Raw genomic sequence first — 288,358 nt, 5'->3', positions numbered from 1 at the left:
TCTTTGGACGCGAACAGCTTTAATGACGGACTTAACATTGCTGGAAATTCTAATTCAGTTAGTCTGTTTTCAGTCAGTGCCTGCTGTTGGTTTTCCTATATCTCTTTTAGAAAGTGTGAAGTTCCTAGAGAACACTCAAAAATGCTGATATCATCATGGCCACCCACTCTGTAGGCTGACATGCTTTTTGTTTAGATTATTGGGTTCAGCCTTTACAAGATGGTCCCTTACAGTGTAAGTTTGTTGTTTACAAAGATGGAGGCTTAATGTCAACATGGCGATAGGGATGACATATTTTGCACCATGTTAGTGTAATCTTTCAGTAGTCTTAATGTCTTCAAAACCTTTTATTTTGAAAACATAAAATAAAATCAGTGGTCTAACAGTATATAAACCCCAGGATTTGATCACTGATTAGGAGAGGTCTTAGCATCAGAGTTATTGCCAGAGGTCACGCCAGATTGCCGAGCCACTTTCAATTGGAGAATTGATTCCAGAAGCCGTGCTGCAGGCATTTTTTCATCGAGACTACATATTTTGCTTCTTTGGCAGAGCTCGGATAAGGAATAGCTGAAATTGGCTATTCCAAGGTATGCTGTGCAGTCTATATAAAGAAGCTAAGAAGGATTTGTGATGTAATGCTTAGCTAAGTTTTAATATAGCGCGTAGAAATAGCCTTTGAGGGAGGTTAGGATGTCAAACACGCTAACAATGTTGAAAATGTTTATCTTGTATTTGCTGACCATTAAATGTTTAACTGCTTTTATTTTTGCATTCTGTGTGGTACATATTTTATGCACAAGACTAAAGATTTTAAAATATTTGAAACTACATGTCCACATTTCTTAGTGCAATACTGGAGTGTGTTACTCATAAACAAAAGCTCGTTTGGATTCCCACTGTGTCTCAGAACCCACCTAGAGGAACTGAAAATAACCCGAAAATAAGGCATATGCAAAATTGCACAGTAGGTTTGTGTTAAGGCTGTGGTTCCACTGGCTTTCTCGTTCAATGTTAGTGCACGGACGGAACTTGGTCCTTGCATTTCTATCTACTGAAGTACTGCTCTCCATCCCACCCTGCTGGTGTCACAGGTGAGGATTATAAGAGATTGTGCTCTAAAGAAACCAATTCCTAATGGTTCTCTGGAGCCAACCATAAGATTGGCCAAGTCCTGTGTCACTTATGACAGGAATTAAAGTATCGTACTCCTGGGACGCTGGAGACCAATATTGCAAAAGTTGAAATAGTAAACGTTTTATATGGAATCAAGTCCAATGCATCAAAGTAGTGGTGGCTGCCATCAAGCCCTATATTTGCAACCACTTTCTTGCTGTGGTAGCCAAAAGGACTACCAATCTTGTTAGATGGTATTGTAAAGATAAACAGGTTTACTCTGGCAGAAAAGCATAGCCCAAATTGATCTGAAAGAGAGCTTTGATGAACTGTCATTCCTGCGTTGGTTGAAAGTGATTGCTTCTTGAGATTTAATAGAAATCCTAACTCTTGCAGTCTACAGATCTCCTTTTGAGAGTTCAATTCTGCCTTTGAAGAGAAGAAGTAGCTATTACCCAGTCATTTTGGTATGGGTATATCTGTGTTCATTCTATCTGGAAGGATGCTACTACAGGAACTGATACCTGTGAGAAAATCCTCAGAGGGGAGGGCTGACCAGACCTAAAGGCAGAATTCCTAGATGGCAGTGATGCTTCAGCACTGTAGATTTTAGAAATTATCGACAAAGTGGGTGCATCAGTACGTGTAACTATGCATCTTGTAAATCAAATGTTACTAGGAAGCCTTTGAGAGTAGCTGACGGAATCACTGTGTAGTATCTTGGTTATTATGTTTACATAGCAAAAACCAAAAGGAAATGATGGACAGAGTGTTGAACATTGCGAGCACTCACCCCCAGTCAACTGATCTGGGTTTAATCCATCACCGTTCTTTAGCCCACTCTGCCACCCCAGTTCAGACATGGCCATATGCAAATCAGTCTGACCCTGTGCCTCATGGGAACAGTCCAGCCCGAACTGCCAAGCCATGTCTTCCCTGGACCGGAAACAAGCTTCCTAGGACCGGTTTCTGGCATTTCAGCCATCTTCAGCCAGGCTTGCTTGAATCCAGTGGCAAAGTGAGCAAGGGACTCACGTCTGAGCATACCCTGCCAACTTATGGCGAACAAAGCAAAAACCAAAGGAAATGATGGACAGAGTGTTGAACATTGCAAGCACTCACCACCAGTCAACTGATCTGGGTTTAATCCATCACCGTTCTTTAGCCCACTCTGCCACCCCAGTTCAGACATGGCCATATACAAATCAGTCTGACCGTGTGCCTCATGGGAACAGTCCAGCCCGAACTGCCAAGCCATGTCTTCCCTGGACCGGAAACAAGCTTCCTAGGACCGGTTTCTGGCATTTCAGCCGTCTTCAGCCAGGATTGCTTGAATCCAGTGGCAAAGTGAGCAAGGGACTCACGTCTGAGCATACCCTGCCAACTTATGGCGAACAAAGCAAAAACCAGGTCATCCACTGCTCCACCAGTGGAAAACTCTTTAGATGATGTAACATAGAATGTTTGGGTATGAAGTACACAGTTGGAGAAGGGCTGAGCGCCTTGCTGGCTGCCCCTGGTGGGGCTGAACACTGCTGTATTACTGATCTTGTAACCAACTGAATAAATCCTCTGAAACATCACAATCAGCCTGGACCTGATCACTACAATTTTATGGCTACGAGTTGAACCTAAGAACTTGCTTCTGCTACCTCTGAGGACATCTGGAGTACCTATTCTCTACCTCAATCTACTCCTTTATCTACAGCTGCACTTACTTATCAACTCTGTTCCTATTGTACCTACAGGGTCTGTTGTAACTGCAGCTCAGGACTATACATGCTGTTTCTACAGTGACTCAACAGCAAGGTAATTGTTCTGCCTGAATGGACTGCCTGAATTTGTGTTTCCAAAGGGAGTGGGATTCAGTCTCACACGTTCAATTTTGTTTGGGACTAGTTTACATTTGCACACAGTTAGTGTCGCATCAACATGTTCTCTGCTTCCAGCCAAGCAACCTCACACTACAGAATGTAATTTGAAGTGTGCACAAACAGCTTGACAGTCCTTGCACAAGTGTGCTGTGAAGTCATCTCAACACCTGGTAATAAGTCATCAAAGCTGACTACGTTTCGCCTCTACTAAGGTCTACAAAGCTACAACAAAAGTCTACACTGCAACTACAAACGTCTACTTTGTCTCATGAACTAAGGTAACCAGTTTTTGCTTCCAGTGCGAAGTGCAGTGTTTGTTGTCAGTAAGGCTCATTCGTGACTGTTTGGTGCAAGTTTTGCCTTTCTGAGGGATTGGATATTTTAACGCTTCTCCCTGCCAGCGCTGCTCCGGTTTGCACCCATTTGTTATGTTTTAATTTTCAACTACTGGCTCTTTGGTGTTTTCGCCGGGTCAATTTGCCTGTTGCAAGTGTGGAGACATACACGGTGAGAAAAGCGTTTTCAACTTTGTTTTTACCAATGGTTGTTGTCTTCTACGAGGCCAGTATTAAATATCAGTTGTGGGGCGATTCAAAATCCAAAAGCGGCTTGCGCAGCTTACCTTGTCTTTGTTGCACGTAGCCGTTCAAGAACTCTTCATGACGTCCTGCCAGTTCTTATCTTGTTGACTGCCGTTTAGCAGCTGGAGCGTGTCGTGAACCTCTCGGGGTACGTCTCTGAGCGTGCCGCCATCTTGTTGTTGGCGGATTCAGTCATAGCTTTCACCTTCAGTGATGCGCGCTCTCTGCCTGTAAGTTGCCAACCACGTCCTTCTCGGCACAGCTTGGAATTACTTCACAGTGTTTGGCGATGTCATGTCATCCGGTCAAGATTTCATTTCCGGTTTGCCTGGTGTCTTCATTTCGACATCTTGTAGGTACTTTCTTTGTTTTGGGTGTACATCAGTTTGTTTTATCACAGTGCACAGTCGTGGGTGCCAAGTGTTTTTCCCATCTTCAACTCATCTCTCCTGACTCGCTGCAACACGTTTGGATTTTCCATGTTTTGACCTGTGGACTCCAGAGCCATTAGTGTCCAATGAGACAGTGGACACATGTTATGTTGCAGTTATGCTACCTTTATTTTACAATCAACTCTGCTTTTATGGGTTTACTGCTTATTTATCATTTGTATTTCATGTAACTACAGTTCTGCTGCTTCCACGGTGCGATTATTGGATGATATGTTTACAGGTCTAAGAGATGAGTCATGGGATCCTACCCTTATATATGGGTTTTTACACAGTTTTTCCACCTCAATTCTTGAGTCAGTTTTAGTTTCATGTTCAGCATTCTCATATTCCTCTACCCCACACGGGGTGCACAGTGTGGCACCTGTTTCCATTACTACTGTTTACAAAGAATGGGTTATAGTCCCATGTTCCTTCTTAATATGACTTGTCACTGTTGTCTTCACTTGCCACGTCTGGTATGGGTGTCAGTCCCATATCGACGCCTCGATGGATGTCTTGTGTGTAAACCACCCTGCGCCTCACCTTTGTCCTGTGTGTAAGCCGCCCCGCACCTCACGTTTGTCCTGTGTGTAAGCCGCCCCGCACCTCACGCTTGTCCTGTGTGTAAGCCGCCCCGCGCCTCATGTTTGTCCTGTGTGTAAGCCGCCCCACGTTTGTCCTGTGTGTAAGCTGCCCTGCGCCTCATTTTATTTTGTATGTTAAAGTCGCCCTGTACATCATGTGTTTGTTGTCCTGTGTGTAAGCCGCCCTGCGCCTCACGTTATATGGTATGTATAAGTCGCCCTGCGCTTCATTTGTTCTTTTGTGTGTAAGTCGCACTGCGCCTCACGCGTTTCTCTGTGTAAGTCACCCTGCACTTCATGTGTTTCTTTTATGTAAGTCGCCCTGCGCTTTATTTTTATTTACACTTGGTGTTATGATCATTCTCTACGTATTGTTTCCGGTTTTAGTATATTGTTTAACCCAGTGCTGTTAACATTTTATTATCTTAATTTTTTTTTTTACAGGGAAGCGTGAGTAATCCTTTGTATTTCTCTTCTTCTCTGTCATCTTGTTTCTTCCTGATGTCGATTGCTCTCTCGCATTCTTACCTGGCCAGTTGGTGTACAGAGAGTACTCATTGATGGTTTCTTTTTCTTCTCTCATTTATTAGAAAGGAGGATGGGAAACAGGTTATGTTTATCTGTTTCTTTAAGATTTTTGGTTGCTTTCTTTTTCTCTACTTTTGCTTTGTTTCTCTCTAGTCCTCTCCTTTATTCTGTTCTTCTAGCTTCTACATCTGATTCCATATTTCTCTTTTCTGTTCTCGTTCTGGAAGAAAGGAGGATATGTAGTATCTTGGTTATTATGTTTACATGTCATCCACTGCTCCACCAGTGGAGCACTCTTTAGATGATGTAACATAGAATATTTGGGTATGAAGTACACAGTTGGAGAAGGGCTGAGCGCCTTGCTGGCTGCTCCTGGTGGGGCTGAACACTGCTGTATTACTGATCTTGTAACCAACTGAATAAATCCTCTGAAAAATCACAATCAGCCTGGACCTGATCACTACACACTGCTGTCAGGAATAAATGTTTAAATGGAACATGTTCAACAAACTTGTTCAATCTCTTCAGATCAAAAATGGGACTGAAGTTCCATCTGGCTTGAAAATCAGACACAAAATCAATTAAACACCTGCTCATCTTGTTCTCATGCTTGTCTCTTTAGAAGTGAATCTGGCCGTGCCGGAAGGCCTTGCCGTTTCTCCTGATTCTGAGGAACATGGGTCTCTCTGTATTGAGGAAGATCTCGGACTTTTGTAGACTATCCATTTTGGACTCATTTCTAGTACCCATTTCTCTGTATGAATTTTGTAAAATGGCTGAATCTGTTCCCCCACTGTTTTCCTATGCTGGCATAGTCCTCACATTTGATTCTGTTGATTGTTTTTTTTCATCTGCTGCCTTCTGAATTAAGCAATTTAACTGCGGCCCAAACAACTTATGTTCTAAAAAGAGCAAATGATTCATAACTGAACGATGTCCTCCATTAAACGTTTATAACTTTAGCCACAGTTGGTGTCTAGCTGCGAGCGAGCTTCCTGATGCTTTTGCAAATGACCATAATAAATCAAAATTATTATATGAAATGAAGCGAGTTAAAAGTTATTAACCAAGGGAGAACTTGAATCCTCACCTCTTAGATGGCCTCAAACAATAATTGGAAGCCTTTCAAAAGTGTTTGGGCTGCAGCTCTGAGAAAAAATTGGAGGCAGCGTAAGATCTCTTCTTTGGCAGCTTGATCCGTTTTTGTCGAATCTGTCAATTAAGCATGTGTATGATATCAGGGAAAATGAGGAGGACATACTGATTAGAAGGGTGTTTACTTCTGGGACTCATGGAAAATATTTATTAAAAAAAAAATATATATATATATATATATATATATATTGGGGACAGAAATCTTGGAAAATCTGTCTTTGGAGGCGGTTCGGCAGATTTGAAAGCTGCCATTACTATTTACAATATTATAGATTACAGATCAAAATAAGTTAGCAGTACAGGGTGTAGCGATGTGGTCAAGGAACACGAGACCCGAGAGTGAGTTTTAAGGTGATTGGGTTTATTTATTTACACAACGAAGGGCGATGTCCAGTTTCTGAGAGTAATCCAATCTATAGCTGTTGTCCCGATGCTTGGCTGCCAGGTATCCTTTTGAAAATTGTCCTTTTCTTGGGGGTCTGGTCAGGTCGCTTCTGGGCTCTCGGAAGATGGGACGTGAGGACATCAACCATGAAAAGGAAACAACAAAAAAAACAGCCTTAGCCTCAGGCACGTTTTGGTGAGATGAGGGAAGGGACGTGAGGGAGCACCTTAAGAATTAGGCGGTGTGGAGGAAGGGAGAAGACCACCACCAGGTAGAAATCACACTTGTGAGCAGCAGATGAGCCGTCCGCTTACTTTAGTGAGTATTCACAGGGTTCTCCACCACCCTCCGCCCCGACCCGAGGAAGCGGTCCCGTACCTGCTGGAGCCACGAACCTCCGGGTCCGTGGCGGGGCGCTGCGTGGGTCAAGCCTCCTGGCTCCTCAGAAGGGCGTCCGTCGTCAGGGAAGGATAACGCTTGCTTCTCCGTCTGTTCGTCTTCGGTCTCTCGCTCCTTCTCTTGGGTCCGTTTTTCATCTGCTTCAAGTTCCGCGTCTTTGTCCCCGCCTTTTCGATACGGCGAATCCGATCCTGCAACGTCGTAGGGGGCGGAGTCGTCCTGCGAAGAGGCGGCTGATTCGTTAAAGGGCCAGGGCCCGGGTAATACAGACGTATCAAAGTCAGTGGCTGAGTTCCTGAAACCCAGGTGCTGCAAAGGGAAAGAGGGGGATGACACAGGTGAGTCCGAGGGGTTCTCGAGGGTGACAGGGGGCACATCCTGACACAGGGACAGGGTACTCTACCACAGAACAGAAAAACAAAAATAATGACCCAGGGAAAAAAAACTCCATAGGTGCGGAGGTCATTAGTAGTTTGTTTTTCAGAAACAAACTCCCACTTTGGAATTTTGGCTTTGAAAAACAAAAAGGATGCTGGACAGCTATCACAACCGATGGAGGCTGTCCCATCAAACTTCAGTTTCAGAGGAACAACTGTGAGGACTTCCTCGGGGGGTATTCAGGCGGTTGTCTGTAAGGGTGGCAGCTGCAAAGTCCTCCGCCACCCTGGCAGACTGTGGGCCGCCAACCAAACTCTAATCAGGCCCAAAATCTTACCATCAGGAAAACTTGTTTTCAGAAGAGAAAGAACCAAGATATACATGAGCGGAGTGGTGGGGTTAAACTAGAGTAAAGGAATGGTAGAGAGTAAGACTTAGATGTGGAGTTAAAGGTCTTTCTTCCAGCTGCTTAACCTAGGTAAATCTGTCTTCAGGAGGCCAACCACTTTATTTTTGGAAGGAGTGGTACGAGGAAGACAGATGGGTAGGTACTTTACAAAAACTGCCTAGGAATCATGACATGGTTTAGTTCCACTCTTTGAAGGGGGTGGTGGATTTGCCACCTTCCCTACTTGTGCCAGCGAAAGTAGAAAGTCTAACCTAACATTTGATAAGTAAGAGTTATTACTAACTTTAGTATGGTCTAAAGAGCACACTATGCCTGCATTTAAATCCCAAAATGAAAACCAGACAATATATACTTACCAGTCTTATTCTAAATCGGCTTTGTTCTGTTCAATTTCCCATCCAAGTGCACCACACTAACATATTGCACCTGAAAGGCCCAGGTGACCTTGCTTTTATCATCCCAGATCGGTTTGGTCCATTGGTATTTCTGAGACGTAGTTATGTATTTGCGCGTTAATTAGCTGTATGTTTCTTTTTTTAATTGTTTGTTTCTCATGCTTTTGTCTAATTTTTGTGCTGTTTTATTTGCTGTTTGAACAACAAGATTTGTTTTTATCTTAGTAGTAGTCTATAAACGTTACAGGAGAAAACTAATATAAAGTCAGCTGGTGTATCAACTGCCTTCTTGTAAGTCTCAGAAATAAACCGTCATCAAGTGAAGGCCGCCCAGTTAGTATCTGAGGCACAAACAAACAAAATTTGTAAAGTGCAAAACTGTTACCTCTAGGCATATCTGGGTGCTGCGTCTCTGTCGAAGAGCCAGGTCTTGAGTCTCTTTCGGAAGTCTACCAGTGAGGGGGATGCCCGGAGCTGGAGGAGAAGGTCATTCCAGGTCTTGGCAGCAATGTAGGAGAAGCAGCGGCTGCGATGGATGCGGGGTGTGTGTGCGAGTGAAGAGGAGCACAGATGTCTAGCAGCTTGGTGGAAGTTCACTCGATGGTTGAGATAAGCAGGTCCTAGGTCATGGAGGGCTTTGTAGGTGTGTGTGAGGAACTTGAACTGGGATCTTTTCTGGATGGGGAGCCAGTGGGGGTCTCTCAGGTGGGGGGAGATGTGAACTTGTTTGGGGAGGTCCAGGATAATTCTGGCTGCAGCATTCTGTATGGTCTGGAGGCTTCTGAGGAGCTGGGTGTAGATGCCAGCATCAAGGGTGTTGCCATAGTCAAGGCGGCTGGTGACGAGGGCCTGAGTGACAGTCTTTCTATTCTGCAGAGCATGCGAAGTGTGGAAGCAGGAGGAGGCTACTGAGTTAACGTGTCGTTTCATGGTCAGTTGACTGTCGAGGATGATGCTGAGGTTGCATGCGTGGTCGCTCGGTGTGGGTCCGGGTCAGAGTTCTGCAGCCCACCAGCTATGGTCCCAAGCGGAGGTGTTCTTCCCGAGGATCAGTACTTCAGTTTTGTCAGAGTTGAGTTGGAGGCAGTTGCCTTTCATCCATTTGGCTAGTTGGTCATGGCGTTGCAGAAGTTGGTTTTGACGGTGGAGGGGTTCTTGGTGAGCGAGAGGATCAGCTGAGTGTCGTCTGTGTAGGAGTTTGTAGGGTCTGTGGGATCGGATGATGTCTGCGAGGGGGGTAATGTAGATGTTGAAGAGGGTGGGGCTGAGGGATGATCCTTGTGATGCGCGTCATATGATGTCTTTGGGTGTGGAGGTGAAGGAAGGCAGTCAGATGCTCTGTGTGCGTCCTGCAAGGAAGGAGGTGATCCACTTGAGGGCATCATGCTGTATGCCTATGTTGTAGAGTCTATTGATAAGGGTGTTGTGGGAGACTGTGGTGAATGCCGAGGAGAGGTCGAAGAGGATCAGGGACACAGTTTCTTCATGGTTGAGGAGTGTTCTAATGTCGTCTGTGGTGGCAATCAGCGTGGCACAACACATTCTGTGTTTGAAGCGGCCACCTTGTCCCAAGGACTGAGGATATATGGGATGGGTAGCGTACCCATCAAAACACCTATTGTAACAATTGTAAAGAGGCACATAAATCTGTTCTGTGTCATGAGGCACAATGGTAGATGTAGTATGTTATCTTATGTGTATTTGTAGATCACCCTGGAGGGCATCCTGGTGCTGAAAGGAGGAGCAGTCTGGATTAAGCCATGGCCTTGCCTTGTTGAAAAGCCACATTTTCCGTTTTGTTTGCAGAATTCAAGAACTAAGAAGGCTACTCTGATATTCAGGGACAGATCATTCCAGGCTTTAGGAGAGAGGTAGAAGGAGGCACCGCTGATTATTCTAGTTTTGCTTATGAGAGGGATGTGTGTGAGTAGGGATCTGGCTGAGCGGGGGAGTCTTTTAGTTTTTGGGAAACTGATGCAGTTGTTGAGGTATGCGGAGTCCATGTTGTGTAAGGCTTTGAAAATGTGTGTGAGGTGTTTGAATATTGCTTGCATGTACATGGGAAGCCAGTGTAGCTCCTTCAGGTGTGGGGTAATGTGCCTTTGGGGTAGGAGGTTGAGTGTGAGCCTGGTCACCGAGTTCGGTATGGTCTGTAGCCATCTGGTCAGCTGAGTGCTGATTCTGTCATAGAGGGTGGTTCCGTAGTCCAGTTTGCTGGTGATGAGGGCCTGGGTGATGGTTCTGCAGGTGTTGGTTGAGAGCCATTTGAAAATCTTCTTTAGCATCTTTAGTGTGTGGAAGCCGGATACAGTGACTGCATTGACGTGAATGGTTATGATGATTTGGTGTCGATGACAATCTCAAGGTTCTTGGTGTGGTTTTTGGATGGGAATGGGTCCCCAGGCACCAGGTGCAGCCCCAGGGCGAGGTATTTTTGCCAAAGAACAGAACTTTTGTTTTATCGATGTTTAACTTGAGACATTTGGCGGAATTGGTCATGCAGGCAGAAAAATCGGTTTGGATTTTCAGCCTCTTGTCATAGAGGGAGAGTAAGAGTTAGGTGTTGTCGGTGTATGATAAGATTTATTCCATGATTCCATGGGTGTAGAGGATGCTAGTGAGAGCGGTCATGTTGGTGTTGAAAAGGGTAGGGCTAAGTGATGATCCTTGATCGTCTCCGCAGATGAGGTTGAGGGTGTCCGAGCAGAAGGTAACTGTGGTGATGGAGACATTTAGCAATGGGGAGAGTGCTGAACTGGTGGAGTTCATCACTTTGATGAAGAAAGGGGTCCAATGGAGCTCAGGAATGTTTTTACTGCATGATGGTTATTGTTTCTTCTATGGTGATGATGGACCAGGTGGTCAGAGTAGTTCCTTGGGAGTTGGTGGAGACGGGCGGGAGTGCTGCCAGTGTGTGGGGTCAGTTGAAGTTCGAAGTTGTCATAGATGATGGTGATCTTTTTGCTGAAGAAAAGGGATAGCTTGGTGCAGATGTCCTGGGAGGGGATGATGCTAGTGGTGCTGGCTGCTGGGGAGATTAAATTTTTTATGATGGCAAAGATTTGTGGTCTGTGAGTCCGGATCTGCTGTTGGTAGCGCTTGAGTTCGGATTGCAGGTGCTCCTGTCTCTCTCATCCTGGCTTAGTCTCCACCTATACATGAATTGTTTGCAGTGGCACTTGATCATCCTGAGCTCTTCCATGTACAAGTTGGGTTGCAGTCTGGGTCGTGTGGATTTGTTGGGTTTAATGGGGCCGCATAGTCTGCACAGGGGATGAATTAGGCGTTAAAGTTGGAAATGGAGTCAGGGAGGCTGGTGTTATGTTAAACAAGGTGTTCAAGGAGTTTGGAAGACCAAGATGCTTCTGAGACCTTGTTTCAATGTCAAAGTGGTGATTTGGTGGAGAGGTGTCTGTGTCAGTGTGGGATGCGAATACTGAAGTTGATGAGGGCATGGTCGCACCAGATACCAGTGTGAGCTTCTCTATAGTGATGTCATTGAAGCTTGTGAATATGGGGTCCAGTATGTGTCTGGTCACCTGGGAGGGCCTTTCGTCTCACTGGGTGTGGCTGAGGTTTCGAGAAGGGAGGTTGTGTTGGAATCAGTGTGATCTTCCAAGTGGAAGTTTAGTTTGCCGAAGAGGATAACGTTGCTGGAGTCGAGGATCAGGGGTGTGATGAGATCCTCAATGGAGTTTGAACAATTTGTGTGTGGACATGGGGGGCAGTAGAAGAGGGTGTCACTCAGGGTGTAATTGATGGTGTTGTGGTGTTTAAAGTCAGGCACTTCATGTTGCTGGTGGTGAAGTCTGAGGTGGGGGTGCAGCATATGGTTTCTTTGAAGATGATGGCGATTCCTCCTCTGGGTTTGTGTGCTCAGTTGTGTAGCTGGGGAAGACTGCTGTGGCGATTTCAGGGGCCGATGAAAGGAGTCAGCTAGGCTTTGGTCAGGAAGAGCAGGTCCATTGCACCGTCGTGAAGCAGGTCCTAGATCTTTGCTGTGTGTTTGGTGAAAGAGCAGGTGTTAAGGCGAATGACAGATAGGGAAGAGTGCAGTGCGGTGCACTGTCGGCGGTGTGTGGTTGAGAGTGTGGCGAGAGCTGAGTGCTGTCCTCGCAGCTGTAGTGAGAGGTGGGTGGAGGAGGGTGAAGGTGAACTTGCAGTATGTGCAGAAGAATGCCGCTTCAGTGCTGTGGGGTGCAGTGCTGCGGGCAGCATCGGGTTTAGGGCATGGAGGATTATGGTGGGGTGGCGGGCGAGGACCAGGGGACCTGGCGCTGGGCCCAGGCGGTGTGCCGATGGGCGCAGACAGACTAAACTTTGGCCCATCCAAGCTGCACCCACCACTAAGCTGGTCCAGGAAGGGGGAGGAGATCTAGGGGCAGTGGGCGAGGCTGGGAGGGGGCACGAAAGGCGGGAGAGAGGGGGAGCTGGGCAAGGTAGGAAAATGTATGGAGCGCAGAGGGATGCAAAAAAAGGGTAGAGAATGAAAAGCAAAGAAAAAGAGTGGAAAAAGTGAAATGTGCACAGAGTTGAGTGGAGAAGAGTGAAATATGCAAAGTGAGTGGAAAAAGAGCGCAGTGAGCAAAGAAAAAGTGGAAAAAGTGAGATGGGTACAGAGAGTGGAAAAATGAGCACTATAGGAAGGAAGGCAATCAGCAAAGCAGAAGCAGAAAACAGAAAAATAGAATCAAATAACAAGCAATCTAAAAGAATAACAGAACTCATAAAGTAAGCAACCAGAAAAACAGAAGCAAAAACGAGCAACAGAAGTGAGAGAGAGAGATGCGCAGTGGAGAGGAGTGGCAAGACAAAGGAGACAGTGAGCCTCGCAACTTACAGAAGCGGGCTCCGCAAGGACTGGGCCAGGTTGGAGGACTAGACACAGGTATGTCCCAGGTAGGGTTTAGGAAGCTTCTTCTTAACGGCTTCTCCGCACTGAAGCCACCATTAAATAGGTTCAGGAGTTGGGAGGAGAGCAGGGGTGGTCGGGCCAAAGTGGGAAAAGGTAAGGAGCATGGGGAGGCAAAAGAGGGGAAAGAAAGCAAAAACAGGAATGAAAAAGAGTGAAATGTGCACAGAGAAGAGTGGAAAGGAGAGCAAAATGAGAGAGTAGAAAAAGAGCGCAATGAGCAAAGAAAAGGGTGGAAAACGGGCAAACAGAAGCAAAAAGAGGCACTCGGAATGAGAAAAACAGAGGCCAAAAACCAGGCAACCAAAAAACAGCCAGCAAAAGTGAAATAGAGAGAGTTGGAGCAAGAGAGTGAGAGAGGTACAGACAATGACAGTGGGGAGAAGCTGCAGGAGAACGGAGGCAGGGAGGCCTGCAACGCTCAGGAACGGAGAATGCAAGGCGGAGGACCAGGTGCAGTTCAAGGCAGGGACCAGGAAGCTACCACAATTGAATTAAATAGACAATATTTTTACACACAGAAAAATATAGCCAGTGGTCATAGTGACAGAACTTCAACCCTTCCAACCAAGTTTAAGGCAGCCCTAGCCTACTGTCTGTGCCTAAAACGTCCGTTTTTGCAGCACTGTGAGTAGGGTTGCCAACTGGCTGGTTTTCTACCACACCACCGGTGTTTTAATGTCCCGGACGGTACAAAAATAAGCAAAGTAACCTAAAAAGGATGTTTTGGCCCTTATCTATACATACTTCAAACAGCAAATATAAATAGCAAAGCACTTTTAAATGTGATCTAGAACTGCGTGAACGGCACCTGACTAGTACATAAAGTAAAGAAAGGCATAAATGTCATGTTACAAATTAATAAATTCAATTTTGTTTAAAGTCCTATTTCATTTCATGTTCTGGCCTTTGCAGATTCTTAAAACAGCAACAAATGGCCGGTATTTTTCTCTTGGAAAGGTAGCAACCCTAGCTGTGAGCTAAGTCAGTATAATATTGTCAACCTATTTGGAACACACTGTAATTCAACACTCTTACGACCAAGGACCTGTCCCACAGTGTAGCGGTCTGTCCATCTAACAATGCGCTTGAGCTCCTTGAGTACAATGAGGGAGCAGAGGGGAGCCTAGGCCATGTGCCAAGTGGAACGTGCCACAGAGTTAGTTGGACGATAGGTAGATTAGGGCAGGGAGGACAGGCAGGTTTAATGATGTAGTATTTATAGGGTGAGGGATAAGGGGCCAGCCTCTTTGGCTGACTCTTGATCCATCGAACAGTTAGGAGTTAGGTTTGATGGGATTCCTGGAAAAACGTTTACATTTGATCAACACTCCCACCCGGTCCAAAAAGGATTTTGGGGGTAGGAAATAAAAGGTGTTATTAAATTGTGTGTGTTGTGGCCTTGGACTTGTTGAGGGTATATCTTGCCACAATAGGACAGGCACAGTTTGTTATTTAGGTAGGTGGTATTTGGGGGGGATGGGGAGTCACGAGCAGGTGTATCCACCCCTAGTGAGGGGAGCGCAGAGCAGCGCCTGGAGGAAACAACACTGGGGACGGCTGCAGCATGTTAAGCTTGAGAGATCAAAGAGTTTTTTGGGACATGCTTGGATAAGTTGGTTGTAGCAAGAATGGGTGAGAGATGCAGAATGGAGGCAGCCCTGCCAAGTAACAAGCACCAGGTGTTAGACTAACGCATTTCAGTGTGGTGGTCCGCATCACTGCACTGAAATGCGAAGTCACGCATTATTGCGCCTCCTCAGCTTTCAAACTGGAGCGCCGCTATTATGAGTGGCTGTGTGCGTTGCACACTGTTCCCGTTAGGTTTCAGGGGCATGCTCATGATCTGTTCGCAGCTCTATACTCGGTTACAATGTATTGACTAACATGGGACTGGACACACCCAGGCCAACAACACTCGGCAACACTGTGGAGTCACTGCCCAAAGGCTTGGCTTCTTAGACACTTACAATGTAATTGTGAAGACTAGAGAGTTTTTCATAGGTTTGTGGTGAGTCACGGAGTCAATCCTGCTGTGCTGTCGGCGCGGTCCGTGACAGTGCGAGCGCCCGGCATTTCAGAAAGCTTTGGATGCACTTGTGTCAGTGTGTGGGCAACTGAATGACAGTGCAGGTCCCCCTCGCTAATCAGACCATGGCGGTGTGGATGAGGATACATTCCCGGACTCAGCACTGGCCACGGCTGACTTGTTTTGGTGAAGCTGCTCAGTATTGCTATATGCTCATGGGCGTGGCGGTATGGATCCCGAGACCACGTCACACATGGCCAGAGCCCATCAGGGCCGTTTCTACCAATAGGCAAGACTAGGCGGCCGCCTAGGGCAGCAAAATGGGGAATTTTTGAAAATTTGAAATCAAACTGCGAAAAAATTTAGCAAATTAGGAGAAAAAAAGGAAGGGGCGGCATTTTTCAATTCACGCCTAGGGCGGCAAAACAACTAGAAATGGCCCTGGAGCCCATCATCGCCTACGACTGAGCTGAGGGCAGTCTGAGTCAGCAGTGTCAATCTGCCCCCCTGCCAGAGTTAGGATTGTCACTAACAGTGTGTGGCACATGACCATGAATCATGCAAGGGTGGTGTTTGTGGCACAGTAGATAGGCCCGGGAGTTCATGTTGCGTTGTTGGTGGGGGCCCACCTGTTGCGTCGGTCGGCACCCGCTTGCCTTCAAGAAGGAAGTACCCGAGAGAGAGAGAGAGCCAGCATTAATTTCTCGTCAAGTGAACGTGTGCCATATCTGTTATTTGATATGAAAAGACTAGCAATACTGGTGCAACTAAGCTGAGGTAGTGGGTGAGCTGCGCATCAGACCACGGGGCTGTCGGATGCTAAGCTATAATTAATTGTTTTTACTATGATACTGTGAGTTGTCAATGAGTGTGTATTTATACCACAGCCTGCCGAGCTGTGACCTAGAATGTGTCCGCTGACTATAATTTTGATGGATGACGCAGATGAAATCAGTCTAGGGACCTCTCCCAACCTACAAGACTGGACCTGGGTCCCACGTGGGACAGAGAGTGCAGCCTGGCCAGCAGAAAAGCCCGGGGCACAGTGGGTGTACTAAGGCTTGTGAAAGCTGTCATGATGAAGTGTTTTCTGCCGGTGTTCCGGTGTTTTGAGCTCCCCGTCTGTTTGTGCCCTTAGAACACCTGCCCATCTGCCATCAGGTGACCAAGGCCCTGGCAGCATTACCCTGGTTCAGTTTCCTACCTGCATGGGCCCCCTGGAATTGTTGCTGTCGCCTTGCAACACTAGTACTTTTGGAGCAGGTGGTACTTATCTTTAAATGCCAGGGCAAGCAGGCATCTCTTCAAACTGACGCACACTGCAGCCACCAGTTCAGAGGGCTCCTCACAGGCGTGCGTCCTGATTCGAGACAGACTGACTTCAACAGCAGCTGAGAGAATGCATGCAGGCCGCTGAGCCAATGAGTGTGTGATGGGAAACATCGTTTACAACGCTGCCATAACATCGCGTTCCTTTAACAACATGGTTGCTACAACGACCTCGTTGTTAGAACGTGATACCTTCACATCGCAAGTCATTAGAGCGACTTGCTGTAGGGGACGCTCTAAAACTAAGGATTAGTATAATTTACTATTCCAACACCTACCCTACTGTTGCCCACGCTCGTGTTGGAATAGTAAATTATACTATTCCTAAATCCAGCGCGCCCCCTACAGCAAGTCGGTCTAATGACTTGCGATGTAAAGGTATCGCGTTCTAACAACGCGGTTGTTGTAATGACCGCGTTGTAATAGAACACGTTGTTATAGCATGCAAACTAACATGCTATATTCATGTGTGACAGTCACTTTCTGTCCAACGCCATCGGCAGCTGCCTTATTTTTTCTTTTTCCCCCTAACCATGCTACGTACTTAATACATTAAGAATGAAAACGGTGTCATTTAGAATAAGGTTGTGAAATCACCTTGGTACCAAAATCTTTTTCAATGGCACACAATTATTTTGGTGCCTGAATAAGACCTGTGCATACACAGATGAAGAATCACCTGGACAAATGGCAATTGTACCCCATCCCTTTTTTATATGATATTATCCTAAGCACCCATATCCGCACTTTACATTCACAAAAGGTAAATCAAATAGTAAGTGGCTGAGAAACGGGTGCTTTTTACATCTAATGAACCACTTACGCAAGGGTTTCAGTAACCCAGTTAATGCAATAATTGACAAGCCATTGTCTCAAAATGCTACAAATAGGATGCTCTGATGGCATAAAAAACGCGCACATAACTGGGCATATCATTTATTGCTTGTATAACAACAATATGACGTTCTCTCTGATGAGGTCTGATTGTGCTTTACATTATGAACATATACTAAATGGTTTTCAACTTGCCCCTATGTCATGAGGATTTCTTGTAGTAATTCCTCACGTCAACCATGGAAACTTTACATTGGTGCAAAAAAATACAGCACAAAACCTTATGAATTACAGTTTGTGCTGCATGTGTAATACAAAAATAGGCAAACAGATTTAGCTCCATGAGTCGATATCAAAGAAACAGCTTTGCACCATGGCATGCATGGTGAAAATTAATGGTGCATCCATAGGTGACACAGCTGTTGCTTATAAAACTTTTAGGAGTGTTTTATATATTTTAACTAGTTGCAGCAGTTAACAGTAGTTTTATGCCTCTGACTTGACAAGGGTACTAGGTTTGTGCCCTCCCATTTCTGGTGATTTGCAGCAGTTAACTTCTTAGTTTCTCGTTGCTCAAATGGGTCTAATTTCTGATATTTGTCTTCCTAGACTTCATTGCTTAATTTTGCTCGCGAGAAAGTGTCATTCATAGTCATTGAAATGTCACTCATACTTACACTAAAATAATGGAAATGTTACTCATAGCAATCTGAAACATTGGCAGTTATGTGGAGGAGCGGGGGACATGTGAGAGTTATTGCGGATGATTTGTGATATTGGGAGTGAACCTTTTAGGGAAGGGGTTGTTAGGTTGTTTATTATGCATTAGTGAGGCTTGTAGAATTATTATGTATCATATGTTAATGAAACTGATTTTACTGCAAACCTCTCCTAATAAAGTGGCTTTTTCACAATATATTGTGGTCTGTGGTGAAAGTGTAATCCTGCAGCAGGGCTTTAAGTGGGCCGGGTCTCACCGGTGCGGAGCACCAGCAGATTTATTTATATATTTATATATATTTTTGCATATGGCCATGTCTGAACTGGGGTGGCAGAGTGGGCTAAAGAACGGTGATGGATCAAACCCAGATCTGTTGACTGGGTGTGAGTGTTTGATTGGTTCTGATGCTCTGTCCATCACCACCCCCTTTTGTACCGCTTTGTTCGCCATAAGTTGGCAGGGTATGCTCAGACGTGAGTCCCTTGCTCACTTTGCCACTGGATTCAAGCAAGCCTGGCTGAAGACGGCTGAAATGCCAGAAACCGGTCCTAGGAAGCTTGTTTCTGGTCCAGGGAAGGCATGGCTTGGCAGTTCGGGCTGGACTGTTCCCATGAGGCACAGGGTCAGACTGATTTGCATATGGCCATGTCTGAACTGGGGTGGCAGAGTGGGCTAAAGAACGGTGATGGATCAAACCCAGATCTGTTGACTGGGTGTTTGATTGGTTCTGATGCTCCGTCCATCACCACCCCCTTTTGTACCGCTAATATATATATATATATATATATATATATATATTACCTACTGGCGGTCGCCAGTAGGTAGATATAGTTAGGACCCCTTTTCCATAGGAAATCCGCAACATTCTATTTTGAATAACTTTGGCGCCGGTCGACGAATCCTCGCGAATTTCTCAAAATAGGTGGGGCGCTACGCTCCGCTCCTACCCTGAAAGTCTCGGGGGGATCCGTCAAGCGGGGGCTGAGATAAAAGGGGGGTCCCAAAACGCGTTTTTCCCATGCATTTTTCCATAGGACCTTTAGAACGAGCTACAGCCCGAACGGCTGAACAGAATTACTCGAAATTTGGCAGAGAGGTAGTCCCTAGGTCAAGGAAGTGCCTTTTGTAGGTTTGGTGTAAATCTGTTCAGTAGATTCTGAGAAAATAGCCTTTAAATCAATATATATATCTGAGCCCGCTTACGGTACGCTTACCGTACGCTTACCGTACGCGTACGGTGGCGTGCGCGAGCGCGATTCTGATTGGCTCTTAGATCTTAGTAAACATTCGAATCGGCCGAAACCAGGAAGCGGCGGCCGCCATTTTGTGTATTTCACTCTGAAAAAAAGAGTGAAAACAAGAAAAGGGGGCAAAGAGGAGAGTTACAGACCCCCTTACATTTGTGAGGGGGTCAAAGAAGGACTGTAAAGTACAAAAAAAACATTTATTGTTTTTTTAAAAAATCACGGGGTACGTGTACGGTGAGCTTACGGTAAGCGTACGGAAGAAAAATGGCGTGCGCGAGCGAGATTCTGATTGGCCCTTAGATCTTAGTAAACATTCGAATCGGCCGAAACCAGGAAGCGGCGGCCGCCATTTTGTGTATTTCACTCTGAAAAAAAAGAGTGAAAACAAGAAAAGGGGGCAATGAGAAGAGTTACAGACCCCCTAACATTTGTAAGGGGGTCAAAGAAGGACAGAAAAGTACAAAAAAAACATTTATTGATTTTTAAAAAAATCACGGGGTACGCGTACGGTAAGCGTACGGTAAAAAAAAATAAAAATAAAAAAATGAAATGCAGAATTAAGAGTTTAGATATTAGGGAGCTCTAAAAAGAGCTGTTGTGTTTATGAAGTCATTTTTTTAGTGGTACCTACAAGTAAGTACCGATGCAGAGTCTAAGGTTCAAAAGGAAGACTCTGTTCCCTTCATCATTGAAGTGCACACCATCTCCTCTATAAATGTCTTGCATGTCATAACGCAAGTTGTTGTGGTAAATGGCACCCATACCATAGTCACGGAGGAAAGCAGAAACAGATTTGTTGACGTGCTTTCTTGCTTTGTCAATCTGCGGACAGAAATGATTGGACCAGTTCCATTTTTGCCTTTGGCATATGTTGGAAAACACAAAGGCAGTTTTAGGGAAAAGTGAAAACAGTTGTGTAAAGGTGTCCTTCATAAGCATTTCCAGACCTACCCCAGTCAAAGTGCCTAGGTCATTGCCACCACAGTGCACTATTATGAGGTCAGGGTGTTGGATTTGCATGAAGGATTTCACCAATGGCATCATTTGTTGCCACTTTAACCCTCTCTGACCAATCCATTTAATGTCTACATTTGGCAAAGCAAGGTCTCTCACCATATCTGTTTTCTCTGCATACTTTTCACTCCAGAAGACATAGCTGTGCCCTACAATCCACACTGTGAACATCTTCAAAGGAGAACTGGATGCACTCAGGAGGTGTCTTTCAGTAGAATGGCAATATGAAAAGAAAGACAGTTTGGAAATGGAGGCATACATATTTTTTTCAAAACAAAAAGAACTGATTGGCTGTTTCATACCATTCTAGAATAAAAACTAGGCTGTATGTGTAAATTAATAGAAGCATGTTTTGTATTGGTACAAAAAAATGTGTAACCAAAGAACAGTACTATGGATTTGCTGTTAGGTTTGAAAAGTCAAGCACTCTTGCTCTGTGGAATTGAAACATTGTGTGGCGAACTTCTGACCTAACTCCACACAGCAGTGTTCCATGAGCTGTTGCTATGGTAGCAGGCAGAAGTCAAGTTGGGGGAAGGGTACTAGGCAGAAGTCAAGTTGGGGGCAGGGTACTTTTGGAAAAGGGTTGGTTTTCAACCAATAGAAATGTGTGATTACATTTGAAAAAAAGGGGGAAGCACTGAGATTTGAAACTTACATGTATATGTGTGGAAAAATAGAGGGAAAGTTTGCCATTATCTGGTTCTGCTGAGAGGAGAGAGGTGAACACAACAGAGATCCTGGCTCTGATAATCTGCTGTTTGAGTGCCACATTTCTTTCACAACTAACTAATTTTAAAGGTGAGTTTAGAGTTTGAGAGGGGATGTATATGGTAAATTAAGAAATGAATAATAGAAAAGCAATTCTTTTTGTTGAAGTTGTGTTTATTATTTTCTGTTTTGGGAGAAATTTAAATGTGAGGAATATGTAAAATAATATGGACTATGTTTTCACGATAAATTAAGGTGTACTGGAAAAAAAAAGAATAGTTTAAGCGTTTGAGGTTGGACTCAGTAATGCAAATACATTCAGCATCACTAAGGCTGGTTGCCCTTGCTGGAATGTAGGCAGCCACCCAGGTTACACATGGTGGTGGTCTGAAAAAGCAGTTTGGACATGTGCATTTAAGAAAATCAAAAAAGTGGTTTCATAATGTGTCAGTCTGTAAAAGTGATTTTCACTTGCCAAAAAAAAAAGAGCAGTAAGTGTGCTTTCATGTTAGAAAAAATAGAAGAAAAAAAAAAAATTAGCATTTAAAAAACCTTGCAAATTCACTGAAAAAACCATGGGTTTCACACACGTTATAGTTAGGACTTAGCATTTAAAAAACCTTAGAAATTCAGTGAAAAAACCATAGGTTTCACACACGTTATAGTTAGGAATTAGCATTTAAAAAACCTTAGAAATTCAGTGAAAAAAACCATAGGTTTCACACATGTTATAGTTAGCTGGACATTTTACTCGTAAAAAACCATTGAAATTGCCCCGTTATAGTTAGTTCAGCTAACTATAACTCGCGCGCCCGCAATGCACTGCTGATGACGTCACATATTACATCACTCATGACATGGTCAGTGACATCACTCATGACATCACTGATGACATCTCAAATGACATCACTGATGACATCATCCAGTGAATGTGTGTTTTTCTGAAAATTAAATATGTTTTATATATGTATATCTCAAGGTCGATGAAAGAATAAATGGGTATATTACTGTCTAAATGGATGATTTCTTATTGAAAAATTGATTGTGTAACTGACTGATTAAGTGTATCATAGTGAATACATGGCTTAGTGAGTAATGTTTAAATATATAAATATCTGTATCAGTCTCTCACTTTGTGTATAAGTGGCTGCATGGGTTGGTGAGTATCTACATGGGTGTCTATATAGGATATTAGTTGGTTTTTTGAGTATCAGTCTGAGTGTCTGCATGGTTCGGTGGGGGGTATTACGTAGTGCATAGGTGCATGAATGATTGACTCACTGTTTGTATGTGTTGATCAGAGCATGTGTGCAGGACTGCATGGGTGGATGAGTGTGTGTATGGGTGTGTTAGTGAGTGAATGACTGTCTCAATAGTGTCTTTATGAGTAACTACATATGTTTTAAACTAGTATATGTGACTATTGGTGTAAATAAGTGAGTATATGTGAGAGTGAGACATTGGAAGAGTTCCTGTATGAATAAGTATGTGTTTCTATAAGTGATTGTTTAAAAGACTAAGTATGTGTAAGTTTCCGTAGAAGTAAGTGTGGTGGTGTGTGAATAACTGTATATGCAAGTAAATGTATGTTTTATTCTTTATTAGCATGGGTGACTATGTGTGTGAGTAGCTCTATGGATAAGTGGCATTGTGTAACAGGATGTATAGGTGTATGAGTACATATGATAAGTGAGTACATGTATGAGTGACTGTATTGAACTGTTGGTGAATGAATGGATGTGTATGTGGATCTTAGAATTACTGAAGAGGTTGTTGTAACTGTTATTGGTATGTCCATTCTTTTGTAAATTTTAGTCTCTATTTTTGTATGTGTGTATCAAAGGTTATATTAGGGTGAGAGGAGGTCTGCCACTCTATCACAAGGATGATGTCATCAGTGATGTCATTTGAGATGTCATCAGTGATGTCATGAGTGATGTCACTGACCATGTCATGAGTGATGTAATATGTGACGTCATCAGCAGTGCATTGCGGGCGCGCGAGTTATAGTTAGCTGAACTAACTATAACGGGGCAATTTCAATGGTTTTTTACGAGTAAAATGTCCAGCTAACTATAACATGTGTGAAACCTATGGTTTTTTTCACTGAATTTCTAAGGTTTTTTAAATGCTAATTCCTAACTATAACGTGTGTGAAACCTATGGTTTTTTCACTGAATATATATATATATATATATATATATATATATATATGCCTCATGAGCCAAAGGGAATGTCTAAGTGTAAAACTGATAAATCTAATGCATACCGCAGAGTACAGTGACGTAATTAAGCAATGTATTTGGAAAATCCAACTCTCAATTCTGATTAATAAAAGGTTCAAAAACATAAAACCACGGAACTGTAAAGACGCAAGGCGCGTAATACCAGGACATCCTCAACACGCTGAGAATCATGTACCTACATAGAAGTACAACGGAGTGTATAGAGACATAATTTGGCACTATGTTGGGAACTCTCAATCTCTAGAATAAAGTTATTATGACGTTCAAAATATAAACCTAGGGACCACAAAGAGGCTATGCTCCTAATCTCGGGACAGCCTCGATAACGCTGAGGATAAGGTCACTAAATATATAAGGCAAGTAATAGTTACAAAAGAACGTAGGTCGCGGTTCAAGACAGATACACTAAACTTAAGTCAACTCACCTAGAAGCAATCCATATTACAACTGCTACGTCTGCCACAATTCGGCCGGTGTTCTCGAGTGTGAGAAACCAACCGGCTTCCCGGGCCGCCATTTAAAGTGACGAGCAAAATCCGGGTAAAACATTTGTGCCTCGGAGCACAGCGGGCGCCATATTGGAATAACTAATGTGCAAGTCACGTCTAGAGAAATCAAATGAGTTGCTATGAGTGTTCAAGAAATATGCCATTGTAAGACAGGTATTGTGGGGTTAATTAAAGTGGGACGTCATGCAAAACATCTCGGTAAAGTTGCCCTAAAGCAAAATGGTACTAAAAAAAACAGACAGAGAATGGCACAAAAGTATAGTACAGATCAGTAATACAAATAGTGACAACCATTTTACCAATCCAAATTAACACATCATTACGGTGGATAAAAGGAGCAAATGGTCTAATATCCTAAAGGCGATATGTACCGTAGAGAACCAGTCACTAACTGTTAAGTATAAAATCATTAAAAATAGATATCTTAACCTTAGCAATTCACTAGTGTCCCACCCACAAGCAAACAAAATATACAGAATGATGTAATGTTGTAGTCTGTTTGTACACATCATTGGCGTATTCACATTGATATATATGATGTTGTGAGATTCTTATCTTCTGATTACAACATTACATCATTCTGTATATTTTGTTTGCTTGTGGGTGGGACACTAGTGAATTGCTAAGGTTAAGATATCTATTTTTAATGACACAGATATAAATCATCTTGAAAACAGGAGTGCATAGTATCTCCTGTTCATTTTGCGATCGCACGTGTTACTGAGTAGGGAGACCTTTTTTACGCTCTGGATTTAATGGTACCTTTAGACTTGAGGGGCATGTGGCAGGGCGTTTAGCTAACCCAATTTATTGTTGGTGGCTGTGTTTCTTGAAAAAGGAGTATTTGATTCACAATGGTTTTATACTTAACAGTGGGCTGTCCCGAGATTAGGTGCATAGCCTCTTTGTGGTCCCTAGGTTTATATTTGGAACGTCATAATAACTTTTATTCTAGAGATTGAGTGTTCCCAATATAGTGCCAAATTCTATGTCAGGACCGGAGGCTCCGATTATGCTTCTCTTTTCTTTACTCGAAAAAACTCAGCAGCCAATCAGATTACAGTATCAGAAAAAAACAACTACAATACCCATGAATACAGTGGGTATGACCCAACAACCATAGAGAGTCCCTCTATAAAAGGTCCCTAATAGAATACCACATCCTCTTTCTTTGCTGCTCCGCAGCCAGTTAAGTCCTTTCACATTATTGTTGCATTGTTCATGTTCTCACTGTATTGTATGAGTATTGTGACATTAATTACTTTACCGCGCTTGGCCGCTGTTAGAAGGCGACCTCAGAGGGGCCCGGAGGGGGGCACTGACTAGCCTGAGATCAACCCTCAAGGTATCGTAGCCGGGCACTGGCGGGAGACTCCTCAGGGGAGGAATCTCGTATCTAGGATCGTACACTCGGCACCACATGACAAAGAGACACCACACCGTGAGTTCTTAAGAACAAATCTTTATCCGATCGGAGTCGTAGGATCTTTATGATCAGCAAGGCAAATATATACAAGGAGAGCACGGGCTCACAGAGTCGGGGGGGGGTAGGAGGTAGCGGGACAGTCTTTGGGGATATGGATCAAATGCAGGGGCGTACCCGGCGCACAGCTCACAATCCTTGAGCTGGGGGATACGCTTGTCGTCGTCGGGGTCCGGCGGGACCAAGAGAGTCTGTGGGAGCCGCGAGTCACTCAGCAGGGCTCAAGCACAAGTTCGGAGGTCTTACGATCTTTTCGGGGAGCCGCGAGTCACTCAGCAGGGCTCAAGCACAGGTTCGGAGGTCTTACGATCTTCAGGGAGCCGCGAGTCACTCAGCAGGGCTCAAGCACAAGTTCGGAGGTCTTACGATCTTCAGGGAGCCGCGAGTCACTCAGCAGGGCTCAGGTGTTTCCAAAGGCGAATCTGCCGGATAGTCCCAGAGCACCCCTTGTTATAGGACGACTCCTCTTTGATGTCCGGAGTCTGTGCAGGCAGGGGTCTCGTCACCTGGGGGTCGCTTGTCGGGGTTTCCTGCCATTGTCTTTTGATCCTTTCAGGGCCGGGTCGGGAGGAGTCCCAGACACCCAGCAGGCGTGGAGCCAGCCCTCGGGGAGGCCGGCGGGCCGATCGAAACCCACCTTCCCAGGGGAGCTCAGAGGTGCGATGGAAACTGCTCCTCCCTCTCTCATCCCAATGGGAGCGCGATGTCCCCCAGCCAGAGTGGCGCCTCTAGGCCAGGGTCGCGCTGGGGCCGGGCGGCCATCATGGTGCATGAAGTGGGCACGCGGGCCCGGTGTGGCCGAAAGGAGGAAGGCCACGGACGGGGAAGTCCGGGTCGGGTGTGTGTGTGTTCTGGTGGGAAGGATCGGCTAGGCCGTGTGCTCGGGAGCTGCGTGAGGTGCATGGGTCAGGTTATGTGGTGCGCGAACAGGGATGGCCATGCCACGAGGCCGGGTCTAACACGCGTCCCCCCCAGCTGAAAGCCGGAGAGAACTACCCATCCTCTTGGGGGTTCTCTTCGCTGAGGCGGAAGAACCAGGAGAGGCCATCGGCGTTGGCGTGGTCAGTACCAGGGCGATGTTCCACGGTGAAATCCATCCCCTGGAGGGAGATTGACCACCGCAGTAGTTTGGGGTTTTCTCCTCGCATCTGCATGAGCCATCGCAAGGGGCGATGGTCGGTTTGGACTTTGAAATGGGTGCCGAACAGATAGGGGCGTAACTTCTTGAGGGCCCAGACTACGGCGAACGCCTCACGCTCGATGGTACTCCATCTCTGTTCTCTGGGCAACAGCCTTCGGCTGAGGAAGGCTACGGGCTGGTCTAGGCCTTGGTCATTCACTTGGGACAGGACGGCCCCAATTCCCTGCTCGGAGGCGTCCGTTTGTACCACAAACTCCTTGGAGTAGTCGGGAGCCCGAAGGACGGGGGCTGTGCACATGGCCGCTTTCAGGGCATCGAACGCCTCTTGGCAGGCAGGGGTCCACTGCACTTTCTTGGGTTGTTTCTTTGACGTGAGTTCCGTGAGGGGACCGACTAGGCTGCCGTACCCCCGGATGAATCTCCGGTAGTAGCCCGTGAGGCCCAGAAAGGCTCGGACCTCCGTTTGGGTAGTGGGGGGTTCCCAGGCTAGGATGGCGTCGATCTTGGGCTGTAGAGGAGCGACCTGGCCGCTTCCGACCTGGTGCCCCAGGTAGACTACCGAACCTTGCCCAATCTGGCACTTGCTGGCTTTCACGGTGAGGCCTGCCTGGCGCAGGGCGGTTAGCACCCTCCGGAGGTGCTGGAGGTGCTCACTCCATTCGGAACCGAAAACTGCGATATCGTCTAGATAGGCAGCGCTGATTTTTTCCGGCCCGGCCAGGACTCTATTTACCAGTCGCTGGAAGGTGGCCGGGGCATTTTTCATCCCGAAGGGCATCACGCGAAAGCGATAGTGCCCATCCGGGGTGGAGAAGGCGGACCGCTCCTTGGCTCCTTCTGTGAGCGCAACTTGCCAGTAGCCGCAGGTGAGATCGAAGGTGCTGAGGAACCGAGCAGCCCCGAGTCGGTCAATGAGCTCGTCGGCTCGGGGAATGGGGTGGGCATCGGCTCGGGTGACTTCATTGAGTCCCCGGTAGTCCACGCAGAAGCGGAGTTCTGGGGCGACACCGGGGGCAGCTGCTTTCGGGACCAGGACCACGGGGCTGGCCCAGGGACTGTCTGAGGGTTCGATCACTCCTAAGGTCAACATCTTCGAGACCTCGGCTTGAATGCAGGACCGGACCCGATCAGGGACTCGGTAGGCGCGGTGTTTCACCGGTGGGCTGTCTCCGGTGTCCACGTCATGGACACACCAGTCGGAGACTTGGGGGACCAGGGAGAATAGGTCGGGAAACTGCCCTAGGAGCTGGCGGCAATCCTCACGTTGCTGGGAAGTGAGGGATGGGGAGAGGTTCACTCCCTCTACGGAGCCATCCTTCTCTTTGGTGCACAGGAGATCAGGGAGGGGATCCAACTCCTCCTCGGCCCCGTCATCGGTGGCCAGCAGGAGGCTCAGCTCCGTCCGCACAAAGTGAGGCTTGAGGTGGTTCACGTGGAGGACCCGGAGGGGGTCCCGTGGTGACTGGACGTCCACCAAGTACGTGACCTGGCTCTTCCGCTCAATCACCTTGAAGGGCCCGGTCCATTTATCCTGGAGGGCGCAGGGTTTCACGGGGGCCATGACCCATACCTGCTGGCCCGGCTGGAACTCGACCAGAGTGGCATTCTGGTCGTACCAGCGCTTCATCTCTTCCTGGCTCGCCTCCAGGTTGGCCTCGGCCATCTCTCGGAACTTCCTAGTCTGGTTTCGGAGGGTCAGGACGTATCGGAACACATCTCGGGGGTGGCCTCGGGGCGCCGCCTCCCACCCTTCCTTGACCAGGCTGAGGGGCCCCCGGACAGGGGGCGAACAGGAGGCAGGGGAGCAGGACGTCCCACTTACGCCGGAGGGGCTCTTCCAGGCCCGCGATCATCCCTTTCAGAGTCCGGTTAAACCGCTCTACCAGGCCGTTTCCTTGGGGGTGGTACGGGGTGGTGAACTTATAGGACACTCCACATTGTTGCCACAGGGACGTCATGTATCTGGAGATGAAGTTCGTACCGTGATCGCTCACGACCTCGCGGGGAAAACCCATACGGGAAAAGATTCCCATCAACGCCCGGCCCACCACGGGGGCTGTGACGGTGCGCAGGGGTATGGCTTTAGGGTATCGGGTGGCATGATCCACCAGGACGAGGATAAAGCGGTGCCCTTGGGAGGCTGGGGGGTCCAGGGGCCCCACAATGTCGATCCCGACCCGTTCAAAAGGGGTACTGACGACAGGGAAGGGTTGGAGGGGAGCCTTGCGCTTTCCTCCGCTCTTCCCACTAGCCTGGCACGTGGGACAGGACTTGCAGTGGGCTTCTACATCCGCTCTCATTCTGGGCCAGTAGAAGTGAGTCACGAGGTGACTGTAGGTTTTGTCCTGGCCCAAGTGGCCTGCGAGGGGGACGTCGTGGGCCAAGCCCAGGAGGAGGTCTCGGAAGCGTTGGGGTACCACCAGCACCCGGGCGGATCCTAGCTCCACCGACTTCTGCTCGCTGTACAAAAGGTCATTCTCCCAATACACCCGGTGCGTTCCAGTTTGGTCGCCCGCGGCCTGGGCCTCTGCTTGTTGCCGGGGCGTCGTCGACTTCCCCAAGGGGGTTCAGTCGGGCTGCCATGGATCGGGTGGTGGCGCACACCCACTCAGGGAGACCCATCATCCCTAGGTGGGTCTTGCGCTCGACTTGTTTCCAGGGGGAACTTTCCAGGTCGTTCCCAGGCTAGGATGGCGTCGATCTTGGGCTGTAGAGGGGCGACCTGGCCGCTTCCGACCTGGTGCCCCAGGTAGACTACCGAACCTTGCCCAATCTGGCACTTGCTGGCTTTCACAGTGAGGCCTGCCTGGCGCAGGGCGGTTAGCACCCTCCGGAGGTGCTGGAGGTGCTCACTCCATTCGGAACCGAAAACTGCGATATCGTCTAGATAGGCAGCGCTGAATTTTTCCAGCCCGGCCAGGACTCTATTTACCAGTCGCTGGAAGGTGGCCGGGGCATTTTTCATCCCGAAGGGCATCACGCGAAAGCGATAGTGCCCATCCGGGGTGGAGAAGGCGGACCGCTCCTTGGCTCTTTCTGTGAGCGCAATTTGCCAGTAGCCGCAGGTGAGATCGAAGGTGCTGAGGAACCGAGCAGCCCCGAGTCGGTCAATGAGCTCGTCGGCTCGGGGAATGGGGTGGGCATCGGCTCGGGTGACTTCATTGAGTCCCCGGTAGTCCACGCAGAAGCGGAGTTCTGGGGCGACACCGGGGGCAGCTGCTTTCGGGACCAGGACCACGGGGCTGGCCCAGGGACTGTCTGAGGGTTCGATCACTCCTAAGGTCAACATCTTCGAGACCTCGGCTTGAATGCAGGACCGGACCCGATCAGGGACTCGGTAGGCGCGGTGTTTCACCGGTGGGCTGTCTCCGGTGTCCACGTCATGGACACACCAGTCGGTGACTTGGGGGAACAGGGAGAATAGGTCGGGAAACTGCCCTAGGAGCTGGCGGCAATCCTCACGTTGCTGGGAAGTGAGGGATGGGGAGAAGTTCACTCCCTCTACGGAGCCATCCTTCTCTTTGGTGCACAGGAGATCAGAGAGGGGATCCGACTCCTCCTCGGCCCCGTCATCGGTGGCCAGCAGGAGGCTCAGCTCCGTCCGCACAAAGTGAGGCTTGAGGTGGTTCACGTGGAGGACCCGGAGGGGGTCCCGTGGTGACTGGACGTCCACCAAGTACGTGACCTGGCTCTTCCGCTCAATCACCTTGAAGGGCCCGGTCCATTTATCCTGGAGGGCGCAGGGTTTCACGGGGGCCATGACCCATACCTGCTGGCCCGGCTGGAACTCGACCAGAGTGGCATTCTGGTCGTACCAGCGCTTCATCTCTTCCTGGCTCGCCTCCAGGTTGGCCTCGGCCATCTCTCGGAACTTCCTAGTCTGGTTTCGGAGGGTCAGGACGTATCGGAACACATCTCGGGGGTGGCCTCGGGGCGCCCCCTCCCACCCTTCCTTGACCAGGCTGAGGGGCCCCCGGACGGGGTGCCCGTAGAGTAACTCAAAGGGGCTGAACCCCAAGGATTTCTGGGGAACGTCCCGGTAGGCGAACAGGAGGCAGGTGAGCAGGACGTCCCACTTACGCCGGAGGGGCTCTTCCAGGCCCGCGATCATCCCTTTCAGAGTCCGGTTAAACCGCTCTACCAGGCCGTTTCCTTGGGGGTGGTACGGGGTGGTGAACTTATAGGACACTCCACATTGTTGCCACAGGGACGTCATGTATCTGGAGATGAAGATCGTACCGCGATCGCTCACGACCTCGCGGGGAAAACCCATACGGGAAAAGATTCCCATCAACGCCCGGCCCACCACGGGGGCTGTGACGGTGCGCAGGGGTATGGCTTCAGGGTATCGGGTGGCATGATCCACCAGGACGAGGATAAAGCGGTGCCCTTGGGAGGCTGGGGGGTCCAGGGGCCCCACAATGTCGATCCCGACCCGTTCAAAAGGGGTACTGATGACAGGGAAGGGTTGGAGGGGAGCCTTGCGCTTTCCTCCGCTCTTCCCACTAGCCTGGCACGTGGAACAGGACTTGCAGTGGGCTTCTACATCCGCTCTCATTCTGGGCCAGTAGAAGTGAGTCACGAGGTGACTGTAGGTTTTGTCCTGGCCCAAGTGGCCTGCGAGGGGGACGTCATGGGCCAAGCCCAGGAGGAGGTCTCGGAAGCGTTGGGGTACCACCAGCACCCGGGCGGATCCTAGCTCCACCGACTTCTGTTCGCTGTACAAAAGGTCATTCTCCCAATACACCCGGTGCGTTCCAGTTTGGTCGCCCGCGGCCTGGGCCTCTGCTTGTTGCCGGGGCGTCGTCGACTTCCCCAAGGGGGTTCAGTCGGGCTGCCATGGATCGGGTGGTGGCGCACACCCACTCAGGGAGACCCATCATCCCTAGGTGGGTCTTGCGCTCGACTTGTTTCCAGGGGGAACTTTCCAGGTCGTTCCCCAGGAGACAGTCGACTGGCTGGGAGGTTCTCACTGCGACTTTCAGTTTACCGACCACCCCTCCCCACTCAAAAGGCACCAGGGCTACCTTACACAGACTTTCCGTATTGTCAGCGGAAATTACCGGGCAAAAGACGTTGGGGAGGACCTGGTCTTCGTTGACCAAATGACTGAGGACACCGGTGATGCTGGCCCCGGTGTCACGAAGGGCCTCTACTTGGTGGCCATTGATCGTTACGAGCTGCCCATATTTCTTCGTGTTGGAGGGCAGGAGGCTTCCAGGGACCATTTCTCTATCTCCTAAGGATACTAGGGCCATGGCTGCGGGTTCCCACTCTATGGTCTCCTCAACCTCCTCCCCCAGTGCTACATTGGCTATCTGTCTAGCGGGGGGTGCTGCCTGGGTGATGTGTGGGGCCAAGGGGCATTCAGGGTCGTTGGCGTAATGCCCGGGCTTCTCACAACGGAAACAAGTGATGGTCACCCGGTGCCCCCGTCTCACGGGGGGGCCGGATACAGCTGGTGGGGGTGCCGGAAAAGGCGGAGGTTGGGTTTTCGGGGGACTGGACTGGGACTCCCTCTGCCCTCCCTGGTTCCCCCCCCCCTCTCTGGCGGGGTGGTCCCTGACTGGCTCGGGGGTACTCTCCTACAGGGCCCCGGGAGACCCGGGTGTTGGTCCAGCGATCCGCCTCGACAGCCAGCTTTCTCGGATCCGTGAGCTTGCTGTCGAGCAGATGCTGGCGCAGTTCCACAAAGCAGTTCGCAGCCAGGTGTTCCCACAACATAAGGTCGGTTAGTTCTTCTAGGGTGGTTACCTTGCTGCCCTTGATCCACCCATCGAATGCGCGGCTGAAGAAGTTTACATACTCCACCCAGGTGGTGCCCGGGATCTTCCTGCAGTCCCGGAACCGCTGGCGGTACATCTCCGGGGTGAGGCCGTACCTTGTGAGGAGGGCCTCTTTCATGTGGTTGTAGGAGGTCTGCATGGAGGTTGGTAGGTCGAGCAGGGTGTCTCTCCCTTCGCTCAGAAATCGTCCCCACAACCCGGCCCCCCAATCCTTCTGCGGGACCCGATGGGAGGTAATGGCGACCTCGTATGCCCTGAACCACTGTTGAATGTCATCGTTTTTGTAATATTCTTTGACCACATCCTTGGGGATGTGGACCTTCTGCTCCGCCGGGGAGGCCGCCTCTCGGCTTCCCGGGGGCCGCGCTTCTACGCTTTTTGCTTTTAGCTCGATTTCCTTCAAGCTGCGTTCGTGCTCCAGTTGAAGTCTCCTTCCTTCGTGTTCCCGTTGGAGTTTCTTCTCTTCTAGTTCTCCTTGCACTCGCATCTGTTCCACTGCTAGCTTTTTCTCGGCTAATTTCAACTCGCCCTCGATTTTGAGTTTGGCTAATTCGAGTTCGTGGTGGCGACTTCTTTCTCTGTCTGCGAGTTCCTCCGGGGATAGGCCCCCGTCTGGTAGGAAGCTTCGCACCTGGTTGCTGCTGCGTTCTCCTTGGGAGGGTCCAGCTTTGTCGTGGGGCTCCACCGCTCCTTCTGGGCGGGGAGCTCCAGAATCCACCCAAGCTTTCAGTGCCTTCTGCATATCTTCTTTGGTGTTGAGACCAGTGGTAGCGATTTTGAGTTCTTTGCAGAATTGCTTCAGTTCTCTGTGTGTGTACTCCTCCAGTTGTTCCGCCTGGAACACGGTATTGGTGTCGTTTTCTGTGAGAACCACGGCGTTTCCTTCTGCCATCTTTGTCGGTAGTGCGTCAGCCGTTCACGGTACGATCTCTAGATTATGGGCCCGAATCCCACCGCTGCCACCAATGTTAGAAGGCGACCTCAGAGGGGCCCGGAGGGGGGCACTGACTAGCCTGAGATCAACCCTCAAGGTATCGTAGCCGGGCACTGGCGGGAGACTCCTCAGGGGAGGAATCTCGTATCTAGGATCGTACACTCGGCACCACACGACAAAGAGACACCACACCGTGAGTTCTTAAGAACAAATCTTTATCCGATCGGAGTCGTAGGATCTTTATGATCAGCAAGGCAAATATATACAAGGAGAGCACGGGATCACAGAGTCGGGGGGGGTAGGAGGTAGCGGGACAGTCTTTGGGGATATGGATCAAATGCAGGGGCGTACCCGGCGCACAGCTCACAATCCTCGAGCTGGGGTATACGCTTGTCGGGGTCCGGCGGGACCAAGAGAGTCTGTGGGAGCCGTGAGTCACTCAGCAGGGCTCAAGCACAAGTTCGGAGGTCTTACGATCTTTTCGGGGAGCCGCGAGTCACTCAGCAGGGCTCAAGCACAGGTTCGGAGGTCTTACGATCTTCAGGGAGCCGCGAGTCACTCAGCAGGGCTCAAGCACAAGTTCGGAGGTCTTACGATCTTCAGGGAGCCGCGAGTCACTCAGCAGGGCTCAGGTGTTTCCAAAGGCGAATCTGCCGGATAGTCCTAGACCACCCCTTGTTATAGGACGACTCCTCTTTGATGTCCGGAGTCTGTGCAGGCAGGGGTCTCGTCACCTGGGGGTCGCTTGTCGGGGTTTCCTGCCATTGTCTTTTGATCCTTTCAGGGCCGGGTCGGGAAGAGTTCCCAGACACCCAGCAGGCGTGGAGCCAGCCCTCTGGGAGGCTGGCGGGCCGATCGAAACCCACCTTCCCAGGGGAGCTCAGAGGTGCGATGGAAACTGCTCCTCCCTCTCTCATCCCAATGGGAGCGCGATGTCCCCCAGCCGGAGTGGCGCCTCTAGGCCAGGGTCGCGCTGGGGCCGGGCGGCCATCATGGTGCATGAAGTGGGCACGCGGGCCCGGTGTGGCCGAAAGGAGGAAGGCCACGGACGGGGAAGTCCGGGTCGGGTGTGTGTGTGTTCTGGTGGGAAGGATCGGCTAGGCCGTGTGCTCGGGGGCTGCGTGAGGTGCATGGGTCAGGTTATGTGGTGCGGGGACAGGGATGGCCATGCCACGAGGCCGGGTCTAACAGCCGCGCAGCGCTGAAATTCATTTGGCTATTGTTCCCATTGTTTTACCTTCAAGGTTCTTTCTCTGTAGGAGCGTGTGTCACCTCCTTGCCTCGGGCGCTTCGCGCCCGCGCGCATTTGCTTTTATTTGTGGAGCGGGAGACCGGGAGTAGAGGACAGCGCGTCTGTGTATCGCGCTGTCCTCTTTTCATTGCAGACTAGGCGGCCGTTACCGCACATGCGCGGCGGCCATTTTGTTTCTTTATATGGCGTTTTTTGCCGTTTTTTCCTCAAATTGGAGCGCGGGAGCAGCGCTTTTCATGCTCAATTGCCCACAGCCTAGTTTTATGCCCCCATTGACGCCCAAAATTACATAATGGTCAGTGACATCACTCATGACATCACTGATGACATCTCAAATGACATCACTGATTACATCATCCAGTGAATGCGTGTTTTTCTGAAAATTACATATGTTTTTTATATGTATATCTCAAGGTCGATGGAAGAATAAATGGGTATATAAGTGTCTAAATGGATGACTTTGTTTTTGAAAAATTGATTGTATAACTAGTGTATCTTAGTGAATACATGGCTTAGTGAGTAATGTTTAAATATGTAAATATCTGTATCAGTCTCTCACTTTGTGTATAAGTGGCTGCATGGGTTGGTGAGTAGTTACATGAGTGTCTATATAGGTTATTAGTTGGTTTTTTGAGTATCAGTATCTGAGTGTCTGTATGGTTCGGTGGGGGGTATTACGTAGTGCATAGGTGCATGAATGAGTGACTCACTGTTTGTATGTGTTGAAGACAGCATGTGTGCAGGACTGTATGGGTGGATGAGTGTGTGCATGGGTGTGTTAGTGAGTGAATGCCTGTCTCAATAGTGTCTTTATGAGTAACTACATATGTTTTAAACTAGTACATGTGACGTGACTATTGGTGTATATAAGTGAGTATATGTGAGAGTGAGAGATTGAAAGAGTTCCTGTATGAATAAGTATGTGTTTCTATAAGTGATTGTTTAAAAGACTAAGTATGTGTAAGTTTCTGTAGAAGTAAGTGTGGTGGTGTGTGCATAACTGTATATGCAAGTAAATGGATGTTTGATTCTTTATTAGCATGAGTGACTATGTGTGTGAGTAACTCTATGGATGAGTGACGTTGTGTAACAACAGGATGTATAGGTGTATGAGTACATATGATGAGTGAGTACATGTATGAGTGACTGTATAGGACTGTTGGTGAATGAGTGGATGTGTATGTGGATCTTAGAATTACTGAATAGGTTGTTGTAACTGATATTGGTATGTCCATTGGATTGAAAATTTTAGTTTCTATTTTTGAATGTGTGTATCAAAGGTTATATTAGGGGAAGAGGAGGTCTGCCACTCTATCACAAGGATGATGTCATCAGTGATGTCATTTGAGATGTCATCAGTGATGTCATGAGTGATGTCACTGACCATGTCATGAGTGATGTAATATGTGACGTCATCAGCAGTGCATTGCGGGCGCGCGAGTTATAGTTAGCTGAACTAACTATAACGGGGGAATTTCAATGGTTTTGTACGAGTGAAAAGTCCAGCTAACTATTGTGAGAAGTTGGCCTGATATATGATGTCACTAATTCTAGTGTACACCTTGTATCAGTCCAAACAACCCTTATGGTGATTGGTTGTAAAGTCAACCTTATAGACCAGCTATCCTAGTGGTAGCATGGACAAGAGCAGTCTTAGGCTAAACTCTGAATGGCATGTGAAGCCAGCTGTTATACCATATGTAATCCCTTGAATACCAAATGAAAGGACACCACAACAGATATATATAAAAATAGAATGTATTTATTCTAGTCAAACCCTCAGCACTCTTTATGAGACTCGAGGTAAGTACAACACAGTCTTATTTAAGCATACATTAGGTCACACAGGTAAGTAATACAGTTAGGCCCTAGGGGCCACGCAAACCATATACTAAGTAAGTGGTATAAGAACCACTGTCACGAACACAGGATAGGCCTAGGCCTAGGGAATCGCTGGGGCTACACTATACTACCAAAGGTTAGGAAGTGGGAGGCCCACGGGATTCAGGTGCAGAGTGGAAACACTCACGCGTAATGCGTAAAAGTCGATAGAAATAGTAGTTATTAGAAATTAACAGTTTTAGGACACTTCTGGAAAAGCTAGGTAGTCGAGACTCGGAAACTAGACCCTTGGATAGTCAATACCCTTGTGAGCACCGAAGTACTCAAGTTACCTAGCCCACGGGCTGCGGGTGCATAGGTGTGAACTTGCGTCGGGTTTCGTCGTTGACTCCTATGGATGCCTGAAGGAAAGTTGCTGACAGGCAGTCAGTGAAGAGTGTCCGGTGAATCCCAAGGATGGGATCAAGAAGGAAGGGTACCTGCAAGCAGAAGGGACAGAGTCTAGGTCACCAGCCAGGAGCCGGGAAGGAACCAGGAAGGAACCAGGCGATGTCGTGAAGATGCAGGTGAGGAGGTGAAGCTTGTCACAGCAGCCACGGGTACCAGGAGGCGTCGAGGACGACCAGGACCAGGAGGTGAGCTGTCCCACGAGGGCTGTTGCTGTCGGCGGCGTCGAAGTCGAGTCAGGACCAAACAAGCCTTGGCAAGCGGAACCCACGCAGGATGGAGGACTTGCTTCTGGTGCAGACCAGGAAGGTCTGGGGTGCTTCTCTTTCACAGAGGAGCGGGTGCCAGTCTGGAGGAGCCGGACCAGCAAGATGAAAACAAAGGTTCATCGTCGCAGAGGTCACTAGCCAACGGGCCAGCAACCGGACAACACGTCGAGCAACTCGGGTGCAGAAGGGCCCCACGCAGAACACGTGAAGTGTGGGGAGCTGGTCTTCTTTGCAGATGGTGCTCGGGATGGGGGCTTCTCAATTCCCCAAGCACAGCCTCGAGGGAGCCTCGGAAGCCGCGCTAGTCAGGTACTAGCCACTTTTCCCAAGTCGCCGGTCCCACGTCCCTCGTCGCCTCCACGGGTCTCAGCTTCGCTGTAGATGTGGATCTGGGTCAGAGGTGTCTGGAAGTCTCTGCGCTGGTCAGTCTCTGCAGTCGTCCCTCGTAGGATCAGTCGCAAAGCAAGCAGCGGTCGCTGGATGGTGCCTGGTTGCCCAGGGTGGTCACTCCTTGGCCACAAGGGAGATTTCTTCAGTCTTCTTCCTGAGGTCGAATGTCGAAGGTCCAGAGTTTCTGTACAAGTTGCAGATTCAGGTTAATCTAATTTAGCAGGGCTCAGCTACCTACTGATATACTGGGCTAGTGGGCTGGGCTACCTGCAAGGTCCCTCCTATGGGTGGGACCAGGAAGGGGAGTGGCTACACCCCCTTTCCTTTGTCCAGTTTCGCGCCAGAGCTGGGGCTGGAGTGCCCCAACACCGGTTTGAACTGGACTATGCATGGAGCACCTTGTGTGCCCCAGGCATGTCTCATTCCTTTCAGCCCTCCCTGCCCCAATACACTAAAGTCTGTCTGGGGAGGTGCTAGCACCTCCCCAAGCAGGAAACCTATTGTCCAGGCCTCCCTGGCTGGGAGGGCTCCCAGCTGCAGGAGGTCAGACTCGTGTCTGTGGCAGCAGCATCCATTTTGTGATGCTGAGGCTTTGGTCAGAGTTAAACAGCAAAGTAGGATTTTAACATGTCTCTCCCTCTAGAAGGGGGAATAATATCCTCATCACCAGAAATGGTATGGGGGTATTATTCCAAAGTGTTAGACACCTTACACGACATGTTTTGATAAAGCCAAACCATAGTTACCATAACCGTTTAAGATTATAAGGTACTTTAAGAGTATATGGTAGGCTATATCATAGAACAGCTATAAGGACATGGTTCCGAAAGCTGCAGACAGGCTCAGCTCATGCTAGAGCACCAGCTCACATGTTACCAAGCACTCTGCCTCCAGGATTGTTAAGGCCTGCCATAGGAGTGGCTCACAGGTACACATGTGTCTATTTTAAGGGTAGATATAGGTATACTATATCTACGCAAGGGGTGATTACACGACCTTGCCCCAGCTGAGTGATCAGCCAGTTGTGTCTGATTGGAAGGCCAGGCCAGGGGTGGCATAATACATGCTGCAGCCCCTGGGAGGCCTAGGGTACACCTATGCCCTGGGTACCTAGGGTACAATGTACAGGGTCCAATAAGGTGATCCTTACCAATTGGGTATGTACCTAGGGTACATGGAGTCCATTTTAAAGAGAGAGCAGACAGCCTGAGACCCTGAATGGCAGGATCTCAGGCCAACTAAGTCGAAAAACCAGCTAGACACTAGGCAAAAAGTTTGGGGTAACCATAGTCAGATATCCACCTTCCTACAACTATAACACCCCTGAAACCTATGGTTTTTTCAGTGAATTTCTAAGGTTTTTTAAATGCTAATTCCTAACTATAACGTGCCTGAAACCTATGGTTTTTTCAGTGAATTACAAAGGTTTTTTAAATGCTAATTTCTAACTATGCCTACAGAGATAGGACATGTGAAGAAAGAAGAAAAAACGCACAGAAAGAAAAAACAGAAATGCAGAAAGAAGCAACAGAAGTCCTCAAAGACGCAGAAAAGTGCAGGAAGAAGGGTAACGTGCAGAAAGAACAAACAGAAGAACAGAAAGAAGCCTTGTTGCAAAATCATCCTGTACCCTCAACTTTTTCAGACGGATACTGGTGGTAACTGAGTCTGACTAACCAGTCCTAGAGCCAGTGCTATGTAAAAAGACACTCAGAATACAGTGAAAACACCTACATACACTAGGGAACACTATGCGTTGGGGTCCCCCTGTGATCAGCTTGACCTCCTCTGTAAGCCCCTAGTATATAATAGGGCAGTGGATTAAAACTACCTCTTAAAACGCGCCACAGGGCGTGTTTGCACACGTCACCTCAGGCCCAGTCCCCTCACTTCCCCACTGTGTAAACACGCCCTGTGGCCGTTTTAAGTTGGAGATTAAGTCCCCTTGAATCCTGAGGGTCCCTAGGGTCCAACTAGACCACTAGGTACCTCCAGTAAGCGCCACAGAGCTGCGTTGCAGAGAGATGTAAAAAGGGGCATGGCCTAGACTACCTCTCTGCAACGCAGCGCAGTGGCGCTTACTGGAAGCACCTGGTGGGCTAGTTTGCCCCCAGGGTCCCTCTGGATAGAAGGGGAATTATTTCCCCAGCTTAAAACGCGCCATAGGGCTTGTTTGCTCACGTTAACTCAGGCCCTGTCCCCTCCCTTCACCACTGTGTAAACACGCCCTGTGGCCGTTTTTACTTGGGAGATTAAGTTCATTTGAATCCTGAGGGTCCCTAGGGTCCAACTAGCCCACTAGGTACCTCCAGTAAGCGCCACAGAGCTGCGTTGCAGAGAGATGTAAAAAGGGGCACGGCCTAGACCACCTCTCTCCAACGCAGCGCAGTGGCGCTTACTGGAAGCACCTGGTGGGCTAGTTAGCCCCCAAGGGCCCTCAGGATTGAAGGGGAATTATTTCCCCAACTTAAAACGCGCCATAGGGCGTGTTTGCACATGTCACCTCAGGCCCCGTCCCCTCCCTTCCCCACTGTGTAAACACGCCCTGTGGCCGTTTTTTAAGTTGGGAGATTAAGTCCCTTTGAATCCTGAGGATCCCTGGGGGCAAAATAGCCCACTAGGTACGTCCAGTAAGCGCCATTGCAGAGAGGTGTAAAAAGGGGCACGGCCTGCACCACCTCTCTGCAACGCAGAGCAGTGGCGCTTACTGGAAGCACCTGGTGGGCTAGTTGGCCCCCAGGGTCCCTCAGGATTCAAAGGGAATTATTTCCCCAACTTAAAACGCGCCACAGGGCGTGTTTGCACACGTCACCTCAGGCCCCGTCCCCTCCCTTCAGCACTGTGTAAACACACCCTGTGGCCGTTCTAAGTTGAGAGATTAAGTCCCCTTGAATCCTAAGGGTCCCTAGGGTCAAACTAGCCCACTAGGTACCTCCAGTAAGCGCCACAGAGCTGCGTTGCATAGAGGTGTAAAAAGGGGCATGGCCTCAGAACACCTGTCTGCAACGCAGCTCCCTGGCGCATACTGGAGATACCTGTTGGGCTAGTTGGCCCTCAGGGACCCTCAGTATTGAAGGGGAATTAATTCCCCAACTTACAACTGGCCAGGGGGCGCGTTTGCAGAGTCCTGCAAGAAGTGGGCGTGACCTCTGGCGCGGTCGGTCTTTTATTCATTTTATCTTTTTAAGGAGGGCTGTGTGGCCCCCCTTCTTTTTCTAATTTACTGGCCCTGGGGACCCCATCCCCCAGGGCCTGCACCCTAATTTTTTTTGTTGAAAAAAATTATTTTGGCCCTCCCAAGGCCTTAATCGGCCCCGGGGACCCCAACCCCCGGGTCATGGCCTTTTTTTTTTTTGTTTTAATTCTTTAGTAGGGGGCTGCGTTGCCCCCCTCCTCAGGCCACTTATGGCCCCGGGGACCCCATTCCCCGGGGCCGGCCTTTGTTTTTTATTATTTAAAAAATATATATATTTATAGAAACACCTAGGACATGCTGGACAAACCGTATGTACCTATCACCATGACGATTTGCGTGATATTCATTAAAAGGCGACTATGCATAGAATGAATCCACATGAAATGTATTTACACCGCTAGTGAAGCTCTGACGTGTCTGACGCCCTACCGTGCCTAATCCCGGCGCCCCCGCCGGTGGGTACTCTCCAAGTAGACACCCTTGTCGTTTATTTATACAAACATGGGTAGCTATTGACGGGCACATTTAATATACACGCACACCAAGCCATTCAAAGGGGATTCGACAAAAATTCGACCACACTATGCAAGAAACCCCCCTCACAGTTAATAAAACACACATCCACCGCCGGATGTGTAATACTTTTTATTTTACTCTCTGGAAAGGAGACGAACCTCACTTGAGAGTCACAGCGTGCTCCTGGCTGAGCCCAATGCTGTGTTACACCCACCAGTGCCCACCGAGTGCCTCACACCTCTGTGTTGTATTCCACCAGCTAGTGCGTATGCTATGACACTCTCTAGCCCATATGCACTGTAACACCACCCCGTGATTATGTCATGCCACACTTGCCTTCGCACGGGTTATATTGCCCCATCTAACGTGCCTTCCTCGATGCCTATGTTATAATGCACAGCGCTATGCCATACATATTACAATCTGGGATCCATATCTTTGTCACAGTGCATATGCAACGTTACACTCCCCAGCACATATTTTATATTACAACTTTAGAGACTAGTTAGGTTACACAACACTGCCCTGTGCATATTACACTCCAAGGCGCATATCGCATAGCACACGCTAGTGCCTGTGCTATCTCGCGCTCTCCAATGAATCTGTCATTGCGCACAATGTATTGCATATTATATTTCACGCCCTGGTTCATCTTATATCACACTTTTTGGTGCATAGTTTATACCATTTACTATATCTAGTTTTCATTTTCAATCGTGCTCTCAGGACTATGTTCTATATAACACTGCGTCCACCTACCCTTATCACGGGCATTACATTTTGCGATGGGGGGTGGAGGGTCAGGGGGTGTTTCTGCCAAGTGAGCACGGAGTCACAGTCACAAACGTCCTCTTCTTCCTGAATAAAAGTGAGATTATGCTGCATACTTGTTCATATTTTAAGTAGTTCACACAGACACCCATTTTAAAAACAATAAAGTTCCTAATACCCACCTTCTCTGAACAGGTAGCTTGCTGCCCCATCCACCTCCTCCCTATCCTCTGTTGTCTGAATCAATGGACTGGCCTCCTCCCTCCTGCCATGCATGGTCTGATGTGCTGCCACTGCCCTCCATTTAGCATGATGTACCAGTCCACTCCTCCTGCCCTCCATTGCCCAATTCTATGGCCCATCATTGACCTCCTGCTTAGCCTCTGTGCTTAGCTTGCTGCCCCTATTCTCCTTCCCCCTGCCCTCCGATGTCTTTGTGCATGCCCCTGCTCCATCCTTTTTGCCCACCATGTTCTATGGACCTGCCACTCCTATCTACTCTGAGTGTTCTGTTGAGCTGCCACTCCCCTCCCACCTGCCTAGCATTGTCAGATGACTGTAACCTGTCCCTGCCACCTCCGCCCTGCCTGTCCACATGCCATGCCCCTATCCCCTTCCTCCTGTCCTCCATGGTCCATTTTACTGCCACACCCTCCTGCCTGCCCCGCGCGGTCTGTTGTGAGGCCCCTACCCCGGAACTCTCTTGTCTGTGCCCAGGTCCTGACCCTCCCTTCGATCCTCCATGGTCCTTTGTGCATGCCCCTGCACCCTCCTTCTTGCCCATCATAGCCATTGTGCTGCCACTAACCCTCCCGCTTGCCATGCATGGTCTTCTGTGCTGCCATGGTCCCTCCCACCTTCCATGTGTGGTCAGCTAGCTGCCCCTGACCCCCTCCCACCATCCCTCCATGGTCTGTGTGTATACCATCATAGTCTCATTGTTGCTCTCCATGGTGTGTCTTGTTTCTAGTGCCCATCCTGCCTGACCTCCATGGTCATCTTGCTGCTCCTGCCCTGCCTCCTTGCTCCCAGCTCTCTGTTTCCATGTGCAGACCCTTATTCCCTCCCTCCTGACTTGTCTGTTCCATTGTAATGCCCCTGATCCGGCCCTCCTGCCCTTTATGGTCTGTTATGCTGCAGCTTTCTCTCCTGTCTGTCCATTATGGTCAGCTAGCTACCATTGCCTCTTTCCCCTCTGTTCTCTGTTGTCCATGTGCATGGTTCTGTCCCCTCCCTATTGCTTTCTATGGATTTTTGTGCTGCACTCCCGTCCTGCATGCGCTGTGTGGTGTATTGTGCTGCTGCAAACCCTGACGCCTGCCCTGTAGGGTCAGTTTGGTGCACCTCTCCATGTCCCTCCTGTCCTCTGTTATCAGAGTCCATGTCCCTACCCCAATTCCTCCTGCCTACCATGATCCAATGTACCATACTTGCGAACATTTTGAACTTGGTAAGAGGGAGATTTTGAAAAAAAAACTGGGGTATTGATTTTCCCCTTTGAGTTACATTGAAAAAGAGGAGATTGTAGACAGGAGACAGATCAAATAAAGCCCATTTGAGCTTAAAAACATTGGACGTTTCCTGGCTGAAACGGGTCTGTTGGCATGTATAGTTGTACTACCACTGCCTCCTCCTTCTGCCCACAATGGTCTATTATATTGCCACAGCCTCTCTTGCCAGTCCTGTATTTTTCGTTTGTTGCCCCTGATGGAGCAGGGTTTTTACTTTAAAACCGAATACCTGTTTCATTTTCGCATGTTATAACTAAAAGTACTACGGATTAATTATTAATTATTAAAAGTTTGTCAAATGTTGTCTAACCAACCTTATTAACAAAAGAATTACACGTGGGAATGCTATTGCATGGCAAAAATAATAAGTGAACTAAGTTGGTGAGCGAACTGACAGAAATCGATGTTGCTTATGTGATGTTATTGTGTTTGCGCTTATAATTAATATGCATTAATGGCTTTTGATGTCGCAAATGGCTAGATAAATACACACACATTAGGGTATTAGCAGGGGAATAACACTGTATAATCATTTCCGTGCAGTAATTTTGTTTTATGTCTATTTTCACTTAAGTTGTCTAATGTGGCCTACCCGAAAATGGCTACCATCCGCAGCCTGCATTCGAGTAGATGGAAATTTTACAAAAAAGGCTTTGCGCTGCCTGTGACCTTGCACCTCTGATGAACTGAAAAGCCATGAGCATGATGACAAGTCCAGGAAATCTGCCAAGTGCCCCTGGAAGATGGAGTTGTTGCAATTTTGAAATATTGACTTCATGAACTTATAATGATCCCACCATTTGATACAAATTTATCCAGTAGAGACATCCGTAGATGTATCGAATTAGTCATGGACATTCAATTTTTCTATTCATTATTTGGGACAATCTATGTGTGAGAAAATCTCGCACAATATCGAAAATGTATCAAGATGACATTATTTCCGCCATTCATCCGTTCTGAACAAAGAATTGTAACTTTATAGAATGTAAATTTTAGTATAAATACTAGTAGGCTAGAGAGGTCTAGCGCCACTTCTTCCCGAGCTGATGATCCGAGGTCCCTATGCTGACGGAGAGGACGATGACTCTACATGACGGCAGGAAACTCTAATTCTTCTACAGAGGACCGGTTCTGACTTAGGACCTGACATTTAGACAGAATAGGTAAATATGAGAGAAATGAATTTGCATTTAATTGGCTTTTCTTACAATTTTAGATAAACAAATAATTCTGTTTGAATATCTGTGTCGGGTGATTATTTCTGGTCATGTTTATTGAATTTATTTGTGTATTCTTTGCAATGTTTCGCTAGATTTAAAAGCAACTAAGCAGATGCCATTGACCTCAAAGTACAGGCAGATTGGATAGGTATTGAAAGGTGTGTTTCCCCTTATACATGGCACGGATAAGAGTGGTAGGATGAATGTTGGTGAAATGGGCCCCACCAGCGTGTGATGTGTGTGTGCGTGTGTGACTGTGAGACCACTCCGTCCGTGGAAGTAGAGGGGATTCGGAAGCTCTGATCTGCACCAGTTTCTTGGTAGCAGAATGATGGTTTGCTATTGTCTTGGTCTGGCGAAATTGCGTGTATATAGGCTTGTTGATTATTGATTGATATTTGTACTAACACTATATGTTGGAGTCGTGTTGAGTCTTATGTATTGTGAACGGCTTCTGGGACGTAGGGAGTCGGTGACAGTTCCGTAGTAGAGCAGAGGGAGTGTTGCTCTCGGAAAAAGCCGGGATTGTTGGCCCTGTATGCAGACAGGGGAAAACGTGTGACAATTGAAGTTGCACGTCGCATTGTCTGGGTTCGATGAGGTAGCATCGCCGTGTGTTGCCATTAGAAACGTATTTTCTGTGTGAGAGAAGTGTGTATGATAGCGAAGGTTATCTGTGAAACTCTGGTCTTAGGCCTCAGGGATCCGTATGGCATTCCGTTAAAGCTTACCACTAGAGAGGTAATAGGTATTCTCGGAGCTTGTTAGAAGGACAGGGCAGAGGTAAGCGCTGCTTTGTTAACGTGTGATATAATTCTGTAGTAGGACAGACTGTTCGCTGTTCTCGGGAAAGACAGAATTCTGTGTGAATGAACTACATTTTCTGGTGTGAAAGTGCGTGAATGAGAAGGCATTCTGGTTAATTGTGAAACTCTTAGGAGTATTCCGGAGGAAACAGTTAATTGGTGCTTGTTAGAAGGGTAAAGTAGAGGGATGTGCTACTTTATCAACGGAAGTAACGATTCTGTAGTAGGGCAGAGGTAAGCGCTGCTCTCGGGAAAGGCAGAATTCTCGTGGGAAAGGTCTTTTGCTGTTCTGTGGCTAGCGAAGCAGACAATGGAGATGTTTGTATGTTGTAACTAACAGACTCGTAGAAGTTGAAACAAAGTCTACCAAGTAGTCTTGTAAAGGAGGGGTAGACGAGAGACAGGAGACAGGAGAAGAAGTGACTGCAGCGACTGCTGACGTGAGGGAAACCGCGCTGTGATTGGACAGTGGGTTAGAACAGTGGAAGCACGGTGATTGGTGTGCTAGTGTACGCCGCGCTAGGATTGGGAGACATACAGGGTGACGTAGACGCTCCAGGATTGGTGCGTTAGTGTGAGTCGCGCTGGGATTCACGGACTGAGTTAGTGACGTAGACGCTCCAGGATTGGTGCGTTATTGTGAGTCGCGCTGCAATTGGACAAGAGATCGTACAGTTGTAGAAAGAGCAAACAGCTTGTGGAAAATAAGAAAAATGTACTACCAGGCTGAGGAAAAGAAGAAGAAATCCTTGCTTAGTAAAGTAAAGAACTGGTTCGACAAGGATAAAGATATAGTGACTAGGGAAGGACAGTTATTGCCCCCGATAAGAACCCCGGCATCCTTCATGGTTTTGAAGTATGGGTATCATACCTGTATTTGGTTAGATAACTGGGTGAAGTATACAAAGGATGATGGAGTGTTAGCGTTCCCGGAACATGGTTCATTCAATCTGGCCATACTGAGGAACTTACGGGAGCAGATGATGAATCTAGAGCCTCGGCCTAGGCCAACGCAGTTTGAGGCATTGACTGAATGGGAAGATGAAATGCATGAACGAGAAAAGCAGAGGGGTGGGGGTAGCTACAGGTACATGTTTGGGCAAAAGTATGATCGCGAAACCCATCATGACCGGATGAGAAGGTGGCGTGATGCCAGTATGACCGAGGGATTATATCCTGTAAGAACGGCGGAGGAATCAGGAGGGAGAAAGTGTACAGAGAAAGAACATAATATAGAACCCAGGAGATATGGGGCAAATGAGTCTGATGATGATGTTTTGGAGGACATGCTCTATAAAAGACCACCCCCGTATAGACGAGAACCAGAGGTAGGAACAGCAGTGACCCCGATGAGAGACACCCTGCAGATTATTAAGACAGAGGGTACCACCCCTGGGTTGCAAAGCAGTTGTTCTCTGGCAGAAAGGGAAAGAGAGAAAGAGAGAGAGAGAGAGAGAGAGAAAGAGAGAGAAAGAGAGAGAGAAAAAGAAAAAGAGAGAGAGAGAGAGAGAGAAAGAGAGAGAGAGAAAGAGATAGAAAGAGAGAATGAACTTGAGGATGAAAAGACCAGAGAACTAGCAAGAACTACCTTTGAACTGACAGAGAAAATCAGAGAACTGACTAAAAATCTTGAGGCAGTTACAGTGCCTGTGACAATAGGCCCGGTTATGCCGATTTTTGACAAGCAGAGGACGGGTGAGAATGGTTTGACAGTACCATATGTGAGCAATAGATTGATTGTTCCTCCGGAGCAGGCAGAAATGAGAGCAAGAGAAACACAGTGGAGAACAGGAGAAAATCAGTGGAGACATACCATATGTGGAGGAGAATTGAGTGTGCAGACTAACTCAAGTTTGAATTCTGGATGTGTGGAAGGGAACAGAGGATCAATTTTAGAACCACAAAGAGTGACAGAACCAGGGGGTGCAGAAAAATCTGTGATAACTGCTGAAGATTTGAATGATTGGCTGAAAACTTTACAAAGAAAAGAAAAAGAATCACAGGGAATTGATGTAGCTAGGCTACGTATGGAGATGGAAGAGATGATAGTAGGAACAATCCCTACAGAAACACTGAAGAATTATCAGGAAGGGGAGATCCTCTTCCTGTGCTAGAGTATCACATGGAGAGCAAAGAACATACATGACAGGTTGAAAGGAATAGCCAGTGAATTGGGAATTGACATGGATAAGGTAAAAGCTTTACATAAGCCTTACCGAGTGGATTTTGCAGATAAGGACATTGAGAATCTGAACAATGCAGGCCGAACAGGACAGATTAAGGAAATGATTGCCTTGCTGAAGAAATGGGGAGATGTAGAAAGATGGAAAGACAGATGGTACCGAAAGCGAGAGGATGGGGCAGATAGAACTTACTCGGCATTCCCCCTGAAAGAAAAAGAGAAGGCAGTGACAGCTTACCCTATGAGAGAGATTCCAAGAGGTGGGTACGTACATGTCCCATGGACCAGACAGGATATTTTATCATTTACAAATGATTTCCCTCGACTAAGGGAAAAGCCCGTCGAGTGGTACAGACAGGTCGACAGATTTGTAAAGCTGTCAAAAGTACTGTGGATTGACCTGAATAGTCTGTTTGATATAATTGTACCAGCAGACCTGTGGGCAGAATGTAAAATAGTCATAGACTGGCCCACTAAGGAATACCCGAGAGATCCAAAAACAGGAGCTCCAGACCCGGAGGTAATGAAGAAGTATGAGCAGGTTATGGCCTTCTTGAAAAATAAGGTACCTCCCAAGGAAACCGATTGGGTTAAAATAGATCGGGCACATCAAGAATTAAAGGAATCTGTCCATGCATATTATGAAAGATTAATATTAGCTTTCAAACAGTTCAGTGGAGATGAACATCTGGGTGACAAGGACCTGAGCCATTTTGTATATAGATTTGTGTACGGTTTGCGGCCGGAAATCAGTGAAATGATAAGGCAGCACACCGTAGACTGGCAGAGTAAGAAGATTGATGAGATTCTGAGACATGCAAAATACTTCAGTGATGAGATTGAGGCAAAGCAGAGGAAGCTAAAAGAAAAGGCAATGTGGGCACAGGTGAAAGTTGCAGAAAGACAGGAAGCTCAGTTGGTTGAACAGGCAAATAACCCAGGAAATAAACCCAGGTTTGGTCCAGGAAAAGGAAAGGGGGACATCGAGGAAGCCAAGAAAAAGTTCCCATGCCACAACTGTGGAAAATTGGGGCACTGGAAATCCGAGTGTAAGAATCCACCGTCTACTAATGATGATAATCCATCATTGAATTCACAGGTGCAGAGTGAGGGGTGTGGTCAGCATCGGCAACAGCAGAAGGCTGATAAGCAGCAGAATCAGGTGCCAAAACCACCCTTGCCACAGAGAAGAGGATCTCAGAAGTACAGCCAGGAGTCGGGATTCTACGATGAAGAGCAGGTAATCAAACCAAAACGCGCAAGCGCAGTTTCTCAGTACTGGCTGAAAAATGAGGGAAGCGACTCCGAGGGAGACTTCTGACGGTGCCGAAGAGAGGAAGAGGAATGCGTACTTGGCGCAACTCTAGAAATAGATGGGAAAATTAATGGTGAAAGTGTCACTTTTGTAGTTGACACAGGGGCCACGAGATCAACTGTCAGGTCAGCTGATATAAAAAATCTTCCTCTCTCGGACGAAGCAATCCAAGTGGTTGGTGTGTCCAACACACAGATTAAAACTCTACTTACTGAACCAGTAAGGGTTAGAATAGGGAAATTTTCAGACATGCACCGATTTGTGGTGTGTGACACAAGTCCTGTGAACTTGCTAGGCAGGGATCTGCTATGCAAGATGAATTGCACTATTTTCTGTACTCCAGATGGAATAACCTTTGAGACACCTGATGAGGATGTTCTATACAGAATGACCATGGATAACAGGGAATGTGAGGCTTTGGGATCATATGCAATATTTAATCCAGATGCATTACCCCCAGAATTGAAACAGACAGTGAAAGCAGCAGTTTGGGATTTTACTGGAGAAGATGTGGGACTGATGAGAAATGTAGATCCAGTAAAGATTACTGTAAAAGAGGGAGTGGTTTACCCAAACATTCCGCAATACAGATTGACACCTGAAATAATTGAAGGAATAACACCCATAATTGAAAAAATGATTCAGCAGGGGGTGTTAAGAGAAATATTGAGCAGCCCATGTAATTCACCAATAATGGGACTGAAGAAACCTAATGGAAAGTTCAGAATAGTACAGGATTTGAGAAAAATTAACAAGATTGTTGTACCATGTTGTCCTATTGTGCCAAATCCATCAGTGATTTTGTATCAGATTCCCCATGATGCAGAATGGTATACGGTAATTGATTTGTGTCATGCTTTCTTTTCAATCCCATTGCATCATGACAGCCAGCCAATATTTTCTTTTAGATTTGGAGAACGGATTTTGGCATGGTGCCGAATTCCACAGGGGTATACAGAGAGCCCTTCAATATTTAATCAATTGCTAAAGAAATCTCTGGAAAGTCTGACAATGCCTGAAAATTCGGTCTTGGTCCAGTATATTGATGACCTACTTGTGGCATCAAAATCACGTGAAGCTTGTGAAATAGACACCATTGCATTACTGAATCACTTGGCAGATGGAGGATTAAAGGTATCTCCAGCCAAATTGCAGTTCTGTATGAAAGAAGTCCAGTATCTGGGACATAATATTGAGAAAGGCCTGAGTAAAGTGACCATTGACAGGATCAAAATCATTAGAGGAATGAGAGCTCCAATGACACAAAGAGAGGTGAGAATGTTCCTGGGAATGGTGGGTTACTGTCGTCAGTGGATAAGTAACTTTTCCCTGATTGCCAAACCATTGATTAAATTGACCAAAAGTGAGGTGAAAGACCCATTAGAACTAAATCCAGAAGAAATGGCTGTGTTCAGAGAGCTGAAAGACAGACCATGTGAAGCTCCTGCCCTAGGAATGCCTGATTATGAAAAGGAATTTGAGCTGTATTGTAGTGAGAGAAATGGATGTGCACTTTCAGTGTTAATCCAGAAACATGGACGTCTGAGGAGGCCAATTGCCTATTTCTCAGCAACTCTTGACCCAGTATCTGTGAGTTTACCAGGTTGCCTGAAAGCAGTAGCTGCTACCTGCAAAAGTCTGGAACAAAGTGAGGGAATCATAATGGGATACCCTGTAAGGGTATTTGTACCTCATGATGTGGCAATCCTTTTAACAAGGAGCCGGACACAGTTCATGTCTCATAGTCGGCTGACTAAATATGAGAAAGTCATTCTTGGTGCAACCAATGTAAGCCTGGAGAGATGTGTGAAAGTGAATCCAGCGACACTGTTGCCTGATGCTGAATGTGTGGGAGTGAGAAATGACGTTGATCATGACTGCCTGGATGTACTTGATTACTGTACAAAGCCAAGGCAAGACATAAGAGATCTGCCACTGCCTGAAAGTGATCATGTGCTGTTTGTGGATGGATCTTGTCTGAGAACAGATGAGGGAGTGTTGAGTGCTGCATATGCTGTGTGTAAAGTCTCGGAAGTTGTGGAAGCATCACCCTTGAAAGGAGTTAAATCCGCTCAGGTGGCAGAATTGGTGGCACTGACAAAAGCATGCAAGATTGGGAGGAGTGTGAGAGTGACTGTGATGACTGACAGCCAGTATGGCTTCGGAGTTGTCCATGATTTTGGCCAGCTATGGCTACAAAGAGGTTTCCTGACCTCAAGTGGAACTCCCATAAAGAATGCTGAAGTGGTTGGAAAACTGCTAGAGGCGATACAGCTGCCTAAAGAACTAGCAGTTGTAAAATGTGCTGCTCATGGTCATGGTGATGATTTTGTAACTGTGGGAAACAAATTCCCCAATGACATAGCACAATACTGTGCAAGAAACAATCATTCAATTAACAGGAGTAAAGAGAGAGAAATATCTTCTTGTTCCTTGATGTTTACTAATGAGGTGGGAACATGGGAGGAGGTGAAACAATTGCAGGATGAGGCAGGAGATGAGGAAATGAAAGAATGGGTGAAAGCAGGTTGTGCACCTAGAGAAAAAGATCATGTGTGGGTCTATAGGGATGGAAGACCAGTCATGCCAAATAGCATGCTATCAACAATGGTAAGGATGTATCATGGCCAAGGACACCTGGGGAGGGATGCTATGATAAGAGCCTTTAAGCAAACCTGGTACAGTCCAAAGTTTAGACTGATAGCAGAAAGTCTCTGCCAGAGATGTCTGATATGTCAGCAATTCAATCCTGGAAAGAAAACAGTGGTGAGCCTAGGAACAATAGGCAGGGAGGGAGGACCCTTCACAAGAATGTAGATAGACTTCATTGAAATGCCCCCAGTCAACAGATTGAGGTATGTCCTGGTGGTGGTCTGTTTGTTCTCCAGGAGGCATATCCAACAAGAAGAAATGATGGGATAACAGTGGCCAAATTACTGTTAAGAGAGTTCATCCCAAGGTACGGGTTCCCAGTAACCATTGAATCAGACAGAGGAGGACATTTTTATAATGAAATTATGGGTCTAATTTGTGAAGCATTGAGTGTACAGCAGAAGCTACATTGTGCTTACCGACCAGAGGCTTCTGGTGTGGTTGAACAAATGAATGGTACCATCAAAAACAGAATTGGCAAAATGTGCTTAGCCACAGGAATGAAATGGCCCGATGTCTTGCCTCTAGTCCTGATGACCATTAGGTCTACTCCAGACAGAACGACAGGTTTGAGTCCACATGAAATTATCATGGGACGTGCAATGAGACATGCATTTGTACCAGTCAACAAGTTGATGACAATAACTGATGACATGATTTTGGATTATTGTAAAGGCCTGGCTGACGCAGTTCATTCTGTGTTTCACCAGGTTGGAGAAGACGCCACCACACTTGAAAATAATCCAGCCCATGATCTGAGCCCAGGGGGCTGGGTAAGGATAAAAGTCCACAGAAGAAGGAATTGCCTGGTTCCAAGGTGGGGAAGGCCAAGACAAGACATCTTGACCACAACGACTGCTGTGAAGTGTGCTGGTGTGAAAAATTGGATACATGCAAGTCACACACTGAGAGTTTCAAATCCAAGAGATGGTACTGGAAAAGAATACTTTGAAGAATCAGATTCCAGTGATGATGCAGACAGTGAGGCAGTAAGAAGGAAAAAGAATCCTGAAAGTGGGGAAAGTGAGTCAAAGGAAATTTTCATCCCACCAGAAGAGGTTCTGAAGAGAACAGTGCAAACTGCAGAAGCAAGTTCAGACTCAGAAGAATTACCCGAGATTCCAATTGACAGTGACCAACACAAAAAGAAAGAAAGAAAAGAAAAGAACATTCCAACAGAAGAGAAACCTGAATCACATGGGGAAATTGGACAAGTTCCACCTGAGATAAATATTGAAGAAAAAGGGACAGACAAAGACAGTGAGGGACAGATTGCGGAAAAACCCAGAGGAGGTGTAGGGAACATCAACAACAAGCTAGGTGAAGGGACAAGTAGTCAGCAAGAAGATTGCGTGTCGGAGACCCGAGGAGGGACAGAAGTAGGGAAATCTCATTTGGTGGAAAAAGAGACTGTTGGAGAAAAGGAAGTTGTTGGGGAAAAGAAAACTGTTAATGAACAAGAGGCAACTGAGACAGTCTGAGGAAAGTGACAATGAGATACATGGAGGACGAGTTCTGAGAAAGAGAACTTGGCTTGGAGAAAGAAACAATAAAGAGGGAAAACAAAAGAGAAATGCTAAAGGTGATATCTGGCCAAATAAGATAAAGAGACTAAGGTACAGACTGACATGAGTTAACTCTTCGAAAGCTGAACAAGTGAACGAAGTGTCAAGTCAAAATCCAACCAAAGAAGAAGAAACAAAGATACCTGAGAGAACTAAAAGAATAAGGAAACCAAACCAGAGGTACAAGTCACCGGAATGGATGTATGTGGCACTGCCTGAACAAGGAGAAGAGGCGGACAGCCAAGGAAGTCCAGAGGAGGCTTTACTGAAGGAGGTTGCTGAAGAAGAAGCTGTGGGAATCCTGAGAGTTGTCTTGTCCGATATTGGAGAAGAGACGGATGTTCAGGACCTGATACAGTTTGATGATGATGAAGAAACAGTGAAAAGTGATGAAAATCCAAATTGAGTAAATCCAAGGAAAATCACTTGAAGAAGAGAAGAAAAAGAAAGACTAAAAATTTGTAGTTTGTAATAATCTGTTGGGTACTTGATTCCCTTAAAAGTTCGGTAGAGGAGTAGAAGAGGCTAAGTCAAAAGACACGGTCAAATTAACAAAATGGCTAACACTGAGAATAAAAGTAGATGTACCTTTCTGAAAAGATGGTGCAAAATGTGCTGCTGCTGTACAGGTTTATTAATGTTGCTTTGGAGCGTGCTTGCTCTATTGATTTCATTTAGAGTCACTATAGACACTTTAGAAGGTCATACTGAGAACAAAACTAATATAGGGAAAAGTTCACAGAAAATAGTACCGACTAGAACTAGCAATATACATATACATAAGGATAGGTCAATTAAGGATTTTTCTAGCAATGTTTTTTCTAAATTGTTGTATGAGTACGTAAAGACAATGGAAGTAAGGGATTGCTACGTTTGCATGCAATTACCTGCCTCTGTTTCGGAAGGAGTGACTTATCATCATCTTCCGGCTACGTATGGAATTTCCTGTAGTGTGCTGATTAGTATATTTTATCAGTTAGGGAAATTAGATTATAATATGTCTAATGTAGATAATATTCTTGGGCAACTGCCTATGAATAAAGCACTGAATCCTGCAAAGGAAGCTAACACTTTAGGTGAGATTATTTTAGAAACCAAAGAATTAACATTAGAATATGTTTTTAGAAATAATTTAACTTGCAGTTTGAAAGGAGAAGAGAAGAATTTTCTAGACATGGTTGAGAGAAGAAGATTGAACATGCACAAGAAAGCAGAAGGGCATAAAATGAGTGACACAATGTGGGATATTGAGAAAGAAAAGGAGTTGAAAAATGGAGCCAGCCCAACTATGGCTATAGATGCCCCACAGAAAGGAAAACTGTGCATTACCAGGAAGAGATCCCAGTATGATTATTATTTCATAGGGACTAGTGAGTGCCATGATACATACTTTATTGCAACCGGATGGGGATTTAGAGGAGGAGAAGATCCAGTTTTCCCGGGAGTGTATTATATTTGTGGGAACAAGGCTTATTACCGTTTGCCTCACCATTGGTTTGGTACATGTTATGTTGGCCTGGTCTTTCCAAAGATTTTTCACATGGATAGAGTAGATGATGCTGAACAAACTAATTTATTAACACACTATAGAAGAGAAACATGGACAGAAATTGTAGGAGATATTTTTGGAGCTTTAATTCCAGCAGTGGGAATTTCTTTAAATGCATTTGGTATTCAGAAGCTGTCAACTGTGGTGGATCGCTTGTCAACAAGCACCGCTGGAGGCTTTCTTCTGGTTAATACAGAAATGGTTGCTTTGCGTGCTATGGCGATGCAAAATCGACTTGCCCTTGACATTCTTTTGGCAAAACAGGGTGGAGTCTGTGGAATGCTGAAAGTTCAACATTGTTGCACTTACATTCCTGGCGAAAGTAAAGATCTAAAGGTTTATATCAAAAATATTACTGATTTGCATGAAGAATTAGTACCACTGGAAGCTGAAAGTATCTGGACTAGAATGGCTAATAAGATGATTGCTATTAAGAATTTTATAGCTAAAATAGGTAGTACCATTTTTGGTAAGATATTATTTCCATTAACATGTGTAATTGTTGCATTATTGATCCTTAGATTAGGATGTATGTGTTGTAGATATAGAATAAATAAAAAGAAAATCACAAAAGAAAATGTTAAAAGGAGACAAAAGAAACCAGAAAGAGATCCACAAGAAATAGAATTAGAAGAGCTAAGAGAAAGCATGTATATAGAAACTAAAAAGGAAGATGAGATGGAAACAAGGGTTTAAAGAAGTGAACAAGAAGATATTTTGAATTTTTCCAAAAAGGGGAAACTAAATTGATTTTTGGGGTTTTGATTTTTGTGGTGATTAGTTATCACCAAAGGGGGGATTGATGGAGCAGGGTTTTTACTTTAAAACCGAATACCTGTTTCATTTTCGCATGTTATAACTAAAAGTACTACGGATTAATTATTAATTATTAAAAGTTTGTCAAATGTTGTCTAACCAACCTTATTAACAAAAGAATTACACGTGGGAATGCTATTGCATGGCAAAAATAATAAGTGAACTAAGTTGGTGAGTGAACTGACAGAAATCGATGTTGCTTATGTGATGTTATTGTGTTTGCGCTTATAATTAATATGCATTAATGGCTTTTGATGTCGCAAATGGCTAGATAAATACACACACATAAGGGTATTAGCAGGGGAATAACACTGTATAATCATTTCCGTGCAGTAATTTTGTTTTATGTCTATTTTCACTTAAGTTGCCTAATGTGGCCTACCCGAAAATGGCTACCATCCGCAGCCTGCATTCGAGTAGATGGAAATTTTACAAAAAAGGTTTCGCGCTGCCTGTGACCTTGCACCTCCGATGAACTGAAAAGCCATGAGCATGATGACAAGTCCAGGAAATCTGCCAAGTGCCCCTGGAAGATGGAGTTGTTGCAATTTTGAAATATTGACTTCATGAACTTATAATGATCCCACCATTTGATACAAATTTATCCAGTAGAGACATCCGTAGATGTATCGAATTAGTCATGGACATTCAATTTTTCTATTCATTATTTGGGACAATCTATGAATGAGAAAATCTCGCACAGTATCGAAAATGTACCAAGATGACATTTTTTCCGCCATTCATCCGTTCTGAACAAAGAATTGTAACTTTATAGAATGTAAATTTTAGTATAAATACTAGTAGGCTAGAGAGGTCTAGCGCCACTTCTTCCCGAGCTGATGATCCGAGGTCCCTATGCTGACGGAGAGGACGATGACTCTACATGACGGCAGGAAACTCTAATTCTTCTACAGAGGACAGGTTCTGACTTAGGATCTGACATTTAGACAGAATAGGTAAATATGAGAGAAATGAATTTGCATTTAATTGGCTTTTCTTACAATTTTAGATAAACAAATAATTCTGTTTGAATTTCTGTGTCGGGTGATTATTTCTGGTCATGTTTATTGAATTTATTTGTGTATTCTTTGCAATGTTTCGCTAGATTTAAAAGCAACTAAGCAGATGCCATTGACCTCAAAGTACAGGCAGATTGGATAGGTATTGAAAGGTGTGTTTCCCCTTATACATGGCACGGATAAGAGTGGTAGGATGAATGTTGGTGAAATGGGCCCCACCAGCGTGTGATGTGTGTGTGCGTGTGTGACTGTGAGACCACTCCGTCCGTGGAAGTAGAGGGGATTCGGAAGCTCTGATCTGCACCACCCCTGCCCTCCATAGTCTGTTGTGCTGCCACTGCCCTTCCTGCCTGCCCAGTGTGGTCAAATTGTTGCCTCTGCACTCTCCTACCTGCCTTCAATTTTCAGAGTCCGTGCCCCTGGCCTCTGCCTCTCAACAGTATCCCAATGAACAACTAGATTGCTAACATTCTATATTTATTACAAAAGTGTGGAATGCCTGACGTCATCTTGATGTAATCAAAACTGTAATACCTAGAGTATTTCCTTTAGAAATTACATATATGAGAGGGTCTTATTTGCATTAAAATTATGGTTAGTGCTTTAAAAAACTAAAATGAGGACATATTTTCTGAGTTTTCAAATAGCGACAAAGAACTTTTAAATTATTTGTAATCTTTATGTTTTTTTTATCCAGTTGACCACTTGATTAAATGTTGCACCTAGAGGAGAGGATGTGGTGTTACTTCCAGAGCTGCAGACTTTGCAACTGGGGAACCAGGTTGGAGTTTCTGCTTCAGCTCAACATTCTGTGATTCTGGTCAAATCACTTAATCTCCCCATGTCTACAACCAAAATTAATTTGAACTTGTGTGATGTAACCAATGCTCATGTAGAGCACTCCAATACCTGACAAGTCTGCGCTATATAAAACTGCAAATACACAAAAAATAAGTGTTTTGCACACTTCTGTCATTGGGCTACATGTGGGCTACATCTGGGTGATATTTGTGCTGCATTTGGGCTCTTTTGTCTCTGGTGGCCTTCTTGGGAGATTTATTTGTTATGATGTTTCCCAATTTCCTCATTTACTGCAGTCTCCTCAATGGGAATACTTTCAGTTTTTTTATTTTGGTTCCATCAAGAAGGCATTCAGATGTGTCACACATTTGCCATAAATTCTGAATGTTAGCACTCTAGTTGATTATTAGATCACTGTAGTAAAGCTACTGCTCACCAGGGAAGTCTGCTGCTGGTATTCAAAGTGCATGTTTCAGTCTGCATGTCAGAATTTTATTATGAAATAGAAGAGGATTTGAGAAGTCAAAATGTGCCCTAATTTTTCTTTCTGCAGCACTAATCATAATTTCTATGGCAACATAAACCCCCTCATTTTGTTCCTTTGTAAATTAAATGTTTTAAGTGTTACCACTTTATTCCAATCAAGATGGCTTCAGGTGTGCCATACTTTTGTCATAAGTAAGACTGTTAGCGCTCTAGTTGTTCGTTAGAACACTCTGGGACATTCTGTCATTGGGCTACACTTGGGCTACATCTGGGTGATATTTGGGCTACATTTGGGTTCCTTTGTCTCTGGTGGCCATTTTGGGAGACTTATTTGTTATGATGTTTCCTAATTTCCTCATTTACTACAGTCTCCTCAGTAGAAAATACTTTCAGATTTTTACTTTGATTCCATCAAGAAGGCATTCAGATGTGTCACACATTTGCCATAAATTCAGAATGTTAGCACTCTAGTTGCTTATTAGATCACTGTAGTAAAGCTACTGCTCACCAGGGAAGTCTGCTGCTGGTATTGAAAGTGCATGTTTCAGTCTGCATGTCAGAAGTTTTTTAATGAAATAGAAGAGGATTTGAGAAGTCACTCAAAATGTGCCCTAATATTTCTTTCTGCAGCACTAATAATACTTTCTATGGCAATATGAACCCCCTCATTTTGTTCCTTTTTAAATTAAATGTTTTAAGAGTTACCACTTTATTCCAACCAAGATGGCTTCAGGTGTGCCATACGTTTGTCATAAGTAGGACTGTTAGCGCTCTAGTTGTTCTTTAGAACACTCTGGTAAGCTGCAGTAGAACACAAAGGAATCAACTGACAGTCTCTGCCCTTGTTGGATATACATGTTTTACTGAGAATGCCAGACTTCATTCTCACATGACTGAGAAAGATAATGTGAATTTACAGAAAATATGCTCTCAGTTTAGCTTATAGATCACCTTCCAAACCTCTGTGGGAGAAGCATGAGAAAATAGTTTTCTCTCAAACATGATTCGTGATATCACAGCAGAAGGCATTTTCACATGGTAAAATCACCTTAGAACACACCACAATTCCTAAAATGAGTATGGTACCATCAACAAATGATTTATAATGTAACTAAAGTCTTAAAACCTTCTATTAACTGCAATGCTTTTTAATGAGGTGCTATCATGTATATTGGTCCCAAGATGGCTGCTAACACTTCTTGGATGAAATGCTGACAGCCAATCAGATCTCACGATGAGAAGTGTGGTTAGGCTCCGCCCAGATATATATGTGAATTTACTTTGGATTTTCTCAGGAACTACTGAACGGATTTACACCATTTAAGCAAAAAGGCACGAGTCTGAACTGAGGACTACCTCTTTGCCAAATTTGGTGTAATTCCGTTCAGCACTTTGGGCTGTAGCTGCGTCAACAGGTCCTATGGGAAAATGCATGGGGAAAACGCGTTTTGGGACTCCCCATTTTTCTCGGCCCCCGCTTGACGAATCACCGTGAAATTTTCAGGATAGGAGTGGACCGGAGCTGGCCAAAAGTTTGGAAACTTTCGCGAAGATTCATCAATCGACGCCAACGTTATTCCAAATAGAATGTTGCCGATTTCCTATGGAAAATAGGTCCTAACTATAACTACCTACTGGCGACTGCCAGTAGGTTATTTATATATATATATATATATATATCCAAAACCAAGTTTGCCTGCTGTAGAAATGCCCACACAAGAAGGTAAGTATTGCTATTTATTTCACGAAGGATGCAGCGGAAAAGCAGAACACATTGCTTCACTGAGATTGCTTAGTCCAGCCCGACGCGTTTCGTGCTATCTCAGCACTTCCTCATGGGCTAAGGGCGATACCTGAAAGACGGCAAGCAGTTTTTAAAGCTACCAATCAATGTTGTTCCCCGCCTCTGTGGGCGTGGCCGCACGGCATCTTGGAACTTGTGGTGCTTCACTCTTACCACAGTGGGTCTCATGCCGTCTCCTGGTTATTTCAAAGAAGTTTTACCACAGTGGGTTGTGATGCATATGGGGACTGTTAGACAGCATCCGTTAATTCCTTCGTAAGCTTCCTTGTCCATAAACCACCTCGCCGGTTGACGCTGCGGCAGGGCTGCACAGAAGTGTAGCGGGGCATCTCCTGCGGCTCAGGCGGGGCCGCTTCACATCCAAAACCAAGTTTGCCTGCTGTAGAAATGCCCACACAAGAAGGTAAGTATTGCTATTTATTTCACGAAGGATGCAGCGGAAAAGCAGAACACATTGCTTCACTGAGATTGCTTAGTCCAGCCCGACGCGTTTCGTGCTATCTCAGCACTTCCTCATGGGCTAAGGGCGATACCTGAAAGACGGCAAGCAGTTTTTAAAGCTACCAATCAATGTTGTTCCCCGCCTCTGTGGGCGTGGCCGCACGGCATCTTGGAACTTGTGGTGCTTCACTCTTACCACAGTGGGTCTCATGCCGCAGCGTCAACCGGCGAGGTGGTTTATGGACAAGGAAGCTTACGAAGGAATTAACGGATGCTGTCTAACAGTCCCCATATGCATCACAACCCACTGTGGTAAAACTTCTTTGAAATAACCAGGAGACGGCATGAGACCCACTGTGGTAAGAGTGAAGCACCACAAGTTCCAAGATGCCGTGCGGCCACGCCCACAGAGGCGGGGAATAACATTGATTGGTAGCTTCAAAAACTGCTTGCCGTCTTTCAGGTATCGCCCTTAGCCCATGAGGAAGTGCTGAGATAGCACGAAACGCGTCGGGCTGGACTAAGCAATCTCAGTGAAGCAATGTGTTCTGCTTTTCCGCTGCATCCTTCGTGAAATAAATAGCAATACTTACCTTCTTGTGTGGGCATTTCTACAGCAGGCAAACTTGGTTTTGGATATATATATATATATATATATATATATATACACACAGCTACTTGGCTTATACCTGTCGAGGTTTCCCTGGTACTACGCATTTGCCTAGTGACCGTCCTCATTTGGATTATTGTTTGATATTTCTACGTACTCTGTGACTTCTTGGTTACTAGACACTCTTTTCTATCATTTTACAGCTCTGAATACATGTTATTGATCCGTACACGGACTTTGCTGTTTCGCTTTTTTTACTACTCTGCCACTTCGTAATTGCTACCACTTTTTGAAACGGACTCCATTTTCTAAGTAGGTATTTGAGTGTTCCCTTCATATATGTTATAATGCTTTGTTGGACTACTTGATTGAGAAATTTTAGAATGTGATTTTTATGAGATTTTTCCTATGTTATTTTACAGCTTCAGGACGTTTAACTCTTCAGGTCAGTTAGACTATTGGTCTTGTGCGATATATTCTCTGCCGGTTTCCTGGCAAACACAGGGGTGACTTGCTTTATGCTATTTTCTGCAATTTTGTGTGCTATGGATATCAACATTGGTGATTAGGCTCACATTAGTAATAATTGCACACATAATACATCGTATAGTGCTCTCACTTTTGAGCATAATTACGGCCTATTTGGGTTTCTCATAAATTTTCTGCATTTCTGCATCTTAAGAGTATTTCCTATTGTATGGTTTCATTTCATGCATGATGATCCCTTTTGTTGGTGCAATTTGATAAATTGAAGACCACTGCTGAGTACCTAACCTTCACGGTGGTGGGACTAAGTGATATGCAGAATATAAGTGTTACTTAATCCTTCATGATGTATGTTGATTCTGGTCCATATCTGTTTTTAATTCAGCCTTTAAAAAGTCGCATGTACACATAAATAGCGACGAAACACGTGTTGGCTTCGGGCTCTGTACGGTGAAATTCTGGACCAGCTACGTTGAGTAGCTACTGAAAAACAAAGAATGACAACATGGATTAAAGAGTGAAGAATACTAAGAAAAACCTGCTGCCATTTGTGGATTTTTGACTTGCACTCTTGCTTGCAACTTTACTGATTGAACTGGATTGTTTATAATATTGACGTGTGCTAAGGATTTTTTGTTTGTATCTTGTGGCAGCCTCGGCTGCTGATTAGGAATAGTGGGTGGTTCTCTCCTCCTTATTGCACCGTCCTTAAATAGTGTGAGTCTTCCTACGGTTAGTGTATTTTTTCTGTTTGCGCCTTCCCTATGCCCAATACCACCTTCTTACCTGTGTTTCTATACATTCAAAGACAATACAGTACTTGGATGCTCTCTCTCCAAATACTGCTGTTAAAGGCACTAGCCCGTAAGATGTACCAGCATGAAGTTTGAAAGCCTATGGATACCCCGTTGCCACTGTAAACTATGACCTTAAGGTTAAACGCACACCGATCTCCGTAGTGAGCGCTGTAAACCGCACAGTACAAAGAGGAGTCGTGCAACACTGGTTGCTCCGGTGATCTCAAAACACTGCATTGTTCAAACAAGCACTGGCATAGCCAATAGGTTTCGCTTTTGGGACCTTATAAGTATTTCGTTATTCAGCACAATATCCTTGGTGCAACAACAACGGTTGCATGGTAAAACACTTATAAGGTCCCAAAGGCGAGACCTATTGGCTATGCCAATGCTTGTTGCTGTTTTTGTGGTACTGTAATATATAGGGATGTTATTTGTCACAGTTTGGATTAGATCATTGATGACACTATTGTTCATAGGATCACGATGTCTCCAGTGACAACTTCTTGCTGCCCAGGTCGTGCCGAGGGGTTCCTTTTCCAGTGGTTCTGCTGTCCTGCTCGAGCCGAAGGTCCTGCTGCAGTTGTCTCCTCCCTTTGTGTTTGTGGTTGTGTGTGTGGTTGTGTGTGTGGGGGTGGGGGTGTGGGGGTGTGTGTGTGTGTGTGGGGGGTGTGTGTGGGGGTGGGGGTGTGTGTGTGTGGGGTGGGGGTGTGTGTGGGGGTGTGTGGGTGTGAAGGGGGGGGTGGGGTGTGTGTGTGTGGGGTGTGTGTGGGGTGTGTGGGGTGGGGTTGTGTGTGTGGGGTGGGGTTGTGTGTGTGGGGTGGGGTTGTGTGTGTGGGCTGGGGTTGTGTGTGTTGGGGGGTTGTGTGTGTGGGGTGGGTGTGTGTGTGTGTGGGGGGGGTTGTGTGGGGTTGTGGGTGTGTGTGTGGGGTTGAGAGTGTGTGTGTGTGTGGGGGGGTTGAGTGTGTGTGTGTGGGGGGTTGAGTGTGTGTGTGGTTGTGTGTGTGACAGTAATACTAAAAGCATCTCAAAATGAAGGAACGCAAACATCGAGTTTGGAGAAAGAGAAAGCACATTGTACGTCAAACGGGCGCAGCAAAGCATTGACACAACAACAAAACAAGATCACTTAGCGAAGACTGAGTGCTGATAATGGATACACACAGCCCATCATCTTAAGAGTTCGATTGCTACCAATGTGCACTCAAACCTGCCTCCTCCTTGTGAGTTGCACCCCATATTTCATGAGTTATAACTGCTGCACCCACTATAGCGCTTTGAGATCTAAAGCGCAACATAGGTCTAATCGACTAAGCAGTCGCCAACATGCTGTGCTTTTAAAGAGAATGTGCCAAAAGTTTCCAGCTTCCTCATCATGTCCCCATGAAAGCGCCAACGAAAGGACTCCCTGAATGGTGCAACGGACATGAAGCAGCCGCTGCGATCAGAAATAAACACTGTGAACGTTGTCCAGTTTCACGGTAACATTTCCTTAATGTTCCTTAAGTCACAAAACAGTAATACTAAGACCATCTCAAAATAAAGGAGCACAAACATCGAGTTTGTGGAAAGAGAAAGCACGTTGAGGCAGCGATGGAAGATACATTTAAGGTGGGCATGATATTGCCTGACGGACCACCATAGCGCTTTGAGATCTAAAGCGCAAAATAGGTCTAATCGACTAAGCAGTCGCCAAAATGCTGTGCTTTTAAAGAGAATGTGCCAAAAGTTTCCAGCTTCCTCATCATGTCCTCATGAAAGCGCCAACGAAAGGACTCCCTGAATGGTCCAATGGACATGAAGCAGCCGCTGCGATCAGAAAAAAACACTGGGAACGTTGTCCAGTTTCACGGTAACATTTCCTTAATGTTCCTTAAGTCACAAAACAGTAATACTAAAAGCATCTCAAAATAAAGGAACACAAACATCGAGTTTGTGGAAAGAGAAAGCACGTTGAGGCAGTGATGGAAGTTACATTTATGGTGGGCGTGATATTGCCTGACGGAGATGCACCCACTGGGAGAATCCCGAACGCTTGTAAGCGCAAAGGCGGGGGGAGGGGCCAAGGCAGCGAGCAAGCAAGTGGAAAGACAGATGGCGCTGAAGGCTGGCTTTTCGTGCGTGCACGCTCACGTGAACTCAAGCTTGTCGCCAGCCAGCAGCACTTTGAAATCTCACCTACTAAAGTCTCTCCGGGCAGCGCATGCGCGCTGAGTCAGCGAGACCTACAAAGGATGCAAATGACCACAAAAACACCAAATGTGGCAAAAAAATGTTGCGAGTACAACGCAGGTGTCACAGCACTTCCTCTATACAAAAAAATGCACAATCACCAATGTGTCAAACAACCATTAAACAATTAAATGAAGTGCCTGTGTGTGAGTAACAAACGGTGGTCACTGAGAGTTATGGAAACTCATCCCACGGGAGTTCCATGACAGATGACGCTCGCGTAACAAAAACTACTTACAAATCTGACATCACTAAAGATGCTTCTTCGGCACTGCAGACTGCTGAAGTGATGCATTGGTGCCTACTGCTCTCTCCGGGCACCACCGCAGCTCCGAGCCAGAACAGCAGGCAGCTCCCAGAGCAGCAGAGAGCTGGCAGGCAGTGCCACACCGGAAGCAGATGGTTCATGTGCCAAGCGAATACACATCTCCAGGCCTGGCGACTCCTGTGCTGGACGCGGTGCCACCAGCCGACGCCCCCCGCCGACCCCCCCGGAGGAATTACCCTTCAGCTGAATCCCTGAAAGAGCCCGCAAGCGTCCAGTGGCTGAAGTACTGCCAGCAGTAAGGGGGGCATGTGCCCAGGCAGGAAAACAACATATGTCCACACAGTCACGTCCCGAATTGGTTTGTGATGTGTGGGAAGTATCAGCAGTATGAGGGTGTGTGGTTCTTGCCTGTCGATGTATTTTAATTTTTGGGGTGTGGTCCAGGTCCATCTCGTGCAAATCGAAAGGATAAAAGTCATTTCAGCATTTCATTTTCACTGCTGTACAATTAAGCCTGGACCCCTCTCATTTCCAGCTCACCCACGACCAGGTGTTATCCTGAGCTAACACCATGGTCAAGCCCGGTGTTCCATTCTCCAAGAAACGGGATGTGTGGCACGGGGGGCTCAAGAAGCGAAATATAAACTTACCTCGCCAAGCGTTGCGAGAAGCACCAATCAGCATGTTTTAAATGCTGCGTCACGTGTGCAGTACGGGAAGATCACCAGGACCTAGTTTAAAAGGCACTTCTGACTGCAGATTATGTCACATGCAGATCTATGCCAGGGCAGGAAAACAACATATGTCCACACAGAGTCACGTCACAAATTGGTTTGTGATGTGTGGGAAGTATCAGCAGTATGAGGGTGTGTGGTTCTTGCCTGTCGATGCATTTTAATTTTTGGGGTGTGGTCCGAGGTCCATCTTGTGCAATTCGAAAGGAAAAAACAGTAATTTCAGCATTTCATTTTGACTGCTGTACAATTAAGCCAATGAGAAGCAGGAATTGCAATCTATCTTTTAAAAACATAAAATAAAAGCAAAAACATCAACAGTAAGCCCAGTAAAAATAGCCATACTGGGTGCAATATTATAGGAAACGCTTAATGATAGCTGCTGGATCCGGGACCCGCCTGGACCCCTCTCATTTCCAGCTCACCCACAACCAGGTGTTAACCTGAGCTAACACCATGGTCCAGCCCGGTGTTCCATTCTCCAAGAAACGGGGGGCTCAAGAAGCGAAATATAAACTTACCTCGCCAAGCGTTGCGAGAAGCACCAATCAGCTGTTTTAAATGCTGCGTACAGGAAGATCGCCAGGACCTAGTTTAAAAGGCACTTCTGACTGCAGATGATGCCACATGCAGATCTATGCAATGGACATTAAACGGTAAAACCTGAGCAGAAGGGGTTAAATATGTCCTGGAACTTAAAACCTCGGTGTACAAACAAGTCCGTAGACACATTCAAGGAGCCTACAAACTGCCCTCCTTAGCAAATGCTCCCGCCTCCGGACATACTAATAAAAGGCTGCTGTGGTTCAACGCACCTGGCGCCTCGTGCCATCAACAAGGTGTACCTTTAAGTTTGTTAGCACAGCGCTAACAGGTGAGGCCTGGTAACCATGGTAGCCATGCACTGCAACACTGTAAGCATGAAGGCGGGGGGAGGGGCGGAGGCAGGGACCAAGCAAGAGGAAAGCCTGGCGGTTCGCGCGTGCACGCTCGCGTGAACGCAAGCTTGTCGCCAGCCAGCAGCACTTGGAAAACTCACCTACTAAAGTCTCTCCTAGCAGCGCATGCGCGCTGACTCAGCAAGACCTAAAAATAACATGAGCTCACTTGACTACGCTGCCAAAATACAGGGATGCAGCAGGCATCTGTGCAGTTACCGTAAATGTCCAGAGAGAGGCAGCAAAAAACAAATTACTGCGATCACTCGAAACATTTTGGTGGGGTTAACTAAATTAAGAGTTAACTTTCACGGAGGTCAGCAAGTTAACAGAGTAGACAGAGCAGTGAGCGCAGGAATCAATGTGCGCCGGGTCATGATGACCGCTTATTGAAGTGTGTTTCCTGGCTGGATATAGACTTGCATCAGGAAAGTCCGAGATTGCACTGCCCGTTTGTTCTACATTTAGTCTGGAAAATTCCAAGGCGTAACACCCTTTAGACAGAAGATCTTTGTGTCTGGAATTATAATGATTCCGTATCACGTTGGAAAAACAAGTGATCTCAGAACGAGTTGCGTTATTCAAAATACGTCAAATCACATGCATACGTTACGTGACCAAAACACTGGATTAGATATAGCGGAAAGGGTAAAGCAATTTCTGTGAACAACCACCGGAGGGCATCAAACCCAAGTATTTATCATTTAATGGCCCTAAACGCAGGCCCGGTGCAAGGTTAATATGTCAAACAAGGCTAGGCACCAATGAGGGGTGTGAATTTTATTATTTTAACTGAGGATCCAAAACTGCTGAGAGAGGAAAAAAAAATTCTTCTGCTACTGGTATTTTTATCCAAAAAATTGTAGTCCCATCGCCCTCAATTTATCAAGCTAAAAACAGCCCTCCACTAACCATCACCTTCACAGAGAAAAATCCAAAAGACTTAAAGAAAAATGAAGGTGAAGCATGAGTGGGCCCCTCACGTACGCACCACCAGGGAGGCTGCCAGCCGGTTCTCGCTAGTATGCCCACGTTTTCTCATCATCGGGTGCCCACTCATGAAAAAATAGAAGTTAGAGTCCAGTGAAGAGAAAGGGGGAGCAGGCCGCAAGAGAAAGCTGAGTTCCTGTTCCCCACAGAAAAGAGAGAAGAAACAAAACCTGTGTATTGCAAGGAACGACTGTTCAAAGCAATATTTAAAATTGAGTTATAGACTCACGTAGCAATCACCCTCTTTATTCAAGTCGGTGAGCCCACTCAAACTAAAAACTCATGATGTTGTTACCCTTTTCAAGGAAGGCCAACATGTTTCATTGCCACTTAACTTTGTTCTGGCAAATTCATCAGGGAAAGGGTTTCAAGGGTTTCAATCACCTCACTGGAAATATAGTTTTAAGGTTGCAGGAGGGCTGTTTAAGAAATAAAAACAAAACCGAAACAGAATCACATGTTTCTGTTTCATATTGACCGGTGCAAGGTTAGTCAAGTTCAGGAAGAAAATCGTTTTCTCGCGAACAGGCACTTTCCGGAAGAGCAATGTGTATGAAAACATTCATGAGGAATGTGAACCTGGTTATTATCTCCTGTCCAACTGGAATATCTGACTTGTGAAATTAGGTTTACTGGCAAGTAATGGTTTCATTAGCCCCTCATTGGTTCTGCTCGTCTGTGAAATAAAAGATTCTGAAAAATCTTTGATACTATCATGATTTATTATGAACAGCAATTACTTAATGCCTTTTTTTTTTACAACACTCAAGCCAAAATTATCAGAAGTGCCATTCAGTACACCAATTTGTAATGCCTGACAAATGTTTAATGGCCATGTGGCAGCCCTGCAAATATCCTGTTCATAGCTGCCAAGGTATCAGATAGATTATGTGTGAAATTTTCATAAATTGAGAGCAATTATGAGTGACATTCAGTGACTATGAGTGACACTTTCTGGTGATCAAAATCAAGCTAATAAAGATGAAGGACACATATAAATATCAGAAATGACACCCATTTGAGCAACGAGAAACTCTAAGCTCTTAAAACTGCTGCAGGGCACCAGCAGGCTCTGTTTACCTAATTGACGCCGCTGGCTGCTAGTAATGTGTTGCACCGACCTGCACCAGTGTGACTGCATGCTAGCGCTATTAAAGCACATTTTTATTAGACGCTCACTCCAGTTGGCCCTGGCACTCGCTCAATTTGCTTAAATTAAGTGAGTAGCGGTTCCGGGCTGCTCCTCATTGTGGCCGCAACGCAAATGCCAGCGGCCCGGGCATCATGATGATTCTGAAGCTCAGAGCAGCAGTTGCACACCACAGTGTTGACTGGTATGCTCTCTGGGCTGCTGAAGAACCATGTGCCGTGGGGTTCATTCAGCCGCCAGGAAGGCCCGGTTGCGAGCTCATTTAATTTACCGCGGTGCGAGCAGCGCTGCCATTTCATAGCAGCCTGCCAAAACTGAATTGCAGGTGCACACACTCAGGCCGCGGCGGGTGGCAGTAAGACATCCCTATTTAAGTGTGTGCCACAAAACAACTGAGACCACCTCACCCAGGCTGATGTCTCTGTAGTAGCCATTGGGCACTGACACATGTCAGTCTTATGAATGTACCAAATATGCCGCACGGCCCGGCCATGTTGTGTGATTACTAATAATGTTACATTGTACCAGAGTAGCAGCAAGTAGGGCTGCGGCCTCTGAGTCAGCCGCCAAGGCTGCCGGGAACAGCAGGTATGGCGAGATGCCACTTTAGTTTTATTTACTATGGCATGATTACTAGCGCTCCTGCTAGACAGCGCAGGAGGTGCTATTGCTGGAGCAGGGTTTTCTATTTAAACTCAAACTTCAGTTTATGTTTTATTTGTTATAATTAAAATTACTAACGAATAATTATTAAATATTAAATTTTGTCGAGTGTTTTTGACTAATCAACCGTACTAATGAAAGGACTATACGTGGGAATGCAATTGCATGGCTTAATTAATACGTGAACTAAGTTGGTGAGCAAATTAATTAAATATGTGTGGCTAAAGTGTTATTTGTTATATGTTTGCACTTTAAAATAATATGCTTTAATGCTTCTTTATGTCACAAAAGGCTAGATAATTACATACACATAAGGGTATTAGTGGGAATTAACACTGTATAATCAATACGATGTAGTAATGTTGTTTTGTGTTTCTTTTAATTAAGATTGTCCATTTTGGCCTATTGGAAAATGGCCGACATTTACAGCCTGCATTTGAGTAGATGAAATACGAAGAGAGGCCTCGCTGAATATGGTTGAAAACATGACCTCGGCCTCTGTCTGAAGCTAAAAGTTATGAAAGGACAGCAGCTCTGGGCTCATCGCCAGATATCCTTGGAAGAGAACAATTGTCACAATTAACATTTTGATAAACTTGCGGTGGCTTCACTATAATTCCGGAGAAGAGCATCCATGAATGTTGCGGATTTAGTTTGTGCTTCCTTTTTCCGTGTTTTATTTTTGAGATATTCGAGAGCGGAGGTTTTTTCTAAATGTTGCGAGCCAACATCCTTTCCTGCTCGCTCTGCTCAACGGACGTTTAGAGCTTGTTTGTAACTTTTAATGTGTAAGTTTTAGTATAAATATTGTTAGACTAGTGAGGGTCTATGGCCACTTCTTCCCGAACTTATGCTCGAGAGGATCGATGCTGATCAAGAGGACGGCGACTCGGGAGACTCTTTGAGAGACCTGTCCTGACCTAAATATGACATTTAGCTAGAATAGGTAACTATGAGAATAATGATTTTGCTATTAGATGACTTTCATTTGAACTAATTAGATAAAATAACCTTTGTTTGAATTACAGTGTCGGGTGGTTATTTCTTTGTCAATTCATTGAGATCACAAATGTGTTCTTATTGTTTAAATCATGACTCGAGACAAATCAATTAGGTTGCATTGACCTCAGTTTAGATGCAGATTGATTTAGGAGTTCTCTCGTATATTCGGTGTGGATAGAGTAATAGAATGAATGTTAGTGTGATGGGCCCTAGTGTATGGTGAGTGTATGCGCGTATGACTGTGGAATTACTCTGTCCATGGAAGTAGGGAGAATTTATATGCTCTGATCTGCAGCAGTTTCCTGGTAGCAGTATGATGGTTTTGATTATTGTCTTGATCTGATAGATTGCTTGTACATAGGCTTTCGGATTTATTGGTTTATTGATTGATGTTGATACATGTACTAATACTAAATGTTGAAGTCGTCGTATTGAGTTATATGTAGCGTGTACGGCTTCTGGAACGTGGGGAGCTGGTGACGGTTCCGTAGTAGGGCAGAGGGAAGTGAGTGCTGCTCTCGGGAAAGACGGGATTGTTGGCCCTGTACGTATGCAGGGAAAAGCGTGTGACAATTGAAGTTGCGCGTCGCATTGTCTGGGTTCGGAATCAGTGACATCGTCGTGTGTTACTACTAGAGATATATTCTTTTGTATAAAAGGAGTGTGTATGGTAGCAAAGGTTATCTATGAAACTCTGGTCTTAAGTCCCAGGGATCCGTAAGGTTTGCCGTTAAAGCTTACCGCTGGAGGAGTAATAGGTATTCTCTGAGCTTGTTTGAAGGACTGGGCAGAGGTAAGCGCTGCTTGGTTAACGTGTGTTATAATTCTGTAGCAGAACAGATTGTTCGCTGTTCTCGGGAAGGGCAGGATTCTGTGTACATGTGCTACATTTTCTGGTGTGAAAGTGCGTGAATGTATGAGCATTTAGTTGATTGTGAAACTCTTAGGAGCATTCCGGGAAAAACAGTTACTGAATGCATGTTAGAAGGGCAGAGTAGAGGGATGTGCTACTGTGTCAACGAAAGTAATAATTCCGTAGTGGAGCAGAGGTAAGCGCTGTTCTGGAGAGAAGCGGGATTCTTGTGAGAAAGGTCTTTACTATTCTGTGGTTAGCGGAGCAGACAATGGAGATGTTTATATGTTGTAACTAATAGATTTGTAGAATCTGAAACAGAGTCTACCAAGAAGGCTTTGTAAAGGAGGGGTAGACGAGTGACAAGAGACAGGAGTAGAAGCGACTGCAGCGACTACTGACGTCAGAAAGACCGCGCTGTGATTGGACAGTGGGTTAGAACAGCAAAAGCGCTGTTATTGGTGCGTTGGTGTGAGCCGCGCAGGGATTGGAAGGAGTACAGGGTGACGTAGACGCTCCGGGATTGGTGCGTTGGTGTGAGTCGCGCTGTTATTGGACAAAAGATCGTACAAGTTGTAGTGAAGACTAGAGGGTTGTGGTAAACGCAAAAATGTATTACCAAACGGAGGAAAAGAGGAAGAAATCCTTGTTCGGTAAAATTAAGAAGTGGTTCGACAAGGATAAGAACATAATAACTAGAGAAGGTGAATTGCTACCTCCGACAAGAACCCCTGGATGTATGACGTTACAACGCACACTTTTACAACGCATGCACTTACAACGCATTTTTTACAACGCATAATCCATTACAACGCATGACATTACAACGCAGGACACTACAACGCATTTTTAAAAAATACCTTTACAACGCATTACCATTACAACGCATACTACCTTTACAACGCATACCATTACAACGCATAATATTAAATTACATTTAAGGTAAGTATTAGATAGTATAGGGGTAAAAATTACTATTCTAACTCCAGGGGGTGCAACAGTAGGGTAAGTGTTGGATAGTGTAGGGGTAAAAATTACTATTCTAACTCCAGGGGGTGCAACAGTAGGGTAAGTGTTGGATAGTGTAGGGGTACAAATTACTATTCTAACTCCAGGGGGTGCAACAGTAGGGTAAGTGTTGGATAGTGTAGGGGTAAAAATTACTATTCTAACTCCAGGGGGTGCATCAGTAGGGTAAGTGTTGGATAGTATAGGGGTAAAAATTACTATTCTAACTCCAGGGGGTGCATCAGTAGGGTAAGTGTTGGATAGTATAGGGGTAAAAATTACTATTCTAACTCCAGGGGGTGCATCAGTAGGGTAAGTGTTGGATAGTATAGGGGTAAAAATTACTATTCTAACTCCAGGGGGTGCATCAGTAGGGTAAGTGTTGGATAGTATAGGGGTAAAAATTACTATTCTAACTCCAGGGGGTGCATCAGTAGGGTAAGTGTTGGATAGTATAGGGGTAAAAATTACTATTCTAACTCCAGGGGGTGCATCAGTAGGGTAAGTGTTGGATAGTATAGGGGTAAAAATTACTATTCTAACTCCAGGGGGTGCAACAGTAGGGTAAGTGTTGGATAGTGTAGGGGTAAAAATTACTATTCTAACTCCAGGGGGTGCAACAGTAGGGTAAGTGTTGGATAGTGTAGGGGTAAAAATTACTATTCTAACTCCAGGGGGTGCAACAGTAGGGTAAGTGTTGGATAGTGTAGGGGTAAAAATTACTATTCTAACTCCAGGGGGTGCAACAGTAGGGTAAGTGTTGGATAGTGTAGGGGTAAAAATTACTATTCTAACTCCAGGGGGTGCATCAGTAGGGTAAGTGTTGGATAGTATAGTGTAATATTATGCGTTGTAATGGTATGCGTTGTAATGGTAGTATGCGTTGTAATGGAATGCGTTGTAAAGGTAGTTTTTAAAAATGCGTTGTAGTGTCATGCGTTGTAATGTCATGCGTTGTAATGGATTATGCGTTGTAAAAAATGCGTTGTAATGGTAGTGCGTTGTAAAAGTTGCGTTGTAAAGGTTGTTCCCCAGAACCCCTGCATCCTTCATGGTTGCGAAATATGGGTATCATACCTGTATTTGGTTAGACAATTGGGCAAAGTACACGAAAGAAGATGGTGTTCTAGCATTTCCGCAACATGGTTCATTTAATCTGGCCGTGTTGAGAAATTTACGGGAAAAGATGATGTGTCTAGAGCCTAGACCAAGGCCGACACAGTTCGAGGCATTGGTAGAATGGGAAGATGAGGTGCATGAGCGAGAAAAGCAGAGGAGTGGAGGTAATTATAGGTATATTTTGGGGAGGAAATATGATCGTGAAACTCATCATGATCGAATGAGGAGATGGCGAGATGCTAGTATGTCAGAGGGACTATATCCAATGAGAACTGTTGAAGAAACAGAAGGGAGGAAAGGTACGGAAAAGGTACCTGATGCAGAATTGAGAAGGTATGGGGCTAATGACTATGAGGATGAAGTCATGGATGACATGATCTATAAGAGACCACCTCCATATAGACCAGAACCAGAAGAGAGAACACCAGTTGCTACTCCCATAAGAGATACTTTGCGAATCGTTAAAACAGAAATTACGACACCAGATCTGAAAAGTGGTAGCTCTTTCATGGAAAGGGAGAGAGAGAGAGAGAGCGGGAGAGAGAGAATGCAATTGGGGACGAGAAAACAAGAGAATTAGCAAAAACCACATCCGAATTGACTGAGAAAATTAGAGAATTGACAAAGAATCTAGAAGCAGTTACAGTGCCTGTAACCATAGGTCCGGTTATGCCTATTTTTGATAAGCAAAGAATCGGTGAAAGTGGTTTAACAGTTCCATATGTAGGAAATGGATTAGTTGGTTCTTCGGGAGGGTCAGAAATAAGGACGGAAGAGAATCATTTGAGACAGCTGAGACATGACACATGTAGTGGGGGGTCAAATGTACAGCCTAATTCAGGATTGAATACTGGTTGTTTAGGAGTATCAATTTTGGAACCACAGAGGATGGCAGAACAAGTGGGTACAGTGAAAAAGTCTACAGAAATAACGGCTGAGGATTTGAATGATTGGTTGAAAGTTCTCCAAAAGAAGGATAAAGATTCTCAGGCAATTGATGTAGCCAGGTTGCGCATAGAATTGGAGGAACTTATAGCAGGAACAATTCCTACAGAAATGTTGAAAAATCATCATGATGGAGAGTTGTTATTCATGTGCAAGAGTATCACCTGGAGGGCTAAGAGTACACATGATAGGTTAAAGGGTATAGCGAGTGAAATGGGAGTTGACATGGATAAGGTGAAAGCTTTGCAGAAGCCTTACCGAGTGGATTTTTCTGATAAAGATATCGAGAATCTAAATGGTGTTGGCAGAACAGGGCAGATTAAGGAAATGATTTCCTTATTGCGAAAATGGGGTGATGTGGAAAAGTGGAAGGATAGGTGGTATAAGAAAAGGGAAGATTCAGTGGACAGGACTTACTCTGCATTTCCCATGAGAGAAAAGGAAAAAACAGTGGATGCCTATCCTATGAGGGAAATTCCTGGAGGAGGATATGTACATGTCCCATGGACTAGACAGGATATTTTGTCATTTACGAATGATTTCCCTCGACTGAGAGAAAAGCCCGTCGAGTGGTATAGGCAGGTAGATAGGTTTGTGAAATTGTCAAAAGTGCTGTGGATTGACCTGAATAGTCTGTTTGATATAATTGTTCCAGCAGACTTGTGGGCAGAGTGTAAAATAGTTGTAGATTGGCCTGCTAAGGAATACCCAAGAGATCAGAGAACAGGAGCTCCAGACCCGGAGGTAATGAAGAAATACGAGCAGGTTATTGTGTTCCTGAAGAATAAGGTACCCCCTAGGGAGACAGATTGGGTTAAGATAGATCGAACACATCAGGAAGCAAAAGAATCAGTTCATGCTTTTTATGAAAGATTGATACTGGCTTTTAAACAGTTCAGTGGAGATGAACACCTGGGTGATAAGGATTTGAGTCATTTTGTATACAGATTTGTATATGGCTTGAGACCTGAAATCAGTGAAATGATTCGTGAGCACACAGTTGATTGGCAGAGTAAGAAGATTGATGAGATCTTGAGACATGCGAAGTACTTCAGTGATGAAATTGAGGCAAAGCAAAGAAAGCTGAAAGAGAAAGCAATGTGGGCACAGGTGAAAGTTGCAGAAAGACAAGAAGCACAGCTGGTGGAACAAGCAAATAATCATGGAAATAGGCCTAGATATGGTACAGGAAAAGGAAAGGGGAATTTAGAAGAGGCCAAGAAGAAATTCCCATGTCACAACTGTGGACAATTGGGGCATTGGAGATCCGAGTGTACGAATCCACTATTAGTGAGTAATGAGAATAAATCTTTGAATCAGCAGGTGCAGAACGAGGGGTGTAATCATCAGCAGCAACAGCAAAAGGTTGTCAAGCAGCAGAATCAAGAGCCAAAACTGCCCTTGCCACAGAATAGAGGGTCCCAGAAATATAACCAGGACTCAGGATTCTACAATGATGAGCAAGTAAACAAACCGAGACGTACTAACCCAGTACAGCAATACTGGTTAAAGAATGAGGGGAGTGAGTCTGAAGGGGACTACTGACGGTGCCGAAGAGAGGAGGGAGAGTGCATACTTGGAGCAACTCTAGAAATAGACCAGGCAGGACCATTTGTGGATGGGAAAATAAATGGGGAAAGTGTTACTTTTTTAGTAGACACAGGAGCGGCGAGATCAACTGTCAGGTCAGCAGATATAAGAAATCTTCCTCTCTCGGACGAAGCGATCCAAGTGGTTGGTGTAGCTAATACACAGATTAAGACTCGTCTTACTGAACCAGTAAGGGTAAGGATAGGGACATTTTCAGATATGCACAGGTTTGTGGTGTGCGACACTAGTCCAGTGAACTTGTTAGGTAGGGACTTATTGTGTAAAATGAATTGCACAATTTTTTGTACTCCGGATGGAATAGCTTTTGAGACACCAGATGAGGATGTTTTGTACAGGATGACTCTAGATAATAGAGAAAGTGAGATTGTTGGAACATATGCTGTATTTAATCCAGATGATTTGCCTCAAGAGTTGAGAAACACAGTACAAGCAGCAGTTTGGGATTTTACTGGAGAAGATGTGGGATTGATGAATAATGTAGATCCAGTAAAGATTACAGTGAAAGAGGGAATCACTTATCCGAATATCCCAATGTACAGATTGACACCAGAGATAATTGATGGAATAACACCTATAATTGACAAGATGATTCAGCAGGGTGTTTTGAGAGAGTTACTGAGTAGCCCATGTAATTCACCGATAATGGGGTTAAAGAAACCTAATGGGAAGTTCAGGATTGTGCAAGATTTGAGAAAAGTTAACAAAATTGTGGTATCATGCTGTCCCATTGTGCCAAATCCGTCAGTGATTTTGTATCAGATTCCTCATGATGCTGAATGGTACACAGTAATTGATTTGTGTCATGCTTTCTTTTCAATTCCATTGCATCATGACAGCCAGCCGATTTTTGCATTTCGGTTTGGACAGCGTATTTTGGCATGGTGCCGAATCCCACAGGGATATACAGAGAGTCCTTCAATATTCAATCAGTTGCTGAAAAAGTCTTTGGAGAGTTTGATCATGCCTGAAAGCTCAGTACTAGTACAGTATATTGATGACCTACTTGTGGCATCAAAGACACGTGAGGCTTGTGAAGTAGATACCATAGCTTTACTGAATCATCTGGCAGATGGAGGGTTAAAGGTATCACCAGCCAAATTACAGTTTTGTAAGAAAGAGGTACATTATCTTGGACACAATATTGAAAAAGGTCTGAGGAAAGTGACCAATGACAGGATCAAAATTATAAGAGGAATGAGAGCCCCAATGACCCAGAGAGAAGTAAGAATGTTTCTGGGAATGGTGGGTTACTGTCGTCAGTGGATAAGTAATTTTTCCCTGATAGCAAAGCCACTGATCATATTGCATCCCTGCCTGGTCTTTCCAAAGATTTTTCATATGGATAGAATAGAAGATGCAGAACAGATTAATCTACTAACACGCTTTAAAAGAGAAACTTGGTCAGAGATTGTAGGAGATATTTTTGGAGCTTTGATTCCAGCAGTGGGAATTTCATTAAATGCATATGGAATTCGGAAGCTGTCAACAGTGGTGGATCGCTTATCGACAAGCACCGCTGGAGGGTTTCTGTTGGTAAACACGGAGATGGTTGCCTTACGCGCCATGTCTATGCAAAATCGACTTGCCCTTGATATTCTATTGGCCAAAGAGGGTGGAGTCTGTGGAATGCTGAAAGTTCAACATTGTTGCACTTACTTTCCTGATGAAAGCAAAGATCTAAAGGTCTATATCAAAAATATTACTGATTTACATGAAGAATTAGTACCACTGGAAGCTGAAAGTATCTGGACTAAAATGGCTAATAAGATGATTGCTGTTAAGAATTTTATTGCTAAGATAGGTAGTACCATTTTTGGTAAAATATTATTTCCATTGACATGTGTGATAGTTGCTTTATTGATTCTTAGATTAGGGTGTTTATGTTGTAAATACAGGAGAAGTAAAAAGAAAATAATAAAAGAAAATGTTGAAAAGAGACAAAAGAAGTCAAAAAGAGACCCACAAGAAATAGAATTAGAAGAATTTAGAGAGAGCATGTATTTAGAAACGAAAAGGGATGATGAAAGAGAAACTGGAGTGTAGTATAAAAGCAAAAAGACATTTGAATTTCTCCTAAGAAATGGGGACTAAATTTTGGGTTGGATTTTTGTGGTGATGATATATCACCAAAGGGGGATTGCTGGAGCAGGGTTTTCTATTTAAACTCAAACTTCAGTTTATGTTTTATTTGTTATAATTAAAATTACTAACGAATAATTATTAAATATTAAATTTTGTCGAGTGTTTTTGACTAATCAACCTTACTAATGAAAGGACTATACGTGGGAATGCAATTGCATGGCTTAATTAATACGTGAACTAAGTTGGTGAGCAAATTAATTAAATATGTGTGGCTAAAGTGTTATTTGTTATGTGTTTGCGCTTTAAAATAATATGCTTTAATGCTTCTTTATGTCACAAAAGGCTAGATAATTACATACACATAAGGGTATTAGTGGGAATTAACACTGTATAATCAATACGATGTAGTAATGTTGTTTTGTGTTTCTTTTAATTAAGATTGTCCATTTTGGCCTATTGGAAAATGGCCGACATTTACAGCCTGCATTTGAGTAGATGAAATACGAAGAGAGGCCTCGCTGAATATGGTTGAAAACATGACCTCGGCCTCTGTCTGAAGCTAAAAGTTATGAAAGGACAGCAGCTCTGGGCTCATCGCCAGATATCCTTGGAAGAGAACAATTGTCACAATGAACATTTTGATAAACTTGCGGTGGATTCACTATAATTCCGGAGAAGAGCATCCATGAATGTTGCGGATTTAGTTTGTGCTTCCTTTTTCCGTGTTTTATTTTTGAGATATTCGAGAGCGGAGGTTTTTTCTAAATGTTGCGAGCCAACATCCTTTCCTGCTCGCTCTGCTCAACGGACGTTTAGAGCTTGTTTGTAACTTTTAATGTGTAAGTTTTAGTATAAATATTGTTAGACTAGTGAGGGTCTAAGGCCACTTCTTCCCGAACTTATGCTCGAGAGGATCGATGCTGATCAAGAGGACGGCGACTCGGGAGACTCTTTGAGAGACCTGTCCTGACCTAAATACGACATTTAGCTAGAATAGGTAACTATGAGAATAATGATTTTGCTATTAGATGACTTTCATTTGAACTAATTAGATAAAATAACCTTTGTTTGAATTACAGTGTCGGGTGGTTATTTCTTTGTCAATTTATTGAGATCACAAATGTGTTCTTATTGTTTAAATCATGACTCGAGACAAATCAATTAGGTTGCATTGACCTCAATTTAGATGCAGATTGATTTAGGAGTTCTCTCGTATATTCGGTGTGGATAGAGTAATAGAATGAATGTTAGTGTGATGGGCCCTAGCGTATGGTGAGTGTATGCGCGTATGACTGTGGAACTACTCTGTCCATGGAAGTAGGGAGAATTTATATGCTCTGATCTGCAGCACTATAATGCGTGACTTTGCATTCCAGTACAGTGATGCAAACCACCACACTGAAATGCGTTACTCTAACCCCTGATTCTTGGTATTTGGCAGAGCTGCTCTATGGAAACTCCACCTACCTCCGCCCTAGAAGCAGAGACCAATCTAGTAGATCGACCCTGGACCTGAGAAGAAGGCAGTTCCTTAACCAATTTGTAAGCCTGTGAGATAGCCTGCTGAATTCATCCACTTAAAACAGATGAAGACACCTTTTTTCCCTTTGTAGGAGAGTAGGATCTGCTTTTTATAGTTACCCCCACTTTTTGCTGATGTTTCACTGTTTTTTGACTGCTAACCAGGACCCCAGCCTAGCTGCTTCCTCTCTAAATTGATTACCAGTACTTTAGGTACACTCCAGATTGGATTCTGGGATACCCTTATAAGTCCCTAGTATATGGTATACTATGTACCCAGGGCATAGGTAACGCAGAGGCCTACCAGGGGCTGCAGCATGTATTATGCCACCCCTGGGAAGCCTTCCAAAATGACACCACAGGACTGCTACTGCAGCCTGGGTAAGACGGTGCATGCACCCCTTACTGAGATATAGGTTCACTATATCTCTCCATATCACTGCACATATAAACCTATCAGTTGCCCCTATGGCAGGTCTTACCAATCCTGAAGGCAGGGTGCTGGGTGTTATGTGAGAGGGTGCCCATGCATGCGCAGAGCCCCTCTGCAGCCTTCGGAACCTTTATTCCGGGGTTGTTTGTGATGCAGCCAAACCATATACTCATAAGTACATTATAACCAAATGCTAACTTTGGGATGGCTGCACGGAAACATGTCGTGTTTGGTGTCAAACACCTTGGAATAAAACCCCCAAACCAGTAACTGGTGTGAGAGTATGATCCTACCCTTCTAGAGGGAGAGACATGACAGGTGGGTCCCTAGAGTTTGTCCAACCCCTTCCTTGGGTATAAGATAGGAACCCCTGGCAACAGGACTTTAGATTACACCTGTACAAAACTCTGATACAGAATCCTGGAACTTTGACGATCTACATTTGTACTAGATGACTGAAGAATCTCCCTTGGAGTGAAGGAGTTACTCCCCTGCAAGACAGGCACCAAAGACGCATCTGACCGGTTTGCATCTCCGAAGCTCCCGCTGGACTCTGAAAATTTTTGCAACACAGGAGGTGTGTTTCCATGGTCTTAGAGGTAGATCAGTGCCCACAGCAAGTCTGAGGCCCGTATCCCTCATGGCGACCTTGCAACCCGAACCCCTGGACACTGTGTCACTTTGCAGAAGCATCAGCTTTCCAACGACTCCTGCAGCTGAGCTTTGGGTTACTTGTAGCCCTGACCACGAGCAGCATTGGCACCGAAGATTGCTTGCCTACACTCCACGAGTGTTCCGTGAGCTGGCCCTTTGTGTTTTCTCTTGAGGTCCCTTTGCGATCCCTGGTCCCTCGACTGGTGGGTCCCTGTGAAGGCAACTTTAACTTTAATTGGGCTTACCTTGTTGCTCCAGAAGTGCCCTGACTCTCCATCGCTTGGGGAGTCCCCAGGACCTTGCTGGTCTGCACCGAAGCATCTTTTCTCTTCCTGCATGGGTTGCTGTTGCCAAGGCTTGTTGGGTCCAATCCAGGCATGGACACCGCAGCACTCGACATCCTTCGTGGGATAGCTCGAATCCAGCTCCTGGTTGTCGTTGACGCCTCCTGGTCCTCGTGGCTGCAGAGTCAAGCTTCACCTCTTCACACCTGAATCACCTGACATCGGTGGGAATTCGTCTATTGTGCCCCTGGTCACTGGCAAGTGACCCAGACTCTGTCCCCTCTGCTTTCAGGTTCTGATTTTCGATCCAGGCTTGGATCACACCGGACACTTTTCTCCTTCCCCGCAGCAGCACTTTGCTGCAGATCGCCATTGAAATCAACGACGATTCCCGACACCATTTGACACCTATGCACCCGGCTTCCCTGAGTGAGGTAACTCGAGTACTACCGTGCTCCCATGGGTGTTGGCCCTAGAGCCCCCTAAGTCTATAAGGGGTTTGCTCAAAGTCCTCTCCTAAGTGTCCTTCACTTCTAAAATTCCAACCGTGACTTTCCCATAGAATAGTACGGGGCTCGCTGGTGTGTTCTCACGCTGCACACGTCCCCCGTGGGTCTCCTGTGTCACTAACTTGGGTGGTTCCTTGGGGTCCCAGCGATCCTACGTGCTCTAGGCACTGTGTCTAGTCAAGTCGTGGTTCTTATACCACTTTCTTAATATATGGTTTGGTCCGCCCTTAGGGCCCATTGTATATTGTGCTATTTACTGTCGTTTTAGTACTGTATTATTGTGTATCTTGGACTCTAATCTCATAAAGAGATTAGTAGTGAGTGTTTAGAAATGAATACATATATTTTATATATACCTTGTGTGGTTCTCCTTTCATTTAGTGATTCAAGAGGTTATAATCAGGTAAACCAAGCTGCTTTACACTCCTTCAAGACTTAGCATGAAGGCTGCTCTCCATAGCTACCACTAGGATCGCTTGCAATAAAGGCTGTCTTTAACCCTATCATCAATAAGGGTTGTTTGGACTGGTGAAAGGGGCCCACTATAACTAGTGGACAGCATATGCCAGGCCAACTTCTCACACCGTTTATTAACATTTCTAAATTAAATGAGAATTATCTCTTGTTCTAGGTGAAACCTGGAAGACATCTGCAAAATGAATTTGGGTATGGTCTCAGTATAACTCTGTCTGGTAATATTGTAAAGTAGGGGTCTGAAACCACTAGGGATCAGAGATCCTCAATCTTTTTGGCCAATGTGATCAACAGCAGAAATGCTACTTTCATTGTCAACCAAATCACAGTTCAAATGGAGAATACTGTAGCCCTCTGAAAACAGTGGGTAAATCACAGGAAGGCACTTTGATGGAAGGAGGTGACTTCCTCAAATGGATACTTTCAACATCAACGACGATTCCCGACACCATTTGACACCTATGCACCCGGCTTCCCTGAGTGAGGTAACTCGAGTTCTACGGTGCTCCCATGGGTGCTGGCCCTAGAGCCCCCTAAGTCTATAAGGGGTTTGCTCAAAGTCCTCTCCTAAGTGTCCTTCACTTCTAAAATTCCAACCGTGACTTTCCCATAGAATAGTACGGGGCTCGCGGGTGTGTTCTCACGCTGCACACGTCCCCCGTGGGTCTCCTGTGCCACTAACTTGGGTGGTTCCTTGGGGTCCCAGCGATCCTACGTGCTCTAGGCACTGTGTCTAGTCAAGTCGTGGTTCTTATACCACTTTCTTAATATATGGTTTGGTCCGCCCCTAGGGCCCATTGTATATTGTGCTATTTACTGTCGTTTTAGAACTGTATTATTGTGTATCTTGGACTCTAATCTCATAAAGAGATTAGTAGTGAGTGTTTAGAAATGAATACATATATTTTATATATACCTTGTGTGGTTCTCCTTTCATTTAGTGATTCAAGAGGTTATAATCAGGTAAACCAAGCTGCTTTACACTCCTTCAAGACTTAGCATGAAGGCTGCTCTCCATAGCTACCACTAGGATCGCTTGCAATAAAGGTTGTCTTTAACCCTATCATCAATAAGGGTTGTTTGGACTGGTGAAAGGGGCCCACTATAACTAGTGGACAGCATATGCCAGGCCAACTTCTCACACCCTTTATTAACATTTCCAAATTAAATGAGAATTATCTCTTGTTCTAGGTGAAACCTGGAAGACATCTGCAAAATGAATTTGGGGTATGGTCTCAGTATAACTCTGTCTGGTAATATTGTAAAGTAGGGGTCTGAAACCACTAGGGATCAGAGTTCCTCAATCTTTTTGGCTAATGTGATCAACAGTAGAAATGCTACTTTCACTGTCAACCAAATCACAGTTCAAATGGAGAATACTGTAGCCCTCTTAAAACAGTGGGTAAATCACAGGAAGGCACTTTGATGGAAGGAGGTGACTTCCTCAAATGGATACTTTCAAATAATCTGTTTACATAAGGAGTTATAGCAACCAGCATATCCCCAACTCCTCTAAACGCTTTAATAGCTGCCCATTGGGCCGCTAGAGTTGAAATAGCCAAATCTTTAACAAAGCCCCGTCTTAAAAATTCCAAAATTTGGTATGGATCAGCTGAAACCAGATCCAGGGGTTTTGTAGCACACTTGCCTGAAAAGGAGTTCCAGTGTTTCTTATAAGAAGCCCAAGTCGACTCCTTCCTAGATCTCTGGATCTTCTCTGTTACCTAATTGAATCCCCCAAAGTAACCAGATGTAATCTTTCAAGTTCCAAGCCTAATGAGATACCTCAACTGGCTTGGAGACATTTCTGGAAACTGCAACAGCAATAGGTCCCCTGCAAGAGGAAAAAGCTCCTCTTGGCTAGGGTCATCAGCCAGGAAAACCATGGGCATCGCAGCAAAAATGGTCCCACCAGGATCACTAATACTCTTTCCCCCTGAATCTTCTGAAGCACCCTCTGGAGGAGTAGAATCAGAGGAAAGGCGTATAGGAGATCCTGCGGCCACAGTACCGACAGCACATCCATCAACCATGCCTGTGTACTGTTGATCTCTAAACAAAAATTTGGCAGTAGTGAGTTCCAGGGAGATGCAAACATGTCTATCAACAAGCGCCCAAACAACTAACAGGTTTTTTGAAATTGAGGAATCACCAGATGGAAAAATACAGGAGAAGGTAATATGCCACTCAGGCTGTCCCCCTGAAAATGTAATACCCACTGTTTGCTTACCACGCTCAGAATGTAGATGGGTTTCTGTTCATGAACAAATTTGGGCTGCAAATTAATTTTGTTGAGATAACTTTCTTCCTGTCTGACGATTCAGGTAACACCGAGCCATCTGACTGTCAGTACGGACTACAAGACTCTGTCCTTCCAACTACAACTCAAAAAATGGACTGCTTTCAGAACTGCAGCCAGTTCCCTCCAGTTGAATTAGTAAAGTCTATCCTGCTTGGACCATTGGCCTTTGCTTTCCCAGTCTGATAAGACTGCACACCACCCCCACAGACTAGCATATTTTGTCAAATAGAGTGGAACCTATATCTGAAAAGGAGTGCCCTTCTCCAAGTTGGGAATGTGAAATAACCAACTGAGATCCTGGACTATCTCCTGAGTCACTAGTATGTGGCTCTCGTAATGTCCCCATGCTGGACTAATGTAACTTAAGAGGTGATATACAAAGTGCTTTAAGTGGAACCAAGACCATGGAACCACCCCCATCCTTGATGCCATTAGCCCTGCTCCTTTAACCAACACCTGCGATGCTGAGGGATGGGACAACACCACCTGAAGATTGTTCTGAAATGTTCGATCCTGTCCTGAGGGAAAAATACAGACCCCTCCTGTGTATCGAATATGACCCCTATAAATCGTCTGACTTGAGCTGGCAACAGGTGAGACTTCAGGATGTTCAATTTGAAGAACAGCCAACGAAGAAGGTTTGTCATAATGACCACTACTTCTTGAGCCTTAGAGAAAGAAGAAGCACACATTAGTCAGTCTCCCAAGTATGGAAAGATAGAAAAACCCTGAAGTTGCAAGAATGCCACCACTGGCTCGAATACCTTGGTAAGGGTTATTTGCAGTGTTGACAATGTGAAAGGGAGAGCTTGAAATTGGAAATGTCTGTTTCCCCCACAAACCTCAGGAAAGGCTAGCTATCGGAAATGATGAGCACATGAATGTAAGTGTCCTCCAGATTCAGAGTTGCCAGAAAATGGCCTTCCTTGATCAACGGGATTATAGTTTGTAATATGACCATCTGAAACTTCTCCAGGTGGACCCATTTGTTCAGTGCCTTGAGGTTGAACACTGGATGTAACGACCCATCTGCTTTCAATACCAATAAAAGGATTGAGATAAACCGCTTCTTTGCTGATGAGGTGGGACCAGAATTATCGCCTTCTTGAGAGGCAACTTTTCCACGCCTCACGGAATAGCTTCACTCTTTCCGTTAAAGGGATAGGAGGAGTCTATCTGAAAGGAATCTTGTACCCTTCTAGGCCTAGTGAGAGTACGCCACGGTTGTGATTACTGAAGAGTATAGCAAAGGCATAAGAGAGTCTCTCTCTCTCTCTCTCTCTCTCTCTCTCTCTCTCTCTCTCTCTCTCTCTCTCTCTCTCTCTCTCTCTCTCTCACACTCTCTCCCCCCCCCATTCATTAGAGGTTTTCCTCACCCACACAGAACCGATATGACACAGGTACAACTGGAACAACAGTGTAAGATTTCCTTAAACAAAAAACAATTGAAATAAGGGCAGCGGCAATGCATGTCATAATATGTTCAGAACAGGTACTGCACAGGTAGCTGCAGCACATCCTTCTCATACATTAAGAACAGGTACAGCACAGGCAGCAGTGCATGTTGCCCTCATACATTCAAAACAGTTACACAACACGGACACAAAATTTACAATTTCGTTCAACAAACAGCTGAAAGAAGGGCAGCAGAAATGCATGCCCTAGTACATTCAAAACAAATGCAGCAGCAGTACATGTCTCTCACACATTTAGAACAGGTACAATACAGGCAGCAGTGTATGTTGCCCTCATACATTTAGAACGTACAGTACAGGCAGCAGCAGGACTTGCTGCTCATATACTCAGAACAGTTCATTACATGCTCCTCACACATTCAGAACAGGTACAGCACAGGCAGGAGTTGTGCTTGTTGCTCTCATACATTCACAACAGGCACAGCACAGGCAGCAGTACATACTTCTCATACATTCAGAACAGGTACAGAAAATTCCCCTTAAACATTCACTACAGGTGCAGCACAGGCAGCAGTAGTGCATGTCCTCTCATACATTCAGGCCAGGCAGGACCTGGACAGGAATAGTGTCACATCTCCTAAAATACAAGACAAGTACAAGTGCTTGCTCCTCTCACTCATACAGGAAAGATACAAACAGAGCCAATTTAAGTTGTTCTGGGACACAACATAGACAAAACAGAGACAACAGCAGTGCAGTTTCCTACTTTACACACAAAATAAACACCACACAGAAAACAGTGTATCACAGTATACTATATTAAATATTCTAAAATGCACATTGTTAAATATATGACAACTGTTGCATGTTGACTGACTGATTACAGGCTATATATATATATATATATATAGTGAGGGATCTGCTTTATGTTTTAACTAAAATGTGCATTGATGATGGTTCCTTTACATTTGATGTATACTTGTGTATTGACATAGAACTATTACAATTGAAACACCATCATTATGAGGTGCTTAAGTATGTTTTTCTGGCTTAGATTTATCTAGGTCTGAGTTAGGCCTTAATACTATATTGGTTAAAAATGGATGTCACATCATGGTGTTCATTCTCTGTTTATTTGCTCGTTTGACAGTACATGCAGGAAGACTTCCACAGTTTATTTTGTATGACATATTGATCTCGAAGAAACCACTGGAGGAAGTCTTTCATTACTTTCAAGGCTCTTTCTGCTCAAACATAAGCAATTTCCTATCTTCTGTACTGTATTGTGAATTTTGTAATAAACGTTCATGTTTTTTTCTAAATTTCTGATCTTGAATTTCCTTTGTGAGTTTGTCCTTTCTTGTTAACTATATTCTGAAATGCTGTTTTGAATCTTGCCTCTGGGGCACATTACCTCATGGACTTTGAGGTTAACACCATCCCAGATCCAAGCAATTTTGGCACGCCGCTCTCATGCAGATTTATTAGGGACTGCACGCCTGCAATAGAAGGATACGATTTTAGAATACGGTAGATAACTGGAGTGTTAAAGCATCCAGTTAAAATGAACTAAGCATAAGTATAAACTAAATGCTCATTAAAGAGAACAATCAAAACCAGAAAAAATAATATAAGGAGATATAATGGCCTATGTCAACTTCAATAAATACATAAATGCACTACCCTTCACGTCGGAGACCAAGAGCCTGATTCGCGTAGACCCCCAGGTATCATCTCTCTACCCTATCCTGTTCAACGTCTAAATGACTTTGCTTGTCAACATCATCCGATCCCATGGTATCGCCCTCATCTCTTATGCCGATGATACCCCGCTCATCCTTTCCGTGACAAGACAACCACTACCAAAGCCAACTTCACCAATTGCATGACCCTGGTAGCAGAATGGAGAAGGACCAAGTACTCAAAGCTCAACTCTGACAAGACGGAAACGCTCGCCTTCGGAAACAGGACCTCCCCGTCGGATGCCTCCTGGTGACTGTAGGAGCTAGGACCAACAACCACATCAGAAATATGGGGTTCATCCTGGATGGCAAGCTCAACATGACAGCACAAATCAATGTAGTGAGCGCTGACTGCTTCCTCATCCTATTTATGCTATGAACAATCTTAACGTGGCTGCCACACAACACCAGATGCACCGTCATGCAAGCACTCATCACAAACAGACCTGAGTATGGCAACACGCTCTATGTCAGAATTTCCAAGCAGCTGTTACACAGACTTCAGACCATCCAGAATACTGCAGCAAGACTAATACTAAACCTCCCTTGCCTCATCCACATCTCACCCAACCTCACGGAGCTCCACTGACTCCCAATTCACAAACATAGCCAAGTCAAACTCCTCACGCACTCATACAGAGCCTTTAGCAACACTGGGCCAGCATACCTAAACAGCTATATACACTTTCACCAGTCTGCCAGACGCGCTCAGCCTCACTCTCACTCGCACACACCCCGCATGCATAATCGCAGAGCTGGCATCTTATTCTCCTGCATTGCACCCAAAACTTGGAACAACCTCTCACAACACATGAGCCTCCTCCTCACTTCTATAGTTCCACAAGAAGCTGAAAACCCGGGTCTTCAAATAACTTCAAGGGGACCACATGCCTACAGACCTGCTCAAGCGCCTGGATACCCTCGCAGGTGATTAGTGCAGTATACAAGTAAACATAACATAGCATATTACAATGGAAACAACAGAGAATTAGATGTTCAAGTGATTAACATATCAAAATACAATTCAGACCAAAATTGTCAAGGATGCAACAGTCATACAATTATAAAGGTCTACAGCAGGCTTCTCCAATAAGTAGCTCGTGAGCCACTGGTAGCTCTCCAGCTACCTAGAAGTAGCTCTTCTGTGTACAGCACAGAGAACTACATTAGAAGCTTTTGCTTGGTTGAATTATATGTATATAAAACTGAAAAACATGTATTCGAGATGAAAATGTGTGTATTTTCAGAACTTCTAAGTTGATGTTTGGGGAACAATGGTTACATTTCCAATATATATTTAAAGTTGATATTTGTGTGATAAAAATCAAACAGTAGTTGAGAGCACTTATTACTAATATTAACTTGCTGCTGGTGGCATTGCAGTGAGGGCAGTTAACCATGTAGATGTCTTCCACATTGACAAAACATCTTTTACATGACTGCTGGCAACCATGCCTGATGTATAGAGGTGATCACTGCTGGTAATCTTTTATATGGTGGACCCTAACTAACCTTGTCTTTTGTAGTTACTATTATATCCTAAGCAATATTAGTAGCTCTAGAGGATTTTGATTGAACATAAGTAGCTCTTGTTACAGAAAAGTTTGGAGATCCCTGGTCTAGAGATTCCTTCTGGAGCTGTAAAATGTTTCCTTTTGGTACTAAAGTGGCACCTGAATGAGCATCCTGAAGGGGCATTCAATAGCAGGGGAAAACACTTTGGGGTCACATTTCAGCAGAAGGGCAGACTGCATTTGTAAATTGTGAACCTCAAATTAAAGGTTGCTTCACACAAATGAATATTGTCAGAATCTCACTTTATTCCTATATGAAAATGGTTCGACTTAGAACAGTGTAGCCTTTTTAGAACTCTTTTTCTGTCTTTCATGCTCAGCCTCATAGGATCAAATAAGGCGTGTATTTGGTCTAACTTGTCAATCTCTGGTTTTTCATGCTAGTGCCTTTTCCAAATGGCATTGTAGTAGATTTGCTGACAAGAGCTCCCTGAAAGGGCTGCTTTGATGTGAACTTTTAAGTAGTTCCTTTTTTCCATAATTCTAAAGGGTCCACATATGTCTCAGAATCGGTAGAGCTCTCAGCAGTGAAGGTAGCCTGGGAATCAAATTTGAATCAATATTTAAAAAAGGTATAGCAAAGCACATGGCCATTGTATCTCACAAGAAAGATTTTAATTCAGTCTCTAAAAATCATTCCAGTTTGGTTCTAGACTCATATAGCGACAACAGATTGGAGCAATATCTCTGCTTTGTGATTGATATTTGTTGAAAATCGAGTTGCATAAGGATAAGATTTGGCCTAATTTTATTAGGGGAGTTAAATCAATCTTGTAAATTTGTGATCTTAACGGATTTCTGCAGACTTTTCTTCTTTAAAAAAAGAATCAGTCTATCATGTTCTATGCTGCTGCCTCGGCTCTTGAATGCTAAACAATCATATTTAAAACCTTTGTTTCTTAGTTTGTGTATTTGTAACTATACAGGTTCGAAGTGAATTTGTTTTAATTGTAAAAGTACACAGCTTTTATGTGGATCTGCAAAATGTATATCTGTGGCTAACTCAGTTTTAATTACTGTTACTATTGCAGAAGGTTGAGGGACGACCTGTTAGGATATAAACTGGAATAGCCTTAGTTTTACAAGTTTTTATATTAAAACCATTGATGTGAGAGTAATATGTATTTAACCTGTTTTAAGTGCAAGGACTGTGTTCTATTTTTAAATATTGATTTCAAGTTCAATCATATGATGGGGAATTTTACATTTAAATATGGAAAACATGATTATCACTATTGTGCTGTTTTTGAATAACAACAATTCAATAAATCATGACATCTTAAATTTGTCTACAAATCAATAGGGCCGTGTTTACCATTTTGAAGGCCCATCCGTCAATGTCAAGTTAACATTCTGAATTCCAGTTATCTTAATACGATTTTTGTTGTCATTAATCCATGTAGATCCCTAATTTTCTACTCTTTCACAATGATTTATGGCCCTGCAAGCTACTGAATAGCACATGCTTATGTGCGATCTTTACACCTGTCATTGTGGTTGTGCTTAGTTTCTCCGCCACTTCATTCCACCCCTCCAGCATTAAAGATATATGTCTGAATCCAACTTCAGAGTTTGGACATCTCCAACAGTCGTCGTTTTCATTCAAGCCCAAAGTATACACTTTAAAAGGTCCAAAATATGTTCTGAGAAGAATTTTGTGTTGCATCAGTACAATTTGGAGATTTACACTGCATTTCTGAATTATATGGAAATAAGGTGGCCAATATATTTCCATCAATGGCTAAGGTAAAGTCGAGTTCCCAGTCTTCTTTATGTTTGACTTAGAAGACGAGTATTGTCATTAATAAAATTCTTACGGATTCTGGAAATCAGACTAGTTATAATGCCAGTTGCTTTTTAAATAAATTACATTGTCATTAGTCGGTTTCACAGTTCTGTGAAAAATTTGGGTTAAACAGCTTCTTAAATGAAGGTAGCTCCACTCTTTATTTTCAGGTAGGTAATATGTCCCTCTCAAAGTTTTGAATGACAAGTCTACTTCATTCACTCATTTGTTGAATAAAGAATATGTTATGCTTCATTCACACTTCCAAGTGAGGGACCTTCCTTTTCCTATTAATTGGGTTTTTCATAGGTGCAAAATATTTTATACGAACATAAAGGATCATTAGTAGTATTTTAATCTTTATTGTATTTATTGTAGGCCATAGAATTAGGATTTCATTCCGAGTTTTAACAATCTAAATAAATACTTCTTCTATCATTTAGTGAATTCATTTACAGAGTTTTATAAGTATTTCATTAATGAAGAACACCTTAGTATGTAAGTTGTTTGGGTTCTCATTAAATTGGCAACTTATCACAGCCTGTCTTATTAAATAAGGATTGGTGTTGCAATTGATTTTGACAAGTTAACTATGTAATGAGAGAATTAACCAAATTCAACAGTATTGGTATCAATGTTTCAAGGGAGGATGCCATATGCGTCATGCTATTAGTAACCACTTGGCACTTAGACACTTTCTCCATCAAACAAAGAACAGGTGTAGCACAGTCTATAGTGTGCAAGCTTTCATTTCTGACAGAGAACATATGAATTATGGAAGCTGAAGGGCATGCTTCACTCATACATTATAAAGAGGTTTTCCACACACAGGATAGTCCACTCACCCGTATCATATAACAAGTAAAGCACAAACTGCAGCAATGAGATTGAAAACTCCATTCTCTACCCATGCAGAGCTTGGGTGCACTCAGTACTGGTGTCCATTGGGATATCTGAGGGCCGGTCTCCAGGCCCATTCAATCACTGAAAGGGTCTTAGCCAAGAGATAACTTAAACACAGGAGGTCATTCAGGCTCTGACGAACTGTACTGCCTTCCGGACAGTGGAGGAATGTACTCCACCGCTGTGGTGGACATACAGCCTGCCATATTTAGAGAGCGCTATATGCCTGGTAGAGATCTCTGAACAATCAGAGGAGTGCTAGGCCATAGCTCCTCTGAACCACCAGAAAATCACATTTGGTGTAAATTCGTTAAACATTTTAGCCTGTAGCTGTGTCTAAAGTTCCTGTAGGAAAATGAAAGGGGAAAATGCGTTTTGTGACCCACCCTTTTGTCTTGGCTCCCGCTTGACGGATCTCCCCAAAACTTTCCATGAGCAAACTAGGGGGAAAAAAGCACTTTAACAGCACCAAAGTTATTAGGAACACAAAAAATGCATTTACGGGGGTGTGGCCAGCAGCATGGCGGTGTAGACGTGCTAGACGAGAGCTCTGCTGGCCCCGCTCGTGATCCTGGCGATATCCTGTGTCAGCAGTCTGAATCCCGACGGAGTGCAGCGAAACCGCTGCCGGGGCTTCCGCCTACATTCTGCTTCAGAGTTGGGCAGATTTGCGAATCCCCGGACCGGAGCGTGGCCGCTTTCAAGATGGCGGCACTGGCGCATTAACCTCAACCCGGCCCCGAGACCACGCTGAGCGGACGTACTGACCGCTGGAGGGAGACCCACGAACCTGCTGAGTGGACCCTCGTTGGGAGTGAAACCCTCCCCGTGATGAGCGACGCGACAGGACAACAACGCTCCAGGTGGCGGAAGTGGCGCCCGCACCAGCGCTGATGAACACACCGGACTGTCTCCTACTGTTCTGGCTGGGGAAGGCTTGATCGGCATGCCTGCGCTCCCCGGGGGTGGATTGCCCCCTGTAGATACAGACCTTGTGCTCCTTCTCTGCCCCGCGCAATAGCTGAACTGGCACATTCCCCGCTCATGGGGTGTTTCTGGTGTTATCGGTGAGGTCCACCCGCCCTCGCCCTGGAAAGGTATACTGGCTACACCCTCCCGGCGGTGGTGAGTTCCCGACTGGGGGACCTCTGAAAGCAGAACTGTGAGTAATCTCTGCCCTACTTATTTGGGCTGCCATCATAACGCTGCAGAGTCGCGCTTCCCTACTCATCTTCAGTGCACCGCCCTGTCCTCGAGGGCCGATCCTGGGGCACTACACTAACTCCCTGCAGGCTACATGGGTGCGCTGACGGCTTGTGGCCCACCGCCTGGCCGCGGGGGTTGGCGCGCTTTCCCCCGTGGATTGGTCACCCTGCTTGGACCCTTTAAGACTTTGGACCCTGCCCGCTTTGCGGCACCTTGGAACTGGGGGCGATACTGAAGGTGAAGGGCGCCGCTGTCATAGACCCTGCGTGTAAACTGAGGGGGATTTGAGGGGCATACCTATTAATATAAGCCCTGCTTCTGGGGACAGACCGCAGTTCACTTACCCATCTGCGACTTGTCTGTCGGCCCCTCATCTCTGTGCCTCCTACCCCTTCTTCTGGACTGGTCGCTGAAGTTGGCAGACATTTGGACCCTTTGACTGAGGAGTCCTCACTGGGATCACAAGATGGCGCTGTAAGAGAGGGTGCACGGTTGGTTTGATCCTATTGCGGTATTGCTGGATCCCTGCACTGCCCAGAGAGACTCAAGGGCAGCGTGTTTGCAGTCTTGGCCGCAGCTACCTCGGATTAAGTGGGCGCAACACCTGCATCATAGCGGTGAACATAGCAGTCTGTTGTAGTTTGAAGAAAACCATGAAGCCAAGAAGACGAGGTAAGTAAAGCATTTATTTTCCTGTCATCCACTCTCCTGAACTGGAGAGCTCTCCTCAACATTCTACTGTCACCTCTCGGGGGACATACCAACATGGTGGAAACAGAGGGGTGTGCGGAGCATACCATTTAATACAGAACTGAGATTACAACACAGTCCTTTCAGACGACGGCTGGACTGTCCCTCTCCTAAGTATGCCCACCATGATAAAGGATAAAGACAAGGATAAAGAACCCCGCCCATCCCGTCAGGGCAAACTAGACCGCTTCGCCAAGGCGCTACCAGCTGCGCAGGGTACGGAGGGTGGACCTGCCCCCCAACCAGATACGGCGTCCATCCTGCAGGCTATCCGGGAGTCCAGAGAGAGCTTGGAAGGGAAGATAGCAGAGGTCCGCTCCGAAGTTACACTGCTGCATCAAGATCTCCGCAAGGTCTCGGACAGGGTGACGGAAGCTGAACATCGCATCTCGGAGCTGGAAGATACTTCCCAGGTCACACGAAAAGATGTTGCGGGGCTTCTCTCGTCTGTGGCGGAGGTGGCCTGGAGAGTGGATGATACAGAAAACAGGGCCAGGAGGAACAATCTTCGATTCGTTGGATTTCCTGAAAAAGTGGAAGGAAGTAACCCGGAACAGTTTCTTCTGACGTTCCTGAAAGATCTACTGCCATAGGCGCCGTTCTCGACTTGTTTCATAATAGAACGGTGTGGTAAATATTTCATTACCGGTACTATTTTTTATGCGGTAAAGTCTAGTAAGAATAACTCAGTAAATATAAGAGGCAGAATCCGTGGTATTAGAGGTTCTAAAAGGCTTTATTCCTCTACAAAGGAAATACAATTCGAATTGCAGGCTTCAAATTCCATCACCACGAGGGTTCAGGAAGGAAGGCCATACATTATTGACAAGTAATGGTATTTATATGGAAAGCATTACATTAAGACAGATGCAAGAGGCGTAACAGTTGATAATACAGATATAATACACATACGTAATAAAAAAAGGCGTAAACATAGGTGTAACTAAATACGTCATTAAACATGATGTCACAAGTGGGTGGATCCGTGAGAGAATCCTGCAATGTCAGCAGAAATACTTGGCAGAAATGCGCGCGCAGCTGCATGACGTGTGATTGACGTGCAACTAGAGGGTGAAGGGGACTTGACATTTAGCTCTACATGTGGAGACAGAAGTCTGGGGGGTCATGTCAACCTAATCCCAAATCATATCTAATATCTTATGTTTTAAAGAACTGTATTATCCAAAAGGAAAGGTCTTTCGGACGGAATCTATTCTATACTGACTGTTAGTGCGTGTACAAGCGTCTAAGTGTCTACATGAGATGCGAGGGGGGGCAGGAATCTTCCATGGTAACAGGGGCTATGAATTACTTGCATGAGGACAGTGAGGCCTGGCCCTTTGCACGGTAGCTGGAAGAATGTTTACCTAAACTACTAGACAGGAATGCATCGGATGAGGAGCGGAGCAGATAATCTTGAAGGTGAAATACAGTTTTTGGCAGGCAACAGGCTGGATCAGGCACCGTTAGCCGTGCAGGGAGTAGGACAAAGTTCATGGATACAGATGCAGGCTCGGACTGGAGCTTTCAGAGGCAGAAGGCAGGAAAAAGCTTGATGGCAGAATTCAGGGCCTACTCGCCTGAGTCTGTAAAATGTGGAAAGCGAACCACATAAAGTCGGTGGCCTTTCATACTTAGGAATGGAATATCTGACCCATTCATAGCGGATCTGAAAGAGGACATGTTGACGGTGGACGCACATGTATTTGCGTCTTCATAACTGAAACTGGAGGGAACATACATGTACTTATGGCATGCACATGGAGCCGTTGGGGTCTACGATAGGGGACATAACTGATCACAAAATTCATATTTCCTCAACGGGCGCACAGGATGCCCAGCTTTGCTCCGCGACCGGGGGCCCCTCCACGACCCCTAATAGCGCGCTTTCTGAACTTTCATGATAGAGACTTAATACTCGGAGAAATCCGGAAGAAGGGGGAGATCCGCTATGAGAATACTAAGGTGATGGTCTTTCCGGATTATTCTCGCGATGTGCAGAAACAGAGACGAACCTTTGATCAAGTTAAATTCAAACTGCGTGCTATGGGGATTCAATATATGTTGTTGTTTCCTGCCAAACTGAAGGTCATTTTTCAGAACACTACGCTGTTTTTCCAAACCCCGGAGGAGGTGTGGTCCTGGGTGGAGGAGTGGCCGCAACCTCGAAAGCCGCCATTGACAGGTTCCACTAACCCCCCACCCAGACGAGGAGTACGGTCCCAAGACAGGATCAGAGATAAGCGTCGGAGGCGAAGTTTGCGGCCCAGGTCGTCAGCGGGTGGTACACCGGGCAGAACCCTGAGATCCGGGGGCACAGACGCACTTTTGTCAGACTCTGGGGAAGTGGTGCGTTGCTCGAGGTCAGCTGATCCTCTGCAAAGACGGGATGATACGGGCCACACTGACTTGTCTGAGAGGGATGACTGACGGGGCACCCAGTGCCCATCCGCTCCTGAACAGTATCCTACGACTAGACGCGATGGACCAGGATCTCCAAGTTCCTGATGATCGACCCAGGCAACTTCCTGTGGAGGGCGAAGAGACCTGAGAGGCGGGGCCCACTGGCCGCTGCCAGACAGTAAGACTTTCCTGGGCTCCAGTGGTTGTCCACTGGTTTACAATTGAGCTGGGAAAGTAGTTGACATGTTTGTGTGGGTTGTGATATTGCGTAGTTAATTGGGAGGGTGGGGCGGGGGGACAACAGACCTCTTAACGGACGATTCGCTCCAAAGTTGTCATGTTGACGAGTGGGTGGGTGGGGAGATCGCCAGAAGAGTGTAGGGTGGGGGGGTTGTTTTGCTGTTTTGTGTATTAGTCAGAGATTATTTGATAGGAACGGAGTTCGTTTGATTCAGGCTTGTGATCACATTGATGTGAAGAACAGGGGAGAGGGAGGGGGGAAAACCTTTCTGTTGAAAGCAGACACCGGAACTGATTTTGCAGTTGTACTACTATGCCAGACGGTGACTATACAGTAATGACATGGAATGTCAATGGTTTGGGTAATAAGGTGAAAAGGGGATTGGTAACTAAATATCTTAAGAGACATAGACCTGATATAATATTTCTGCAAGAGACGCACCTTTTGGGAACAAAATGCTCCTTTCTGGGACGAGGGTGCTACACCACTCTGGCACACGTGGGATTTACCAAGGGCTCACGTAGGGTGGCGATCCTTGTTAGGAAGTCCCCACCCTTTCATGTCACGCAAACATGGGTGGACCCCGAGGGAACATATGTCGCGGTCAGGGCTTATTTTCTAGCTAGTGTCTATGCACCACCTCGTCTCCAACAACGCACATTCGACAAATTGACTAACCTCCTCTTGCACTCTGGCCCCGCCATACACCTCCTTGGAGGAGACTTCAACAATGTACTGAATCCCCTGCTGGACCGCTCCTTAGCCCGAGGGGACACCCTAGATATTACTCCTCTGGCCCGTTTTTCAGAGTCACTGGGCCTGTCTGACCTCTGGTGGAGCCACCATCCGCTTCGGCGTACATATTCTTACTTTTCCGGTGCCCAGAAGGTGTTCTCTAGCTTGGACTATCTTTTCGCTCCAGCAGGGGAGATGCAGCGGGTGGCCGATATAGACTACCTGGCTAGGGGAATATCAGACCATTCTCCCCTGCTCATGAAAATGAGTGGTGGAGGAGGCCGACGGCTTCCGCAGTGGAGGCTTAATGCGTGGGAGCTGCGTGATGTGACAGTTGCTGAAGAGCTTCATGTCGACTCCCAGCTATATTTCACTGAAAATGAAGGTTCAGTCCCATCTGCAATTACTTTGTGGGAGGCCTACAAGACGGTACTGCGTGACAGGGTGCAGAATGTACTGGCCCACAAAAAGAAACGTGCGACTCAGGAGCTTGAAGAATTAGAACATACCCTCCTGGACTTGGAAGGGACAAGCCAGGTTTCAATGACAGAGCAAGATCTGCACCGGCTTGAAATAACTAGGCACGAATACTTAGCGCTTGCGACAGATGAGGTAAAAACATACCAACAGGCAACCCAAGATCGCCTTTACGAAACGGGTGATCGGGCGGGGAAACTGCTGGCGTGGCTGGGGCGGAAAGAAATTGAGTCCCGATGGGTACTGTCTATAAAGGAGCAAGAGATTATTCATACCACTCCGGAGGATATTGCGGGAGCTTTTGAGCGCTATTACAAGGCTCTTTATGGAGCCCGTACTCAAGCAGAAGACTCTCAGATACGCCAATACCTTCAAGTTATTGACATACCCACCCTTACAGCCGACGACCGAGATAGCCTAGAGGGCGACCTGACACTGGCGGAGGTTACCGAGGCCATAGGTCGTCAGAAGCCTGGTAAGACTCCGGGCCTGATGGCCTGCTGAGTGAATTTTTTAAACTGAACACTGCATTGCTGGCGCCCCATCTCCTAAATATGTTCGTTGAATCAAAGGAACAGAGGCGTCTCCCTCAAGACCTTCGGCTAGCCACAGTGGTGGTCATTCATAAAGACGGGAAACCCCCAGATGATTGTGGGTCATATCGCCCCATATCTCTCCTTAATATTGAAACAAAAATCCTGGCCACGATTCTTGCACTGTGCCTGTTAAACGTGATTCTTCCGTTGGTGCATCAAGACCAATCTGGCTTTATGCCTAAGCGTGCTACCCGTCTTAACTTACGCCGCCTGGCTAACTGGATGGACACAGTACAGGGTCGCGACACTCCTCATCTGCTTCTCTCGCTTGATGCGGAGAAAGCGTTTGACACGATTCACTGGCCCTTCATGTGGCGCACTCTGGAGGCAATGGGCTTCGGCCCGGGTTTTCTAGAGTGGCTGGCGTTGTTATACAATGAACCCGAGGCGCGAGTCAATGGCACTCTCTCCGCCAGCTGGCCGATACAACGTGGCACAAGACAGGGTTGCCCCTTGTCTCCTCTACTGTTTGCCCTCATATTGGAACCCCTGGCATGAGTAGTTCGCTCCCAACCTGACCTGGGTGGCTTCCTAAACGCTCCCGGGTCACTGGAGGAAGAACGCATATCGCTCTACGCAGATGATATTCTGCTCTATGTCACGCGGCCCGATGACACGCTCCCCCGTCTTCTACACATTTTTGAAGAATATGGCAGCTACGCTGGCTACAAGATTAAGTGGTGATCCCACATCTTATACTTATCCCAGCTGCTTGCGGCTGGCCAAGGATGGCTTTCTGTATCTGGGCCTTTACATTACCACTGACCCCGTGCTTCGCGTGGAGCGCAATATACGACGGGTGCTGCTGAATTTTCAGACAGATGGGAAACGGTGGAGGAAACTTCCTCTCACTATCATGGAAAGAGCGGCCATGTACAAAATGGTGACTCTCCCTCAGCTTCTAAACGTTCTTCAGAACACCTATCACAAATTACCTGATACAATTTTCACGTCTATTGATAGTGAGTTGCGCCTCCTCCTCTGGGATGGTGCTCATCCACGGATAGCATTACGGACCCTGCAACGTAATCCTTACAACGGGGGGTTGGCCGTACCAGATGTCAGAGCCTACGATAGGGCGGCCCACCTTATCATTATTAATGAGTGGATTCACACACCTAGGGACCATCCGGCATATAGGCGAGAGAGACTTCAGTTCCAGGAACGCTCCCACCTGCATTATCTATACGGGGGTGCCGGCACGACGCAACTCCTTCCCGTAACCCAATGGGTAATAGAGGCCTGGAAAACTGCAGGGAAATTGATGAGATGGGAAGGGAAACCTACACAGGAGACCCTATTATGGGAGGGAGCTAGTCTGCGTGAGATCAGGAAGCTGAAGGGCTTCAAACAATTGGACCTCATTGGCATTTCCAAGATAGGAGATCTCCTGGAGAGAGGCTCCCTGGCCTCCTTCTCGTTCCTTCAATCCAAATATCAGTTGCATAGTTCCCAAGCTTACGCGTACCTTAGGCTTCGCCATGCTTGGCGGGCGGAGGGGTTGGACGACGGGACGCTGCCGGAATACGCCCCCCTTGAGGGCAGACTCCTTCAGGAGGAGATCCCGACTCAGGTGATATTGCTGACATACAGAACGCAGCTCAATAACATGCCGGATGGTCTCGGCCCGCTTCGCGCAAAGTAAGAACTCACCACAGGACCCCTTGAGGATATAGACTGGGAAGCGGCCCTCATGCACCCACGTGAGGTGGCGATTAAATTAAGACTGCGTCTTATCCAATACAAGATCCTTCATAGGGTCTACTATGATGGGGAACGATTGCACAAGATGGGGAGGGTGGAAGACCCTGCATGCCTCCGATGCCATATGGAACATGCCACATACATTCACACGCTTTGGGAATGCGGTCACATTCAGCCCTAAATTGTCATATGTACTATTCGGATTGTCACTGTTGATGTGTATACACGCTCTCTCTTGAGCGACCCCTCTGCAAGATTCATTGATTATTGCTGTATCTCCATACCCAATGTTGATCATACACTTTGCATTGAAGATTTCTTGTCCCATCTGTCAATATTGTTATTGAGTTGTATAAAAAGGAAAAAAAGTTTTTAAAAAACTGCATTTCCTATGGAAAAACAATCCCAACTATATCTACCCAGTGGCATCCATTACTGGGTAATGTGTGTGTGTGTGTGTGGATAAATACACACACACAAACAATTGAACTTGACATAGAGCCAGTAAGCCTCAGCTTTCAGTGACATGTAATTTTGCTCCAATCAAGGGTCCAAATTGTACAACTGGGGCCATGTTAGAAGCCCCAAATGACATTCTTCTTTTTCTTTTGCTGTTCTTTCACAAGCTGGGCCCATCCTGATGTCTGTCAGGCTGAACAAAGGTCACCCTGACAGACACTCTTTATTTTTAGGTCAGGCAGCCAGGAGCTAGACATGCGCTAAATGCGCAGGGTCTTCGCTTCCTGAGCAGCTCCTGTGGGTGTGACATCTTCAGCCTGGCAAAGCACCTTGAGGCCTTCCCCTTTGTGATGAGGGGAAACGTCATTGATTGCCTCGTACCTGGGTGCTTCAGTTCTAAGCCCTTTGGTGCCCTGGGCCAAGTGTCAATCACTGACACCTCGTCACAGATCGGGATGGGTCAGCAGCCTCACCCCAGTCCTGAGGAAGGCCAGATGACCATGAGTGGGTGGTAACAATGGCTGAAACATGTCAACACTAAAAGCAGTGAAGAGAGACAAAGGGGTTCTAATTACGCCGTAGACCAGCTCCACTTTTTACAATTTTTCAATCCTATCCAGGAAACCCATGATTAAAGACTTTGAAGGGTATTTCTGAGGATGTTTTATATCTTCACTTTGGTTGTCTGTTATATGTAGTTTACTGCGGGGATCCCTACATATCGGTTTGTGTTGTCCTCCCCCCTCCCTCTGCTCCATCCCTGGCGTTGGTCTGCACGGGATGTTTTAGCAGCCTTATGATGAAGCATGCCACTATTAATGGGTAAGGGCAGTTTTAAACACACCTTGCATTTTCCTGACGGGGTATGTTTTCATCACACCTGTCTCTTCATCATTTTCCTCTTTTTGTGGGTACTCATGTTCATGATAGGGATAATGGAAAATGAGTAGTACCTCTCTCCCATTTTTGGTGTGTGATCAAATATGGAAGTCTTTGCCACACAATGCAAATGTCAAAGCCACATTGCCCGACGGCACCCCCTTTTGATAAAGAATGGCCCAAGCCATTCTCATCGTTCAGTTAAAAGTGCTACTCAAAGACATGCATATGAATTAATGTTTCAAACTTGTAACTACATGGCCAACAACATTTAATATGGTCTTTGTAAGTGGCTCATGCATGTCTAAACTCCACTAGAGGGGAAGTAAAAATTTGAATGCGAACAAAATGTTGTCTCACTGTTTTAGCTAAAGGGCAGAAAAAAATCATAATTTATTTTCTGAGAACCTACCTACAATGTAATCTAATTTCTTTTTTTTGTGTTCAAACTCTCAACTGTTATTGGGCCACCTGATTAAGTTTGGGAAGTTGGTATATTCCATAATACTTAAAGGTGCAGTGTGCAGAGTGCATTATATATATAGTTTGACCAGGACAAATATCTGACGGGGCCTGTTGAAAGTGTACTCTAAATAGTGTTGGCAAAGGTATGATCCTTGGCGTGTCATATTCAATAACAATAACAGGTGATCAGAAAATGAGACATACATTTCAGCGATGGTTGCTGTTAGTTAAATTCCAACCTGATTTGTGATTGGCAAGGAGAGTTGTGTAGATGAAAAATGTGCCTGAACAAGTTACACTGTGATTGGTTTAGTCAGAGGCCTAACATCCCAGGAAAGGCTGCCAAGACTTACTAGATAGGTGGAAGAAACACTTTATTACAGAAAGTAGGGTATTGACCGATGATGCTGCCAGGTTGTTGTGGAGGCTGCGTATAGCCTAAGGCAGGGAAGCAGATTTATTTTTCATATAAGCCCTGTGTTCATTTGTGGAGTCATGACCATCGAGTCAAACCCCTAGATAACAATATTTCCTTAGCTTGTCAATTAAGGTATTGCCTATTTTCCAGCTTTTCATTTTGCACCGTTTATTGCTAAAGACCAAAAAAGCAGATTTACCTGCATTAACTGCTAGTTTGTTCTCGTTGTTGAATTTGTGGAAGACAGGCCTGATGCTTTGTAATCTAAAATAATTGTCTCATCTGCATATTGCGAATACTGAATAGTAAGTGTCTAACCTTGGTGGGGTGGCTTACCTGCACTTCAATGGCGTCTGGTAAATCTGCTATACAGACTAAACAACAGTGATGCTATTCCCCGTTTGTCATTTTTCTTGAAATGTGGCCATAATGCATCAGTTTGACCTTTACCTATGTGTTCCACTATAAAGACTTGATGGCCCTCAGTATCGATCGAGGAATGTCCCATCTAGCTAATTTTGACCAGTAGTCAGTACTACTCAGTCAAAAGCCATATAGTAATCAATAAAGCAGACAAAGGGATCAAAATGTATGACTTTCACAGTATTGTGAGTTAGCATAGCTAATGCAAGGGTGTTGTCAGATATGTGACTATTCAATCTAAACCCAGTTTGCATCACAGGTATTCGTTTTTTTGCAATTCAGCCCAAGTCTCAAGATCGCTTAGTAACATTGTTGCATACTTGGCCTCTATGACCAGTAGTGTGCTCATTCTGTACTTTGTAACTTACATCAGATCGCCTTTTTTATTATTACATATTGCCTTGAGTATAGAGCAGTGCCTAGATGTGAAGACAATTTGTGTTTCAAAAACACTATGACAGAGGGACAAAAGGCTAGAGGCCCATAGGTCAGTGTTGGATTTGAAAAGGATCTTTGGAAGGCTGTTAGGGCCTTGAGCTCCATCTTATTTAGATCCTTTAATAAAGCTAAGAACTGACCCGAGTGAAAAGGCCATTTCAGCATAAGTTGGAACAAAAGAGGATGCACACCCAAATGAATTGTCTCCATGTAACGCTTCAATGGGGCTAACCCATCTTTTCGTGGGGATAGAGTTACCCAGCTCATTTTAGTGTTAGGAGCCAATGTTGTTTATAGACTGCCAACATTTTTAGGGCATCCAGATCTGCAAATGTCCATTACTCCTACCCACTGGGTCTCAATTTGGGCCCTAGGTCCCGACAGGCCTGCTGTGTTTTACTCTTTTCTTAAAGCTCTGGCCTCTTTCACTAAGGCAGAGTTCAAAGGGAATTTTCAGTTTTTTCTTAAACACCTATGTATAGTCTGCAGTTTTAACTTGGTGTAAAAGCGAAGGTCACATTTTCATTGTCTGTTTTTTCAGTTCAGGGTGTGTGCTGCACAAAAAAACACTAACAGTTACATAGACAATAATGCTGCTCATTGTACAATAATAATTTTGGATATATATATATCACTGAAAGAACCATAGGTTTCAGGCACGTTATAGTTAGGAATTAGCATTTAAAAAACCTTAGAAATTCACTGAAAAAACCATAGGTTTCAGGGGCGTTGTAGTTAGCTGGACTTTTCACTCGTACAAAACCATTGAAATTCCCCCGTTATAGTTAGTTCAGCTAACTATAACTCGCGCGCCCGCAATGCACTGCTGATGACGTCACATATTACATCACTCATGACATGGTCAGTGACATCACTCATGACATCACTGATGACATCTCAAATGACATCGCTGATGACATCTTCTTTGTGATAGAGTGGCAGACCTCCTCTCCCCCTAATATAACCTTTGATACACACATTCAAAAATAGACACTAAAATTTTCAAAACAATGGACATACCAATATCAGTTACAACAACCTATTCAGTAATTCTAAGATCCACATACACATCCACTCATTCACCAACAGTCCTATACAGTCACTCATACATGTACTCACTCATCATATGTACTCATACACCTATACATCCTGTTACACAACGCCACTCATCCATAGAGTTACTCACACACATAGTCACTCATGCTAATAAAGAATCAAACCTCCATATACTTGCATATACAGTTATACACACACCACCACACTTACTTCTACAGAAACTTACACATACTTACTCTTTTAAACAATCACTTATAGAAACACATACTTATTCATACAGGAACTCTTTCAATCTCTCACTCTCACATATACTCACTTATATACACCAATAGTCACATGTACTAGTTTAAAACATATGTAGTTACTCATAAAGACACTATTGAGACAGTCATTCACTCACTAACACACCCATGCACACACTCATCCACCAATACAGTCCTGCACACATGCTGTCTTCAACACATACAAACAGTGAGTCACTCATTCATGCACTTATGCACTACGCAATACCACCACCGAACCATACAGACACTCAGAAACTCATTCTGATACCCAAAAAACCAACTAATAACCTATATAGACACTCATGTAGCTACTCACCAACCCATGCAGCCACGTATACACAAAGTGAGAGACTGATACAGATATTTACATATTTAAACATTACTCACTAAGCCATGTATTCACTAAGATACACTTAATCAGTCAGTTATACAATCTATTTTTCAAAAACAAATCATCCATTTAGACACTTATATACCCATTTATTCTTCCATCGACCTTGAGATATACATATATAAAACATATGTAATTTTCAGAAAAACACACAGGATGATGTCATCAGTGATGTCATCAGTGATGTCATTTGAGATGTCATCAGTGATGGCATCAGTGATGTCATGAGTGATGTCACTGACCATGTCATGAGTGATGTAATATGTGACGTCATCAGCAGTGCATTGCGGGCGCGCGAGTTATAGTTAGCTGAACTAATTATAACGGGGGAATTTCAATGGTTTTGTACGAGTAAAAAATGTCCAGCTAACTATAACGCCCCTGAAACCTATGGTTTTTTCAGTGAATTTTTAAGGTTTTTTAAATGCTAATTCCTAACTATAACGTGCCTGAAACCTATGTTTTTTTCAGTGAATTTCAAAGGTTTTTTAAATGCTAATTTCTAACTATGGCTACAGAGATAGGACATGTGAAGAAAGAAGAAAAAACGCACAGAAAGAAGAAAAAGAAATGCAGAAAGAAGCAACAGAAGTCCTCAAAGACGAAGAAAAGTGCAGGAAGAAGGATAACGTGCAGAAAGAACAAACAGAAGAACAGAAAGAAGCCTTGTTGCAAAATCATCCTGTACCCTCAACTTTTTCAGACGGATACTGGTGTTAACTGAGTCTGACTAACCAGTCCTAGAGCCAGTGCTATGTTAAAAGACACTCAGAATACAGTGAAAACACCTACATACACTAGGTAACACTATGCGTTGGGGCCCCCCTGTGATCAGCATAACCTCCTCTGTAAGCCCCTAGTATATAATAAGGCAGGTGATTAAAACTACCTCTTAAAACGCGCCACAGGGCGTGTTTGCACATGTCACCTCAGGCCCCGTCCCCTCACTTCCCCACTGTGTAAACACACCCTGTGGCCGTTTTAAGTTGGGAGATTAAGTCCCCTTGAATCCTGAGGGTCCCTAGGGTCCAACTAGACCACTAGGTACCTCCAGTAAGCGCCACAGAGCTGCGTTGCAGAGAGATGTAAAAAGAGGCACGGCCTAGACCACCTCTCTGTAACGCAGCGCATTGGCGCTTACTGGAAGCACCTGGTGGGCTAGTTGGCCCCCAGGGGCACTCAGGATTGAAGGGGAATTATTTCCCCAACTTAAAACGCGCCACAGGGCGTGTTTGCACACGTTAACTCAGGCCCCGTCCCCTCCCTTCACCACTGTGTAAACACGCCCTGTGGCCGTTTTTAGTTGGGAGATTAAGTTCATTTGAATCCTGAGCGTCCCTGGGGTCCAACTAGCCCACTAGGTACCTCCAGTAAGCGCCACAGAGCTGCATTGCAGAGAGATGTAAAAAGGGGCACGGCCTGCACCACCTCTCTGCAACGCAGAGCAGTGGCGCTTACTGGAAGCCCCTGGTGGGCTAGTTGGCCCCCAGGGTCCCTCAGGATTGAAAGGGAATTATTTCCCCAACTTAAAACGTGCCACAGGGCGTGTTTGCACACGTCACCTCAGGCCCCGTCCCCTCCCTTCACCACTGTGTAAACGCGCCCTGTGGCCGTTCTAAGTTGAGAGATTAAGTCCCCTTGAATCCTAAGGGTCCCTAGGGTCAAACTAGCCCACTAAGTACCTCCAGTAAGCGCCACAGAGCTGCGTTGCATAGAGGTGTAAAAAGGGGCGTGGTCTCAGAACACCTGTCTGCCACGCAGCTCCCTGGCGCATACTGGAGATACCTGTTGGGCTAGTTGCCCATCAGGGACCCTCATCATTGAAGGGGAATTAATTCCCCAACTTACAACTGGCCAGGGGGTGCATTTGCAGAGTGCTGCTAGGAGGGGGCGTGGCCTCCGGTGCGATGCCAGTCTTTTATTTATTTTTTTAAGAAGGAGGGCTGTGTGGCCCCCCTTCTTTTTCTAATTTACTGGCCCTGGGGACCCCATCCCCCAGGGCCTGCACCCTAATTTTTTTGTTTAAAAAAAAAATAAATTGGCCCTCCCAAGGCCTTAATCGGCCCCGGGGACCCCAACCCCCGGGTCAAGGCCTTTTTTTATTATTATTCTTTAGGAGGGGGCTGCGTTGCCCCCCTCCTCAGGCCACTTATGGCCCCGGGGACCCCATCCCCCGGGGCCGGCCTTTGTTTTTTATTATTTAAAAAATATATATATTTTTAGAAACACTTAGGACATGCTGGACAAACCGTATGTACCTATCACCATGACGATTTGCGTGATAATCATTAAAAGGCAACTATGCATAGAATGAATCCACATGGAATGTATTTACACCGCTAGTGAAGCTCTGACGTGTCTGACGCCCTACCGTGCCTAATCCCGGCGCCCCCGCCGGTGGGTACTCTCCAAGTAGACACCCTTGTCGTTTATTTATACAAACATGGGTAGCTATTGATGGGCACATTTAATATACACGCACACCAAGCCATTCAAAGGGGATTCCACAAAAATTCGACCAAACTATGCAAGAAACCCCCCTCACGGTTAATAAAACACACATCCACCGCCGGATGTGTAATACTTTTTATTTTACTCTCTGGAAAGGAGGCAAACCTCACTTGAGAGTCACAGTGTGCTCCTGGCTGAGCCCAATGCTGTGTTACACCCACCAGTGCCCGCCGAGTGCCTCACACCTCTGTGTTGTATTCCACCAGCTAGTGCGTATGCTATGACACTCTCTAGCCCATGTGCACTGTAACACCACCCTGTGAATATGTCGTGCCACACTTGCCTTCGCACGGGTTATATTGCCTCATCTAACGTGCCTTCCTCGATGCCTATGTTATAACGCACAGCGCTATGCCATACATATTACAATCTGGGATCCATATCTTCGTCACAGTGCATATGCAACGTTACACTCCCCAGCACATATTTTATATTACAATTTTAGGGACTAGTTAGGTTACACAACACTGCCCTGTGCATATTACACTCCAAGGCGCATATCGCATAGCACGAGCTAGTGCCTGTGCTATCTCGCGCTCTCCAATGAATCTGTCATTGCGCACAATGTATTGCATATTATATTTCACACTCCGGTTCATCTTATATCACACTTTTTGGTGCATAGTTTATACCATATACTATATCTAGTTTTCATTTTCAATCGTGCTCTCAGGACTATGTTCTATATAACACAGTCACAAACGTCCTCTTCTTCCTGAATAAAAGTGAGATTATGCTGCATACTTGTTCATATTTTAAGTAGTTCGCACAGGCACACATTTTAAAAACAATAAAGTTCCTAATACCCACCTTCTCTGAACAGTTAGCTTGCTGCCCCATCCACCTCCTCCCTATCCTCTGCTGTCTGAATCCATGGACTAGCCTCCTCCCTCCTGCCATGCATGGTCTGATGTGCTGCCACTGCCCTCCATTTAGCATGATGTACCAGTCCACTCCTCCTGCCCTCCATTGCCCAATTCTATGGCCCATCATTGACCTCCTGCTTAGCCTCTGTGCTTAGCTTGCTGCCCCTATTCTCCTTCTCCCTGCCATCCGATGTCTTTGTGCATGCCCCTGCTCCATCCCATGGACCTGCCACTCCTATCTACTCTGAGTGTTCTGTTGAGCTGCCACTTCCCTCCCACCTGCCTAGCATTGTCAGATGACTGTAACCTGTCCCTGCCACCTCCACCCTGCCTGTCCACATGCCATGCCCCTATCCCCTTCCTCCTGTCCTCCATGGTCCATTTTACTGCCACACCCTTCTGCCCTCCCTGGTCTGTTGTGCTGCAACTGCTCCTCCTGCCTGCCCCATGCGGTCTGTTGTGAGGCCCCTTCCCCTGAACTCTCTTGTCTGTGCCCAGGTCCTGACCCTCCCTTCTATCCTCCATGGTCCTTTGTGCATGCCCCTGCACCCTCCTTCTTGCCCATCATAGCCATTGTGCTGCCACTAACCCTCCTGCTTGCCATGCATGGTCTTCTGTGCTGCCATGGCCCCTCCCACCTTCCCTGTGTGGTCAGCTAGCTGCCCCTGCCCCCTTCCCACCTTCCCTCCATGGTCTGTGTGTATGACATCATAGTCTCCCTCACCAACGACCCCGCCACCGCCAGAGCCAACCTTCACGAAGGGATGAAAGAGGTAGCCGAATGGATGAAGAACAGCCGCCTGAAACTGAACTCGGACAAGACGGACGTCCTCATCCTGGGATCCTCACCCTCCGCCTGGGACGACTCCTTGTGGCCCCCCGCCCTAGGCAGCGCACCCATACCAACAGACCACGCACGCAACCTGGGCTTCATCCTGGACTCCTCCCTCTCCATGACCAGACAAGTCAACGCCGTCTCCTCGTCGTGCTTCAACACCCTGCGCATGCTACGTAAGATCTTCCGGTGGATCCCCACCGAGACCAGGAAGACGGTCACCCAGGCCCTCGTCACCAGCCGTCTGGACTACGGCAACTCCCTCTACGCCGGAACCACCGCCAAGCTCCAGAAGAGACTCCAGCGGATCCAGAACGCCTCAGCACGACTCATCCTGGACATCCCCCGTCGCAGCCACATCTCCGGACACCTGAGAGACCTGCACTGGCTCCCGGTCAACAAGAGACTCACCTTCCGACTCCTCACCCACGCACACAAAGCCCTACACAACCAAGGCCCAGGATACCTCAACAGCCGCCTCAACTTCTACGCTCCCAAACGCCAGCTTCGATCGACCGGCCACGCCCTCGCCGCCGTCCCCCGCATCCGAAGAGCCACCACAGGGGGTCGGTCCTTCTCCTACCTCGCCACCAAGACATGGAACTCCCTCCCGACCCACCTCCGCCTGACTCAGGACCACCTCGCCTTCAGGAGGCAACTCAAGACCTGGCTGTTCGAGCAGTAGCGGACCCCCCCTCCCCCAGCGCCTTGAGACCCTCTGGGTGAGTAGTGCGCTATATAAATGCTTGATTGATTGATTGATTCATTCATTCATTGTTGCTCTCCATGGTGTGTCTTGTTTCTAGTGCCCATACTGCCTGACCTCCATGGTCATCTTGCTGCTCCTGCCCTGCCCCCTTGCCCCAGCCCTCTTTTTCCATGTGCAGACCCCTATTCCCTCCCTCCTGGCTTGCCTGTTCCATTGTAATGCCCCTGATCCGTCCCTCCTGCCCTTTATGGTCTGTTATGCTGCAGCTTTCTCTCCTGTCTGTCCATTATGGTCAGCTAGCTACCATTGCCTCTTTCCCCTCTGTTCTCTGTTGTCCATGTGCATGGTCCTGTCCCCTCCCTATTGCTTTCCATGGATTGTTGTGCTGCACTCCCTGATGCCTGCCCTGTAGGGTCAGTTTGGTGCACCTCTCCATGTCCCTCCTGTCCTCTGTTATCCGAGTCCATGTCCCTACCCCAATTCCTCCTGCCTACCATGATCCAATGTACCATACTTGCAAACATTTTGAACTTGGTAAGAGGGAGATTTTGAAAAAAAACTGGGGTATTGATTTTCCCCTTTGAGTTACATTAGAAAAGAGGAGATTGTAGACAGGAGACAGATCAAGTAAAGCCCATTTGAGCTTAAAAACATTGGACGTTTCCTGGCTGAAACGGGTCTGTTGGCATGTATGGTTGTACTACCACTGCCTCTTCCTTCTGCCCTCAATGGTCTATTATATTGCCACAGCCTCTCTTGCCAGTCCTGTATTGTTGGTTTGTTGCCCCTGCCCCCCTTTCCACTGCCCTCCAGAGTCTGTTGTGCTGCCACTGCCCTTCCTGCCTGCCCAGTGTGGTCAATTTGTTGCCTCTGCACTCTCCTACCTGCCTTCAATTTTCAGAGTCCGTGCCCCTGGCCTCTGCCTCTCAACAGTATCCCAATGAACAACTAGATTGCTAACATTCTATATTTATTACAAAAGTGTGCAACGCCTGACGTCATCTTGATGTAATCAAAACTGTAATACCTAGAGTATTTCCTTTAGAAATTGCATATATGAGAGGGTCTTATTTGCATCAAAATTATGGTTAGTGCTCTAAAAAACTAAAATGAGGACATATTTTCTGAGTTTTCAAATAGCGACAAAGAACTTTTAAATTATTTGTAATCTTTATTTTTTTATCCAGTTGACCACTTGATTAAATGTTGCACCTAGGGGAGAGGATGTGGTGTTACTTCCAGAGCTGCAGACTGGGGAACCAGGTTGGAGTTTCTGCTTCAGCTCAACATTCTGTGATTCTGGTCAAATCACTTAATCTCCCTATGTCTACAACCAGAATGAATTTGATCTTGTGTGATGTAACCAATGCTCATGTAAAGCACTCCAATACCTGACAAGTCTGCACTATATAAAACTGCAAATACACAAAAAATAAGTGTTTTGCACACTTCTGTCATTGGGCTACATGTGGGCTACATCTGGGTGATATTTGTGCTGCATTTGGGCTCTTTTGTCTCTGGTGGCCATCTTGGGAGATTTATTTGTTATGAAGTTTCCTAATTTCCTCATTTACTGCAGTCTCCTCAGTAGGAAATGCTTTCAGTTTTTTACTTTGATTCCACCAAGAAGGTATTCAGATATGTCACACATTTGCCATAAACTCTGAATGTTAGCACTCCAGTTGCTCATTAGATCACTGTAGTAAAGCTACTGCTCACCACGGAAGTCTGCTGCTGGTATTAAAAGTGTATGTTTCAGTCTGCATGTCAGAATATTTTTATGAAATAGAAGAGAATTTGAGAAGTCAAAATGTGCCCTAATTTTTCTTTCTGCAGAACTATTCATAATTTCTTTTGTTCCATTGTAAATTAAATGTTTTAAGTGTTACCACTTTATTCCAATCAAGATGGCTTCAGGTGTGCCATTCTTTTGTCATAAGTAAGACTGTTAGCGCTCTAGTTGTTCGTTAGAACACTCTGGGACATTCTGTCATTGAGCTATACTTGGGCTACATCTCGGTGATATTTGGGCTACATTTGGGCTCTTTTGTCTCTGGTGGACATCTTGGGAGATTTATTTGTTATGAAGTTTACAAATTTCCTCATTTACTGCAGTCTCCTCAGTAGGAAATACTTTCAGTTTTTTAGTTTGGTTCCATCAAGAAGGCCTTCAGATGTGTCACACATTTGCCATAAATTCTGAATGTTAGCACTCTAGTTGCTCATTAGATCACTGTAGTAAAGCTACTGCTCACCAGGGAAGTCTGCTGCTGGTATTCAAAGTGCATGTTTCAATCTGCATGTCAGAATTTTTTTATGAAATAGAAGAGGATTTGAGAATCCAAAATGTGCCCTAATTTTTCTTTCTGCACCACTAATCATAATTGCTGTGGCAAAATGAACCCCCTCAGTTTGTTCCTTTGTAAATTAAATGTTTTAACTGTTACCACTTTATTCCAATCAAGATGGCTTCAGGTGTGCCATACTTTTGTCATAAGTAGGACTGTTAGTGCTCTAGTTGTTCTTTGGAACACTCTGGGAAGCTGCAGTAGAATACAAAGGAATCAACTGACAGTCTCTGCCCTTGTTGGATGTACATGTTTTACTGAGAATGTCAGACTTCATACTCCCATGACTGAGAAAGATAATGTGAATTTACAGAAAATATGCTCTCAGTTTAGCTTATTGATCACCTTCCAAACCTCTGTGGGAAAAGCATGAGAAAATAGTTTTCTCTCAAACATGATTCATGATATCACAGCAGAAGGCTTTTTCACATGGTAAAATCACCTTAGAACACACCACAATTCCTAAAATGAGTATGGTACCATCAACAAATGATTTATAATGTAACTAAAGTCTTAAAATCTTCTATTAACTGCAAGGCTTTTTAATGAGGTGCTATCATGTATATTGGTCCCAAGATGGCTGACAACACTTCTTGGATGAAGTGCTGACAGCCAATCAGATCTCACGATGAGATGTGTGGTTAGGCTCCGCCCAGATATAGATATGATTTTACTTTTGATTTTCTCAGGAACTACTGAACGGATTGACACCAGATATGCAAAAGGCACATCCCTGACCTGAGGACTACCTCTTTGCCAAATTTAAAGTAATTCTGTTCAGCCGTTTGGGCTGTACCTTGGACTAAAGGTCCCTATGGAAAATTGCATGGGAAAAACGCGTTTTGGGACCCCCCTTTTTTCTCAGCCCCTGCTTGACGAATCCCCCCGAGACTTTCAGGGTACAAGCGGAGCGGAGCGCCCCACCTATTTTGAAAATTTCGCGAGGATTCGTCAATCGGCGCCAAAGTTATTCCAAATAGAATGTTGCGGATTTCCTATGGAAACACGGTCCTAACTATAACTATCTACTGGCGACCGCCAGTAGATAATAAATATATATATATATATATATATATATATATATATATATATATATATATATATATATATATATATATATATTCACTTAAAAAACCATAGGTTTCACACATGTTATAGTTAGCTGGACATTTCACTCGTGAAAAACCATTGAAATTCCCCCGTTATAGTTAGTGCAGGCAAATATAACTCACGCGACCGCAATCCTCTGCTGATGACGTCAGATATTACATCACTGATGACATATGTGTCTTTCTGAAAAAAAAATATTTGTAATATATGTATAGCTAAAAATTAATGGAAGAAGACATGGGTAAATAAGTGTCTAAATACAGTGATGTAATATCTGACGTCATCAGCAGAGGATTGCGGTCGCGTGAGTTATAGTTGCCTGCACTAACTATAACGGGGGAATTTCATTGGTTTTTCACGAGTGAAATGTCCAGCTAACTATAACATGTGTGAAGCCTATGGTTTTTTAAGTGAATTTGCAAGGTTTTTTAAATGCTAATTCGTAAGTATAACGTGTGTGAAACCTATGGTTTTTTCAGTGAATTTGTACGTTTTTTTAAATGCTAAGTTATGTATTTATAAATGTTTTTTTTTTCAGGTTTTTCAGCGTGCGCGCACCGTGGATTTTTTTTTTTTTAAATCGCGCACCACGCGCGCGCTGTGGGCACTCGGTGCGCTTTGCGCACCGAGCACCCACGGTTCGCAGTGCGTGCCGTGCGCGCGCGGTGCGCGCACCTCGCGATTTAAAAAAAAAAGAAAAATTGTTTTTTTCTCCCTTGAGGGTCCTTCTGTGACCCCCTGACCAAGGCTAGGGGGTCAGGAACTGTCCACTCTGCCCCCTTTTCATGTTCTCCAACTTTTTTTTTCACCCCCTCAGACTGCGAGAGATAAAATGGCGGCCGACACTTCCTGGTTTCGACCGAATCAAATGTTTACCGACATCTAACAACCAATCAGAATTGCGCTCGCGCACGGCAGGGTGCGCGCACGGTGCGCGCGTATAGATATTGATATGCTTTTAAATGCTATTTTCTCAGGAAATACGGAACAGATTTACACCAGACAAGCAAAAGGCACTTCCTTGACCTTATGGCTACCTCTCTGCCAAATTTTACGTAATTCTGTTCAGCCGTTCGGGCTGTAGCTGCGACTAAAGGTCCTATGGAAAAATGCATGGGGAAAACGCGTTTTGGGACCTCCCCTTTTTCTCGGCCCCCGCTTGACGAATCACCCCGAGACTTTTAGGGTAGGAGCTGAGCGGAGCGCCCCATTAGTTTTGAAAATTTCGCGAGGATTCGTCAACCGGCGCCAAAGTTATTCAAAATAGAATTTTGAGATTTCCTATGGAAACTAGGTTGTAACTATAACTATCTACTGGCGACTGCCAGTAGATAATATATATATATATATATATACACACATGGGATGAATGCCGACGAAGCGCTCAGTGTACATCTCTAACCCTCCATTTTGGAGGAGACCTACCTCTCTTTCTGTACCCGTTTCCTCGTAACATGTTTGTTCCAAACTCTGCCATTTCTGTGACTTTACCACCCATTTATCTAAAACGAATACCGCTGCACAAATAACTCTCTGCGCCTTTTGGGTATCTATTTACGTATATCTGCAATCTCAGCTATCCCCCCCTCTTGTCACAGTAGTAGAGTATAGTGCTAGTGATTTTTTGATCTTTTGACTTTCCCCGCTATTTTTTGTTTTCGACCAGCCATCAGAGATCACATGAGTGCGTCTTTGCCCACTTGGGCGGGCTCTCTCTCTAAGTGTGCGTAACATGCCCCTCTTCTTTAATTAGGCACCATTGCTCTAAACTTAAGGGCTAATTACGTAGACACACAACCAACTTGGTTTTCATTTTCCTATTAGCGGCACTTGCCCGCTAGAGACATTATGGCTGGCATCACCGCCTTCACAATTCCTAAAAATGTCTTCTTTTTTCAAAATTTCTCTAAGACTACTACTTTCATTACTAACGGTACCCCCGTTTGTATACACTTACCTTCACGTTGGTAAAGAGCACAGCAGATGAGATACACTGAGCCGGTTGGCTCTGTCTCCACCCAAGCGGTATTCGCATTCTTTCAAAAAAAATTTTTTTATATTTTTTCTTTTCATTTATGTCATCCATTGTTTGAGTGAATCTGTAACTCAATTCCCATTTTGGAATGTATTTATGTCATTATGCTGATTGTTATTTTTATAATATTGGTGTATGTTTTCCACATACAAATGCATTTTGCAGAGTCATGATGTAAACTTCTATGTCTATGTCACTTTGTGGTTGCCATGGCAACCGTAGGTAAATGGTTGTGGTATATGTATGGTTGACTCATGCAGTGAACAAGGCGGTTTTGCCGCCGAAACGCGTCTGTCCTGTGTTTGAAATAAATCGCCTTCTGTGCCAAAATACTTCACGGAGTTGGTGCCTGCTTGTGGAAAGACGATCAGGTTGTAACTATATATATATACATATATATATATATATTTATAATCTACTGGCGGTCGCCAGTAGATAGTTATAGTTAGGACCGAGTTCCCGTAGGAAATCTGAAAATTCTATTTTGAATAACTTTGGCGCCGGTTGAAGAATCCTCGCGAAATTTTCAAAACTAATGGGGCGCTCCGCTCAGCTCCTACCCTGAAAGTCTCGGGGTGATTCGTCAAGCGGGGGCTGAGAAAAAAGGGGTGTCCCAAAACGCGTTTTCCCCATGCATTTTCCCATAGGACCTTTAGTCGAAGGTACAGCCCGAACGGCTGAACAGAATTACTTGATATTTGGCAAAGAGGTAGTCCTCAGGTCAGGCATGTGCCTTTTGCATATATGGTGTCAATCTGTTCAGTAGTTCCTGAGAAAATTGCAGTTAAAAGTACATAAATATCTATATGCGCGCACCGTGCGCGCACCGTGCCGTGCGCAAGCGTAATTCTGATTGGTGGTTAGATGTCAGTCAACATTCGAATCGGTCTAAATCAGGAAGTGTCGGACGCCATTTTGTGTGTGGCAGTGAAAAAGAAAGGTGGAGAACGTGAAAAGGGGGCAGGGTAGAGAGTTCCTGACCCCCTAGCCTTTGTCAGGGGGTCCCTGAAGGACCCCGAAGGGTGAAAAAACATTTATTTTTTTTCAAAAAATCGCGGGGTGCGCGCACCCCTAGCCGCCATTTTGAGTTTTAGAGGCAGAAGAGAGCTAAAAACACAAGTGGAGAACGTGAAAAGGGGACAGGGTAGAGAGTTCCTGACCCCCTAGGCCTTCTCAGGGGGACCATGAAAGACCCCTTAGGTCCCAAAAAAAAAAAAATTATAAATATTGCGGGGTGCGCGCACGGTGCGCGCACAGTGCGCGTACGGCGGCAATAAATTCATAAAAAAAATAGAATTAAAAATCAAGTTTAAGTGTTTAGATGTTGGTTGGCTCTAAAAAGAGCCGTTGTGTTCATTTAGTGTTTTTTTGTACCTACAAGTAAGTACCGATGCAGAGTCTAAAGTTCAAGAGGAAGACTCTGTTCCCTTCATCTGTGAAATGTACACCGTCTCCTCTATAAATGCCTTGCATATTGTAACGCAAGTTGTTGTGGTATATAGAACCCATACCATAGTCTCTGAGGAAAGCAGAAACAGACTTATTGACGTGCTTTTTTGCTTTCTCAATCTGCGGACAATATTGGTTGGACCAGTTCCACTATTGCCTTTGGCATATATTAGAATATACAAAGGTAGTTAATGGAAAAAGTGACATCAATTGCACAAAGGTGTCCTTAACAAGCATTTCCAGACCTACCCCAGTTAAAGTGCCTAGGTCATTTCCACCACAGTGCACAATTATAAGGTCAGGCTGTGGGAGATGTAGAAAGGATTTCACCAAAGGCATTAATTGGTGCCACTTTAACCCTCTCTGACCAATCCATTTAATGTCTACATTTGGCAAAGCAAGGTCTTTCACAATACCTCTTTTTTCTGCATACTTTTCACTCCAGTAGACATAGCTATGACCTACAATCCACACTGTGAACATCTTTCAAGGAGATCTGGATGCACTCAAAAGGTGTCTTTCAGTAGAATGGCAATATGAAAAGAAAGATAGTTGTAAAATGGAGGCTTACATACTTTTTTTTAATAAAAAGAACTCATTGGCTGTTTCAGACCATTCAACACTAAAAACTAGGCTGTATGTTTAAATTTTTAAAAGCATGTTTTGTATTGGTTCAGAAAAATGTGTTCCCACAGAAAATTACTTTGGATATGCTGTTAGGTTTGAAAAGTCAAGCACTCTTGCTCTTTGGATTAGAAACATTGTGTGCTGAACTTCTGACCTCTCTGCTCACACCAGTGTTCCATGATCTGTTGCTATGGTAGCAGGCAGAAGTCATGTTGGGGGTAGGAATCATTTGGAAAGGGTTGAAATTTGCAACCAATAGAAATGTGTGTTTCCATTTAAACAAAATGTGGGAAGCAATGTGATTTGAAGTTAACATGTATATGTGTGAAAAAAGAGAGGGAAATTTTGCCATTTAGTGGTTCTGGTGAGAGGAGTACAGCTCAGAGATTCTGGCTCTGATAATCTGCTGTGTGAGTGGCACATTTCTTTCTCAACTAACTACTTTTAAAGGTGAGTTATGAATTTGAGAGGGGATGTATGTGGTGTATTTTGATATAAATAAGAGAAATTTGTTTCTTCTTTTAAAGTTGTGTTTTACATTTTATGTTTTACATTTTATGTTTTGGAAGATATTTAACTGCCTTGAACTTGTAAGATATTATGGAGTATGTCTTCACCATAAGTTAAGGTGTACTGGTATCATCCAGGAATACTGTTTTGTGCCTAGAATCACACCATGAGTCTGTGTGCACACAGGAATTGTTGTCAGAGATTTAATTTGTGTTGCTCTGGTTCTGTAAGACTTGCACTCGTAGGAAAGGGGCAGCTTGTTTTCTTGAACTGTGATGGTTAGCATTCAGCAGAAATCACTATCTCACAGATGCGAGGCAAATGCTCACACATTTGAAAACAACAGGGTAGATTTTCCTTCCACTCCTGCAATGGGTGAGGTAGTTCCTACATGTTCAAAACTGCAATTAACCCTTAGCACAGGTGATCGTACATACATCTATGCAGTCTTCATGCAGTTGTGCAAGCGTCCATGCAGATCTCTCTTGCACCTGACAATACACAGTCTCCAGAAACACCCTCTTAGCACACAGCCAGCTGCTTCTCCTGCACTCCCATGCTTACTATTCAGCACTGTGTGGTATTTCAGATAGCAGGGTGTAACGCTAACACATTCAACATCACCAAGGCTCATTTCCTTTGCGGTAGTCTAATCACTCACCAAGGTTCCACATGCTCATGGTCTCAAGTAGCTGTTAGGACATGTGCTCTTTTCTGCCTCTCTAAACTATAAGGAAAATGTGTCCGGCTGTTACAGTAATTATCACTTGCTCTACCACAGTAGCAAATGTGCTTTGAAATTGCCAATATTATGGAGTATGCCTTCACCATAAGTTAAGATGTACTGGTATCATCCAGGAATACTGTTTTGTGCCTTGAATTACACCATGAGTCTGTGTGCACACAGGAATTGTTGTCAGAGATTTAATTTGTGTAGCTCTGGTTTTGTAAGACTTGCAGTCGTAGGAAAGGGGCAGCTCATATGATAGGATTTGAAAAGCTCAAAAAAAATATAGTAAAATATTTAAATTACATAAAGGTATTTTTTTTTTTGCTTCCTTTATGTATTGCTGAACAACACTGAAATAAATTAAACATGCCTATAAAATCAAGAAAGAGAAAAGAACAGCAAAAACATCTATATTTGAAGACAACTGGACAACAAAAATTAGTTGAAGATCCTCATGTTGGAAAAAAGAAAAAGTCTTCTGGTAAGTAGACTAAGGATTTTTTTTAAAATATCCTCAAACATAAAAAAAATGTAGAAAGTATATCCTCTGCAAATAGTGTTTCAAGAAGAAAACAACAAGACAATAGAATGGAAATACTAAATGCTAATGTAGAATCAGAAGCAAGAAAGAATGACTTAAAAAGAAAAACAGAATTTCAAAATATTCGTAAAAAAATGTTTCAGAGAAGAGTGGTGTTCAATTTGCTAAAGGATGTGAAAAAAATAGGAAGAAAGCAATATTTTATAAGAAAAAGAAACATATTGAATCAATTGTTGCAAAGGCTTTGGAATTAATAAGAAAACTATTCATTTTAATTTTGAACAGGATCCGTACATTAGATAAAATAGTCAATGTAATGAAGTCAAAAAGCAAAAGGAAAAGAGTAGTGAAAAAAAATAACTTTTGTAGTGAATGGAAGCATAGTTCAAGTACTGAACCATTTTTTAATGAAGAGAGTTATCTTCAAAGTAATAGTTTGCTGTATGCAGTTGACACCAGTGGTCGAACTTATGAAGTTAAAGATGGTTGTGTAATGGAAAAGGAGAAAATGGTTCCAAGAAATGAGGAAGAAGTGTTAGCTGATGAGCTTATGGGGAAACGTCCTAAAGCCCCAGCGTAAACTTGGAATTGTAGTAGTATTTGTACTGTACGACAAGAATCTATTGATAAATTACGTGACTTTCTAAGAGAATATAGTAAAAAAAGTGTTAAACAGAAGATTAAGGTGCTTCAAAGACTAGATCCATGCAGAGTGAGAAAGAATACTGGTTTGCAAGGACATTCTCTGGCTTGTCTTTCTAGGAAAGTTTGTCAAAGTGTTTTTCACCATTTTAGGATGCTGGCAGTACATCATACTGAAATGAGAAAGTTTGTGAGAAGATTGTATTTTGCTAAAAGTCCAGCACTAAAGTTAAATGAGTTGAATAGTGCTCTGTTGCATGGATCTGTATCAGATGTAGAGAAGGTTACTGATGATATTCAGTTTTGTTACTTTGGTCCAGAACAAGAAAGTGCAGGAAATGACATAGTTATTGAAGAAAATGTGGAAGAGGATGTAGAACCCACTGTTAGTAAAAATTTTGAAGATCAAATGACAAAATGTACTATCATCTCTAATGAAAGACCAAATATTACTTGTATTTGTTGCCGGAGAAGCCATTATAAAAGTCAAACAAGGAATGTTGATCTCTATAAAAAAGTGAAAAAGAAAATAATTATGAGTGGAAGGATTTTGCTACATATTTGTTTCTGGAAAATTGTTTTGATTTGGGTGAAGATCAGCGTATTTGTAAATACTGTTATAACAAGTTAGAAGAAAATAAAATGCCAGCTAGAGCTGTACATAATAATTTAGAATTGGTTGATATTCCTGCAGAACTTAGTGATTTAAATACGTATGAGTCTATACTCATTCAATGTGTCCATCCGTTTCAGACTATAGTTCGTATGGAGCCCAAAACAGGTAAATTACCTCCTTCAGATTTACAAAGAGGTTTAAAAGGAAGAGTTGTCTATTTGCCATTAGATTTGGAAAAAAATATTGAAACAATTGATGCAGATAGTTTGGAAACTGAACCATTAGTTATTCTGGTTAATGGTGTACCTACAAAGAATAAGAAAATTTGGCAGGAGCTAGTAGATGTACGAAAAGTACAAAGAGCAAATTTATATTTGAAAAGAAATAATAAGTACTATGAATCAATTTATATGGATGAAGATGAAGAAGTTTTACTAGCAGACACAGGAATACCAACTGGGCAAATTGAAAAAGTAGATAAGTCAAAAGAAGAACAAATTTATGAACATTTCAGCATACATCCTCTTCATTCTAAAGAAGTTATGGGAAACACTATTGATCTGTTTCAGATGAAAAAAGCTAAAGGAACTCCCGTGAGTGTATGGGAGGAGAGCTTGGAAGCTTGTTGTTTTCCCCAGCTGTTTCCTACAGGAAAAGGTGGACGATATGATGAACGTCCAGTACAGATTCCTGCTTCTGAGTATCGGACTACAAGATTATATGCAGAAGATCCAAGATTTCGCCAAAGTATTCCTTATTTGTTCCATCTTTAATTTGAAAGTGACTTGTCTGCACTATCTTATGCAGTGAATCACATTTTAAAAACTGGAGTACATCTACATAATGTGTCTGCAAAGGATTTTATGAACAAAGTGCAACAGCGAGATGATCATTTGGAATCTCAATTGATTAATCTGATGGCTTGTCAGCGTGGAACTAATGAATATTGGTACCGACGCCATGGAGAATTGAAATGTATGTTACGGAATTTAGGAACTCCTACATGGTTCCTTACCCTAAGCTGTGCTGAGTACGCTTGGGATGATTTACTGGATTTTCTTCGAGAGGCAAATTCAAATATTGAAAACATCCAATACAAGACAGCAGGAGAATTGTGCTCATTGGATCCGGTTAATGTTTGAAGATATTCCAATCATAGATTTGAGGCTATGATGTCCTTTATCTGCAATAAAAAAAAGTCCACCTCTTGGAGAAGTTGTGGATTTCTTTTGGAGAAAAGAGTACCAAGCAAGAGGTGCTCCTCATATTCATATGCTGTTGTGGATCAAGGATGCCCCTAAATTTGGAACAGATTCTGATGATGCAGTTTTATCTTTCATTGAAGAATATGCAACATGTGCTATACCTAAAAGCACAGAAGAAAAAAACTTAAAGGAGCAAGTTTTACGTTTCCAAAGTCATCGGTGTGGAAAATACTGTCGACGAAAGATAAATTCTACACAAAATGGCGATTTGGATTTCCACGACCTGTTCTTTCAAAAGAAGGAGTAAACAGTTTTATGTCAGCTGTGCGACATACCATTACAAGAAAATCTCCGAAAAATACTTACAACCTAAGAAGAAAAGAAGAGTCAAAATATATAAATGACTACAACGCAGTCATTTTATCCATGTGGAATGCTAACATGGATATTCAGTATGTAGCTGACAATTCTATTGCTGTTGCTCATTATGTCACATCTTACATCACTAAATCTGAGAAAACGGAATTGAAAGAAATGTGGGAAGAGATTTCTCACGAGAAGACTGTCAGTAAAAAGCTATACAGTTTCAGTTTAAAGATGTTATTGCATCGAGAAATTGGGTCATACGAATGCTCAGATAGGTTATCATCTGCAAGTCTGTACTCCAAATCCAGAAGAATAATTTGGGGAAGTTTAGGCCTTGCAGGAATGCGAAATCGGGTACTGAAATCTATTCGAGAAATTGAATATTTAGCAGAGAACGAACCAGAAAGTACAGACATTTTGAAAACAAATATGGTGCCGATCACGATCCTGTAAAAACCGGGTACGAACCGTCGGACGGAACATATTCTCCGTGCGACGCGTACCCGGTCGTCAAAATATACAAACATGGAAGTACGATTCGCACGGAAATACCATTTCCGTACGAATCGTACAAAACCCCGACCGACGAAAATAAACATACAAATGTGATCCGGGAAAGCGCCGACGTGACGTCGGGACGCACGCAGCCTGCCATTCACGAACCAGGCATTACGATTCGCACCAACGTCATCCCGCACGGACAATATTTTCCGGCAGTTTTTGGCTGCCGGGAAATCAGGACGACGCGAACAAGGAGTACCTGCACGCGACAGACAGACATGGACCCGAACCTACGTGTCATCCCGGCCCTCATAGCAGTCGACCTCCTCTACAGGTTACGACGCAGACACCGCAGAAGGTCAGAACAACAAAGGGAGGGGGGAAAGGGGGGGCAGGACCAGGGGCAGGCCACAAAACCCCCACCAAAGTCACACAGCACACATGCCCTGGACATACCTGACCCCCAGGCCCTGGTCACTACGAGGGGGTGGGGGCGTGTCCAGCAAAGCCAGCGACCGCCACAACGGAAGTGCTTGACGACGCGAACCGGCAACACAACAATACAGGTACGTCCCGTACCCACGCCTTAAGAGCGTGGGTACGAGTCGTACCCCGCCCACACCTACGTCACACCAACAATGGCGGGACGGCTGTACCCACGTGGCAAAGGCCTGGGTACGGCCCGCACAAGCATTCCATAGCGTGGGTACGGATATGTACGGACCGTACCCCCACCCCCGTATGCATGGAGCGTACCCCCCACCCCAACAGTGTAAGTCCGACTCGTACCCTCACCCGCGTACGCATGGAGCGTACCCCCACCCCAACCATGTAAGTACGACCCGTACCCTCACCCGCGTACGTATGGAGCGTACCCCCCCACCCCAACAGTGTAAGTATGACTCGTACCCTCACCCGCGTACGTATGGAGTGTACCCCCCACCCCAACAGTGTAAGTATGACCCATAACCTCACCCGCGTACGTATGGAGCGTACCCCCCACCCCAACAGTGTAAGTACGACCCGTACCCTCACCCACGTACGTATGGAGCGTACCCCCCACCCCAACAGTGTAAGTACGACCCGTACCCTCACCCGCATACGTATGGAGTGTACCCCCCACCCCAACAGTGTAAGTACGACCCGTACCCTCACCCCCATATGCATGGAGCGTACCCCCCACCCCAACAGTGTAAGTGCGACTCGTACCCTCACCCGTGTACGCATGGAGCGTACCCCCACCCCAACCGTGTATGTACGACCCGTACCCTCACCCGCGTATGTATGGAGCGTACCCCCACCCCAACCGTGTATGTACGACCTGTACCCTCACCCGCGTATGTATGGAGCATACCCCCCACCCCAACAGTGTAAGTACGACCCATACCCTCACCCGCATACATATGGAGCGTACCCCCCACCCCAACAGTGTAAGTACGACTCGTACCCTCACCCCCGTATGCATGGAGCGTACCCCCACCCCAACAGTGTAAGTCCGACTCGTACCCTCACCCGCATACGCATGGAGCGTACCCCCACCCCAACCATGTATGTACGACCCGTACCCTCACCCACGTACGTATGGAGCGTACCCCCCACCCTAACAGTGTAAGTACGACCCGTACCCTCACCCGCGTATGCATGGAGCGTACCCCCCATGCCAACAGTGTAAGTACGACCCGTACCCTCACCCGCGTATGCATGGAGCGTACCCCCCATGCCAACAGTGTACGTACGTACCGTAACCCCACCTCGTATGCATGGAGCGAACCCACACCCGTGTATGTTCTAAGCGTAGATATCGTGAAATAGGAGGGTTGGGTGCAGAGTCCTCCCAGCAGTGCCCAGACACAGGAGGGGTGGGTGCAGAGTCCTCCCAGCAGTGCCCCGACACAGGAGGGGTGGGTGCCTAACACTCACAGCAGTGCCCAGTCACAAGAGGGGTGGGTGCAGAGTCCTCCCAGCAGTGCCCAGACACAGGAGGGGTGGGTGCAGAGTCCTCCCAGCAGTGCCCAGACACTGGAGGGTTGGGTGCAGAGTCCTCCCAGCAGTGCCCAGACACAGGAGGGGTGGGTGCCTAACACTCACAGCAGTGCCCAGTCACAAGAGGGGTGGGTGCAGAGTCCTCCCAGCAGTGCCCAGACACAGGAGGGGTGGGTGCAGAGTCCTCCCAGCAGTGCCCAGACACAGGAGGGGTGTGTGCAGAGTCCTCCCAGCAGTGCCCAGTCACAAGAGGGGTGGGTGCAGAGTCCTCCCAGCAGTGCCCAGACACAGGAGGGGTGGGTGCAGAGTCCTGCCAGCAGTGCCCAGACACAGGAGGGGTGGGTGCAGAGTCCTCCCAGGAGGGGTGGGTGCAGAGTCCTCCCAGCAGTGCCCAGACACAGGAGGGGTGGGTGCCCAACACTCCCAGCAGTGCCCCTGCAAAGAAAAGGGTGGAGTACCCACAGATCCAATGCCCACAAATGTCAGTCAGGTGCACAAAGATCCTGCAGTACATGTACCACATGTGTGCGAGGCTGGGAGTATACACATGCATAGCGCCAAAAAGAAAACATGTACACATGAAGTCATGACAACAGTCTACATACACAAGTACAGTGACCACCAAGGACGCCACGAATGATGCAGGTGGAGACATCGCTCAGCATGCATGGACCAAGTCTAACGAGTCCGTCACACACCCAGCCAATGTAGACACAGCTCAGCACCACATATTGGAAAGACCCTGCAGGGAAGATGTCAGGTTACACAGAGGAAGGAACACACCTTGGGACGATGTCACCATGCAGTAACTGCTTACATGAACAAAGTTATGTAGCCAACAGCTTGTGATGGCACAGAGATACCAGGATCCACCCTATGACCAGCACAAGACTACAATTCCCACACACCCAACACATTATCACCACCCAAAATAATGGGGCAGGTCGACCAACAGCAGTACCAGACAGACAGAAGTGTACTAAGGAAAAATAAATTGCTTTATTCAGCATCCAAAAATCAGTTTGTCCCTTGAAAGTTCAAAATGTACAATGCCCATAGGGCAATCCAAAGTTCGAATCCAGGTGGGGGACACAGTGGGACGCGTGTCCCCTAGCTTGCCTGCACAGTCAGACTCCTTCGTCTTCCAGAGCGGGGAGGGCATCATGTGGGGGGGAAGGACCAGGCACCGCAGGGACATGAGGGCGAAGGGTAGGCGTCGTGGGTGCAGGGATGGAGGACTCCACCACAGGGGGTGGGGCAGGGCCAAAGGCGGAGGCCAGGATGTCGCTGCACACCTTAGCAAGGTCCTCCAGAGACTCCCCTGCACCCGAAGGAACTACAGGCCCCAAGGAGGGGGGGGGCGGAGGGATGGGTCGCAGCGCCACTGTGGGAGGGTGTGGACAGGGGGGGGACTCAACCACCCTGACCGGGGACTCCCTTGACCGCTTGCGGGGTGGTGTCACAGTGGGGCTCAGGGACAGAGCGGCCATGAAGGAGTCTTTGCCGGATATGTGGCCAGGAGAGCTGAGGGGAGGGGATTTGGAGGGAGTGGATTGGGTGGAATGCGGACTCCCACTCTGGCTGCGTGGCTTACGTTTGCCCCCCCACCCAGTGGGTGTGCCTACTTCACCCTGTGTGTGCGTGCCAGGAGGTGTGCGTATGACCTTCCCTGCTGGTGTGGTGCCTGTGTCTGTTGTGGTGGGTGCATGCTGACGTCTGGGTGTACGTGGGACAGGCATGGGAGTGGGAAGTGTGGATGGGTCAGGGGTAGGGGGTTGGACGTAGCGCTGCAGGAGACCCACTGCTGCAGTCAGTGTCGAGTCAATGGACCTCAGCAAGTTGCGTTGGTCAGCCTGCGATGAGAAAATGCCCTCCAAGTATGCCTCCATGTTGTTCAGCACTTGGCTGTGGCCATGGAGGACATTAAGCATCGCAGCCTGACCAACCTGCAACTGCCGCTGGATGTCCACAGACTCGGCATTGGCGGCAGCAGTGGAGACAGGGGCAGGGGGTGCGGTGCCTGGCAGGAAGGAGACATGTGGTGAGCGGGCACGCTGGGAAGGGACACGAGCAAGTGGGAGGCGGCTGATGTCAAAGGAGGGGGCGGGGTGAGATGTTGTGCCGCTGTCAGCTGCTGGTGCAGCCTCCGCCCACTCGGAGAGATCATCCTCGGACCCGTCAGCTTCATATTCTGTCGTGCCAGTGGACAGGTCCTCGGCCTCACTCTCCTCCGCCTCAGTTCCACTCAATGTGCCAGCCACGATGTCAGCGCTGGCACTGGTGCTCGGTCCCTCCGCTCCGTCTGTGCTCATGTCTCCCTCCGTGTCCCCCGACGATGCTGTGGGCAAGGTGAAGAGACAGCAATTAATCATACACCTTTATACATATGTCACTTGAGTCCAATCTACATAGGTTACAGTGCATAGCCTAAAAAGAAAGATCAGTAACATCTACGAAACAAGGTACAGATGTAGGGCATGCAACACACAGTTGGTTGACCCACCATGCCACTGAAAAACCATGGTGAGCATGACACAATAGCAAATGACATGAAATGGAGTTTGACAGAGGAGCCAGGCCCTGGGGAAAATCCAGCACTGCATCTGCACCACACAGCGTTGCCGAAAATAGGGATGAGCAGGGACCATATCCATGAACTTGAGGCACATGCTGCATAGGTAATACTGAAAACATGCCCACCATGACTGGCTCACTGCACCTTGAGTGTATGTCCAGACAAACATCACACACTGGCCAGACCTAGCAAGGAGACATCAGGTTTTGACATGTAGGCTTTGCCCGCACCAACCACCCCCTACATGAGACAATTTGTTGAGACACAGGAAGCACTTACATCTCTTAGTCTGGGTGAAATACACAGGGGCTGCATAAATGCAAGATTGGACACCAAATACCCAAGGTGCGCCTGTCCAAATAATCATGTACAAATGGTCATCATCAGATGATTGTAACAAGACACACAGGCACTGGCCACCGTGAGTATGAACAAGGAAAATCAGGTCAGGCTGTACAGTGGACACTTGTACTATATATTACGTCAATATACATGGTGCCAGGGGACAATGGCACAGAGCACAACCTATGCTGTAGACACTGAGAGTGTCCACATTTTGTGATGACACACATGACACCTATGAAAATATGCCCCAGGGGACAGTAGTGGCCACACAACTCCATGGTCCTGAATGGGAATGACTGCAACACACGCAACCATCCCTGCACTATGCGTATCGCACACTCATGCACATCATGTCACAGGCCACAACATAGGACATGCGTGCTGTAAGGCATGACACTTGAGAGACTAACTCCCATGTCTGGACTCAGCATCAGTGCCAACTGACATGGAACCCACACGTACTGAACTGGACAGGGCACAGGCAAGGTCCCAAAACCTGTTACACACCACCCCCACACATGATGCTACAGGCATAGTTCACGTGGAGAAAGTGCCAGCCTACATAACCTTGTGAAGGAGTGACTACACACAGACCAGGGAACACATTGCAAGGAGGGGAAGGGAGGCAGGAGAGCACCGCTATACTGTGGGTAACAGGATCTGCACAGCACCTTTAAACCCTGGCAGTGTATCCATGCAACTGTGCACTTACAAATGCTGGTGACACACAACAAACACACAGGTACCTACCCCCTTCCTGCTGCTGCTTCTCCTGTAAGCGCCTGTCCAAGTCTGGAAATACCACCGCCAGCACACGCTTGTGGATGTGGGTCAGACGGCGGCGCCCGCGGTTCTTATGGGTCTCAGGTGAGTCCCCCAGCAGGACCCGTGCGATCCTCCGCGTCCAGCACCGGATATCCTGCCAGCGTTTCCTCACCTGGGCCAGGCGCCGCTTGCGACCGTCCGTCCTCCTCACGGCACTGACGGCGTTCATCCATATCTGCTTCTTGGCAGAGGCGCCTACCTGTGAGGATGAACAAGTGACACTACATCAATACACCTGGCACATGTCACAGAGACACATATTAGAACCAATTTGCTGTTTACAACAAGGCATAGTATGCATCCAACGCATTGCACCTTTGTCATAGGGACATGATCCTCTGGGGAAGGGCAAAAGCAGTACGTGACATTGAAAGTACACAGGTGGAATGAGGGCAACGACACAATCAATGATCCAGGCTCACACTGTGCATCACAAGCTACACCAGGATAATGTGCAGCACCTCTAAGCAGTCACATGCCACAGGCCACTGACGCTACGTCAGCAGAGTACACAGACACACACAGGCACAGGACATTCACCTGCCATTGCCAAATGCAGCGACAAACCTCACTCTGCACATGTGCCACTAGACGGGGGGGCTCACAGGTGTGGGGCTGGCTCTGCACGTCAGACACACAGCACTGCTCCCTGCTCACATCACATGGGCAGGGTATATCCATCCCTCATGCAGCTTGGGTGCTACACTCCACATATGCACCCACCCACATGACAGGGGACTTACACACACACCGATGTCCAGGGTACGAACACATCATGTGGACACTCTCAGCACAGGTACACAGAACTAACACACATCTGTGGGTACAGTCACCTGTCACACTGGGCTGACCACATAATCACATGAGGACTGTAGAGGCTACATTCCCAGGAGGACAAGACAGGCAGAATGTGGCATGCACCATGCAGTGATTGTCAAAGTAAACACAATGCAAGTGAGGACGGCAGACATGCACCACAGCATGCTCTGGCTGGGAGACATCAGGCATTCCCCCCCCCCTGGGATCCCCCCTACAGTACATAGCATGTGTGTCACACCTGGACACAATGCCAGAAGTCACAGTCACAAACAAGGGACACAGTCTGTGCTAGTAGACTCTGCACTCACCTGATACCCTGGTCGCCCATACAGCAGGGGGTACTGTGGGAGGATCACATCCAGCAATGCCAGGTTCTCCTCCAGGGTGAAAGGCTGTGACCTCTCCACAGACCTTGACATGGTTCCAGGGAATCAGTAGCAGCAGCTGGGTCGTAGAATCCAAAGATGTGCAGGCAAGTGCTCCCTCATGGGACCTGGCTGCCTTATATCTGCCTTGCTGGCCTGTTTCATGCACAGGAGTACAGAGTGATTGGTCACTCACATTTGCATCCTATGTTTACTCCAATCCCTTCAAACCTAGCACAGTCAGTGTGTTCTGATTGTGTTTTTTTCTTGAGCATGATGTCAACTCCAGAACCACATTGCAACAAAGTAGATTTATTCAAACTGACTTCTGATGTGCACCTGCTGAAAAAAATTCAAACTTTAAACTTGGTCTCCATGACAACCAGCATGCATGTAGGCCTTTATACTTGTCCCTCATGTGTCCCCTATGTAATTTGGAGTTTCACACACATGTACGGTGCGTACCAGGGCCCTAGGGCACCCCAAAAGCATAGCAACGGCCCGTACAGGCGTGTGTACGGTCCGTATCACTATGGGTGTGCTCGCGTATGCGTACCCATAGTGATAGTGAGCGTACAGGCGTGTGTACGGTCCGTACCACTATGGGTATGCATACGCGAGAACACCCATAGTGATAGTGAGCGTACAGGCGTGTGTACGGTCCGTACCACTATGGGTACGCATACGCGAGAACACCCATAGTGGTACGGACCAGTACCACTATGGGTGTTCTCGCGTATGCGTACCCATAGTGGTACGGACCGTACACACGCCTGTATGCTCACTATCACTATGGGTGTTCTCGCGTATGCGTACCCATAGTGGTACGGACCGTACACACGCCTGTACGCTCACAATCACTATGGGTGTTCTCGCGTATGCGTACCATACGCTCACTATCACTATGGGTACGCATAGGTGAGCACACCCATAGTGGTACGGACCGTACCGTACACGCATGCGTACGCTCACTATCACTATGAGTAGACATACGGCACCACTCCCATAGTGATAGGGAACGTACACAGGCCCTCTGAGCGAATGTACGGTGCCTTTCACACATCACAGTGGTGACAGGCAGCACACAGGAAGGAATAGGGCTGACATACTTGTCCATGGATGGACATCAAGGCATTGTCTGGGCAGTACTACATGTGTGGGGCACAGGTGTGAAAGGCTGTGATGTGGCACATTACTCCTGAGTCGAGAAGGCACCAGATGTATGATGAGATGTGTACAGATGTCATGGGTGACGGTGCAATGTGTGCCAGGCATGCCCTTAACTCCTTTGACATGTGTGCATGTCGTACTGCACACTTGGGATGAGCGTCACTGGCATGGCACAGTCAACAACACACGCAAGTGTCCCCTGATGCCCGCTACAGGGGTTACCACACCAGACATGTGACTACACACGGTGCACAATGTGTCTATGTCATGTATGTGTGGGGTGTTCCCATTAGCTTGATGTTGGTGCTCCCTCAAAAGCATCAGCTGTTGCAGCAACCAACATGTGTCTGTGTGTAGATGGACATGGCACACTGTTACGCACACCAGGCCACATGTGGTATCGGATGTGAGGTGCGTATGTATGCATGGGACACGGAGTAGCGTCACAAGGACATGTCTGCATCCTCGCAATGAATGTGTGGTGAGTCATTACATGTACACCTTATTGGCAAGGTGTGTGGGCTGTCCTAGTGTCATGTCATGTGACCTGTGGCTCTAGTGTTCCGCTACCAGTCTCTGAAATCGACATCCTACTTCTGCTGATGTGTTGATGTATGTCACTCCTGTGTTGCGTCTGGCTGTTCACTTACACTGGGACACAGCTAATCCCATGCCATGGCATGTGGAGGTTCACAATCTCCTTGTGTAGCTGGGTCTTGGTAGGAGTGTCACCTGGCAGCCATACGTGTCCAGGGCATGTGGCACATACCTGACTCCGTATGTCGCATATGTGTATTGACAGATTAACATGTGCTCAGTGCAAAGAAATTGTTGTTGTAGTGCACTCACTCTTCCTTTTCACTTCCAAATTACTGCAGAGCGCCGCCTCTTCCCCGACCAATTCCGGACTTGGCTGACATGCGGGAGAATGACTGTATCCGGTGCTACCGCTTCCCCCAACCGTTGATTGAGGAGTTGACGGCGAGGCTGGCACCACACCTGCAACCGCTGCACAGGTATCCTACGGCACTGACACCCAAGCTGAAGGTAATGGCAGCCCTACATTTTCTTGCCACGGGTACCTTTCAATATACCATAGCTCATGTTGGTGGCATGTCCCAGAGCATGTTCAGCCGTGTGCTGAATGATTTCTTAGAGGCCATGTTGCTTCACCTGGATGAGTTCATCCATTTCCCATCTCCTGAAATGTTGACTGGGGTCAAGCGTGGATTCTATGCCCTGGGAGGGATGCCCCATGTCATTGGGTCCATAGATGGGACACATGTGGCTTTGGTACCACCACAGGCACAGGAGGTAGCGTACAGGAATCGCAAGCACTACCACTCCATCAATGCCCTTGTGGTGTGTCTGTCCAACATGGTGATTTCACATGTCTGTGCTCGTTTTCCAGGATCAGCACACGATGCCTACATCATGAGGCGTAGCAGGGTGCCTGAAATGATGACGCAGCTGCGCAACGAACGAGCATGTGTTGTTGGTGGGTACATTCTGTCTGTCCTGTATTTTGCGTAGACTTCCAGCACGACCGCTTCTCCTGTCCTACTTATGTCCATGTGGTTTCCATGTAGGGGACGCTGGCTATCCCAACATGCCATGGCTGATCACACCTCTGCGCAACCCCATCACGCCGGCCCAGCTCCACTACAACACCGCCCATGGCCGGACAAGGCGAGTGATAGAGAGGACATTTGGCCTCCTGAAGAGCCGATTCAGATGCCTCCACAAGACCGGCGGCGCCCTCCCATATGCCCCGGCGAAGGTCTGCAAAATCTTCATGGTCTGCTGCATGCTGCACAACATGGCAGTTGAGAAAGCTGTGCCACTCATCCTGGATCAAGATGATCAGGACCATCCACCCGTGGAGGACGAAGGGCTTGGCAATGGGGCTAGTGATGTGGAGGATGTGGTTCCGCAAGAGGACATCCGGAGTCGGCTCATACGCGACTTCTTTGCTTAGTGGTGAGTACCAGTGTCTGTGTGTGCACGCATTGGTCCCCATGTGGCATGTGTTGCGATGTGTGTGTCCATCTGCATGTATGGCACGTGAGTCAGAGGTGTGTGTGGATGTGTCACTGGAGTGATGGTGCCAGTGATGAGTGTATTTCCCCAGTCATAATTGTGACCTAGCATGTTGTCATCCTTACATGTGTCGAGTACATGCACATGCAAGTGGCTGTGCTTTTTGTGGCTGACTTCTTGTGTGTCTCTCATCCCCAGGTACTTGCGCATGCCGTCTGCTGGTTGCATTGTTGTGGCACTGCTATTCCTCATGGACACGTCATCGTGTGCTGACTCAGCGTTACACGCACGGACAAGTTTGGAAGTCTCCTTAGGGTAAGGGATGCATCAGGGGTGTATTGGGTGTGGCAGTTGTTTACGATGTGTGCACACTGCCCCTGTCAATGTTTGGTTCCTCTGCAGACATGTCACATCACCATGGGACACATGACATGCAGCTGGGTACACCTGAATAGATGGTCAGACTTGTTGACAGTCATCTGTGATGGGATTGTGGATTGTGATGATGGCATCAATGTGTGTAACACTGCCCTCGGACACATACGGTTTGCATTGGCTTGACATGGTGTGGGACTTTCACATCAGAGGATCAATGGTGTATGGCAGCCTCTCCGTGAGCAGCAGGGGGTGTTTAGCTGTTAGCCGACACTTGTGTGCCAGTTCCATGGCTATCACGCATTTGTGCTGCAGAAGGGGGGTTCCAGTGTTGGACCCACATGTTACTCCACATGACCTGTTGATGTGTACTCCGAGTTGCCTCTGCATTCCCGAATACATGAATAATAAAGGTGTACCTATGCCTCCAAGGTGCCTCTTCTCAGTCAATGCTGGTGTGTTGCCACGGTGCATCCGGCATGTCTGGCATGGTTTTCCGTGATAGTGGCTATGTGTCTATGTGTAGAGTTGCAAGATGCTAGCTGTTTGTGTGGGATTAGACTGTGTATTGTGCATGATGTCCATGACTGTGTGGGTATTGTGACATGTGCCATCCCCATGCAACCAACGTTGGCCAGGCCACCATTCTCTGCATCCACCTGAGTCAAGCTTGCAGGACATGGTTCTGCAACCTGTCCACACATACCTGGGTGCCCCACAGGACACTCCACATGATTCCTGACCTCTGCGCATGGCTGTCGCTGTACTCAATATGTCTGTCGGCACGGTTGTGCGGCCACCCCCTCAGCTGGTTGGGCCCATCACGGGTGTGTATGGTGCTCCATGTCTGTCTTGCCTAATACAATGTGACCCATGTGTGTCCTGTGCCAGACTCAGGCCCCAGGGTGTGGATGGTGGAAGTCAAATGAGAACTCAGGCATGGTTAGACTTTACAAGACACATGTAAGGTAATAATGCAAAATGTAGGCATCTTCTCTTTATGGTGTAACTTTTGATTTTGGTTGGGGTACGTGGGGGGAGGGGTATGACATGAGGGGCTTTTTGGGTGTGTGGAATCCAAAGTCCATGCCACAGTCTTTGTCAACATTGGTCAGACAGTGACCAGCAAGTCCATGTGGCAGAGAATGTCTTTTGCTGCTGTGCTGCTGTTGGTCCAGTGGGCCAGGTGCCAGGCCAGGTGTCCTGGGAGATGGTGCTGTTGCGCTGACCCTCACGGTCTTTTCCGTGGACGACCCGCCCTCCTGCGGGGACCCTCAGAAGCAGGCCGTGACGATGTTTGGGATGCTCCGTCGGATGTCTCCTCCTCCTCCTCATCCCTCCCTGTGGGTGGTGATGTTCTACGCCTGCTGGCACAGGGAGGGTTGCCCATGTTGTCGGCTATCCGACGGAGTGTACTGTGAATTCCCGTGAACACCGTCATGAGCTCAGCCTGTCTGTCCTCCATCCGCCCTTGGTGTCGCAGTAGACAGGCATGTTGCTCCGCATGTTGCTGGGCCTGCTGGGTCTTGATCTCCTCGAGGATGGACACAACCTGGGCCATGCCCGTGGTGTCCTGCCGGTATGTGTCCAGGATGTTTCTGACATGGGAATATACCGGTTCCGCAGCCAACCGGTCAGGCTCGCGCCTCCGCCGTCCTCCACTCCCACCACCCCTGCCCACTTGCACCTGGCCTGCCCTTGTGGGCACATCGGGTCTCCGGGACCCCTGAGGGGTGGCATTGGCGTTGTCGCCTGCCTCCTCCTGGGTGCCCGGTACACCGTGTCCCTCCTGGCCAGCCTGGCTGCATTGTGGTGGTGGGGCAGGGATCCTGGGTGTCTCCTGGGATGTGGCAGGAGTGGGGGTGGTGGTTGGCCCAGTTGTACCTGGCGCAGGTGCTGCAGGTGGTTGGACACCAGAGGGGCCAGGCTGGTCGGGGTCGGGTTCGTCCAGAGAGTGGTGAGAGTCATCGCTGCCGGTGGGTCCGTCATCCCGCTGAGCCGGGTCCTGTGAGTCTTCCCCCCAGTGTTAGGGGGGGATCCACGACGTTGACCTGTGTGTGAGAGAGACAATGTTAATTTTGTTCCATGCAACATCCATGTTTTATTTGTTTCTAAGTTGGCACATTTCCTCTGGGAATTTGGATATGTCTTGCATTCCACTCACAGTGCACTTGTGCATGAGAATGTCCCTTGGCCACAGCTTTTGCGACTTTACCTATGTGTGGCACAGTCTTACTTGCTGCGTCAATTGTGACTGCAGTCAGCAGTGGAGTGAGCAGGTGTGGCGAGCCATGCATTGGCGCCTTCCGTGTTGCACTGTACGTGGGCACATGGAGTTGTTCCACACACTTCTATAATGCAGGTAGCTGGCGTTGTGCTCGTGCACAGGTTGAGACATGGCCCTGTGTTTTGCCATGGAGAAGAGGGGGGGTTCAGGCACTGGCCACCCTTGTCTACATGCACGCAGTCCACCTGCTGACGAGCAGACATTCCCACACCCCCCAAGGCTGAATTGGTCTCCCTGTGTGTCCCTTTCTCACTCCCTCTCTGTCCCCCTCTCCCTCCCTCTGTGTGTCAGCCTCCTCCCTCTGTCCGTCTCCCTGTGTCTCCCTCCCTCTCTCTCCCCCTCTCCCTCCCTCTGTGTGTCACCCTCTGTCACCTCAGCCCAGCTTCCTAGGCACACACTTTTAGCAGATCTTTGAATGGCCCTTGGCTTGTTGATGTGAGTTTGTTTCTGATTTCCAGGCACCCATTGGGTGTAGTGTCTGTGTCTGCGCTGCTGCTGTGGTGGTGTGTGCTGCCACTCTTTCACAGTGTTGGCTGTTCATTAGCTGCTGTCATGTGCAAAAACGTGCCGTCACCCCCATGTGTTAATGCAAGGCGTCCGCCATTTGCTGGCAAGTCTTTCCTGTGTGGGGACACACTGTTTGTCTGGCTGTGACCTAGGCCATATGGGCAGGGGGCATTGTTGTCTGCTTCTGAGTTGCACTATGTGATTTTTGGGGCCCACACTCCCGCCATCCGGGTTACCGTGTCTTGTGTTGGTGTTTTCTGTGGCCTGTGACTTTGCATTGTCCAGCTGGGTGCATGGGGCATGGTGGCGCCAGTGGCATGTGCGTGTTCATGGAGTGTGGATGAGTCATGCGATAGCTTGGGGTGGTTGCGTGCATGATTGTGAGTTTGGTTGTGGATGACGTTCCCCCCATGTGAGGTGAGTTGTTTGTGTACTCACCCGGGTCTCGGAGTCCTTCTAATCCGTTCACTGACACCACCGGCAGTATGGCCATCACCCTCTCCTCCCAGGGATGGTAGTGTACGGGTCTGCGGGGCGGCCCTCCTCCGGTGACGTTGGCCTGGTTGTGGTCGTCGGTCATTTTGGCTCGGACCCTCCTCCGCAGATCGTACCACCTGGCTTGGCATTCATGCCTGGTCCTTCTGGTGGCCGCAACAGCATTCACAGCATCGACAATCCTCTGCCACATGGCTGTTTTTTCGGACATGCTGGTCTGTCTGACCAATGTTCCAAAGAGGTGTGGCTCGACTCTGAGGATTTCGTCGACAAGGACCTCCAACTCTCGGCTAGTGAACTTTGGATTCTTGTTAGTGGGCATGGTGAGGGGTGTGGGTGTGGATGGTTGTGGAGGGGGGGTGTGGATGGTTGTGGGTGTGTGGGTGTGGGTGTGCAGGTGTGTGTGTGAATGTGATGAGGGGGTGTTTGTGAAGGTGTGTGTGTGAAGGTGTGCAAGTGTAAGGTGTAGTAAAGGTTCAAGTATGGTGCTGTAAGTTGTCTGTGGGGTCTGGCAGCAGTGAGTCTGTTGCAAAGGCTCATGGTTTGTGTGTGTGGGCCCTTTTTATTGGTCCATTGGCGGGTGTGGCTGTGTTTGAACTTTGGGTGGGTGTGTTATAAGGAGTGGTTGTGTTTTGGGCCTCTGTTTTGGATTTTGGCAGTTGCAGGTCAGTGAATGTGTTGTTTTTGTGCTTGTTGGACATGTTTTGTGGCTTTGTGCCATTCGAATGGTGTATTCTTGTGTTGTTTTGCTTTGTCCTGGTTGTGTACGTGCGTTTTTAGCGTGTGTACGGTGTGTACTTCGGGAATTTTGTTGTACAGTGCCGTCCTTGTGTCTGGCTTGGTACGACTCGTACATGCGCGATGTTGTGTGAAGGTGCTGGTGTTGGGGCCTGGGGTGCGCTCCGTACTTAGAATGTTGGGGTGGGGGTACGCTCCATACGTACGCGGGTGAGGGTACGTGTCGTACATACACGGTTGGGGTGGGGGTACGGTCCGTACATGCACGGTTGGGGTGGGGGTACGGTCCGTACATACACGGTTGGGGTGGGGGTGCGCTCCATACGTACGCGGGTGAGGGTACGGGTCGTACATACACGGTTGGGGTGGGGGTACGGTCCGTACATACACGGTTGGGGTGGGGGTACGCTCCATGCATACGCGGGTGAGGGTACGGGTCGTACATACACGGTTGGGGTGGGGGTACGGTCCATACATACACGGTTGGGGTGGGGGTGCGCTCCATATGTACGTGGGTGAGGATACGGGTCGTACATACACTGTTGGGGTGGGGGTACGCTCCATACGTACGCGGGTGAGGGTACGTGTCGTACATACACGGTTGGGGTGGGGGTACGGTCCGTACATGCACGGTTGGGGTGGGGGTACGGGTCGTACATACACCGTTGGGGTGGGGGTACGCTCCATACATACGCGGGTGAGGGTACGGGTCGTACATACACGGTTGGGGTGGGGGTACGGTCCGTACATACACGGTTGGGGTGGGGGTACGCTCCATGCATACGCGGGTGAGGGTACGGGTCGTACATACACGGTTGGGGTGGGGGTACGGTCCATACATACACGGTTGGGATGGGGGTGCGCTCCATACGTACGCGGGTGAGGGTACGGGTCGTACATACACTGTTGGGGTGGGGGTACGCTCCATACGTACGCGGGTGAGGGTACGGGTCGTAAATACACGGTTGGGGTGGGGGTACGGTCCGTACATGCACGGTTGGGGTGGGGGTACGGTCCGTACATACACGGTTGGGGTGGGGGTGCGCTCCATACGTACGCGGGTGAGGGTACGGGTCGTACATACACTGTTGGGGTGGGGGTACGCTCCATACGTACGCGGGTGAGGGTACGGTCCGTACATACACAGTTGGGGTGGGGGTACGGTCCGTACATACACGGTTGGGGTGGGGGTACGCTCCATGCATACGCGGGTGAGGGTACGTGTCGTACATACACGGTTGGGGTGGGGGTATGGGCCGTACATACACGGTTGGGGTGGGGGTACGCTCCATACGTATGCGGGTGGGGATTCGACTCGTACATAGGAGGGCTGGGGGGAGTGTTGGGCGCGTATGCGGGCACATGTCTCCATGGTTGCTATGTGAGTTCGGTGCGGACGGTGTTTTTTCCATACGGTTGTAACATCGGATGCACGGGATGGATCGTACTTCCGCGGTCGGACTTCACTTTTCACATTTGTACGGTAAATCGTCAGAGGACCTGTCGGACACATTTTCCGACCCGAGGACGTGTGGGGAATAATTCCCAATGCGATTCATATGGTCTTTTTCCCACGCGAATCGTAGTTGGCAGTTTGTACGGCACTTGTACGATTCGTACGGTAAAAAGACCGGATACGAGTCGTACGGGGAATTATTTTACAGGATCGTAATTGGCACCTATGTTGGACACATATTACCCAAACAGAAGTCATCATCTTGAGAACATGTGTCTCTATGAAGTGCTGCAGAACTACATTTTTACACGGAATGCCACAGAAGACATCAACAATGGAAAATATAAAGTCATTGGTGAGGAAGGATGTTTGGTGAAACAAACAAAAGGAAGTTTGATTAATCACAGGAAGCTGAGTTGCGACACTACTGACAAAAAGGAATTTTACTACTTAGCACTTTTACAGCTGTTTAAACCATGGCGTTCAGAGGATGAATTACTTGGAGATTTTCAGAGCTATGAAGATTCCTTTAATGCATGTAAAGATAGCATAGAATGCAGTACTTTCACAAATTATGTACAAATGTTAAATGAAGAAATTGAACAATAAGCTACAATTGCAGCTAAAGTAGCTAGAGACAGTTCTCAAGACAGTCAAAGTTCTAGTACGCTCAGTCAAGATCCCCTAGGACAACCAATCGTAGAGAATGAAGCTGCAATAGCCATGACTGAAGTGGAAACAGCTATGAATCAAGCTCAGGAAGATTTAATAGACTTACCAAATTTGGAACAACAACTGAATGATGAACAACAACAAATTTATGAAGAAGTCACAAAACAAATTGATCATGGATTACTACATGAAAATAAAGAGTGCTCATGCACATCATTTGAACCAATCGGAATGTATGTGAGTGGACAAGCTGGAACTGGAAAAAGTTTCTTAATTAAAGTAATTAGAAGCTACCTACAGAAAAAAACTGATTCAACTTTGTCTTGTGTTGTTACTGCTCCAACTGGGTTAGCAGCATATAACATAAAAGGAATTACCTTATATCGTTTGCTAATGTTACCAGTAGAGCATGAGAACAAAATAGAATACCACAAGCTAACAGGAGAAGCATGTTTTGAAGTTTCAAGAGTGTTGAAGAAAATGAAAGTTCTCATTATTGATGAGGTAAGCATGGTATCAAACTTAATGCTTGCCTTTGTGCATTTAAGAATGCAGCAAATTCTAAAGACAGACTATGACGTGTTATTTGGAGGAAAACATGTTATAGTTTTTGGGGATTTACTGCAGCTCACTCCAGTTAAAGGACAACCAGTATTTAATACTCTTGCACATGAAGACACGAAAAAGTCATTAGGAAGTATAGGTAATGTGAATATTTGGTCATACTTTGAGTACAAAGAACTCATTACCAATATGCGGCAAGCAAATGATGATGATTATGCAAGTATTCTCAAAGATATCAGAATTGGAGTATTCACAGAAAATGGCAGAAAAGCTTTACAGAGTCGATTGCTATGTAATTTGTTTCCAACAGAACAAATAGTTCCAGAGAAAATATACAAGAAAATTGCAGACAAAAATACTGTAATCTGCTTAATGCCAACACTACATGAATGCTCTATATTCAATGAAGAACTTTTGAAATTGGAAAATGAAGAGATTATGAAAATGGAAGCTGTGGATAAAATACAGCATGAAGGAATAGCTATTACATTGACAGGCAAATTGAAAACTAAATTAGATTCTCTGGAGAAAAACATATCAAACAGCTGGTTTAGAAAAGAATCTTTATGTATGTATGAACTGTCGAGTAATTTTAAGCCGTAATTTGAATGTAGAAAAAGGTTTAGTGAATGGAGCTATGGGTAAAATTGTGGGTTTTGTTAATTACCAGAAAAAAGATGGAATTGAATTTTTAAAAATAAAATTTGATCAGATTGAAGAGGTTAAAGACATTAGTCGTTGTTCAGTTCGTTTTTTGCGTGTGAAAGACCTATATGTACGTAGGAAGCAGTTTCCGTTTTCTCTAGCATATGCTGTAACTATTCACAAATCTCAAGGATTAACTGTAGATAGTGCTTTTGTAAACATTGGATCTAGTGTGTTTAAAGAAGGTATGGCATATGTTGCTTTGTCACGAGTGAAAAAATTATCTGGTTTATTTATGATAGACTTTGATGACTTAAAAGTTAGTGCTGATGCAAATTGTGTAAAGGAGTATATTAGATTAAGAAGAAGTTATGCTCCTCATTTAGGTCAGTATCCTGTGTTTGAAAAACGTGTTGTTTGTCGGAAAATGAGAATTGAGAATATCTGTAATGAGGATGTACAGAAGAGAAAACAAAAGGAGAGTGATGTGATTGCAAGCAAAAAGAAAAAGGACAATGTTGAAGAGGTTGTTGGTTGTCATTTTGAAAATAGCTCTGGTGTCAACTGCTACGCTAATGTAGTGCTGAATGTTGTATTTTATCTTGAAAGTTTGCAAGAGCAGATAATACTAAATCATGAAAAAAGATTTTGTTCTCTGCTGAGTTTCCTTTATGAGAAGTTGAGTAATGATAAAACTAAAATAGAAAGTGCTTCTGATGTGAGAAATCTTTTAGATGTATGTTCTGGATGTACACAGTTTACACAAAATGTCCAGCAAGATGCACAGGAATTCTTAATGTATATGCTTATGGTACTGGAAGATGAAGGGGTAGAAATAGAAAATATGTTTGGTCTCTCTTATAAATGGGAACACTGTTGTGAAAACTGTATGAACACATGCAGCACTAATGTTGATTCTGAAAGGTTCATACATTTAACATTACCAGAGAGTAAATCAGTGACTTTTAGTAAATTAGTTAAAGATGCAAATCACAACATGGAATGTTCTCAATGTAAATCAGAAATGTTATCAACGTTATTTTTAAAGAAATATGGACAGTATATAATTTTAATGATGCAACGTTGTAGATCTGATGGAACAAAATTGGACACATTAATAAAGAAGTTTGTAGGAAATCAATTATCAATATCAGGAAAGACTTTTGTTGCAGTTGCAATAATTTTCCATGATGGACCTTCTATAACTTCTGGTCATTACACAGTTTATCTAAAATGTGAAAAAGGCTGGACACTGTGTAACGATTCTCAATCGATTTTCAAGCAACGTTTGCCTGCAGAATTACCAAATTCCTACTTAATTTTACTAAAACCAAAATTTTAGATACAAATTGCAGCATCTGAAGAAACCATTATTTCGATTTTATTGGATTATCATGGGATATTTCACCAAAAAAGGATTTAAAAATTACCATTTGGCCTCATGGAAAGGTAAATGTTTCTATTGTGGACTTCTTTGACAGATATTATTTTGGTGTATGTGCTTAAGCAACAAGATTTACAGACGTTATTTATTGCAAATAGTTATTGTTCTTAGAAGATATTTTTAATATATATGTTAAATTTCTATCAAGGTATGTTTTACTGAGGATAGATTCAGGGCTTTTTTAAACAATCTTTCAGATTGTTTATTTTTTTGCCCGCTGTTAAGTGATGAATGCAATTGATATCACTATTTTCAGTGAAATTCAATATATTCTGAAAACAGCAGAAAAAGGGCACAAAATTACTTTGTTAAATATGAAAATATGTGTACTGTATTCTAAAATGTATTGTTAAATATTACTACTTTTTTTTTTTTCAGATCGAGAAAGAAAATTTAGGAAATTGAATCCATTTTTCTTGTAATTAAAAAAATATATATTTATTTCTAATTAAGTTATTTTGTTGGTCAGGTAAGTTTAAAATATCTGTATTTCTCACCCCTTCACTTTCATGCTCCCTTTTCTTCACTTCTCCTCACTCTGCTTTTCTCATTCCCCTTCCCTCTCTCTTCTTCCTTTACTGCTCTTTCGTAACTCCCTCACTCCTTCTGTACTACTCCCCTAGGTTTACTGCCTCCATCACTATTTTTTCAACCATGTTTCTCTCCCTGTCTCCATATGTTTCAGTCATTCTAACTGCCTTACTCCTTCTCAGTTCCTTGCTCTCTGTCTCTGTTTCTGTCTCTCTCCCTTTGTCTGTCTTACCCTTAATTTCCTTAACATCTCTGGGGCAGATTTATGTTTCCTGGCGCATCCCTGCAAATCAGCAGGGATGCGCCGGGAAAGATGCGTCACGCAAGTTTACCCTTGCGCCACCACAAATGCGCCGCATTTACAATGCAGCGCATCGTGGCGCAAGGATAAACAGATGAGTGACGCATCTGATGGCGTAAGGGTGGCGCATTGCTGGAGTCATGTCGCAAGCACGACGCAACTCCAGCAATGTTTAGGGGCTGCCCATACCTAACATGCTGCGTCATGCCTTACGCCTGCTTCAAGCAGGCGCAAGGTTTTGACGCAGCAGCGTCAGAAAAGTGACTGAGTGAAATCTTGTAGATTTCACTACGTCACTTTTCCGAGGCTTTTTCTGCTGGAACGCCCACCCTGCATACATTAAACCTGACGCAGGTTTAATGTGGCGCAGGGCTTTACACTGTGATGCATCTCCATAGATGCATCACGATGTAAATAGGGCACAACGTGGCGCAGGGTTTACGCCGCTGCTGCGTCACAAAAGTGACGCAACGGCGGCGTAAAAGTAGCGCAAGTCTAACATAAATCTGCCCCTTTGTTTCTACCACTCCTCCTCTCTCCATCACTCATTTTCCATCTATGTTAATTTTTTAACCTTCTCCGTCATTCTCCTTCCCTCACCTTCCCTAACTGTCACTATCCTTTACTCATAGTCACTCCTATTCTCCTACTTCACTTCCTCCTGTCTGTATCTCACACCCCTTCATCTTTTCGCATTCTTTCCTTCACTCTCCCTCACTCTCCTTTGCTCATTGAAATCCTGACTCCCTTTCTCTCACTCCAGTTTCCTAAATCCCTCCATCCCCTCACTCCCCATCTCTCTTTCCCTTACCCCCTTTTCTAATCCTCATACCCCTTATCTCACCATCACTACACTTCTCTTACATTCAATCCCTTTACCCTGCTGTACTTCATCCGCTTCATCTGTTACTCCCTTTTCCAATCTCCGTCCCTTACTCCCCTTTTCTCACTTCCCCTCCATCACTCTCCATTACTCACTGCCATTCCCTTACTCATTCACTCTTCTTACCTGTATCCTTTACCCTTAGTCCTTTTGTTGCAGTCAGTCTTTCACTTCCCTTTCATGACTGATCATACTTTCCTTTTCTCACTCATTCTGTCTGTCCTTTCCTCCTCTTCACTCAGTCATTTCAATCATTCATGTATACACTACACATTCATTCAATAAAATTACAACACAGTATATTAGGAATATAGCTCTTCTTGGAGAAGTGAAGTGAGTTCTGAAAAGAACTGTTATTTTTGTCTTTTTTTTTGTTTTTTTGTTTTTTTTTACAATTTTGTATTTTTTTTAATTTTTTTAGAGCACCACAAAAAACTGGAAATCAAAAACTGTTCAACAGGAACAAAAAAAAAATGAAAATAATTATGGGCTGGAGCATGTGTGCTGCTGTATTCTGTTTTCAATCAAGTTTATGCTGCTCTCTCCGTAGCAAATAACAGCATTGCACACATTGCAATGTATGTGCACCTTCTGGAAAAGGGGGCGGATGTCCAGTGGCCTGGTGCACGGTGAATCTGCGACCGCAGATGATGTGCTCGGCTGAGCAGGTGGAGGGTTGTCCCTTAGGGCTCTAGTTGTTTCTCGAGCATAGCGGATAGGATGCACTGTTTTGAAGTGCCTCAGCATGGAATAAATACTAAAGGAGTATTTTTTGCTCGGATCTCCTCTAGATAGGACACTTCCGCAAATAGTGCATGTCACCTTCGGCGCATTCAACTTCTTTTGGCCCTCTGGAAATGTGAAATAATTCCAGACGAAAGAGTGTTTTTGTTTGCTCTTCCTTGGTGGCTCCACAAAGGTCTCCTCCTCACTCCCTGAAGTTGACTGCTGTTCTGCCATTTTCAAGTAAGATTTCACTCGAGTAGCTGTTCAGCAACCTTCTCTCAGGAAATAAGAAGAAATAGTGAGGGGAGTGGGTGTGGTGTTTGAAGATTCTGGAAGAGAAACTACTATGAACCAATGAAAAGTGTTGTTTCGTAATCACATGACTTGCCGTGCGCGCACCGTGCGCGCACCGTGCTCGCACGCACGGATCGGAAATGAATTACTTTTAACCCGATTTCTAAAACATGAAAAGGAGGCAGGGAAGACACTCCCTGACCCCCTAGACCTTCTCAGGGGGTTCCTAAAGGACCTCGTAAATCAAAAAAAAAAAACATTTTGTTTAATAAAAAAAAATTGCTGGTGCGTGCACGGTGCTCGCACCCATGCGCGCACGGTGCACGCACGCATCAGAAATAAATTACTTTTAACCAGATTTCTAAAACATGAAAAGGAGGCAGGGAAGACACCCCCTGACCCCCTAGACCTTCTTAGGGGGTCCCTAAAGGACCTCGTAAATAAAAAAAATAAATTTCCTTTAATAAAAAAAAAAATGCCGGTGCGCACCGTGAAAAACCCTTTAAAAAAAAAAATCATTTTAAACTGTTTATAAGCTTATAGAAGATATTAACTATGCTGTTCAACTTTATCCAAATTCAAAAAAAAGAGCTGAGCCATTCCATATTACAGGATACAGTCAATCTATAACTATATACATAGGTAGTTTATTGTAAAATAAATACATAAAAAATATTATAATACATAGATAAATTAGCATTTAAAAAACCTTACAAATTCACTAAAAAAAACATAGGTCTCACACATGTTATAGTTAGGAATTAGCATTTAAAAAACCTTGCAAATTCACTGAAAAAACCATAGGTTTCACACACGTTATAGTTAGGAATTAGCATTTAAAAAACCTTGCAAATTCACTGAAAAAACCATAGGTTTCACACACGTTATAGTTAGGAATTAACATTTAAAAAACCTTGCAAATTCACTGAAAAAACCATAGGTTTCACACATGTTATAGTTAGCTGGACATTTCACCCGTACAAAACCATTGAAATTCCCCCGTTATAGTTAGTTCAGCTAACTATAACTCGCGCGACCGCAATCCACTGCTGATGACATCACATATTACATCACTGATGACATCACTGATGACATCACTGATGACATCATCCTTGTGTAAGAGTGGCAGACCTCCTCTTATCCGAATATAAACTTTGATACACACATTGAAAAATACAAACTAAAGTTTTGAAAACTATAGAGATACCAATACCAGTTAGAACAACCTATTCAGTAATTCCAAAATCTACATACGCATCCACTCATTCATCAACACTTCTATATAGTCACTCATACATGTACTCAGTCATCATATGTACTCATGCACCTATACAACCTGTTACACACCTACACTCATACACAGAGTTACTCACACACATACTCACACATGCAAATAAACATCCATTTACTTGCATGTACTCTCTTAAACAATCACTTATAGAAACACATACTTATTTATACAGGAAGTCTTCCAATCTCTCACTCTCATATATCCTCACTTATATACATCAATACTCACATATACTAGTTTAAAACATATGGACTTACTCATAAAGACACTATTGAGACAGTCATTCACTTTCTTACTCACCCATACACACACTCATCCACCCATACTGTCCTGCTCACATACTGTCTTCAAAACACATACAAACAGTGAGTCACTCATTCATGCATCTATACGCTAAGTAACATCCCCCAATGAACTATACAGATACTCATACTGATACTCTAAAAACGAACTAATAACCAATATACACACTCATGTAGCTTCTCACCAACCCATGCAGCCACTTATACACAAAGTGAGACACTGATACAGATATTTAAATATTTAAACATTACTCACTAAGTATTCACTAAGATACTGTTAATAAGTCAGTTATACAATTAATTTTTCACAAAAAAACCATCCATTTAGACACTTATTTACCCATTAACAAGGGTATTCGCACAACTTTTTCTTAACATTTTTTCTTAACATTTCTTTCTTATGTCCACACGTAGGTCCTTACGATAGAAAGATATAAAGTGATAGATAATCCATACATGTTGTAGTGTTGGATCTCTAAGGGCAGGGGTTTAGATGCCATATTGTCGATATATGACTGGGACGCAAATACCCACTAGCAAGGGTAAACCTTCAATAGATCTTTATCTCTATACCAAGTAACACATAGGCTCAACCAGTGAAGCATTTTAATGTTAAATTAGCTGGACAGACGAGGTGCACATGACGTGACATTTCACTTGTGCGTGATACAATATTTACCCACTAACAAGGGAATAATGCAACGCCAATGTATGAAGTCCAAACTGTACTAGTGAAAAGTCCAGCTAACTATAACGCCCCTGAAACCTATTGTTTTTTCAGAGAATTTTTAAGGTTTTTTAAATGCTAATTCCTAACTATAACGTGCCTGAAACCTATGGTTTTTTCAGTGAATTTCAACGGTTTTTTAAATGCTAATTTCTAACTATGCCTACAGAGATAGGACATGTGAAGAAAGAAGAAAAAACGCACAGAAAGAAAAAAAAGAAATGCAGAGAGACGCAACAGAAGTCCTCAAAGACGCAGAAAAATGCAGGAAGAAGGATAACGTGCAGAAAGAACAAACAGAAGAGCAGAAAGAAGCCTTGTTGCAAAATCATCCTGTACCCTCAACTTTTTCAGACGGATACTGGTGGTAACTGAGTTTGACTAACCAGTCCTAGAGCCAGTGCTATGTTAAAAGACACTCAGAATACAGTGAAAACACCTACATACACTAGGGAACACTATGCATTGGGGTCCCCCTGTGATCAGCATGACCTCCTCTGTAAGCCCCTAGTATATAATAGGGCAGGGGATTAAAACTACCTCTTAAAACGCGCCACAGGCGTGTTTGCACACATCACCTCAGGCCCCGTCCCCTCACTTCCCCACTGTGTAAACACGCCCTGTGGCCGTTTTTAGTTGGGAGATTAAGTTCATTTGAATCCTGAGGGTCCCTAGGGTCCAACTAGCCCACTAGGTACCTCCAGTAAGTGCCACAGAGCTGCGTTGCAGAGAGATGTAAAAAGGGGCACGGCCTAGACCACCTCTCTGCAACGCAGCGCAGTGGCGCTTACTGGAAGCACCTGGTGGGCTAGTTAGCCCCAAGGGGCCCTCAGGATTGAAGGGGAATTATTTCCCCAACTTAAAACGCGCCATAGGGCGTGTTTGCACACGTCACCTCAGGCCCCGTCCACTCCCTTCCCCACTGTGTAAACACGCCCTGTGGCCGTTTTTTAAGTTGGGAGATTAAGTCCCCTTGAATCCTGAAGATCCCTGGGGGCAAAATAGCCCACTAGGTACGTCCAGTAAGCGCCATTGCAGAGAGGTGTAAAAAGGGGCACGGCCTGCACCACCTCTCTGCAACGCAGAGCAGTGGCGCTTACTGGAAGCACCTGGTGGGCTAGTTGGCCCCCAGGGTCCCTCAGGATTGAAAGGGAATTATTTCCCCATCTTAAAACGCGCCACAGGGCGTGTTTGCACACGTCAGCTCAGGCCCCGTCCCCTCCCTTCACCACTGTGTAAACACACCCTGTGGCCGTTCTAAGTTGAGAGATTAAGTCCCCTTGAATCCTAAGGGTCCCTAGGGTCAAACTAGCCCACTAGGTACCTCCAGTAAGCGCCACAGAGCTGTGTTGCATAGAGGTGTAAAAAGGGGCATGGCCTCCCTGGCGCATACTGGAGATACCTGTTGGGCTAGTTGGCCCTCAGGGACCCTCAGTATTGAAGGGGAATTAATTCCCCAACTTACAACTGGCCAGGGGGCGCGTTTGCAGAGTCCTGCAAGGAACGGGCGTGGCCTCCGGCGTGATGTCGGTCTTTTCTTTATTTTATTTTTTTAAGAAGGAGGGCTGTGTGGCCCCCCCTTCTTTTTCTAATTTACTGGCAGTGGGGACCCCATCCCCCAGGGCCTGCACCCTAATTTTTTTTGTTGAAAAAAATTGATTTGGGCCTCCCAAGGCCTTAATCGGCCCCGGGGACCCCAACCCCCGGGTCATGCCCTTTTTTTAAAAAAATTCTTTAGGAGGGGGCTGCGTTGCCCCCCTCCTCAGGCCACTTATGGCCCCGGGGACCCCATCCTCCGGGGCCGGCCTTTGTTTTTTATTATTTTTTAAAAATATATATTTATAGAAACACCTAGGACATGATGGACAAACCGTATGTACCTATCACCATGACGATTTGCGTGATATTCATTAAAAGGCGACTATGCATAGAATGAATCCACATGGAATGTATTTACACCGCTAGTGAAGCTCTGACGTGTCTGACGCCCTACCGTGCCTAATCCCGGCGCCCCCGCCGGTGGGTACTCTCCAAGTAGACACCCTTGTCATTTATTTATACAAACATGGGTAGCTATTGACGGGCACAATTAATATACACGCACACCAAGCCATTCAAAGGGGATTCGACAAAAATTCGACCAAACTATGCAAGAAACCCCCCTCACGGTTAAGGAAACACACATCCACCGCCGGATGTGTAATACTTTTTTTTTTGACTCTCTGGAAAGGAGACGAAGCTCACTTGAGAGTCACAGCGTGCTCCTGGCTGAGCCCAATGCTGTGTTACACCCACCAGTGCCCGCCGAGTGCCTCACACCTCTGTGTTGTATTCCACCAGCTAGTGCGTATGCTATGACACTCTCTAGCCCATGTGCACTGTAACACCACCCCGTGAATATGTCATGCCACACTTGCCTTCGCACGGGTTATATTGCCCCATCTAACGTGCCTTCCTCGATGCCTATGTTATAACGCACAACGCTATGCCATACATATTACAATCTGGGATCCATATCTTTGTCACAGTGCATATGCAACGTTACACTCCCCAGCACATATTTTATATTACAACTTTAGAGACTAGTTAGGTTACACAACACTGCCCTGTGCATATTACACTCCAAGGCGCGTATCGCATAGCATGCGCTAGTGCCTGTGCTATCTTGCGCTCTCCAATGAATCTGTCATTGCGCACAATGTGTTGCATATTATATTTCACGCCCCGGTTCATCTTATATCACACTTTTTGGTGCATAGTTTATACCATATACTATATCTAGTTTTCATTTTCAATCGTGCTCTCAGGACTATGTTCTATATAACACTGCGTCCACCTACCCTTTTCATGGGCATTACATTTTGCGATGGGGGGTGGAGGGTCAGGGGGTGTTTCTGCCAAGTGAGCCCGGAGTCACAGTCACAAACGTCCTCTTCTTCCTGAATAAAAATGAGATTATGCTGCATACTTGTTCCTATTTTAAGTAGTTGGCACAGACACACATTTTAAAAACAATAAAGTTCCTAATACCCACCTTCTCTGAACAGTTAGCTTGCTGCCCCATCCACCTCCTCCCTATCCTCTGTTGTCTGAATCCATGGACTAGCCTCCTCCCTCCTGCCATGCATGGTCTGATGTGCTGCCACTGCCCTCCATTTAGCATGATGTACCAGTCCACTCCTCCTGCCCTCCATTGCCCAATTCTATGGCCCATCATTGACCTCCTGCTTAGCCTCTGTGCTTAGCTTGCTGCCCCTATTCTCCTTCCCCCCTGCCCTCCGATGTCTTTGTGCATGCCCCTGCTCCATCCTTTTTGCCCACCATGTTCCATGGACCTGCCACTCCTATCTACTCTGAGTGTTCTGTTGATCTGCCACTCCCCTCCCACCTGCCTAGCATTGTCAGATGACTGTAACCTGTCCCTGCAACCTCCACCCTGCCTGTCCACATGCCATGCCCCTATCCCCTTCCTCCTGTCCTCCATGGTCCATTTTACTGCCACACCCTTCTGCCCTCCCTGGTCTGTTGTGCTGCAACGGCTCCTCCTGCCTGCCCCGCGCGGTCTGTTGTGAGGCCCCTTCCCCTAAACTCTCTTGTCTGTGCCCAGGTCCTGACCCTGCCTTCTATCCTCCATGGTCCTTTATGCATGCCCCTGCACCCTCCTTCTTGCCCATCATAGCCATTGTGCTGCCACTAACCCTCCCGCTTGCCATGCCTGGTGTTCTGTGCTGCCATGGCCCCTCCCACCTTCCCTGTGTGGTCAGCTAGCTGCCCCTGACCCCCTCTCACCTTCCCTCCATGGTCTGTGTGTATGCCATCATAGTCTCATTGTTGCTCTCCATGGTGTGTCTTGTTTCTAGTGCCCATCCTGCCTGACCTCCATGGTCAACTTGCTGCTCCTGCCCTGCCCCCTTGCCCCCAGCCCTCGGTTTCCATGTGCAGACCCCTATTCCCTCCCTCCTGGCTTGTCTGTTCCATTGTAATGCCCCTGATCCGTCCCTCCTTCCCTTTATCGTCTGTTATGCTGCAGCTTTCTCTCCTGTCTGTCCATTATGGTCAGCTAGCTACCATTGCCTCTTTCCCCTCTGTTCTCTGTTGTCCATGTGCATGGTCCTGTCCCCTCCCTATTGCTTTCTATGGATTGTTGTGCTGCACTCCCGTCCCGCATGCGCTGTGTGGTGTATTGTGCTGCTGTAAACCCTGATGCCTGCCCTGTAGGGTCAGTTTGGTGCACCTCTCCATGTCCCTCCTGTCCTCTGTTATCCGAGTCCATGTCCCTACCCCAATTCCTCCTGCCTACCATGATCCAATGTACCATACTTGCGAACATTTTGAACTTGGTAAGAGGGAGATTTTGAAAAAAAACTGGGGTATTGATTTTCCCCTTTGAGTTACATTGAAAAAGAGGAGATTGTAGACAGGAGACAGATCAAATAAACCCCATTTGAGCTTAAAAACATTGGACGTTTCCTGGCTGAAACGGGTCTGTTGGCATGTATGGTTGTACTACCACTGCCTCTTCCTTCTGCCCACAATGGTCTATTATATTGCCACAGCCTCTCTTGCCAGTCCTGTATTGTTGGTTTGTTGCCCCAGCCCCCCTTTCCACTGCCCTCCATAGTCTGTTGTGCTGCCACTGCCCTTTCTGCAAGCCCAGTGTGGTCAAATTGTTGCCACTGCACTCTCCTACCTGCCTTCAATTTTCAGAGTCCGTGCCCCTGGCCTCTGCCTCTCAACAGTATCCCAATGAACAACTAGATTGCTAACATTCTATATTTATTACAAAAGTGTGGAACGCCTGACGTTATCTTGATATAATCAAATCTGTAATACCTAGAGTATTTCCTTTAGAAATTACATATATGAGAGGGTCTTATTTGCATCAAAATTATGGTTAGTGCTCTAAAAAAACTAAAATGAGGACATATTTTCGGAGTTTTCAAATAGCGACAAAGAACTTTTAAATTATTTGTAATCTTTGTTTTTTTGTATCCAGTTGACCACTTGATTAAATGTTGCACCTAGGGGAGAGGATGTGGTGTTACTTCCAGAGCTGCAGACTTTGCAACTGGGGAACCAGGTTAGAGTTTCTGCTTCAGCTCAACATTCTGTGATTCTGGTCAAATCACTTAATCTCCCCATGGCTACAACCAAAATGAATTTGATCTTGTGTGATGTAACCAATGCTCATTTTAGGAGATTTATTTGTTATGAAGTTTCCTAATTTCCTCATTTACTGCAGTCTCCTCAGTAGGAAATGCTTTCAGTTTTTTACTTTGATTCCATCAAGAAGGTATTCAGATATGTCACACATTTGCCATAAATTCTGAATGTTAGCACTCTAGTTGCTCATTAGATCACTGTGGTAAACCTACTGCTCACCAGGGAAGTCTGCTGCTGGTATTCAAAGTGCATGTTTCAGTCTGCATGTCAGAATTTGTTTATGAAATAGAAGAGGATTTGAGAAGTCAAAATGTGCCCTAATTTTTCATTCTGCAGAACTAATAATAATTCCTATGGCAAAATGAACCCCCTCATTTTGTTCCTTTGTAAATTAAATGTTTTAAGTGTTACCACTTTATTCCAATCAAGATGGCTTCAGGTGTGCCATACTTTTGTCATAAGTAAGACTGTTAGCGCTCTAGTTGTTCGTTAGAACACTCTGGGACATTCTGTCATTGGGCTATACTTGGGCTACATCTGGGTGATATTTGGGCTACATTTGGGCTATTTTGTCTCTGGTGGCCATCTTGGGAGATTTATTTGTTATGAAGTTTCCTAATTTCCTCATTTACTGCAGTCTCCTCAGTAGGAAATACTTTCAGTTTTTTACTTTGATTCCATGAAGAAGGCATTCAGATGTGTCACACATTTGCCATAAATTCAGAATGTTAGCTCTCGAGTTGCTTATTAGATCACTGTAGTAAAGCTACTGCTCACCAGGGAAGTCTGCTGCTGGTATTGAAAGTGCATGTTTCAGTCTGCATGTCAGAATTCGTTTATGAAATAGAAGAGGATTTGAGAAGTCAAAATGTGCCCTAATTTTTCATTCTGCAGAACTAATAATAATTTATATTGCAAAATGAACCCCCTCATTGTGTTCCTTTGTAAATTAAATGTTTTAAGTGTTACCACTTTATTCCAATCAAGATGGCTTCAGGTGTGCCATACTTTTGTCATAAGTAAGACTGTTTGCGCTCTAGTTGTTCGTTAGAACACTCTGGGACATTCTGTCATTGGGCTATACTTGGGCTACATCTGGGTGATATTTGGGCTACATTTGGGCTCTTTTGTCTCTGGTGGCCATCTTGGGAGATTTATTTGTTATGAAGTTTCCTAATTTCCTCATTTACTGCAGTCTCCTCAGTAGGAAATAAATTCAGTTTTTTACTTTGATTCCATGAAGAAGGCATTCAGATGTGTCACACATTTGCCATAAATTCAGAATGTTAGCAATCTAGTTGCTTATTAGATCACTGTAGTAAAGCTACTGCTCACCAGGGAAGTCTGCTGCTGGTATTGAAAGTGCATGTTTCAGTCTGCATGTCAGACTTTTTTAATGAAATAGAAGAGGATTTGAGAAGTCACTCAAAATGTGCCCTAATTTTTCTTTCTGCACCACTAATCATACTTTCTATGGCAAAATGAACCTCCTCATGTTGTTCCTTTTTAAATTAAATGTTTTAAGAGTTACCACTTTATTCCAACCACGATGGCTTCAGGTGTGCCATACGTTTGTCATAAGTAGGACGGTTAGCACTCTAGTTGTTCTTTAGAACACTTTGGGAAGCTGCAGTAGAACACAAAGGAATCAACTGACAGTCTCTGCCCTTGTTGGATGTACATGTTTTACTGAGAATGTCAGACCTCATTCTCACATGACTGAGAAAGATAATGTGAATTTACAGAAAATATGCTCTCAGTTTAGCTTATAGATCACCTTCCAAACCTCTGTGGGAAAAGCATGAGAAAATAGTTTTCTCTCAAACATGATTCATGATATCACAGCAGAAGGCTTTTTCACATGGTAAAATCACCTTAGAACACACCACAATTCCTAAAATGAGTATGGTACCATCAACAAATGATTTATAATGTAACAAAAGTCTTAAAACCTTCTATTAACTGCAATGCTTTTTAATGAGGTGCTATCATGTATATTGGTCCCAAGATGGCTGCCAACACTTCTTGGATGAAATGCTGACAGCCAATCAGATCTCACGATGAGGAGTGTGGTTAGGCTCCGCCCAGATATATATGTGATTTTACTTTTGATTCTCTCCGGAACTACTGAACGGATTTACACCATTTAAGCAAAAGGCACAAGTCTGAACTGAGGACTACCTCTTTGCCAAATTTGGTGTAATTCCGTTCAGCACTTCGGGCTGTAGCTGCGTCAACAGGTCCTATGGGAAAATGCATGGGGAAAGCGCGTTTTGGGACCCCCCTGTTTTCTCGGTCCCGGCTTGATGAATCACCGTGAAATTTTCAGGATAGGAGCGGACCGGAGCTGGCAAAAAGTTTGGAAACTTTTGCGAAGATTCATCAATCGACGCCAACGTTATTCCAAATAGAATGTTGCGGATTTCCTATGGAAAATAGGTCCTAACTATAACTACCTACTGGCGACTGCCAGTACGTAATATAAATATATATATATATATATATATATATATATATATATACTGCACATAATACATTGGCGTCTATTTTGGTTTCCTTCATGGCAGTGTTCTCAAGGCATGGGAGGTGGGGAAAAGTTTGTTTAAAAAACATCACTTTTTAACAGATGCCAGAGCAGTGATAATCTGATCTAATACAGTGAATCAGACTTTCAGGCAATCACCTGTTTTTCAACGGATTAGGTTTGATCATGTTTTTGGCTCGGTACCTACTTTGGGACTTGGATCTGGAACTCCGGCTCAACTCTATGAATACACTGGGTTGCCCACTTCTTCTACGTATTAGATTTGCCACCTGCCTATTTTGTTTATCGACACGACCAGTATTTTTCTGTTCCAGCCGGAACAAAAATTAGGAAAATCAGCCAAAGCCTCCCTTATCAGTACATCCTTAATACAGTAAACATAAGAATGCAATTTAAAACGTGTTCCAGAGCTGGCTTAATGATCCCTGACTGACAAATAAGGTAAACAAAGACAGAAGGGTCACGTGAAAAATGAAAACATTTGTTATATAAAGTTTCTTCTAAGTTTCATATGCGGGCTTTTGCGGAATCTTGATTCGTAAACAAATGGCGGTATTTTTCGCTGGGAAAGGTGGCAACACTAACCACTAGAGCGGATGTTGACAACTCCGAAGCACTGAAACTAAGAAGGAGCTTATGGAGGAGGGTTTTTACTTTAAAACCAAATACCTGTTTCATTTTCGCATGTTATAATTAAAAGTACTACTGATTAACTAATAACTACTAAAGATGTGTCGTGTCTAGACTAATCAATCTTATTAACAGAAGAATTACACGTGGGAATGCTATTGCATGGCTAAAATAATAAGTGAACTAATTTGGTGAGCAAACTGACAGAAATAGATGTTGCTTATGTAATGTTATTGTGTTTTACGCTTATAATTAATATGCATTAATGGATTGTGATGACGCAAATGGCTAGATAAATACATACACATAAGGGTATTAGTAGGGGAATAACACTGTATAATCATTTCTGTGCAGTAATTTTGTTTGTGTTTTATTTGCTTAAGTTGACCAATGTGGCCTACTGAAAGATGGCTACCACCCGCAGCCTGCATTCGAGTTGATGGAAAATTTTGCAAGGAGGCTTCGCGCTGCCTGTGACCTAGCCTTTTTGATGAACCGAAAAGCCATGACCATGACGACAAATCCAGAATGGATGCCAAGAGCCCATGAACCTGGAATTTGTTGCAAAACCAAACACTGACTTTATGAACTCATAATGATCCCACCAAGGGGATATAAATTATCCAAAAGAGACATCCGTAGAAGTAACGAATTAGTTATGGACTCTTTATTTCTATTCAGTATTTGAGACGATCAAATGTGTGTGAAAATTTTCTAATGTAGCCCAGTGTACCAAGACGACATTATTTCCGCCATTCATCCGTTGTGTACGATAAGATTGTAACATTCTGGAATGTAATTTCAGTATAAATATTAGTAGACTAGAGAGGTCTAGTGCCACTTCTTCCCGAACTGATGATCAGAGGTCCCGATGCTGAGGGAGAGAGGACGGTGACTCTACATGACGGCTAGATACTCTATCTATTTTGCTGAGGACCGGTTCTGACTTAGGATCTGACTTTTATCCAGATTAGGTAAATATGAGAGAAATGAATTTGTATTTTAATTGGCTTTTCATACAATTTTAGATAAACAAATAATCTGTTTGAATCACTGTGTCGGGTGGTTATTTATTTGTCATGTTATTGGATTTATTTGCATGTCTCAAATGTTTTCACCAGATCTATAGCAACTAGTTGATGCCATTGACCTCAAGGTATATGCAGATTGGTGAGGTACGGAAAGTTTTCCCCTTATACATGGCACGGATAGAGTGGTAGGATGAATGTTGGTGTAATGGGCCCCACCAGCATGTGATGTGTGTGTGCGTGTGTGACTGCGAAATCAGTCCGTCCGTGGAAGTAGAGGGGATTTGGAAGCTCCAATCTGCACCAGAGCTACTCAGTTACTTCTCTTTACAAAGAATGAGGAAACGGGACTGAACCAGGCTGACTGGAAATTCCCGCCTTTTCTTCGCCTTGAAATACTCCTCTTTCCACATCCCATGCACGTCTCGTAAACTGCAGAAGTGACAGCTTGTGAAACGGGTTGGCGAGGCGCGTCTGTAGGGAAGCGAGTCCAGCAACCCATTGATAAAACAGGTCCCAGCAGGCAGACGTGCGTAAGCCGCAGCAGGCAGACTGGAATTCGTAGGAGACACTTCCTCCTGCTGCAGCTGCCGCCCGGCTGGTACAGAGTGCCGGTTCCGGCGCGCGCTCGCTCTACACCCATCCATCAGGCTAACTGCCTCTCTAAGGCGGGAGAATAGGTACGTTTCCTGGCAAGTCACGTGATTTCGCCTCATTTCGCCGCTCAAACCTCATTTAGGTTGAAGAAAAGATCCAGTTTACAGCAATAAGACTCGAAAACGTATAGTTTAGTGCAAAGGTCAGAGTTGACCAGTTCCGTGTATAGGATGAGCGCTAGTTCATGGCGCCACTAGACAGTTTCCCCTAGGGCGCCACTGGCAGACTGCCTGGCAAGCTTCAAATGATGCTCATAGCTCATACATGCCAATGGACCCTCGTCAGGCGGGAAACTCAAGATTTTTCGGGCCAAAATGGCAATAGGGGGAATACATTCTCCTGATTATTTAAAACAAGCACTGGCATAGCCAATAGGTCTCGCCTTTGGGACCTTATAAGTGTTTAGCCATGCAACACTTGATGTTGTTGCACCAAGGATATTGTGCTGGAAGGATAACTAAACACTTATAAGGTCCCAAAGGCGAGACCTATTGGCTATGCCAATGCTTGGATGCAAGTGCAAATGCAAATGACCGCACCCATCTGTATGAGCTTACAGGCTCTAAATGAATCACTTGTCTCTGCTAATCTTAGGTAATTATTAGCCTTATCATCTGCATTGTTTGCATCATGAAAAGTGTGTGTGTGGAGGGGGGGTGGCGGGCGGGCTGAGGGTGTTGGGGGCAGGGCCAGGAAGAGAAATTTAAAAAACAAAAAAAGAAAGTTATCTGAGGTGCTCAAATCCACATCCGTGAACTATTTCTGTAAAAGGAAGTCTTCTGCTCATCAAGCCATTCCCTTGTTTCGGATTTTCAAGTGTTGAGCCCTATCATGGTTCCCGTCGCACATGAAATTACTGCATCAATGAGGGTCCACTTTTCAGCCAGAAGCACAGTTAAGGGTGAGCCCGGGACATTTCCATATGAAAATGAGTGACTAGAAATGCAAGCCAGGCACTGACAGGGTAGAGGAGGAAAATAGTAAGCAAAGCCCTGCTGCCTTCAGAGAAGAAGGTAAACAGCCTGGCTGAATTCCAAGCATAGCGTTCTGGAAGTCAAGAAGGCAAAATAAAAAAAATGTCTGTGCAGATGAACATCTAACACAAAAGAAAACCCTGAGATTTAAAATCAAACACTGAAGAGTTACAATAACAAAAGGAGGAGCCTAAGAACCGCCTACATGAGGAGACTCGAAGGCAGCAGCTAAAAGGAACCACTTTCTCACCCAATGCCACAGTTCAATGCAACTGTGCATTCTGCTCTTCATCCCGCTGTTGTCATGGCTGCCAGTGAAGCAGAAGCCTAGAACAACAAGACTGGACATGGGGTCCATGCAACCTCAGACCTGCAGGTAGAAATCTTTGCATTAACTGCAAGAAGTGCATCCTAAAACAACCAAAAATGCATATGCAGCGAGGTAAGGCACCTCTTGATATCTTTTTATGACTCTAAATTAAGTCTAAATAACGAGATTTGGCCTAATGGCACAATGCAAGGCATTTACTTTAATAATCGTAAAGTGAAATTCTGGAAATTGCATGAGATTACTCCAGTGTAAATAACATTTCTCTAGGCCTGTGGGAAATTTAATGACGAGAGGATGAACTGGATCCATCTTTGCTCGTTGAGCAAGATGGAGTCATTGTAGGTTGGCTGGACCTCGGAAGCAGTCACAAAAGTTTGGAATGTACCACTGCTGACTGCGGGGGTTAGGGCTATGATTTTAGGGTCTTTAAAGATCAATGAAGATGGGCGGGGAGAAAATGGTTCTGAGCAGTCGCATCATAATGTTTTTGTGGTGTTCTGAAGGCAAAATCGGAGGAGGAGAGAATGGGCGAGCGCAAAGAGGAAGGCAAAGCGTTAACAACAATAAAACAAGGTCGAAATGAAAAGATGCATGCTCTCTTAAGCAGGAGATAGATTAATATTGGCACGGCAGCATAGCAGCCAGTTGGGCGAATATAGCCGAATCCCATAAAAGTAACGCAGCGGGCACTGTTGTAAATGAGATGCTCCAAAGTCTGTGAAAGGGAAAGCAAAGAAAGAGTGAACCTCTAACTTGGGAGGATCGTGGTGAGCGGTCATGCAAAGCGGTCCAAAAATCTGCTCACCTGATAAAGGGAATACGTGTCAGAGATCGGCAGGATAGCCGTTAGCGAAACGGTGGCTCCACACGTTGAGAGCGAAATAAAAGAGGGGCTTTAAATAGATAGCAGGTGACGGCATCGGCAAATAGCATCAAGGATCAGGTAGACGAAAAAAATACTATAAATAAATGTTAGGTGATCTCATTGGCGAATGGTATCGAGGCTCAGGTACAAGTCTCCTCCTGCAACACGAGCGGAGGATGGAAGTCACAAGTGCGGCATAGTGCTCAGCCAGTTCTAATTAGCTAAAATGGAGCCAACGGGGCAAAAATAAAAAATACGAGATCTAAATGATAAATCATGAAAGAGGACCAAATTAGAAAAATAAACAATTATAAAGGAAAGTGGGTGAAAATAAACATAAACAACAGACTCCATAGTGAAAAGGTCATTGAAGAACAGAGTAGTTAGAAGGGAGAAAACTGTAAAATAAAAACCGGTCTAGGACTGTAACAGAATTCTAAAATAAACAAGCGTGCGTGAAAAGCATTGGTCGCGCGGGCGCCGAAAGTTAAAGTGATCGCGATGCACTTAATTACCCGTGACGGAGAAAAGACAGATGGGGGCTGCGCGCGTGCACTTGCGCGTTACTGCCAGCTTGAGGCCAGCAAAAGCCTCTGGTAGCACTTTGAAAACCCCCTTACTAAAAGTCGAGCAAGCAGCGCATGCGCTGCTCTAGGCTCGACCTAAAAAACTCCCACCTTCTACTTCTAAAATGTTGGCATATATTGATGCACCCATCCTAAGTAAACAGCAACTTTTTAACTTATCTACGGTGAAAATTCCTGCACCTGCCTTTAATCCAGGGCACAGATTCAACGCACTAAACTGCTATTGGCAGCAAACTAACATCACACCCCTGCTGACCTTCAGTAACTTTACATGGTTGGCCCACTGTCCAACCCTTGGCTCCTCAACAGCCTCCTACTTCCTTGTGGTGAGTTAGGGGAAGGACAGGGGGTGAAAACAACTGCAAGTGAAGATTACTTTTAGATCCCCATTGACTTTCACTACACCTGGCACAAGTTGTAACCAGAGGTGCCTAAAGGCAAACGAAGTGCAGCAACAACTACCCTTGACTACTTCTAAGTGAGATCTCTGACAAGATGAAAGCTAGATGGATGTTTCTGGCTGGCCTGCTGGAGAGACCTGGCACCGGCTACGGGCAAGTTGAACGTTTATTTAGAAATGCGGGCAGAATGGCAGGTTTAGCATCGAGGATGGAGTGGGGGAGGTCTCCGCATGCAGTAAACTCTTGAGATGGTCAGAATACCATGAAAGTATTGGGGGATTGTTGTTCTGTTAATCACTTAGTTTGAACTGGGTAGTGTCACGTTTAACACATAAATTCTGTTACTGTTGAATGTATTTATGCAAAATCATCATAGCGTTGAAGCACGGAAAACTAACAAGGGTTTTGTGCTATTTTCATATTGAAACGGCCCCCTGATGAAGGGTTTAAAAAAGACCCGAAATGCATTGGGATTAAAAAGATTTTAAGCTGCAAAACATGAATTCATGTCCCTACGTGATGTGGTAAGAGGCCTGGATTGGAACAACTGCCTCATGTGAAGAAAATGGGACTTTGGGCAGTCTTATTGTGAATAAGAAAAGTTGAGTTGGATGAACTTTGGAAAAATATGCAATAAAAATATTGAATATGGAAAAGTTGTAAGTCACCTCTTTGAAGCTGTGCGATTGGTCTTGCAGCACAGAGTTGCTGCAATTGTTGCTTCAGTTTATACACCTGCAATGAGGCGAGGCGCGTTCCCAATCTGCACACAAACAGGATTAAATTGAGGAATAAGGAAAAATGGACAAACAACGGTGTGCAACTGCTATACTTTCGCGCATCGATAATTAATTTCTTGCCTCACCAGCAGTATTGCACCCGACATCAACAAATGAAAAATGAGATTAATATGAACCCATCTTGTAACATCCTCATGAAAAATGCTGCCTCAATTCATGGAAAAGGAGATATAAAAGGACTGGACGGTTTTCTTAGATTTCAACACCAAGTTTAAAGCACATATTGCATGAAGACTTGCAGGATTTATTTAATTTTTTTTAAATGAAGACTCATAAGCATTTATTTGTTGAGTTGGCATTAGTAACTGCACTTGAAGTTTTGGTAGACAATATGCGTCGATACATTATCACAAAAAAAGAGGGGTGTTAGTCTGTATGATTTGGGTTTAATCATTAAGTTTTCAAGACACAGATTTAATGACAAGGTTGGTTCCGTGGCAAAGACTTATGGGATATGTAGTTACTGAGCCTATGAGGGAGGAACTTATTTTTGAACCCAAGGGCGAATCCGACCACGTAGTGTTTAATTGGATGAAGTGAAATTTGATTGAAGCTGCTGTGATTGGACGAATCATCATTGAGGAATAGTTTAAACTGCGAGCTCAGGTGAAATCTGGTTCAAATGGCAGTTATTAAGAAAGGAGATCACGGAGTTGTTAGGAATAACTTTGGAACACAAGCAGGTAATCCTTTTAATAAACGGAATTGAGGGAGGTCATAATGTTAGCCTGATTTTAATTTTGGTTTCACAATAGGGGTTAGAGTTAAGTTTAGCACGAGGCTAATGCAGAGAACACTGGCCAAGTTGAACGTTTATTTAGAAATGCAGGCAGAATGGCAGGTTTAGCATCGAGGATGGAGTGGGGGAGGTCTCCGCATGCAGTAAACTCTTGAGACGGTCAGAATACCATGAAAGTATTGGGGGATTGTTGTTCTGTTAATCACTTAGTTTGAACTGGGTAGTGTCACGTTTAACACATAAATTCTGTTACTGTTGAATGTATTTATGCAAAATCATCATAGCGTTTGAAGCACGGAAAACTAACAAGGGTTTTATGTTATATTCATACAACAGGCAGTCTGGCACTGCACCACCCTAGCAGTTTCTGGACCCTATTCATCAAGGTGCTTGCATGCGTAAGTGAAACTTTGAGAACTATTCTTACAAGGTACACACCATGCACATGTAACGCCTATCTTGTGTTTTTAATGACCCTCTGATTATGTTCCATTCACTGGATGGCTCCTTGCTCTCAGTACAGCCTACTTTGTTATGCACATGTTTGAATTAATCTATATTTTATTTATGCAAATTGCCCACACCTAATCTCAAAGATCATAGCCTGTCCTCCTTTGAAACTCATACTTGTAACCTAGCAATATCTAATCTCCTGTAGCTCGTCTGCCAATCCCACTAACCCATGTGCATGATTTTGCAACCCACACACACTCCCCCCCCCCCACACACTAGTGATCACACCTAATTCCTACTAATTTAATCCACAAAAAGACATTGGAGTAAATGCATAGAATGGTCTGCCTCAGAGCCCAAGACTTATCCCAATAACTAACAATAACCACTAATCGTGGGTTCTGGAGCAGCGTGCTGCCCAGTGCAAGTCACTTCAATGCCTTTCAAGGGCAATAAGCACTAAATAAACGCAATTAGAATACAATACAAATAAGGGCTGTAGCTTACAAATGACTACATGATGTATCATAGGGCTGGCAAAATCTAGTTCCAGGACTAACAGAACCATACCAGATTTTAGGGATAACTGTACAAAAATGTTCATGCTCTAACAGTCTATCTAGTGTTTGATTGGGAAACTTAGATGTGGCTGTGACTTTAAAGATGAGGGAAAGGAATATGGAGCTGGGAAGGTTTGGGTTTTCCAGACCCTTTGACTCTGCGATGCGCTCGGTGCTGGAGAGAACCATTCAAATCTTCCAAAACACTCACGACTGATTGCATCTGTCAGCCTTTCTCTCATTGTTATTTGTGGTATGGAGTACCTCACATTTTCAAATGCGATAGTGCATGTTCTTAATGACACAGGGATCAAAGTGCAGGTTTGAAATGGCGACATGAATTTTTAGATTCCTTAACTCTTTGTAGTTACTTTGGTCGAGCAGTCAAGGACTGCGAGGGGTGTGAATGTTGCAATTATCATTAGCAATAGTGTACTACAAATTTGCCACAACTTATAAAAGTCAATGTCCATCTAAAAGCATTACTTTTAGAAGCAAACATATTTATGTTCTCCTTAAATTAAAAGAACAATTAAAATAGTGAGTTAAAAAAGTACAGGCGTAATATAACAAAGATGACTGGCACCTTCTACCTATTAATGGTGGTAACGTTAAACTATTGGCACACTTTGCAAAACTTGCAGCTCGTGAAATAAATAGTACTTTTAATATCGAAAAAGGGGCACACCAACTCATTGACAATGTAAAAAGAAATTAAACAAGACTTATTTGAAATTTAGCCCTGGTTGCAACAATGTTCCCATGCAGAAACAATGAGAAAACGATGCTTCTTTAAAAGTCTGATTGAATTGCATTGATTGGAGTTGATGCTATATGAAGCATTTGTAACTCTGGTACCACTATTACCATATAATCTCATACCTTGTGGTCAGGGCTAGAGTCATCATATCACCATTCGAACCACTCAGGACGTTTTGGAGCACCAGTGGTATCAACGGCTCTGGTACACTATGGTTAGGGCTACGGGTACCTCCAAACTGAAACTGGCTCGTATTGCCATTGCTAATGATCATGCTAGAGTTTTTGGAGCCCTGATGCATCATCACCCTGACACCACACTGGCAGATTTCCGGGCACTTTACACCAAATATGGTGTATATCTCAAAATTCGAATGAATGTTGACACTGATCCTTTGCATTCAGAGTTCAGGGGCCCATAGCTCACTCTTGTCACTAATGAGCAGGTTTTCTTATATCTGCGGATCTTCCCCATCTCTGCATCCTCACAACGTGGTCAAGGAGCCACAGCGACTGGGTGGGGTGTCCAAAATGCACAATTCACAGTATAGGACGCCCGCTATTCTTCCATATCCGGATTTGCTATAAAGTCTATTACAGGCTGAACCACAACCCCACTTAGTTGAAGTCAAAGGTGAAGCTCACCTGTAGGCTGTATCTCAAAGGCTCATGCTGCACTCAGGGAACGGGGAGGTGGGGCAGCTCACTGGCCTAGCTTCATAACAGAACGAGCAAAGGCGTTTGTTGCTGGCAGTGGATTTCAGGAGTAATTGGTTTAGGGGGAGTATGCTTGCACAGTACATTGTCGGTTAAGGCTTGGTACAGCTCTGCTCTTGAAACTCTGTGGTCTCAGGAGATGTGACAGATTGGTCCTAGTTTGAGGCTATGTCTTCCTTATCCTTGGGAAAATTATAGGGCACTGGAAGGCTCTAATGTTAGGCAGGCATTTCAGGCCAGGGGCTAGGAGAAGAGCTTTTTACCAACTTGTAATTCACAAGAATGTAAGGGACCATACAGTATTTATTCAGTTCGGTGGGGGGAGGAGGGGGTGTTTCACGTTTTAGGTTCAAGCAAGTTAGAAGGTGGCTGCCAAGCTTCTCGTGGGTTCTCTTGAGGCAACTCGTTGGTTTGGAAGGCCAGCCAGCCAGTGAGAGCTGGGGTCTGGCCCTGTGCCGGTGAATGCTTCATAAGATCTGGTCATCATTTTGTACAGCACGTTTTACTTCTCGGACCAAATCTGTTGGGTGGGTGCTCTGTGTTTTCGTATCCTACGAATGCTCAAAGCCCCTTCCAATTCTGTCAGTGTCTTCCTGGAAAACTGTATTGCAGGCTCTTATCTCCTCACGCCTGGACTATGGTACCTCTGCTATCTTGGAAACAAGCAATATCTTTGTGAGCGCCGAGAAATACTGCAAAATGCAGCAGCGCCGAGAAATACTGCAAAATGCAGCAGCCAGGCTTTTTCTCAACATCTCTCATCATGATTCCATCAGCAAACACTTGGAGGCACTTCACTGGTTGCCTGTACGGAAACACTCAATATTTATAGCATGTGCTTTACTCACAAAGCTTTGAATAACAGGGGATCTACTTACTTCAGACAAAAAAAATATTGGTATCTTCCATCAAGCACCCTTCGCTCTGCCTCCAAACTTCAAATTCTTAGCCTTTGGGTCTGACTCTGTATACAGGGAGGCAGATCCTTTCCTTTTCAGGCCGCTTAACAGTGGAGCAATCTTATGATGCATATTACAAGCACTACCAGATTCAATCTGTTTAGGAAAACCCTTACAACCTGGCTGTTCCAACAAATCACAATCCTCTGTGACAATGGTTGAGTCATTTAGAGCCAGAACACTCTCGGACAATAGCTGACCTTTAAAAATATAATTTCATTTATTTTCAATGTGTATTGCTGCCCAAAATATTTATCACCAAAAGAACAATGTGTACATTTGCAACAAGGATAAGAGGGTGAACTATGAAGGTTGTCCCTCTATCATAGAACCATAATATCGCAGGGATATATCCCTGAAGCTGAAATCACAACCATACCTTAAAGTCGGAACACCAAAATTAAAGGTGGGTAGGGACAATTCAGTTATGAGAGACTTCATATCATTTTTCAGAAACAACCAGTCCTCCTCATGCACGTGATAACATAAAAGCGCTGTGCCACAATACTAAGCAGACTGTGACCAACGAGGCAAGCTCCCTATGAAGATGAGACATTACTCCCTTGTGGGCATACTTTTCTGTATTCCCTTCACCAAATGAAGTCGAGGTCTCTGCCTGTGAGCACTACGGTCAGTCCTTACAGTTCCTGAGAATCTCATAAATGATCTATAACAAGTGTGTTGAATGTTTCTGAATTGCTCATTGATACAATCATCTGTCTTTGGTAGTTGGAGCGCTTTACAGCTTTAAGCTGCCTTTGCAAACTGCGTATCATACCGTTGTGCAAGCGTCACGTTGCTTAGCTCAGACACAGAATGAAGTTAATAATGCAGAGAAAAGCACTGTACGCCTGGTTGTAAAAGGTTTTCATAGTTTTTGTGCATAACTAAAAGGTGTTGTAGCTTATCTAGTACCTGTAGCTTATGTGCCAGGAGTTGAAGGATTTACTTGCCCAGTTCTGACCTGTGAATATTGTAATTTGAATTGGACAGTTGGGCGGTTGGACTTGGGGAAGCAAAGAGTATCTGCATGTACCACTAAGGCAGCTCCATATTTGAGTAAGAAATAAACCTTTTTGATGAATCCCCTTACCACATCTGTAGTCGTTACTACAGATTTATTAGCAACGACTGGAGCTGATCCAAGAGCCCTCCTGGCCGCTTTGTTTGAAGTGCTTCTCCAGATTGGGTACATCATGGGTTCAGGTCTACGTGGTGTACGGCTGTTTATGGCATAAGTAGCTGGTCCCTGGATGTCTCTTCAACTAGAATTAGAAACCAGTACTGAGATTCGCAGTGTTTTTGTCGTTTGTGTCGGGGCCAGGCACCTCCGTGAGTACTGACTGTACTGTTGCTAGCTGGCATTTGCTGGGGGCATCTAGGGGGACGTCTGGCGGGGCCTAGCGTTAACTCGCAGCCCCCTTATGACCCGGAGGTGTATTTTGACTGCGCATGTAGGGGTCACAGATAGCATAAAACGCCAACCGCACTATGTCACGATCGCCATCTTCAATTAATTTTCTACAGCTGCTCATGTCCAGGGTAGATTAAGAATGTAACAGCTAACCGTACTTTGCCACGCCGGCCATATTGGAAGTATTTTATATCGCTCAGTGCATAGCCTCGTGCATGCTATTTCTGAACGTTTCACCCCTACCATTCAACCGCTCTACACTGTGTCTGCAATTTAATTATGTTCCAGTGCATACCTCTCGCCAGTGCTGCCCCTTGGAGGCCGTTTCTGCGAATTTTAAGGTTATTATCTTCAAGAGTTCTGGTCAACCAAGTCTACAGAATTTAGCAAGTCAAGGATAACCAAGCACACTTATTTGCATCTACTGCTTATTTTTACATACAAAGTTTCATTTATGGTATTGTGTATCCTGTAAACAATGACAAGCACATTCATTTTCATCCACTGCAACTAGAAAGTGTCATTTTGCTTATGTCAATAACATAACCACAGCGACAATCACACATGTATGTCAGCTGCTTGTAAATTGCCACTAAAGCGTGCTATAAGTTGTTTCAAGTGTTTACGCTGTTAATTGGTCTGTTGTTCCTCTACAGCAGGGGTAAGTGATCCCGGGAGGGGGTTTGGGCACCAAGCTCTGACCAAAAGAAGCATTATGCTGATAAACAGTGCTTTGTTGTAAACTGAAAAAAATTACTGTCAGTAAGCCGCTGTGTAATGGGCCACTACTAAAAGTTTTGTCATTTTGAGAGGGACAGATTTTTTTTGTTCCTGGGGGGGGTGCAGCATTAAAAGTTTGAATACCACTGCTCTACATTATTAAGCATGCACATATGGAATATTGTAGTATTTTGTCCATACTATGTTTATCTACAGTGACAATAATACGGCTTGGTAGTATACTATTCATCTGACAGCACTGTAGTGTGCAATTAGTATCATATTCACTTCTAGTTTCTTCCATCAACTATGCAGTCAGTTGCGCTGTCTGCATCATTTCAAGACTGTCCTGCAGATCCACCGGTCAGGTGGCCTGTTTGGTTCGATGCAATTCAGACATAGTTTGGAGTAATAAGTGCCTCCAGGTTCAGAGCAGAACAAAACAATATCTGCTTTTACGATTTCTAGGGTTTATATGGGGAGATACACATTCAAGCATTTGCCTGGATTGGTGTGCGGGGATTTGTGGGGGACAAAGATACCTGTTCTGATGACACTCGTAGCCATAGTAAGGACAGTTCCATTTTGGGAGTCCTTCGTCATGTGTTGATCCTATTTTGGACATTCGTGTGGGTGATGAAAAATGGTCAACTCCTTGTTGATTCTGGAGCAAGCATCACAATGGTCACCCAAAGATTGTTCAAGGACACATGGGGCAATAGAAGTTTGTTTCCACCTGGCAGTTCTGTTTCCTATGAAGGACGAAAGATTGAGCTCTTAGTATAGATAGAGGATGTACTTGAATTCAAGGGAATGGAACAATTTATGTTGCAGTAAATGAGAAGCAAATTCTGGGGTGGTTTCACCAATGTTTATTCAGTATGGTTTTCAGGCCCAGTGATAAACAAGTTCTGGTGGTGGAGTATGATGGTGTCGTGCTGCTCTACAGCCGCAAGTTTCCTGAAGTCTTCATATATACCCTTGGTAAAACCAAAGGCTTCAAGCACAAGCGCAAGGTCAAAGGGGGAACAGTCCCTGTCAAGCACATTCTACGTCGAGTTCCATTCAGTGTTAGATTTGATCTTGAGAGACCTCAAAACATCGTGTGAGCAGGGGATCATTGAACCTACTGCGTCATTCTTGTGGATCTCCGTCAGTGGTTGTAGCATGCAAGCGTAGTGGCCAGTTGCATGTTTGTGCTGATCTAAGGTCACTAACAAGGACATTTGGCATGACCCACACCTGTTACCTAAAATTAATGATATGTTTGCTCTCACTGCCCGCACGGGCAAGTTTATTTTCTAACCTTGATCTTACCTCTCCAGATCAGCAAGTAGATTTTCATCCAGAGTCAAGAAACTTTACGGCTTTTGTCTCCCCAACAGGTACATTCCAGTATCACCTCATGCCATTCGGGCTCACCTCCGCGGCATTGGTATTTCAAAGAATTATGTACAACTTGTTGAAAGAGGTGCATGGTGTCTTGGTTTTCCAAGACAATGTGCTGATTTTTGCAAGCAATGTAGTTGCGCACGTCATTCTCAACATTTTCAAGAACCATGGGGTTGTTCTCAAGAGGAAGAAATTTAAGTTTTTACGCAGTGAGGTTGAGTATTTGAGAGATGGGATTTCCAAAGAAGGCTGAAACCCAGGCTGGGGTTGATAAAGTCTATTGTGGAAGCACCTCCTCCTGTTAAGTGTGGGGTTAAGGCTTTTTTAGGTCTGTGTGAATTTTGTTCACAGTTCATTCCTGAGTACCCATCCAAGGTAAGACCCATCAGTAGTCTGCTCAGGAAAGGTTCTAAATTTTAAAGGGATGGGTCATGTTCTGAAGCCTTTACTTGGATTAGGTCTCAGTTGGGTGAGAGAAAAGCTCACATAGAAGCGACTTACAAATATTTTAAATGAAGTTTTTTACCTATCAAAAAGGATTATTTTAATAGGTTGAACTGCAGCAGTCAGGTTACACAGGGTAGGCCCGAAGCCATGATGTCCTTGCAATTATAGTGGATGGCACAATAGGTGCTGCTGTTCACTAGTGACACTTAACTTCCAAGCCTGAGTACCCTTTGTACACCATATACTAGGGACTTGTAGGCAAGTTAAATATACCAGTTAGCGATAGGCCAATTCAGCCATATTTAAAGGGGGAGCACAGGCACTTTACTACTGGTTAGCAGAGATAAAGTGCACAGAGTTCTAAAGACAGCAAACACAAATAGGATCCAGTAAAGGTGAAAAGTCAGGGGTGACTATGCAGAAAAGGTGGATTTCTTACATTAACGTTTCAAATATAGATGACTTTAATATTTTTTACATTGCTTCATTCTCATATAATATGGGTTTATTTAATTATTTATATTGTGATAAAATTAACTATTAGTTTAAAAAAAATACTATTATGGTTATGTAAAATTTGTCTTTGGGTTGTTTGGGTTTATTGGGGGATTTGGTGGGTACTGCTTTTTAAATTATAATGAATTTTTACTGATTATTTTAATGTTTGTATATGTTATTAATTCATTTACAACACATATAGTGTTTAAATATGTAATATATTTAGATTTAGGTGTTATGGGGTTTATTAGGAGATTGGGTGGGTAGTTTCTAGGTCACACCTACCACAGACACCCACGACAGCTCATGTGCTGCATGATCTCTCACTTGTGAGACATATTGTTTACAATAAAGGAATTGGAGCCTGCCCATTGCTTACCATGTATTGACTTAATTGTCACTTTTCTTTGCTGACTCCTAATTCAGCACTGCATGCCAAGTGTCCCTTCCTTTCCTGTCTGTGGAGCATGGACCAAGCACAGATTGGTTCAACTTAATTAGTTCCCGTCTGCTGTTCACACTGTGATTTGAGGTACTACTTTTTCTGCCACTCCTACTCTCCCTTGGATGTGGTGCTTCTTCCCCCCCCCCCCCCCCCCCACCCCTTCTCCGTTTTGCTGCCTGTCTGTTTGGTGCTCCCTCTCCCACAGCACCCTAGTTTTGCTTTCCCCATACCCCAGGCTCTCCCAGCCCGTTATTGTTGCTGCCTCTCCCACACCTCACTTGTGATGCTTTTCCCCCTCCAGTTGTTGCTACTCCCACTCTCTGCTCCATGCCTGTCCATTGTTGCTGGGCACTTCCTTCTCACTGCTCATCCCTCGAGTGGTATGCCCACCCTAAAGCTTTTTTGACATATTGCACTGAAGCACAAGGTGCTGTGCAACATGTGTAAAAAAAGTGCTATGACGCAGTCAATGCTGGCTGCATCATAGCGCTTATTTTCTTGACTTAAAGCCATTTTTTACAACAGATTGTGCTGCTGTGCAACAGGTCTACATAAAATTGACAAACCCAAAGATTTTGCATAGGCAAGACCTACTGGCTTCGCCAATGTTTGATTTAATTATATATATTCTTTTTTTATTTTTTAGATTTTATATAGCGAACTCGACCCGAAGATATCCGGTATCAGAGCACCGGTGTAGTTGCAGATGGACACATTCATTTTTGTTAGGCACAGGCAGATTACGTGATTTGCCCAGAATCATGGGATGTTGAGCTTCCCTTCCGAGACTCTAGCCCGGTTCCCCAGCTTCGAGGTCGACTGCTCTAGCCGTAAGGCAACATCCTCTCCTACATCCTCTCCCCTAATTCATGTTAATGAATTAAATATTTTATTGTTTTTTATTTGTTTCATGTATAACTAATTTAATTATTTAATGCATTTTAATTTCAGGATGTTGAATTTATTGAGGGATTGTTTTTTTTTTTTTTTTTTTTAAATAAAATAAATATAAATGGATTAATTAATTTTGGGTCGGTCAGGAGGGTGGGACAGGAACATAGACACCACACCCCTGGCCCGCTTTGCAGACACTTTAGGGCTCACTGACGTATGGCGGTCTCAGCATTCGAACACCCGACAATAGTCCTACTTCTCTGGGGCTCATGGGGTATACTCTAGACTGTACTATGTCTTTGTCCCCACTGGAGAGTTGGGGGTGGTCATCCGGACGGAATACCTCGTTAGGGACCTGTCTGACCACTCACCGCTACTGGTTTTACTAAAGCCTAGGACCAGAGACTCCCGTCCCACCGGGAAACTCAACGTGTGGGATTTGCACAAAGATGTAATTATACAAGGTCCCCGGACCGACACTAATCTCCTTTCAGGAAAACCTGGGCACTGTGGACTCTGGGGTCACATTCTGGGAGGCATACAAAAATTGAACTGCGAGAAAGGGCACAGAAATGGGAAAGGAAGAAGGAGCGGGAACAAATAGAGCAGATGGAGTGCCAATTACTCACCCTAAAGAGAAATGTGCTTGAGTTTGAATAGTCAATATGAACATCACTCCCACCTCCATGGATGCACTTTTCCCAGTATCTGTTAGACTGGCATTAGAACAGTAATCTTTTCCCCTTCCATCCCAATGTATCCACTTTCCCCAGTATAATAGTAACTCTGCACCCAGCCCCTGCTCCCCTTGTAACTCGAAATAGTGGACACAATATAATGGCTTTGCCTGAGTGAGAGTGAGAAAAAAAACAATCGGAGAATCCACAAATGTATGCAGAAAACAGAGATGCAACAACAAACACCTACTTACATTCTGCCATCCAGCACTGAAATAGTCTGCATTCCTGCATAGCAGAACTGAAATCCTGCATATATGCAGACCCTGCACACCTCCAAATGAGCAGAATGGAAAGAACATGTGCAGGGCAAGTGACATGTTTACCAGAGGAGCAGGATAATCCAGGTGGATGCTGGGAATACCAGACTATTTTATGGCTCCCAGCTGAGTGAGTGGGATCACTTTTATTTTATTTTAATAGGGAGAAGGGACCTAGAGGTCATGAATATGAATCTGGATCCTAACTTGTGACTGTCTTTTTGCCAGCTAGTTTTTTTTTGCCTTTTTCTTGTTTGTCACTTTTCTTGTGACTGAAATCACAAATGTTGAGGAATCTGTTAGTGTTATTGTTTTGTGAGGACTTAGTGCTATGGCTACCCAACTGGGTTCTTTCGTAGGAAGTCAAAGTCTTAGCCCTGAAGGTAAGATTTAGGGCCTGAATCAGAGTTTAGCAGATGGGCCACTCTCTCACACTGTCTATAACAGCCATAGGATATAGTACGCTTGTAATTAGGCAGACGGGATATACATTATGTTTGTGACCGAGCAAGCCATCAGCCAAACTTTGAATCAGACCCCAAAATTTGTCTTTTCATATGCATGGAAAAATAATATTGTTTGCTGCAACAGAATATTTTTGTGACAGGAATACACTGGAGTTTGGCTTTGGACACTTTCAGACAAGCTGCTATTTCACTATGCGTTGCTTAGATGACTTTCTTTTTAGGTTGAGCCTGGGAAGCGCATGAGCTGCTCTGCGAGATCTTCTGCATTCAGGTAAGGACTTGAAGCACCGCCCACTCTCCGCTCATATTTTTCATTGGCTTGTGTCACTGTCCACTGTAAACTGTGGCTGTTCATTGGTCTATAGGCTTAGTAGTCCCTCCTTCGTACCGCATTGTCTCATTTTGTAACCTTCCATGGTGACACCCGCTGTTACGTGTGTTTACTCGATAGGCTTTAATTACAGCCTCCGAGCACTATTTTCTCAAATATATTTGTCCTGCCTGCTGTTGCAGGCCTGCTGTTGCAGGCCTGCTGTTGCAGGCGGGGCACGCACTCTCCTAACGCTTTTTAAAAAATGTTATAGCACGAGAGCCCAACTTATTTGCAATACCATAGTACTCCCATTTCCGAGAGTTTAAGCTATTGGCATTGTAAATGACATTGCTTTTTATTTATCTGTTTTAAAAACAACACATAAATGAAAGGCATTGTCATTTAAAATGCCAATAGCTCAAACTCTCGCAAATGTGAGACCTATTGCATTGCAAATGCTTGTTTCAGGGTGTTATCAGTATGTCAGTATGTGTTTCATATAGAGATCCCATGTGTGCTTTACTCTCTATGGCATTGTTTAAACTTGAAGTATTCATGTTCACTTTTTTATTTCAGTCTGTGAATATTTTGTGTGTATTTTTGTCTGTTACCTGCTCATCTGAATATGAACTGCGTAAAATAGTCTCTTGTCGCCCCTACCTGTGCTTCTGCTCCCGGACCGCATCCTTGCACAATAAAACTTGGCTGCTTTCACCGCCATTTCGGCGGCCCGGTCCCCGCGCTCTGTTTGTCTGGTGCGCCATCTTGGGTTGGTGTGGGAAGCACTCTGCAGTCATTTGCTGGCACCGTCACGTGATCGGGCTAGAGCGCTACTTTATTGGTTGGTCATGACGCGCAGCGTGTACGCGCATCGGGGACGCCATAGTGACGCCGGCGCTGAGGACGCGCTGGGCGGCTGGACTCTGGACTTGAATGGGGTTGCTGCCTCCTCACGGAGATATACGCATCAGGAGATGCTACGCCTGAAACCTTGCTACATGAGATGTTCGTACATCTTTGAACCAGACGATTTTCTTCGTCCTCTACTATGTGATTGTCACTATACGTGTCCCGGAAGGATACTGCCTGGCCAGATTAGATAGACAGGGACGAATGGGAGGGGGGATAGCCATTCTTTATCAAGATCACCTGCAATGTCACACCGTGCCTATACCTGATCTTCAGGATGGCGTTCAGGCTCTTTTTTGTGATAAAGGAAGGGCGTTGCCCTCTTTTCAATGGAATGCTATTGTATCGACCTCCTGGCCCGAGGACCAACTTCTTGTGTAATCTTCTTCAGTACTTGGAGCCCTACTTTGGTCGAGAAAATCTTTCCATTCTTGGGGACTTCAATTACCATTTAGAAAGGCTTGATCTAACAGATACTTCGTGTCTTATTGATGCCCTGGCGTCTTGTGGACTCACGCAGCGAGTCCGCGGGGCTACCCATCATGCAGGCCATATTCTAGATGGTATCTTCTCTAACGACCATCGTTTGATCGTTAAGGATCCGGTACATCTGTCTTGGTCCGATCATCTTGCGGTCCCATTCCTGTTGGAATGCCCTCAGATGGATGGTAGCAAAATAGGGAAACTGTTAGACGGCGACCTCAGAGGAGCCCGGAAAGGGGGTCCTGACTACCCTGAGACCCACCCTCGAAGTATCGTAGCCGGGCACTGGCGGGAGACTCCTCAGGAGGAGAAATCTCGGATCAAGGATCGTACTTCTGGCCCCACACGACACAGAAACACCACACCGTGCGTCCTTAGGAATCAATCTTTATCAAACAGGTTAGCACTGCAAATATGTACAAGGAGAGCGCGGGCTCAATGAGTCTCGGAAGGGATAGGGGGTAGCGGGACAGTCTTTGGCATAAAGGCTCAAGGTAAGGATGTACCCGGCGCACAGCTCACAATCCTCGAGCTGGGGGGTAGGCTAGTTGTCGTGGGGTCCGGCGGGACCAGTGGAGTCTGTGGAAGCCGCGAGTCACTCAGCGGGCTCAGGTACCAGTTCGGAGGTTTTACGATCTTCAGGGAGCCGCGAGTCACTCAGCAGGCTCAAGTACAAGTTCGGAGGTCTTACGATCTTCAGGGAGCCGCGAGTCACTCAGCAGGGCTCAGGTGCAGTTCGGAGGTCTTACGATCTTCAGGGAGCCGCGAGTCACTCAGCAGGGCTCAGGTAGTTCTAAGTTCCAGGAGCCGCGACCGCGTCAGCAGGCTCCCGTTGTCCCAGCGTCGAATCTGCCGGACAGTCCCAGAGCACCCCTTGTTATAGGTCGACCCCTCTTTGATGTCCGGAGTCTGTGCAGGCAGGGGTCTTGTCACCTGGGGGTCGCTTGTCGGGGTTTCCTGCCATTGTCTTTTGATCCTTTCAGAGCTGGGTCGGGAGGAGTCCCAGACACCCAGCAGGCGTGGAGCCAGCCTTCAGGGAGGCCGGAGGGCCGATCGAAACCCATCGTCCCAGGGGAGTTCAGAGGTGCGATAGAAACTGCTCCTCCCTCTCTCAACCCCTGGAAGCGTGATGTCCTCCAGCCGGAGTGGCGCCTCTAGGCCCGGGTCGCGCTGGGGCCGGGCAGCCATCTTGGTGCATGAAGTGGGCACGCGGGCCCGGGGTGGCCGAAAGGAGAGAGGCCATGGACGAGGATGTCTGGGTCGAGTGCGTGTGTTCTTGGTGGAAAGGCTTGGTGAGGCCGGGGGATTGGGGCTGCCGGCACCAGGTTAGGTGGTGTGGGGACCAGTAAAGCCATGTTATGAGGCCGGGTCCAACACGCGTCCCCCCCCCCCCCCCCCCAGCTGAAAGCCGGAGAGAACTGGCCATCATCTTGGGGGGGGTTCTCTTCGCTGAGGCGGAAGAACCGGGAGAGGCCATCGGCGTTGGCGTGGTCCGTCCCAGGGCGGTGTTCCACGGTGAAATCCATCCCCTGAAGGGAGATTGACCACCGCAGTAGCTTGGGGTTTTCTCCCCGCATCTGCATGAGCCATCGCAAGGGCCGATGATCGGTTTGGACTTTGAAATGTGTGCCGAACAGGTAAGGGCGTAGTTTCTTGAGTGCCCAGACCACGGCAAAGGCTTCGCGCTCAATGGTACTCCATCGCTGTTCTCTGGGCAACAGCCGCCGACTGAGGGAGGCGACGGGCTGGTCCAGGCCTTGGTCATTCATCTGGGACAGGACGGCCCCAATGCCATGCTCGGAGGCATCGGTCTGGACTACAAACTCCTTGGAGTAGTCGGGAGCCTGGAGGATGGGGGCCGTGCACATGGCCTTCTTTAGGGCATCGAACGCCTCCTGGCAGGCGGTTGTCCACTGAACCTTTTTTGGCTGTTTTTTGGATGTGAGTTCTGTGAGGGGGCCGACAAGGCTGCCATACCCCTTGATGAATCTGCGGTAGTAGCCAGTGAGGCCCAGAAAGGCTCGGACCTCCGTTTGGGTGGTGGGGGGTTCCCAGGCCACGATGGCGTCGATCTTTGGTTGTAGAGGGGCGACCTGGCCACTCCCGACCTGGTGCCCCAGGTAGACTACTGATCCTGGCCCAATTTGGCACTTGCTGGCTTTTACTGTCCGCCCTGCTCCAGGCAGGGCAGTTAGCACCCACCGGAGGTGCTGGAGGTGCTCATTCCATCCGGAACTGAAAACTGCGATGTCGTCCAGATAGGCCGCGCTGAACTGTTCTAGCCCGGCCAGGACTCTATTCACCAGTCGCTGGAAGGTGGCCGGGGCATTTTTCATTCCGAAGGGCATTACGCGGAAGCGGTAATGCCCATCTGGGGTGGAGAAGGCAGACCGCTCCTTGGCCCCCTCGGTGAGCGCAATCTGCCAGTATCCGCAGGTGAGGTCGAAGGTGCTGAGGAACCGTGCTGCCCCGAGTCGGTCAATGAGCGCGTCGGCTCGTGGAATGGGGTGGACATCGGCTCGGGTGACGTCATTGAGCCCCCGGTAGTCCACACAGAACCGGAGCTCGGGGGCGACACCGGGGGCCGCTGCCTTCGGGACCAGGACCACGGGGCTGGCCCAGGGACTGTCAGATGGCTCGATCACTCCCATGGTCAACATCTTTGAGACTTCAGCTTGAATGCAGGACCGGACCCGGTCGGGGACCCGGTAGGCTCGGTGTCTCACCGGCGGGCTGTCCGCGGTGTCCACGTCATGGACACACCAGTCGGTGACTCGGGGGATCAGGGAGAAGAGGTCGGCAAATTGTCCTAGTAGCTGGCGACAGTCCTCCTGTTGCTGGGCAGTGAGGGCTGGGGAGAGATTCACTCCCTCCACGGAGCCATCCTGCTCCTTGACACACAGGAGGTCCGGGAGGGGATCGGACTCCTCTTCGGCCCCGTCATCGGTGGCCAGCAGGAGGCTTAGTTCTGTCCGCACGAAGTGAGGCTTGAGGCGGTTCACGTGAAGGACCCGGAGGGGATCCCGAGGCGACTGGACGTCCACCAAGTATGTGACTGGACTCTTCCGCTCAATCACTTTGTAGGGCCCGGTCCACCTGTCCTGGAGGGCGCCTGGCTTCACGGGAGCCATGACCCATACTTGTTGGCCCGGCTGGAACTCGACCAGAGTGGCATTCTGGTCGTACCAGCGCTTCATCTCTTCTTGGCTTGTCTCTAGGTTGGCCTCGGCCAGTGCTCGGAACTTCCTGGTCTGGTTCCGGAGGGTCAGAACATAGTGGAACACATCTCGTGGGGTGGCCTGGGGTGTCGCCTCCCACCCTTCCTTAACCAAGCTGAGGGGACCTCGGACGGGGTGTCCATAGAGCAACTCAAACGGGCTGAACCCTAGGGACTTCTGGGGGACCTCTCGGTAAGCGAACAAGAGGCAGGGGAGCAGGATGTTCCACTTACGCCGGAGGGGCTCTTCTAGGCCGGTGATCATCCCTTTCAGAGTCCGGTTAAACCTCTCTACTAGGCCGTTCCCTTGGGGATGGTACGGGGTAGTGAATTTGTAGGACACTCCAAATTGTTGCCACAGGGACGTCATGTACCTCGAGATAAAATTAGTGCCGCGATCGCTCACGACCTCGCGGGGGAACCCTACCCGGGAAAAGATCCCCATCAGGGCCCGGCCCACTACGGGGGCCGTGACGGTGCGTAGGGGGATCGCCTCAGGGTATCGGGTGGCGTGATCCACCAGGATAAAACGGTGACCTTGGGAGGTGGGGGGGTCCAGGGGCCCCACGATGTCGATCCCGACTCGTTCAAAGGGGGTACTGACGACCGGGAAGGGTTGGAGGGGAGCCTTGCGCTTCCCCCCCACTCTTCCCGCTAGCTTGGCACATGGGACAGGACTTGCAGTGGGCTTCTACGGCTGCTCTCATCTTAGGCCAGTAAAAATGGGTCACGAGACGGCTGTAGGTCTTGTCTTGACCCAGGTGGCCAGCAAGGGGGACGTCGTGGGCTAAGCCCAGGAGGAAGTCTCGGAAGCGGAGGGGTACCACCAGCACCCGTCCGGATCCCAGCTCCACCGACTTCTGCTCACTATACAAAAGGCTATTCTCCCAATAAATTCGGTGCGTGCCAGTTTGGTCGCCTGCGGCTTGGCCCTCGGCCTGGCACCGCAGTCCGACCAGGGAAGGACAGGTGGCTTGCTCCCGGCAAAACTCCTCCCGGGTGGGCCCACCCTCGTGGCGCCATTGGGCCAACTCGGGTAGATCGCCTAACTCAGGGACCGGGGCGGTGTCGGACAGGGAGGGCTCGTCGCTGGCGACGGGCCCCTCCGATGGGGGGACGGGAGGACCCTCGGGGGTTACTGCTCTGACTTCTTCGGTCGGGGCGTCTTCGACTTCTCCCAGGGGGGTGAGTCGGGCTGACATAGATCGGGTGGTGGCGCACACCCACTCGGGGAGCCCCATCATCTCTAGGTGGGCCTTGCGTTCGACGTGCTTCCAGGGAGAACTCTCCAGGTCGTTCCCTAGGAGGCAGTCGACCGGCTGGGAGGTTCTTACGGCAACCCTCAGTTTACCTATCACTCCACCCCACTCAAACGGCACCAGAGCTACCTGACACATACTCTCTCTATTATCGGCGGAAATGACTGGGCAAAAGACATTGGGGAGGATCTGCTCCTCGGGGACTAAGTGCCTGAGGACACCGGTGATGCTGGCCCCAGTGTCCCGCAGGGCCTCTATTTGGTGGCCATTGATCTTAACGAGCTGCCCGTATTTCTTTGTGTTGGAGGGCAGGAGGCTACCAGGGACCATCTCCCTATCTCCCAGGGATACTAGGGCCATGGCTGCGGGTTCCCACTCCCAGGTTTCCTCAACCTCCTCCCCCAGAGCTACGTTGGCTATCTGTCTTGCAGGGGTGTTTTGGGTGGCCATGGGGCACTCTGGGTCATTGGCGTAGTGCCCGGGCCTCTGGCAACGGAAACAAGTGACGGTTACCCTGTGTCCCCGTCTCCCGGGGGGTCCGGTTACTGGTGGAGGGGGCGCTGGGAAAGGTGGAGATTGGGTCTTCGGGGTGTGGAAATATGGATTTTTCTGGTCAGTTATGTCCCCTATCTTGGACCCCAACGGTTCTATGTGCATGTTACAAGTACATGTATGTTCCCTCCAGTTCCAGTTATGAAGACGCAAATACATGTGCGTCCACCGTTAACATGTCCTCTGTTGATCCGCCATGAATGGGCCGGATATTCCATTCCTAAGTACGAAAGGCCACCGCCTTTATATGGTTCACTTATGCCATTTTACAGTCCAGGCAAGTAGGCCCTGATTCTGTCATCAAGCTTTTCTTGCTTTCTGTCCGAGCCTGCATCTGTGACCATGAACTTTGTCTCACCTCTGCGCGGCTCACGATGCCAGACATCAGCTTGCTGCCTGCCAAGAACTGTATTTCACCTTCAAGATTATCTCCTCCGTCCCTATCCAATGCATTCCTGTCTAGTAGTTTAAGTAAACATTCTTCCAGCTACCGAGCAAAAGGCCCAGCTTCTCTGTCCTCATGCAAGTAATTCATAGCCCTGTTACCATGGAATATTCCTACCCCCTCGCATTTAGTGTAGACACTTAGACGCTTGTACACGCACTCACAGTCAGTATAGAATAGATTTTGTTCGAGAGACCTTTCTTTTTGGATAACACAGTTCTTTAAACATAGGATATTAGATATGATTTGGGATTAGGTTGACATAACCCCAGACTTTTGTCTCCACATGTAGAGCTAAATGTCAAGTCCCTTTCTCCCTCTAGTTGCACGTCTATCGCACGTCATGCGACTGCGCACGCATCTCTGCCAAATATTTCTGCTGACATTGCAGGATTCTCCAGGTATCCACCCACACATGACAAATTACCCATTATCATCAAGTGGACGCCCACATGGACGCCCACCTTCACGCCTACTTACACGCCCACATGCTCTTATCTCATTCTCTCTTGCTCTTTTGCTTACGTACAATTGAGAAATGTGTATATATACTGTACTCTGTGAATAATGTTTTGAGAATATTGAGAATACTTTTGAGCCCCTTTCCAGATCCAATTTTGGTGATGGAAATATTCTCCCTTTGACTCGAGTTATTGGAATAAAGCCCTTTTAGAACCTGATACCACAGACTCAGCCTCTTGCTTTATGCATGATCTTATTGATATTATGAAATTATGAGAGCGTGATATTTTATTTACCACAGAATGGCGCCCGAACAGTTTAATCTCTTTCCCCACACGCCGGAGATGAAGGTCCAGTTTTGCCCCGTTCCACAGCCGTGATGGACTTCAAGCGCGCACGTCGCGGGTCTTCCCGCCAACTCCCTCAGGCCAACGAAGGGGACAGACTGCGACCAGGCATCCATACGAGGCGGTGAGGAACGCAGATTGTCCTACCCAGAGCCCACCTGCAAGAGAGCTGTGTCCGAGGTATACAGAGGCCCACCAGATTCCGAAGTTCCGAAGTATCCAGGTCACGAGTAGAGTCCAGTCCAGTCCGGTCCAGTCCAGTCCAGTTCAGAGGCCTTCCGTTCCGAGCTACCCGGTGAGTACCATTGCCGGGGAGGCGTTCTGACGTGCACATAGGTTGTGCCGGTCAAGACGGGTTTGGGTACACAAATCCGGTCTGCACTGTTTCAGCAGTGTATCTGTACTGTTTAGCAGTATATCTAGTATGTCTAGTATATAATTCAGAATAATCTAGTTAGTGTCGAGTATTATGCTAAGTGATTAGTTCCCTAATGATCATTGTTGCTCATTTAAAAACGTTAAATGTTAAATGTGTTAATACGTCCTGCATATTGTGGTATGAATGACTGTTCATTATTGTGTTTTATTGTATTAAGTTTGTTCAAAACCAAGTATCAGATCAGTTCTCAATATGCCGCTCTTTTCGAAACTAAGACAGATCACAACTAGAAAAGGGGTACTCGAAGAAGCTGTTCCCATTCCTCCTAGGGACACTCCAGGGTACTTCATGTATCATAAACATGGCCTAGACGCCATATTATTTCTTGATCTATGGGTAGACTACACTAAGGAATTACCAGAAAGTCAGAGGTGGCCCGCAGCTGGGACCTGGGATGCAGATTGCATCGTGAAAGTAGAGGAAGAATTATGGAAAAGGAAAGCTAGACAATTAACAGAAAGACGCCATTGAATTATGGCGAAAAGAATCGTATAGACGTACGGAAAAAGCACGTAGACAGGAAGAGAAGAGTAAGGAGAATTCAAATAAAGTTCGAGAAAATGTGTTAGTTGAGGAAGGTATCCGAGTAAAAGCAGAACAAGTAGATGGACAACGAAACACTCTTATGAAAGAGAAAATGTAGACCAGCTTGGAAGGATGCCATTGAGTTTTGGCGCAAGGAGTCACATAGTAGGTCAGAGTAAGTGTTTCACGAAGCAGAGAGGAGTAGACTGGAGTCTGGAAAAGCCAAGGAACAGATGTTACAGGAGTAATTGGAGTAGGTAAAATGAGCGCAGGCTGACAGAGAAAGAAATACTGACGTTGCTGGTATTTATCCCGTCCTTTCAGAGGACCTAGCAAGAGTGGCCCCAGTAGAAAGACCAGTTAGAGTGCCACCGCAAGTACCGCGATACATATAATAATGATATAGTAGCCCGAAGGTTCTTGAGCCACCCACCAAATGAACAGCGCATAGCTGGTGTTTACATGGTCCAACATTTGACTACGTTGTCAATAGGAAATTGAGAGGGGTGTAGCTAGAGAAGGAGCAACACCTGTGATTTGATGACACCCCTAATGTACAAAGTGCTAACGAAAAAGTAATTTTTGAAAAGTTTAGCTTGGAAAAAAAAAAAAAAAAAAAAGAGTTGTGGGTATTTCGAATTTGCAAATTGTTCAAGAATACAGGTTTGTGTTCTTGGTGGTCCAGTGAGCCAATGTGCTGGGTCAAGTCGGTGAGATTATGACCCCCTGAGTGCAAATTGTATGTAAAAATAATTTTTCAATTGAGCGAATTATTGCAGTTTTTATGGAATTGAGTAGTCTTTTTGTCTTTGACAGCTTCAGAGTGAGGAGAAGGTGGGGGCTGTGTAGAGCAGTATGTGATACAGAAATCGGAGACAGATTCTGACCTTGTAGCCAGTGTAGGTGGGGGCCGGTGAGAGGAGCAGAACAGAGGCACTGCTTAGAAAGCTTCTCTGACATCGCATCTGTGTAATGCCTGCAGCCGGAACAACAAAAAAAAGTTGGCTGGCAGCCCAGGCCGCGGCCGCGCTCAGGGGCTATTTTTAACTTCTCTGATAAGACAGGGCAGCTGAGAAATGTAAGTCGAGAAAGATTCCCTTGTTCTATTCTGTGCAAAACGAGTGCCCCGAGGAAATGTCTATGGAGAAGATTTGTTTTATTTTTTAGCAAATGTTATATTGCTTCTGGCCAGAAAGTAAAATGTTGCTCTTGCTTGGAATTTTAAGGGCTATGTGCCTATATAAAAACGATTTTCAAATTCAGACATTTTTGAATTGTGGCCACAAGCTGCCACCAGTTGCATTGGATAAATGATCCAGTGGTTAAAAGTCTGTGAGGAGAGATGAGAGGTGCGTCTTCGTCTGGGACATTAGGGTACATTGTGTTGACGAAGATGCATAGCTCATTTTTATAAAAGAAAACAAACAGGTTCGTGTGTTCTTCGTTTTTGATTATTATTGCTGATTCTGTGTGTCAGACTTGACACGGTGATTTCAGATGGGGGTGTATAGGGCAGGTAAATGAATTATTGATTATAAGCCTGACAAATTAAGCAGGCCAGAGTGTTCGCCTCTGAGCTGTAGGTACTATGATTGCGCATCACTGCTCATTTATATATGTTAGTGTAATTGTCTATGCTTTCTGTGCTTGGTATACTGATGGCTTGGCATATGTATTTTATATATGTTTTGTTTTTGTGTTGTATTGACCAGTCTGTTTAGCGTTTAATACCAAGTTCTCCTGTGCAAGTACAGAGATAGTCGTGACGACGGCGATCTTTGCACAGCGCTTGGCTGGAACTTGTTCACAATTACTAAATTTCACAGACGTGATATTACCTTTATCATGCTGTCAAAATAGCAGACAACACGTTATCAGTGTATGTCTAATTGGTGTTGGAGATGAATGAAATAAAAGGAAAAATTATGCAAGACTAAAATATTTTTCACATGACTGCCTTTCTCTTATAGACAGGCAGCCTCGGTCATATGTTTCCAGATTGGACATTAAGGAACAATTATGATCTGTGCACTCGCATCTTACCTCTTGAAAGGCCTGTTTTAAATAAGGACTGCCACCACAGAGTGACAAATGAGGCTCGGTATTTAGGGTAATGAGAAAATATCTGACAGGATTTCCTTTTTAAAGTTTGCTTTAGTAAGCTCATTCTTGTAAGTGGTGGCCCCAAAAGTTGACTTGTTTTTAAATTAGGCTATTTATTGTATAGGTGGAAATTATTGCAAAATGACTGATTTCTTTAGCAGATAAATTATTAATTATCAACATTAACAACTGTTCTTAAACTTGGTTATCAGAATATTTAGGTAATTTAGCATTCCTATTAGGGCCTACTAGCATTAATATTGACTTCAGGTTGGTGTAGGTTCATGTAATAGGGACATTTGCAACATTTGGCTAGCTTATGAGCTAACACAATGAGGTTTGTACATTAATTTGAAGGATTTCTCGCCGTTTCAAATACGCTGTGTATCTCCTATAATTTTGCTTACGCCCAGTAGCTACACACAGGGATTAATAGTGTTGACAAGACACAGGGTTTGATAGTGTTTGACAGCAGTAAAATCTGTTTCAGATTTCCTCCTGTCAAAAAGGGGGGGAAGGAGGAGAATATTGGCTTTCTGCTGGCCCCTGAGGAGGTTCGCTTCCCGCTAGCCCCTTAAGAAATTAAGCCCCTTAGAAATTAGCCCCCTTAGAAATTAAGTCGAGGAAATAGGTATGGTGCTTTCCCCTTTTTCTCATGTTTTATTGTGATCTTTCAGGGGAATTAGTTGTGGGCACCGGAACGTATTCAATTGATTTCTGGTTTTTCCCAGCCCAAGACACAAAAAGACTAAAGTCCTCAAGAACACACTGTGGCATTTGAAGAATTAAAGAGAGCTTTATGTCAAGCACCAGTTTTAGCAAACCCTGATTACAACAAATTGTTTATGCTTTTTGTGACAGAGCGGGATGGAACAGCACTATCTGTCCTAACACAAGATCATGCAGGAAAACACGAGCCCTGTGCTTATTTTTCTAGTACATTAGACCCAGTAGCACAGGCTTTGCCTGCGTGTCTAAAATCAGTTGCAGCAACGGCCTTAGCCATAAGACAAAGTGACTTGATAGTGCTGGGCCACCCTCTGACAGTACAAGTACCACACGCAGTAGAGGTTCTCTTGAACCGGACACAAACACAACACCAGACTGTAGCTAGACTGACAGGCTATGAGCCAACGTTATTTCAACCACACATAGAGATCAGACGATGCAACATACTGAATCCTGCTACCCTTTTGCCCTCCAGTACAGAAATCGTTTCACCACACGACTGTGTTGAAGTAATACATACCGTGACTAAACCAAGACAAGACTTGACAGACGTTGCACTCCCAGACCCCGACCTAACACTATAAGTTGACGGCTCATGCATGAGGACAGGGGCGGGAGAATTAGTGGCAGCATATGCAGTGACTACTGATACTGTAATAATAGAGACTAAAAGAATAGACATATTGTCAGCACAAGCAGCAGAGCTCATCGCCCTGACACAAGCGTGCATAAGAGCTAAGCACCTGAGAGTAAACATTTACACCGATTCTCTGGCGAGAGAGGTTTCTTGACCTCTCATGGGGCCAAGATACAGCATGGCCCCCATATTCAAGCCCTACTGGAAGCAATACATTTACCAACAGCCATAGCTATCCTAAAATGTAAAGCACATACTAGAGCCACAGATACCATTTCCCAAGGCAATGATCTGGCAGACCGAACAGCTAAACAGACAGCTCAGACCCCACTAGACATGACAAAGTTACAGGTTCAATAAGTGTCCAAAGCCATGACAGTTAGGGATCCTTCCAAGGATGTACAAGACATACAGACACATGCTACTATGGACGAATTAAAGAAATGGTCGGAACAAGGAGGGGTACTGACTGATCAGGGTTTCTTTCTGATTCATTGGTACAAATAATCATAAATACCGCACATAGTCCTGCACACTTAGGAGAGAAAGCAATGATAGATAGCTTACAGAGTATATGGTTCAACAAGCACCTGCGTGCAGCAGCGAAACAAAAGGTCAGAACATGTATGATCTGTTGCCAATTCAATGCAGGTAAAGGCATTCCGATGGAACAAGGTGGATTCCATCCACCTGACCACCCTTTTGAAGTGCTCCAAATGGATTATATCCAAATGAACAGATGTAGAGGTTACAAATATGTCCTGGTACTAATGAAGCAGGTGTCCCTTCTGTTAGGGTATACCTGGAAATTCCATTGTGTGCGACATCCTGAAGCAGCAGGCCTTGTAGAAAGACATAAACAGACATTAAAAATTTGCGCAGACAAAGGTGTAGATTGGATGGTAGCCCTGCCGGTTGCCCTCTTTTACATGCGAATGGTAGCTCATTCTAGAACAGGCTTATCTCCCTATGAAGTGGTCTTTGGTAGACCACCAAATATGTGGGGCACTCCAATGCCTAAAAGATAATAACATGCTGACAGATTACCTGGCTTCCTTGATGTCTGCACTACTCTCTTGTTGTTCGCAGGTTGCTGCCGCCTTCCCTGACAACACCCAGGTCAAAGAATACTCCATCGCTCCTGGATGGAAGGCGCCAAAGTCAGTGCTCTGGACCACGGGGACGGCCGTTAAAGTCAAAGTGCACCTTCACCACTCTTTTACAAAGGAAAAAGACTTTAAACTTGGATTTTGGATTTTGAACACCATTTTCTAGAGGAGACTCCCCAGAAGTTTCCACAAAGCTAAACTTTGATCTAAGAAGTCAGAACCCGTTTGATCAATTAAGTCCACTAGGTGGTGAAGCGGTTGAACATGTATTCTGGCTTGCATAAGATCTTGGACAATAACATTGATATAAAAAAAAAAAGAGAGCAAGATGTGCATCACGATAATATGTATCAGCTTAATACTACATGCTATTTTTCCTCCTATTGCCTCACTTTTACACTCCTCCACTAATGATACCATAAAGCACACATTTAGTGATCTGCCATCCTATGAGCTATCATATCGACTTGCCTTACGCAACAATACCTTTATTCAGATGCTGCACCATTCACATCAGACTAGCAATGCTACAGACTGCTGGGTCTGTGGCCGACTCCCCCCCTATCAGAACTATAAGGGAGTTTTGCCCCTCTTTCTCTATCCGTTCACACACAATGGCTCCTGTGGAGCATGGTTTAGTTTGATTAATTCCCTAGATTCGAATTCCGCAGTTTATCAAGACAACTGGGTATGGGGAAACCTGAACTTAGTTTTGCTTAAAGTCTGCTACCCTAACAAGGAGGGACTTCCCAAAAGAACAGGAACTGATCTAAGAAATGAAGTATATGGATTAGGTAATTTTACACTTAACCTCATGATCCTGAACGTTGAATCTGAAGCTACACCAATCTTGCCCGCCATGTCCGTATTCCCAGTAAAAGGGGAATTATGTATAAGAAAGAATGGCTTCATACACATGGGCCATAGTAAATGCACCACTGTAATAAAATTCAGTGATCAAGGCAAGTCTACATTTAAAGCTTCTCGTCATTCCTACTTTATAGGTGGCCAGACCGCATATATACGCCTACCTCTAGATTGGGATGGTACCTGCTACATCGGATTCCTTTTGCCACCTGTTTTCCTAGCTCCTCCTGATTATCATAGAAATACTCATTTAGTACACAATAGACAGCAGAGAGATCTCCCAATTGTCGATTACACTGAAACAGCATGGGAAAAATACACAGATTTCAATAAAGGTTTCTTTCCCTATATAGGTACAGTTACCAATAGTAAGCTGATACGTAGATTAACCAGAACCCTTGAAGCAGTAGTGAACGAAACTATTTCCGCCTTAGGCAATTTAACAGAAGAGCAGTCTGCTATGCGATTGTTGTGCTTCAAAATAGTCTTGTCCTTGACGTTATCCTGGCCGATAGGGGCGGAGCTTGTAGGGTCATCAAATCAAGCTGTTGCATTTTTCATACCAGAAAATTCGCCATCTGTATATAAAGCCATAACTCGCCTTCATAAGATTGTAAGCCAGATACACCAGAATCCAGGCACCTGGACTTGGTCCGGTTGGTTTTGGAGTGTATTATCTACCTTTGGATGGAGGGTCCTATCCTTCCTAGGTATTGGCCTTCTCATACTATTCAGTTGCTGCTTATGCCTGCAATGTGGACCAGCGATTTGTGGTCTGTGTGCCACATCGTGCATTCCACATCAAGATTTTCATTCAAGATCCCGGAAGAAGAAAGAAGAACAAATGATGCTATATGAACAGATCAATGGATTAATGAAGATTGATATCTCTTGACGGGCAAGTAGGGGACAAGGAGGGAATGTGGAAATATGGATTTTTCTGGTCAGTTATGTCCCCTATCTTGGACCCCAACGGTTCTATGTGCATGTTACAAGTACATGTATGTTCCCTCCAGTTCCAGTTATGAAGACGCAAATACATGTGCGTCCACCGTTAACATGTCCTCTGTTGATCCGCCATGAATGGGCCGGATATTCCATTCCTAAGTACGAAAGGCCACCGCCTTTATATGGTTCACTTATGCCATTTTACAGTCCAGGCAAGTAGGCCCTGATTCTGTCATCAAGCTTTTCTTGCTTTCTGTCTCTGAAGCTCCAGTCCGAGCCTGCATCTGTGACCATGAACTTTGTCTCACCTCTGCGCGGCTCACGATGCCCGACATCAGCTTGCTGCCTGCCAAGAACTGTATTTCACCTTCAAGATTATCTCCTCCGTCCCTATCCAATGCATTCCTGTCTAGTAGTTTAAGTAAACATTCTTCCAGCTACCGAGCAAAAGGCCCAGCTTCTCTGTCCTCATGCAAGTAATTCATAGCCCTGTTACCATGGAATATTCCTACCCCCTCGCATTTAGTGTAGACACTTAGACGCTTGTACACGCACTCACAGTCAGTATAGAATAGATTTTGTTCGAGAGACCTTTCTTTTTGGATAACACAGTTCTTTAAACATAGGATATTAGATATGATTTGGGATTAGGTTGACATAACCCCAGACTTTTGTCTCCACATGTAGAGCTAAATGTCAAGTCCCTTTCTCCCTCTAGTTGCACGTCTATCGCACGTCATGCGACTGCGCACGCATCTCTGCCAAATATTTCTGCTGACATTGCAGGATTCTCCAGGTATCCACCCACACATGACAAATTACCCATTATCATCAAGTGGACGCCCACATGGACGCCCACCTTCACGCCTACTTACACGCCCACATGCTCTTATCTCATTCTCTCTTGCTCTTTTGCTTACGTACAATTGAGAAATGTGTATATATACTGTACTCTGTGAATAATGTTTTGAGAATACTTTTGAGCCCCTTTCCAGATCCAATTTTGGTGATGGAAATATTCTCCCTTTGACTCGAGTTATTGGAATAAAGCCCTTTTAGAACCTGATACCACAGACTCAGCCTCTTGCTTTATGCATGATCTTATTGATATTATGAAATTATGAGAGCGTGATATTTTATTTACCACAGGGGGACTAGGCTGGGACTCTCTCTGGCCTCCCTGGTTCCCCCCTCCTCTCTGGCGGGGTGGTCCCTGACTGGCTCGGGGGTATTCTCCTACCATGCCCCGGGTGACCCTGGTGTTGGTCCAGCGGTCTGCTTCCACCGCCAGCTTCCTGGGATCGGTGAGTTTGCTGTCAAGCAGATGCTGGCGTAGTTCCACAAAGCAGTTCGCAGCCAGGTGTTCCCACAATAGGAGGTCGTTGAGTTCCTCAAGGGTGGTGACTTTGCTGCCCTTGACCCACCCATCGAAGGCCCGACTAAAAAAGTTTACATATTCCACCCAGGTGGTGCCCGGGATTTTCCTGCAGTCCCGGAATCGCTGACGGTACATCTCGGGGGTGAGACCGTACCTTGTGAGTAGAGCCTCTTTCATGTGGCTGTAGGAGGTCTGCAGAGAGGGGTAGGTCGAGCAGGGTGTCTCTTCCTTCGCTCAGAAACCGTCCCCACAACCCTGCCCCCCAGTCCTTCTGCGGGACCCGATGGGAGGTCATGGCGACCTCGTAGGCCCTGAACCATTGCTGAATGTCATCGTTTTTATAATATTCCTTGACCACATCCTTGGGGATGTGGACCTTCTGTTCCGCTGGGGAGGTCGCCTCTCGGTTTCCCGGGGGCCTCCCTTCCTCACTTCTGGCCTTGAGTTCGATTTCCTTCAAGCTGCGTTCGTGCTCCAGTTGGAGCTTCCTTCCTTCGTGTTCCCGTTGGAGCTTCTTCTCTTCTAGCTCGCCTTGCACGCGCATTTGCTCTACTGCTAGCTTTTTCTCTGCTAACTTTAATTCGCCTTCGATTTTGAGCTTAGCTAGCTCGATTTCGTGATTGCGGCTTCTCTCTCTGTCTGCGAGTTCCTCCGGGGACAGGCCCCCGTCTGGTACGATGCTTCGCACCGGATTGCTGCTGCTTTCGCCTTGGGGGGGGTTCGGCCTCGTCGGGGCGCTCCCCCGTGTCTTCCGGGCGGGAGGCCCCGGTATCCACCCAGGCTTTCAGTGCTTTCTGCAAATCTTCCTTGGTGTTGAGACCGGTGGTAGCGATTCTAAGTTCTTTGCAGAATTGCTTTAGTTCTTTGTGTGTGTATTCTTCTAGTTGTTCCACCTGGAACACCCTGTTGGCGTTGATTTCTGCGGGGATCATGGTGTTTCCTTCTGCCATCTTTGTTGGTAGTGCGTCCGTCGTTCACAGTACGATCTCTCGGTGATGGGCCCGAATCCCGTCGCTTGCCACCAATGTTAGACGGCGACCTCAGAGGAGCCCGGAAAGGGGGTCCTGACTACCCTGAGACCCACCCTCGAAGTATCGTAGCCGGGCACTGGCGGGAGACTCCTCAGGAGGAGAAATCTCCGATCGAGGATCGTACTTCTGGCCCCACACGACACAAACACCACACCGTGCGTCCTTAGGAATCAATCTTTATCAAACAGGTTAGCACTGCAAATATGTACAAGGAGGGCGCGGGCTCAATGAGTCTCGGAAGGGATAGGGGGTAGCGGGACAGTCTTTGGCATAAAGGCTCAAGGTAAGGATGTACCCGGCGCACAGCTCACAATCCTCGAGCTGGGGGGTAGGCTAGTTGTCGTGGGGTCCGGCGGGACCAGTGCAGTCTGTGGAAACCGCGAGTCACTCAGCGGGCTCAGGTACCAGTTCGGAGGTTTTACGATCTTCAGGGAGCCGCGAGTCACTCAGCAGGCTCAAGTACAAGTTCGGAGGTCTTACGATCTTCAGGGAGCCGCGAGTCACTCAGCAGGGCTCAGGTGCAGTTCGGAGGTCTTACGATCTTCAGGGAGCCGCGAGTCACTCAGCAGGGCTCAGGTACAGTTCGGAGGTCTTACGATCTTCAGGGAGCCGCGAGTCACTCAGCAGGGCTCAGGTGCAGTTCGGAGGTCTTACGATCTTCAGGGAGCCGCGAGTCACTCAGCAGGGCTCAGGTAGTTCTAAGTTCCAGGAGCCGCGACCGCGTCAGCAGGCTCCCGTTGTCCCAGCGTCGAATCTGCCGGACAGTCCCAGAGCACCCCTTGTTATAGGTCGACCCCTCTTTGATGTCCGGAGTCTGTGCAGGCAGGGGTCTTGTCACCTGGGGGTCGCTTGTCGGGGTTTCCTGCCATTGTCTTTTGATCCTTTCAGAGCTGGGTCGGGAGGAGTCCCAGACACCCAGCAGGCGTGGAGCCAGCCTTCAGGGAGGCCGGAGGGCCGATCGAAACCCATCGTCCCAGGGGAGTTCAGAGGTGCGATAGAAACTGCTCCTCCCTCTCTCAACCCCTGGAAGCGTGATGTCCTCCAGCCGGAGTGGCGCCTCTAGGCCCGGGTCGCGCTGGGGCCGGGCGGCCATCTTGGTGCATGAAGTGGGCACGCGGGCCCGGGGTGGCCGAAAGGAGAGAGGCCATGGACGAGGATGTCCGGGTCGAGTGCGTGTGTTCTTGGTGGAAAGGCTTGGTGAGGCCGGGGGATTGGGGCTGCCGGCACCAGGTTAGGTGGTGTGGGGACCAGTAAAGCCATGTTATGAGGCCGGGTCCAACAGAAACACACTATGGGAACTGGCAGAAATTTTAGAAACATCAGTGCTGATTCCCTTATTCCTTGGGCTGGTAGTCTCTCTACCGCGGGCTTGGATAGTGTCCAGACCGCGGTCGGCCATTTTGAACGGGTTATTACTGAGGCCTTGAATGAACTGGCTCCATTACAGACCCGTCGTCGAGCCAGGAAGAGACCCTCTGCCCCTTGGTACTCGGAATCCCTTAGACTTCTCAGGCAAGAAGTGAGGAGGATGGAGAGGCTCTGGCATGCTAGTTGGGATCTTAAGAATAAGGAAGCTCATAGGCTCCTGGTCAGGAAATATAAGGCTGAGATAGTGGAGGCCAAACAAAACTATTTCGTGGCCATGACAACTTCCCTTTCCTCGCCGAAGGAGCTCTTCAGAATTGTTGACTCTTTGGTCAACCTACAAACATCTGATCCAGTCATCCCCTCGCAAGATTTGTGACAAAATTGCTTCCTTTTTTCACACAAAAATACAAGATATCCATCTAGCTCTCGAGATACAAAAAGCTTCGATCAGTGGGCCCTCCGTATTGGCTGAGGGGGACAGGACCACATCTGACATCTCTCCATTGAGTATTCTCGACTCCTTCCCCCCGCTGGTCCTACAAGATCTGGAGATCTTGCTCGACAAAACTAATAACTAATTCTGGCTCCCCCTTAGACATCTGCCCTTTGAAGATCATCAAGCAGTGTAGGGAATCTCTCTTACCGCCTCTACTAGAAATTATGAATCGATGTATGAGAGATGGCATCTTCCCCTTGGAGTGGAAGAGTGCAGTAGTTAAACCTCTGCTAAAGAAAGCTTCCCTTGATCCGGAGGTCCTAAAAAACTTCCGTCCGATCTCCCTGCTTCCAGCCCCTGCGAAGATGCTTGAGGCACATCTTAACAAGCATCTCGCTGCCTTTGTGGAAGGCTCGGGCTGCTTGGACTTTTCCCAACACGGATACAGGAGGGAATACAGTACTGAGTCGGCCCTCACCATCGTGCTTGATAAGATCCGCACTAGAGTAGATGGGGGGCCAGACCAACCTCCTGGTCCTGTTAGATCTAACCGCAGCCTTCGACACCCTCTCCCCCTCAATACTTGTACACCGTCTGAGGGAGGTGGGGGTGAGGGACGCAGCTTTAGATCTGATGACCTCCTTCCTTAATGGAAGGGAACTAAGAGTCAAGTTGGGAGAGTTCCTATCTCCATCCCGACCGGTGCTTTGTGGGGTCCCGCAGGGGTCGGCTCTTAGTACGACCCTATTCAACATCTACGTGACCCCACTGGCCAGATTAATTAGAACTTTCGGGATGGAGGTAGTCTCTTATGCAGATGATACCCAGATCCTCGTCTCTCTCTCCCATTCAGATGTACCAACTGCCTCCAATTTTAGATCTTGTATGGAGGCAGTTGGTCAGTGGATGGTTCAAAATTCGCTTAAGCTGAATGGGGAGAAGACTGAGGTGATGGTGTTTGGAGGGAATCAGAACACCTGGTCAGCCAGCTGGTGGCCTGATTCGCTGGGAGTATGCCCTTCCCCTACGATATCTGCTAGGAATCTTGGGGTGATGATAAATCCTGCCCTGAATATGGGCGGACAGGTCAGTAGAACCATCTCTACCTGTTGGGGCTTAATTCACACCCTGCGAAGAATCAGGAAGTATCTTTCCCTACAGTCCAGAAAGCAAATAGCTGTTGCTCTCATCGGCTCACGACTGGACTACTGTAATGCGCTGTATGCAGGGCTTAATAGGAGCCTACTACAGCGCCTGCAGGTAGTCCAGAACGCCGCCGCTAGATTTGTTCTGGATGTCCCCAGACGTTCCTCGGCCACTCTGGCTAGGAGAACACTGCACTGGCTACCGGTAGAATACCGAATACGGTTTAAAGTTTTATGTATGACTTACAGAGCCATTGCAAGGAATAATGACATGGGAGTTGGTTCTATCATCTCCCACTATATTCCTGGAAGGGACTTGCGTTCCTCCAGGAAATTGCTCCTGACAGTCCCCCGTATACGAAGAGCCAAGTGGGGTGGTAGGGCTTTTTCTACTCTGGCTCCTAAATGGTGGAATGATCTTTCTTTGGATCTCAGGTCGTTGCCTTCCCTACAGAGATTCCGAAGCGCCCTCAACTTGCCTCTTCCTGCAAGCCTATGTGTAAGGTGGTACACTGATATTTTTATCTCTTTTTAATAGGCGCCTTGATACCTGCGGGTTATTGTCTTGCGCAATATAAATTCTCGATCAATCTATATATATGTGCAGTTGTTTTTATATATGAATTTGTGTGATTTAACAATGACTATATATTTTAACACTTATAAGGTTTGGTGAGTGCTGGTCTTCACCATGGTCCATTTCCCTCTTTTTAACTAGGATTGCTGCCGCTTTTATGTTCTTGAGCTGTGTGTTTGCTGACAGACAGTTGGACTGTAGAACTGGAGAGCAGTATTTCTGATTACTGGTTTGTTCGGAATAGTAAATTAAATAGGTGTGTGAATGCTTTGAGTAATAAATGTTTGTTTAATAATCTATTTCACTGTTAATTAGCTTTTTTCTTGTTCTAGAATACTTCAGTGACTTTTGTTTCAAGACTAATACATTCCTACGGTGCTTCAACTTTCTTTAATAAAGGATGAAAAATTATTTGTGTATGTGGAAAGTATCAGTTTAAGACAATACAGTGTAACGGTTTCATTCTTGTTCAAGAGGAATCTATGTTTTTTTAATACTTTCCTAGGAGTACTCCTGTCAGCTCCAAAACCACCCTATCCCTCTTCTGCACCTTCCACTGTAAAAGGCCCAACATGAACCACCCTCCATTGCTTTCTACATATGTTTGTCCTGCATACATCATACATATAAATACACATGCCTAAGGATTCAGGAGAGTGCAAAATATACAAAAACTGGGTTGGGGTAAATTATCAATTGTATATTTATTTTCCCCTTTTTTCACTGCACAGGAACATTTTCCCATGTAAAGAAATACCTGGCGTTTGGGTCTCTTACACCACTTATGCCTACTTTGTCTAGGTATAAGAAGGCCAGTGGAATTGTGCAGCAGTGAAAAGACCAAATTATACATCCGGGTTGACTAAATTATTAAGCAAGAAAAAGTAAATTATGGGTCACGATGCAGAACATTTTCTGATGGTATTACCTAATTATTTTGTTATTTTTTGGTTGAAGCATACCTGAAAGCACAGCTGTCTAGTTTGCTAACAACCGCAAAGACAGTCATTTAAGTCTTTGTCTTATCTTGACACATTTGCTGCACATTCAAAGACATAGGTCAAATGTTAGGCTCTGTCTTTCAGGGAGCATGTTATTTACTTTTCTTTCTCTGACTTCAAAGCGAGATGATTTATGTGACAATCATACTGGCTACTAAGGGTGTGCTGGTGGAAGGCTGTGGAGTGTGGTGGAAGCAAATCTTTTTTTAAAATACAAACAAATGAATACACTAAGTGATGACATTGCCACACATTATCGTTTGTGCGCTGCATACATTTAGCAGCAAAACTGTATGTTTGTGCAAATGTAATGGTCATTTCAATTGAAGATGTGTTGTCTGTAATGGCAGTACACTACCACACCATCCATACTACACTTTATCCTACTTTCCTCTACTCTGTACAACTCCACTCTACGCCGCATCACTCTGCGCCTCTCTACTCTACACCACTGCACTCTATCCCACTGTACTCTATACCAATGCGCTCTACTCTGTACCACTCAACTCTATGCCAGAGCACTTTATGCCAAACCACTCTACGCTACTCTAATCTACTCTACACTGTACACCACTATAGCCTATGCCACTGCACTCTATACCAGTGCATTCTACCTTGCACAACTCCACCCTACCGTGCACCACTTCACTATATCATGCACCACTCCATTCTGCACCACTTCACTCTACTCGGAAACAAAATGACTCTATGGAATCTGTACTCAGCGCCACTCCACTCTGCTCCGATCCACTCCACTCTACGCTACTGCAATCTACACTGCACCACTCCAATCTGTACCACTCTACTGTGCACCACTAAACTCTACTCTAACCACTGCACTCTGAGCCAATGCACTCTACACCACTGTACTTAAAACCAATGAACTCTAAGCCACTATATTCTACATCAATATACTCTGCAGCACTGCACTCTGACACTATTATGTACTCTGCCATACTCTACGCCACTGCACTCCACACCATTATAATCTGCGTCACTGTACTCTACGCGACTCCTCTTTACACCACTCTACTCTGCACCACTCGACTCTATGCCACTGCACTCTAGCCACTACTATACACCACTGCACTCTACCACAGTCTGTTCTGCAACACTGCACTCACTGCCACTGAACTCTACGCTACTGCACTCCATGCCAGTGCACTCTATGCCACTACACCACTCTATGCCACTACACCACTCTATGCCAATGCACTCTATGCCACTACACTCTATGCCACTCTATTATTCTGCATCACTCCACTCTACACCACTGCACTCTACCTTGCACTACTCCACGCTGTACCATTCCACTCTACACCTCTTCTACTGTGTAACAATGCACTTGCCGCCATTGAACTCTATGCCACTGTACTCTGCACCATTGCAATCTATGCCACTTCCCTCTACTCTACAACACTCTACTGCTCTCTATGCCAATGCACTGTATGCCACTACACTCTGCACCACTCTACTCTGCATCGCTCCACTCTACACCAGTCCACTACAAGCACTCTAATCTAGGGTGCTCCACTGAACTCTACACCACTGCACTCCACAGCAATCTGCTCTACGCCACTGCACTCTATGCCACTCTATTCCACTCTGCATTATTCCACTCTATGCCACTCCACTGTACGCCACCGCAATCTACCCTGCGCCACTCCACTTTATTCCACTCAATTCTACACCACTGCACTCAACGCCAACTAGACTGCACCACTGCACTCTTTGCCACTATACTGTACTCTGCAACAGTCTACTCTATGCCGCTGCATGCTACACCACTCTACACCATTCCGTTCTACATCACTTCTTTCTACGCCACTCTAATCTGCACCATTGTACTCTAAGCCACTGCTCTCTACACCATTCTACTCTGCACCACTCTACTCTACGCCAATGCACTCTGCTCTACACCACTGCACTCTGACACTACTCTGCAAGACAGCACTCTCTGCCACTGAACTCTTCACCACTCTACTCTGCACCACTGCACTCTATGCCACTGCACTTTACTCTGTACTACTCACTCAACCCTGTGCCACACAACTGCACTCTACGCCAACAACTCTACGCCACTCTACTCTATGCCACTCTACCCTGCACTCCTCCACTCTACACCACTTCAATCTATTGTGAAAAATTTTAATCTATGCCACTGCACTTTACTCCACTTCATTCTACTCCACTGCACTCTACGCCACTCTACTCCATTGCACTCTACATCGCTGCAATCTGTACTGCACCACTTCACTCTACACCACTGCAATCTATGCTACTCTACTCTGTGACTGCACTCTACACCCCTTTACTCAAAACCATTGTCCTCCATGCCACTGCACTTTACGCCACTCCACTCTGGGCCACTCCACCCTAGGCCACTCTACTCCAATCTACGACACACCACTCCATGATACTCCACTCTATGGACCAGAGTTTAATGGAGTGGACTCCATTAAACTCTAATCCACTCTGACACTGTACTCCACTCCACAACACTATACTCCACTTTGTGCCACTCTACGACACTACTAAACTCCTGCTACGACGTTCTATGCAATTCCCTCTATGCCACTCTTTGCCACTTTACTCCATTCTATTATACAACACACTACTCCACTCTACTACACTCCACTATTCCACTCTACGGCAGTCCACGCCACTCTATGCCACTCCACTCTGACACTCTGCTTTACTCTAAGCCACTTCACTCTTCAACACTCCACTCTGTGCTATTCCACTCTACTATGCAACTCCTCTCTATGCCACTTCACTCTACAACAATCTACTCCGCTCTATGCCACTCTACTCTACAACACTTTACTCCACTTTATGCAACATCCTCTATGCCACTTCACTATGCTCTACACCACTCCACAACAATCTATGCCACTCTACTCTGACACTCCACGACACAATACTCCACTCCTCGACACTCCTCTACAACACTCTATTCCACTCCACTCTGCACCATACAACACTCTACTTCCTCCAAGACACTCCAACGCTCTACAACACTCTAACACTCGACATCACTCCACTCTACATCACTCTCCTTTATGCCTCTCTACTTTTAATCTTGCTGAACAGCAGCCTCACTGGTGTACAACACGATTAAAACATTTTGGCAAATCCAATCGTTCTTGCATAGGCGAGACCTGTGGGGTTTGCCAATGCTTGTTACCCATGTTAACGCTGTCTTAACAAAGGTTTCACCGCATTAATATCCCTTTAACACACAAATACAGCAATAAGGTACTACATATTGACTAGTCAACCTTGCAAAGTGCTTTCCACTTTGTGGCAGCAAATATTGCTGCTTTTTTAGTAACTTGATCCGTTTGAGTTAGAATCAAACTATTTTGGTCCCTTCGGGTGTATAAATGGGCAACATCACTGAAGGTCGAAAATATGCCTGGCAGACAGTTAGTGACAACCCTATTACTACCAATGAACGGCTTAAAATACATAGTGGAGTGCGTGATGTGTCGATCAATGCACTGTTTAATGTGGTGCAGTAAAATTTCATACATATTGTTTACCGCTTCCCCAAGCAACTACTTAATATATATCCAACAAGGGACCCGGGATGTGTACATTGTGTGTGAAGGCTGATTTCTTTCACATGGTGTGGAGCTGATGGGACGAGGTGGTAGCCCAGCTCGACGAGGTTACGGGTTGGCTGTCCTTATCACAATCAAACAGGCACTCTCTGAAAAGCAAAAGAAGACATTGAGCAGGAAGATTATGATGCTCGATCTAATATTAGCTGTGAGGCGTATTGCAGGGAAGAAAATCTGGCATATGACTTGATCTCTTGGGGTGCTATGATGCAGGCACTAACGGACCCTTCCGGTACCAGACCCCCATAAAGGACCTGCCAGACAATAATTGATCGCTCGTGGCCACTGGAAGGCGATGTAAGGGGAAATGGGTATGTTATACTGCACTGAACTTTTTGTTACTATAAATGGAATCCTAAAACTGCACCAGTCGCTATATAATCCTGAATGTCGTACTTGATATTGTATTTGAAGAAATACCAACAAAAACAAGTTAGAATCATGCTGTTTTTATTAATCTGCAAATTATGCCCCAAATAGCGGATTATGTAGCACATCCAGCAAATCAATATTTATACAGACAACACCGAAGCTGCAAAATCTCATAATTCCAGTCGGGTATATATCTAGAAATGCAGTGGGGAAAAAAGGCATTACGCACACTTTGTGAATACCCTTGATGTTCTGACTTTAAGAGTGATTGCCACATTCACAAAGACAACTCACAGGACTCAGCCACAAAAATAGCAGTCCTCCCACTCATAGGACAGCGTTATACACAGGGCCTGCATTCAGTATGGGCAATCTGTCGCGGATATTCTGGGGGCGCTCCCTTAGCTATTTGTATACAGATCACGCTGCAGTCTCCGACCTGGTTTCCAAGAAATGTACATTTGGTTACTGATTCTGTAACCGGCCTCCTGTGTGTAGACATTCTCATGGGTCTCCATTCTCTTATTCCTCCTTTCCTCCCATTGCCACCCCATCTCACACACACACTTTGTACACATTTCAAGGGTTGAGAACACCAAATGATTCACTGTGATAAAGGGGGATATTCACAAGGACTTATCTACGATTTATCTCCACCTTAACTCATCAAAAGTGGAGATAGACCTAACACCCCATTCACAAGCTGGTGCAAACTGCAGACATCTCCAGTATTCCCGCGATAACTGCCCCAAAATGTATCACCACGGCAGACACCACCAACTAACCCTAATGAGATGCAGAGTAGGCGTTCCCGTGCAAAAACACACGAAAAAACCACACCACCACTTTCACAACGAACTGCCAGATCTGCGAAGCGAACCGAAAACAAGTAATAAGCCACGGTAGCCGCAGGTATTTAACACCTGCCTCAAGCAGGTGTAAAGACGGACGACTACCTGCAGTAGGCAACGGAGCCCCGCACACAGCCACACCCGAAGAACAAACAATGCCATAGAGCTACTCATCATGCAGCTCGGAGTCCCAAAAGGGCCACAACACCCACCACCACCAGGACCGCCACCACCCCCAGGACCCAGACCCGCCCCCCAGCCCCGGACCACCACAGAGGCAGCTCAGAGTAAGACAGTGGACCTACCGAAAACGCACCACTCTCACAGACCTAACGCCTGAGGAAGTCATTTCCCACTACAGGCTCAAAAGGGCAACCATCCTCCGCATCATGACCCACATCGCCCACAGGCTGACGGTCCCAACTCAGCGGAGAACCAACATTCCTCCGCAGACAAAGCTGCTGGTGTGCTGCACCTGTTGGCCTCTGGTACCTTCCAACCAACAACTGCCAGAGTCGGAGGGTTCTCACAGGCAGCCCTATCAAAGTTCATCACACCTGTACTGGATGCCATCTTCAGCTTCATACCCCAGTACCTTCACTTCCCCAACACTGCGCAGGAACAGCTGGAGACAAAGCAAGGCTTCTACGCCATAGCCGGATTCTCGGCATTGCTGGGTGCAATCGACTGCACACATGTCCCACTTGTGCCCCCTGCGGATACTGCACACCACTACCGCAACAGAAAGCATCAGCATTCCATCAATGTGCAGGCAATAGTGCACCACCGGGGACTCTTCACCAATGTGGTCGCCAACTACCCAGGCAGTGTACATGATTCCTTCATCTTCCGACAGTCCATCAACCAGCGCTTCCAGGATGGCACATATGGAACGGGACTGCTCGTTGATATGTGCCAAATCAACACATCACACACCCCAAAGCCACCAACACACAACTGTGGGAAAGCACATGTGACCAAACCACATACAACATGTCAAACTACACAACCACCTACCAGACACGACTCCACCACTCCATGGTTATCCGGGGCTACCCCTACACCCAATACAGACATTTCATGGCACCAAAGCCACACAACAGCTGAACGTGTGGAGATGCGGAATGCAGTCATGTGCGAAGATGCAAGTGACCCGTGAGTGGGAATGTACACAACGAGAAGTGAGGCGTGGATGTGCAAGACAGACATGGGAATGCAAACCACTGATATGTCCATGCAGACCACAACTGCTGGTGACTGGAGAGTAGTGAGCAGTGGACGCAACCATGTCACCCGAGGCCGTGGGACAGATAGCAGAAGTGTCGCACGCTGCGTCCCCCCCCCCCCCCCTGTGTGAGTGAGCGTAGTGGGTTGGCCCTGAGTACGCCAGGGCTGCGCAGGGGTGTGGTGACAAACCCCACTGCACAGGGCGTGGTCCACTCCCGGGAAGGCCAACGTCACTGACAGTGCGGTGCCACGCGGCCTGCCATGAGGCCGACGCTGTGAGCAGCGGGGCCTGCGACCCTGTGCGCCTGTTGCACCCCAGGACGCTGATGCACAGACCAGGCCTGCCCGCCCCAGTGCACCAGTGCCGCACTGCTCACCTGCCGACACTGTCGTGTATCAAAGAGGGCCCAACACGTGCCGGTGCCAGCACCAAGCCCCAGTCCTGCAGCCTCCAGACCATCGCTGGCCCCCCAACGCTTGTCCACATCACTCCTTACTAATTTACATGCTCCACTGGCGTCCTCTTCGGCCCAGTAGGTCCCACATGTGGAACAGTGTCCTGAATGGCAGTGACCCCAAGTCCTTGGCAGCAGCCACAGCACAAGACTCCCTTCGATCAGTGAGGCATAAGTCCATATCGCAGGCCTGCGCCACGTGGTGCCACTAACCCTGTTCAACGCAATCCGGTGACACGTGGTGCCACTAACCCTGTTCAACGCAAGCCGGCGACACATGGTGCCACTAACCCTGTGTGCCAGGAGTGACCGTCATCCTCCGGCAGAACATCGTTGGTGTCTGAGCCTGTGGCCTGGGGGTTGTCATCAGCAACGGACAGGTACGGACTTGGTGTCTGGCCTGGGTCTGTGGCATTCATATCCGCCATGTTGCCGAACACAGCTGGCATGTGCCCTCTGCATCATGCCCTGGGGGTAGGCCTCCCATTCTCCCCTGTGACACTCCGCGGAAGGCACCCATGACACATGTGAGGCCCTGCTCTGCCCTCATGACCCTACCCCAGCCTCCCGCAGGTCAGCGTCCCGTGGCGGTGGGCCCGTGTCAGCCGCTGTGCATCCGGGGCCACTAGCCCTGTGCGACTCGAGTCATTCCCCCTTGTTGTACTTACATTGCATTTCTGAGTGCCTGATAACTGTTGGAATTGTTGCCAGCACCAGCTTCTCCCTGAGGGCTGGCTTACACTCACCCACACACAGCCAGCACAAGTGTCACTGTATTAGTGGGCCTGCCATCACATCCTGCCGAACCAAGTATTGATTCTTTTCTCCCTGCACTGTCACAGGTGATCAAGGATATGCACTCTGCCCTTGGATGATGACACCCGTCCGAGACCCGACACACCCACCAAGAGGCAGTACAATGCGGCCCACATACGCACCAGGGGCATCGTTGAACGCACATTTGGCGTGTTGAAGTCACGTTTCAGGTGCCTGGACAGCACAGGTGGAAAGCTCCTGTACAGCCCGGACATCGTGTGCAAGATGATCATTGCATGTTGTGTGTTGCACATCTGTGTTCACACCAATGCCCCATGGTTTCAGATGTGATTTGCCATGTTGTGCACATTTGCGGAACCAGTTGTGTCCTGTGTTCAGTTGTGGAGGGGTTGATGTTTGTACCGAGATTTTGTTAATGTCGAGGTGCACTTCTGCTTATGTGCGTATGCTGCAAAGTGGGCAAGTCGCTCCTGTGGCTCTGATTTGTCTGCCACTGGTCTCTTTCATGCGGTGTGCCTGTCGGTTCTGTTCTTCCACGGTGCTTGGATGTTGTGGTGTACATGTTGTCCTCTGCAGTCGGTCAGGGTGCATCCGTGGTACTCTGCTGTTGATGTATTTTTTCGGTGGCATTTTCCGTATGCTGTTCTTGTGCTTTTTCCCTCATTACGCTTGAGTATTGCTGCTGGACTAGCGCTGGTTGTCACTGTTTTCTTATCGCGCTTTGGCCCATCACATGTTGTTTGGCATTGGGGTTTGTTTTTATCTCCGTCGAGGTGGTTGTATCGCGGGCATTGGCCGCGGTTTCGGCAAACTATCGCATGGGGCTGCGTTGTTGTGAATTCCACGTTGACACAGGGTTATTTTCCCGTGATAGGCTGCGATGTTGAGAGTTGCGTTAAGCTACTCTTGCGGTAGTTATCACACGTTCTTGTGAATATACCCCAAAGTTTCTTAATTCCCATGAACGGGCTTTGAAAACAGAACAGTTAGCTATCGCCCAGATATGTTAAAAAAAACCTCACGTTCCATGAAATTCAAACAAGGTTATCTGACATCTTAAAATTAAGTTTGGAATGTTACTCTTTGATTATACAGAGGATCATTAACCAATTAATACGCAGAACGAACTTACTGAAAGCTATGTACTCTTGTATATTATTGCATATTCATAATCAAGAATGTAAAGTATTTTAAGGTTTTAAGAAAATGACAAAATGTTAGCGTTGTTTAGATATATGAGACAAAAAAATTCTTATGGTTTTAATTAACTAAGACCATAAACCATTTACCACTGTGGTAGAGGGCTTGTATTTCGCTGGGGCGCTCTCTGGTGAAAAGATAGCTCTGGTTGCCTCTACAGCCATGGAACATGATCTCAGTTGCAGCCTTGCTCCATGGCTACGTACTTGAAGCTTCACAAGTGAGGATGATATTTTTTGGGTTGAAACATAAACTTTTGGTTTAACACCCACTGTTATCAGTTTCTCGGACTCTTTGACCTAGCAATCTTGTTATTATACGAGGAAGTCTGATGTTATGTAATCAGTAAATCATACATGTGAATAGACCCGATTCAGGCGCGAGAATGCCGATTTTGACGCCATAAATGGCTTTATTTAGTTATCTCCTGCCTAAAAAAATTAATCTGCTGCAATATAAGCCAATGGGGAAAATACATTCTCCCGATTTTTTTCAAAATCTCCCCCTTTCGGTTTGAAAATGTTGGCACGTATGGTAAATCACTAAATATTTAATTGTAAGGATTTTTGAGGTATTGCATTGCGAACTTAACACCGCTTATGCCTAACGCTTTTTCATGGAATTTCCGATGTTAACCTTAGTACAGCACTTTCCAGTTCAGGTAACCCTGGTGTGCCTTGATCTTATGGGTTTTGTGAATTTATGCATTGTTTATGAATGTCTCGTTGGTGCAGACTAGTTTCCGTGAACATCAACTTTCCCAGAGGATGACATCGTAGAAACCAAACAGTTTACCCAGCGCCATGGCAGACCCTGGAGTCACGTGGGTCCCTGGAAAGGTTACTAACACCCTTCTCATATCCCCACCACCACCCTCCTACTCCTCATTTTCCCAACATGGCCACCACTCGAGATGTCTGGAATTAATTGCTACAAAATCATTTATCCTCATAACCTGACTAAAGCTTCAGCAAAACGATTCAAGCATAACACCATTGAATGTTTCCCTGATTCCCTTTTTGTTGATCAATTTTACAATGGTCGTTATGGGAGGCTCAAACGATTTCACGACATCCCCTCTTGGTCCACCAGCTTATATAATTCCCTTAACGTCACCTCCTTCTCCTCTATTCCTCATGGGAAACAGCTAAAAATGTCCCCCTCTGCGTGTTTCAACGGCTCCCTCACTATCTCACTCTATAACAACGGTACTGTCATGATCCAAGCCAAAGACACCTGTCTCTCTCTCTTTGACCACCTCTTTCCTTCCCTACTACCCTCCTCTGCAACCGGGTTATCCCTTGACTCTTCACCTTGCTCCACCCAATACTCCCTTTCTCCTCCCCTGATCCCCCTACAATCTAATAGGCTGCACCCTCGGGAGGCACAGGTCGACCCTCTTCCCTCCCCCTCCCCGGTGCCCCCCTCTCCCATTCTTCCCCCCTCACAGTATGCCCCCCCTTCATCACTTCAGCCTTACCTCTAGCTAATATGCTCCTCGTCCAATCTGGACTGTCCCGGTACTCCAATCTCATCTCCTCCCCCCCCTATCCCTACCTGCCACCCCCCTTTTTAGTCCACCTCTCCTCCAACCTTCTCCCCTAGTTAATTTTCCTTACGTTCCCCTTATTCCCTCCTCTTCTCCTCTTCTCTACCCCCTCCTCCCCTCGCTATGTACCCCGATTTCTCCACAAACCCATTGCATCTCTCTCCTTCCCCCCTCTCCTCCAGCAATGCTGTGCCACCCCCTTTCCTCCCTTGGTAACCCTTTCCCTTTCCCTCCCTCGGGCCTAGCCGAACCACTTTCTTTCTTCAACTTCCCTATCTCCCAACCCCCCTCACTCTGCCAGATGCCCGTTCCCTCACAGCCACCTCACCTAGCTGACAGGACTTCTCCAACCCCCTCCCCTCTTTTCCTCCCAAACCTCCTTCATTCCTATGACTCCACACATTCCTCCCCTCTCCTTCCGCCCCACCGCCTCGCTCCTCACCTATCTCCCCCTAATTATGTCCTTAATTCCTATCCTTCTTGCAACGCCAACAAAGACCACTCTCCTTTCACCTCTGATGCACCAACGCCCTCTCTCAACCACCACCTTTCTCCACCTCTGAACCCTGTACCCCAACTCCCCTCCCATGCGCCACCTCTCCCTGCCTTCCACCGCCAATTGCACCCCCTCCTGGTTCCATCGAGCCACCCAACATGCCGTGCTCTGCCCTACTCTCTGGACAATAAGCTAGGCTCTCTTATCACCTCCATCTCCTAACTTGAAGCTACCATTTCACTTTTAAGCTCCAAGATTTCCACTTTTCCATACACCTCAATTCCTTTGGAAAACACTCACCTTCCCACGAGATGCACCTCGCCCCCACACCCCATAATAGCCAAGCATAATCTGTCATCTGCAAACATCGCAAACTCACACAAGCCCTCGAACGCCACCCTTCTTCCACTTTCATCTCCAAGTAACCCTACTATCTACACTATTCTGACCATCTCCTCTGTCAAAACCACTCATCCACCTAAACCCTCCCGAGTACCCTTGTAGAAGTACAATATCCCTATCACCCCTCACAGCCCATGTGCCCCCGTCACCAAAACAGTCTCAACAGAGCTGCGCTGTCTGCTCCACAACTGCAGATCTGAAATAAAACACAAACTTGAAATCTCCGATACCATCATCCTTCACAATATTGACATGCTCTTCCTCACAGAGACCTGGTTCAAGGATACCTCTCACTCTGTTTGATCTCCTATTACCCACAGGCTATTCTATATTTAGAAATGACAGAATTGACAAGGTTGGGGGAGGTGTTACAGTCATCTTTAGAAACTCCCTTCAACTTAAGGCTTTTCCTAACCGCTCCTTCCGAACTTTTGAGTGCCTATCTCTTGAGCTTCAATTGCACCACAGCTCACCCCTCAGATTCCATGCCATTTACTGGCCGCCTGGTAGCGGCCCATCGTTTATGGAGGAACTCACTGACTTCATCAGCGACCAATACTCGCAAAATGACAATCAGATCTTCGTGGGTGACTTCAATCTCCACTGGGGCTCGCCTCAAGACTCTTCTGCGAATTTGATGGCCTCCTTCCTCTCTGCAAACGAGCTTATCCAACACTGCACAGAAACAACACACTCTAAGGGCTCAATCCTGGACCTTGTTATTTCTAAAGCAGGCTTGCTGACTATCGCTACCCCCATTCATGTAGACTGGTCTGACCACCTCCTCATCCCATTCTCTTCACCTATCACACTCTAACTCTCGGCCAACCTAAGAGGGCTACCTCCTGGTTCCGTGACACTAAAAATATTGACCTCGGTACCCTCTGGGAATCAGCTTTGCTATCACTTCCAAGGCTAGACCCAAACCTAGATGTTAGCGAACTCACCTCCCAATGCCTCACAGTCCTTGCAGTCGATCAACAACGTCGCTCCTCTCCAAAACAAAAAGAAAAGGCCTACTTCCTCAGCACCTTGGTTCAACGAATCCCTCTATGAAGAAAGGAAGTACCCAAGATTCCTGGAGAAACAATGGAGACAAGCGCCCTCCACTGATAATTTGGCCACGCTTCGTTCAACAAGATCCAAGTACCACAAGCACATCTTCCTTGGAAAAGAGTCGCACTTCAGAACCCTCGACTCAGCCAAAAATAGACCCAAAAAACTATTCGATCTCATCAAGAATCCAAACTGCTCTCCCCCAACCTCCAAGTTGGAGGATTCTACAAAGAAAGCAGCATAATTCGCTATATTCTTTGACGAAAACGTTAAATCACTTGTGGATCAGGTCATTCATCCTACCCCTCCAGAGGAGCGCAGATCCTTAGCCATTTGGCAGAACTTTGACCCCATCTCTGAAGATGCCCTCCTCAAATGCATCCTCGAAACAAAGCCCTCCAACCATTATCTTGACCCCATCCCTAGTGCCATTGCCATTGACTTCTATACCCATTCACTTTCCTATTGGACCACTCTGGTTAACCTCTTCCTCTATCAAGGCTCCCTTCCTGTGTCCTTCAAAACTGGGCAGGTCACCCCTCTGCTTAAAAAACCCACCGCTGATGCGAACGACCTCAACAACTTCCACCCCATCACTAACCTACCTTTTCTTGTGACAATCACAAAGATGTGTAGCGAAACAACTCTCTCGTCATATCAAGGACAACTATCTTCTTGACAATTTCCAGTCTGGCTTCGTTCAAAACTGCAGCACTGAAACTGCCCTGCTGCAAGTGATTGACGCGCTGCGGATACTTGATTCGGGGGAGTCTTGTCTTCTAATTCTCCTTGACCTTTCTGCAGCCTTTGACACTGTCAATCACAACACTCTCCTTAACACTCTTCAACAGAGAATGGGCATGGAGGGCACTGTGCTTAAATGGTTTGCTTCCTTCCTCTCTGATTGATCCCAAATTATCAAAATAGCGAACAGTCTTTCATCTCCTTTGGCGGTAGGTCAAGGTGTTCCTCAAGGCTCTATACTTGCACCCACATTGTTCAATCTCTATTTAAAACCATTGGGAAATCTCCTAAGTAAATCCGGGATCCACTATCATCCCTTGCGGACGACACCCAAATCTACTTTAAGGTGGCCTCTACTCACGATCTCTCCATCCTAAGCTCTACTCTCGACTCCATTCAAAACTGGATGTTAACTCATCAACTGATTCTGAATCCCTCCAACTGAATTCCTCCTCCTCACTTTCTCCTCCCCCGGTTCAATCATGGATGGATCAGATGAATCTACTTAACAATAAACCAACCATTGTCGACAGCGCAAAATCCCTTGGTGTCATACTCGACAAAAAACTCAATCTACTCTCCCACATCAATTCCATTGCAAAGTCTGCTCGATACCAACTGCGCCTTCTTTGGGGGATTCGTCGCTTCTTCCCGGAGCAAAACCCTGGTCCAATCGCTGGTTCTCTCCAGACTGGACTGCTGCAATTCTCTTCTTACTGGCCTCCCAAAATCCCACCTGTCCCCCTTAAATCTGTTCTCCAATCAGCAGCTTGTTTCATATATGGGGCCAAAAGAAGTGACCACATCACACCCATTTTATCCACTCTCCGTTGGCTTCCCTTCGAGGCAAGATCTACCTACAAGACTGTCTGTATCACCCACAAAGCCTTGCACTCCTCCTCTCCTCGCTACCTTGCGAATAAACAAACTCTCTGGAGGCTCTAGACCATCACGTAATGCGGAAAATGTATTGCTTGATCCTCCCACTTTCAAGAAGGAAAGATCGATGGCCCAATCCTTTTCAGGCAACGCGTGGGAATCTGGAACTCACTTCTGCCTCAGCTCCGGACCACCACCTCTTCCCAGGCCTTCAAAACTGACCTCAAAGTTCTCCACCTCCAAAGACACTTCCAAATTTAATTCACGCCCTCTCTGTTATCTGAAGGAAGTCCTTCCATTATTGGAAATTCTGTTCTCCATGACTATAGAAGTGCCTTCCCAGTGTGTTCTTGTGGTTGGAGTGTCTGCCATTTATTGCAGTATTATACCTCTACTTGTACTTTATACGCTTTTGTAACATGCACACATGTCCCTTTTTCCTCTTGTAACGTATCGTTTGCTACCTCTTGTATTTTGTTTGCTCTTGATACATGCACAATTGTCACTAATGCCTCATGTAACGTAACGTGTGCTTTTGTAACATGCTCACTTGTAATTTTCTCCTCGTGTATCACTACTGTTCCTATTGTGAAGCGCTCTGACACCTTCAGGTAAAGTCCACGCTATATAAAAACGCATAAATTAAAAAAAAAAATTGGAGGCTGCCATGCCTGCGAGTCATTCGCCACATTCCGAGCCTGGGGAACAAAGTGGGTTGTGTTGTGCATGGAGCCGGAGGGGGCTGAGAGCTAACCCTAAGCACATGGCTCTGAAAGGAGCGGAAACTGCTCCACACAAGACAGTGAAAAGGAATGCGTAAGACAAAAGATGTGCACCGGCTCCCAGGCCGAGACAGAGGATTTTGTTCAATCTCTGACACACCTATCATTGCGTGTATTTGAACGTGCTTTCATTTATTTTTAGGAGTACACTTTTTCGGTGATTGTGTTTGACTTTTATTGTTGTTGTAGTTATAGCGCGTACTCGAACCGAAGGTATTGAGAGCTCCAACTTAATTTTTTTAGGCACGATGAAATTAAGTGATTTACCTAGAATCTCCGAAAGTTGAGCCGGCACCGAGACTCGAACCTGGTTAATATTTATTTATGCGTTTTTTATATAGTGCAAACTTTACCCGAAGGTGTCAGAGCACTTTACAAAAGAACCAGTTACATTACATAAGAACTTCAGAGTACATAAATTACATAAAAGATACCAAACAAATAAACTCTAAACTTACAAAGATTGGTAGTAAGTACATTATATTGTAGTGTAATTGCATTTATATAGCGCTTGCTACCCCTGAAGAGAAGTCAAAGCGCTTTTTAGGTCTCGCCTGAGCTAGCGCATGCGCTAGCTCAAGCGAGATCTTTAAGCGGGTTTTTAAAGTGCTACCAGAGGCATTTGCTGGCCTCAACCTTGCGTGAATGTGCACAGGCCATCTGTCTTTTGTAATGGCTCATTAAGCCTTACAGCCTTACAGTGCCAGAACCATGCCCCTCCACCCCCTCTCTCTCTGCTCTCACTCCCTCTTCGTCAGCTTCATTTTCCTTCATGCTTTTGTGCTTAAAGAGTTTCGTTTTCTTAATTTTTAAATAGAGTGCGCGCATTTTGCATTTTAAAATAATGTGCTCATTGCAGTCCCATGACGTCCTCGTCTTATAATTAATAATGCTTTTGTGATTAAAGTGTTCCGTTTTCTTATTCGTAAAGAAATATAGTGCGCGCATTTAGCACGTCAAACCTGTACTTACACACACACATTTATTTACATGTGAACTACGTTAGTAAAAAAACGCAAACCTTGTACATTAAATCCAAAGCATTGGATCATAGCTAGAAGTCATAAATGATTAGAAGTAATTCAGTGCACGCTTCCACCAGGCACACACACCACCAGCCGTCAGTGCACGCTTCCACCAGGCACACACACCACCAGCCGTCAGTGCACGATTCCACCAGGCACACACACCACCAGCCGTCAGTGTATGCTTTCACCAGGCACACACCACCAGCCGTCAGTGTATGCTTTCACCAGGCACACACCACCAGCCGTCAGTGCACGCTTTCACCAGGCACACACCACCAGCCGACAGTGCACGCTTCCACCAGGCATACACACCACCAGCCGTCAGTGCACGCTTCCACAAGGCACACACACCACCAGCCATCGGTGCACGCTTCCACCAGGCACACACACCACCAGCCATCAGTGTACGCTTTCCCCAGGCACACACACCACCAGCTGTCAGTGCACGCTTTCACCAGGCACACACCACCAGCCGTCAGTGTAAGATTCAACCAGGCACACACACCACCAGCCGTCAGTGCAAGCTTCCACCACCAGGCACACACACCACCAGCCGTCAGTGCAGCAGGCAGGCTCTTCTCAGAGTTTCTTGGTAATGCCTGGGAGGGAGTGGGTCGAGTTTCCTTAAACCATGCTGAGTATGCAGGTGCAGTGCATGAACTCCTGTGTGAGTGAGTCACGCTGCATGGGCTCACTCACTCCACACTTGTAAATTGCGCCTGCACCAGGCATTTTCTCATTTGCAAAGTTTGGCGCATGCGCACAGCTAGGCAGCCCCCAAACCCCCGGGAATGACTGCTTCCTACAACCAGAATGGAAACCACATTCATAGCTATGAAAACAAGTTCATTTGATGCAAAGAACTATTAACAAAAACCATGTTCAGCTATTGTAGGTCTGGCAACTTAACCCCTTCGATGCTCATGACGGAGCGCCGGCGTCATCAGGAAGCGTTGGACGCGCTGGAATTCATTTCTTCCAGCGCGTCCAACAGGAGCAGGTAGGTGTCTGGCTCCGGTGTGGCGGGGAAGGGGGGAATTGCGAGGCCTTGAGGCATCGGGGGAGAGGAAGAGTATTTCCTCTCCCCTGATGTCTCAATGCTGGGCATTCCTGTCCCACGATCGCGCACAGCGTCGCGATCGTGGGACAGGAATGCCCCCACTAGACCCCAGGGATCTCGTATTTGGCCATTTTGGGAGCGACCCCTTGGGCAAGGGTCGCTTCCCTGGGGGAGAATTTGTGACAGACTTTTCTGCCCCCCCCCTGGGGGCAGATCGGTCCACTTTCGGTCCGTTTCTGCCCCCGGGGGGGGGCAGAAAAGCCCACTAGACACCAGGGATGTCGTAATATTGTTATGGGAAGCGACCCCTTGGGCAAGGGTCGCTTCCCTGGGGGATAATTACTACGCAGACTTTTCTGCCCCCCCTGGGGGCAGATCGGTCCACTTTCGGTCCGTTTCTGCCCCCAGGGGGGGCAGAAAAGCCCACTAGACACCAGGGAATTTCGATATATTGATATGGGAAGCGACCCCTTGGGCAAGGGTCGCTTCCCTGGGGGATTATTATTGCTCAGACTTTTCTGCCCCCCCCCCCGGGGGCAGATCGGTCCACTTTCGGTCCGTTTCTGCCCCCGGGGGGGGGCAGAAAAGCCCACTAGACACCAGGGATGTCGTTATAGTGAGATGGGAAGCGACCCCTTGGGCAAGGGTCGCTTCCCTCGGGGAATAATTTTTGCACAGACTTTTCTGCCCCCCCTGGGGGCAGATCGGTTCACTTTCGGTCCGTTTCTGCCCCCAGGGGGGGCAGAAAAGCCCACTAGACACCAGGGATGTTTTGTTCATTTGGGAAGCGACCCCTTGGGCAAGGGTCGCTTCCTTGGGGGCATAATTTTCTGGAAGACTTTTCTGCCCCCCTGGGGGCAGATCGGTCAACTTTCGCTCCGTGTCTGGCCCCAGGGGGGGGCAGGAAAGCCCACTAGACACCAGGGAATTAGTGTAAATAAAAATGGAAGTGACCCCTTTGGCAAGTGTCGCTTCCAGGGGGCAATTTTTGTAATATGTATTTGGCCCACCGGCCCCGGGACAGAGTAGCCTTTTTTTTTCCTGCTGTTTTCTGCCCCACCTGGAAGATAACCCGATTGACCATTTGGGTAGTAACATAGCATGTTGTAATGTTTGTTTTATTTTTTGTGAATTGCAATAGTAATGTTTTTTTTTTTTTTACTTTTTTGTTCTAGGTGAAGGCTTTTGCTCTTTTCAGTTTGCCGTGTTATGGTGGTTCTGCTGTTTGTGTAGTTTGGTAAGAGACTCTTTTTTTGTACAATGTAAATGTGTTTGATTTCTCTGCATGAATTTTTTTTGCAAATGGTGTAATAATAGCAGTATGTTTGTTTTTTGAGTGTCAAAAACTTTTTGCATTGGTGCTCGATGTGTATTTTGTTGTCTTGTGAGTAATTTTTTTTTTTTTTTCTTCTTTCTAGTTGGATATCGTTGGTTTTTGCTGTGTCACTGCAGAGTAGGTTTCTGGTGAGTGCAGCTGTCTCTTGTAATTGAATTGTATAGTTTTGAGTACATTGATCTTTGTGATAAAGGTACACATTTCTTTACTTACTTGGTTTGCACATTGTTGGTTGTTGTTGACTTGTTTGTGCAGTCTTCTATCTTAGTAAGTATAATGGCTAGCCGCAGGATTACTGCTCAGCAGGTTGTTGGTTTGCTGTTTGAGTCTTCCTCTGATATTGGTTCAGAGACTGACTCTGCATCTGAGGGAGAGGAGGCAGGGGACGATTCTGGCAGTGAGTTGTCTCTCCATATGGAGTCATCGGATGATGAAGATACTCTTAGTGCGGATGAAGTGCCTGTGTTAGAGGAGGAGACTGATGTGCCGATAGTGCGACAAGAGGAATCTGGGCTGCAGCCTGGTGCTGCAAGGCTTCCCGTTGGTGTAGTGCGGCAAGAGGATTCTGGGCTGCAGCCTGCGGCTGCAAGGCTTCCCGTTGGTGTAGTGCGGCAAGAGGCTTCTGGGCTGCAGCCTGCGGCTGCAAGGTTTCCCGTTGGTGTAGTGCGGCAAGAGGCATCTGGGCTGCAGGCTGGGGCTGCAAGGCTTCCCGTTGAAAGTGATGACCTCTGGGTTGCCCCTGGCATGGTGCAGCCGGCATTGCCAGACTTTACTGGTGTTCCAGGGTCTAGAGTGAATACTGAACTTTTTGCCAGTAAATTTTTTTCAGTTGTTTATGGACGATGTGTTTTTGGCAGAGATTGTTGAGCAGACTAATTTGTATGCCGAACAGTTTTTGAGGGACAACAGTGCCAGTCTTAAGCCACACTCTAGAGCTACCCGGTGGACTCCCACAAATGTTGAAGAGATTAAGTTCTTGGGTTTAACTTTTATGATGGGCTTGCTAAGGAAGCCATCAATGTCTTCATATTGGTCTAGCAGTCCTTTGATGGCAACGTCTATTTTTCCGGCAGTCATGACTCGTGACAGGTATTTGCTTCTGCTTCGGATGATGCATTTTGTTGATAATGGTTTAGCGTTGCCAAGAGATCACCCTGACTGTGACCGTCTTTTTAAGATTAGGCCTGTCCTTGATCACTTTGTTGATCGATTTTCTGAGATTTATGCCCCGGGGAAAGAAATTGCAGTGGATGAGTCTTTGGTGTTGTTCAAGGGCCGCTTGGTTTTTAGGCAATACATTCCTAGTAAGAGGGCACGCTATGGAATAAAGCTGTATATGCTGTGTGACAGTAGGACTGGATATGTCTCTAATTTCAGGGTGTACACCGGTACGGAATCCAGGATTAACCTCCCTGGTTGTCCGTCCACTTTTGGAGTGACTGAGAAAATTGTTTGGGAACTTGGTAGAGGATTTTTTAACAAAGGCCACCATTTATATGTAGATAACTTCTACACTGGTGTGCGGTTGTTCAGGGAATTGGCCAAAGTGGACACTCTTGCTTGTGGCACAATCCGCTCTAACCGTAAAGGTTTCCCGAAATAACTTGTTTGTCAAAAGCTTGTGCGGGGACAGTGCAGTGCGTTGCGTTGCCAGGAGCTTCTTGCTGTGAAGTTTTCAGACAGGAGAGATGTCTACATGCTGACTACCATCCATGATGAAAGCACTGCCTGTGACTGTTTGGGGTCAGGTGGCTGAAGCGCTCAAACCTGTGTGCATTTTAGACTATAATAGGCACATGGGTGGTGTTGACAGAGTAGATCAGAGGTTGGAACCTTACACTGCTCTTCGTAAGGCTTACATTTGGTACAAGAAGTTGGCTATCCATCTTTTCCACTTGGCAATGTTTAATGCTTTTGTTGTGTTCCAGGATTCTTGCCCTGAGTCAAAGATGACTTTTGCTAAGTTTCAGGAGTCTGTAATAGGCAGCCTTGTTGTAGTGGAACAGGCAAGTGTTCCTAGAGTTGGATTGGTGGAGGATGTTGCTAGATTGAAAGAACGCCACTTTCCAGATCACATTCCTCCCACACCCGCAAAAGATTTTCCCAGTAGGAGATGTAGAGTCTATTGGCGAAGAGGTTTGCGGAAGGAGAGTCGTATGTACTGCCCCGACTGTCCTTCTCATCCTGCACTGTCTCCCTGCTTGTTTTAGAGCGTTCCCCACACGAAAGAATTTTTGGGAGCATTCATGAGTGGTAAAGTCAACTGCCTGGTCTGTATTCTTTGGATAATTTGATTCTGTTTCAAGGTTGGTGTTAGTGCAATGTATTTAGTTGCTGTTTTTCTGTTAGAAGATTTGTATCTATTTGCGATTTGTTTTTATTTTTTTCTAAAAAAAATCCTAAATGTGATGGCGGTGTGTGTAGGCTTGCGCTTGGCTGTTGGTGTGTGTGGACTGGCACTTGGTTGGTGGTGTGCGTGGAATTGTGCTTGGCTGGCGGTGTGCGTGGTCTGGCGGTGTGCATGGACTGGCGGTCTGCGTGGACTGGTGCGTGGCTGGTGGTGTGCATGGAATGGTGCTTGGCTGGCGGTGTGCGTGGAATGGTGCTTGGCTGGCGGTGTGCGTGGACTGGTACTTGGCTGGCGGTGTGCGTGGACTGGTGGTGTGTGCGTACTGGTGCTTGGCTGGTGGTGTCCGTGGACTGGAGCTTGGCTGGCGGTGTGCGTGGATTGGCGATTGGCTGCCGGTGTGCCTGGACTGGCGATTCGCTGGCGGTGTGCCTGGACTGGCGATTGGCTGGTGGTGTGCCTGGACTGGCGCTTGGCTTGCGGTGTGCGTGGACTGGTGTTTGGCTAGCGGTGTGTGTGGACTGGTGCTCGGCTGGCTGTGTGTGAGTAGTGACTTTCTGCTGGTCACTACACACACTGCTAGCTGAGTGCCACTCCACGCAATCCATCAGCCTGTGTAGTTGCTGTGTCTGGATTGTGGGCGTGTGAAAGTGATGGGCCCTTGAATGGCGCTGTGTGCTGGTGTGAGTTTTGTTATGTGATGGGCCCGCGGCTGGCGGTGTGAATGGTTTTGTATGTCTCACACGTATGAAAGGTGTATGAATGGTGTTGGACTTGGCCCTTCTGGCAGGTTCACCCCTGAACTTTTTTGATTTTTACTGGTGACTTGGTGTGGTGATTTGTTTGGTTTTCTGCGCACTTTCCCTGTGTCCCAGGGTAAAGTGCGTGCGTGCTCTGAGTGCATGAGGTGAGATAGGCCTGCCCTCCCATAGGAATGCATGGGGAATGTATGTGTCCCTAGTAGTTCCTGATGCGTGGGGTGTGCAGGCCCGAGTTTGGTATGTGCGGACTCGTGGGAGTGAATGCTGCGCGATGATGTGTGCGGCGTGCATGTACCTAGTGTGGAAGTGCCACTTCTGGAAGTGGGCACTTCGGTGTGCAGTGTGTCTGTCGCGTGATTGGCTGGTCGTGTCATGTGACGGGCTAGGGATTCCCCAGTGTCAGGATGAGTCACCCAGTGGTGAATGGGGAGATCAGCAGCTAGATGGGTGGGAGGAGTCCACCTGGGTCCTGAATAGGACAGGGTTTTCCAAACACAATGCTGGCCCCGCCCCCTGTGGTGCGACTGACGACCCTAGCCCTTCCAGTGAATAGAGTGAGGGGCTGAGCACATCAAGGGTGCTCCCCAACCAGCTGCGACTGGTTTTCCCCCTCACCCTGAACCCAGAACAAAGGGTTTGCCTGTATAAAAATGGGGCTGTGTCCCCACAGAAACTGTTCTCTGCCAGGATCTTACCTGAGGGGGGGCTGCTGCTGCTGCTGGACCAGAGGACCGCCACCTGGACTACCTCCCTGCCTGGAGGCCCAGTGAGCTGGCTCTGGGTCCAGCCTTGCCCCCCACCCCTGCCCTGCTGCATGCAGGGAAGAACTTTGTTGGACTTTGTGGTGCTTTTTGGGCTGGAGCGCTGGGAGTGCTCTATCTGTGTCCCTAGGCGCTTGGAAGCGCTTTTATTTTCCTTTAGCGCTCAGGAGCGCTTTATTTCTAACAGCCGGTGCCCACCCGGCGTTTGCCCCGTCTATACAGAGTCTGAATTCCTCTGGCAGGTGCCCACCCTGCCAGGGACATTGCCGGGGTCGTTGGCGGGTGCCCACCCCGCTTATTTGTCGTAATTTCACGGCGGGTGCCCACCCCGCCGTATATTTCACATCGCGAGGGAGCCTACCCCTCTTATTGCCAAGTTTGGAAATCACCGCCGCGGCCGGGCTCACAGGAAGTCAGGCGGCCGAGGGCGGGCCTCCGGGACACCCAGGACCGGAAGTAGGAGGGCGGGAGCCTACCCCGCCTCCCACCGAGGACTCGCGTTTGGTTGTAAGCCCCGGAGCCGGCAGGAGCCTACCCTGCGCCCCGGGGTACTGAGGAGAGAAGCGCCGTCCGGACAGGGGAGAGAAGCGTCGCCCTCCTGAGTCCCCAAGCGGGACTCCACCCTAACGCGGCCGGTGACTGAGACCGGCACCTCCTTCCCGGTGAGTGGGGCTCTGGCCGGGAGGGCGCACGAAGCAGCCGAGGAGGTTGCTGAGCGCGGGGGCGCTCCCACGAGGCACCCAGTGTTTGATAAGAGCCCAGGGAGGCTCTAAGCGAACAGGGTCATTTGGGTTGAAGAGTCCCCCGTGTGGGACTCCAACGTCGGGGGCATTTCTTTCACAACCAGAGCGGCCCCGGAAGACAGCGGGCCGCTCCCACGCCTACGGGGGCACTTCTTCCGTGTTTCGAGTGGCCCCAGATGGCAGCGGGCCACTCCCACCTTGCCCCCATTGTTTCTCGAGCCTAGAAGGCTCTAGGAGGCATTTCCTGGTTCACGAGCCCACGAGGCTCCACGGGGGCAGAAGTTGTGTAGAGCACAAAGGCTCCGACGACGGGGGCAATTCTTTGATGATCTTGAGTCCCTGAGCAGGACTCCAACAACGCCGTGGTTGTTTGATTGAGGCCCCCAAGGCAGCCCCATTGTCATAGCTCAGAGAGGGCTCCAAAGGCACAGTAGTGCCCTCACTCCTTGTCCTACAGCTGCCCAGCACTTAGTGGGCAGCTGCAACGTTTAGGTTGTGGCCTCGGTGTGTTGGCTGGCGCAGCTTGCGCAGCCTTGCCCTAACATTTGGACGCAGGGCGTCCTTGCCCCTTTAAGGCCAGTTGGCCCAGGGACTGCCACAGTAGTGGCTAATGTGAGTTTTGGCGCTATTGTTCCTTTCCTGCACCTGAAATGTTCTTATGCATCATGTGTTTATTTCCTTACACCCCTAAATGTATTTTATGCATCCTGTGTTTATGTGCTTAGACCCCTACAGGTAGAGTGATACTTAGGTGGTTGTTTTTCCCCTAGTACAGGTGGTACTAGTGAGGTCCTAGTTCCCTGCGTGGTATTCCTAAAGGTGGTTAGGGTTGCGTAGGTGGTACTTCCTGGTTACCAGTAGTTACTGGTTGTGTGCTATATGTTCTATTTTTAGGGCTACAGTGATTGTATGTGCTATGTTCTAAAATATTATTCCTACGTTCTAAGTGCTATTTCTACAAAGTGCTAATTCCTGACAGTGGTCCATGTGGCCCTGTCCCCTGTATATATAATCCCTTGTAAATTCTGCCCGTGCCTGTTGGCACATTGTAAAGTGTGTGTTTTTATCTAATGTGTTGTGTATAATACAAAGGCTATTTTTATAGAATACCTTGTGTGGAGTTTCCTTTGTGGTGGGCCTTGGGTGTTGTTGCTGGGTGCGCGCGCAAACGCTTTACACATCGCCTCAGAGATAAGCCTGACTGCTCGTGCCAAGCTACCAAGGGGGTGAGCAGGGGTTATCTTTGGCGTGTAACTTCCTTGCCCTGACTAGAGTGGTGGTTTCTGTCTGGCTTTGGCGCAAGCCCTAGCCAACCAGAAATCGCCATTTCTAACATTGGTGGCAGCGGTGGGATTTGGACTTGCGTTTGCGCTGTACCGCAGCGGCAACTGGCCGCACTACAAAACTCTGCATTTAGATAAATCACATGGTATAGGGATTATTGTTTTAAAATTGTTTTTAATTGTCATTTCCTTGGAAATGTGTTTTTGTGCACTGTGAGTTAGGTGTCCCTAGCTCGGGAGGGTAGATCATTCCCCTTAGTGCATTGTGTTTTCTGGATTCACCAGAGGGTGGGATCCAGTGGTGGCAGCGTAATAGTGTCCTGTACATTTGTCCCCCGCCCTGCGCCCAGAGTTGGTACCTGTGTCACGTGGTGGTCAGGTTGAGGAATCAGGGGTGGTAGAAACTGCCTTACCAGTCCGAGGGGAGGGTTGTGTGTGGATGAGTGGTGAGTGGCACTAGGCAAGTGAGTGTGAGTTCTCTGGGTTAGAGAGCTTGCTGAATCTTTTTGTGAAGTGTGTACTCCTGTTAAGCTCAGACCCCTAGGTTCCCTGTGTGATCTTTTCTCTAGAACGTCTGCCAGAATGGAGCCTGCTTTTGATCTCAGTGATCTAGTTTATTACAGTATGCAGGAGTTGGAAAGGTTCTGTAGAGAGAGAAACATAGGGGTGAGCGAGTCAGACACGGTGTACGAATTGAGGAACTACATGATTGGATGGCAAGCAGATGAATGGGAACGTGAGCGCAGTGAGGAAGAAAGGGCCCGGGCCTCACACCTGGAGGGTGGTGGGTCCGTGGGGAGCCCTGAAGATTTAGAAGAAGATGACAGTACCTGGACTCCAGTAGAGAGTGAGGACCCCGTAGGTAGGGAGTCCCTTGCTGGGTCCAGCGTAGGAGATAGCGCCTCATCCCTTTCCTTGTCCCCTGAGTATAGTGGTAGTTTTCTGGATTCCCCAGTGAGGGTGGAGTCCAGGGGGGGCAGCGATATAAAGTGCGGTACAGAGAGTCCCAGTCCCCCGAGTGTGGTACCTTGTTCCCGAGAGGAGGAATGTAGGTTGAAGTTCAGGGGCAGTAAGAAGCTGTCTCACCAGTCTTGGGAGGAGGCTGTGGAGGAATGTCATGATGCACTGGTGGACTGGTTGGTGTTTAACCCGGAGCAGGATTTGGATGGAGTACTAAATATGATTATCAAGGAGCAGATGCTCAGTAGTTGTTCTCCAGGGTTGCGCCAACACCTGTTGAGGTATAACTCTTTTTGTCCATTTGAACTTGCAGAGGAAGCAGACCGCTGGGAAAGGGCCAGAGGTTCTCTAGTGTCATTAGTGAGTGATTCCAACAATAGTGGGTCAGAGATCCTCCAGCCCAGCGTGGTGGAGGAGGCTCAGTGTAGCCCAGCTAGGTCCCAGGATAGCGAGGAGGGTGTAGGGGCTCACTGCCTGGCTCAGTGGAGCAGGAGTGAGGGGGTGACCGAGGGTCCCCAGACGCCCGAAACCCTGCCTCAGGACTTGGATGGTTTCATGAGGGAACACCAAGTTGGGGACCTAGGCTGTCCTGTTAGTCCACTTGAGGAAGATCTCTTAGTGAGTGGAGGACCTGGGGCACCTGTAACCAGGGCTCCTGTGGTTCTGGAGTCTGGCAGTACCGCTCCGGTAGGGAGGGTACAGGAGTCCAGCGTGAGTGATTGGGGGATGAGTTCCCCAGTGGAAGAGCCGGTGGGTCAGGGACTTCCCAGTTGGGCTAGGTTCCCGTGTAGTGACCAGGGTGACACCACTTCTGTTCTGGGGGATCTCCGCGCACTGTCAGGTGGACAGGGGACGGGAGATCAGCGCCAGACAGACAGTCGCTCGACATACGTGTCATTTGATAGCCTCAGGGGGATGGAGTGGAGATCCCCAGAAGTCCTGGAGTGCCAGGCAATTATTCCACCAAAGGTTCTAGGCCGGAGGTTGGAAGGCCAGGTTCGGGATCAGCCTGACCTGAAGGGTGGGTCGTCTGTAATCAGCGTCCCGACCAGTTTTTCTTCCAGAGGTACCGCCCCAGTTGGTAGGGAGCAGGGTTCTGGAAGGGGGTGCAGAGGGTGGGAGAGCCCACCTCTGCCCCCGGTACAACCTGAGGGGTTAAACCCTGGGTTGGAATGGCGTTCTAGGTGTACCCCTCGCCAGAGGAGGAGGAACCCTAGGAGAAGAGGTAGGGGGAGGAGAGCCTTCCCTGAGACTCCTGGTCCGCCTGAGGGTGTAGACCCTAGGCTGGAGAACCAGTGGCAGTCTAGTCCTGTCTTTCAGAGAGGAAGAGTGGAGAATGGCCGCTATGTGCCAGGGGTTACTACCCCCCACTCTGTGGTTAGGCAAAGACCAGTGGCACCTGGGTGGCCTAGGGCCTGGTCTTGGCCGCGGACAACTTGGGAGTACCAGTGGGGTAGCCCAGTTGGTCCAGACAGTGGTGTTAGAAAGAATTCCATGAGTTTGCCGTGGCGTAGAACCGGAGGGTGTCCCTGCAGTTGCGGGCCCGCGTCCGTGTTCTATCGCCCCAAGCAGGGAAGTCCATCACGGTGGTGATTGGGCTGCCCTGCGTTTTGGCTGGAAGGGGGTTGTGTTGGACTTGGCCCTTCTGGCAGGTTCACCCCTGAACTTTTTTGATTTTTACTGGTGACTTGGTGTGGTGATTTGTTTGGTTTTCTGCGCACTTTCCCTGTGTCCCAGGGTAAAGTGCGTGCGTGCTCTGAGTGCATGAGGTGAGATAGGCCTGCCCTCCCATAGGAATGCATGGGGAATGTATGTGTCCCTAGTAGTTCCTGATGCGTGGGGTGTGCAGGCCCGAGTTTGGTATGTGCGGACTCGTGGGAGTGAATGCTGCGCGATGATGTGTGCGGCGTGCATGTACCTAGTGTGGAAGTGCCACTTCTGGAAGTGGGCACTTCGGTGTGCAGTGTGTCTGTCGCGTGATTGGCTGGTCGTGTCATGTGACGGGCTAGGGATTCCCCAGTGTCAGGATGAGTCACCCAGTGGTGAATGGGGAGATCAGCAGCTAGATGGGTGGGAGGAGTCCACCTGGGTCCTGAATAGGACAGGGTTTTCCAAACACAATGCTGGCCCCGCCCCCTGTGGTGCGACTGACGACCCTAGATCTTCCAGTGAATAGAGTGAGGGGCTGAGCACATCAAGGGTGCTCCCCAACCAGCTGCGACTGGTTTTCCCCCTCACCCTGAACCCAGAACAAAGGGTTTGCCTGTATAAAAATGGGGCTGTGTCCCCACAGAAACTGTTCTCTGCCAGGATCTTACCTGAGGGGGGGCTGCTGCTGCTGCTGGACCAGAGGACCGCCACCTGGACTACCTCCCTGCCTGGAGGCCCAGTGAGCTGGCTCTGGGTCCAGCCTTGCCCCCCACCCCTGCCCTGCTGCATGCAGGGAAGAACTTTGTTGGACTTTGTGGTGCTTTTTGGGCTGGAGCGCTGGGAGTGCTCTATCTGTGTCCCTAGGCGCTTGGAAGCGCTTTTATTTTCCTTTAGCGCTCAGGAGCGCTTTATTTCTAACAGCCGGTGCCCACCCGGCGTTTGCCCCGTCTATACAGAGTCTGAATTCCTCTGGCAGGTGCCCACCCTGCCAGGGACATTGCCGGGGTCGTTGGCGGGTGCCCACCCCGCTTATTTGTCGTAATTTCACGGCGGGTGCCCACCCCGCCGTATATTTCACATCGCGAGGGAGCCTACCCCTCTTATTGCCAAGTTTGGAAATCACCGCCGCGGCCGGGCTCACAGGAAGTCAGGCGGCCGAGGGCGGGCCTCCGGGACACCCAGGACCGGAAGTAGGAGGGCGGGAGCCTACCCCGCCTCCCACCGAGGACTCGCGTTTGGTTGTAAGCCCCGGAGCCGGCAGGAGCCTACCCTGCGCCCCGGGGTACTGAGGAGAGAAGCGCCGTCCGGACAGGGGAGAGAAGCGTCGCCCTCCTGAGTCCCCAAGCGGGACTCCACCCTAACGCGGCCGGTGACTGAGACCGGCACCTCCTTCCCGGTGAGTGGGGCTCTGGCCGGGAGGGCGCACGAAGCAGCCGAGGAGGTTGCTGAGCGCGGGGGCGCTCCCACGAGGCACCCAGTGTTTGATAAGAGCCCAGGGAGGCTCTAAGCGAACAGGGTCATTTGGGTTGAAGAGTCCCCCGTGTGGGACTCCAACGTCGGGGGCATTTCTTTCACAACCAGAGCGGCCCCGGAAGACAGCGGGCCGCTCCCACGCCTACGGGGGCACTTCTTCCGTGTTTCGAGTGGCCCCAGATGGCAGCGGGCCACTCCCACCTTGCCCCCATTGTTTCTCGAGCCTAGAAGGCTCTAGGAGGCATTTCCTGGTTCACGAGCCCACGAGGCTCCACGGGGGCAGAAGTTGTGTAGAGCACAAAGGCTCCGACGACGGGGGCAATTCTTTGATGATCTTGAGTCCCTGAGCAGGACTCCAACAACGCCGTGGTTGTTTGATTGAGGCCCCCAAGGCAGCCCCATTGTCATAGCTCAGAGAGGGCTCCAAAGGCACAGTAGTGCCCTCACTCCTTGTCCTACAGCTGCCCAGCACTTAGTGGGCAGCTGCAACGTTTAGGTTGTGGCCTCGGTGTGTTGGCTGGCGCAGCTTGCGCAGCCTTGCCCTAACATTTGGACGCAGGGCGTCCTTGCCCCTTTAAGGCCAGTTGGCCCAGGGACTGCCACAGTAGTGGCTAATGTGAGTTTTGGCGCTATTGTTCCTTTCCTGCACCTGAAATGTTCTTATGCATCATGTGTTTATTTCCTTACACCCCTAAATGTATTTTATGCATCCTGTGTTTATGTGCTTAGACCCCTACAGGTAGAGTGATACTTAGGTGGTTGTTTTTCCCCTAGTACAGGTGGTACTAGTGAGGTCCTAGTTCCCTGCGTGGTATTCCTAAAGGTGGTTAGGGTTGCGTAGGTGGTACTTCCTGGTTACCAGTAGTTACTGGTTGTGTGCTATATGTTCTATTTTTAGGGCTACAGTGATTGTATGTGCTATGTTCTAAAATATTATTCCTACGTTCTAAGTGCTATTTCTACAAAGTGCTAATTCCTGACAGTGGTCCATGTGGCCCTGTCCCCTGTATATATAATCCCTTGTAAATTCTGCCCGTGCCTGTTGGCACATTGTAAAGTGTGTGTTTTTATCTAATGTGTTGTGTATAATACAAAGGCTATTTTTATAGAATACCTTGTGTGGAGTTTCCTTTGTGGTGGGCCTTGGGTGTTGTTGCTGGGTGCGCGCGCAAACGCTTTACACATCGCCTCAGAGATAAGCCTGACTGCTCGTGCCAAGCTACCAAGGGGGTGAGCAGGGGTTATCTTTGGCGTGTAACTTCCTTGCCCTGACTAGAGTGGTGGTTTCTGTCTGGCTTTGGCGCAAGCCCTAGCCAACCAGAAATCGCCATTTCTAACAAATGGCCTGTAAAGAGGTTGGTGCCTTGTCGTGGCTTTACAGCTCACGAGCTGTGAGTCAATGGTTCAGTTTCTCGCCCTTTCAATTATTACCAGTGCATTTCATTTCTGTGAAATCACTTGCTAATACAATTGTATCTACTGAACCATCACTCACCCTCGTGCCAAATCCAACCAGTATATGTGTGTGCTTGCGGATTAGATGGCTGTGCAGTAATATTTGTCTTTCTGAAGCAGGGTGTACCTTGTCCCTTTTTGGTGAATTTTGTAATGTGGGGTTTTTGTGCCTGGTGGTGCGATTGGTCTTGTTTGTATCACGTATGAAAGGTGTGTGAATGGCCTGTAAAGTGGTTGGTGCCTTGACGTGGCTTTACAGCTCACGAGCTGCGAGTCATTGGTTTGTTTTTTTGTGAATTTAATTATTGACAGTGCATTTCATTTTTGTGAAATCTCTTGTTAATAAAATTTAATACACTGAACCATGACTCGCCCTCGTGCCAAATCCAACCAGTATGTGTGTGTGTTTGAGGAATAGATGGATGTGCCGGAATCTTTGTCTTTAGTTTCTCTGCCAAGGTACACTTTCCATGCAAGAATAACCCACCAACTGTAGATATTGTTGAAAACCCATGGGAGTTCATGGTGATGTCTCTCTTGTGAATTCAAAAATATTTTTTATCCCCAATGTCCTGCAAACCTCAAAATGTCTGCCACATTTTCTTTGCAATATTATTCCAAAATTCTCACGCTGTAGGAACAATAGTTAATCTGGTTTTGCAAGGGGGGTCACTTTGGTTTTTGTCCCGGTGCGCGGCGGCCATCTAGGGAAACCTACCAAACCCATGCATTTCTGAAAACTAGACACCCGGCGGCTTCCAGGGAGGTATGGCTTGCGTGGATCCCCCAACGTTTCCTTACCCAGAATCCCCTGCAAACCTCAATTTTTGCTGAAAAAATCACTTTTTTCACACATTTTGGGGTGGGAAAGTAGTGGCATCACCGGGCTTACTCAAATTTCACACCTCCCAGCGTTCCCCTGGGTCTCCCGGTAAAAATGGTGCCTCACTTGTGTGGGAGGCCCAAGTACCCGCGGCAGGCAAGGGCCCAAAACATAGTGATGGGACATATGGGATAGGCCATTTTGATGTCGCCTCGCTACGTTTTGGACCCTTGCCTGCCACGGGTACTTGGGCCTCCCACACAAGTGAGGCACCATTTTTACCGGGAGACCTGGGGGAACGCTGGGTGGTGGTAAATTTGTGTGAGCCCGGTGATGCCACTACTTTCCCACCCCAAAATGTGTGAAAGTGATTTTTTCAGCAAAAATTGAGGTTTGCAGGGGATTCTGGGTAAGGAAACGTTGGGGGATCCACGCAAGCCATACCTCCCTGGAAGCCGCCGGGTGTCTAGTTTTCAGAAATGCGTGGGTTTGGTAGGTTTCCCTAGATGGCCGCCGAGCACCGGGCCAAAAATCTAAGTGACCCCCCTTGCAAAACCAGGTGGTTTTGCGATAGGCCATTTTGATGTCGCCTCGCTACGTTTTGGACCCTTGCCTGCCACGGGTACTTGGGCCTCCCACACAAGTGAGGCACCATTTTTACCGGGAGACCTGGGGGAACGCTGGGTGGTGGTAAATTTGTGTGAGCCCGGTGATGCCACTACTTTCCCACCCCAAAATGTGTGAAAGTGATTTTTTCAGCAAAAATTGAGGTTTGCAGGGGATTCTGGGTAAGGAAACGTTGGGGGATCCACGCAAGCCATACCTCCCTGGAAGCCGCCGGGTGTCTAGTTTTCAGAAATGCGTGGGTTTGGTAGGTTTCCCTAGATGGCCGCCGAGCACCGGGCCAAAAATCTAAGTGACCCCCCTTGCAAAACCAGGTGGTTTTGCGATAGGCCATTTTGATGTCGCCTCACTACGTTTTGGGCCCTTGCCTGCCGCGGGTACTTGGGCCTCCCACACAAGTGAGGCACCATTTTTACCGGGAGACCTGGGGGAACGCTGGGTGGTGGTAAATTTGTGTGAGCCCGGTGATGCCACTACTTTCCCACCCCAAAATGTGTGAAAAAAGAGTTATTTTTTCAGCAAAATTGAGGTTTGCAGGGGATTCTGGGTAAGGAAACGTTGGGGGATCCACGCAAGCCATACCTCCCTGGAAGCCGCCGGGTGTCTAGTTTTCAGAAATGTCTGGGTTTGGTAGGTTTCCCAAGGTGCTAGCAGGGCTAGGGTTCAAAACTACAGCTAGTCACTTTGCCAAAAAGGGGTCATTTTTCACTGCAAAATTGATGTGTGACCACGTTGCGTTTTGCGCCGTTTCCTGTCGCGGGCACTAGGCCGACCCGCACAAGTGAGGTACCATTTTTCTCGTAGGACTTTGGGGAACGCGGGGTGGGTGGAAATTTGTGGATCCACGCAGATTCCAGAACTTTCCATCCCAGAAATGTGGGGAAAATGTGTTTTTTTTTTTTTTGTCATTTTTTTACGTTTGCAAGGGATTCTGGGTAACAGACCACGGTGGGAGGCACTCAAGTCACCCCATCCTGGATTCCCCTGGGTGTCTAGTTTTCAAAAATGTATAGGTTTGCTAGGTTTCCCTAGGTGCCGGCAGGGCTAGGGTTCAAAAACTACAGCTAGACTCTTCGCAAAAAATGTGTAAATTTTCAGTGTGAAAATGTGGTGTGTTCACCTTAGGTTTTGAGCCACTTCCTGTCGTGGGCACTATGCCTACCCACACAAGTGAGGTACCGTTTTTATCGGGAGACTTAGGGTAGTTCAGATTTGTAAAGCAACTGTTATTACCTATTGATTTTTGATGCATTTCTCCCTTCCAAATGAAAGACATTGTGTAAAAAAAGTCATTTTGAAAAATGACCAATAATTGTCATGCAAGTATGAGTATTCCCAATTTCGAAAAAGTGCAAATATACACTGTTTCTAAACTCTGTAATTTGTTCCCATTTCAGAAATACAAAGATGTTTTTCATACCAATTTTTCCATGTATACATTTTCATACTATAATTGCTATATACCCAGAACTAAAAAAAAAAACATTACAAAATGCTGCTCAGTTTTTTACTCTGGGTTCGTTGGGCTCTTGGTGAACCTACAAGTCCTATATATCCCCACAACCAGGAAGGTCCAGTGGATGTAACGGTACATTGCTTTCTAAGAGATGTCATAGTTAGAAGAAGTTACAGGTGAAAACGTTGACTCAAAAGGCTGCTTTTTTCAACTAATTTTTAATTTTTTCTATATTTAACTGTTAGTTTCTATAAAGAAACCTTGATGGATCTACACAAATGACCCCTTGCTGAATTCAAAATTTTGTCTACTTTTAAAAAATGTATAGCTTTCCAGGATCCATTATTGTTTTTCTACCCATTTCTACCATTAACTGGAAGGAGGTTGAAAGCACAAATAGCAAAAATAGGGTATGTCCCAGAAAAATGCCAAAACTGTGAAATTTTGGTTTTTTGACAAAATTCTGTAATTCCCTAAAAGCTGGAGAAATGGTGATTTCAGCCCCACAAACCCTTTTTTGATACCATTTGCAGAGAAAAACCCAGAAGCTTTCATTTGCAGCCAGTTTTTCCCATTTTTCACAAAAAAAACAATTTTGCTATATTTTGACTAATTTCTGTGAACCCTCTAGGAGAATCCACAAACCCTGGGTACCTTTAGAATCCCCATGATGTTGGAAGAAAAGGACGCAAATTTGGCGTGGATACCTAATGTGGTGAAAGTTACAGGGGCCTAAGCGCGCACTACCCCAAATAGCCCAAAAAAGGCTTAGCACAGGAGGGAAAAAGGCCTAGCAGCGAAGGGGTTAAACAAAACAGCAACAAAAAACATACAAGCATTGGCATAGCCAAAAGGTCTCGCTTTTTGGACCATATAAGTATTTAGGTATGCAGCAGAATATCCTTGGTGCAACAACACCAACTGTTGCATGGCTAAACACTTATAAGGTCCCAACTGCGAGACCTGTTGGCTATGCCAATGCTTGTTCTGCAAGTAGCACCCACTCCAGAACCCATAAAGGATTAGTGGTGAATTAGTATAGTGAAATATGAAAGTAATTGGAGTGATGGATATGTCTAGTACGGATACTAGAGGTTAGAGTTACATATATACAAGTAGCAAATTCACCCAAGATTACATTTTAAGAAAAGTTGAAGCGATTATGGTTGGACAAATATATATTACGTATTTACAGAACATGATCTTCTCACCATTGCTAGGGTTCTTGCACTGCTCGTTCAGGCAGGCCTTCAGGAGGTTGTTGCACTCACAGGAAGTGATCTTGAACCTGGAGAGATCTCCGAGCTGGTGATGGCCAGATGTTCTCAACGCTTGTTGTCCCGGTTGCCTCAATATCGTCAAGGCAGCAGCAGAGATCCCGGGATCCTGTAGTGTCAATGTGAGTACGGGAGTTCGCTTTTGTGTTGCTCAACCAAGCACACGGACTGGGGGTCGAGGAGCATAAATCAGTGGCAGTCTCCCGAACACCAGACAGCTGTGCAAAGCTGAGCAGTAGCCACTGCGGACCCAGGACCAACACGGTGGACGAGATGCCACAGAGTGCACATCGCAAAAACCAAAGGTAATGATGGACGGAGTGTTGAACATTGCAAGCCCTCACCCCCAGTCAACTGATCTGGGTTTAATCCATCACCGTTATTTAGCTCACTCCACCACCCCAGTTCAGACATGGCCATATGCAAATCAGTCTGACCCTGTGCCTCATGGGAACAGTGCAGCCCGAACTGCCAAGCCATGTCTTCCCTGGACCGGAAACAAGCTTCCTAGGACCAGTTTCTGGCATTTCAGCCGTCTTCAGCCAGGCTTGCTTGAATCCAGTGGCAAAGTGAGCAAGGGACTCACGTCTGAGCATACCCTCCCAACTTATGGCGAACACAGCAAAAACCAAAGGAAATGTATCCTGTAGAGTGTCAATGTGAGTACGGGAGTTCGCTTTTGTGTTGCTCAACCAAGCACACGGACTGGGGGTCGAGGAGCAGAAATCAGTGGCAGTCTCCCGAACACCAGATAGCTGTGCAAAGCTGAGCAGTAGCCACAGCGGACCCAGGACCAACACGTTGGACGAGATGCCACAGAGTGCACATCGCCCTCACCCCAGAGCACACCTTATCGCCGAAATGGTGTTCTCGGGCATCAACCCATAACTCCTGGCACACCGGCCGTTCACCTGGATAGCCCACGACAGATGGTGCACTGCAGTCTCCCGACCACCAGTCACTGGGCATGGCGGAGCACATCCGCGGACCTGGGACCACACGTCAGGTGTGCCAGGGCTGGGCCACAAAGCATACCACCCTCCTGCTGGACTGGGCTTCACCTCCAAGATGGTGGTCTCCCGAATTTCCCTTCTCTGTTGTTTTGCAGTCCTCGTTGTGTCGCTCTGTTTCACGATTTTGGGCTCTATTGCCCGCTATGGGAGATTGAGCAACCGTTTCTCTCAATTCCCAATATGTGGTAGCTAGATGGAGGGGCTTTGCTAGGATTGTCACCAAAACAGCAATCCCTAGCACGGGAGTTCCCGACAGGAGCTCCTTAGCAGTCGGCCATCTTATGGATGTTACCCCTTCCAAAGTCGCAGTTCTAACTGTAACGCAGGCACGCAACACCCATTGGACTCACCGGGCTTCAGATCCACCACCCTACCCCCCCCCAAGTCGTGTGTGTCAGCCCAGCGGAAACAGCTTCGCGGACTGGCGACCCCCTAATTGCAGCCGCACCGAGTACTTCACAGGTCTTTAAAAGACCATTTACTTGTTAATGAGGCTTTTATTGTGTTTTCACCCCTTCTTGGAGCCACTCTGCCTATGGCTGGAAGAAATAGCCCCCCCGAAACCTTTTTCAGCCCTCCCCCCCCGAAATTTGCCTCTAGTTGCCCACCTGCTGTAACGCCATATACCCTCCCCCAACGTCTACTCTACTGTATCTTTGCTGTGTGTACTCACTTTTTAGAAATCGGTATTCATCGTTATTTGTACATCTTTCAAAAAAGTAAAGCCAAGAGAACTGTAATTTCCAGCATTGGCAAAACCAACAGGTCTCTTCTTTTGACTTTGCCATTGATAACCTCTTGGATTTGCCAGTGAGTTTAGTGATGGTGTTCAGCATCAGGAAAAGACACAAAATGAGTATTGCAATGCTGAACACCGTCTGGAAAAATATTCTGATCATGTGTAGGCGTGAACTCATGTGTTATGCTAAAATGGCCTTCCATCATGAATTTTGTGCGTGCATGCATCAACAGTATGCACATGCCATAACACTGCATTTATTTTGTCTTAAATTTACTTTACCAAGATGTCAGATGCTCCTACTGGAGTGGTAAATTAAAATAAATAAATACTGAATGTGCACATAAGTGTTTTTTTTCCCCTTAAAGAAGGGAGTGGACTGCCAGCAAATTGTAGCTGCCGTGCCTTTCAAAAACAAAATGCAACATAGAGGGTTGGCAAAGAGGCTATGATCCACCGGAAGGACAGACATAAAAAGAGGAAGGAAAGCCATTGATTAAGAAGCTAGCAGATGAGATTAGACAAGAAAATAAATCAGTGTTACGTAATAAGCTAACACAAAGCCCACTGTAAATATCAGTATTGTTCAGAATAGGTCTTTGACGAGCTGTCTGTAGGTGACACTAAAATGTAGAAACAACACTCTGCAGAAGATAGGAATAATGCTGAGCATGTAATTTCCCACTTTTCCCTTTATCACATCTTATGCACTGCTGCCCCTATTTCCATTTGCCCTTGACATTTTGCCTCTAGTATTCTATCACATAAAGTGAGCAGTGGAAAATTGTTGTCTATGGAACTTTAAACCAACATTCTGTTTTTGTCTCGAAATGTAGCCGCATTTTTGTTATTTCTAAAGTAAACGATAGCTCATAGCACAATGACATACACACAGAAAACTAACACAGCAGTGTAGAGTGGAGTGGCATAGAGTGGAGTAGTGTGTCCTAGAGCAAAGTGACATAAAGTGGAGTAGAGCAGTGTGTCGTGGAGTGTAGTAGAGAGGTGTGGAGTAGAGTGCTGAGGAGTGGCGTAGAGTAGAATAGAGTGCCGAAGAGTGGAGGGGCATAGACTGGCATAGAGTAGAGTGGAGTGGGGGGGGGCGCTATGTGGTGCGCTTGTAAGATGGCCGCAAGCGAGTGAAGCTCCCGGTGCCGTTATCCTGCAATTTTCCTCCTGGCTGGGCTTCTTCTGGCACTGGGCACCGCCGGTAGCAGAGCTTGGACTTTCTGCCACCACACGGTGGGAGTTGGCCGGCACAGCCGCTTGCTGCACCGGCCTCGCAGCACGGAACTTGGCGCCGGTGGGCACGGAGATGTGGGCAGTGAGCCGCGGCCGGCTGCGACAAGTAATTTAGTCCGCGGCTCACCACGAGGAGCCCAGGCCGTGCTGGCTGGAGCGTCGGCGGCGGCGGTGGTGGTGTGGCGCCGCCGGACCTTATCAACGTGGTGCCCTGGACCAGTGGTGGCTGAAGGAGACAGTCCTGCCATGCAGTGAATTGCAGGGGATGCCCTGACCCTGTGGGACGCCCTGGATACAGCGGCGAGGGCGACGGAGGCACGGAGGCGGTTGCGGCCTGCTGGTGGCGCCGCGAGGGGCGACAATTGACGGAGTTGTGGTACGGCGGGCCCCCTGCGACCCTCCTGGGGCGCTGCTGCAACCTTGCCAGAACCTTGCCAGAACACCCGAGGTGCCCCGGTGAGAGGCCTGCCTGAGCGCTTGGTGGCGATCCCCTGGAGGGGTGCTGCAGGTCCGACAGATGCAGTGAGGTGGCTGGGAAGGTGAGGCGGGCCTCCCTACGTGGAGCGGTGGGCCCGGTGCTGGACTATTCGGTGGCCCTCGCCGCAGCGGACTGCCCTGAGATCTGCAGCGACGGCGCGGGGACATGGAGCCTTGGGGCCCGCCGACTGCAGTTGGGTAGGCGATCAGAGGACGGCCTGATACCGGACTATGAGGAGCGACGGTGGGGGAGAGGGAGGCCACCCGGCGCTGGCGTGAGGGGAGCGCCTGGGCTCCTTACGCATACCGGAGGCGCTGACATGTGGTGGTAGCGCCTGGTACCTCTACATGCGGTGTGGCGCCGAGGGAGCAGGAGAGGCACGGACTGACTTGCTGGTGGTGGCGCACGCCGAATGAGGTGACCTGGCCTAACTGGAGTTGGGGTGCTGTCTGGGGCGTGTTGCCGCCAGTGCCGTGCCTGCAGTACCGGAGTGGTGCCCAGCAGTCGGTGATTGCACAGGAGCAGCTGCCAGAGGTAGAGGCGGTGGACATCCATCAGCCCTACCTGACGAGGGACACCGACGTCCAGACTGAGGAGGGGTGTCCGATGGGGCACCCTAGTTTATCGGGGGAGTGCCATGCGACAGCCACTGGAGGCCCACGAAATCCATGAGTAACAGGAAGCTGATACCTCCTGGTCGGTGGCTGCGGACCCTACGGGGGGGGCTCTGGCTTCCTTCTCCTTCCTTCCTCCATCCTTGCCGCATCACCGGAGGGGCTGTGGTGTCAACTCTCTCCTGTTGGTAGTCTGAGGGCCAGTGCCCGGGCCGCCTGCCTGGTGCTGGGGTTACCAGCAGATGCCTACGGCGCAGCAATTGGTCGTGTGCCGGCTACGAAACGCCTCAAAGGAGGGCCGGACACAGACGGCGGGCTTGGGCCCCATGCCGGGATGCCGCGGTGAAAGCGTGGAGCCTCAGGCGGCGGCGCTTGCGGCAAAACTGGACACAGTGCTAGCTGCGGTGGAACTAATTGGCTCTACCCTGGAGCAGACGAAGGCTTCTCTAGAGTCCCGGATTGATAAGATCACAGTGGACTTCACCCTTCTTCACGCGGACCACCGCAAGTTAGCGGACACAGTGGCCCAACAACGCCAAACGCTCCAGGATGTCCAGCCAGTGGTGAATAATCACACTGCAACATTGCAAGACCTAATAGATCGCGTCCACACCCTGGAAGATCGTGTTGGGGATGCCGAAGGCCATTCCCGGCGCAGCAATATCAGAGTGGTGGGATTACCGGAGGGCGAGGAGGGACGACAACCAGAGCAGTATGTCGAAAGGTGGCTTCGAGACCTACTCACTCCAGGGGCACTCTCTCCTCAGTTTGTGGTAGAGCGGGCCCATAGGGTCCCGGCACCGAAGCCCAAGCCGGGGGCTCGACCCCGTCCCTTTCTGTTCAAACTTCTCAATTACCGGGACAGGGCTGTGGTGCTTCACGAGACCAGGAAGTTGGGCGCAATCAGTGGGAAGCGGGCAGATGATGTTCTTCCTGGATTACACGGCGGTGGTGCAGAAGCGGAGAAGCAGCTATCTGGCGGTGAAGCGCCAACTGCGTGACCTGGAGATCCCATACTCCCTGCTGTACCCGTCGCGCCTCAGAGTGGTCACGAAAGAGGGGACCCGTTTCTTTGATGCCCCGTCGGATGTCTGGGACTGGCTGGAGGAGACGGGCAGAGTAGGGGACAGAGGCCTCCGGATCTGGAACTTGGCAGTCGGCGGTGGAGAAGGCCAAAGCGGCGGCGGTGAGGGTCACGTAGAGATTCAGGATTGGGCCCGGGGGTAGCGCCTAGCCTGGAGAGGATGCGCCTAGAACGCCAAGGATCGCTGGAAGCGGTGGTAACTCTCTGGTCTATGAGCAGTCAGGGAGATGTGGACATTCCTGGACATAGCGAACCCGAGACCAGCAGATCATCCTCTCCGTCCACCACGCTCTCTGAGGACCAACTAATGCCACTAGTGACACCCCAGACCTCTGACCACATCGTGTGAGCCGGAAGCGACGTGACAGTAGCGCTCACCGGCACACACATCAATAAGGGATAGACAATGAGTCATGGTGGCTGACTGTTTACAGATTCTGCTATATGCTATGGTGGAGTGCTATGTGATGGCGCTGTTAAGTCTATTTTGGTCGCTACATGTGTGCGGGGTGGACGGGAGACCCTGTCCCGGGGGGGGGACTGCACAGCCAGACGGACTTTGCGGCAGGTGGCGTAGGTAGCTGCAGTTAGGTTATCCGCCCATGCTTGGCCAAGCCCATGCTACAGGAGGCACCTACAGCGCGCACAGGGGCACTGTGGTAAGGGAGCTGCTCGCGGTATCTATAGCCACACTAAGCACCTGTTAGCCACTACCTGGCTTAGTTTCATTCCATAAGCGTTTAGCTTGCAGTTTGGACGAATGCCCGTACAGGGGTTTGCCCTGATGGTTATACTGTTTTTGATTTTCAGCTCGCGTGCTTGGCAGCACGTATGTTTACTTGTTCTGTTTCTCATTGCAGCGCACCGGCTTGACATGTAGAGCCCATGTTCCTCCCACTGGTCGACCGGACCCCGGCCCCGTCACCTATGTAGTCTTTAATTGCTTTACATGGCCAACACCAACGTAATCACATGGAATATTAGGGGCATGCAAATGCCAGCGCGTAGATATTCCATTTTCGCTTATTTGCAGAGACACAAGGCGGCCATAGCCCTCCTTCAGGAGACTCATGACAGTCAGAAATAGCCCGGCTGCGCACCCACTGGAGGGGTCAACTATTTGGAACCACATATTCTGCACACGCCAGGGGCACGTTGATCTGGGTGAGGGCGGGCACTCCACTCTAATGTACGGCGGTAGTAGTCGACCCGGCTGGGCGATACACATTAGTGCGCGGGCGACTTAATGGACAACACATATTACTAGGCTCATTGTACGCCCCGAAAGTTGAGCAATCGTCATTTCTTGCCCATCTGTCCACGGTGTTAGCGCCGTACGTGGGTCTCCTCTGGCTCCTGGGCGGGGATTTTAATTCAGTCCTCGACGTACGTCTTGACCGGTCCTTCCCGCCCCTCCGTAATACACAAGTAGTTTCAAATGCACGGGCTCTGAATGACTGGATATCGCGTTGGGCATTGGTCGATGTGTGGCGCAGTTTACACCCGATGATCGCATCTTCTCGTACTATTCGGCAGTGCATGACCTCCATGTGCGTCTTGACAGGGTGGTGTGCTCCTATCCTTTGCTTCCCCTGTTAGAGCAGGCATAATATCTAGGTGGGACGCACTCCGATCATAATCCTCTTAGACTGTGCCTCCGATGGAACCCCGGCCGTCCCCCAATCCCTACATGGCGCCTCCAATCAGCGGCTCTGGAAGATGCAGAATTCCGTGCATCCTTAGGCACTGCGATAGAGCAGTTTTTTGATCTGAATGAGGGCACCACGAGCAATGAATTGACAGAGTGGGATGCCCATAAGTCCACCATCAGGGGGCATTGTTTAGGCCCGACGTGGAATATCCGCAAGCAGCTTGCATTGTCACTTGCCGCCTTGGAATCCCGCCTACTCTCGTGCGAGCGGCACGGGGAGGGCGCCGGTCGTGGCTCGACCTGGCTGATGAGACTCCGGGCGCGCCATGCCAAGCTGCTGGAGCGCTTGCGATGCCACAATTATGCGGCTCACTCGGCTCGTGTCCATGCCACATCAGACAGGGCGGGGAGGTTGCTGGCCTGGCTGCTAAGACAGACTGTTCACGCTCCGATAGGCGCTATACGCGGGCCCGACGGGTCACTTGTGTACACGCAGTGGGAGATTCATCAGGTGATGACGGCACACTACGCGTCACTGTACCGCTCGATGGTATGCCGGCAGGCGCAAGATCTGGACCAGTTCTTGGAGGCTGCCTGTCTGCCCACGGTCCCAGATGAATATCCGGAGTCATTCGAGAGACCTCTCACTACGGATGAGATCGGAGACGCGGTCGCCTCTCTGGCTTCTGGGAAGGCACCGGGCCCTGATGGGCTCCCGGCGGAATATTATAAGACCTATCGGGAATCACTGGTACCCAAATTGAATACCCTCTATCTGGCCGCCCTTGAGGAGCGTACCTTGCCCGGCTCAATGCGAGAGGCCTATCTGGTATCTCTGCTCAAGCCCGGGCGGGATCCCACCCAACTGGGGTCCTACCGCCCCCTTGCTCTGCTTAATGCAGATTATAAAATTCTGGCTAAGGTGCTGGCGGAGCGGCTGGCGCCAACGCTGCTGGAGCTGGTACATAGTGACCAAAATGGCTTTGTGCCTAAACGCAGTTACCTCCCTTAATCTGCGGCGGTTCTTTCGAGTGGCATCCGATAGTATCCAACAATGGCCTAGGGCGGGATGCTTGGTTTTAGACCTTGAAAAGGCCTTTGACTGCCTGGAATGGGGATACCTGGTGGCGGCATTGTCGCACTACAGTTTGGGTCTCGGGTTCCTTCAACTGGCAGCCCTCCTGTACAAGGACCCCACAGGGAGAGTGAGAACCGGGCCGTACATATCTGATGCTGTCCCTATTGGCCGCGGCACTAGGCAGGGGTGCCTGCTCTCACCCCTCCTGTTTGCGCTCGCAATAGAGCCTCTGGCGGCCACACTCCGCAGGGAGCTGGCTGACGGCATCCCCCTGGGCGATGCGACGCATCAGGTGTCGCTTTATGCGATTGACCTGCTGGTCTTTGTCAGGGATGTGGCTCACATTCCATTTGACCTGGAGCGTATTTTGCTTAAATTCGAGGCCCTCTTGGGTCTCCAGGTGAACGGTGCTAAGTCCTGCCTATACGCGTTCCGGGCAGACACTCAAGACCCGAGTTATCTTCGGGGAGTGCAGGTACAATGGCGACCGGACACCTTTCGTTATCTGGGTATCCAGATATATCATCAGCCAGCGGATCTTGTGGAGGGCAACCTGGGCAGAGCCGTGTCTGCAGTCAAGACTCAGATGCGGTTCTGGGGTACGCTTCCCCTCTCGGTCACGGGCCGAGTAGCATTAGTCAAAATGGTGATTTTACCCCGCCTCCTGTACTATTTCGCCAACTTGCCTATTTATGATCCGGCGTCTTTCTTTGCGGTTTTGGCGCAGTCCCTCTGGGACTTCCTGTGGGGTGCCACGCGTCAGTCGCGTTGCCCAAGTTGTACCTCCCCACTGACCAGGGGGGACTCGCAATGCCGTGTTTTGAACATTACTATCTGGCTGCGCGGCTGCAGTGGATAGCCCGTTGGCTGGCAGACAGAGGCCAACCGCCGGTGTCTTCACCTTACCCGGACTCCTTAAGCCCCGGCCATACCACTCGAAGGCTCTCCTAGTGGGCAGGGGGTGCTCAGTGCTTTGGAACTCGAGGACTGGAGCACGGCAGACATCCAAACATTGGGGGACTTTTATCGGAACGGGACCCTTCTTTCGTTTGCCGCTCTGGTGGAAGAGACGGGGTTGGCTCCCGGCCACTTTCTACGACATCGGTCTTTGGTGGCGACGCTCACGGGCTGTTGGGGAGACCTTCGGGAGGAGCCAGAGCAGCATCTCACGGTGCAATATCTCCATGTCATGGGGTGGGGGAGACATCTGGTTAAATGGTTCACGGCGTCCTTGCGCACACATGCGGCGATTAGTTTGACGCTGTTACGTGGTAAGTGGGAGGCGGATCTGGCTCGGCCCATGACTGACAAGGAGTGGGGCAGGGTGCTGCAGGGCCCGACGAGAATCCCCAGGAACATGCGCTTCTGCTAAATACAATTCTTCATCTTACACAGAGCATATCTCACGCCCGCCTCTATTAATAGATACTTCCACCGCATAGATGCATGCTACCCCCGCTGTGCAGAGCTGGATGCTGGCCTAATTCATGTGCTGTGGAGCTGTCCCGTACTGAGTTCGTACTTGCAGGCAGTGCAGGAAGCGCTCTGCGAGTGTACAGGTCTTGATGTCCCATTTGAGTGGCCAGCCTACCTATTACACTTCTTCCGCAGAACTCCTTCCACAAAGGTTACTTCTAGATTCATTGATTTGGGGTTCGTGGTGGCGAAACGGCTTCTCACCAAGCGTTGGAAGGCGGCTACTCCACCGCACACGAGGGCATGGTGCGGTTCCTTTTTGGTGTGGGCTAAAGCGGAGGGCACGGCCCTCCGGAGGGAGGAAACGCTAGGCCTCAGGAAGACTCCCATTGCAGCCCAGTGGGAGGCGCTTTTGCAGACCATGATGCGCTCCGATGAAGACCCCGCAGAGGCCTGTCGGGTACGTGACGAGGGTGCCACCCCGGGGGCATGGAGTTCGTTCGTCCAGCCGAGGGCCATGGAGTACAGTAGCGAGGGCATAGCCAGGTTGGCAGGGCGCAAGAACAAGCGCGATACTGTATGTGCAGTAGCCAGTGTAGGATGCATAGAGCTGGGGGAAGACCTATGGGACATGGGCGAGCAATACTTGGACAATAGCCGGACTTTGCTGCTGTTGCTGCACTGGTTGGGCGTTAGCTGTTTGGCCCCTGTTATTTTATGATTTGCTATCTGTTTATGGAGAAACTCTATGGGAGAATGGGTGACGTATTAATATTCTTTCTTCGGGGCCCCCCCTTCTGTGGTAGGATCTCAAAAGCAGCTTTATAGTTGACACAGCTGAGAGGGCCTCCATGGTGACAGGAGACCAGGTGGCGTACCCATTCTCCACAGCCCAATGTATGCTCATCTGGGTGCATAACCAAGGTATAAATGTTACTGTACATTGTTCTATTTCCATACTGTGATGTACACCTTTTCAAAACCTTAAACAGATTTATAAATGTGGAGTGGAGTGTGCATTGTGTCATAGTGCTCTACCATTACATACAACACATTTTCAATTGAAATGACCATTACATTTGCACAGACATACAGCGTAATGATAAAACTACACAGCCTCAAACGATAATGTGTGAACATGTCATCCCCTAGTGTATCAAATTGTTTTGATCGTATTCAAATATCTGTTTCCAGCACATTTCAAAATGACAAAAGTGCTTTATTTGTGCTTTCCTAATTCTGATGCATTCTGAAATATTTGCAATGTTCATTCTCTAACATACGTTTTGTTTGTGCTAGAGAAACTTTTCTTTTCACATCCCCAGATTGTCAGACAAAACCTCATTTTGAAGTCAGAGAAAGAAAAGTAAACAATCAAGCTACCTTGGAAAAAAGAGCATGACGTTTGGCTTCTGTATTTAAAAGCACACCAAATGTGACAAGATAAGAACAACATTTAAAGGTCTGTTTACAGAAAGTGAGCTCTTGTGGAAGAATACAGTAAATTCCACAGGAGGGACACGGGCATGGTGGACAGCATAAAACAAATAAAGCCAGCAAATAAAAAGCAACCAAATGTGAATTACAGACCACAAAGCCAATGGTAAGCAATGGGTGGAATGCATTCTTAGGTCAGCTTTCAGAATGTCCCCAAGAGGTCTTTAGCAATCCGACAGCTGCGCTATCTTGTAGGCTTCCTTCCTAAAAATGATTGTGATTTGGCACCTACTCTCTCCCTATGCACATCAATATTCCTCTTTGCCCAACAAGCCTGAAATTAAAGTTGGTAGACGAGCTGTTAAACAGCTCATGAATAAATCTCGTTTAATGCTGCCCTGGGCTCATTTTTAACACCAAGAACCATGCAGCATATCAAAACGTAAAAGGTGAAGGACTGAGGGTGGGATGCAAAAAGCTAGGGTTGACTCACATGTCTCGGTACAATGCTTGTGCCATAGCATGCTAGCAGTGCTCTCATTCATAACATCTGGGTTGGTGTTCTTCATGACTGTGCCGACCGTGCACAAAAGATAAAGAGGATTTATTCCAGACTATTCAACTTCTGTGTCATAACATTTAAAGTGATGTGTGGCTAGCTAGACTTTAAAATGGCATTGCACTACTCTTGCCAACAAGCAGGTTACCATAAGACACCTTGACTTTTAATTTTGTCTGGAGCACTCACTATCAACCTAGTTGCTTCTTACCATTAGCCCTTGGTTCTCAAGTTGTCAGTCTCTAAAAATACTGTAGGCTGAGTCAACCCCTACGACGAATCATCAGAGGTGCATCAATACACTAAATTATGTTGTTAGGAAAAAAACTACAGTTGAAGGGATATGGGCCAGGTGTAGTAATTTATTAAGCAATTATACTGGGATTTGGCTGCTGATACCGGCTGCAGTAGGATCGCTGCAGTAGAGGCATAAATTTGCTGAACAAATTAGAGGTTGCTATTAGCCATCAGAAGGAAAACTGAGGTTGAGAAGGCAATGCCTCTTATGAAATCAGACGCTGAAGAATGCCAAACACTAGCTCTTGATTGCTGATTGCCAGTTTCAAATTTTTGTCATCCGCCCCACTTTTCACACTGAAAGATACCAGCAGCATCTAATGTCACTCCAACCTCTGTTGTTACACATGCATCACTGGGGAAAAAAGTACACTGCCACCGTATCACAGCGTTCTGCTCCTTTATACATTTGTGTTTCTTTCCTTTAAAAATATTGCATTTAAACCAATATTCATTAACAGATAAAGTTCCAGATTCTCCATACACATAGTGTTTTATTTATAAAAATAATAAGTGCCAGACCTAAGGTATCGCTTAAGATGCAACTGCTCCTTACACCACCCACTGCCCCTGCCAGCGCTTAAACACCAGTACCAATGGCCTGGAGGCACTGCTATTGTTAGTTTTTACTATGTATTAAATTGGTAAACTGATGCGCTCTGTTAAAAATAGGCAGACAGTGCCACCACATGATAGACTGTGGTAAGTGCTGTTATGAATGAAGTCTGAGCGCCGAACACCGGCAAACACTTGCATAAATTAACTACTGACTCACACCCTCTGCACATTTTCAAAATTTGAATGCGTGTAAAGCTTTCTATAAGCTGCTTTAAAGATATCCATCTCACTTCACAAAAGCTTTGAGCAAATGGTTCAGGCTAACCGCCTCTCTTAATCATCAAGCATTGTTTATAGACCACCGCAGCTTTGCAACTTTTAAACAAAGGGAGAGCATGTGTTTATTTTTATGGGAACAGAGACACAAGGTCTTTCTTTTCAAAATTTATATTGTAGCAAAGTAGTGTTGAGTAGGGGAATGGGGTGTAAAAATTAAGTAGAAAAAAACTAAGATGGGAGGGACGGGGCAGAAGTGGAATGTGGTGGGCGGGGTAGAAGCACACAAAGTGCCCATTACTAGTAAGTACGTTTATTTATGTATCATTTAAAATCATTGCATACAAAAGATACCATGATTAAGAAACAATAATTAGAGAGTGAAAGAATGGTCAAACCCCTAGACTGTGTGTGGCAAACTCTTCAGTTGGTGTTCAACCCTAGATACAAATTTTATAAAACAACAATTTAAGATTATGTCAGTTGGATTAAAACAAGCGGGAAGTGCTTGTCGACAGGAGCGGACGCCCCTTTAGTTGAATATCAGACATAAGAGTTCTCTTCTATTCTAAAGAAGAGCTGGGAAGATGCATACTAAGTGGTCCATGTCCTCCCTAGGGGCCCCACATGGACGGCATAGACCTAGATGGGCAGATGTCCACTTTATATGTAGGGGGTGATAATTTGATGTCATTGTGCATGGCCTCCACTTTGACGGTGTCCTGTGTCCCCTCGAAGGGTGTCGCAGTGACCAGCTCCTTAGATGGTACATGGGGATCTCTATTCCCAGCCCTTGCAAGAGCAGCGCTTTCAGGAGTTATGTGGCACTGATTATGATCGGTGTTTACATAATTGGCCCCTTGAAGAAGTTGGTCCAAATGCTTTGTGTTAAAGGTCTGGCATGGGATGCTCAAGTTCATTTGAATCTTTTTGGTTAAGGTGTCTAGTGCAAGCGGTAACATGCTTAGCTTATCAATTAATGATGAGAAAGACCATGGTATCTAGTGTACAGCATTCTCAGACTGCAGACAAGTTATATTATTTAGAGCTTCGTGTCTATACCAGAGGCAAATAGTGCTAATGTATTCAAGAGGTCAATTTGCAAGTCCATTTTTTGGGATTCATAATTCAAGGCGTCGATTGAAGACTGGAAAGTTTTTAGCAGGACATCCCAAATGTCTGAGAAGGTACTTACTGTCTATCGTCTATGGGTTTTTACTGGGTGGTTGTCCGTTGTTGAGGTAGAAGGAGTCTGAGATATGATTCTGTGCCTAGTGCCAGTGCCTGCAGATTCTACCTGTGAAAGGAGATAAACTGTAGGAGAGTAGGATCTGCACTTATGTTGCCCCACTTTGTTTCTGATGTTAACAGTGGTTTCTGGCTATAGTCTGGCTCCCTGCTAATCAGGGCCCCAGTCTCTCTGTTCTCTCTAAACAACTTGGCGTGCATATTAGATGCACTAGTGATTGGTGACTGTAGTGCCTTATGAGCCCCTAGTATATGGTACCTTTGGTACCAAGGGCATACCTACTTTACAGGCCTACCAGGGGCTGAAACATGTATTATGCCACCCCTGGGAAGCAGACTAAATCTGACACCTCAGGCCTGCTACTGCAGCCTGGGTGAGGTAGTGTTAGCACTCCTCACAGAGGTATAGGTTCCTATACCTCACCATACACACACATATAAACCTATCAGTCACCCCTACAGCAGGCCCTATCAATCCTGAGGGCAGGGTGCTTGGTTTACAATGTGAGGGGGTGCCTCTGCCTGACAGGGTCTATTCCCTGTGGCTGTTTGTGGATGTGGTTAAACCCCTGGGTTATAGTGCGCTATACAAGTCACAAGAAATAAAATAAATATACTCTTAAGTGCATTATAACCTCCCGGTAAATGCTAACTTTGGAATGACTGCATCAAAACATGTCGTGTTTGGTGTCAAACAACTTGGAATCATACCCCCACACCAGTAACTGGTGTGGGAGTATGATCCCACCCTTCTAGAGGGGACGACATCTACCCACTGTGGAAACACGGTAGAAATCTGAAAGAGCCCTGGCATCACAAAATGGATGCCACCAGCACAGACACTGGGCTGCCCTCCTGCTGCTGACTGAAACTCGCAGTGGAGGAGGCCCAACAATAGGCATCCTGTCACAGGGAGGTGTCACCAGCTTCCAGACAGGATTTAGTGTATTGGAGCTGGATGGGTGCACTCTTAGAGTGCTGTGAAGTCCTGCACTGGGGGAGCAGTAGGCTCCTCTGTGCATATGCCAGCTCAAACCGGTTCAGGGGCTACCAGCCCCTGCTCTGGCGTGAAACTGGACAAAGGGAAGTGGGTGTAACCACCCAACCCCTGACCCTCCTAGAGGAGTGGTCATAGAGCTAGTCCCTCTCTTTCTTTTACTATAAGATAGGTACACCTTGCCATTGCAAGTTAGATAACCCTGGACGACGCTTTACAAGAAGAATCCTGGTCCTTCGACGTTCCACTACCTTTGGAAGACAGAAGAATCTCCCTTGGAGTCAAGGAGTGACTCCCCTGCTTGGCAGGCACCAAAAACTTGAATCAGCGGTCGCAAACGTTCCCGCCGGAGTCCGAAGTCCCTGCAGTCCCGGAAGTGGATTTCCTGACTTCTCAACGGCCATTGTGAGTCCCCAGCAGAGCTGAGGCGAGTGGACCCCACGAGTGACAAGGAACTGCAATACCCGGGTACCGTTCATTATTGTCAAGTGCAACCCCTTCATGACGTTCTACGAACTTGTGCTTTGGACCACATGTGCACCAAGCCTCCAGCAGGTTGTGCACTGAAAATCAGAGGCCTACCCCGTCCCGAGTGAACGTGGGCTCCTGTAAAGCATTTCCTCATGAGGCGTCTTCACGATCCCTTGCCCGTTGGCTTGTGGGTCCCCTGAAGACTTTCTTATCAAACCAAAGGGCTCCCCTGGTTGCTCCAGGCCTGCCCTCACTCACCCTCCCTGGGTGAGTCCCTCAGACCTTGCTGGTCTGCACCATTGACTTTATTCACTTTTCACGAGACTTGCTGTTGCCAAGGCTTGTTGGCTTCAATCAGGTTGATGACACCTCAGCCAGCTCCAGACATTGTGAAACACTCCGAATCCAGCAGTTGGTTATTGTCGATCTCTCCTGGACCTCGTGAGCAAAGAGTCAAAACACCCTCAAGCACCTGAAATCACCCGACATCCGTGGGCATCCATCTTCCTGGCCCCGGGTCACTGGCAAGTGACTGTGAACACTGTCCCTTCTGCTTTCAGGTCTTCATCTTGAATCCAGCCTTGGATTCCACCGGACACTTCAGTCTTCGCTAGCAGCAAATCTTCTTTGGCTTCCATAGAAGCAGCGACGCAATCCGACACCAAAAGACACCTATGCACCCGGCTTCCCTGGGTGCCCTAGTGTGTGTTGGCCCTCGAATTATTTACCTTGTAAGTGGCTTGCTTGTAGACTTCCTCGAAGTACCCTAAAACTTTAAAAATCCAACCGCGACTTGCTCCATTGTAATCAATAGGGAACCCGCGGCTGTGTTCTCACACTGCACGCGTCTCCCGTGGTCTTTTACTTGCCTGCCTTGGGTGGATTAGTGAAGCCCCAGCGATTCTACATGCCCTAGGCCTTGTCCCTTTGCAAGTCGACTTTCCTAAACCTCTTTTTTTAGTATATGGTCTGGCACGCCCCTAGGGCCCCAGCCATAATTGTGCTCAACTTATTATGAAACGTTGCTATTTGAATGTGTTCCTGGCTTCTAATCTCATAAAGAGATTAGTAGAGTGGGTCTAGAAATAAATACATAGGTATATATATCAAATATATATGTGTGGTGTCCTTTCATTTGGTAATTCAAGAGATTAGAAGGTAAAACAAGCTGCTTTACATTCCTCTGAGACTTAGCCTGAAGGCTGCTCTCCACAGCTACCACTAGGATAGCTTTCTTTAAAAAGGTTGTCTTAAACCGATCTACCATAAGAGTCGAATTGGACTGGTGTAAGGTGGCCACTATAACTAGTGACCAGTATATGCCAGGCCAACTTCTCACAAAAACTCTACAAAAATGGCTGGTGCTTCATATGCACAACCTGCCCTGTTTTGGAGGGCGAAGTATGTTTATCAGTTAAGCTGGTTACAAGACAGCTTTGTGGGGTGTGAGCCATCCAGTCCTGCACTCATGGATCTACCTTAAGTTGTATCCTTTAGCAATCTGACTAGGGCATTCCTGGGTAACCAGCGGGCAGTCAGAATTTAATTAGGGTGGTTGCTCAGTTAATGGCTGCTTTGGAAGCGGGCAGGGGAGCCTCCTGTTGGGGCAGTGGTCAGATGTGATAGTATTAGAATGAATAGTTGTAGTGAGAAATGTTGTTGGAACGGAGCCCGGGAGGTCCACTGGCAGTGGATGTCAGTACTGCTCCGAATTGGTGGAGTTTAAACTTAAGCTAGGACCCCCTATGGAGAGAACGTTAGTACCAGCACTTTCGTAATTAAACAACGCTGTTCATGGATTCTTCAAATTAACTACGCTTGGACTCATTGGGGTGAGGAGGCTTACCACCCCGTTGTTTTCTGAGAAAATTGCAGTACATGGGTCTTTAAGAAAAGAGCACTTTAAATAATTTTTGGTGCTCTTTTTTGAACATCCTGGCAAGGGGGGGGGGGGGGCGACACTGGATTTCCTGAGCAGTTTTTGTTTTTGAGGGTTGAGGCGATATGTTTCAGGTGCCTATGCTGTAGGAGAGTGGAATCTTACTGCATGGTTACCCCCACTTTTTTCCTGCTGTTTGTTTTTCAACTTAGTTTGACTGGGATCCTGCTAATCAGGACCCCAGTCTATCTGCTTTATCCCTAAATTGGTTGTTCATGACCTTTAGGTACACTCCAGATTGGAGTCTGGGGTACCCTTATAAGTCCCTAGGATATGGTATACTATGTACCTAGGGCATAGTTACCCCAGAGGCCTCTCAGGGGCTGCAGCATGTATTATGCCACCCCTGGGAGACCATTCCAAATGACACAACAGGACTGCTACTGCAGCCTGTGTAAGGAGTAAAGATCCCAGTCCATCGGCCGATCCTGCTGTAAGGGCCTTATGGACTAGGCAGATGATTTTAAAAGAGATACGGTGCTCAATGGGCAGCCAATGGAGATTCTTCCTTGCTAATGTGGCAGAGGCAGAACAGGGAAGGTCCAGAACAAATCTCGCTGCTGCATTCTGTGTTACCTGCAAACGAAGTAACAATCCCTTGTTAATCTCAGTATATAGAGCATTACAATAATCTAGGCGAGATCCAACCAATGCTACGACTGTTTGTTTTCTTGCCTGTGGTGATAAGTAATGAGCTATTCTACGAAGGATTTTTAGGACTCCCCAGCAGGTAGCTACTGTTCTATTAATCTGTAGATTCATGGCCAGCTCAACATCAAAGATGACCCCCAAATTTCTTGCCGACTGTGAAGGGATCGGACAGGTCCCCAGTGATGTCGGCCACCATTCACTCGACCAGGCGTCCCTGTCCTCTCCGAAAATCAGCACCTCGGTCTTATCACCATTCAGCTTCAGGGAATTGAGGGTCATCCAGTCGGCAACCGACTGCATACAATTCCTGAAACTGAACGATGTGTTGCTGACAGACCGTGACAGGGACACCATGATCTGAGTGTCATCTGCATACGACACTACCTCCATCCCCTGAGATCTTACTAGTCTAGCAAGTGGGGCCACATAGATGTTGAATAGGGTCGGACTTAGGGCCGACCCTTGTGGCACCCCAAATTGCAAAGACTTTACAGGGGAGAGGTATTTACCCATTTTGACCCTCTGTTCCCTGAGCTCTAAAAAGGAGGATAGAAGGTCAAGGGCGGGCCCCTCCACCCCCAGCTCCCTCAGTCGAGATGTTAAGACTGAGGGGGAAGTGTCGAATGCAGCGGTCAGATCCAGTAAGACCAACATCGTGGTCTGTCCTTTATCTACATTCATCCTAATATTGTTGGTCACAGCAATGAGTGCAGACTCAGTGCTGTGAAGTTTTCTAAAACCATGTTGAGTCTGATCAAGAAAACCAGAGGAGTCCAAGAATGCAGACAGATGATGGTTCAGATGCATCTCAAACATTTTGGCTGGGGCAGGTAGAAGGGAAATTGGTCTAAAGTTTTTTAACACTTCTGGATCCAAAAAGGGTTTCTTCAACAGTGGCCTGACAATGGCCCTCTTCCAAGCCGAGGGAAATACACCGTGCTGTATAGCACTATTCATAACCTCCAAGATGTAGGGAAGAAAGGTGTCCCTACATTCCTTCAGAGATTTGAGCGGACATGGGTCCAAGGGAGAGGAGGACTTCGTCCTATTCAAAAGGAGGTTAAGATTTTCCAAAGTGACAGGAGGGAAATTATTAAAAGTCTTATCAGGATCCTTTGACCATGTTTCTAGAATTGACAGATCCATGGCTATATGTGGTCCCAGCCACTTCATCTGTATTTCCAATTGCATGGAAATGTCTACAATTTTTGTATGGAAAAAGCTGGAAATATTATCACAGAGCTCCTGGGAGCCTATTACAGGATCAGGTGTCTGTAGTGAGCAGAGGGAATCCACAATTTTGAAGAGTTCCCTCGATGATGTCAAGGATGTAGTAATGTTGGAGAAGTGATCTTGTTTAGTTTTGATAACTGAGGTTTTATACATTTTTAGGGAACTTTTATACAGCTGTCTATCCTTAGTATCCCATGTCCTCCTCCATTGTCTTTCCAGTCTTCTACATCCTTGTCTCATGAGCCTAAGTTGATCCCCAAACCACGGAGCAGAGGGTTTGCGCCTCGCAACATACCTAGGGGTAGGCGGAGCTAAGGCATCCACGGCCCCCTGTGTGCAGTTGGCTAGTTCTGTGGCTGCCTTTTCTGGATCAGAAGTCAAAGAAAAGGTTCCGGAAAAAAAAAGCAGCCTTTGGAACCTATATTCCGGGGTTGTTTGTGATGCAGCCAACCATATATACTTAAGTGTATTCTAACCTCGCGGTAAATGCTAACTTTAAAATGGCTGCATGGAAACATGTCGTGTTTGGTGTCAAACACCTTGGAATCATACCTCCACACCAGTAACTGGTGTGGGAGGTATGATTCCACCCTCCTAAAGGGAGAAATATGACAACACAAAATGGATGCTGCCAGCCACAGACATGAGTCTGCCCTCCTGCTGCTGGACGAAACTCTGACAGGGGAAGGCTGGACAATAGGTTTCCTGTCACAGGGAGGTGTCACCACCTCCCAGACAGGCTTTAGTGTATTGGGGATGGGTGGGTGCACTCTGAGTGCTTTGTCTGCACAGGGACACCAAATGTGCCCCCAGTGCATAGTCCACCTCAAACCCATTGCAGGAGCCATTTGCTCCTGCTCTGGCGCGAAACTGGACAAAGGACATGGGTGTAGCCACCCCTCTGCCCTGACCCTCCCATAGGTGTGTCCCCAGAGTTTGTCCCACCCCTTCCTGGGTATAAAGTAGGAACCCCTGACTACAAGATTTGAGATTTACCTGGACGAAACTCTGCTACAGAAACCAAGTACTTTGACTATCTACACTACGCTGGATGACTGAAGAATCTCCCTTGGAGTAAAGGAGTTACTCCCCTGCAAGGCAGGCACCTGAAACACATCTGACCGGTTTGCATCTACGCAGCTCCTGAAGGATTCCGAAGATTTCTGCAACACAGGAGGTGGGTTCCCGTGGTCCCTGAGGTTGATCTGTGCCCATAGCAATTCTGAGACCCGCATCCCTCGTGGGGACCGTGCAACCCGAACCTCTGGGCACCGTGTACATTTGCAACAGCATATGTTTTTTGGCGACCCCTGAGGCTGTGCTTTGGGCTACTTGTAGTCCTGACCCCGAGCAGTATTTCCACTGAAGATTTCCGGCCTACACTCCACTAGTGTTCTGTGGGCTGGTATTTTGTGATTCAGCTCGAGGTCCCGTCGCGATTCCTGGTCCCTCGACCTGTGGGTCTCTGTGAAGGTAACTTTGACTTTCAGTGGGCTTTCATGGATGCTCCAGACTTGCCCTGACTCTCCATAGCTTGGAGAGTCCCAAGGACCTTGCTGGTCCTCACCGAAGAATCTTTTCTCTGACCGCGTGAGTTGCAGTTGCCAAGGCTTGTTGGTGTTCAATCCGAAAACTGACCCCCCAGCACTCGACATCCTTCGTGGGACAGCTCACCTCCGGACTTTGGTCGTCGTCGACGTCTCCTTGTCCCCGTGGCTGCAGAGTCAAGCTTCACCTCTTCTCACCTAAAACACCTGACATTGGTGGCCATTTGTCTATCGTGCCCCTGGTCACTGTGAAGTGACCCAGACTCTGTCCCCTCTGCTTTCAGGTTCTTTTCAGCTCTGATCCAGGCTTGGATCACACCGGACACTTCTCATCTTCCCGGCAGCAGCACTTCTTTGCATCACGCCATTGAAATCAACAAGCGTTTCCGACACCACTTGACCCCTATGCACCCGGCTCTCCTGGGATAGGTAACACGGGTACCTCGGTACTCTCAAGGGTGCTGGCCATAGAAACTTCTATGTTCCAAAGGGTTTGCTTGAAGTCCTCTCCTAAGTGTCCTTAATCTTTAAAATTCCAACTGCGACTTTCTCATAAAGTTGTACGGAGCTCGCGGCTGTGTTCTCACACTGCACCCGGCCTTCGTGGGTCCCCTGTGTCACTACCTTGGGTGGTTCCTTGGGGTCCCAGCAATTCTACGTGCTCTAGGCACTGTGTCTAGTCAAGACGTGGTTGTTATACCACTTTCTTAGTATATGGTTTGGTCTCCCCCTGGAGCCCACTGTGTATTGTGCTATTTACTGTTGTTCTAGTGCTTTAATTTTGTGTGCCTTGTTCTCTAATCTCATAAAGAGATTAGTAGAGAGTGTTTAGTAATGAATACATATATTGTAAATATATCTTGTGTGGTTCTCCTTTCATTTGGTCATTCAGGAGGTTATAATCTGGTAAACCAAGCTGCTTTACATACCTTCGAGACTTAGCATGAAGGCTGCTCCATAGCTACCACTAGGATAGCTTTAAATAAAGGTTGTATTTAACCCAATCATCAATAAGGGTTGTTTGGACTTGTGCAAGGTGCCCACTATAACTAGTGGACAGCATATGCCAGGCCAACTTTTCACATACGCAAGCACTGCTTAGGGGATGCTGTACCTTTCCCTGATCTCATTATTCGATTGTCCAAACTGTGATAGCCACACTGTCAGCAGTATCAGAGTACTTTTATTCAATTTGCCGAGTACCTCTTGATATTGTTTAGCCAAGGGGTGCTAATTGAAGATTTTGTCTGCTGAGCTGTTTCTACGCCCCGATGTTCAGTGGATGATTTTAGCTGCAGCTAGGTTGGCCTTGGCCTCTTGGGTATGAACAGGTTTGACATGCAGATGGGAGGCAGATAAGGAATGGGTACCCTCTGAGCATACATTCCCTTGAGGCTATTGCTGTAAGCAGAAGGCTGGCTAAAGACAGAAGGAAAAAGTAAGGCCAGATGAAATGTGTGCCATGGTGAGGACCAAATGAAGTGAGGCTGTAGGGCTCCAGACCATGCATGGATCATGCATCTATACTGAGCCAGGAAAGGTAAAGACTTATGGCCCCTGGACACAAGCAACATTGGCTACTAAGCCGACTGATTCCATGCTGTGATGTGGCTTTACAGTTAAGCACAAAGGGTGCTCCCTCTCTGGTCGGTATGCCTTGTTGGCCTGCCATAGAGCAACTGCTGGCAACTCAGGGAGAGGATGTGGCTTTACGGCTAGAGCAGTCGACTTCAACGATGGGGAACCAGACTCGCGTCCCGGCAACGACACTGGACATCCTGTGATTCTGAGCACATCACTTAATTGCCCCGTGCCTACCAAAAATGAATGTGTCCATGTGTAACGTAACTGGTGCTCATGTAAAGTGCTCTGATAGCTGATATCATCAGGTCGAGATAGCGCCATATAAAACTATATACTACTGGCCTGTTGAAGCTGTTGAGGTATTCTTGAGTGTCAGAAAACCTTGACAGGACCCCTGTACCGCTTCACTTCCATCACTGCCCCAGCTCACTGCAGCCTTTGGAGGCTGCCCGGGGTCCACGAAGGAGACCCACTAAAAGGGCGGCCTATTTAGTGCCACGAGGCAAAGGAGGCAGCCTCCCAGTGTTTGGGACCCTCAGGGGTCCAGGTGTGCCACGTCACTTCCGGGGAGAGGGGGGCGGGGGATGAGGTACATATACCTCTCCCCTCCCTCTGGGCGCCCTCTTTGCCCACTACCCCGACGCCGTTTGGTTGTCCTCGTGTTCCGTCGCGTCGCACTCCTTGCCTGTCGGCAGCGTCTGTGTTTTATGCGGTGAGTCCGGGGCAATTGCATTAAGCCTCTTGCCCCCCCCAACCCCCCTTTTGGGACTCACTGCTCCTGCCTCGGGGCTTTTGGGGACATGCTGGGCCAGGGGCTGAACAAATAAGTATTTCCTGGCAAAAGGTTTTCTAAACGAGCAAAGGAAAAGGTTGGCCCCACGGTGGCGGTAATACGTTTTGCGGTAGAGGTTAATTTATTTGTGGCAGTGGCAAGTGATCACGCTCCAGCAGTGGGGGCCAGGTGATCTTTGCATGCCTGACGGATGTCCCGGGCCTCACGCCGCCTAGTTGTGCCCCCACCTCGTCAAGGCATGTATTGCGGCCATAGGGGTGGGGTGCAAACAGCATAGTTGGGCTCACAGTTCTGGCCCACGTTGACCCCCGCGGCACGCTTCCAGCCGCGCTGGCTTGGAGCACGGGCATTGGATGCTGGTGTGTCGAGTGTGGGCTGGGCTAATGAAGGGGAAGAACTATGGCTCCTACGTCCTGGTAGTCAGGCATTTTGGAAATTATTTATGGCCAGGGGTCACCGCTCGTGGGGTGTGCATGAACCAGCACGTACCTGCAATTAAAACCGCGAGACGCTACGGTGCGGAGCGGGTGATCATGCGTGTCGACTCGTGTCCGTGTACACAGTATGCAGGTGCTGTGCCCATGTCTGCATCCACAGAAAGGGGCACATTTCAATGGGGCGTGCGGTGTGTGTCGGGGGTGGCTCGGCCTCTGGGTCAGGTTCCGGTCCAATGAGCAGGGATCCAGACTGCTCTTGTTTGCCTTCTTCCCTTCGGGGCTCCGTTCCGGACAGCCACCCCAGTCCTGCAGTCTCCCGGATGGTTGCACGCCCTGGTGCTGTCTAACGTCAATACTCCACAGGTTTTGTGGTGGTCAAGCGTGGCATAAGGGGGGCACTAGCTTCACACTGGAAGAGGGGGGAGTTGCCAGCACAAGGTTTCAGCAGGGGATGATAAAAGAGGTTGTTTGTTTCTACCATCGGTGTTAGGCTAAGATTGCAGACGCTTTCCCTGCTGGGTACAATTATCCAAGTAGCTTTTTGTCCGGCTGGGGACATACTACATCAATTTGGCGTGGCACACACGCCCTCTCTTTCTGTTGTGTGTGCTTAGGATATTCTTAATGCCTCGCTGTCTTTGACTTTTTCTTCTCATTTGTGGTTTCCCACACCTGCCTATGCATCCCTTTTAGCCGCTATGTTTAACCCATGGGCCACACACGGCGGTAGCCTTTCGATTCTATAGGTAACTAAGACATAATGCACAGGTTCTCTCTTCGTCTACTGGCTACGGGATTCATGTGGTTAAATACAAGTATTCTCCTGTATATCGAGGCGGGTGCTTGTTTATCAGTGAGGTGGCTGCAGGGTCTGGGCACGGTCCAGGTGCCTGCTCTGTGCTAACCACATCCTGCCTTTTGGTGCCTCAAACAGGCCTCGCCCGGCTCGTGCGCCGGTACAGAGGACAGTCCTGTCTAGTAATGCGCTTTCTGCAGCTTTCTCTTGCCCACTATCCAGGTTGCGACGGCTTGGCGCGATGGCCCCTGTCCCGCCCGTAACAGAACAGGGCAGCTCGGCCCAGGAGCAGAAACATATTTTTAAGAGGGCTGCATGTAGGGGCTGATATGCCACCTTCTTGGTGGCATGTTGCGTCGTATCGGTCATGGAGTTAGCGGTGAGTGCAGGGTCCTGTAGTGGCCGTGGCTTCTTTCCTGAACGGCTGCCTCTTTTCGCCTTGTTAGGGGCGTGGCGCAACCAATGGCTATGGTCACCACTTATTACAGGGTTTGTCAAGGGGGTGACATTGAGGCATTGGTTATTTAATGCGATTTTTATAGGGCGCAAACTTTACCCAAAGACCTCAGTGTGCTTTTCAAAAAGGACCAGTTACATTACACAGACTTCAGAGTACAGGGGTTACATTTCAGAGACAAGCACAAAAGCTCTAATGCACATATGAACGATAGTAAGCCCAATAGTTTAACACATATACCAGTGGTTAGTTACATATTTACAAGTTGAAACTCAACTCAAGCATAATATACTATCATGATATGTGCATGTATCCTCTCTGGAAGGGCATTGAGGGGAGTGTTAAACGTTACGAAGTTAGCTAGTAGAGTTGTTTAAATCAGCCAGTTCTTGAATACCCTCCACCTGCTGTGCGAGAATATACCCAGGGTGGATCAAAATTTTGAGTCATAGGCAAAGCCACAAAATTTACCCAGCAGCAACCTTCGTGCTGCTGTGGGGTCCTAATTATGATACCCATGTTGAAATGTGGCTAGAGTTACATATATGCATGTTGCAAATTGACTCCAGGATAATTTACTCTGGAAGGGCTTGGGAGTGTGAAACGTTAGTAAGTTTGGCTAGTAGTGTTTGGTGACTCAGCGTCACCATGCCAGAATGGAGGCATCATCAAGATGATATGCTTGTTAGCCACAATTGTGTCTCATTTATCTTGTGCAACAAAGAGGCAGGGTCAAGGCTAATAGTTCTGGCTTGTTGTTGGTGCAGTGTTGCAGGAGTACAGATCTGGCTGCAAAGATAGAGGTCACAAAATACCAGACGGCAGCAAACCAAGCTAATATTATTTTGCAGTAGGGTTATGCAGTGGTAAGTGTTGCAAGCAGGCGTCGAGAGATGGGTCCCTCAATACCATCCATAATCTTAACCTGGGCCCACTGGTGATCCACAATTCTAACAGTTGCATCAGGCTTTATATGTACAGACTCCTTGAGTTAAACCTCAATGGATAATGTCACCCCAGAACTGTAATAGTGCTGCAATTGTCCACTCTGCTAAAATACAGTATCTAGTTACCTGTGCAATATTTGTCAGGGTGGTTCCGGGCGCTCGGCACTGTCGCTTAATTTTAAAACGGCGCTTGGGGACAGTCTGCCACAAGTAGGCGCTGTCTGTCTTTTAGAGACAACAGGTGTGGTGATGTGATAGGATTGGCAGCACGGCAGGGGCAACGTGTGGTGCGAACGAAAGGGGCCGCCAGCCCTGGCTTACAGGTATACAAATCAAGCACGTGCCGTTTGGAATCTGTGGGGCTGTGGGCAAAGCTGGGCTGCGAGTAGGTCAACCATAGTGGGGTGTCGCATGTCTTCTCCTGCTCAGGTTTCGAAACAAGGGGTAGTTAATTGGGCATGCTCCTTGCTGTAATCAGCGCGCAAATCTAATGCATGTTTATGTAAGGGCATGGTATACCACAAGAACTGCGTATTACATACATCCTCCAGGACCTCCAAGATACAGGCTCGCCCATTTCTCACACTCCCTGTGGACGGCTAGCAATTCCGGGGGATACAAAGCGAACCAGGGCATGGTTGGTTCAGCACCAAGGGTCAATGTTGGTCAGCAGGTAGGGTTACCTGGGCTAGGACTATAGCAAGGAAGCAGGAGGGGCTGTGTATGGGTCACCCCACAGGGGGTGCAGTGACTGCAACAGTGGCACATACAAACCTCCCCTCAATCCAGATTGTCTCCATTCATGAGTTCGCCATGTTACAGGATGCTTTAATTAAACATTCCCTACCAGGACAACCATAGTTACGTGGGGGAGGAAGCTGACTTCTAGCAGGGGGGCTGCTGTCCCACAATGGGGGAACAAGGTGTTTATAGCAATAATGGCTACAATGTTGAGGAAATGGTGGCAGGGCCATTATTCAAGCGAAGCTAGGTAGCTGGAATTATAGTGCAAGGGATACCCAATTTCACAATAAATGTGAGCTCACGTGGGGAATGATTGGGTTTGTCAGCCGCTCTAATGAGAATAACTATTGGATTAAAAGCATAGTTGGCAAACTAGGAGTGAACTGCTAAACAGCTTGGACCTCACTTTTTATACAATGCAGGTGTCTGTGGGCACCGACACGTTACCAGCGGGGGGAAACACCACACTGTCCCAGGTAACAGGACCAGCAGTGCGGGGCATCTAGGTTCAGGGTAAATAGAGGGGCGTTGTAACCCTTTATTGGACTTGCCACATTGCTGCGCTTGAAAGACTGAAGGAATGTCTCCGGACAAAGTTGTGCTTGCATTTTGTTATTTCAGCAAGGGGACTGGTGCCTACAATCTCCTTGCATTTTGCAGTTATAGAAAGAAAAGAAGCGTATAGGAATAGCAGTGCATGAACTGGGCACACTTCACAGTAAAGCCAGCAATTATGAAGAATTGGTGGGTATCAGATATTATTTTCGTAATATCAGGGAACTGCAGCTATGTTCCAACAGTGGGAGGATTGTGACTGTCATGCTTTTATTCACAGATTACTATACATGTTAGACAATAGGGTTTTGTAACCTGCAGGGGGAAGGACTCGATCAACTGTCACCCTCCCAATAGAGTCACAGTGATACACACTTTTCAGTCGAACTACACATGTGCTTCAACCATGAACTGACGGATATATCTCTGCCCACATTATCTTAAGTTGTATCACAACATCACCATCTTCAGACTCAGGCCATTGTTATTTGGTGAAGCGGCAGCAGGGCACAGACCTTGGGGCCGGCAGTCGCCGCCCATATACCTCCTCCATCCTAGCCCACACTTAATCCATTCCGCTTTGACTCCACGGTTGGACTTTCTGACACAATAGCCTCTTACTGATATTATCTCTTTGGCACATATTGGCACATTCAGGCCATGTATTGTTTTTCTTCGCACGAGGGCCGGCGATTGGTTCGGCGGGATTCTACAGGAAGGGCACGCATGTGCGCTGTGTCTGGAGTAGCTAGGTCCAAGAAGTAAGGCAAGTGGGGTCCTGGCGGGATACTGAGAATCTTAAACGTGATGCTGTTGTCATTGGGTCCACTCACATTGGTACTATTTTCACCCTGGGGAATGTAGACAGGGCTGTACAATATTTCTTACACGTGGGTGGGGGATGCCCTCCACATCCTAGCTCGTTCAAGCTATTCAGGGGACGAAGGCAGTTCACTAATAATGAACATTGGTAGTGGCACTGTTATCAAGTTTGGATCCCCACCTTACAGGATTAGCACCTGATTGGGCAAATTGTTCTGGATGTGGTGCCAGAGGATACCGGCCATTTGGGGGTATCAACTAATTGATTTATGCAGGGTGAAGATAGGGGGTATGGAAAAAGTACCTGATAGAGGTACGGTAGAGCGTGGTATGTGGCAGGCAGCATTTGGTGCCAGGCAGCAATGGGTGCCAACCAGCAAATGGAAAGACCACAAGGGGCTCCATAAGAGTCTGCACATGTGTCAGTAGCAAAGGCATGGACCTGTCATATAATAGTCCCCTATTTACATACTGATAGTAAAGGTCAATAGCCTGTCTAGGGGGCAGGCGCAGTAGAGGCCAGGCGGCGCTTAGCGCTGGAGGTTACCATAGCAGTAGTTCGGCAGGGGGTCACTCACGCCAGGGTGGGGACAATAGCAGGGTGACTCAGCATCTTTGATCGCTTGCAGACAGTGATGGACGTGCAGGCAATAGGAAACAAAAGGGTAGGCAAGTTATGCGTATGACTTACCACAGGGCTCCACTAGCCATGAATACTGGCCCTGTGTACACACTTGACTCTCTTGGGGAAGAGGGATCTGTTGCAAGAGATGAAGTACTCCAGGTGTAAGTTAGGCAACAATTGGGGGCATGTGCGTTAGGCTTTTGTTTGCCTAGTCCACGGGGTTTTGAAGAAGATGGGGCTTCACCTGCTAAAAGTGGCCTTGGACTTGTTTGCTGGACCGGGGAGAGGCCCGGGTATCAGCTGGATGTAGGTAAAGATGCTTACCCTTGACCAGAGGGGGCATGGACAGGTTTGCTGGACCTGGAGAGGGGCTCGAGCAAGCAGGATGTAGGTAAAAAGGCTTAGGTGCAAACCGGAGTGTATAGAAAGGTGTGCAGTGCTCAATTAAGGGTGTTAGCAACCCAGCATTTCTTTATTTGACCAGGATCAATGGTTGGTATATGGCCTTTCGTGCGTCTTCAGGGTGGCACGAGGGGCGGAAGGCAGGAATCGGAGACAGGTGTTGTTTCCACCACTGAGTTCATTCAGTTTGGGGGCCTAGGCTAGCACTGGAACAGCTTGCTGTAGATAGCTGTGTCACAGAATGGGGGGAGTGTCTCCCTTCCCAACAGTGAGACATACACTTAAGAAGCAATGAGTTGTCCTTCCTGGGTAGGAAGGCACTGCTGTAAGACAAGAAGTCCTCCATGCATAAGATATGTGGGGGGGGGGGGGAATTCCTCCTCCTAATGTGTGGGTCATACACCTGGGAGGGAATAATCTGGTATCTCTGGGGAGAAGGGCACTGCTTCAAGCATTGACGGTCACCATGTGTAAGGAGCAACCAGCTGGGGACCTGTGAGATATGGTAGTCTGAGAACGCCCCGGCGGGTGTGGCAGGGCGCACAATCAAGGGAAGCCATGGAGGTCTCTCGCAAGAAGTTTAATGGCGCCATGAGGAAATTCACTGAGCAAAGGGTGTTTTTGCTTCATCCGTCATGGGTTACTGCACACTAAGGCCACAGGGTGTTTTGATGAAGACTAGGTACACCTGTCCAGAGTGGGTATGGACATGTCCTTACTTGATCTGGGGGAGGCCTTAGAGACAGCAGGGTGTAAGTAATGAAGGCTTCTTGGTGGGTGGCTCTGGGGTGACGGTGGCCACACCCAGAGCTGTGGCGGAGTTACAGGGCGATCCAGAGGCTGTAAGGTATTTACGGATGCCCTCTGCAGGAGCACAACAAGGGTGCAAAGGCCAAATATCCACAGGGAGGTCCTCGCGTTGGACCCTGGAGGAGCGACGGCGCCCTGTTAGTCCTATGGGCGGTTGTGGACCTGAGCAACCGGGGGTTGCCTGGCAGGCTCCGTGCCCTTATGGGGCATGAGCAAAGGGGTGGGCAGTTGGCCCACCGGTGGGAGGGGTCTCCCCTCCCCAAAAATATGGCAAACACCTTTGGGCAGGGCCACGGTGTCATTTGGCTCATCAGGTGGTAGGCGGTGAGGGGTTGCCTGCCTTGGGATCGCCCGTAAGATAACCCACCAATGTTGGCATATTTGTAATGCTAATAAACCTGCAGCAATTTTCTCCACAAAGGTGCCTTGACTGGTTATTGCTCTAGGAGAATGCTGTATGGGGGAGGGTGAGTGTTTGCCGATATTGGCACTATGCAGGCTGCCCAGGGTCCACGAAGGAGAACCACTAAAAGGGCGGCCTATTTAGTGCCACAAGAGGCAAAGGAGGCAGCCTCCCAGTGTTTGGGACCCTCAGGGGTCCAGGTGTGCCGCGTCACTTCCGGGGAGAGGGGGACGGGGAATGAGGTACATATACCTCTCCCCGCCCTCTGGTCGCCCTCTTTGCCCACTACCCCACTGCAGCCTTTACTCTGTCTCCTGGCATACAGCGCCTTGTGCTCGACAGGGGGCTTCCTAGCCCGCGACTCTGGTGGCGGCTCTATTTGCTGCAATGGCAGCTCCAGGGGCTTGATGACTTGAGGCTTGGAGCAGGACCAGCACCTAGGTGTAGTCTCTCGGTAACCCCCATCGCATCCCTGGCTTGTGTGTGGACTCCTTATTTTGCAGTGGGACAGTGGCAGCAGTGGCTCATGTCGGAGATTCGGAGCAGGATAAGCAACCTGCTGACTCCCTCATGCCTGCACAACCCTTACGTACGATGCCAGATGCTCCTCGTTCCCCTCTTCTCACTCCTCTCTGCCCTCTCAACCTCCGTAGTCACCCAGCACCGCCTCTAAGCATCCGTTCAGCACTGTGATGAGCTGCAACTGTCCATTATATAGCTAAACATGCATTTAAATATGTACTGTATAGAAATGCTTCGAAAAACCCTTGGGGAAAAGGCTATTTCTGTGTACCTTTGCTGAAACTTTACACAGTCTCGTAACAAGATTCGATAGTGTGGTGCCCTCCTCCACCTATGATGTTTATTCATGCCCTGGTGTGTAATTTAAATTTCCTTTTATGCATTTGTGAACACTGCCAAAGTATTTTAATAGCATGTTTGGTATGCTCTTTTTTCAAAAGTAAAATGATCTACTTCAGTTTCCTTTGCATTATCGGGAAGAGGAAGAAGGGGGATGACATAACTGTGCCCAGGAGTGGCAAGAGGGGCTCGAAAAGACATGCACTCTTGTGAAGTGCTTAAGCAAAAGGAAACCAGCATTGGCATAGCCAAAAGGTCTCACTTTTGGGCCCTTATAAGTATTTAGTTATGCAGCAAAATATCCTTGGTGCAACAACATTAACTGTTGCATGGCTAAACACTTATAAGGTCCCAAAGGCGAGACCTATTGGCTATGCCAATGCTTGTTACTTGAGAAAATGTGTTGTGGGCTACCTCCTTTTTTACTTGGTCCCTGCTGGCCCAATAACCCTGAAACTTTGCAAGAAGGAGCTATTTGGCTAAACCTTTTCTGTGGAAAGCTTCATGAAGATTCGTCAAACACCACCAAAGTTATTAAAAATCAAATAATCATTTTCCTATGGAAACCAGGTTCCAACTAGAACTAAACAGCGGTGACTGCCACTGTATACTAAATATACATATATATACACCAACACCTCAATAAAGCCTGTCAGGATGTATTACCCTGTCTGTCTCATTTCTACTATGTTAATCTTTGTACATTGGTCAGATGCTTAAATGTTGCCCTTGGCCACACACAAGAAAATCTCAGATATTCTGCATGGTTCTCGATATATAAAATCAATAACTACTGATCAAGAATTAGCCCTCCTGGAATGTTCAAGAAATGTGACTTCTGATGAGGCAACTGATCGATTGTCTCATGCAGGCCGTGAACGACAACTAAAAGTTTATAAACCTTAATTATCAAACGAAACCTTTACACTACATAAGGTCACAAGGGTAACCTAATACAACTTTCCTACGCCTCCTCACGAAAAGTCAGCCAGACCTATAATAAATACCCTGAATTGCTACCAGTAATATTCGCTATTCAATTAATCATATTTTTGTATAAATGAATCTTAAAGTATTGCAGGCTGAAATCACCATGTTTACAATCACTGTGTCAGAGAAGCCACACAATGATAAAATGACAAATTATTACAGTCGATTTGCTTTTAAGCATAGTGGAAGTGAAGAATTCATCCCTGATGACCCACTACGATACAGATAAGGACAGCATAAAACGTCCACCTTTAGCCATGCAATATAAAGGGGTCAACGCGTCATTAGAAGATTGAGTTCCAAAACGGACAACCACAATAAGCAGTTCCAGAACAATAAAAATCAAGGATTTGAAAAGCGCTGAAATGTAGGCACGGGGACAAGATGTACCCAGAATTGCAGGATGTTGAGCCGATGCCGAGACTCGAACCCTGACCCCCGCTCCGCAGTGGGCAGCTCAGGTCGTTGTGCCACACCCTCTTCCTCACAGCTTAGCTGTATTGTGGCAAAAGCAAGGTGAGAAACTCAAACACCCCATCACACCAAACATGCACACTGCCCCAGGGTAAAATATCAACACCTCTTTCCAACTGCCACGGCATCACCAAGGTTAAAGCGCACCCTTCACAGAAGAGGCATGATCTCCTTGGTCCGCAATCAGCTTATGCCCTACTCCCACAAAGGGATCAAGTCAATGTGCTGGGAAAGATCTACGGTCACAGATTATCAGATACCCTACACCTCTACAACCCACAGGCTAGCACTTAGGTGTGCCACCTTGGGGGTAAACTCTCCTGGAGTAACAGGCATTAGAGGTGGGCAGATATAGTGTGTTGGTGGTGGTGTAAATTAAAAGACATGCAGCTTAACCAGGGTTTTGTAACTGCTGTTTTGCATAATGTATACGGAATCTAAAGCTTTCTAGCACTTGGTTTTGAGTAAAACACAATATTTAAAGTGAAAAACTGCAGTAACACCTAAGTACATTATAACACAAGCATTGGCATAGCCAATAGGTCTCGCCTTTGGGAATTTATAAGTGTTTAGCCAGAGATATTGACTTTACCTATGTCTTTAAGCTGTGCTGTACAGAAGTTTGCAGCATGCTGAAAAGTTTTAATAAAGAAGTGTCAGAAGCATTTTTGTTACCTTAGATATGACCAAAAAAGCATTATGTACAACTAAACGACCATATTAAAAATATTAAAAATAATGTCTTGAGTTTTTTTTTTGTCCTTTCAATGCTGGCAACTTGTATCTGCCTGCCCCAATGGTTGCTTGTTGTGTTTTTTTTGTTATGGGGGGCATAAATAACAGGAGGGTGAAGGTCAGTCAGTCAGTCAGTCAGTGAGAGTGAGAGAGTTAGTCAGTGAGAGAGTGACAGTCAGTGAGAGAGTCAGTGAGAGTGAATGAGAGTGAGAGAGTCAGTCAGTCAGTCAGTGAGAGTGAGTCAGTCTTTAAGCGAGATTCAATCTTTAAGCGAGAGTCAGTATTTTAGCGAGAGTCAGTGAGAGAGAGTGTTGGTCAGTGAGAGAGGGTCAGTGAGACAGGGTCAGTGAGAGAGGGTCAGTCTGTGAGAGAGAGTCAGTCGGTGAGAGGGAGTCAGTCGGTGAGAGGGAGTCAGTCGGTGAGAGGGAGTCAGTCGGTGAGAGGGAGTCAGTCGGTGAGAGGGAGTCAGTCGGTGAGAGGGAGTCAGTCGGTGAGAGGGTGAGTCTGTGAGAGTGAGAGGCTCTTTAGTGGCGAGTAGGGTCAGGATTTAATTAACAGTAATAGATGGAAAGCCTGAGTGCAATATGACAATGCCCAAAAGCAGGTAGCGCTCAAGATTGCTTTTGATAACTCAATTAGCAAAAACCACCAAGTAAACACTCAAACAATCACTGAAGTTGCATAAATAATTAAAGATTGTATGTCTTTCGGTAATATGTGCTAAGTGACATCATAAACCGTGAAAGACCCATCAATTCATGACATCACAACAGAAAAACGTACATTATAATTGAGGAGATAGGACGGTGATGTGCACCTGCGGGAGCTTCATTGGGAATCATACACGGCTAAGCTCTGTCAGCCGGGAAGTGCTGGAAGGGAGGCAAATGGCGGCTGCGCGCGTGCACACTTGAGTGAATGCAAGCGCTAGGCCACCTTAAGCCTGCTGTGGCAGCACTTTGAAAGCGCCGATACTAAATGTCTCAGAGCAGCGCATGCGCTGGCTCAGCAAGACCTAAAAAGGAGTTCCCTAAAAGTGAGCAGTAAAAGGACACAAGTAAAGACTCTATGCTCAAGGGTAGGGACAAACACAAGATGGACAAGGCAAACCATTAAATAAGAAATAAGCAAGAGAGTGACAATAAAGCCAACCAATGTTAAGCAAAAGCTGGGCTTTCAGGCCACTAAGATTTTGGTAAGCTGACAATATGTATTTTACACCAGACCGCTTGTGCTGGCTGGTAGGCTTTACCTAAAAGATCATGCCTTATTGCTACTTGAATAAAAAGCAGTGGAAATGGCAATAGATCTGGACCTGACAGGCTGGCATGATGGATATTTTGTATTTTTTTTACCGTAAGGTTGTGCTACAAAAATAAAGAATAGGCTGCTGTTTAATAAAAAAAACATATTACATTTACCAAATATTACAATTATAACTAATGTTAATATAAAAAAGTTACCTATCAGGGAGGTGTACTTAAATATCTCCCTGCTTAGTGCTCTGCTGGTTTGGTGTGTACTCTGGACGAGCGCTGGGATGCCCAAGGGTAACCACGCGCTATACAAGACTCAATAATAATAATAATATGACTAAGTGGCGCACACAGAATGTACTATTGGCTCTGAATTATTGTAACCTGAAGGCATAGTTGAAACACACAGTGATGAGTAAAGAATAAACAAGAATGTAGAGAAGCGTTAATAAGGTACTGGTCAATCAGCTCTGACACTGAAGTGCAGTTCTTTTTTTAGTTTGATGTGACATGTAATCAGAAAAAAATGCTGTCACTGTTAGTGCAAGAGCTGGCTGACGTGGCTAAACCATTGCTCCATGCTGTTATGAACGTACACATAATGTAAACCATATCAAAGCAATGGATAACAAAGGCTGAATCAAATTCCATCATTGTAAGTATATACGTATTCTTACTAAGTTAAAAAAAAAAACCAACATAATGCTATCTAAACAGATAAAGGTATGTCTAGACTAGATCTAAAACAGATATATATCCAGTCAATCATTTGTAGCAGAGTTGGCAGAGGACTCTGTGTTCGTATAGTGCCTTCTGCCTCTGCTATTGGCTTGTAGCGCTGCAGACTGCTGAGGATATGCCGCCACTTGGATGCAACAAAGCACAGGAGGAACACAATGCAAAGAAACATCAGGGTTTTGCGGGTGAACCATGAACATTATTTTGGGGGGAATTGTGTATATCTGTTTCAATTGTTTTTCGTTTATTTACAGTTCTACAGACAAGGCCCAACAGCCCATAGGGTGTTTTATATATGAATAGGTTACAAAAGAAGAGCAGCATAAACAACGGCTTACCTAGTGAACAAGTTAAGGGATACAAGAGAAGCATAAGCAATGCAGTATCATTTGAAAACTTTAATAGAGGTGGGGGAAAAAATATCCAAATTGCAAAACAGGTGAAATCCTTGTGTTTTTAGGTTGAGCCTAGCGCAGCGCGCAAGTGCTGCCCTAGGAGAGGGCCTCTTGGAATCGCTACAGCTTTTCTCGAAACTCGTGCGTGTGGTGCTCACACGCTATTGGGCTTTGCGTGTGCCTTTCTAAAAAGACAACACGCAATTGGGCAAAGGCTTGTGCATGTCCAACCTTTGTATCCGCCTACAGCTTGCGAGCAGCAGCGCCATCTGTTTCCAATTATCGCGCACGCGTCTGGCGGTCGCGTTAATTGTAAACAGATGGCGGTCGGGCTGGCCCTGGCTTTTTTTCCCCTTTGTCACTCGTTGCTATTCCTCGGCAGAAGCTCTGTCGCTCACCCTATCTCTGCCCCCCAGTCTCTCTTCCTCCCTTTAGATCACTGTTATCTCTAGCTCTCCGCTTCTCGCCCAACACCTTATCGCCTGACTTTGTCCTGCCAGCTCCCTGGGGGTGCCCCGCCTCTCTATTCTATTGCACCTTCATTCCTAATTCTTTTCCGTTCTCGAAGTCGTTCTCCGTGCCTCGCACCCCATCTCGCCACCACTGCTTTCTGAACGATTCTCTACTCTTCTTTCCCCCTTTCTTGCTCCCCCTTGCTCCTCCAATCTCCCCACCCCGCCGACTTTATGTTCGGGCAGTCTCTAGCTCTCTGTCCTTCTCTTCAACATCCTCTCTTTATGCTGTTTCTAGTTCAGCCTCTCAGCAATACGATCTGATGGGTATGCTATCAGATGTTTGTGTAGTGCCCATTCCACCTAGAGGCTGTCAAGGCGCTGGGGCTCGCTTTTAGCACTCATGTATGTAAGTGACATAACAAAGTTTTTTTAATGTATGTTAGGCTGGAATTACAATCTGTAAGTAAAACATCGATATCCATGGAGACCCCTTCACTATTTTATTGTAGGTCTCCGCCAACCCCCTCTCCCCTCCCCGATTCCTTTTACGTTGTCCTTTTCTCTCTGCCTTTATTTCCACCACATGCTCTAAGCTCCCTCCCTCTCTTCATTTTCAACATTCCTTAGTCGGCCCCCCTCCATTGTCTTCGTCTCCCGTTTATTCCCCTCTTCCTTTCAATCTTTTTCTTTCTCTTCTTCACTATCGCTGTCAGCCTCTCCCTCCTGTGTACTTTTAATTCAATCGTACAACTTTACTGCTCTCGGGCCGTCTCATCCTTGCTTCTGTGTCCTGCCACATCCCTCCTCACTCACTTTGTTTTCCATTTCGCTGCTGCTTTCAAGCATCCTCAAAATTCACCAACACTTCTCGTCTTTTCTCTTTTCACCCGCCCCTTCTCGCCTTCCCTCCGCATCATCTATCTTTTTACCTGCCTTTCTCCCCGTCCATTCCCCTCTTTCCTACCCCGTCCCAGTTAGCACCCTCTCTCCATCACGAGCCTCTGTCCCGCCTGTTTTCATTCGACCCTCTTATTGCTTCAGCTCGGAAGTGCTCTACCGATGTTTGCACTTTTCATTCCACACAGACGTGCTTGCAGCCTCCTCCCCCGCCACCCAGGCTCTCGCCCCATTATTCGCCTCTGTAAAGTTGTGCCTAGGGCCTAGAAATAAGACACAGGGGCACACGTGTGTTAGGCTGGTGGTCGGTAGAATGCCCGCCACGCCCAGCGCCCTGGGCTCTTTATTCAGGTACATGCGTGCCGTCCGTGGGGACGCCGGGCTGGCCCAACTACGGCTATGCTGGAGGGGGGGCGTGACCCTGACACACACACACGGACCCTCAGGCATTGGTTTGGTCCGTTGCGCCAACACTACAGCCTCGTACAACTTCCCGGGTGCTTGTGACTCGCTTCCAGGCCCAGCCGCGCCTGCCTTCATATAACCATGTCACATCAACGTTGTATTTAGTTAGCATTTTCAGCAGCGTAAACCGATCCAGTCATAATAACTTGTTTCTGCATAGTGCTTCACAACGAATCTTTCAGTTTCTAAACGCTGTAGTTGACCCAGTGAAAAGGAACCAGAACCCCTGTCGTTGGGTGTTGCGTGGGCTAAACAATTTAGAAAACAGTGTGTTGTTCCACTTTCTGTGACACTCAAAAATCCGTACTAACCAGGCATGTGGTAGGAATCATGAACAAACACTTTCTTCCTTTGATTTTCTCTGCACCCGTCTCCCATTGGCAAAACGTGCAGGTCTCCCCTGTGACGCGGTTTGGCTTATTAATGTATATGACATGTTTTGGTGCTTGTGTTTCCCAAAGTCGAGGGTAATATGCTGCATGGGCTAAACACTTATAAGGTCCCAAATGCGAGACCTATTGGCTATGCCAATGCTTGTTTAATTACTGTTGTCCAGAGACATTTGGCTACAAAAACCTTCCAAATCTCTCTGCAGAGAAACCAGAAAATCAGGTGGATTTGGCCAATTTGTCCAGTTCTTGTAGTTTTCCTTGACAAGCAAAAGTTTGTACTGGGTGAACCCCACAAACCACTCAAACTAGGCAGTTTGTGAGCTGTTCATTCCGTGCCTTTGACCCTTTTCTCATTTGTGGAAAGCAGAGGAGCATCAGAGAAATGTCGTGGATCCACACTTCGATCTGCTTCCTCTTACCATTGTATAAAAAAAGCCCAGTCCCACAAGTTTCAAGTGAGAGTTGTGGTACAAGAGCAGCATAAGCCAAGCAATATTGCTTAAGTAAGACACAAGTGACACCAGGCAGACAAAATATATACATAGTAGACAAGGCCTGCCGGTAGTAAAGTGTGTTTGCTTCTTCTTTCAGTATAGTAAAATACTCCTAATTGGTAAATTTAACTTACTTATAAGTAGGGCTCCTTATTTTATCGTATTTATGTTTTTTAACTCTACCATCTGTATGTATACATATTTATATTTTGCAAATTTTCTGTATTTAGCCATATTTATTTTGGGTGTTTTGAAAAATATGAAGCTAAAACTAGTACATTTCCATATTTATTCAACCGATAAATGTGCACTCATGCTGGAATGCCTGAGATTTTTCAATAATGCGAAAACCCACTGATGATAAATCCATGGCCTTGTATGAAAACATACACATTTGTTTATCAAACTTGTGCTTATCTACTGCTGTTTAAGCCTCTTTATTAAAATTCCTTTCTTTTTTTAACTCCCTAGTCTGTCAATTTGCATAGCTGTTCGCTTGGCAGCCACGACTGACAGCATTTATAATCACACAAAAAAGCCCAAATTCTGTGTTTATCCACATTAAAAAATAAATATGGACAGGAAAATAAATAAGTTTATGTCTGTATTTATCTATAAAAATTGAAAACAGGGAGCCTTACTTATAAGTCCCTAGTAAACGGGACAAAGTGTGCCCAAGGCACTAGTAGACTGCAGCACCCATTATGCCATTCACTACAGTGACAGTGCAAACGTGACTGCAGGCCTACCATTTATGGCCTGACTGATGCCGTTTTCAGACTGCAAATTCAACCTTTCTAAATAACCCATTTTGACTGGCCAAAACCTTCTTTTTAAATATTTTAAAGTCACGCCTGTAGGAAGCTTGCTCTGTATATGCTATACTAATCCACCTTCAAAGTGCGGGCGGGTTGCTGCCTGCACTATGAAAACACAGAGTGGCTTTAAAGCAGCCGCTCCGTTTTTCACAGGAATGAGCTGCCCTGTGGGCAGCGCGAGTTTGTGGCTGTCCTGGGGGAAGTCCAGTCACCCTAATGTGGCGCATTTTCTTTGATTGCGCTGGGTGCTCATTTTAAAATGTGCACCCAGTGCAATCAAGGAAAATGCGCCACATTAGGGTGACTGGGCTTCCCCCAGGACAATAACAAACTCGCGCTGCTCACAGGGCAGCTCATTCCTGTGAAAAACGGAGCGGCTGCTTTAAAGCCACTCTGTTTTCATAGTGAAGGCGGCAACCCGCCCGCATTTTAAGGTGGATTAGAGATCCCCGGGCAGGCAAGTGCAGTCAGGGACTTCACCCACCTGCAAGGGGATGTCTGGGGGTCCACTGGACCCCCTTTCCCCCCTTCAGAGGCCTGCAGTCAGGGGACACACTGATAGTGCGCTACCTTTTAGGAGGCGCACTGTCACACTCCTCCTGAGAGCTTCTTTGCTTCTGCGCCCACGTCTGTAATATGGCGCAGCCGCAGAGGCAAAGAGATTCCCTCATTTGCATGGGACACGCCTCCATGCAAATAAGGGAATGCCCTCTGAAAATAGCGCTGGCGCTTTATGTGCACCAAGCTATCGGTTTTACAGAAGGGGTCGCACAAGCGTCTGCGGCCCCTTCTGTAATACTAAAGTGCCCCAGGTCGCAAAAAGCGGGCGCCAATGCCCGTTGCGCCCCCGGGGCGCTTGTATAATACAGCCCAAGGTATTCCTATAGCAATCCCAAGGTGATCTTCTCGTGGGTAGTGTGGTCGAACAGCCTTGGGCTTATCAGAGAGGAGTGTTAGACATCTTCAAATACACACAATAGTCTAAAAAAAGATGCCCACAACTCAATAAAGAGATCCACACCAATTTATAAAAATAAAACATATCTTTATATATGTTTAGGCACCAGAATCAATACAATCAGGTAAGCAAATTATTCAAGATCAATACTTTTGCATTTAAAAAGTCGACACTTAGGACATTTTTCAGAAGCTGCAATGTTATCCTACGGGAGGAAAAATAAGTATGGCATTCAGGTACAGTACAGCGACTTACAAGATCAATCTCCTGGACTTGAGGTGAGTAGGGCACAAGGTCCAAGACAGCATCCACAGGTCACCTCAGGCGGCACTGGGGCAGCCGGGTGCAGAGGTGTTTTTCAGCATTGAGTGCCCGATGTTATCCTATGGGGAAGAAACATGTACTGCATTCTGGCACTTCGCAGCAACTTACAGGATCAATCTCCTGGACTTATGGTGAGTATTGGACAAGGTTCAAAGCTGCACCAACAGGTCCCCTCGGGCGGCACTTGGGTGGCGGGGTGCAGAGGTGCTTTTCAGCATCGGATGCTTAATGTTATCTAATGGGGATAGGTCCGGTCGAAAAAAGGCTGAAGACTTGGACTGGGAAGCCAGTCGGTCTAAACCACATGGGGGGGGGGGGGGGGGGCTCAGGTCTCATGATACTTGGGGTTGTGGGGACACCTTTGGTCCTCTTCTCCATGGGCCAGGGGCAACGGTTGCTGAGGTATCTTCAGGCATCTATTTTTTGTCACCAGGAACACTTTTGGTAGAGGGGGCCTGCAAACAGAGGCTGCAGGTGGCGTCGAAGTCCACAGTGGGCAAGTCCAGGGTGGGATTTGCCTCTGGAGGGCTGGGGGACCAGGCTGTCATCATTGACCCACTTCAGCTCGTGCTAGGCAACACAGGTGCAGTGATGCTTTCCGGTATCGGGGTTTGGCGTCTGGAGTCCACTCAGGTCTCTTTGGGTGACTGCAGGATGCACAGAAGCAGCTCCACTGCTCCACTGAAATTCCTGAGTCTTGGCAGAAGTGCTGGCAGTCCACCCAGGCTTTTGGAGGCACCACAGCTTGCAGGATGAGTCAACTTTGGCGCAATGTTTGGGAACAGCAGACAGGCCAGCAGGGTTGGAGCCAAATCAGCTGCTTCTTCCACAGTTATTTATTTTCGCGGCTCTTCTGTCTTTCTTCTTTTGGTCGGCAGGATCTGATTCTCTGGTGCCAGGCTTCCCTTAAATACTGAATTTAGGGGCATTAGGGGAGTGTAGGGTAGTAGCCAATGGCTACTCACCTTTAGGGTCACTACGCACCCTATATTACCACTTCCTGGGGGAGGTGATCATGACCCTGTCCCAGAATTCCTCATTTTGGCAATACCAATGTGGCTAACTTTGAAAAGTCGCCTCCACTTTAGGTAGCCCACCTTAGGGGTGTCACTGGCCTAAGGGTGGACACACCTATCTGACTAGATGATTCTTCCGCCTGTCCACGTGCCAGATGGCTCTGGACAAAGGGGGTCAGTTTCTTCTCCTGTGAGAAATCGAATTCCCATACCAATGGCGGTAGTCCCTTTTGAAGCTCCCCTACCTTGGAATGTTAACATGCATGTCATCTTGTGGGAGGAGGTGAAAACACCCCCTGTCCAAGCAGGCCTTGTTTCTGACCTCTTGAGAGCAAAGGCCCTCACCCTTGGGGGGTCAAACACTCACCTCTGGTGGTGGACTGAGGAAACCAGTCAGTCAGCACCAGGGACTGGTAGCTTTTCAGGGGACATCTCTAAGGTACCCTCTGGGTACATGTATTATTAAATCTGGCACTGATATCAGTGTGGGTTTAATAATTCGAGATATTTGATACCAAACATCTCTTTTCAGTGCTGCCATCATGTAGTTATGGAACTTGTTTTTACCAGTGTCCAGCACATGTTTTAAAATGGCTTCCCTGTTCACTTGTACTAGCAGTAATGGAACTGACCAGCACAGAGGCATATCTACTCATGCAGGTATGCCCTCGTATGTAATATGAGGCATCCTATAAGGCACCCTGGTTTAGGGCTGTAAGGCCTGCTGTAAGGGTTACTTACAAATATTACATGTAGTGTTAGGGGATACGGCACGCAAGGATGTGTGTCATGTCGTGTTTTCATTTTTTGTCTGCACCAAGACACATAGCCTGCATTGGCAGTTTGCATGAACTTGATGAGGGGTCCTTTAAGGAAGCACAATTTGTGCTGCAGCCCTTCGGGAACCTCTTTAATGCCTCAGACCCTAGGTATCATTTACTAGTGACTTACAGAGGTTATTAAAGGTTTTGCCAATTGAGGAAAACAATTGCACAGTTTTGGGACTGAGATCTGGCCTTGGGGAGCTAGTTGGCAGAATCCCAGTGCACTCATCGTCGAAATCACATCAAATACCAGGCAAAAAGTGGGGGTGAGTATGTCAAAAAGGGCACTTTCCTACAACGCCTAAGTAGGTCTTATTGCCCATAAGGCAGGGTGCATGCTATTTAAAAGTAGGACAAGTGTCAAAGTGCAAGTGCTCCCTGTGTAAAGTGTAATGGTAATTGGTTGTCCATGATTGGTATGTTTGCCTTACGAGTAAAGTCCCTAGTAAAGGGCACTATGTGTGCCAGGGCTGGTAATAAAAATGCTACTAGTGGGCCTGCAGCACTAATTGTGCCACCCACATCAGTAGCCTTAAAGAGAGAACTCAGGCCTTCCACTGCAGTGCCTGCGCGCAGTTTGTTAAACTGCCATGTTGTCCTGACAAGTGCACCCACTTGCCAGGCCTTACCCTTCCCTTTTTATGCACATCAGAGACCCCTATGGTAGGTCCAGGGTACCCCCTTGGGCAGGGTGCATTGTATGTGAAAGGTAGGACATGTACTGAGGTGTGTACCATGTTCTAACAGTGAAATACTTTCCATTTAGTTTTTCACTGTTGAAAGGGCCATCTTGCCCATAGGACAGAATGGGGAGACTGTGTAATATGTTTCCAGCCTATCTTCCCATAGGCTTAAGATGGAGAGGTGAAGTTTAGTGTGCCTGAACTCACAATTTAATAACACATCTTTTTGTGAAGGTGGTTTTTGCATTGTGTGTTTAGAAACCACACTTTTAGAAGTGGCTGGGTTTTGGTGTTCTAACATTTCTGTGTGTCTCTGCCTGGTTGTGGATTGACTGTCTGGATTTGAAAGTGATAGGCTCTGGGAATGTCTTGACCCAGGGAAGGAGGTGAGACAGCAACAGCCTGACCTGCATCTGGAGTGTAAGGGGGTGGAGTAGGCCTTGAAGGTGAAGAGGCCTGGGCTGCTGCCATAAAACAATGTCTCCATCTCCTGCTGAGTGATAAAGGATCCAGACCCCCACTATCAAAGGAAGAAGGGGTCACTGGCTGGTAGACACCAAGACCTGGTCTGGACAGGGGTCAGTGCCCCCCTGAACACAAAGACTTCAAAGACATTTAGGGGTAAAACTATGAGAGCTGAAACCCCTGGACTTTGGAATGGAACTGTTCAAGACTGTAAAGGATTGAAACTACTTTGTGGTCAAGAGGAACCTCTGCCAAGGAAGAAATGGCTGAAGGGACTGAAGGAAAGGACTGACCCTTGCTGTGTGTTCTGGGGCTGGCCTGCAGTTTGCTGATTTAACCAAGGAGAGGCTAAAGGGACTTTGCTGTGTGCTGTGTCCCCCTGCTTGAAAGGACTTTGCTGTGTGCTGTGTCCTGAAGTAACTTACCCCCAAGGGCCCGAGGAGAGCTGGCTCCCTGTTGTGGAAACTCAGGAACACAAATGTTTCCAGGTGTGTCTCAGCGACGCTGTGTGCATGTGCTTTTTGCAGCCTGAGACCCTCATAAGAATTGCCCTGTGATCGTGGGCACCAGGAGTCCAAGTGAGTCTCAGTGACGCAGTGTGCGTGTGCTTTGTGCAGCCTGAGACCTTCATGAGAATTGCTCTGTGATCGTGTGCACCCGGAACTCAAGTGTCTCAGCGAAGCTGTGTGCGTGTCCTTTTTGCAGCCTGAGACCCTCATAAGAATTGCCCTGTGATGGGGGGCACCAGGAGTCCAAGTGAGTCTCAGCAACGCTGTGTGCGTGTGCTTTGTGCAGCCTCAGACCTTCATGAGGGGTGCCCTGTGACCGTGCACACCGGAGCTCAAGTGAGTCCCAGCGACGCTGTGTGCGTGTGCCCTGTTGCAGCCTGAGATCTTCGTCATTGCCATCGGCCCGGAATCACCAGAGTCTCTGTGCCGCCGGTCCGAACCCGTCTTTGCCAAGGAGGGACCTCGAACCATCCCCGTGTCGGGGGGCCCGAGTTCCACTGCCGAAACAATGAAGCCGCATCGGAGGCCCAAGTCGCGAGGAGAGGAGAGCGAGGTCGCACCCCCGCGTAACACTCAGCGTGTGTGCATGCGTGTGTCGCTGCCTGGGGCGGGGTGCGGGCTCGGAGAGAAACGCTCTCGGCTTTTCCCATTCTCGCAGCGTGAGCCTCCGCTGAAGTCCATATTGCTGCCCATACTTGCCAAGGAGTGGCAGTACCGGATCCAGAGTGTGGAGCTACACTTGGTTTTACACCATACCCGTGTTGGGGGCATATTTTGGTAGTAGCTGACCGCGAGTCAGCAAGAGTGGCAGAGAGACCATCCCGAGTACCGTGATCGGTGCCGGAGTACATTATTTTGGTATAACAAACTACCTGATTGTTGCATTACATGTTACATCATTTTGGTATTATGAACTGCCTGATGGTTGCTTGACGCATTGCATTATTTTTACATAACAAACTACCTGATTGTTGCATTACGCATTTCATTATTTTTGCATATCGGACTGCCTGATTGTTGCATTCCGAATTGCATTATTTTGGCATTACGAACTGCCTGATTGTTGCATAACGAACTGCATTATTGTTAGATTACAAAGTGCCTGATTCTTCCATTCCGAACTGCATAGCATTGCATTAGGACTGCATGGGATCGTCTAGAATTGCTCATTGATACTGTAAGAACCTACAAGGGCTTGCTGGCCTAATAACAGGCAAGGTGAAATATTACAAATACGCATATGTTGGATCCTTATCGTGTGGTCTCATCGTATATCTTTTTATATAAACATATGTGTTTTTTATGAAACTCGTGTGGAGTCCATTTCTGGTGTCATCATTGGGTTGCTGTGAGCGTGGTTGCAAATACTTTACAAATTTGCCTTGAAGATAAGCCTGGCCTCTCGTGCCAAGCTACCGAGGGGGTGAGCAGGGGCTATCTGAGAAGATGTCCTTCCTTTCCCTGCCTTAGAAGCAAGGGTCCCTATTTGGCCTAAGGTACCTACCTCAGCCAACTAGAGACCCCCCAGGTTTAACAGTGACCAACAAAAAAAATAATAAAACCACTATTTTTAATAGTTATTAAACATCCAATTCAGGGGGATGTCTGATTTTTACTAAGAAATAATAAAAATTAACATTTAGAAAGTTACCTTTTTACTGCAGAGTTTCCGGAGGATAATCTGCCGTTTGTTCTCCCACTTCTGCCAGTCAGTAATTAGCATTCAAATAGCCCCTTGATGAGGTGTGAACTTGCTCCCAGAGTTGCGACAAAGGCTTAGGTGTGGGGAGGTGTTGTTATGCCCTTGACAGGATTGCTTGTGGGCTGGCCGGAACTTGATTAACTTCAAAGAGGCTTATTCGGTCACAACCAAATGTAGCTAACACCCAGGCCGGCCCCCTTCTGTTGTCGCCACAGCCAGGCAGGCTCAAATCACAGTGGACTTCTTTTTCACGTTACAGTGTCAAAGCTTGTTTGACAGGTCTGCTGGGTTTACATACAAAATTTGGAGAGCACTTTAAAGTTCAAGAATAAGATGGCAAAACGTCTAGTGTAGCCACTCTGGTTTCAGAAAAACTCAGCTTTTCTTCTACCAGACTTCTGCCTCTGAGGTTGTTGTGTATACAGGACCTACTTCAAACTGGATTTTGGTGTTTCATGTAGGAGGACACTAGTATTACCAGAGTACAAACCCCATACACCAGCCCTAAGAGCCCAAGTTCAGTGTGGCCAAAGACTTTAACTATATGCGGACGATGTTACCCTGTACGTAAAAGACCCGATAAACAATCTCAACCCGCTCCTACGAGAATTTGTGCGCTTTGGTGGCCTATCCGGCATACACATTACCTGGGCGAAATCTCAGATACTGCCCCTCACTCCTGCTGCCGTCCCCTTTGCGGTCGATTTCCCCTTGGTGTGGTGCGACTCTTCTGTTCTGTACCTGGGGGTGAATGTCACCCTGGATCGGGACGAGCTGATACGGGATAATTATGGCCGAGCCATTGACGCATTACGCGATTCAATAACGAGGTGGATAGCTATGCCGTTGTCCATCGCCGACAGAATTTCCTTGGTTAAGATGACGGTATTGCCTAAGTTCCTTTACTACTTCCTGAACATCCCCTATCATCCGGGCCGACTTTTTTTCCACATTGCAGACTGAACTTCTGCGCCTTGTATGGGGGGCAAACAACCTCGGATTAGCTGGGAGACGCTGGCCAGCCCCTATGCGCTGGGGGGTCTTGAGCTCCCTAACTTCGAACTTTATTACATCTGTGCGCAAGCGCATTATGCGCACTCTGGTTTCACGGTCCGAAATATACGGCCCATGTGGCCACGGAGCACTGGCTGGTGGAGCCCGTCCCGCTGGAGGGGGCGCTCTTACTTCCTGCAGGGCGGCGCGAGTGAGATCCCACAGCTGTAGACTGCACAGTGCGGGCATGGAACTGGATTACACGCAAGATGCAGGCCCCAATGATCTACTCCCCCTGCCTGCCGCTGGCGTTTCACCCCCAATTGACCCTCCTACAGGAAGGTATTTTTAAACAGTTCCAGCGACGGCGGGGGACCTGTACGTGGGGAGATATATATAAAGATGGGAGGTTCGCTACTCTCCAGCAGTTATGTGCTGAACCCCCCCGACTGTGATGGAGACATTCATTTATGCCCGTCTGCGGGAGGGGATACGGGCCTGTACACCGGACTACCCACACGAGCCGCCGATGCTCCCACAGGTGCATGCCCTGCTAGGAGCGAAAACAGCTTCCCACTTGGTGTCCACTCTGTACCGATCTGTATCTGTAGAGCTTGGTGCCTCACATGGCTCAGCTCGGGATAGATGGGCTGGCGAACTAGGACAGGACATCACGGACCGGGAATGGCACTACTGCTGCACACAAACTGAGAGGGTGTCTACTAGTGGCAGGTTGCGCATCACGCATTTCAAGTTCCTGCAAAGATACTATTATACCCCCGCTAGACTACAAAGATTTGGGTTGCGAGAGGATGCTAGATGTGAGAGATGCCGGACAGATTGTGCCGATATGCTGCATTTGGCCTAGAGCTGCCCGGCCTTTCAGCTATATTGGGAACAGGTCTTTGAGGCAGTAGGGAAAATGTTAGGTGCCTCGCTCCCGCCGACTCCGCTGATGGGCATCTTGGGATATACGGAAACACTCCCGATGCTGCATAGGAAATTTGCCTCGCTGTGCTTCCTCCTCGCCAAGTGGAGAGTGGCCTGCAGATGGGGAAGGGGGAGGGCACCTAAATTCAAAGACTGGCTAGAAACAATGATCCTTTGGCAAGATCAGCTTGCCCTTTACTCTGACCTCCTCCCGACTGGTTCCCGACCCTGGGACATATGGGGCCCCTTGAAGACGTACCTATTGATGTATCCATTGCTGCCTGAGGTGAACCCCCCCCCCTTCCCCGGCTGGATTAGGGACTGCATAATGTGCGGTGGAGGTGTGGACGATCTTTGCTGCCCTCGGGGAGTGGCTGTTGGTTGGGGAAACTGGAGTTTTTCCTTGGGCACCCTGGGTTGGTGAACATACCCGCTGCTAGTGTGGCCTCCTGGGGGCGGGCTGTCTGTAGCGGCTAGTTGAGTGTGGGGGCAGTCGGGGAGCTTGCGCGTCCGGCTTTGATTTTGGTGTATCGAAGGGGCTGCTTAAAGAGTTGATAATACTGTTGAGATGTGCACAATGGCGAGTCTGAGTTTAAGACTGTGTCCTATTGACCAAGATGTTTTCCTAGATTTCGCTGAGATTTTCATTATTGGACTATTTTTCTTACCGTGAGGCTAGTTTGGGGTGGGGTCCTTAGTTGTTGTTCTTAATTGTTGGACAACAGTATTTTTGTTCTACTGAAATGCAAGACCCATATATACTGCTACGCGGCCGGCCCTGTAGGGTTGTTGGCATTTCGCTGTGTACCTTTCTTTCTCTGCTTATTAGGATATGCTGCCGGCCCGAAGTGGATGTAGGCAACAGGCTGTGTGATGACTTTATCTGTTGAATAAAGGTTTTAATAAAAAAACAATTGGTGGTTCGAGAAACTGCCAGACTAGTATTGTGTTTTGCTATCATTCCTGACTCTGGGGTTTGAGAGGGATGGAGTCCTATGTCTCTTTAGATGTGCAAAGGCAGACGTTTGCTGCACCCTTCCCTTTTTAGGTCTCGCCTGGCGTAGGCTGCGCGCATGCGCAGTCTCGCTGGTGAGATTTAGTGTTAACAGGGTATTTTCTGTAAGGGGCTTTAAGCCCCGCCCCTCTGTTCCATTGGCTGGTGTCACCGTTTATGCTAAACGGTGGGCAACCATTGGAACAGAGGTGTCTGACGTTTTTGCTTGGCTTTTGAGCCGTCCCATTTGGACGGACTCGCTTGCTTTGTGTTGGTCTCTAAAGGTTTCTTATCTTTATGGGGCCAAACACATGGCCCCTTAAAGACAAGAAACCTTTTGGCAGAAGCCGAGCAAGTACGTCATGGTGAGCGCTTGTGCGAAGTGAGCATGCGCAGAGCCTTTCGGTCCTAGCGACGCCTCTTGTTTTATTCTCCTTTCAAGGGGTTTAATTCAGCTTCCTAAATTGTTATTTTGAAACACCAGAGATAGATTTTTTTTTTTACACCACTTGTCTTTCGTTGTCATTAGCTGGTGTTTATATTTCCCTGCATGAAAAACGGACATAGACCGCTCTCGGCTTTTAAATTGTTCGGCGGAGACGTGTTATGTTACAAGCGGGTGCGCCGGAGTTATCAAGGAATGATCTTTCAGTGAAGTGGACGGCCGTGCCTCTGCTCTTAACCTTTCTGTGCACGCGCGCATCCAGATTACACGTGGAATGCTTCCGACAGACTGGCCGTAGTGGTGGTATTTTAATGTACTAGAGGGAACGGTCGGCTTTGGCAGTTATTGCAGCAGAACCGGAGTTCAAGCTTTTTTTTCCAAGATAATAGCGTGCCCCGGGTCGAACACAAAGAGCCGTCCAGGTAATACTAATGGTGTTTAATTCGGTTGAACTGCATTTTCTTTTATCATATGTGTCCAGAAAGGTGTAAGACGATGCCGAGGTGCACGCCACTGATGGAATGGCGACATGTTTACAGTGAAAGTGCTCCACGCCTCAAGCGGCCAGAGCTGCCGACTTTGCCGACTCGGCTCAACATCCTGTTATTCTGGGCAAATCACTTATTCTCCCCCATGCCTAACCCCCCCCCCCACACACACAAAAATCCATGTGTACTTCTGTAATGTGCCTGATGCTCATGTAAAGCGCTTAAACCTTTGGGTTGTGTTCGCGCTAAAACTGCAAAATAAATAAACAATACATAAATAATCAATCTGAGGTCAGAGCATTCGTACACTTACGAGCTCAGCCAGCACCATATCACCTTTCTAAACAAGCATTTGCAATGCAATAGGTCTCGCATTTGCAAGAGTTTAAGCTATTGGCATTGTAAATGGCAATTCCTTTCATTTATGTTTTAAAAACCAACACGTAATAAAAGGCATTGTCATTTACAATGCCAACAGCTCAAACTCTCTCGCAAATGCGAGACCTATTGCATTGCAAATGCTTGTTTCCTGTCCAGTGTTACCCTGGTGGATTAGTGGAGAGTGTGGGGAGTCTGGAGCCAGCAGTCACCTTAGATGTGAAAGGTTAGCCTTTTGACAGGCCCTGCCCTTTTGCTCCCCTACAGCTGCTGATTCTAGATGTGAGATGTGCAGGCTTTCTTCCCCATTGTGTCTTTGTTTTGGGTTTCTGTCACTGGAGACTCCCGGCAACACCTCCCCCCCCCCCCCCCACCTCCGATCACCATCCCCTAAAGACTACAGAGTTGCCGACCTGTCTGAAAACTGCCAAACTGATACACAACGTGGCAAAACAGCCTCGATCCAGGCCCAAAGCTAAACCCACGGAAAACACAAACTCTCGCTGCAAGACTAGTGTAACAGAAGGGCCATCCCTCCAGATCAGTCTTCCAGGACTTCTCACTGGCCAGTGTACACCTGCAGAGTGTTGGAGAATATTCTGAATTGCAAACCTGGTGTCTTTCACACCCATCTTCCTAGTTAGGTGAAGGGGACATCACCTGAAGATGTGTGCACCAATCTGCTGGGACTCTGTCTTGTCTCCTGGGAGAGGGGTGATGGTTTATCCTTGCAGCGGAGTCTACCAAGAGGAGAATCCTCGTTTTTAGCTGCCTGGTGGAGAAGCTGCCCAGAGAAGCAAACCAACTCTAGCAACTGAAGCAAGAACCACGCGAGAAGTGAAGAGGGAGAGTGGGGCTACAAAGAGAGAGTGGTCCCTCTACTTGCTGCATGTTCCCAGGCACCCCCAAGTGGGACTTGAGGCTTTCTCAGCCTTTCTCCCTGTCGTGAATTGCAAGATCAATTGTAATTGTGACTATGTGAAAGTGTGTGAAGGGGTTACATGGCTGTTGTAATATTGACTTTGAAAGTAAAAGAGAATGCAGTGCTTACAGGGTAGTGGGTGCTTTGTGTGCATATGGGATAGTGAAGTGAATAAGATGCAAGGAAGCACATGCAGGAGAGTACGAAAAGACGGTGCTGAATAGGAAAGAGATGAGGTGTGCGATAACATATGGAACATTTCAGAAAGATGTGTGGAGAAAAAGGGCAAAAATTTCTAATAGAAACTGTAGAGGAACGTGGTGTGAGGGGAAGAACAAGAGTGATCATAACACGCCGAAGTCTACTAACCTTTCCACAGACCTAAGTAGTGTTTAGATCACAGTCTCATTGTTTCTGAATTGAAACATTTTCAATTCTTCACAACAAAATAATTGTTGATACTCATTTATCTGATACTATCCACAGACATTGGCAAAGCCAAGAGGTTTGGCTTTGTTTAGGTCCTTCTGTGTTACTGTCGGATACATCTGGATGCAATTACAGAAAACTCGGATAGGCCCCAAAATCCTGGTTGTGTGGCACGCAATGGGAAGCACAAGATATTAGTGTACATATAGGTTACGCCTCTTGAAAAGAATTCATAGGTACATTTCTTAGGCCATGCCCCTTATAGAGCCCCATCACATTTGTTCACCCTACTTAAAGCCCTGCTTGTATGTCCTGTACCCCCTGTCACTTTCTCCTGCCTGTCAGTGCCTACACTTTCTAACTACCTCTATCCGCATGTTCCCTCCATCCAACACTCTCCATTGTGTGCCAGTATTTGACCTCTTCTGTGGATTGTTTCGCAACTCTGTATCAGGGCTCTCTCCTTCGTAGGACTTTCCCCAGAGGTGTAGCTTAGTCAATAATGTTAGGGGGGTGTGAGGTTGAGATTTCCGAACAAGCAACAAGGTGACCCAACTAAGGACATGATTCCGAGCCAAGGCGCTATTTATTACACCTGATAAAGAATGTTACTGTGTGAATCATTATTTATCAGGTGCAATAAAGAACATCTATCATGTTTTGGGGGAATAACATGGATTTTTGTGCTTACCAAAATATGCATGTTCCGGTAAATACTGAACACTTTTTCCTGGTCAAATTAAGACAGCCATGACCTTCTGAAATGTAATGAACATTGAGATATTTAATACAATTACCAGATGCCATAAATACCCTTCAACTCAAAATTCCAATCCCTGCGCAAACAAGGGTTTACATTGGGGACTGAAGATTGTAACCAACTTGTAATCAGGGCCAAAAAAGGATGAAGGGGGCTGGTGCAACTACTGAATGGTGGTTGTTAGACCTGGCACCATTGGCGTGAGTCTCCCTTCCTTTTTTCGCTGTGTCTCCTCTGTTTTTGCTGGTTATAGATGCTATGGGCGCTGTGCCGCTGCCATTCAGTGCCACAGCGCGAATGCTCCCTTTGTAAAGATGACATATGAATTGGTACATCCATGATTGGCTTATTCAGTTTACCGGTTAGTCCCTAGTAGCGTGGCCGGTGTGTGCCCAGGGCTGGTAAACCGAATGCTGCTGGTGGGCCTGCAGCACTGGTTTGTGCCACCCACAGAAGCAGCTTGTAAAGTGTGTCTCAGACCTGCCACTGCAGTGTCTGCATGCAGTCCAGAACTGCCATCTTGGCTGTTAAGTGCACCCACTTCCCAGCCCCTAAACCTTCCCTTGGCATCATGTAAGCCCCCCCTTATGATAGGGCACATTGTATGTGTAAGGTAGGACATGCCCTGTTGTATGTAGCATGTCCTAGTAGTGAATTACACCCAATTTCGTTTTTCACTACTGTAAGGCTACCTGTTCTCCATAGGCCAGAATGGGAGGTCTGGGCTATTACATCCTATAGTCCTAACTGACCCACAGAACATGGTAGAAAAACGAATCTAGTATGCCTGAGCTCAGAATATTAAACTACATCTTTTAGTGAAGGTTATTTTTATATTCTGTGTTTGAAACTACCACTTTTAGAGTATAGGTACTTTCTTGCCTAAGCCTTCCAGTTGCTCTGCTATTATGTGTATTGGCTGTCTGGTTTTGGAGGGACAGGGCAGGCTGAGTCAGACCTGGGTTGAATAGAGCGACCTGCCTAGGTGTGAGGGGAGGGGTAGCTCCTGCACTTGAATAGGGCTGTGCCTGGCAAGGTGAATGCTGGCTCCACCTCCCACTGTGCGTCTGAGGCAGACCCCCTCTTTCTGAAAGGAAGGATGCAGCCTGATCAACAAAGTGCTCCAGGGCTGGGCAAAACTGGTTCTGGCTGGGTTCAGAGGCTTGGGACCCCTAAGAACAAAGACTTTGGAGGTATAAATATTTGTGCACAAACCCCTACAGTTGGTATTGCTCCTGGATAACAAGAAGAACCTCTGTCCATGTGACTACAGGAATCTGCAAGAGAAGGACTGTCCTTGTGCCCTGTGTGCTGTTTCTGGGACTGGCCTGCAGCTGCTACCACTGGACTTCCAGAAGAGGAAAAGAACTTTGATTGGACTTTTATTTTTGCTACAGCAATCACCCAAGGGCTAGAAGAGAGCTAGCCTCCTGCTGGAGTCTCAGGCACATCAGACTCCACCATCAGCCTCCTGTTTCCTCCCAGCGAGGATTACTATCTGCAGGTGAGGCTCCTGTGTGTTCCAGGACCTCTATTTCTACTGTTGAGGAGAGAGCGCTGAAAATCGTCGCTAACCTCCGTTAGCGAGCCGCTGCAGCTGGTGAGCGTGAGAAAAATCGCCGCTCCGCTGTCGCCGAGCGCTCGCTAACCCCGAAGATCGTCGCAGCACCTGTCTGCGGGCCTGAAAACGCCCACTATCCGAAGATCGTCGCAGCACCTGTCTGCGGGCCTGAAAACGCCCGCTATCTGAAATCATCGCAACAGGATCATCGCAGCGCGGACGCCGAGCGTTCGCCATCTTCCCCGCATCGAATCCGGATCGTCGCTCCCTCGCGGAGCGCCATCTTTGTCAACGCAGCAAGATCGCACACGCAACAGGCTCGGTGCATCATCCTCCCTTCGCGGCAAGGATTTCATCGCATCACCGGCTTAGCGTGAGGAAGTTTGTCGCTTTGTCCTGCCCGCAACCCAGCACATCATCCTCCCTCGCGGTAAGGATTCAACGCATCGCTGGTTAGCGTGAGTAAATTTCCCGCTACAACTCCTTAGCGACATTTTTGTTGCTTTGCTCCAGGAACCAGATACTTTGTGAGTAAAAGGGTCGCAGAGACCACTGCATTGAACTAAACATCCGTTTGTGCACCTTGAACTATTTTTGCAGCATTTCTAAAGTAATTATATTTTTATCGTATTGTGGATTTTTACTGTTATTGGTCTTGTGATTAAGTCTATATAAAAATACCTATTTTTCATAACTACTTGAGTGGTGTCCATTTGTAGTGTTCCTCATTATATTACTGTGTATGGTCATAAATGCTTAACACACTGCATCTGAGATAAGCCTAGCTGCTCGTGCTACGTTACCACAGGGTTGAGCAGGGGTTGTCAAAGGGTGTAGGCTGCTTACTCTGACTTAGGAAGAAGGGTCCCTACTTGGACAGTGGCCAGCCATTGCCAACTAGAGACCCCCATTTCTAACAGTGGTAATAGACAGGATTAGGAGAGGTTTCAGTCATTTCGAAAAGTAGGGAAAGCCAATATAGGAATAGTCTGGACTAAGTTGTCCACTGTAGCCAAGTTCCTCCACAGAGCACTGTAAGGCATAGAGGCCCATGAGAGCAGGCTAACATAAGTCCATACATAACATCAGCAGACCAGGCTTGGGACGGGCAGCTAGAGCAGACCTTTTAGTAGCCCAGACTGCTTTCGCATGAAGTCTGAACACCTTTAAGATCCGCTGACAGGCCCTGTGAGAAATTCACACTGTCTTCAGATACTTTTCTAGAGCTTTCACTTGTTTCCCGTCGTGTACATTCACACAACCGAAGCTCGTCTAATAATAAAAGAGTGATATGGTGCATGAAAAAAACTACAGAAACACAACATCTAGAAAAAAAGTAAATACTCTTACAGAATGCAAGATGAAATTAAAATGGAATGCCAACAGGGAGTGCATCGCTGTTATGGATTACCTCAAGGCTTTGTACAGAGGCTGTTGGAATTTCGGGCAGTGGCATAGCTACCATTGGTGCAGCAGATGCAGTGTCGCCAGGGCCCAGAGCCCTGAGGGGTCCATTGAACCCTGATAATTACTTTATTTTACTACCCCAACTGCATTAAAAATGACCTTTTCCCTTGCATGTACCAGGTCCCAGGGCATGCTTACTATGCTACTGATTTCAAGCATTGTTTTGCCTGTAAAGGACGTGAATTTAGGGCCCCATAGGGACCCATTTCAAAGTTTTTAATTACTGCTGCATCTCACAATTTGCAGGACCTGCCCCACTTAAAGATCTACAGGTGGCACGGTGATGTGGAGTGAGTGACGGGCAGAAGCCCAATCAGATCTGGCCAGCACATTCATTACATACATCTTCGTAGATGTACAAGCCCGGCGGTCGGTGAGAGCGCTGCGAAGGCGACCTGTGCAGGTCTTGTACTCAAAGAATGATGAAGCCTCAGCCACGCAGGCTAGGAGTAGGAGCCTCCCAAGGAGCTCCCGCTTTGGGGATTACCTTTCGGTAGATATCCCCGTTTAAACCGGCCCGCCACCCGCCTACACCTGGATCGGACTGCGCTACTCGGTGGATGCACACCTTTGTAAGAAAATCTGGGCATTCATCTGACCTGATGGTACGACCTCCGCGGCGTCCCATGTCCGCAGCTTCAATGCCCGGACGCCAGTGCTGATCGACGGATCCCGTGCTCCCAGATCGATCCGCTGCTTTGGGGCAGATCTGACCCACAATGTGCCCTCAGTTTTCCTGTAGCTGCTGGCTCGTCTATTGACGCGCAGCCTGCCTTACGGAGGCACTAGTTTGCCCGTTGCCAAGCTCGGCTCTCCAGGTTGGCGCCATTGCTCAGGACTCCCGATGCCCAAGTGAAAGGCTGAGGAGTTCTTGCCAGCTGCCGAGGTTCCCCGTGCAGGAGGAACTGGCCTTGAGCCAGCAGCCACACCGGAGAGGTGAGTCTCCCCTTCCGTCCTCGGAGGAGCGACATCTCGCCCGATGTAAGCAGGAATGTTTTGTTTCGGCTCAATATTCTTGGACTTCACCTTAGAGCCTCATGTCAACGCTGCCTCTCTGCCTTGCCTGGAACGCTGCGGTCCTGCGGACGAGCGTATCCATTGGCACGACATACCTGGCTCTGTCACGTCCGGCCAGTTCTGCCATAGGAGCCCGGTAGCCTAGTTGGTCTATTGGCGATCTAAGACTCCGAGCGCCATTTCTATCATGGTGACCGCCCTGGGAACCAGCATCGTTCGACGACGACTTGCTCATCACCTGGGAGCCTCCAGCACACAAGTATGCCTCAAAATGAACTGACCGTGAAGCCCTGCTCCCCGCCTATGTGAATACAAAACGCGCCAGCGCCTGGCTATTTCGTGCCACGTCTTTCTATTAAATATTAAGAGCAGGAACTAACGGCTTGCAAGGACCTAAAATGCCGGCGCCTCTGTAATGCGTGAACACTGTTCCTTCCCGTATTGTTTGTGGCGGCATTCATCAAAATAAGTCGATCAGCTAGCGTTTTCGAGAGGCTACACTGTTTTCAGTATTAGAGATTGTAATTTACTGTTGATGACTTTCATAGTAGCCATATGACTCACAGACTGACCACTGCCTGACCCTAAAATGGCGACGGTCTGAAGACATTATGATTGCATTGCCTGACCCCAAAATGGCGAAGCTTCTAAGACATCCTGATTATCCTCATCCTCGCTAGCTAATTCTTGAGAACTGCTAACCAGGCTCCTAATCAAAGGCTGCCGTCTCCTGTGTATTGCCACATTACAATTCTGTTTCTACACTGCAGTTAATATGGCACTTTAAAGTTTAGTGTATTTACTACATATAATTGTTTGATAACTACCACCCTGCCTTATGCTTGATCCCGGACTGTGCCTCGGCATTTCTTCTTCGGCCTGAGCCCTGATTGTATCTCGGCAGTTATACCGTTCAACCATGCGCCCACCTTACCTCACCCAGAACTCGAATCTTGTGCGCTACGGACCCAACTCCTGGTCCATTAACTACCTATACAAAATTACCAGTAAGGCAAAAAAGAACTTCAAGCATAGTACTCTAAAACAACACCCGGAAACACTCATTGTAGAAAACTACCACACAGCGACCAACGGCAACACGAAAACTAACTTCATTTTCTACACAAATCGCCCGGCTAAATGGAAAACCACCTTCTCTCTTCACCTTCAAGTCGCCAAGTCAGTAATCATTCCCTATGGTGAAAAAATCTCCACTACCATCTCCCCGACCTTCAAAGGGGAGCTCACCATCTCCATCTACAGAACTGGAACCATTCTCATTCAGGCCACCGACCCGCACCTCACCACTTTTGACCGCCACTTCCCCACACTTCTTTCCTCATTAACTCAAATGAGCCGTCAAACCATATCTCCCCAACCCACCATCACCCTTACTAATAACGTGGAACGGACCCAAACTCCCTGCCCTGAAGAACCTCTCTTCAACTCATGGACATCCACCATCACTCACTATAATTACACTACCCCTATCATTACTCTCCGCCGCCAAACACCCACAACTACTATATCTACTGAGCACACCAGGAACAACAAACTCACAATTAACAAACACCACAAGACCGATCTAGATCCTGACAGCTCAGATTCTAACCTCTGCCCTCTCGCGACCGAAATCCCAACAGGCACTCTCCGCTTGACCCCTGATAATCTGAACCCTCCCTCACAAACTACCTCTTCCTCCATGTGATCGAACCCTCCCCCGGGTCCCCAGCCCCGCCCGCATACTGCCCGGATTTTCACCTCTCCGGTGTTCTCCCTTCCAGGACACGCAAAACAGAACAATCACCAAAGCGTCCGTGACAACGAAGACCCCACCCCTCTCTCTCTTACAGGGTCCAATCAGGAGAGACGACGGACCGGAAGGACTAACCCGGTGCCCCGGAAGTCGCTCCCCCCTGCGGGCGGCCAACCACAGAAAAGACGGAACAGGAGAGACAGAGAGCGTCGGAAGATCGTGGCAGGAACTCTCGACTGGAGGTACGGCGGAAGGAGAAGACGGAAGCGGAGAACCTGAGGAGTGGTCCGAAGACTGGTGGAGTCCCCCGGAGGTGGCTGAAGAGCGTCCGTAACTCGGAGGAGAGTTACGGCGGAGCACGTGAGTACCATCTACCATCTCCCGAGCACGCTAGGTGCTCTGTAGGAAGAAGTACGACCCCTGTGTATATTCCCTCTCTTTCACAGTCACGTCCTTTCAAACCGGACAGCCACCCTGTATATAAAATATAGCACCTTGCACTGTGTGACTCCCGTTACCCCCACGACCCCCTTTCGAGCACCCTTTTCTTTACCGAGCCTTACCCTGCCCCTTCTCTTCCCTTTTCCCTCACGGTCTATTTCCGCTTCACCACCTCAGGTCACGGGTGCGGTATCTGGCTCAGAGTCCCAGCAGGACTAACGGCTCCTCTCTTTCTCTTCCGGTCCTCCGAGGAGTACCCGCCCGGCCTACGACCCCCGGCTACACCCAAGACAGGAGAATTCCCAGAAGCATCACCCCAGACGACCGCGGCTGAAGACCATCGCACCGTTCCCCCTGCCCTTCTTCCTGTATAATCTGAACTTGTGTGCATTAAAGAAAAACACTATTGCCCACTATATCCGGCCTCCTCGTCTGCTTTTCCAGCCCGCCACCCACCCACGATCACACTCCATCACAGACCTTTTCCCCCGACCCTTATTTCCCCCATATCCAACGTCCTCTCCAATCTAGTGGTCACTCTCCCCCCTACTACCACTGCACACTCCCCCTCCGATGTCCCACATGCACAGACACAACCGGCCTCCACCGATTACCTCACTGACAACCCCCGTGACATCCCCATGGCCAACGTTGACACCAATCCTATAAACTCATCCCCCCTATTATCACTACACGCTCCCCCTCCACCATCGCACACCCTCGTACACAACCTGCCTCCACCGCTAATCTTATTGACATTCCCCGGAACTCTGACTTCTTACCTAGAATTTCTCTCCCTCCTCACTTGGACAGTAGACTCTCTACTCCTCCTTTGAACTCCTTGAATGGGAGTATTACTAATCCGGCTCCCCGCGTCCAACCTCTCCCCTCTCCTAACCCCACTGATTCTGACCAATCCCCAACCCCTGTTCACTCTCCCTCCAAAGACCCAAGTCATTCTCGGCCCTTGCCTAAAACCTTAAACTTTTTCAGCTCAATAGCACAGCAACTGAACAGAATGGAGCTGAAAATTAACTCCCTTGCGGCTGATTTCTTATACTTACAACAAGATCTTCTCAACAGGACCAAGCAGCCGTGCTCCCTCTCCCCGGGTAGATTCCCTCCCACCCCACTCAATACCGCTCCCCTGGCCCCTCACTGCACCCCTCGTCCCTCCAGTCCGTCAGCGAGTCAGGCACTTCGACCCAACTGGGATCACCAACCCTTTTCGAAACCGAAACCTGTTGAGATCAACGACTCTCACCTCGCTTTGAGCCAGAAGTCAGCCCCTTTCCCCATCCCTTTTAGTATCGGCACTAACAGAATCCCTAGAAATATCCCCTCGCCTAGACCTCCTGCTCAATTCTCCTCTATCCACCTTACTCCCCCCATCATCGAGGCTCCCCGTCCTCTCTCTTGCATGCTCCTCAACGGATCAGCAATACAACACGCCACAGACATTGCTGAAGCTCTACTCGCTGAAGAAATTTACATCGCTTTCCTCACTGAATCCTGGCTCAATGTCCACTCCACCCCATTCTTGACATTCTCACCCCCCCCACCCCAGGGTACACCATCATCAGACAAGACGGACCGATCAAAACGGGGGGAGGTCTAGCCATCATCCACAAGGCAGGAATACAGATTACCAAACTTAAACCTGCAGAATACCTATCGTTTGAATACCTGGGTGTCGAACTCACTGCCAAGGGCACCTCACCCATCAAATTCCACACCATCTACCATCCTCCTAGAGAGCGTACCCTTTTCCCTGAAGAACTAACAGACCTAATTTCACGGTTCTCCATGACTGACACTAAAGACGTGTTCCTGGGTGACCTCAATATCCACTGGAACGACCCAGAAGACTCCACTACCCAGAACCTATCCAACCTACTTGAAATATATAACCTCTGCAACAAACCAACTCACATCAAAGGTGCAACACTGGATGCGATCATTACCAACAATTATCTGGTCTCTCTGAGAGCGATTTCTCCCATTGACTGGTCCGACCACCACCTCATTCTGTTCAAGATTGATGCACTTGTCTTCCACCAACCGATTTGTGATGACAAACCTAAACTGGACCAGAAATATCAAAGCAATCCCTTTATCCGAACTTGAATCCAGGATTCATGCCCATCTTCAACTCCAACCCTAATCATCGACAGCCGATGACCTCACTACACACTTTAACTCAAAAATGACAGAGGTCCTAGACCAATTAGCTCCTCTTAAACTCAAACAATTGAGGCGAACCAAATCTAAACCCTGGTTTAATGTGGATCTGAATGAGGAAAGGCGTCAACTCGGACAAATGGAAAGGTCCTGGAGACTAAACCCCTCGACCTTACACCTAGCGCAACTTAGATCAGCTCGGCAAGCATACAAAAAACACATTTTCAGTGAAAAGGCGTGTTTCTTCCGCAGCCAATTAGATCTGGTGAAAAACAGACCGAGAGAACTCTTCAACATTGTCAAAAGCCAAACTAACTGCACTCCCTCTCAAGAAATCAAAGCCACCAATGAGCGTTGTGAAGAAATTGCCACCTTCTTCACTAATAAAATCTCAAATTGATCAATCTTTCAACCAAACCTCTAACCCTCCTTCCCTCTTAACCTGCCCCACTCTCACCACCCCTGATCTTTCAGAAAGAGTTCTCACCAAGGACAATCAGGTCTTCCTCCAGCTAAAAAACAATGCGCACTGGTCCGACTTTGAGCTAATGTCAGAAAATGAGGTCCATCCAATCCACATTCATAAAATAAGTTAACCACACCATTTCCCCTCTCTGGACAAAAATCATCAACGCCTCTCTCACCTCAGGCTGTGTCCCAGACTCCCTTCAACTTGGACAAATCACACCCATTCTCAAAAAACCAGGGGCTGACCCTAATGATCTCAACAACCTCAGACCTATCTCCAACCTCCCATTCCTTGCAAAAACATTGGAGAAATGCGTTCTCCCCCAACTCAACAAACACATTGAGTTCAACCTCCTCGACACCTTTCAATCAGGATTCAGGAAAGGCTGCAGCACGGAAACAGCTATGCTCAACGTCTCTGACGATATTCACAAGGCTTTAGATGAAGGTGATGCCTGCCTACTCCTCCTTATTGACCTATCTGCGGCATTCGACACAGTAAATCATCCAGCGCTTCTAGAGACCTTGGCGAAGCGCTCCGGCATCAATGGCACAGTACTAAAATGGTTCACCTCCTTCCTTCAACACCGCTCGCAACAAATTAAAATCAACTCCTGTCTCTCGAAGCCAACAAAAGTCACACT

At 47.0% G+C, this 288,358-nt stretch overlaps 1 long non-coding RNA gene across 1 annotated transcript; it reads left to right on the top strand.

Annotated features, from left to right (window-relative positions):
• The first annotated feature begins 160,571 nt into the window (after window positions 1–160,571).
• LOC146871437 (uncharacterized) lies at window positions 160,572–285,471 on the top strand. Its single transcript, XR_014959551.1, has 4 exons — window positions 160,572–160,619; window positions 161,012–161,073; window positions 284,722–284,984; window positions 285,243–285,471. It is a non-coding gene; the product is annotated as an uncharacterized LOC146871437 (long non-coding RNA).
• Window positions 285,472–288,358: the final 2,887 nt, after the last annotated feature.

The sequence above is a fragment of the Triturus cristatus genome, chromosome 1_1 (genome assembly GCF_964204655.1).
Source record: "Triturus cristatus chromosome 1_1, aTriCri1.1, whole genome shotgun sequence".
NCBI classification, from domain to species: Eukaryota; Metazoa; Chordata; class Amphibia; order Caudata; family Salamandridae; genus Triturus; species Triturus cristatus.
This window is presented reverse-complemented; position numbering and strand designations above follow the sequence as displayed.